The sequence below is a fragment of the Cyanistes caeruleus genome, chromosome 6 (assembly GCF_971803275.1).
Source record: "Cyanistes caeruleus chromosome 6, bCyaCae1.hap1.1, whole genome shotgun sequence".
Classification (NCBI taxonomy): domain Eukaryota; kingdom Metazoa; phylum Chordata; class Aves; order Passeriformes; family Paridae; genus Cyanistes; species Cyanistes caeruleus.
The window spans coordinates 67,300,618-67,588,975 of record NC_141706.1 but is presented as its reverse complement, the minus strand read 5'-3'; the positions used below and the strand labels follow the sequence as shown (position 1 = coordinate 67,588,975).

At 47.4% G+C, this 288,358-nt stretch overlaps 1 protein-coding gene and 4 long non-coding RNA genes across 6 annotated transcripts; 3 read left to right on the top strand and 2 right to left on the bottom strand.

The window, feature by feature from the left end:
- Positions 1–18,514: 18,514 nt before the first annotated feature.
- On the top strand, positions 18,515–20,151 carry LOC147652810 (uncharacterized). The gene is made up of 3 exons (XR_015287850.1): positions 18,515–18,671; positions 18,793–18,918; positions 19,019–20,151. It is a non-coding gene; the product is annotated as an uncharacterized LOC147652810 (long non-coding RNA).
- Positions 20,152–51,630: 31,479 nt separating this feature from the next.
- MDGA2 (MAM domain containing glycosylphosphatidylinositol anchor 2) lies at positions 51,631–243,891 on the bottom strand. Of its 2 annotated transcripts, XM_086892409.1 has the most exons (17): positions 243,697–243,891; positions 186,886–187,025; positions 170,157–170,331; positions 156,278–156,474; positions 152,188–152,320; positions 138,159–138,428; positions 123,451–123,780; positions 113,938–114,231; positions 95,167–95,436; positions 82,981–83,129; positions 72,504–72,681; positions 70,054–70,074; positions 64,101–64,256; positions 61,674–61,832; positions 57,729–57,859; positions 52,373–52,478; positions 51,631–51,889 (listed from the first exon to the last, which is right to left on the bottom strand). In XM_086892409.1, the coding sequence occupies exons 1-17, from the start codon at positions 243,767–243,769 to the stop codon at positions 51,801–51,803; spliced, it is 2,871 nt and encodes a 956-aa protein (XP_086748535.1). In that variant the 5' UTR covers positions 243,770–243,891; the 3' UTR covers positions 51,631–51,800. The 2 variants fall into 2 exon arrangements, with proteins under 2 accessions (XP_086748535.1, XP_023782986.1); XM_023927218.2 differs by lacking the exon at positions 243,697–243,891 and having other exon boundaries at positions 170,157–170,326; positions 186,886–186,965.
- On the bottom strand, positions 64,476–70,047 carry LOC147652809 (uncharacterized). The gene is made up of 2 exons (XR_015287855.1): positions 67,280–70,047; positions 64,476–67,017 (listed from the first exon to the last, which is right to left on the bottom strand). It is a non-coding gene; the product is annotated as an uncharacterized LOC147652809 (long non-coding RNA).
- LOC147652808 (uncharacterized) lies at positions 243,688–261,440 on the top strand. Its single transcript, XR_015287854.1, has 3 exons — positions 243,688–243,775; positions 256,820–258,567; positions 259,783–261,440. It is a non-coding gene; the product is annotated as an uncharacterized LOC147652808 (long non-coding RNA).
- A 2,313-nt stretch (positions 261,441–263,753) lies between these two features.
- LOC147652807 (uncharacterized) lies at positions 263,754–268,352 on the top strand. Its single transcript, XR_015288387.1, has 2 exons — positions 263,754–265,188; positions 266,788–268,352. It is a non-coding gene; the product is annotated as an uncharacterized LOC147652807 (long non-coding RNA).
- The last annotated feature ends 20,006 nt before the right edge of the window (positions 268,353–288,358 follow it).

Sequence of the window (288,358 nt, the reverse complement as noted above, 5' to 3'; positions counted from 1 at the left end):
TTTGATAAGATTTTTGGGCTGATTTTGATGAAATTTCCAATCAAATCTAAACATAAGTAACTCCAGGTAAGGTTTCAGTCCAGTTTTAACATTGCATTGTTGATCCTGGGCTGTGGTTGAGGACAAAAAGCTCCTCTCTGGAAGCAGGAGTTGCCTCCCCAGCAGTTGTCCCGTGTTATTTGGTGGCTGCCATTCCCAAATTTTGGGAAAGAATTGTTGGATTTTTCCATCCAGAAGGGAGGGACAGATCTGAGTTCTGCCTTTGTCTGTATTGAGGGATTTTAGGATATTCTCAGGAGGAATTTTTTCATGGAAAATATGGAAGTGGCTGCCCAGGGAGGTTTGCAGTGCCCATCCCTGGAGGAGCCCCAGGAATTGCTGGAGGTGGCACTTGGAGCTCTGGGGACAGGGTGGGCACCGAGCACAGCTGGGACTCATTTTCCAGCCTCAGGGATCCTGGGATTCTGGGTTTTTTACCTTTAATGAAAATATTTGTTTTACGTATTCAATGATTGTGCTAGGGTGACGTTTAGAGGTTTTTATCCAATTTAGGGCTTCAGGGTGGTGGGAAATGAGGGAAGCCCTGAGGAGCCACTGCCCAAAGGATGCGTGGGAGGAAGGACCCGGCTTTTAGGGATCAGTTGGATGAGCACAGATTACACAGGGAATAAAGATACAGGGTTGCTTTGGTCAGCTTTGTACCAGGAGGTCCAAAACATCTTTGCTTCAGAGGATTTTACAGAATCCCAGAATCCCAGGCTGGTTTACGTTGGAAGGGACCTTAAATTCCCTCTCAATTCCATCCAGTTCCATGAGCAGGACACCTCCCAGTGTCCCAGTGTCCAGCCTGGCCTTGGGCACTGCCAGGGATCCAGGGGCAGCCACAGCAAATCTGGCAATTCCAGCCCAGCCAGCAATTCCCAATCTCCCATCCATCCTTGCCCTCCTCCAGCTTCAGGCCGTTCCCTCTTGTGCTGCCCTTGTGGAAATGTGGGATTTATGCCCTGCTCACGGATGGCTTCTCCTGGTCAGCACTAAAAGCATTCCCATGCCTGTTTTTTTCTCTGCTTTCTCCATTTTTAAGTCATCGACTCCATTAAAAACATCGGCAGGAACAAGGGGGAAAGCAAACAGGAAAAAAACCCACAGCGGGAATTAATGACCTGTTTGAAAACTAAAGTGAAGTGAACTATTTCAAAGGCTGAATATTTAAGTGTGCAGATACAATAAACACCGACTATTAATGCAAGGAGAGAAAAAAAAAAAAATCAATGAAAATGACATTTTTCATGACATTTTTCCTATACCTGTTTGAAGAAAACTCCCTCTTGATGCCTGTCCCAGTGGGAACAGCACTTCCTTTGTTTGACTTCTACCTCAAAGGAATCTCTACATCAAAGGTCAAAATCATCAATAGTTAAGCAAAGTAATTAATTAGCTCTTAGGATCACTGCTAGCTCACAATTTTAACATCATTTTTCTTTCATTCCCCTCGTGTCCAGCAGCTCAAGCAACTTTTCTTTACAAGTTCTGTGTTCCAGAAATTTAATTGCACTTTTATTGTTGTGTTCGGAGTTAATTATACAGCAAAGCAGGTTTATCTCTTCGATATTAAATCAAGCAAGTGCTCTTGGAACAATCAATTGATATTTAATTACAACAGAGAAGCTGCCCTATTAAATCTAAATTAAATGCTCATTGAAGACTATTAAAGTGTTACCAGACCATCAAACAGCAAATGCAATCCAATGTAGCCCAAAGCCTTCTGTGCTTGGTTTTCTTTGGACTCCTGAGTAGGGAAGCTGACCTCAGATGACATTTCCTGAAATCTTCAGTGAATTCCCAAAGAAAATTCCCTTCTCCAGTTTTGTTTTACCTAATGAAAGGAAGCAACGATTTTGAGGCTTTGTTCTGTCTTCCGGGGTTGTTGTAAGAGTTTAGAGGGGAAGGGTTTGGGAGAAGCTCAAAGCGGAGCATGGGAAAGGCAGGAGACACCTTACCAGGGAAAATCATGGAATCATGGAATAGTTTGGGTGGGAAGGACCTTAAATCCCATCCATTCCCACCCTGCCATGGCAGGGACAGCTCCCACTGTCCCAGGCTGCTCCAGCCCCAATGTCCAGCCTGGCCTTGGGCACTGCCAGGGATCCAGGGGCAGCCACAGCTGCTCTGGCAATTCCAGCCCAGCCAGCAATTCCCAATTCCCAATCTCCCATCCATCCCTGCCCTCTGGCACTGGGAGCCATTCCCTGGCTCCTGTCCCTCCATCCCTTGTCCCCAGTCCCTCTCCAGCTCTCCTGGAGCTCCTTCAGGCCCTGGAAGGGGCTCTGAGCCCTCCCTGGAGCTTTCTCCTCTCCAGGGGAACATCCCCAGCTCTCCCAGCCTGGCTCCAGAGCAGAAGGGCTCCAGAGAAAATCTTCCTGTTCTCCTCTGGACTTGCTCCATCAGCTCCACATCCTTCTAACTTGGGATCCCAGGGCAGGAGTGTCGATCCCCTGATTCCTTCCTCCTTTCTGGATCCACAAGATCCCAGAACTTCCAACTCACTGGAGCGCTGCTAAACGAGCCTCCCAACATCCCAGCTCCTGTGGCTGAGCCCATTCCCCATCTCCACCCCATGAGGGGATCCTGCCTTTTTTCCAGCCTTTCTCCTGGTTAAGGGAATGGGATTCCTTCTCCCACTCTGGGAGAATTCCTGCTGAGCACTGAGAGAGCCGTGACAGCAGAGCCAAAGGTGGTCCAAGGAAATTGAGGCTGCAGGGTTGGTTTTGATGAAGGGGGCACCATGTTTAAACCAGGAAGAGGATTTTTTTCTTGGAGAATCCTAAAGCAAACAGTGCTTAAGTTAAATTGTCCAGAGGTTTTCGTGCAGGGTGACGTGGAAGGCATTTAAGTGACAAATGTTTCATCTGGAAAGAAAAACTCCATTACTCAGTGTGAGCCATTACTTGGGATGAGTTACGGGTCATCCATCAGTCAATTCCATAATGGATCATCCATATTCATGCCTGGATTACAGCAGGGATGTTAATTTTGCTTTCCTTGACTTGTTTTCCATCTTCATTTGCCTCGGCTCCCGGTCTGAAGTGAGTGGAGATCCCTGTTTGCTCATTTTTAATGGATCAGTTCAGCGTGGATGGAGCTGCAAATTCTTGGGAGCGTCCGAAGGTTTTCCCTCTCAGCACAGCTGGGATTGGGGTCAGGCACTTGCCAAGGGCACTGATGGAGCCCATCCCAGAGATAAGCGATGGGAACTTCCAGATTGAGGTGTATTTCCACTCAAAATGCATCTGATTCCAGCAGAATCTGACTGTCTGCTGGCATAACATGGACATGTTGTAGGAATAGGGAAAGGAAATTAAGAGTTTCCAAATTTTCCCCTTCCGTTTCCTTCTCCGAGGTCAGGTTGTTGTCTCATCCCTCAGGCTGTGCCAGGGGAGGCTCAGGTTGGCCATCAGGAGGAATTTCTTCCTGGAAAGGGTGGCCAGGCCCTGGAAGGGGTGATCCATTAGTCAATTCCCTGATGGATCATCCATACTCATGTTTGGCCCTCCTTACAGCAGGGATGTTAATTTTGGTTTTCCATCTTCATTTCCCTGAGGTGAAGTGAGTGGAGATCACTTCTGTGTGCTCACTTCTATTGGATCAGTTCAGAGCAGATGGAGCTGGAAACCCTCGGGAACGTCCGGACGGCTCTGGGAAGGTTTTCCCTCTCAGCACAGCTGGGATTGGGGCACGGAGAGAGCCCATCCCAGAGATAAACAATGGAAAAATACAGGGAATGAGAGGCTAAACCCAACCCTGAGACTCCTGTGCTTTAGACCCGGTCCTCCTAAACCGAGTCTAAAATGACAGGGGCAGATCTATTTTTTTTTTTTTTTATTTATTGAGTTTATTGCCTTGGCTTTATAGAAAAATAAATCCTTACCTGAGGCTGTCACTACCTGTCTCAATCCCTGCCCCTCCTGGTGTTCCCAGATCTCCCAGGAGAATATTCCCAGTTCTTTGCAGTTGTTATCTTGGAGGGATGGTGGTTTCTCCGCTCAGATTTGCAATATCTTCTAAGTTTTTTTTATCAAAACAGTGAAATGGAACTTCTCCTTCCACCTCCAACCTTTCTAAGTGTCCTGGAATCTGTTTAATGGAAACAGAATGTGGTAATGAGGAGCTGAGTGGGAAAAGAACCCACCTGGGTACAGCAGAAACAGTTTCAACCTTGGGTTTTTCTTTAAGATCTCCTGAAATAAAAAGGAAGATAATTGACAGCAGCTTCTATAATGAAGAACAGGTATTTATGTGTCTACTAATAATTTATGGGATGGGAAATCAGGCACATCCATGGAAAGGGAAGGTGAAGGAACGAACTCCTGCTCACTCCAAGAGTTCACACCTTGCTGAACACGTTTCCATCCCAGCCTCTGTGTGTGTATAAACCTGATTTTTTTAAATTGCAGTCACCTGGGGATTAATGTCTCTGTGTCACATTCCCCTGTCCACAGCAGATAAAAATCTCCCCCCCAGATATTGCCACCAACTCAGCTCATTAATATTCATCATTACCTTTTGCATGCTGCCTTGCAATTAATTTCCAGCCCACATGAAAGTGCTTCTGTCTAAGCCCATTTAATTGGTTTTCAAGGTAGACATTCCCTGAGACATTTCTGCCACTTCCATAATTCAGATTCCTCCAGTTTGCTTTGATAAATCTATTGGAAGAACAATCAAGTTGGATAGCAAGGTATCCTTTGCATAAATTCTCCTGTCAGTGCTTTGCCGAGATGCTTAAGAATGAAAATATCTCAATTATGGAAGAAAACTGCTTCAAAACCCTGGTTTGGTGGAAAAACGTCTTGGTTTTACTGTCACCCACGGAGAATGAGGGTTAAATGTTGCCTGAGCCACGATTTCCCATAAAAAAACTCATCTTAGATCCCAGCCTGTGTTTGGAAAGAGAGCGGAGAGAAGGGAAGGGTTTGGGAGAAGCTCAAAGTGGAGCATGGAAAAGGAAGGAGGCGCCTCACCAGGGATAATCATGGAATCATGGAATGGTTTGGGTTGGGAAGGGATCTCAAATCCCACCCATCCAACCCATTCCAGGCAGGGACAGCTCCCACTGTCCCAGGCTGCTCCAGCCCCAATGTCCAGCCTGGCCTTGGGCACTGCCAGGGATCCAGGGGCAGCCACAGCTGCTCTGGCAATTCCAGCCCAGCCAGCAATTTCCAATTCCCAATCTAAACCTGCCCTGGCTGCCCCTGCTTCCCTGGGAATGTCCAAGGCCAGGTTTGGAGCAAGCTGGGACAGTGAAAGGTGTCCCTGCTGGAACTGGATGATCCATTAAATCCAACCCAAATCATCCCGGAATTCTGGGATCAGGGCTCTGCCATGCCTGGTGTGTGTGAGCAGCCAGAATGTGACAAAACCATGAAAAGAGGAATTTTTTGGGATTTGGGGTGGCTCATAAAGTTTGGAGAGTGGCAGTAACAGTAAACAAAATCGATAATTGACTACAAATTTCCTTTATCCTTATTTATTTCCTTTCCAAGTGTGGTTTATTCCAAGCTACAACTTCTTTTCTGAGCCCAGTGTGGACACATTTGACACCGCAGCAAAAACAAATTCAAAGCCTGTGGCCTTCCCCAGAGAGCCCAGCCTGGGATTTGCTGAATTGTTGGGATTATTGGGAAAATCTGATCAGGATTTGGCTGGAAGTGCAGCAAAGGTTCCTGGAGCAGTGATTGCTGCGAAAATAATCCAGGTGGGGCGTTCTGCTGAAGTGTTTGTTTGCTCCTAATTGTCCTGCCCTTCTTCAGCTGGCTTTGATGAGATTTCTCTGCATAATTAAAAGGCCCTCAAGGAAAAGGAAAATGAAATAGTCAGCAAATTAATCTGTAGGACAAGGAAACGCTGATCTTTCCTAGCATCTTAATTCGTTTAAAATTCACTTTTCTTTAAGGTTTTCCCTTCATCACGGTGAGCTAATTACAAACCACTTTAGTCTGGTATTGATGCACACAGACTTCTTAGCCCCCATACTGAATTTCTTCATATTTTAAGGAAATTTCCTCAAATTTAAGTTTAAAAATAATTGAAAAATTAATTTTTATATTTCTTTCAATTTTAAGGCAGGGAGTGGTTTCTTTTGGAAGCACGGAGCAATGTGGAGGCTGAATCCTCTCTGCTTTTTCACTTTGGGAAAACCACTGGCTGGGAGCTGAGGGACTCTGGCCAATTCTGCTGGACATCCCAGTGGTTTTTCTGGGATTGGGAATGAGCCTTGCAGGAAAGATTTTGTTTCTTTTGTCACTAAAACCAAAGTGCTGCTTATTTATAGGCAAAATAGGATTTGAAATCAGCATCTCACGTCTTCAGGACTGGAGGATCAGGGTTAGATGGGATTTTGGGAAGGAATTCCTGGCTGGGCTGGAATTGCCAGAGCAGCTGTGGCTGCCCCTGGATCCCTGGCAGTGCCCAAGGCCAGGCTGGACATTGGGGCTGGAGCAGCCTGGGACAGTGGGAGCTGTCCCTGCCATGGCAGGGTGGGATGGGTGGGATTAAAGGTCCTTTCCAACCCAAACCAGTCCAGGATTCTGGGATCCCTTCTCCCAAGGCTCTCCAGGCAGGGGTGGCCTGGGACAGGGATGTCCCTGTGGCTCCTGCTGAGCTCACAAAGATCAGAAGGACATGGGATGGTGGGACCAAATCTTCCCAGGGAAAGATGTGGAGATCAGAGGGAGGGCGTTGGCTGGAGGCTCTTCCCTGCACAGAATCCTCTTGGAAGTTGCTTTTCTTTGAGCTGCATCCCGCTGGATCTGAGGACATCCCTTCCCCAGCTCCTTGGGAATTCAACTGGATGCTGACTATTCATTATTTAATAGCAACTCAAAGGATACACGAAGGGGTGATTTCATCACCACTTGATATTGTTTCCTACAACAAAAAAGGGGATTTTAGGGTCTGGATTTTCCTTTTGCCCTTGCCTTGCCAACTTTAACCAGGAGCCAGCACAGTTCAACAATCCTGAGACTCTGAGAACTCTGGATTTTACTGAGAATTTCAAGCTGGATTTTCAATTAAGCAAATTAACACTGAAGACTGATTTGAAGGCTTCAAACCTGGTACCAGATCTTCCTGGGCTGGTGCTTCTGCCCTTGACTAACAGAGGAATTTTGGTTGTGCCCAGGTGGCTCAAATTAAACTGATTTGTTACCCTGTGTTAATCAGCAGATAATTGCACCCGCTCTTTGGCAGCAGAATGGATTCCTGGGGGCAGAAATTCCATGTTGGAATGGAGGAAAAAACCCCAGATAGATAAAATAGTCATGGACAGGCTGGGTTGGGCCCTTTCTTTGTGTTTTGCTCTGACATTGAGAGGTTTTGGGGTGAAAAGTGTTTTATTTTCTCTCTGGAAAGCCTTGTAGCCACTGAAGGTGCAAGAAATCCCTGGCATGCTGTTAACGAGTGGTTAAGGAATAAAAAAAGCTTCAAGGGAAGATCCAGGGAAGAAACCAACTCCTAGCAGGACTTGGAATTTGCTGAGGAGCTGGTAGAGCTCAGCACTGAGCTGAGCTCATCCCTCTGAGCCCCACTCAAATCAGAAATGCTGCTAAAACCCCAGCCAGGTTTTGTCTCTGGAAAATAAACACATTCCAGGAGCTCGGGGTTCCCTAAACAAGCCCAGGATGTTTTCCAAGGTGTGAACGATGCAGATCTCAGCTGCTGCGCTCATTAAAGGAGAGAAATGTCAAAAAGGCAGCGGCCTGTGGTGAAGAAATCCCCAAACCACGAGTTCTAGTTAAGATGTTTATCCAGTTGTCTATCATTGTTAATAATATTAATATCTCTTACCTGTTGTTAGGGCTCTTTTATTAATTGTTAATTGTTAAATACCCCTTAGAGGAGAGAAATGTTAAAAAGGCAGCGGCCAACACCGAGGGCTGAGCGCCCACCAAGCCCAGAACAAGATTTGCATCTCCTCAGAGCTCTTCCCCACCCCATCCTTGACATTTGGGACGGGTCAATAGATGTAAAATCTCATCGATTCATTCTTTTTTTGTTGTTGTTGTTTTTTTTTTTAAAGCAAACTGCAACGCGGCCGAGCTGCGCTTGGAAGGGAGAGGCGTCGTTAGAAAGGTTAATTGTTGTTTCAAGGCTCTGGCTGGAATCAATAGGGCTGGGAGCTCCAAGGATTTTGTGGAGAAGCAGGTGATGGCTGCAGCTCTCCCAGCTGGATTTTTGTTCCTCAGGAAAAACAAAGCAGGGGCTGTCCAGGGATTCAGGGAAAGCTGGATCGAGCTCTCTGACAGGCGTGGAAAACAAAGGGAATGTTAATTTTGGAAAAGCCAGAGGAGGTTAAAGGCGTCTCTACACGTGTAACACCCGGAGCTTCTGCTGGGGGTGACAGGGACAATCCCTCGGGAAACAAGGGGCATGAAGGGATTCCAGCTGTTCCTCCTGAGGGATGGGGATTGTGGCACGGCAGGTGAGGTCCCTGCACCTCGCTGAGGGCTCTGGAGGGGATCAGAAGCAGCAGGGCTCGCTCAGTGCGGAATCTGGGAATTGTTTGGGTTGGAAAAGCCCTCTGGATCATCAAATCCAACCCTTCCCCAGCACTGCCGAGGTTTCACTGCCCCATGTCTCCAGTCTGGGGATTTTAAATTCCCACAGGGATGGGGACTCCACCCCTACCCTGGACAGCTCCTTTCCATGGGGAAATTCCTGCTGCTGTCCCCCCTGAGCCTCCCCTGGCCCAGCCTGAGGCCGTTCCCTCTCCTCCTGTCCCTGTTCCCTGGCAGCAGAGCCCGACCCCCCCGGCTGTCCCCTCCTGCCAGGGACTTGTGCAGAGCCACAAGGGCCCCCTGAGCCTCCTTTGCTCCAGGCTGAACCCCTTCCCAGCTCCCTCAGCAATTCTCCAGCCCCTTCCCAGCTCCCTCAGCAATTCTCCAGCCCCTTCCCAGCTCCCTCAGCAATTCTCCAGCCCCTTCCCATCTCCATTCCCTGCCCTGGACACGCTCCAGCTCCTCCATGCCCTCCTTGTCAGGGGAGGCAAGGAACCTTGATGTACCTGAGCCTTTTCCTCACCCTTTGCCACATCCAACAAGGGCTGGAGATTCTCCTCATCCCTCCCTTTGTTGCTGAAATATTTACAGGAATATTTTTAAAGTCCTTCATGGCAGTGTCCAGATCAAATCCCAGCTGGGCTTTGCCCTTCTGACTTCCCCCTGATTCACCTCCTGCCATCCTTGTCCTCCCATCCCTGCCCCTTCTTCCAGAGGTTAAAAAACCCCAAATTCCGATTATTTTATGCTGTTTGCACAGCCCATGGCCTCCGAATTCATGAGAATTCCAGCCTGGCTCTGGCTGGAAAACGGGACACAATTTCCTGGAGCTCAGAGGAGCGCTGGCTGCAGGATGGGAGTCACTCGTAAATGAGCAAACTCTGAGGGGAGAAAAGCAAAATATTTTTTTCTCTCCTTTGCACATGAAGAAATGGAGACTCGAAGAGATCCCAGGAAAGGCATTCCCTGATTTTGGGTGCTGTTTTCGGGATGCCCTGGCTCTGGCTGAGTTCCTGTTCAAAACACAAATGGGACTCTCTGAAAAGATGAAAACGAATTAATTATAAAATTAATGCCAGCAAAGCAGGAAGAGGAGATTCTGAGAGACTCCTGCCCCAAAGCGGCCTCGTGGAGCTGTCACTTTGTCACCCTCCTTCTGTGGGGCCATCATTTGAGTGATCCCAAAGCTTTTCCTCCCATGGATTCCTCTCTGAGCATCCCTTTAACCAGGAATCCAACCTTGCCCTTCCCACACTGATCTCTTTGAGCTGGAATGATACAAAAGCTCCATTTGCCTGAGCTAATCTAAATAATCAGAATTATTTAACACCATTTTTCTCCCTGGACTGAGCACAGGCAGTAAATTTTTATCCCCAGGTATCTGCCAAGGACACCTGATGAGAGCTCCTGAGCACCAGACTGAATTCCAATCATCGCTAATGCCCACTGAAACCTCAAATAGGAGATTTAATTAGATATTGCTGATTAGAACCAGCTCTGGTGTCCCTGGCTTTATCCCTTTTCCTGTGGGATTTTACAGTAATTTGTATTTTAATAGCCCAATATTGTCCTGTTCTACAGCTCTATAACCTCCCCCCTTGGATGGCAGGAGAAATCCCACGGGATTGTCACCATTCAGACATTCCCTGGATTTCACTCATGGTCCAGGATCTGCCCCAGGAATGCCCTGGGTGAAGATGGAGCCTTCCCAGAAATCCCAGCTGTTTTCTCTAGGTGTGAATGGGCTGATCATGGAATCCTGGAATCCTGGAATGATTTGGGTTGGAAGGGATTTTAAGGATAATCCAATCTCAGCCCTGCCATGGCAGGGACAGCTCCCACTGTCCCAATGTCCAGCCCCAATGTCCAGCCTGGCCTTGGCCACTGCCAGGGATCCAGGGGCAGCCACAGCTGCTCTGGCAATTCCAGCCCAGCCAGCAATTCCCAATTCCCAACATCCCATCCATCTGGCAGTGGGAAGTCATTCCCTCTTGATCCTTTGGGTTTTCCTCACTTCTCTCCTCTGAGTTGTCCATATTTTTTCTCTCTGGACAATTTCCGTGCCCTGAATAACTCAGGGTGCTGTCACTGCCAGGACAGACCTGCCCCCCATTCCTGGCTCTTCTCCCTCTCCCTGGAGCTCCCATATTTTCCTTCCTTCCTTCCTTCTGGTCCCCTGCACCCCCAATGCAGGATTTTCAATTTTCTCTCTATTTTCAATTTTCTCCCCATTTTCACCTCTCCCCTCGTGCAGCCTCTCTCTGTTGGCTCCCAGCCCATCCTGCATTCCCCTCCTGCCTCCCAGGCAGGAACAGAGAGCTGGGATTTGCTCTGGAAATGTTTTAGGGGCTTCTCTGGAGCTGAAACACCTAAAATGGGACCCAGCCTCTCCCCACTGCCTCAGACTGGAGCTGGGACAAGCACATCCATGAATAATCCAAAAGACTCGGATGCTGGGAATTCCCAGCTCCGGGATGGCCTGGAAACCCCATTTTTTGGGTGTCACCGCTCATAGAAGGTGAATTATTCCCTTCAGTGCACACCAGCAGCTCTGCAGGAGTTTGGGAGCAGGTGGGGGTGGGAGCAGCGGGATTTTCGGAGCTGCCTCAGGCAATGTCAGCGGGAAGTGACTGCAGCTGAAAGTGGAGCAGAAAACACGATGGGACTTGGCCACTGCACACGTCTGGGATCATCTTTTCTCCCGGCATTCGCAGCCTGCACCTTGTCCATGTTTCCTTCCAGTTCATTAAAGGAACACCTGAGCTCTGTCCTTGTCCAAATCCGTGTTATCCATCCCAAACCCACAGCTGCGCCAGGGGTGGGGGTTTCCCTCCCTAATTCCAGTTTAATGAGCGACTTCCATTGAGTTCCTACTGCAAATCTATGGATTTAGACAATCTTAATTATGTTCAGGGAGGAAAAATCACTAATTTGTGGTTTGACCACAGCATTTAATCACTTTGTACCATTTAATTCCCGGTATTTCCGCTATAATTACACATTTTTAAAGACCAGTTGATTTTATGTATGAATATATATTCCCAGACCTGTCATTCCTGGTAAAACAAAGGAATACATTTATGTATTCCCCAGCCTGGCTGAGGTGTCTCCGAGTGAGGAATATGCTGAGTTTATAACTGTCTGCAGTGGAATTCCTTTGGGAAACAGCTCGGAGAGAAGTGTGGAATCATCAGCTGCCTCCGAGGCTTGTAAATGTGTCACCTTGTTTTCCGAGGCTTGTCTTACTGACACAGGAACAAAGCGGCAGCTGGGACAATGGAATCTTCTCACTCCCACCTGGATATTTCTTTGGAAAACTGGGATTTCGCCACTGATGCCATGTTATCCAACAGTTAGCACTGGTCAGTGTGGGATCGTTGCTGAAGGATTGGTTGAAAAAGTCGCTTTTTTCTACAAAAAGTCACTTTTTTTCTATGTGGTGAAGTAGGCACGAGAGGATTTCTTTTGGCCAAAAAGCCTGGAAGAAATTTGGTTTCTTTTCCACAAATAGGCTGTCTCCAGAGTGATTCCCTCCTGGCTAATTCATGGAGATTCCAAGTAAATGGGTGTGTGAGGAGGAAGGAGCTGCAAACCAAAGTAGGGTTAGATTAGATGGGAGATTGGGAATTGGGAATTGCTGGCTGGACTGGAATTGCCAGAGCAGCTGTGGCTGCCCCTGGATCCCTGGCAGTGCCCAAGGCCAGGCTGGACATTGGGGCTGGAGCAGCCTGGGACAGTGGGAGGTGTCCCTGCCATGGAAAGGGATGGGTGGGATTTAAGATCCCTTTAATCCAAACCATTCCAGGATTCTCTGCTGGTCTGCGCTGCTGCCATGGCAGAGCTGCTCCTCCGGAATTGTGTCAAATCCATGGCACCTTCAGGTCTCCAGAAAGGACCAAGAAAAAGACTCAAAACCAAGGAACCTTCAGATCATGGAAAGGTTTTCTGCTTTCCTTTTCAGGTTTCCTTTGCTTCATTTATTTCCATTATTTCCTCTTTTACACCATAAATTTTTCAGGTCATCTCTGCCCTCACCTGGGTGTGGACAAACCCAGCACAAAGCAAACGTGACCGAGGCCTAGACACACCAAAACAGAGCAAATTATGAATAACCTTTGGTCCTGGTTTAGGTCAAAGCCAGAACACCCTGATAAACCCTACACCCTTATAAAAACTACAACTTTTCCCCTCAGAGACAGCAAATCTGTCACATCTGTCCTTGGTTTTTTGCATACACTTCAGCAATGCTTTAAATCTTTCCTGAATTCCCCCAAATCCAGTGTTTTCCGTGGGAGGTAGGCTGTGGGTGCAGCCCCACAGCCATGCAGGATAAACGCTGCGTTTTGGGCTGAATTCCAGCAGGTTTGTCACAGCTTGATCCAAGTGGGAAACACATCCAGAGCTGGGCTCGGGGGATGTTTTATTCATGACTCTGCTGCTCCGAGGCACAGCAAAGGTCCCTCCTGTGAAAAATGGGGTTCACATAATTTTTATAGAATTTAAAAGTTTAATAGAAAAACAATTAGGAGAAAAAATAAAATAAAGTACACAGATCTGGCCGGGTGTCTGTGCATTCACCTCACTGACAAAGGATTGTCCCTTAAAAACAGAACCCTGCTACATATCCAGAAATTCTCACACATATTCAGACATTCTTCTGTGGATCTTTGGGGTTCTTCTGTTCAGTTTTCTCTTGCCCCCTTCCCAATAGATCAATGCTCTTGGTGCTATCGAGATTTACATTCCCTGATCCCAGAAATGCAATAAATTCCTCCCCCAGAGTTCTGGGCACTGCTGGCTTCATCTGGATCAGAGACTTTACAAATGCAGGAGTTCTCTGGCTATTTTTTTTTTTCCTCAGTCTTTGGGTTATACAAACAAAAGCAGTTTTTATTTTAATGCTATGCCATAGCCTAACATATATGTATTATAGTACTATTTCTAAATTTCATCAATAACAGAAATAAAGAAAACTATATTAATACAACAAAATTTCTCATTCTTATACACATAACATTCATTTTAATATTTGCAAAAAGCCAACAATATAAAATATATCTATAACACTCCCCAGCACTGACAAACACATTCCACCTCCTCTGAACTCTTGGTTGGGAGCTCCAGTCTTTCCTTCTCTTCCCTAAAGGTCTCTCATCCAACCCCTCTCCCGGGAGGTGCCGCAATCCGAGCTTTCAGCTGAGGCAGCAGCAAATTCCAGCTTTTCTTGCAGCCTTTGCAGGACTTCAGGTTCACTGCTCCAGGTTCATTGCTCGGGGGCCTGCAGAAGATTTGCACGTTCTTCACCACGTGCTTTGCTTCCAGCCTGGAAAAGTGAGTGATTCCCGAGCTCTGGGGCTGGATCCGTGTGCTGAGCTGAGCTGGGAGCGCTGCCAGGAGTTTGCTGGGATCTGGGCTGGAATAAGTGGAATAAGCCCCATCAGGAAGGCATTCAAAGGCAGCTGGAAAAGTCCAGCTCCCAGAGCCCTCTGCAAGGCAGGAGCTCCAGTGAATCATTAAAATCTGATATGATCACGGACAAAGATCACTAACTAAAGTTAGATCACTAATTAAAGTCACCGAGGGGTACATTTATTCATGAGGGGAATCCCCAAAAGTTGTGACCGCCCCAAACAAGGTTCTCCTCCCTCTGTTTGTTCCCCAAACCCTTCCATCCCCATCCATCCACACCTTCCAGCCCATCTGACCACCCCCAGCACCTCCCATCCCCACTCAGCATTAAAATGAGCCCGTGGGTCCCTCACCCTGCTCAGTTCTTCTCTTGGTTTGGGTGGCTGGGCTGGACTTGGGTCAGTGGCCTCAAGGGATGGAGCCAGGAAAGTCTTCCTCAGGTGAGTGTGAGCTCTGGCAGGATCCAGGGGAGTCAGGAATGTTTTCCTCAGGTGAGTGTGAGCTCTGGCAGGATCCAGGGGAGTCAGGAATGTTTTCCTCAGGTGAGTGTGAGCTCTGGCAGGATCCAGGGAAGTCAGGAATGTTTTCCTCAGGTGAGTGTGAGCTCTGGCAGGATCCAGGGGAGTCAGGAATGTTTTCCTCAGGTGAGTGTGAGCTCTGGCAGGATCCAGGGGAGTCAGGAATGTTTTCCTCAGGTGAGTGTGAGCTCTGGCAGGATCCAGGGGAGTCAGGAATGTTTTCCTCAGGTGAGTGTGAGCTCTGGCAGGATCCAGGGAAGTCAGGAATGTTTTCCTCAGGTGAGTGTGAGCTCTGGCAGGATCCAGGGGAGTCAGGAATGTTTTCCTCAGGTGAGTGTGAGCTCTGGCAGGATCCAGGGGAGTCAGGAATGTTTTCCTCAGGTGAGTGTGAGCTCTGGCAGGATCCAGGGAAGTCAGGAATGTTTTCCTCAGGTGAGTGTGAGCTCTGGCAGGATCCAGGGGAGTCAGGAACGTTTTCCTCAGGTGAGTGTGAGCTCTGGCAGGATCCAGGCCCTGCTCAGGGATGGGTTGGGGCAGAGCCCAGGTGCTGCCCTTGCTCTCCCTGGGTTCAGTCTGTTCCCAGAACCACTCACTGCACTTCCTTCTATCAACAACAGAACAATTAGCTCTGGCTTGAGCATCTCATAATCATTAACCTACAATTTGCTTATCTGACTTACATCTTGGTCATTATAAATTGCTTCTAACCCTTAGCTAAACCTTAACCCTCCAGAAATTGTGATTCACCCGAAGTGCTTTGGAGAAGAGAGGGGAAGGGGTTTGTTTGTTCGTGGAATATCCTGAGTGGGAAGGGAGCACAAGGATCATCCAGCCCAGCTCCTGGCCCTGCACAGACACCTCAACAATCCCACCTCTTCCTGGAGCATTTTCCAAACGCTCCTGGAGCTCTGGCAGGTTTGTGGATGAAGGTCTCCCCCTTGTCTCCTCTCACTGATTTGGGTCCTTCCGGAATTCCCTGGATCACCCCTCTCTCTTCTTCCTCATTCCCTCTCCTGCTTGGTTTAGGTGTCCACCCTGACTTGGAGGAGCATCTTCTTTTGGAACCACCTGATGGGTCAGCACTGGATTTTTCCCTGGTGACAGAATCCCAGCATTATTCCAGCAGGAAAATCCCTCCCAGCCCAGCCAGTCCCAGCTGTCCCCAGAGCTCCGAGTGCCACCTCCAGCAATTCCTGGGACACCTCCAGGGATGGGCACTGCAAACCTCCCTGGGCACTTCCAAGGCCTGAGCGCCCTTTCCATGGGGAAATTCCTGCTGCTGTCCCCCCTGAGCCTCCCCTGGCCCAGCCTGAGGTTTAATGGGTCGATCCCTCAGTTCTCTGGACTCACTAAAATCCCTTTGCCGGGATTTTTTCCCTTTTGCAGGAGTGAGATGTTTTGCGGGATAAAGCACATCCTGTGTCAACAATCCCAAAGAAACGGGATCTACACAAAGGGAATGGCAGGGAAAGCAGAAATAATAGGATTATTAAAATTCCAAGGTGCAAATTGCATCTTCTTTTTCATGAATAAAACACCCAAAAACATCGGGGCATTGTGAGCCCACAGAATTCACGGAGAATATCCTTATTAAATGAAGAAATTTATGGAAGACCACGGCATTGAGCGCAGATTAAAACACATTTGGAGCTAATCATAGAGCTGTGTGGAGAGCATGGAATTAACCAGGGGCTTGGACTGGGAAAGACTGCAAAAGGAGACAAGGAAAAGGGAATCCTGGCTACTGCCTGGAGCTGAAATGGTGCCCAGGGAGCCCTGGAGCAGGGGTCAGCAGAAGGAGTGACCTTCATTAGCCCAGTGCTGACCGGGCATTCCCGGGGCTGATCTCCAACGTCTCGCGGAGAGAAATGTCAGGGAAAAACCTGTGCCTGGAATAAACAGCAATTCCCAGCCTGTGGGAAGGGGCTGGGTTCAGAGGAGGGTCCTGGCAGCCTCTAAATGACAGAATTTGCCCTTTATTGCTGACTCCCTGGCAGTTATTGACTCCGTTTTACCCCCAGCACTCAAAGGGAAAAATGGGTGGAATAATTCTCTTTTTTTCCCCCAGATCCTGTGCTATCCATTGGGCTTGACAGGATTTCAGTGCAGCAAGAAATGGTTTTCCTTTCTTCCGTGAACTGTGCACATGGAGAAATTCCTTGTCTCGGGTAATAAATAATTGCCAGGTTTGTTTTTTCCTTGCCTGACCATTGATGTGGAGTCATTTTAGGGTGACAGAAACAGTCCTGTTTCGCTGCCAGCACCACACAGAGCTCCCTGGGATGCAGAGGTTCTGTCGGGAATCTCTCTGGGATAAATCCCCTGGAATTAGAACATGGATCAACCTCTTGTTGAGGTGGCAGTGCAATTTTTGCTGATAGGGAAGGAAATTTATTCCAGAATTTACTCCAGCTGAGCTGTACAATCCGAGGACAAGGGAAGGGGGAGCTGCCTGGGGAGAATTGCTGCAGCTGATTCCCAAAAAATGGTATCAGGGTTGTCTGTCAGGATGAGGGAATGGGAATGGAAACCTCCAGAAAGGAGCTGCCAAAGGAAATCCTGGAATCTCCCGGGATATTGGGGATTGTGTCCAGATCATTGCCTGGAACTACTGGAATTATTCCACAGGTTTGTGTTTTGCATTTGATTCCTCACTTTCCATGGAGACCTGGAGCACAAGACCCTTTTTATGGAATTCTTTCACCCTTGAAGGTTTCAAAGGCTTCTCTGTCTTCCCTGTTCCCGGTGAGGTCACTGCTGGTGGCAGATCTTGGACAAGTCATGGAATCATGGAATGGTTTGGGGTGGAAGGGACCTTCAGTTTATCTCATCCCAGCCTTTTCCATGGGCAGGGGCACCTTCCTCCATCCCAGGTTGCTCCAAGCCCCGTTCAGCGACAAGCAAGGTTCCTAAACCCCTCCCCAGGCACAAACCCAAAACGCTGCTGAGTTTTGAATCTTCTTTATGCAAAAATAGGAATAAATAATTGAAAATTGCGACTTTGCTCATTTTATTTCTTCCACAGAAGCCAGGGTTTTAGGAACAGCAGAAGAATGAAGGGTGAAGAAAGAGTTCCACGGATGAGGAGAACCCCTGGATTTTCAGGAATTCCTCATTAGATGGGGGTTTCTGGCACTGGCTCCTCCCCAGGATGCGCATTCAAGACAGAATGATGGGAGTATAAAGATGTGGAATTATGGAATGATGAAGGTTGGAAAAGCCCTCCATGATTGAGTCCAGCGCTCCCCCAGCCCTGCCCAGGCCACCACAGCCCCACTCCCCAGGTGCCACATCCACAGGGATTTAAATCCTGGCAGTCCAGGGGAACCCAGCCCTGCCCTGGGCAGCTGTGCCAGGGCTGGAAAGAACTTTCCAGGAAGGAATTCTTCCTGATATCTCCCCTGAGCTCCCCTGGCCCAGCCTGAGGCCGTTCCCTTTCCTCCTGTCCCTGTTCCCTGGCAGCAGAGCCCGACCCCCCCGGCTGTCCCCTCCTGCCAGGGACTTGGAGCATTTCTTATTCCCATTTTTCCAACCTCCCTATTTCTCAAACAGACTCCAGTTTATGATCTCCAAGACCCTCCAGAACCAACAGCGCTGTTCCATGAGCACTATTGGTCTGGTACAAGCACGAGGCTGCCTTTCATCATGGAAAATGTCTCATCTCTCTCTGCTGAGTGCCATTTTTATCTCCCTAAATGTTTTATTTTGCAGCCTGGGCTGTTGCAGCCGATGGCAGAACAGCTGCTCAATTATTTCCTGCTGTCAGCAGCGATATGATGGGATCCAGGAACTGGACATAAAACAAAATCTGGACAATGCAGGACTTGGCTCATTTGTGTAGAGCACGCTAAGAACGAGCCCCAGCTGCGCTGAGCTGTTAATTTAAGTTATTTTAATGAAGAGGGGGAAGAAAGGACCTCAGGTACAGCACAAATGTGACAAAAAACCTCCCCCAGGTGATGCCAATGTTTGGTGGGCTCAGAGCTTCCAGCTGGAGCTTCACCCTGAGCTGCTCACAGCCTCAGCTGGCTCTGATTTGGCAATTTTGTTGGGCTTTTAGCTTCTTCCCTTCAAAATCCCACTTAAATTCCTTGGAAAAGGCCAAGCAGGACAGGTTGGGAAATGGGACAAGAGCAGGGCTGGCTGTGATGGGATCAGGACCAGCTTCTTGTCATCTCTGCCACATCAGGTTTGGTCTGGTGGTGTTTCTGTGCTTTTTTCCATATTTTTGCCAGTGTGTTCTTATCAGTCAGGAGCTAAAAAGTCTTTTAGGAATGAAAACGAAAACAGGACTTGGTTATCTTCTATAGTTTTCCTCATGGAAATTGTCAGGAGCTTGCAAAAAAAAACTCCTGAGCAAGGAAAGTCCTGGATTAAAAAAATTCTGGTGTGCTGCTTGTGCTTTTCAGCTGCTCTGAGCACAGAGATCTTCCCAGGTGGGTTTGAAAACATAAAGCTGCCTAAAAATCCTCTTTAAAAAAGAAAAAACCAAAACAAAACCAAACATGAAATACATTTTAATTTAAATTTTTGCAGTTTCCATCCACCGAAGTTTGGATCTGCATCTCACAGCCCCTCAGGAACATTTTTACCCCAGAATTTCCATGAGACTCCTCATTTCTCTCCATGAAGAAAAACATTTCCACCCTGGAGCATTAAAAAATAAAATTCATTAGCTCAGGCACCCATTAAATTATCAGTATTTTCTCTGCCTCAGTTAGTGATTATTAGGATTTTTGTGGGGAACCAGAAGCTTTTCCATTCCCCACTTCCCAGAATTCCCTGTCCATGCAGTTCCATTGCAATCTGGTTTTTGTGCCCCATTTGTCACCATGGGAACAACTTTGAGATCCCACACCTGGGCTGTGGCACTAATGAATAAATAAGGTGGAAAGAGCACTGATGATAAAAAAAACAACCCACATTCAAAAGCTCTGCAATCAGCAGAGATAACAACAGAAAAATGCAGGACGGGTAATAAATGAGAAAATTTTCATCTGGAAAACTCGGCTCAGGTTCCTGTGCATGAATCCAAGAGGAATTTTTGTGAGGAGAAAGAAGCTGCTGATCAGATCTTCATTTAAAGGCTGAATTCTCATAACATTTACCCAGTATCAGCTTCCAAATTCTCCCAGAGGAAAACACAAACCTGGAAATGACCACGAGTATAAATATTTTCCTTTCCCTGCTGCACTTTCCAAAAATAATTATTTTGTAATTATTTGCTGAAGTGAAAAGAAGCCAAGGAGGAGCCTCAGGCTAAAATGATTTCTTATCCCAAAGAAGTTTTATTAGGATCAGGTTTCTCCTGGTCGGGAATGTGTCCCTGATCATGGCAGGGGTTGGAACTGGGTGGGCTTGAGGCCCTTTTCAATCTTACTGGGATTTTAGGATTCCCTGCTCTCCCTCCAGCCTAGACCTGCTCCTTCCTCCTGTTATTCCAAAGTCCAGCATCCAGAGTAGGAACATGATTCCTCATTTTCCATAGGGAGTCAGCCACTTTTCCCACCTCTCCTTAGGGATAAAGACTTTAAATCAAAATTTGAATCCAGAAGTTAGGCAGGATGAACCATGAACTAGAACACTTGGCTGCCATGGCAAACTCCAAATGATGTCCCTTGGGAAGGGCCCCGGATTTCAGGAAAACATTGATGTCAACAATTCCAAAACTCAGAGGTGCTGAAGCAGGGACGAGGAGAGCAAAAGCAGCTCCCAAGATTGGGAATAGGCACTGAGAATACGATGAAATTCTGTCTTCCCTGTGATTCATTAACAGTTGGTGTTAAAGAAAATTGGGATTCCAGGAGCTCCCACTGTCCCAGGCTGCTCCAGCCCCAATTCCCAGCCTGGCCTTGGGCACTGCCAGGGATCCAGGCAGCCACAGCAAATCTGGCAATTCCAGCCCAGCCAGGAATTCCCAGTCTCCCATCCATCATCCATCCATCCATCCATCCATCCATCCATCCATCCATCCATCATCCATCCATCATCCATCCATCCATAGATCCATCCATCCATCCATCCATCCATCCATCCATCATCCATCCATCATCCATCCATCCATCATCCATTCATCCATCATCCATCCATCCATCTATCCATCCATCTATCCATCCCTGCCCTCTGGCTGTGGAAGCCATTCCCTGTGTCCTGTCCCTCCATCCCTTGTCCCCAGAGCTTTCTCTTCTCCAACATTTGGAATATCTCTCTATCCATACTGCAAGGAAGCAGTGATCCCTCACGGATTTTCACTTTTCCATGCTTTTTGGATGAAGGAAGGAACAGGAATGACCTTCAGCTCTTGTAGGGAAAAGCACTTCCCTCAAATATTTAAACAGCAAGCGGATGTTGAATTATCAGTGCTGGACAGAGGGAATTCTGCAATCCACAGGCAATTCTATCAATCAAATATGCAAATATCCATATTTTATACTTCCCTTTAAAGAACCCAGCCTTGGATCCTCCTGGGAATCCTATCACTGAGAGAAGAAATGGGACTTTAGTTCCTCTTACTTTACACTTAATTTCTTCTCAAAACCTCTGATTTTTTTTTCCTGAGGGTTCATTGTTCTTGTATTTCTTGTGGATTTTTTTCCCCCTCTTCCACAGAGACTCTCTGCCAGAGCCTTGTTCCCAGCTCCCCTGACAAGCGCCCTTGGATAAAGGAATTTGTGGTTTTAACTGGAAAGGCAAATAAAAAATTCATTATTTCACTTCTTAACCCCTTCCTCACCCTTCAATTCATTTCCTCCTCCTTAACAAGTGGTCCCACAGAAATCCAGGAATTTTTAATTGCCAGGAATTTTTAATAACTCTAATTTGGTGTAAAAATCTGTCGGTGATGCAAGTGAAGGCTTGGAATTTCCAGGGATTTGGGGTGAGAGGAGCGTTCCCATCTCTCAAATATCCTGGCATGGATCTTGGGAAGGTCCCACTCCCTAAATTGCCTGGAAGGGACCAGCTGAGCCCTTTTGTCCATGAACTTTGAGGGCAGAATCTGGCTCTTCCCAATTTTTTTTCAGATTAAGCGGTTAAGAAACAGGAAAAACACCTTGATTTCTTCCCTGTTTTAATTTCATGGCGTATTTTTTTTCAAGGAATCATTTTTCCTTACGCTTCTAAATTATGTTTTTGGCATTAATTTTTGCAGCTTCAGTACATCAGAAATCAAAACTTTCCACTCTTCACAACAGCAAATTCATCTAAATTAAATTTATGTGGAAAAAAAAAAAGAGGAATTATTCTGATCAAAATAATAGACTTTAAGTAGAAACCTTGATGCCAAAGATATTTTAGGTTGCAAAACGATTTCTTTTCATTATTTACAGCTGAGCCATGAGTTCGAGTTGCATAAATTTCCCCCAATATGAGTTTATAGAACATCCATCACAGCAGAAAAGATAAAATCAACTCATTTGACCATTATTAAAATGTGAATTATAAGCAATCCCGTCTCTCTTTTTATTGCAGTTCTTTTGTATTTCTTAAGCCACACGGAATTTAATAAATCTCTGCAGGACTTAATAAAGAGCAGGAGATTTATGCAGGTGCTGAGATATTCATTGAGTCCCCGCCGCCCGTGGAATTGATTTCCATGGATTCCTCACCGCTTTCTGTATTTATGGAATTCTCCCAGTGCTTCCCAGAGCACGTCCAGGGGATGTTCTGGTTGTGCTGGTGTGATGTCCATCAGGTGGATCATGGAATTATGGAATCCTTTGGGTTGGAGGGGGTTTAAATTCCATCCAGTGCCACCCCAGCCTCCCGCTGTCCCAGGCTGCTCCAAACCCCAGGGTCCAACCTGGCCTTGGGACAGCCACAGCTGCTCTGGGAATTCCATCCCAGCCAGGAATTGTTTATTTGTTACCTCTTTCCCTTCCCTATCTCATAATTAAATCCTGTGTTTCCATAAAAAAATCCAAGCCACAATCACCACAGCCTCAATTATTGCAGAACTCTTCCCTATTATTTCCATTCCCAGCTTTAAAGGTGAAAGGAAAAGCGGGATTGAGAAGAAGGATCCACAAGGTCATTTGTCACCAGGCCTAATTAGTTTGTTCTCCATCTTAACACCTGGAAAACCATTAAAAATCATTTTGAAATCAGCTTTGTTAAGTAAAATATGAGCTGGAGGGGGGTAAAAGCCACCTAAGCGCCAGGAAAATTTCCCTTTTCATCCCTGCAGCCTTCTTCCTTTGAAAATACTTGGGAAAAAAATGCACAGGGAACTGCAAAAAAAAAATAAAAAATAGGAATATTAAAATTAGACTGACCCTGAGACCAGGCTGGCCATTGAACCACTCCTAAAATTCAGCTCCCTCCTGATTCCCTGCTTGTGGCAGCTACAAAGGATCAGCTTTTTTGAGGTAATGGGGTTTTTTTCCCAGGCATTTCATTCCAGCTGAATGAAAAATTGTTTCTCCAGCACTGAAATTATCTCTGGGAATTTCACCCTTCTCCAAATATCAAAGATGAGCTTATTGAGATATTTGTTTTCAGGTCATTGAGAACTGAAATGGAAGATTTTGATTTTTATTTTTCAGCCCGGTCATGAGCTCTGCACCATTTCTGCTCCATGTGATTCCCAAAGTCCCACCAAATTCCCTTTTTTTCCCTGTTCTCCTTGCAGCAGAGCCGGTTTTCTCTGCCAGTTCCCAGCTCTGCTGAGGGCAGCTGGAGAGGGATTCCTGCCTGCCTGGAATGCTGATCCCATCCTCATGGGGGTTGATTAACGTACAAAAAAATTCAAATTTCTGAAGTCAGCTCCAGCAAAGCCCTCGCTCTGCACCTAAGATGAGTGAGCAGAACCTGGAGCCAATTCCTGGCTGAGGTTCCTCAGGAAAACTCCAGGCAAAAATAACCAAAATTAAGAAAATTTGGGAAGTTTAAGAGCAGAAAAGCTCTGGGGTTTTGCCTCTGGACCACCCAAAGCCCTGTGGCTCCTTGTACTCACTCCAAGCCTGGAATCCAGCCTGGAGACTCCGTAAATTCCAGGTTGGTTTTATCCAGCCTCTGCTTAAGCACCACTCAACCACTCATCCCCACCCTGCAGCTTCTGGTGTTCCAGCTGAAGGGGCTTTTTCAGGAATCTACCTGGGATTGGGTGAGGGAGATAGATGGACACCAACCAGGGCTGGAGCCAAGAGCTGACTTGGGAATTCCTTGGGAATTCCCTGGGAATTCGTGCCTTGTTGAGGCTTTTCTCAGGATCTCCTCACCTCCACGGAGAGCCCGTGGTGCTCCCAAGTCCTCACCCCGAGCCTGTTATCCCTGGAGCTGGCGGGGATCCCAGCGTCGCCTCCAGCTGTAAATTCCTGGGATTGGCTCCCGTGTGCTGCATCCCTGTGAGAAATGAACTTTCAAATAAAGGAGGAATGCAGTCCCATAAATCTGCTGAGGGAAGGGAGAGGGATCTGCTCCACACGTGCTTTGGCTGTGGAATAACCAGCACAGCCCCAGAGCTCCTCTTCCGAGGAAAAAGCAGCCAAAAAAAAAGATGGGAGGAGGGGCAAAGCTTCCAAAGGTGTTTTTCCATCTTGGTGCTGAGCGATCAGACAATCGTCAAGGTTGGAAAAGTCCTCCAGGATCATCAAATCCAACCTTTGGTCAATCCCACCCCTAATCCATATTGGTAAGTGCCACATCCACTCGGCTTTTTTGGGTTGCTCAGAGGGAACTGCCTTAATTCCTGCATTATTTCCTTCATTCTGTTTATTCTTTCATTTTCTGCTCATTTATTATGAATTATTCTTGTGCCCTGAAGTTGATTTTTTAGGAATTCATCCTTGCTGGAATTGCTTTGCTTCGCTTCCCCAGCTTCCAGCCCACCTGAATTGCCTTTTTAGTTCCTGGCTTCACTTTTAGCTCCAGTTTTTCACCTGGATCCTCCCCAAGTTCCTCAGCACAAGGATTCCAATGCTCTGAATCCTCATTATCCAGCTGAGCTGGAAAGGCAGAAGGCTTATTCCCGTATTCACTGAGTATCTCCAGGAGAAAAATGTGGTTTCAGATGGCCAGCCAAGAATTCCAGCTTCTTCCCTGACCTGAGTGTTCCCTTTGTGCCGTGCTGTCTTTATCCCTCTTTTTGGGGAGGGAGGGATGGATGGATGATGGATGGATGGATGGATGGATGGATGGATGGATGGATGGATGGATGATGGATGATTGATGGATGATGGATGGATGATGGATGGATGGATGGATCCATGGAGGGATGATGGATGGATGGATCCATGGATGGATGGATGGATGGATGATGGATGATGGATGGATGATGGATGGATGGATGGATGATGGATGGATGGATGATGAATGGATGGATGGATGGATGGATAGATGGATGGATGGATGGGTGGATGGATGATGGATGGATGGATGGATGGATGGATGGATGATGGATGGATGGATGGATGGATGGATGGATGGATGATGGATGGATGGATGGATGGATGATGGATGGATGGATGGATGGATTGATGGATGGATCCATCCCAAAAAACCCTTTCCTGGAGGTGACGCAGCTCCCCTGGGCAGGGCACAGAGCTCACAAGGAGATTTCAGGGGCAATTTTGCCTTTCCTGTCTAAAACTGTTTGGAAAATGGTTCAGCTGTTCCTACCTGGGATAAATGTCCACAATCCATCAATTTCCTTGTGTTTTTAAAGCAGGAATTGCTGCATTTCTTGTGTGAGTCCAAACAAGGCCAGGGGGAAATTGTTTTGGGGGGTTTGGTTTCCTCCTTGCACAGAGGAGGAATTACAACTTTATTATTTTTCACTCGCACATAGGAATTGCAATTTCTTAATTAATATTTTTATTTTAAATTATTATTTTAATTATTTTAATAATTAATCATTTAAATATTTAAAATAATTATTAATTTTTTTTTCTTGTTGACTTGAATAATTTGTAAGATTCCCACTGAAGCCAACACAGTGATCAGCTGGGGTGCTTCCCTAAGAACTGGAAATTCCCACAAATTTTCCAAGCTCTTGATCTGATCCTTGGCCATCTGGAGGTTTGGGCTGGCCTGGACTCACTGCTCAGCTTCCAGCACAGGTCAGGATTCTTTAGGTGGTGGTGGTTGCTGAATTCATCAGGAAAATGTGTTTTAATTAGAAATAATTGGGGTTTAAATATGTTAAAATTTATTAAAACCAAGCAAATAAAACCATCAACACCACCAAAACCATTTAAAACCCGTTGGTACCTAAATTATGAAAGTCACAATTAAAATAATTAGGGTTAGTTTGGAAAGTGGAGTCCAATGAACTTGGTTTTCTTCTTTAATTAGCTCGATTTAATTATCTTCTACAGCATCCAGCAAAAAAAGAAAATGGTACAAAGACAGAAATTATTAAAAAATCTCACTATCTCTGATTTAATTTTAGACTCGGTCTAAGGTTGAACAAGAAGGTTTAGTCCACTGTACCCAGAATTACCAACAGGGGTTGGACTGGGAAGTCTTTGTGGTTTAATTCCAATGAAACCTCTTCCCATTTTCCCAGGGTCTGCATTGTCCCAGCACAGCAGCACTGGAATAATTCCTCACTTTTGCCCAGCAGTGGGAATTACTCTGAAATAGAAATAATCTTCAGCTTGTTCCCATGCTCCTGCTGTTTCCAAGATGGAAATACCCAGGGAAGCGATTTCCAGTGAGAGAACACTTTTTAATTAAAATTAAAATATTGGGTTTGGAAGCCTGGGGCATCAGCTGAGTTTTGAAACTCAGAGAGGGAAATCTTGGGTTTGGGTTTAGTGACATCTCCAGTGTGGCACAATATGGTGAAAATATCCCAGAGATCCAGCAGGAATCGGGAATTCTCCACTCAATTAGAATGAGCTCATTCAAGGCAGAACGTAAATCAGGTTTTTCAAATAAATATTTCCACATTTTATAGATTTCTTTTTTAATATTTGCATCAGAATTGTCAAACTTTCAAAGCTCTGTTTTCTTTATTTTTGGAAATTTACCCCCCAGGCTTCCTGAGATTTTTCCTGCTGCTACAAAAGTCTCAATTTGGTCTTTCGCGAACATTTTATAACTTCCCAGGTGTTGTCCCATCCCTGGAAAGTGCCCCAGGCCAGGCTGGACATTGGGGCTGGAGCAGCCTGGGACAGTGGGAGGTGTCCCTGCCATGGAATGGGATGGGATTTAAGGTTTTTCCAACCCAATCCAATCTGGAATTCCATGATATGCAGCTACACAGGGAAAAAAAAAAAACAAAACTGAAGGACTTTGGTTTATTGAAATGTAATTTTCTGTCTGTCAAAACAGATTTATGACGGATTCCCTGTGACAGTTTTGCCCGTGATTTATTCCAGACCAGGCAGTTTGTAAATTCCAGGATTTTCTTGGGAAGCACAGCTCCTGTCCTGTGCTGCTTAGGCTGAGCCCAGGACCTGCCTCCTTTCTACATCAATGCCATAAATATATATTTTAAAAAATAAATTAATACACATTTTTTAAAATTAAATATTCCCAGCTTTAGCTTTGTGGAAAAATTCCATGCTCAGCATGGCTGGGAGGTTGGAGGTTCCATTCCCAGGGATCTGAGGGAATACAGTTAATCCATGAGCTGAGGAGAGCCCTAGCAGCTCCCAAGGATCAATTACATTTATTTCCAAGTGTTTAGAGAGCATCATTTGCATTTGGAAAGGTAATGAACAAACTATTGAATTTTAATTAGCATTTTCAGGCTCTTTGGGGAGAAAATCCATGGATATTTCCAGGGGAAACATTGGAGGCAAAATTCTGACTCGTTTTTGATGTTCTGCCATTCCTGAAACCACCTCCAAAGCAGAGTTTTCCATAAACTTCCCACTGCTGGGAGTTATTCCAGCAGCCCAAGAGCGGCTCCATTGTTCTCTGAATTCTTTTGTCATTTTACATTCCTGGGAACTGCTGAGAAGGAAAATGGAATAAATAAAAAGCCCAATTTTCCGGGATGAAACCACAGCTTCAGCTGGGAAAAGGATTTTTTTTCATTTTTTATTTTTTATTTTTTCCCCCTGCAGATGATAACAACGTTTGGATAAATAGAGCGGCGTTTTCTCTGGAATAAATAATTGTGCTAAATGTCCATGTAAATGTTTGAGATGGGGAAAATACACAATGTGAGATAAGGAATAGCGGGAGTCAGAGCGCTCACGGAATGTGGGATTGCTGTTCATTCCCTGGAAATGTCTTTTTGGGTAAGAAAGGGAGGGAAAACACTCCACAAATATTTTAACCAGACCTCAATAAAGCCTCAGCCAGGTGTTTGTGTCCCTGGAAAATTGGAATGGCTCCGTTTAATGGGATGTTGGAAATGTTTCTGTAGGGTTGAGACATCCAGATTCCTTAACTGGGGCTCTTTCCATCCCGTTATATCTTTATATCCCGGTTTTTAGCCGCCTTGCCCTTTGGAATTGTCCCTTTCCGTGTTTTCTGTAGGATCCTTCAGCTCCTGGAAGGCCACACTGAGCTCACCCCAAAGCTTCTCCTCTCCAGGTGAATATTCCCAGCTCTCCCAGCCTTTCCCACAGCAGTGCTGCTCCGTCCCTCTGCCCTGTCCTGGTGAGATCCTCCCTCCAGCCACTTACATCTTGGAGTGTTCCTGGTTTTTAGCTCTCCTGCCTTTGGGAATTGTCTGTCTCCATCTTTCCTGTGGCCCCAAAGCTTCTCCTCTCCAGGTGAACATTCCCAGCTCTTCCAGCCTTTCCTCCCAGCAGAGCTGCTCCATCCCTCGCATCCCTCTGGACTCATCCAGCAGCTCCAGCTCCTTCCTGTGCTTGGCCCCGGAGCTGGGTGCAGAATTCCAGAGGGGATCTCACCAAAGTAAGGCAGAGGGGCAGAATCCCTGAAGTTTTTTAATTCCTGTATTGAAATCCCACCCTGCTCCAGCCTCCTCATTCCCATATCCCATTCCTCAGCTCCCTCACGCTGCTCCAAATAAATCCCACAGTGCTCCAAGGCAGCATCCACCCCGGAAAAGAGCTGGAATTGTGCAACCAGGCTGGATAATGCTGCTGTGCAGAAATTCCCATCAGTGGGAGAGACAAGGAAAGGAAGATTTGTGATTCCAGCTCCTTTTTCAGTCCTGGAAGGCACTGGGACGTCGCAGAGAGCGGGAATGACGTTCCTGCTCCCGGTGCTTGCCTGACAATTCTGGATTTATTTTATATTTGCTGTTCCCAGGCAAATATTCCATGGCTGACTGAGACTTCTCCCTTGGGAAACTCCTCCCCACCCTCCCAGCCAGGAATTCCCAGTTCCCAATCTCCCATCCATCCCTGCCCTCTGGCACTGGGAACCATTCCCTGTGTCCTGTCCCTCCATCCCTTGTCCCCAGCCCCTCTCCAGCTCTCCTGGAGCCCCTTCAGGCCCTGCAAGGAGAAATCTGAAACTTTGGGAATGCTGCCCCTTTTATCCCTAATTTAGGACAGAAAGTCACTCTACTTTTCCCAGGACAGAATCCACCAGGATATTTTTAATCCTATTTCCACTTCCTGAATTTTTTCCATCTCTTTTTCCTCACCAAACCCCCACAGACTCCATTCTGAGCAGTGATGACATCACGGTGATGTCAGAATCTCCAAATACATTAAACAATCCCTGATGGATCCTGCAGGAGACCTGGCCTGACACCCTGGGACCTGGAAAAGGCCATTCCCAGGAATTCCTGTTTAGGATTGACTTGGCTGTTTCACAGTTCTGTTTTCTTTGTGCCACCGGGCAAAATCCCACTAGAAACCATTTTTTCCGAGTTTGAAATAAACCCCTGAAAAGCCAAAATTTGCCAATATTGTTTCCATAGTTTCCCCTGGAATATATTCCTCCAATTTTCTTACACAAATATCTTGGAATTCAGGATCCAAAAATCTTGGAAAATCCAAATCTGAGATGTTTTTTTCTTCTTCCCCATCATTTGCAGTGTCAGAGAAAGGGACTCCATCCTGCTCCCTACAATTCCTGACAGGAAGTTGGATCCAGGTGGGAATTCTGTTCTCCCAGGAACAAGCACCAGCCTTCAACCTCCTCGTTATCCCCTGAATTCCTTTCCTTGGATCTTTTAATTTCCTTTTCTGAGAGACTTGGAACTCAGAGCTTGTCCTGGGCTGTGACAAAATCATTCCTTGGGTGTTTTTATGCTGAGGGAGGGATTTGAATTCCACAGGAAAGGAGAAATATTGGGAATTGTGTAATTCTGAGGGAATACCTGGCCCTTTATCTATGGAACAATTTATGGGATGCTGTGGAGTGGAGAAATTCATGTTGCTTTGGGCAGAAAATAGCAGGAATTATCCATCATTCTGTCTTTATTTGTTCCAAGTCTAATCTGGAGTGATAAGGAAAAAGCCAGGAATTCCCATCACACCATCCTGGCCTTGGGAGTCCTAAAAAACTCAAGGAATTTCACAAATACACAGAGGAAAAAGTACATTTTGTCTTCCTGTTTCACCTTTTAAATCACTCTGCTGGAGCCATCGCGGGGCTGAATTAAGGGATGCTTTTATCCCTTTCCTTTTGATTTAAAAATTAAATCTCGAGCAAGTAAAAAAAAAAAAAAAGTGTAAAAGAAAAAAAAAATCTATTTTTTAAATAAAAATCCCATTTAGCCCTGGTTTATTGATGAGCCCTGCAATTCCTGCTGATCCATGGGCCTGTCTCCAGCCCCGGCCTCCTCAGCAGAAATAAAAGCAGGAATCCGTCATTAAAACGTTTTGCTGAGTCCCGCTGAAAGTTGGCTGGAAAATCTTTCTCTTGCACGGATTTTCCTTTGGGAATTTGCAAAGGGAAAGGCTGAAATACCTCAAGCCCACAATCCAATAAATCCTTTGGGAAATTAACCTTTGGCTGCCTGATCCATTTATTGGCGGTGGCTCCATGGATTTGCTGGATGAAGGATAGGAAGCTCTGGACACTCCCTGTGCTACTTAGGGAGGAGGGAGGGATGAATTCCCTATTTCCATCCACTAAAATTCCCTCTCTGGCTCTCCTGGGCACTGGGAGATGCGCCTATTCCAGTGCTGATGGAAAGGTTTCCTGGCCTTCCTGCAATTCCAGGGATTCTTGGGCTCTCCTCCACTTGGGAAGATCCAAATTGGAGCAGTCTGGGGGTCACTGCTCCAGTGAACTTGGAAGGGAGAGAACTCTGGGGGAAGCCCCAAGCAGGGAATATTCCCAAATCCAGGACTCAGCAGGACCATGGACACCATCTCAGAAGCAGCACCTGTGTCCATGAAAGAATTCCCAGTTTTCCAGCCTGTAACCATCCTCTAAAACCCCTCAGAGCTGTGCAGGAATCCATCACCAATTCCCAAGGATAAACCTGGAATGTCAAACCCTGGCTGAGACATTGGATCAGCATCGCTGCCTGGGGTGGGCTGGTGCTGGAAACGTCCCAGGATTTTAAGCTGGGTTTTTCCAGGAATACAGAGAGAGCTCCCAAGGAATTACAATTCCCAAGCCCTAACCGTCCCTTTGAGTCAACAAATTGTCCTTCTTCCAGACTGCAGTGCCTTTGCAAACCCTTAATAATAATTAATTGAATTAAAATTAATTAAAATGTGGTTAATTTAACTAATAAATATGAATAGCATTGATATTACTATTACTAATAATTATACAGAAATCCAATAACTAAAGTAATGGTTAGAACAATATTATAATAAGTAGATCTAGAATTCTATTAATTCTAATAATTGATCCATGGCAAGCTCTTCCCAATGCACCTTTTCCATATTCTTTTCCAAGGGAAGAATTTGGTTTTAAAATTGTGGTATCATTAAGCTTGGAAAAGACCAGGCAGGGACAGCTCCCACTGTCCCTGGCTGCTCCAGCCCCAATGTCCAACCTTGGGCACTGCCAGGGATCCAGGGACAGCCACAGCAAATCTGGCAATTCCAGCCCAGACAGCAATTCCCAATTCCCAATCTCCCATCCATCCCTGCCCTCTGGCACTGGGAGCCATTCCCTGTGTCCAGTATTTTCCATGTGATCTACCTCCCACAAAGGCTTCATATTTCATTTTCCAAGAAATTCTTCTCCTTCCCACTGGCTGCTGCCTCATCCTTGCTCCATTTGGTTTCCTTTCAGTCATTCCCAGGCTCCTGTTGCATTCCAAGGGGATCCCTGCACGTCTTCCAGGGCTTCTGTGGGATTTTTCAGTCCTTGAGCACTTCCCAATTTAAATAAAAATTCCCACCATGAAGAAATTAGGAAGACATTCTTTAGGAAGGAATTCCTGTCTGGGCTGGAATTGCCAGAGCAGCTGTGGCTGCCCCTGGATCCCTGGCAGTGCCCAAGGCCAGGCTGGACACTGGGGCTGGAGCAGCCTGGGACAGTGGGAGCTGTCCCTGCCCTCTTTTCCAGCCTTAATGATTCCATGATTTTAAAACTGGATAATCCCTCCCAACCCAAACCATCCCATAATTCCATGACATTGACAGGGATGCCAAAGATTGCTCCAAGCTTTGGAAGCGAAGTTTTGATTCCCCGCATCTCTTGGTGCTCGTTTTGCCAAATATTCTCCAATTCCAGGAGTGAATCCCAGAGGGAATAAAATCTTGTGTCCCTGCGTGAAAGTGCAGGAATTAATGACTTCCCATGGATTTGCAGCTCCTCGAGTGCCTCCAGAGGTATTTTCCCTGCTTTCCCAGTCCTCTGGAGAGCTGGAAGCTTTCCCAGCCTGGTGTCAGCCCTGACAAATGTCCTGGCTGGGTGGAGCTCTCCAGCCCCAAATGAGAAATGATGACTCCAGGAGCATCTCCATGAATTCCAAGGAAATCCAGGCTCACTCTCTGCCCTGATAGGGAAAGAAATCAGTGGGAATGTTGCTGGAATGATGAGAGTCTGCTAAAGCACAGGTTACAGGAGCCCAGGACATTCCCGCTCTGTTGGAAGCAATTATTTTCCATTTACCAGATCCGAGCGGGGAAGGAATTCCCATCCCTGCTCATCCCATTCCTCAGGAGCAAATTCCAGCACAAAGAGGGAATTTATCCAAAGGGGGAAAAGAAAAGAGAGAAATCTCTTAAACCCCAGCTGGAAAAATGGTGGATTTTCCTAAAGAGATCCTTTGAAAATTGCATTTCCTCTGCTCCTTGGATTCTGCAGGATATTTGGAATGGGAAATATTCCAGCTCCCAATAAATCACTGCTATTTATGGATAATTAATCTTTCCATCCAAGGGACAAAATGGACACTCAGAAATCTTTTAGGGCAGAATTTGGGATGAAGTGGGAATGGGAGGTTGGAACATTAACAAGAACCTTCAGTTTGCGTGGAATTAATCCCATTTTAATTGTTTTTTATGGATTTATGGCATCACAGTTTTACAATATTGAATGGTTCTTATTATATTTGATCATCCTTTTATCAGTGTTTTTATCAATATTTTTATTGTATTTTAATTCACAGTTCTTCCTATACTGAACACTTATTACTCTATTTTTATCAGTATTTTTATCAGCAATATATATTTTTAATATATGTTATAATATTTATATTTTTAACAATTTTTTGCTCCATTTTTGTTCACAGTTTTCACAATTTTGAAAAGTTCTTACTGTATTTTTATCAGGCTTTTAACCAATATTTTTTCAGTATTTTCATCAATATTTTTACTGCATTTTTATTCACAGCTCACAATTTACTGAATCGTTCTTACTGTATTTTTATCAGGCCTTTAATCAGTATTTTTATCAATGTTTTCACTGTATTTTTATTCACAATTCTTACTGAATATATTGACTATATTGAAGAGTTCTCACTATATTTTAATCAGTGTTTTATTGTATTTTTATCAGTATTTTATCAATATTTTTACTGTATTTTTATTCATAATTCTCACTACATTGAATAGTTTATATTATATTTTTATCAGCCCTTTTATCAGTATTTTTATCAGTGTTTTCACAATATTTTTGTTGGTATTTTGACAAATGAAAATATTTTAACTGTGTATTTATCCACGTTTCTTCTTATATTTTAATTGGTGTTTTATTGTATTTTTATCAGTATTTTATCAATATTTTTATCTATATTTTTGCTATATTTGTATTCAGTTTTATGATATTGAATTGTTTGTATTTTTATTATATATTATATATATATTATATTTACTATATATTATCCTATATATATTCTCCTATATATATTCTATTCTATTCTATTCTATTCTATTCTATTCTATGTCATATATTTTGTTTAATATCTATTATATCTATAAAATCTAGAATATATAATATATATAATATGACATATACTTATATCATATATAATATACATAATATATTATATAATATATGACATATAATATATTATTATTACTAATACAGTATTAATGCTATTAATACTAGTAGTAGTAATAATAACAAAACCAATAATAATCACAACAACAACAATAATAATAACAATAACAATAACAACAACAACAAAACAACAACAAAACAACAACAACAACAACAACAACAATAATAATAATAATAATAATAATAATAATAACAACAACAACAAATTCTATAAAGATTATATTGACCCACTGGATTCATTGCACTGGATGTGCAAAAATATCCCAAAATCCAAGGTGGAAAATCCAAGTTTGTTTTCATCCAGCACGCATTCGGTCCTGGGAGACTGCAGCAGGAATTAAATAAAGTATTAATTAAGTATCTCTAATTAGCACTGCACAAATATTTGTAAAGCCCAATCCTGGAATGCTGGAGGTGATGAAGAAAACCTTGGAGCAGATTCCTCCTCCACCCTCTCTTTTTAACTGCGGGAAAATAAAATGGGAGGAATAAATTCAGCACCTCCTGCTGCCTCTCCCTTTGGGATTTGTGAATTTTCCTCTTGGATATGGATCAATAATTTATTTATTAAATCACCCCACTCCTGCTCTTTTTGAGCTGGAAAAGGCAAGGTCAGGATGTGTTTCCCACTGAGGGGTTTTCCATGCTCATTCCAGCCTGGGAATGTGGCTTGGAATATCTCAGCATTCCTGGCAGGGGGGAGGGTGGATATTTTATGCTGTGTTTTATTTTAATATTTAATAAAACAGATTAAAAAAAAAAATTAAAATACTTCATTCCCTATTTCTCCCCAGTGGAGATTCATGGAAATGATCCATTTAATACTAGAAATATTAATTTGGATTTTTCCTGGTTTTATTTTATTTGGGTTTGGATTTTTAATTGGAGGATTTTGCCATTTCAAGCCTAAATGCAGCAATAATTAATTAATCATTAATTAAACGAATCCAAGTGACTCCAGCTCTATTCCAGTGGTTTGAATCCTGTTCCAGGTCCATCTCACCTGGGAGCAGCTCCTTGAGCAGGATATCTTGGATTTGGAGAGGTGCCAATGGACTCATCCTTTGATTTCATGGATCTTGGGAATGGTGGAGATGCACAAAGAGCCTGAAATTCCTGGTTCTGAGCAGGAGGAGCTGCTGGACTTCAGTGGGAAAAACCCCTCTGGCCACCACCAAACCAAATCCCACCAGGGAACAACTTGGATCAGCCAGATTTCCCTGGAAGCAGGAATGTGTCCCCTCCCCTGGATGTCCAACTCCATCCTGGAATGTGGTGCTTCATCCCCTTGGATAGTTTTCCTGCTGAGATGGGAAAATTGGACAAATTAGGAATCTCCTCCTTGTCCGTCCATCCCAGCTGGAATTTTGGGATGAATTGGTGGATTTGGGACCAACATCTCCAAAAGGCTTTGGGTGCAGCAGAGGGGATCCCATCCCATGGATCCCATCCCATCCCATCCCATCCCATCCCATCCCATCCCATCCCATCCCATCCCATCCTTTACTTTGATCCTGTGTGAGGGAATTTTAGGGAAAAGCCTGCTTGAGTCACAAACCAAATGAGGGCTGAAGTGGTTTAATGATTAATTAACACTTAATTAACTGGCAATGAGCTGCAGATTTGGGATCAATGGCAGTGACATCACAGGTGAGGGACAATCCCAAAAGGGTGAGAAATTCCTGTGACCTCCTGAACTCCAGGCTGGAATTCCAGGAAGTTATAACTGCCCCAAATCCTGGGAAAAGGTATGGAAAGCCCTCCTGGACATGGGGTCAGACAAGGGGCCTTGGAGATGTTCTGGTGGCACCACAGAGACGTTCTGGTGGCACTTGGAGAGCTTCTGATGGCACCATGGAGATGTCCTGGTGGCAACATGGAGGGGTTCTTGTGTCACCTTGGAGAGGTTCTGGTGGCACCATGGAGAGGTTCTGGTGGCACCTGAGCTGCTCCTGGAAGGTCCAAAGTGGCTTTTCCCTCATCCCATCCACGTTCTCTTCCCACTCTTAGGAGTTCTCCTCTTGCTTTGCCACCTCTCCCCAAACTTCTTCTTTTCCAAAGACTTTGTGACCTTCACCAAATTAAAATAAAAACAAACAAACAAACAAAACCTGCAAAAGCAGTCCTTAAACCAATAAATAAATAAATAAATTTTAAAATTAAAGAAAACAATTAAAAATTCATACAAATAAAAATAATTTTTTAAAAAAAGCCAAGCAAACAAACAAAACAAAAATAGAAATTAAAAGATCTAAACCTCCTGCACTGCAAAAATCCTGGGAAAAGCTTTTCCCGGTTTTTCTCCCGCAGCACAAGGAAGCAACCAAGCTGGGGAGGGGGGAAAAGGGAAAAGATCCAATCATGGAGCACAAGTTCCTTCTGGAAGGCAAAAAGAGGGAAAAAAGAAAATCCAAAACCTGGTGGGAAGGAGAAGTTCCCATAGCAACAGCACCACTTTTTCCAGGGAAAAGGAGGAAAGAATCAAGGATATGAAAGAGGGAATCAAAGCAGCTTAAGGGATATAAAAAAACAGGGATTGTTGATGAATTATAGATAAGGCTACTGAGAATTCCCATAAATCAACTCGGAGTGAAATGGAAATGTTGAATGAATCGAAGGAAAAGAAAAGGATATTATTTGCATTCTAACACTTCCCTATAAATTATGGATGGTTTTTGTTTGGAAAACAGCTCTGAGAGGGAAGGAAAGAATGAAAAGCCAAATATATAAATCTAACTGCAAGTCTGGGATGGGGGAGTTTTCCTGTTTCCAGTGAGCCACCAGGAGTGTGGGAGAACCAGAGGAAGCCTCGGGTTCTACTGTGGCTCTTAAAGGACCCTGCAAATATCCCAGAATTGTTTGGGATGGAAGGAAACTTCCAAACTATCCCATTCCACCCATTCCATGGCAGGGACAGCTCCCACTGTCCCAGGCTGCTCCAGCCCCAGTGTCCAGCCTGGCCTTGGGCACTGCCAGGGATCCAGGGACAGCCACAGCTGCTCTGGCAATTCCAGCCCAGCCAGCAATTCCCAATTCCCAATCTCCCACCCATCCCTGCCCTCTGGCACTGGGAGCCATTCCCTGGCTCCTGTCCCTCCAGCCCTTGTCCCCAGTCCCTCTCCAGCTCTCCTGGAGCCCCTTCAGGCCCCGCCAGGGGCTCTGAGCTCTCCCTGGATCCTTCTCCTCTCCAGGTGAGCATTCCCAGCTCTCCCAGCCTTTCCTCCCAGCAGAGCTGCTCCATCCTGTGGATCATCCTGGTGCCTCCTCTGGACTCTCTCCAACAGTTCCAGGTCCTTCCAGGGCTCTGGAGAGGCTGGAATAGGCTGAAAATAACTTGTCCTAAAAAGAAAATATTTTCCGGCACAATTCAGAGTCATCCTAAGGCATCATCGGTAAAGACACATTGGAAAAAAGCAGGGAAGATCCTGTGCCGTGCGCTCTGGGATGGCCCTGGGAGCAGACCATCCACAGGGATCTTTTCCAAACTCAACCATTCCATGAATTCTCTTGCCATGATTTCACCTCCTGGCACAAGGATCCCTCAATTCAGCTCCTCTCCCAAGAATATCTATCTCATCCCCAAGAGCAGGTTGGACATGAGGTTTTCCACCTCATCCTTCTCAATCTAGTCACAGGCGGTGAGGAAAACCTGGATGAAGCTCCCAACAGACAGATTTCCCAGGAAACTCAGGGGTGGAATGATGGAGGCAGAGTTATGCACACAGACGTGAGTTGGAGAGTTCCTTCACATGGGGAATTTGGGTCTCCCTGAGTCCCACGTCTGGGCCATCCATGGGGAAAAACCCTATCAGCTGGGAAAAATCCCATCAGTGGGAAAAAATCAGATCAGGAAAAAAGCCTGTTCCGAGGTTTAATGACCTTTCCATTCCTCCTGGTGTCCAGCCTGGCACAGGTTGAGGCCTTTCCCTCTTTCCCTGTTAAAAAATCCACCCAGAAAAGAGGTTTATAAAATCCTGATTCCCGTTGGGAATGTATCACATATTCCCTGACAACATCCCTGCCTTTTTCCACCGCCAATAAAAATTCCTGCCTGGTTACTGACGTAAGAAATAAACTTGTGCTGGGAGATGTCTGCTCTGAGGAGAAATTCCCACACTGAAGTGCGGATTAAACCCTCCGATCACCTGGATCATAGCGGGAACGTCACAGCCCATTAAACCCCACGGGAAATCCCGATATACGCTCTCCTGGCAGGAAGGACATGGAAATCTTTCATTCTTTGCTGAAGGACAAGCTGCTCCGTGCCACAGGAGACCAAGAGGCCGTGGCTGCCCGGGTAGGAATGGAGGAGCTGCCCAGACAATCCCGATTAGTTCCACCTGGCCAGAAATTCCTGCCTGAGCTGCAAATCTGCCAAAGCAGCCGGAAAATGGGAACAAGAACACCTGGCAGGGATCCCAGAGGAGCAGCAGCAGGGACAGCCTGCACAGCCACCCCATCCGGAGGGAAATTCCTGCTGCTTCAGCTTTTCCCAGGCAAATACGCAGGAGGAGTTCAGGCAGCTGTGTCTGGAGGGGAATTCCTTCCTGGCACCTGCAAGCAATTCCCTGGAGCCAGGAAATTGGATCTTAATCACAGGTTCCACATGTTCAGAGATGTTCGGGGCAAGGAAGGATTTGATCTCCTGTCCTGTCCGTGAAAGGTGGGTGGGAGGTCATGGAGAGGACAAACCCCAAGTCAAGGAGGATCATGGAATGGGATTTGGGTTGGATTTGGGATGTGACATCTACACCGTGCACCTTAACCATCCTAGGATCATGGAATGGTTTGAATGGAAAGGACCTTAAAGTTCCAGCCCCTGCCATGGCAGGGACACCTCCCACTGTCCCAGGCTGCTCCAGCCCCAATGTCCAGCCTGGCCTTGGGCACTGCCAGGGATCCAGGGGCAGCCACAGCTGCTCTGGCAATTCCAGCCCAATTCCAGCAATTCCCAATTCCCAATCTCCCACCCATCCCTGCCCTCTGGCACTGGGAGCCATTCCCTGGCTCCTGTCCCTCCAGCCCCTGGAAATCCTCCCTCCATCTTTCCTGCAGCTCCTTCAGGCACTAGAAGGCCACAGTTGGGTGACCCCAAAGCTCCCCTTCTCCAGGAGAACATTCCCAGCTCTCCCAGCAGAGCTGCTCCATCCCTTGGATCATCCTGGTGCCTCCTCTGGACTCTCTCCAGCAGCTCCAGCTCCTCCCTGTGCCGGATGCCAGGGCTGGAGCCAGGATTCCAGCAGGGATTTCACCGGAGCGGGGCAGAGGAGCACAATCCCAATCCCTCTCCTGCTGCCCATGCCGGGGCTCAGGACTGGTCCCAGGAGTCGTCACAGCTCAGGTTCAGCACCAGGACATGGATTGGGACATTCACCCTTAGGAACCCCCTCAGGAGCTCCCCTCAGGATGAGGAACCTCTGGTGACAACGGGGGTCGTACCCTGCATGTCCTTGCTCCTCTGGATATTGCCAACATTCCTTCCAGGCTGTTCTTCCCATTCCCTTGGGAACTGTCAGTGATGTTCTTTTGCACCTTCCCCTCATTTTGTCACCCTTGGAGAGACCCCTCCAAGGGGTTAAAAATGTCCCTTCCAAGGGGTCAAAAATGTCCTTTCCAAGGGGCCAAAAATGTCCTTTCCAAGGGGCCAAAAATGTCCCTTCCAGGGGGTTAAAAATGTCTCTTCCAAGGAGTTAAAAATGTCCCTTCCAGGGGGTTAAAAATGTCTCTTCCAGAGGCCCAAAACTGTCCCTTCCAAAGGGTGAAAAATGTCCCTTCCAACAGATTGATAATGTCCCTTCCAAGGGTCAATAATGTCCTTTCCAATAGTTAAAAATGCCCCTTCAAAGAATTAATAATGTGCCTTCCAAGGGTTAATAATGAGCCTTCCAAAGGGATCCACAATGTCCCTTTCCAAGGGATTAATGATATCCCTTCGAGGGGTTAAAAATCTCCCCTCCAGGGGTCAATAATGAGTTTTTATAAAAAAAATAAACATATTATTTTCACTCTTTTCTCAAATGTCAATATTAATGTGAAACCACCACACCTTCCCAAGGGGTCTACAATGCCCCGAGCCTTCTTTCTCCTTACAGAAAACAGGGAATGAGACAAATCCAAATCCTTTTTTCTTTGCTTCAGTGGAGAAAATATTCCAAAATTGCTCCTAAATCATCTTCCTTGCTAATGGGTGGTGATTGCAGGCACAGAGAGAGCCCAGCTGGGGCTTAAACAGCCTCTAAAGCTCTTCCTAATTGGAATTACTGGTCCTGCTGCTCACCCAGCAAGAGGCTTCTCCCTGCTGATCCCGCTCCCCGCTGGCTCAGAACACACGGGAATGCTGATATGGAGCTAAAGCTGGGGGGATTGACCACTCCAGAGAGAAGAAAGTCTTTGATTTGATTGAGAAAGAAATCAAGAGCCAGCTTTAATTAAAGAGATTTATTTATCAGGACACCTGATGGAAAGAGCAGCCTGGCATTTCCCGTTGGATTCAGTCTGGGGGACATCTGGGACAGCGTTGGGAACATGGATCCCGCGGAGTTTGCTCAATAATGGGAATAACGAGGCTGCCCGAGAGGAGCTTGGGATGCAAATTTGGGAACAACAGCACTGTGAGAGTGATGGCAAAGCTCGGTGGGACGCGGGGCTGCCAGGGGGGAGGCGGCAGCTCCCTGCAGGATCTTCCACTTTGGATAATAAAATATACCAGAAAATACAGGGAAGCAGAAGGATTCTGGGATTTTTACCTTTCTTCTCCAAAGCGCAGTTGTCTCTGTGGGCAGGGGGTGGTTGCAGCACTCCGGGTGTCCCAATCCACTTGGGAAAGCTGCCAGGAGCTGCTCGTGGAAGCAGCATTCCCACCAAAAAAGGCTTTGGGTGCTTAAGGAGCTCTTGTTCCTGCAGGTGTTAACCTTGACAGGGTTTGAGTGATGCCGTGGCTGCATCCCAGAGCTTCAAAATCCTATTTGGAGCAAACACAGAGGCACTGGGATTATCTGAGGATGGAGCAGCTCTGCCGGGAGGAAAGGCTGGGAGAGCTGGGAATGCTCCCCTGAAGAAGGGAAGGATCCAGGGAGAGCTCAGAGCCCCTTGCAGGGCCTGAAGGGGCTCCAGGAGAGCTGGAGAGGGACTGGGGACAAGGGATGGAGGGACAGGAGCCAGGGAATGGCTGCCAGTGCCAGAGGGCAGGGATGGGTGGGAGATTGGGAATTGGGAATTGCTGGCTGGGCTGGAATTGCCAGATTTGCTGTGGCTGCCCCTGGATCCCTGGCAGTGCCCAAGGCCAGGCTGGACATTGGGGCTGGAGCAGCCTGGGACAGTGGGAGCTGTCCCTGCCATGGAATGGGATGGGATTTAAGGTCCCTCCAACCCAAACCATTCCATAATTCTATTCCAGTCCATTCCATACTTTATACAAGAAGGTCCCTGCCTGTGGGATTTTCTAGGAAATAACTCGGGAAAAGCTGCCAGACAACACAGAGGGCCGTGGTTGGTGTTGTCCACTGAGGCAAACTTGGGAACAAAAGTTATTCTACAGCTGAGGGATTCCTTCTGTATGGAGGGAAACATGGACAATCATTCCCACGGCTTTTCCAGACCCTCCCTGATTTTCCAGACCCTTCTCAGTTCCTCTTCTGCCGCCCTTTGTCCCTTCCGGTGCAAAATCTCCTTGGATCCTTCCCGCGTTCCTTTCCCCACTCTCCCTGCAGATGCCAAAGGCAGAAAATCTCTGGAGCAGGATTCCTACCAGGATTCCGGAGCATGGAATGGCTTTGGAGCGGTGCTGGAGTCATTAGGGTGCCTGATTAACACCTCATTAGCAGTATAATTAGCAGTGCCTGATCCTCAGCCAGTCCTCAGCTCCTGATGGATGCTGGGCGCTGATTCCAGGAGGTTGGAGGCAAAAAAGGGGGAAAAATGGCAATAATAAAACTCCAAGGGATTCTCACCTTTCTACGGCCACTGTTCCTTAATATCCCTTAATTCTGGTATCTCAGGATTGGAACTTCTGGCATTTTCAGGGCATTCCATAGAATTACGGACTGGTTTGGGTTCAAAGGGACCTTAAATCCCATTCCACCCCTGCCATGGGCACTCCCACTCTCCCAAGCCCTGTCCAACCTGGCCTTGGACACTTGCAGAGATCCAGGGGCAAATCCTGAACCATGAACTCCCTCTCCAAACATTTTTCCTGGCTGGATTTTTGGTGACCACTGAAGATCCTCCCCACTCAGGAAATATTCCCTACAAACTCAGTAGGGAGTAGGGGAAAAAAAAAAATCCCTTATCCAGTGCCTCATTCCCCAAAAAACCACCCCACCTCCAAATTGTCCTCGTGATCCCAACTGCCCCTCAAGCCCCTTGGAAATGGGACACACATTCCAAGTTTTATTAAAATGAAAGGCCTGCAAAAATCCTGCAAAAATCGATTCCCAGGAGGTTGTGTAATCCTTGTTCCCTGGGGAATTAGGCTGGAAATGTCAAGGATTACTGAACACAGCAAAACTAGAAATTTTTGCTGCATCCCAAAGAAACTGGGATTTAGATCCCTTCTCAAAAATGTCATTTTACAGCTATTTTTTATTAATTTTCACCGCATAATTAAGCAATGTGACAGGAGCATTGTGTCCTGGCAGGATTAGAGGGAATAATGGGGATTAGGAAAGGCCTGGAGCCACTCCAGTAATACTTTAATCCTTGCAAATACACCCCTGGCCTCCTGGCAGGGAAAAAAAATAAGGCAACATGCCAAAAAAACCCTCCAACAGGAAAAAAAAATATTCCCTAGGGAGACAAATCTGACAGTCCTGGCAGTGCTGCATCCAGAGAGCACGAATATTTTAACTCCATAAAAATAACCAATGGATTAGGAGCAGGAATTGACGTATCCATGTGTTTTACAGGCCAGGCTTGATCCCAGCTCATTTTATCCCAAACTGGTCCTGTTTCCACAGGTAAAGTTTCCAAAAATCTGTTTAAATCTGTCCCAAAGACGGATTGGATAATTCTGGTTTGGCTTGGAATTTTTTAAGAAAACAAGACCAAAATCAAACATTTTTGCTGAGATGTTTGTGTGACCCAACTTCCAGGAATCTTTACGGATTTGGGTGGGATAGGAACAGAGAGGTTCAAGTCTTGGGGTGCAAATCCAATTTATTTGTTATAAATCCAAGGGGAGGTTGGACAGGGATTGGAGCAACCTGGGATAGTGGAAGGGATCCCTGCCTACGGGCAAGCTGAGCTTTAAGGTCTTCTCCAACCCAAACCCTCGGGGATTCTGTGATTCCAGCAGAAATATGGATAACACAGGCTGTGTTCATATCCATGGGATGTGCCCTGGCACCTCTTCCAGGCCCAGAGTGGAGCCAAAATCCAATTTCCACAAGGAGAAGTAGAGCAGATCAATGGGATGAGGGAAGTTCTCCACCCCTGAATATCCCAGGGATGGGATAATGGCCTGTGTAGTGACTTCAGATTGTGAGATCCAGTGGGATAATGGGATCTTTTAGGCTGAAAAATAGGAGATGGGAAAGTTCCTCTTTTTTAAGGTGTAAATTCCATTGTGTTCCATTTGTCACCACCTGTGGAGAGCAAGACTCACCTGGGAGCTCTGAGATTTCCCTCAGGAATCCATTTGGATATGTGGTCACACTGACAGGTGTTTTCCTGTGTTTCCTTGTTTCCTGTCTCCTTGCCCTTTTTCATCACGGAAAAGGCCTCCATGATTTTCCACAGGATGTCACTGATCCAGTCAGCAATTTTCCATGGTGGAGCCATTTTCCATGGTGGAAAGTCATGGGGGCTGTTTCTGTGATGGAAAAGGTTCTGGAGGGAAGGTTCTGGAGAACTGCTGAGGGAGCTGGGAAGGGGCTGGAGAATTGCTGAGGGAGCTGGGAAGGGGCTGGAGAATTGCTGAGGGAGCTGGGAAGGGGCTGAGGCTGGAGCAAAGGAGGCTCAGGGGGCCCTTGTGGCTCTGCACAAGTCCCTGGCAGGAGGGGACAGCCGGGGGGGTCGGGCTCTGCTGCCAGGGAACAGGGACAGGAGGAGAGGGAACGGCCTCAGGCTGGGCCAGGGGAAGATTAATGTGGCTGTTATGGAAAATTTCTTCATGGAAAAGGCAGACAGGCAGTGGAACCCCAGGGCAGGTGTGGAATGCCCATCCCTAAAGGAATTTAAATCCATGTGGAGGTGGCACTTGGGGCCATGGGGCAGGGATGGTCTTGGCAGTGCTGGGGAATGGTTGGAGCCCATGATCCTAGAGGGCTTTTCCAACATAAACAATTCCACGATTCTAAGATTTAGTCCCAGAAAAAGAGCTGGAGAAGACCAGGAATACCCAGGCCACGCCTGCAGCAGAGAATGGATGTCAACCCTAAAAGTCCTGATGGGCACCCTCCACCCTGGACACGTATCCAACAACCACGAGAAATTTGGGATCACCATGCAGTGATCCAGGTTGGATCTGGGGGTGCAGCGAGAGCTCCGTGTGCCCATCCCTCTTTTCCCACATGGCACAGGAGGAGTTCTCGGGAACATCCTGCTCAGGCAGGGCACACACATCTTCATTTTCGGCCGCTTCCCAGGGATTAAATGGGAATTATGGAAAGCCAAACAAATGGATTTCGACCCTCAACTGTCCATGAAACTGGAAAAACTCTGCTGGGACCAGTCAAGGGAAGGACTCTGGCTCCAGTAGGGAAGAGGGTGGTCCAGCCTCTTCCTGCTCTAATTAACACCTTTCCATACTTAACGAGCAGTGGAAGGATAGGGAAACACATTCCCACATTTTTACACCTCCCAGGAAGGCAGGGACACACAGAACGAGGAATATTCCTCACCAAACCCCATCCTTCCCCTTCATCCTGGTGGATCCAGGAGCAGAAAACACTGGAAAAGACAGAAAATACTGCTGGCAATGGACAAGGTACCCAAAAATCTGGAGTGGTTTCTTTTTTTCTTTATAAAATGTACATAAAGAACATGAAACCCTTGAGGTAAAAGTGAGAGCAATTTAGACCTCAACCAGATACAGACCCAACAATGACCCAAAATCAATCTACAGCGGGGGTGTAGGAAAATAAAAGAGAAAGTTCGGGTTCTGTACAACAGCGGAGATTGTTAAAATGTCCTCGTTATCATATTTACAATTAAATACATCCAATTACAGGTATTTATAGGGTATTTACAGACACAAATACTACGCTTGTCCCCTTTGCAGCTGGAGCGTGCCACAGATCTGAGCGTTCCTGAGAAGGTGCTGAGGCTCTTCATCCTTACTCTTGAGAATCTGTGTTTCTCCAAATCTCTTTTGTGGTCGTATCCATCCAAAAATTCCACAGGTGTGGCTGATGCAGTGATCTTGTTTTTCCCTCCCATCTGTGGAAGGTGAAAGTTGCCTGAAAAAATCCTGGATCCCAAGGGATGGGTGGGAATATTTCTCCAGTTGTAGCCATGACCTTGGCGGTGAGCAGAGCTCAGGAGTCACTTGTCCAAGCACTCAACCTTCCACTCTCCTTCTCAATGGGAAATAAAATCTTACAAAGATTGGAAAAGGAAATTGGTTGGAAATCACCTGCCATGGGTCCTGTGAGGTGAAAGCCAACCTGAATGTATCACACAAGGAGCCAGGTGGGAGTGGCTGCATCGGGATGCATAGACTATCCATCCCATCCATCCATCCATCATCCATCCATCCATCCATCCATCCATCCATCCATCCATCCATCATCCATCCATCATCCATCCATCCATCCATCCATCCATCCATCCATCCATCCATCCCAACCCATCCAGAGGGAACACAAATGGTCCTATTTTGGGTTCAGTTTCTCATCAGGAATCTGAGATGGATTTTATCATTGTCAGGTGTTAGAACAACTGCCCAGGGCAGTGGGGAATTCCTGTTCCTGCAGGGATTTCAGAGCCCTGTGGATGTGGCACTTGGGGACATGGATCAGTGGTGGCTTTGGCTGTGCTGGGGCATGGTTGGACTCAATGTTCTTGGAGGTAATTCCCAACCTAAATGATTCCATGATTCCATGACATTGCTCCCAGCGGGAGATGACTGGTGGACCATGGCTGAACAGGGATGTTTTAGGGAATTTGAGGAGAGGTGCTTAAGGAAGAGGGAATTTCTCCTCACACCTACGGAGTCCATTGTGTTCACTGGTGACTGCCTCACTGTTCTCACTGGAGTTTTAATGTCACACACAATATCCAAGGCCAGGTGGGATGGCCTTGGAGAAACTGGAATAGTGGAAGGGTCCCTGCCCATGGAATGTGTGGGACTGGATGGGATTTAAGGTCCTTTCCAACCCAAACCACTCTGGGATTCTGGGATGTGTTGAATCCAAACTCCCCAGTCAGACAGATCCAAAGGAAAACAAAATAATATTTTAATAAGGAACAGCAGGATGTACAATCCCAAATTCCCTGTGTTTGGGTTAATGACTGCTCCCATCTTTTATCATAGAGAGCACAATTCCCTGCCTACACCAACATTCCCATGGGATCTGGGGGTGACACAGTCAGGGACAGATGACAGAAAACTTCCAGACTCTGTAAATCCCGTGAATGTGGGATCGCAGGAGTTGCAGGTCCCTAAATTCCTTTGCACAAGGGATAATCCAATGGTTTAATTCCTTCCGTGTGGACACTGGAATCGTGGTGGAACACGTAAAAAGGGGAGAACTTTCCTGCAGTGTTGCTTATTTTCCATTAAAAAAAAAAAATCTGAAATGTAAAAATAACCTTTTTTATAGCTTTTGATAGTTTTATGGGAAAATCCAAGAATTATTCCAGATGGCTCCCAATCTCTTTATTAGCATGGAGAGAAAGGGAGTGCTTGTAACTCCAAACTGGAGCTTTTTTATATGGAAATTCTCCAAAAAGCTGTTTTCTTGACAGATCACACGCTTCTGGGGGAAGAAGAGAGTTTCAATTACCCTTCAATATAAGAAAAAAATATTCCCAGCCAGTAAACTCTCCCAAAATAAAACCAGGAAAGCCTCTTCCACTCAGCATGGAAAAAAATTGGATCCTTCTGCCTGAACTGCTCCCTACAGAGGGAATTGACTGTCCTGACTAGGCAGGAAAAGAGAAAAAAAACAAGAAGATGATGGCTGACTTTGTTTTAAAGTCACCCCCAAACTGATTATTCCATCTCCATGCAGCGGGAATTCCAATGCTGGATGTCAAGGAAAGCTCTGGGATCAGTGGAGGTTGGGACTTGCAGATGTTTGGGGGCTGGAAGATGCAGCTCCATCACTTTTGGGGGAACCAGTAGTTCCTGTCTTAAATTAGAAGGAAATTTCACATTCTCAGACACTTGTGGCCTTCCTAATTGTTCATCCATGGTGTCTCCCTTCTAATCCATGGTTTTATCCCTCCTTGTGTCCCATCCAGGATCCAGGCCAGGCTGGAGAAGAGGTGGGTTGGTAGCAGGGTGAGATCCGAGTGTTTCATGATTTTATGTGGGATTGTTCTCCAGAGAAGCTTCCCCTGGATCCCTGGGAGTGCCCAAGGCCAGGCTGGACACTGGGGCTGGAGCGGCCTGGGGCAGTGGGAGGTGTCCCTGCCATGGCTGGGGTGGGATGGGTGGGATTTAAGGTCCCTGCAGCCCAACTACTCCAAAATTCTATGATTCCATGATTTCCCATTCAATGTGCTTTGTGAATGAAAAAGGAAAGTTCTCCAATGCCGTCCTTATCCTCCCAGATCAGCCTGAGAAAACTGAAAAAAACTGGAAAATTTACTCTGTTCTCCACCCTCCTCTGCCTTGGGAACACCCAGATAATTCCTGCAGCCATCCCATCAAACCCAGCCACTTTTCCCAACATCCCAGGACTTCAGTTGCTGCACAGTTCAGTATTTGATGTTCAGTTTAAAAATCCATCAGGGACATTTCAAGGTTGGATACCCCAGAACTGAATCAGAGGGGTTTCAAATTCCAGGGAACTGCCAGTTCCAACTGCCTTTGATTGCTGATTCAACATTTTCACATCCATTTTCAGTCCAAAATGTAAAATAAAATAAAAGCCAAGAGTAGGAAATTCATATCTCAATTTGTTCTTCTTATTCATGGCCTGGAGTAAAATCCCATTTCTTTTCAGTGCTTTATTTTGGGAATGTAAAAGAAGATAAAACAACTCCTACAATCAACATTAGGAAGAGGAATCCTGCTTTTCTTAGCACCTTCTGCACCCCAGAGTAAGACGGGAATAGGCATGGGAATACATTTCCTTTCCCACAAAAAACCTGGGATTTTCGGGACACACAGATTATTCTGCCCTGAAAAAAAGACATCTGTGGTCTTTGTCAATTGAAATTCTTCATCAAATATTCCACGGGAATGAGGGAAAGGAAAACCCAAATGGAAAGAGGAAACATGGATTTCAGCCTGCAGTTTTAGCTTGGGATCTAAACAACGGAGCGGGATCTCTGCTTCCTTATCATCCAACTCCTTTATCACAGGGGGGAATCACAGGGCACTCCCCAAATCCAGACTTCCCACGGAGTTCCCATCACGCCACCACCGCCAGCCCTGTGCCTGGAAAATCCATCTCCAGTGGGCATCAAAGGTTCAGTTTGGATTTTCGAGGGAAATTCGAGGGAAAAGCAGGGAAGTATTTTAAAGGCAATGGAATGCTTCCTGTTTTCCTTCAGCCTGGTTCGTGGAAGGTGTCCCTGCCTGTGGGGTTGGAATGGGATGAGATTTTAAGGTCCTTCCCAACCAAAACCTTCTGTGATTCTGTGGAAATGACTGACAGCCAGCCACTCTGGCTCCCTTCCAAAGAGAGTCCTGCCAAAATCACCCATGGAGAAACCTCTTGGATCACCCCTCAGCTCCCTGGCTCTCAGGAGACATCCATGGGAAGATGCATGGTAGGGTTTGGATCCTGAATTCCCAAATATACCAACCTCCAAAGGAAAATCTGCCTCAGGGTCTCACTACACCTGACCTCCTTCTCCATCCATCCATCCATCCATCCATCCATCCATCCATCCATCCATCCATCCACAGGTAAAATCCAGAGCTTCCCATGAGAAATTCCATGATTTGTGCTAAGGGTGTCAAACACCTCGGTCCATCAAGAGTTCCAAATCCCACAGGCCACCAGACTCAGAGCTGCCACTTTCTTCCAAATCCCATGGCCCATCCAGACTTGGAGTTCCCACCACTTTCTGGACCCCACAGTTCATTAGACTCTGAGTTCCCAATTCCTTCCAAACCCCACAGACCATCCAGACTTGGAGTTCCCAGTCTTCCAAACACCACAGTCCATCCAGACTCAAAATTCCCGATGTCTTCCAAACCACAGAGTCCATCCAAATTTGGAGCTTCCACCATCTTCCAAACCCCACAGGCCACCAGACTCAGAGTTCCCACCATCTTCCAAACCTCATGGTCCACCAGAGTCAGAGCCACTGCTTTCCAAACCCCATAGTCCATCCAGATTTGGAGCTTCCCACTTCCTTTCAAATCCTGTGGTCCATCCACACTCAGAACTCCTCAGAACTCCCATTGTTTTCCAAACCCCATGGTCCATCCAGACTCGGAGTTCCCACCATCTTCCAAACCCCACGGTCCATCCAGACTTGGAGTTCCTACCATCTTCCAAACAGAGCAAGATGTTCATAGCCCCAGGGTTTGGGGTTTGATCCCTATGTGGATCATTCGGTTCAGATTTGGACTTGATGATCCTTGCAGGTCCCTTCAAACCCTGAATATTCCATGATTCCAGGGATGAACTTTAAGGTCCCTTCCGACCTAAACCTCTGAAATTCTCTGAAAATGTCCCGACTTGGAGCTCCCACTGTTTTCCGAGCACAGGAACTTAAAGACACCTAAGCTGCCTAAAAACCAGGGAGCCGAGAGCATCCTGGGAATGCTCCAGCACCACCAGTATGGACCAGCACGACTCCAGCTGACACCAGTCGACCAAGGAAAGCCCCTCCAGGGCCTCAACAAACACACGCACCACGGGGCTGCCTTACCTGGAAAGAGGCTTTATTGAACAGAGCTGGAAAATTATCTCTTCAGTGGAATTACTGAATTTGCACAAACATTTCTCTACAGAATAAAAAAAATCAAGCCTTGTCATTGTTTTACTGCATCTCGTTGTGCTTTTTATACTCATATTTGCAATTATTATACTCATCTTTTGTTTGTTTTCACATTTGTACTCCAATTATTTGCATATCAGGTTTTTGTTTTTAATCCTAGGGTGTCGAGAGAACACAGAATAATAATAATAATTATAATAATTATAATAATAATACTCTTCTTTAGACAAAAGTCTTTTTTTTTTTCTTAAATGAAGTTAAAAGCTGAGATAATTTAAGGAAAAAGGTCTTCAAATTTCATAACCAACTGGAAGGGAACTTTACAATGCAGTGGAAAACCGGCATGTGTTCGGGTAGCTCGAACCCATTTTGTACAGCTTTTATTTATTTTTTTTTTTTTTTTTCTCCTTGTAAAAGTGGATTATTTTTAATTTTTTTTTTTTTTAATTTTTTGTTCTGTTTTGTTTTTTTGAATTTCGCTACAATAACAAAATAATCTTTCACCCTCTGCACCGAGTCTGGTTTCCGGGACAGAGGCAGAGCCCCCTCGGGGCGTCCGGAGCTCCGGATGTTGGGAGCCATCCCAACGGAGGGGGAGAGTAAGAAAATCATCCCGTGTTTCACCACCTTCTGCACCAAGTGTGTGTCTGAACCACCTTTGTTCCTCTGGTTGACCCACTGGAGAACCTGAAACGACGACGACAACAGAAAGTGCTGCTCCCACGGGCAGCACCTACGGGAGCTGTTCCGAATGGATAAGAAGCTGAAAGGCCATGGCTGTCTGGAAGGTGACACAACACGGATCTCATCCCAAAGGCTTTCCACAGCAGCTTAGGTCCATCCATCCTTCTCCAGAAGCGGCTCCGTCTCCTTGCCTGCACACCCAGGCTCCAGAGTTTGTTTAGAAAAGAGTTTGCACAACCCACGTTTTTAGCGGTGCAAAGCTTCCGTGTTGAAATCATCGTTATTACATTTATTAGAATTATTTTATATATATATATATATATATATACACATATATATATATATAGTTCTTTTTTTTTGTTTCTGTTTTTTTGAAATCAGGCTTGTTTCATTGAAGGCACTTGGTTTCCATGGCAATTTATAAAAGACGGTGGTTTGGTTTCTTCACTTCCGTAGAGCTGATGACTCCGGTGGGGAGGGGAGAGGGATCTTCCAGCGGCCGCGAGCAAACTCCCAGTGAAGCCTGTGACAAATGTGAGCCCAGGTGGCACGTCCTGGATGGGAATGCATGCAAAAGGAGACAGCGCACAGTCACCAAGCAGAGCCGTGAGGAATGAAACGGGAATGTCTGCAAACAGCTCCGATTCCGGGTTATCCTCGAGGGGAGGTGGCAGCCGAAGTAGAAAGGGCCGACATTTGTTTAACTCTACGCTAAAAACCTTCGGGAAGGGAAAATGAACGCCAGCTCTTCACGTACCCTGTTTACAGTGAGGTGTTTCTCTCTCTCTCTGTGTTTGTATTTCCTCTCTCTCTCTCTCTCTCTCTCTCTCTCCTTCCTCCTTTTTTTTTGGCAGGCCATTCGGTTTCCATGGTAACAAGCAAACGATTCATTTGAAACAAAACCAGCCATGACTTTGTGCTTTGACAAGGGTTTCTAGAGCTCTTTGCCGAGAGTTCAACCAGATGATGCTGAATTCATCAGTGACCACTGAAGCACCTGAAGGTCTCTTCCTTACTTAGGCCAGATCTTGGTCTCAAGCTTGGTTCTTAGTGAGTTCCACTCCCGTGACGCCTTTTCAAGTCCCCAGTGCTTTCTTAATCTGTTCTTTTTTTTTTTTTTTTCTTTTTTAATTATTTATTTACGCATTTATTTAACTTTCGAGTCAGTCAGTGGAGGAATCTTTGGTAGTTTGTTTGGAAATGTCCATTTTACAAAGACTCTTTCTTCATGCCAGTGCCTGGTGAATCTTTTGTAGCCTCTGCCAGGATAAGGTCACCTCTGATGACTTAAGACAGACATGAGGATGAGGAGTGGGAGAAGTCGTATATGCGCTAATGGCCCAACAGCACCTGATCGTAGATCTGCAGAAAGGGGAGAAAAACAGAATTAGAGAGGTGCCCACACCCCCTGGCACTGCTACAGTGTTCCAAAGTCACCTCCCAGCAGGAGGGGACAAGGACAGCCCTCAGCAATTGGATCGAGCAGGAACTGGGATGAAAATCCACCTGGTTGTGTACTCACCTCTGTTTTAATGCACACACAGGGTGGAGGGATGAGACAGAGCCCTCAGGGAATCACAGCAGTGATATCCATGGATTTCACCTTGTTTGGGCCCCCTGGACATTGTTCTGATGTTTTATCTGCCTGAGTATCTCAAATCCAGCCCAGCCTCCCCCACTGCTCTCACCTCTGCCTCATACCCATCATCTTCCCTTGTGAGCAAAGCATTCCCAAGGACAACATTCCATCCTTCCAGCTGAACCAGGGCAGGGATTGTTCTGCTGGAAAAGATCCATCTGGGAGGTAGAAAGACGGGAAGCAACCTGTGGGGAAGGGCCACTTACTGTTGGCCGGTTGGTCTGATTTCATACACTCTCCTTCCACAATGGACACATCGTCAATAGCAATGTCCCCTTCGATTCCAGGGCCACGGATTCCTTCAAAGATGAGCTGGAAAAAAAGGAGATCAGAGGGTGATTAATTGAAAAAAGTTCATCAGAGCAGAGAGGGATAAATAAAAAGTGTCCAGAAGATCTGAGAGGGATCAATAAAAAAGGTTCTGTTGTGTTTGGCTCAGCCACAGGGATGGGCTTGGAATGTTCTACGGGCACTTTTGGGGTGGAAAAACCAATTAAATGGGATTGGAATGTTCTATAGACACTTTTGGAGTGGGAAAAACTATTCAATGGGCTTGGAATGTTCTACAGACACTTTTGGGGTGGGAAAACCAATTAAATGGGATTGGAATGTTCTATGGGCACTTTTGGGGTGGGAAAACCAATTAAACAGGACTGGAATGTTCTATGGACACTTTTGGGGTGGGAAAACCATTTCAGCCGAGTTCTCATCAACGTGAGGGTGGGCAAGGAGGGAGTGAGAGCTCTGAGGGCTTTTCCTCTTTGGAATGAGCTGGAAATCATCCTCAGTTGTCACCTGGTGTGTCCAGGGCAGCTTCACCACTGGGTGCTGTGGCTGTGTGAGGACAATACTCCTGAGCAAGGAGCAGGATCCAGTGGAATTAAAGCTTTAAGGAGATAGTTTTTCCCAGAAATTCCTGCTCCCTGAAGAGCACAGCTTGAAGGATGTGCTGAAGGACCAAGCGTCCACTCAAATTCAGACTCCATGAAAACACAGAGGAGCCAGAGAAATGCCATGGAAAACTGAGGTTTCTGGCAAAGAGCAGGATTCCATGGAATTAAAGCGTTAAAACTGGAGGTGTTTTTCCCAGAAATTCCTGCTCCCTGAAGAGCAAAACTTGAGGAACGTGTTGAAGGACTGAGATTCCACTCAAATTCAGATTTCATTCAGATTCAGGAGCCAGAGAAATTCTACGGAAAACTGAAATTTCTGGCCAAGAGCAGGATTCCATGTAATTAAAGCTTTAAGGAGATTGTTTTTCCCAGAAATTCCTGCCACCTGAGGCGAGCAGCAAAAGCACAGCTTGGGGAATGTGCTGAACGGCTGAGCATCCACTCAAGTTCAGATTCCATGAAAACACACAGGAGACAGAGAAATTCCATGGAAAACTGAGATTTCTGGCTCTTGGAGGTGACCCAACAGGTCCCTCCCATCCTCGTGGGCAGTACAGGATGTGTCCCCTGCATCCTTCTCCAGACCCAAAGCTTGGGAGAAGCCTCCCAGGATCCAGGCTGCCGTCTCTACATCCATAACACAAAGTTATCTTTATCTCAGGGGAAGATAATTCCTCAAGGGAAGGGAATTCCTTTCATTTGGATCCCACTGGGATCTCCTGGGTGGATTTTAACTTCCCAGATCTCCTGCTGGGGCAGGAATTGGTGGCAGGGACAGCCCCACTTCTCTCCCACCCTTTTTAAAACAGCACAAAAAGAAAGGACTTTTCTTTAAATGAAGACACACGCAAGTATCCAATTCCAAATGGTGGAAGGAAATTCCATGCTAGGATCTATTTTTCCCAACACGTGGGTTCTCATCAGGTTTAGAAGCTTTGATTCCATCTAGGAATGGCTTTTCAGAGGAATTGGGATGAGTTTTATCACAGCAAGGGACACAGTAGAGATTTGATTCCAATTTAAGAGGAACTTTAACCTCTGCTGAGTGGATGACTGGGATTTTAAAGTCTTGTTGAGGATTTTCTCTCCAATATTCCCCATCTGAAACCAAACTGCTGGAAGAGGAAATCGCGCCGGGATCTCGAGGGGAAAACATCTCCTCCCCCAAAATCCTGCCCCTGCTCCTTGGCAGCAGGAACAACACCAATCAGTGGAGTTGAAAGTCCAATTTTTCCAGACAATGGAAAACAATTTCCAGCCTAAAGGGCTCTGTCCAAACACAACAGGCAGCGTTTAATTAAAAGCTGCATTTGGCAGTGGTTTCGGTGGCCCTCAGGGAGGGGTTGCTCCACACTCGGAACAAATCACGGCACAGGAGTTGGCAGGGCACAGAGCAGAACCCAGCCTGCAGCTCCCAGGGATGGCCAGGAGCTGCCAGTGGAGCAGAATTCCCTATCGACATCCCACAAAAAACAAACCCCATGAAGATTTTTGGGGAGCTGCTGTTGAAAATACTGCTGTTAAAAAACTGGAGAATAGGGGGTACCGGAAAGGTCACTCTGCTCTTAATGAAATGGAATTATGATCCTAAAAAGCCAATTCTGAGTGTTTTGGGGAAGGATTCAGCTTCTGCCTCATCCTTGGAAGTGTCCAAGGCCAGGCTAGACAGCGCTTGGAGCAGCCTGGGATATGGAAGGTGTCCCTGACATGGCAGGGGTGGGATGAGTGTATTTTTAATCCCTTCCATCCCAAACCAATCTGGGATTCTCTGATTTTTCCACAGGATTTCAGGCAGATTTACATCCTCCCCTGTGTGCCCCCCTTGCCCATCTCCCTTTCCCTGCTGGGCACTTGGGGTGTCCCAGGACAAAAGTGAGGAGCTGAGAGGTTTCAGTTTGGTGCACATCGACCTGAAAAAGGGGTTAAAATGCTGCTGGAGACTGGGAAAACTGGGACAAACTGGTGTTCCATGTTCCCCCTGCCAGGGACTCCTCCAGCCTGAAAATTTGGAATATTCTCTTCTGGATGGGTGAGTGACAGAACCGAGATCATTCAAACGCGGAGATGAATCCTAAAGGAGCTCCACAAGAGGTTTGTGATTTGGGATTGGGAATCCTGCGGGGCCAAGGGCCGCAAACCCGGATGTTCCCGGCTCATCCTGCTGATATTGGAATTCTTTGGGCACAAAAGTGGCCGAACCTGGGTGGGCTGAGCCCCATCCAGAGCTCAGACAAGAGGGGGTGGCACTGACCCAACAGGAGGGGCCAGGACCTGCTGATCCCAATCCTTTGTGAAAAATCCTGGAATTTTTATTTGGATAATGCAATATTTAGACCCTAAACTAGCAATAAATCCAATCCCAATCATCCATGCCATCGCCATGTCCTACTGCTCAAACCTGAACTAAAATGGACATTTCCTGGGTGACAGAACCAAGGCATCCTCTTTTTGGGGCTCTCTATTTTTGGGGAGTTCAGTCTTAAAAAATACTGAACATCTGAATATCTGAGCTAGATTTGTGCAAGTTTTTGTGATTTAAAGCACTGCAGCTCTCCCAGTTCCTCATGAAAAAAGCTTTGTTCTATATCACAGGCACTGACAAGGTATAAAATCTTTTACCCCTATAAATTACCCTATAAAAAGTTTTAATTTTCATGTCACTGCAGTGTTTTACTGCAAAGATTCACTTCCATTCCCTCTCCTTAAATTTAACTGGGAGCTTTATATCCCTTCCTACTTACACTCCTAAATGGAAAATAAAATTTACTTTGATGCAAGAGATGCTAAAAAAAAAGTAATTTAAGGCTCCAAGAGCTCTGACATTTATTTGTTGTATTTGGTCAGAGCTTTACATTTATTTTATGCTGAAACCTTTAAACACAACAACGCAAAAGGTGAAAAACAGCCAAGGAGAGGAGCTTCCCTTTAGAATCTCCTTCCTCCACTCCTCTGGATTGCTGCTGCCAAATCCTTTGCATTTCCCTGCCCAAGGGTCTGGCTCTTCCCTGATTTTCTAAAGCCCTTCCCAGGTCTCCAAAACCCCCTGAGAACCCTCAAATCCATCTCTTCTTTCCCTTTCCCAGGGCATCTTTGGTGTTCAGGTATTAAATCACTTCTCTGTCCTTCACTCTTCTGAATTCTTGGATTTATCCTGACTCCACCAATGAAAAACTCAACCACTCTGATCTTCCTGTGCTTGGCCTGGGCTCTGAGAATTCCTGAACTCTGCAATTCCTCTTCTCCCCATTCCTGACACCTTGTTCCCATCAAACATCCCAGATCATCACTCCCAGCCTGGAACACCTCCCACTGTCCCAGGCTGCTCCAGCCCCAATGTCCAGCCTGGCCTTGGGCACTGCCAGGGATCCAGGGGCAGCCACAGCAAATCTGGCAATTCCAGCCCAGCCAGCAATTCCCAATTCCCATCTCCCATCCATCCCTGCCCTCTGGCACTGGGAGCCATTCCCTGGCTCCTGTCCCTCCATCCCTTGTCCCCAGTCCCTCTCCAGCTCTCCTGGAGCCCCTTCAGGCCCTGCAAGGGGCTCTGAGCTCTCCCTGGAGCCTTCCCTTCTCCAAGTGAGCGTTCCCAGCTCTCTCATATCTCACTATACTTCACATATCCCTCCCACTCAATTTTCCTCTAATTCCCATTGGAATTGCTCTGCAATCCCATGGACCAAACCATTTCTCTCCTGTCAATGCCTCTCATGCATGGAAATAAAAACAAAGGGTCAGGATCAGGAATTCCCTGAAAATAAAGGAAGTGAAACCCAATGTGGATTTTCAGAAGAGCAGTTTGGATTTGCACCAAAGGGAATCTTTCAAGGCCAGGCTGGACAGGGCATGGAGCAGCCTGGGATAGTGGGAAGTGTCCCTGGCCATGGCACAGGTGGGATGGGATTGATTGGGATGGGATTGATTGGGATGGGATTGATTGGGATGGGATGGGATTGATTGGGATGGGATTGATTGGGATGGGATTGATTGGGATGGGATTCAATGGGATGGGATTCAAGGTCACTTCAAACCCAAAGCAATCTGTGACTTTTTCCCAAAAATACATTTTCTCCCTTAGGAGACCCGGAAGTGACAGAGAGGTCAGAGGAGGACCCTGCACCCCGGGCACGGCTTGTGACTCCCACGTTCCATGAGGACATTCCCAGCCTCACCCGCAGCAGGACCTGCTGGCAGCAGCTGCTTTTTTGGGAGTGTTCCAGTTCCAAACAGCTCCTGGTGTGCCTGGGAATTGCCCCTAAAGGTCCATCAGCACCTCCCTGTCAACCCCAGCAGGAAATGTGTGAAAAACCTGTCACAAGCCCCCGTGTCTCATGCTCCCAGCAGGCACTCCCACATCATCCCTTTTCCCTCAGAAATTCCACGTATTTCCAAAATACCTCTAACACAGAGGCCCTAAGTTATTTCTCCCAGCGAATAATTTTATATTCCACTTGCTAATCTGAAATCAAAACCTGCTGGAGTCACTCCCGACATCTTTGGGAAGCTGGAAAGTGTTTTGAATTCAAGCATTGTTAAGCTCCGTGGTGCTCAAGGAAAGCAATTTTCTGTCCTTGAGCAGCTTCCAGAGCTGGGAAATCCCAAAGAAAAGCATCAATATTCCCAGTCTCCCTCCCAGGCCCGAATTCCCGGCTCCTGGAGGCGCCAGCCTTACCTGGAATGAGGTGGGGGGGTTGATGTTCACCCGGGCTTGGTTCCAGTGCTGTCCCTTATTCCCACTCGAAGACCACAAGGGGTTTTCTATGGCAGTCTGACCCTTGAGCCGCAGGTAAACATTCAAACTTCCTGGAAAAACAGGAGGAGAACTGGATATCTGTATTTTAATTTATATTGATGTTTTTGTAATGTTATCTTGTAATATTATGTTAAATTAAATCATTATGGAATCATGGCCTGGCTTGGGTCGTAAGGGACCTTAAATCCCACCCCATTCCACTCCTGCCACCTTCCACTATCCCAGATTTCTTCAAGCTCTGTCCAGCCTGGCCTTGGACACTTCCAAGGATGAAGGACAAGCTGAATCCTCCAAAAATGCTCAGGATTTGCCTTACAGGGGATGGAACAGGATTTAAGGTCCTTCCCAACGCAAATCACTGTGTGATTCCATGAAGTGACTGGCAGGGGGTAAAACCAGTGGCCAGGAATAAAAACTGGGAATGAAGGAACAAAGTCCTGTCAGGAGAGCAGGGGATGCTCTGGAATCTTGGCTTTTTGGCCCTTCAGCTTTCCCACTCTGCTCTCCCAGCAGGTTCTGCCTCTCTCTTTTTATTTGGGATGGCTCTCTAACAGCAGGAAAAACGGCTGTCCTTGGAACATCAGTTGGAAATGTCCCATTTTGAGGTGTGGATGGAAAAACGGGAAGTAGAGATTGGTGGAAAAGGTGGTGGCAGCTCCAATGGATGTGCAAATTCCTCCTGTGCCGGTGCAGGGACACAGGAAGGACAGAGAATCTTCATCTTCCTCCTTCCAACAATGGCTCCCTGTTTGCTGCAAGTCAAGGAATGGGAATTCCTATTTCTCCCATCCTTCAGGGATAATCTCCCTCTCCTTTGGATCCACAGCCGGTTCCTGTGGCAGCCAGTGCCCCCAGGAGTAACTTTGGGATCTGTCAGGAATTACAATCCCACCTGGGAGCAGGAGCTCCCTTTTCAGGTGAAGAAACCCCTTCTTTTCCCAAATCCCATTGCCACGGAATGGGATACAGATCTCTGGGATAAACATCCCTCATGGATGGTCTCATCTCTGCACTCTGCTCCCTGCAAAGGTTCCCAAGGACCTCTCTGTATCTCCAGGGAAATTTCAGCCCCTTCTGCACAGAATCCCAAGAGCTGGCCCAGAAGCTGAGCTGGATAAAAAATATAAAGGGGTTTGAATTACTTAAAATAGGAATATTCTCCTATGGATGCCACTGGGATTCCTCAGTTTTAGGAACGGAGGATGAAGCATCACTTCCTTTAAATCCCAAAACCAATCCACACCAGGAACAGAGCATGATTCCAGCATCACATCCCATTTTCTCAGGGACCTTTCCAAACATCATTGGAAATGTAGAAACAATTTGATGAGGATTCTTTTGGAAACAAAGTGCTTTGCCCCTAAAACATGGGAATAACAACCCTGGTACTGGATTGTTCTTGGGAATCTTCTGGATCCCACAGCACAGAGATCATAAATGAGATATTGGGAAGGAGTTCCTGGCTGGGAGGGGCTGGGATGGAATTCCCAGAGCAGCTGTGGCTGCCCCTGGCAGTGCCCAAGGCCAGGCTGGAGCAGCCTGGGACAGTGGGAGGTGTCCCTGCCCATGGAGTGGGATTTAAGATCCTTCCAACCCAAACCATTCCAGGATTCTGTGGTGTTTGGAGCTCAGCTAGCAGCTCCGACCCTGCTCTGGTGGGTAAATCCATGAGCTGGGAATGTTTAAGCCAAGAGCTGCCCCGACTGGCAGGATTCATTCCCAAAGGGGGATTGGAAGCTCCTCTCCACATTGGGAGCAAATCCCAAAGCCACGGTGAAGGGTCAAGGCCTGGGACAGCTGGTGATCAAACAGTTAATCTGTCCCAGCAATGGGATTTGGAATTATCCATGGTGGATTAATCCTTAATAAAATGTAATTCTGAAAGATTCTATTACCAATTCAATATTTTCCACAGAATCCCTGGAGCTGGAGGCACCTCTGGAGCTCGTCCCATCCAAAGCACAGCTTCATTAAAGGAGTGCATTTCCATTCCAAATTAATAATCTGGATTAATTCTTCATTAATCCAGATACAGCTGGATTTGGGAATCTCCGAGGACTTCCCAACCTTCCTGAGCCACCTGTGCCAGTGTTTGACCCTCACTAGTTGAAGAGAATGGAATTTTCTCTATTTCAGTTTATTCCCATTTCCTGTCCCTGAGCATCCCTGAGCTTCTCCACACTCTTCCTCCAGGGATTTATCCAATGTATAAAACCTTCCTGAGCTTTTCCAAGGCCACACTAGATGGGGTTTGGAGCACCCTGGGATAGTGGGAGGTGTCCCTGGCCGTGGCAGGGGGGTGGAATGGGATGAGTTTAAGGTCCCTTCCCACCCAAACCAGTCTGGAATTCTGGGATTCTATTAGAGAATAGAATTTGGAACATTGGCTAAAATTATGGGAACTGTATTTTTTTTTTTTTTAAATAAAGAATTAACATGATATCGAGCAATCTGGAATTTTGGGAACTTGTGCCCACATTTCCAGGAATAAATCCAGTGGATTTGTGGTCATGGACCACCACTGTCACCTGGGGCCAGATCCTTCCTTACCTTGCCAATTCAAGGATTTCCACAGGGAAGAGGGGATCCCAGTAAAAAACCCCAAAATCTAAGGACAAACACTTGCTGAAGAGGAAATTCAGGGAAAAAAACCCCAAATCCCACTGTTTTTGGACAAACCTCAGTGCCTGTTTTCTTTGCGTTATCCCAAATAACTTTACACTCCAAATATTTATCAGGAATTCCAAATCTATCTTTAACCCTTTATGTTTCTAATTTGTTCTTCTTAACACACCACAAATAAACGACCAGAATACGACCAGATATTGCAATTTTTCCATTTTTTCTCTCAGCATGGAGTGGCTGAATCCCTTCCTCCCAATAAAAAAAAAAACCCAGCACAGAGCCAGGAGAATTCCAACCTGGAGCTGCATCCACCTTCCTGCAGCACAGAGACAACGGGAAAAAAACCCCTGAGTGCGCTTGTCTGCTCCGCTTAAAATCTGAGCTCTGCCTGGGGCAGGGGGAGCTCGGACAAAGCAAGCACCAGAACTCTCTGGGGGGATGAGTTTGCCCTTGAAATAGAGGTAAAAATACATCAAACCACGTCACTTTGACACTGGAAGACCTCTTGGCACGCTGGGAGCACCAAGAAACCCACAAAGGGCTCCCAAAAATTGGATTTTTGTTGTTCAGGCTTTTGTATTTTCCTACTATTTTTTTTTTTTTTTTTTTCGTACCACAAAGAGTAATTTGATGTGGGTGTTGAAAGAGGCAGGGTTAAAAATAGACTGGCAGGTATCCTTTGAAAATCCAGATTCCTGCAGTCTGTGAGCAAATTCTCCATGACTTTTCCACAAGAAATGCATGAGGAATGAAGCTGCTCCCTGCCTGATCCTGAATTTAGCCAGGAATGCCTGAAACACTCACAGATGCTCCTTGAAAATCCATATTCCTGCAGCTTTTGAGTAAATTTCCCATGACTTTTCCACAGAAAACACCTGAGGAATGCTGCTGCTCCCTTTCTGATCCTCAGGAATGCCTAAAACATCCCGTTAGAATCAGGAAAAATCCTTGTTAAAATCAACTTTTCCCTTTCCAGGCTCTTAAATTCCCACTCAAATCAATGGGATTCCTGTGCAATTCCCTGCCCAAAATCTCACTCATGCAGGAAACCCTTCCCAGCTCTAAGAGGAAAATTCCTCCTTCCCACAAATTCCTGGGAAGCAGAATGCTGCCACATTCCAGGCACCTCCCTGGGTTACAACAAGCCCTCGGAGGGGCCGACGCTCTTCCCACGCTTTTCCTTCAAACAAGAGGGAGTTTTTCCAGCTATTTTTCCCAAAGGAATTGGCTTTCTCTCACCTATGTGCTGTCCATACATGTGATAGTAGAAGCTGAAGCAATAGGCCGTGTTGGTGGCTCCGTAGGGATTTTTGGGAGCGACGCTGAAAACGGGACTGACAAGTCTGGCCTTCTCCCCCTCCAGCCTGGGACGGGACGTCTCGATGTACATGTAAAAACCTGGAAAAATCCAAAGGGAAACCATTGGGATGAGGCCTTCAGCACCTGTATATGTGTGAAAACCTGGAAAAATCCAAAGGGAAATCCTTAGGATGAGGCTTTCGGCACCTGTGTATGTGTGAAAACCTGGATGAATCCAAAGGGAAATCATTGGGATGAGGCCCTCAGCACCTGGGATGTCTCAATGTACATGGAAAAACCTGGAAAAATCCAAAAGGAAATCATTGGGATGAGGTTCTTAACAGCTGGGACATCTTGATGTACATGGAAAAGCTGGAAAAATCATAAAGGAAATCATTGGGATGAGGTTCTTAACACCTGGGACATCTCGATGTACACGGAAAAGCTGGAAAAATCCAAAGGGACACCCTTAGGATAAGGCCAACATCCAACACAGATGGAAATCCTTAGGATGAGGCCCTTGACACCTGGGATATCTTGATGTACAGGTAGAAACCTGGAAAAATCCAAAGGGAAATCATTGGGATGAGGCCTTCAGCATGCAACAGATGGAAATCCCTGGGATGAGGCCCTCAGCACCTGGGATGTCTCAATCTACACTGAAAAACCTGGAAAAAATCCAAAGGGAAATCCTTAGGATGAGGCCCTCAACACCCAACACAGATGGAAATTCCTAGGATGAGGCCCTCAACAACTGATATCTTGATGTACCCATAAAAACCTGGAGAAATCCAAAGGGAAATCCTTGGGATGAGGCCCTCAGCACCCAACATAGATAAATGCAGGACCGCAATTTGGAATTACTAAGGATCCCCATAAAGTTTTTACTTCCATCTACCTCCATGTCATTTTTGGGACTCATTCTTTCCTACATGAAACCCCTGGGTTTCCAAAGGCTGCTCCAAAGCCATGTTTTCCATGGAAACTAAAATCCAGGAAGCAGGCTGGTTCTGGAAAACACCATCAAGCTGATGAACTTTTGCACAAAATCTGAGGGGGTTCAGCCTTCAGTCCTGAGGGGGAAATACATCCCGGGAAAGACGACTTGTAAAATAAAGGGAAAATATCATGATGGAAACCTTCCATGGAATATTTCCAACTTGTCGTGTCAATCCCAAAGAAGACAATATCCATTTATTCCATTCCTGGAAGTGCCAGCCACAGAGATATTATTGAATTAACCCAGCCAGATAAAGGTGGCGCAGGACAGATTTTTCCCCTTTGGAAGCGCACACGATAAAATAGCCGGAGCTACTGCGGGGTCGGGGTAAATTCAGCTGGAAGCGACGGACTTTTCAAATGCAAATCCACGCTGCAGTCAGGAGCAGATGTTAACGGGGGCAGCAGATTGAAAACTGCACGTTTGAACAATAGCCAGAGCAAAAATGGGGCAAAAACCAGCTCGTCGTGACAGGCCGAGAGAGCCCAAGGGAGAATTTAAATGACATCAGGTAGGAGAATGTTTTAAGACGAGCCACATTTCCCTGCTTGAGTTGAACGTGAAGGGAATCGCTCGGAAAATGGCGCAATAAAAATGAGGCGAGGTGGGAATGGCACCATCAGGGGTTGTGCTTTGGGAGCTGCCACTCCTCAGCACCAGGAATTCCTTCTAGAAGTCTTTGAAGGGTCTTGGTCTGAACTTAGAGCACCTTCCAGGGCCTGAAGGGACTCCAGGAGAGCTGGAGAGGGATTTAGGAGAAGGGGTGGAGGGACAGGACAAGGAGAAATGGCTTTAAAGTGAAGGAGGGTACACTTAGATGGGATATTGGGAAAGAATTCCTGGTACTGAGTGGGATTTGAGGTCCCTTCCAATCCAAACCAGTCTGGGATTCTGGGATCTTCTCCATTTAAACTCCAGGACCAGGATGAGAAGGAGCCTGAGATGTCCCGGCCCTGTGTGACAAAGGGCCAGGGGCAGCAGTGGGGCCTTCTGAGGGACATGGATTTGATCCATTGCTTCCCAGATCTCCCCACAGATGAACTCCAGCTTTCTGGGTATGGCTCTCACTGACAGAGGGAAGGAATAGATGGGAGATTGGGATGGAATTCCCGGCTGGGAGGGGCTGGAATTCCCAGAGCAGCTGTGGCTGCCCCTGGATATTTGGCAGTGCCCAAGGCCAGGCTGGACATTGGGGCTGGAGCAGCCTGGGACAGTGGGAGGTGTCTCTGCCCATGGAACAGGTGGAATTAAGATGAACTTAAATCCTTTCCTGTCCCAATCAATCCGGGGTTCCATAACCAAGAAATGTCCAAACTCCCTGGCCTGGACAGTTCCCTTATCCCACATTCCTGCCTGCTGGATCTTACCCTCCTTGGAGCCGGTGCGATCGGCGTTGGGCCCCGTGTTGGGGGTGTACTTCGTGTCCCTCGTGGCAGTGCTTTGTTTTGTCCAGTCAAAGTTGTCGGTGTCGTCTTGAGTGAAAAGGCAAATGTTCCCATCCTCAAAGCCACAGTGGAACTCTCCTGCCAAAACAAATAACAGGAAATCAGCGGCCGAAGTTCTCCATCCAATCCTTATCTTTCACATCAATTGTCCACAGTTTTCTTTAGCAGCATCTCAACAAAAAAATAAATCAGGGTCATCAGTTTGTGCTGGTGAAATCGAAATGATATTTAAATCTTTTTGTAGAGCTCCTCCTCACACATTCAAATTCATACAGAGGTTTTTAGAGGTGCTGTCTCTTTTTACATTTCTAAAAAGCTGGGGAGAACAGAAGCATTCCCAGAAAACATGAAAAATGGGGGGAAAAATTGTGAGAAGTGGGTTAATGTGGTTTAGGAATAAAAGACAGCAGTGTTTCAAATTGTAAACATTATCCCCAAGTGGCATCTCCTAAATTATCCTTCATTTCAATAGGGATGGGAAAGAGGAAGTGGATAAAATAAGACAAAAGAGCTTTGGGATAGACATAAAGGAAATCTCTAAAAATCAGGACATGGCAGCACATGGAGGGATATCAGGAAGAGAATGATCACAACAAATTCCTGGGAGGAATATCTGAATCCCTGTGGGAAGGAGAGGCGACTGTGTCACGTCCTGGACACACCTCCTGGATTTTCATTGAGATTTCTGTGATGTATTTGAAGAAAGTGGCAAACATGCAGCTCTAAAGAATACAAATTGCTCAAGAGGATTCCTGGGATTGTCTCCTGCATCCCATCTGAGCTGTGGGAGCCCAGTGATCCCAGTGATCCGCCCCGCTGGGTTACCATGGGATGAGAAATTCCTCCTGTAATTTAAGAACCAAAACAAAGCCCAGCTTGGAGGTTCAGGTCTCGCTCAGAGCAAAACGAGGCCCCGTGGAGTAAGACGTGCAAAAGCTGAATTTCACTGCATGAACAATTCCTGCTGAGTTTACTCTTCCTGCAAAGTCCATTGATTTATCTGAGAAAAGAAGGAAATCTCCCTTCTCCAGGGAGGAGGCAGCTGCCTGCACACGGTGTCAGCTTGGAGGGGTGCAATTTATATTCATTGGTAGGAGAAACTTAAACTCTGGCTGTCAGGGGATTGCTCATCCCTGTTAAACTGAGAAGGTGGATAAATGTTTGCAGGTTTGGGGTTTTGGGGAGCTCTAAATCCACTTAAGCCACTGGAGCTTCCCTGTTAATCAGTGAGGAGAGAGGGACCTGGAGCTTAGTGCTGCAACACTCAGGTAATGCTGCAGGCTCAGAAATAAGCTTGGAAAATTCCCTTCAAACCGCAGGATGTGCTCGGAGCTATTTCCAAATATTCCTGGTTCTCCTCCCGCCTTTCCAAAGAACAGCACGAGGCCACAGGGGTCCAGGGTGGATCAGGGAGAAGGCTGGGAGGGATCCCTGCTCAGCCCTGGGCACATCTGGAGTGCTGTGTCCAGCTGTGGGCTCCACAGAGACCTGGCACTCCTGGATCTGCTCCAGAGGAGGGATGTGAGGATGAGGAAGGGCTGGAGCATCTCCATGACCAGGAAAGGCTGAGGGAGCTGGGGCTGCTCAGCCTGGAGAGGAGCCCCAGTGGAGTGGGGGCTCAACCCTGGCTGTCCCTGTCCATCCCTGTCCATCCCTGTCCATCCCTGTCCATCCCTGTCCGTCCCTGTCCGTCCCTGTCCGTCCCTGTCCGTCCCTGTCCGTCCCTGGGCTCAGGGAGGGGCAGAGCAGGCCCAGGCTCTGCCCCAGCCCCAGGCTCTGCCCCAGCCCCAGGCTCTGCCCCAGGCCCAGCAGTGGCACCAGAGCCATGGGCAGGGGCCAATCCCAGGAATTCCCCCTGCACAGGAGCAGAACTTCTGCCCTGGGCAGTGCCCAGCCCTGAGCAGAGCCCAGAGAGGGGCTGGAGTCTCCTCCTGGGATATTCCAGAGCCACCTGGACACACTCCTGTGCCCTGGGCTCTGGGATGGCCCTGCTGGAGCAGGGAGTAGCCCCAGGGACCCTCTGGGGTTTCTCCAGCCTGATCCATCCTGGAATTCTGTGCCCCTCCAGAACTGCCAGTATAAACCACAATCCTACAAAACCAGGTTATCACTGGAATGCAGATCCCAGAAACTTCCTTGGCTATCAGCTCCTCGAGCTGCTTGATTTGGTTTCCCAGTAAATCCAGCAGATCCTCCAGGAGCATCCATTCCCTAAAGCACAGCTCCTTCACCGGCTGACAGGACCAAGATCCTGGTTATCCCTGGTGACCTCTGTGATGGGAGCTGGTTTGGGACCAGTGAGGGAATTTCTGGCTGGGCTGGAATTGCCAGAGCAGCTGTGGCTGCCCCTGGATCCCTGGCAGTGCCCAAGGCCAGGCTGGACATTGGGGCTGGAGCAGCCTGGGACAGTGGGAGCTGTCCCTGCCATGGCTGGATGGGATGGGATTCAGGTCCCACCAACCCAAAGCAGTCCCTGATGCTTTGATGGTTCCATGGTTCCACCCAAACCCTGCAGGAGAGAAGTTGGAGATCGACATCTCCATCTTCATCCCAAGACTGGGAAGGGAATTCGAAGACCCGGCCAAAACTCTCGGAATACACCAGGACTCAAACGAAGCTCTCTGAACAAAGTGCCAGCTGTGCCTCTCGCCTCCAAGAATTCTTCTTACACCACCTGAGCTCCAAATTCTCTTAGTTTACCCCACATTTTGTGGATTTTTCTTCCACCTCCACTTTTGCATCTTCCTGAAGCACAGAAGTTGCTGCTTCCACACAAAGGGATGAAATGAAAAGGCAGAATTTAAGTGAAGGAGAAAAGTTTTGATTCCCAGATCCAGTCCTGGAGCAAAGGGAACAACAGAAAGAATTTTAAGCCATTCAGCACTTTCTGCATTGCCCCTCCCATGCCTTAAAAGCTGCATTGACTTCTTGTGCCCTCAGAGCTTCATTAAGAAATTCCACATCAGCAGAATAAAAAATTTTTTCCTCAGGTGAAGAAAAAAAAATTAAAATAAATATTCAGGACAGAGGGGGAAGAAAAAAAAAAAGAGTCAAAGTTTGCCTTTTATTTAATAGTCAAACATTGATTTCATGTGAAATACCTTGGAAAAGGTTAGTGCTAAACGTTCTTGGCACTGAACACTCTTTAAAAAATGAGGGAAGAAGAAAAATGGGAATAAAGCTCTCCAGGCTTTTCTCCATACTTTTGTAGGAGCATTTAAATAGATCTGCGTGGTCTGGATCTGTTAATTAATGAGCAGGAGGGCAGGAGGAACAAGCAGCTCTTCCACAGGTGCTCCAGCCACGGCCCTAACGATGGTGCTAATTAACATTAATGAGAGTGGTGGTTTTTGTCAGGGCACATGGCAGCTCTGGAAGTGGATTCAGGTCGTTAATAATTTCCTTGCCAATTAAGGCAAAAGCTGAAGCTGTGCTGGAGGTGAGACCCTTCATTGTAGTGTGGATTTGTGTCGTCTATTCCCATAAAATCCAAGTTGGATGTGAGTCCCGAACATCTTCTCTCTCCTGTTATTCAGGGCTGACCTCTAATTGTAGAAATTGATCTAAAATCCTTCTGGTTTGCATTAAATGGTTTCTGTTAGGTGGGAGAAATTGGAGACGTGAGGCTCCACCTCAGAGTTAAAGTCTTTTGATGCTTCTTGCTTGGGTATCGCAGAGATTGCACCAAAAAGAAGGATTTAGGGAATGGGATTATTCCAGAAGTGAATCAGGAAGGGCATGACTTCAGTTTCCAGTCAGGAATCTTGTCCTCTTCATTCCCACAGCATCAATAAAACCAGAAATTGGCCCAACAGCTTTAGGAGCAACAGAGATTTTGTAGGAAGCACAGAAAAGGGAGATGGGAAGGGACTGGAGAATTGCTGAGGGAGCTGGGAAGGGGCTGGAGAATTGCTGAGGGAGCTGGGAAGGGGCTGGAGAATTGCTGAGGGAGCTGGGAAGGGTCTGGAGAATTGCTGAGGGAGCTGGGAAGGGGCTGGAGAATTGCTGAGGGAGCTGGGAAGGGGCTGAGCCTGGAGCAAAGGAGGCTCAGGGGGCCCTTGTGGCTCTGCACAAGTCCCTGGCAGGAGGGGACAGCCGGGGGGGTCGGGCTCTGCTGCCAGGGAACAGGGACAGGAGGAGAGGGAACGGCCTCAGGCTGGGCCAGGGGAGGCTCAGGGGGGGCAGCAGCAGGAATTTCCCCATGGAAAGGGCGCTCAGGCCTTGGAAGTGCCCAGGGAGGTTTGCAGTGCCCATCCCTAGAGGGATTTAATTCCATGTGGAGGTGGCACCTGGGGCCATGGGGCAGTGGTGGCCTTGGGGAATGGCGATTGGATGCAGGCCGGGATCTCTTTCCTACCGAGGAATTCCGCTCAAAAAATCTTCAGGGAAAACCAGCAAAGCAGAATTCTACCGTGGCTTTGGCCACCTGAAAGGAGTGACCCTGGGGACCCTGCAACTTTGGTGGAAAAACTTCCCCATCCCTCCCTTGAGCTGACACATTCCTTATTCCCATTTGGATGCCACCCACATTCCATCATGATCCTACAAGACTTTTGGAAAATTAGTTTGAGATCTTAAAGTCCTAGAGGAGCGTGAGGCACTTGGGATTGTATTTTTTCTTCCCATCAGAGCCTAGATTTAATGTATTAATTAGCAAGGGCTTCATTCCCTGCTCGTTAGGCTCCATGGGAGAGGTTCCTGCAGCTCCTGGGAGCTTTGAGCTAAGCCCTGCTTAATTATTAACGTGTTGGACAAGATCTTCTGCAAATACATTTAGAATTTACACAAAGGCTTAAAGCTGAGTCTGAGGGAAGGAGCAGAGCCTGCTCCTGCCTGCAGGGAAAAATGGGAGACCTCATTCCTTAGGCAGGAAATAATTTTGGGATGTGCTATTAAAAACAAGAATATGTTGTAACAAAAAATATGGATTTGTTTGGGTTTGGGAGAACATGATGGAGTAAGGAGAGGTGGGACTGTGGGAATAGGGTGGTTTTACTGCAATGTGCCAAAGCTCCGTCTCCTGCCTGGATGTTTGCAGGGATTTTCCATGAAAATGTGAAAGAACAAAGTGTGACTGAAGCCTTTTCCAGCCTGGGACATCCCCGATCATGGCAGAGTTTGTGTTTCCAGCCGTGCCTGGGGAGCTGTGTCCTGAGGATTTGGGGAGAGCCAGGATTCACTTGGGGTCTCCTCATTTCTCTGCAATGAATCCGCGATTCCTGAACCTCTGTGGGGAAGAACATCCTTCTTTTTGGTTTCAATCTGCCCTAAAAAGCATGGAGATAACTCAGGAACCACAAGGAAGGCTCTGGGGAGACCTTAGAGAACCTTCCAGAGCCTGAAGGAGCTCCAGGAGAGCTGGAGAGGGACTGGGAGCAAGGGATGGAGGGACAGGACACAGGGAATGGCTTGAAGATGAAGGAGGGTAGATTTAGATGGGATATTGGGAAGGAATTCCTGGCTGGGAGAATGGGGAAGGATGGGCTGGAATTCCCAGATTTGCTGTGGCTGCCCCTGGATCCCTGGAAGTGTCCAGAGCCAGGCTGGACAGGGCTTGGAGCAGCCTGGGACAGTGGGAGGTGTTCCTGCCCTTCCATGATCTCCCACAGCATCCCCAACACCTCCTGAGCTGCTCCAGCACAGATGGACCTGAATTTTATCCCAGGAATATTTTCCTTTGGATGAACTCTCTGGGGCAGTGAGGAAGAGGAGCTGGAGCTGTGATTTTCCTTCCTTTTTCCTCGTTGGAACAAGAGGAATCACAAATGACACCTCCAGGTACTTCCTGCCACCCGTGAGCTGCAACTGGAAGTAAAATACTTCAAATTTGCATTTGAAATGCAAAGACAAAATAATAAATACTCTGAATACTTACGGAGGTGTGGATTCACTGGAGCTGGAAAACAGAGGGAAAATAAAATTAATGCAATTAATTTGTCAATTTGCAGATTATCCTAAATTTCCCCTTATATTATATTATATTGAAATGAATCTACTTCACACCTTTTTAAGGGTGGAAGAGAGTGAAATCCAAACCTTCACAATATCCTAATGGCTTGGGTAATGGATGAGCACGGGAATGGCTTCCCAGGTTAATCCAGAGGAATCTGTGCAGTGCTAAAACCTGGGAATGGGATTGAAGGAGGGATTCTCCTGTGGCTGTCTTTGCAGAAGGATAAATTTGAGGATGGGTGATTTAGGAAAAGGCCCTCCTGCCACAGCCCCACACATGTGGGAAGCAGAAGGAGGATGAGCTCAGGGCTGGAACTGAATTTTATTCACAGAAAAATCCAAAATTAAGTTTTATCTCCAGTTAATGGGGACATCTGGCAATGCCAGAGCACCACTCCAGGTTTTCCTGCTGCCTTTCCTTGCTTTAATCCCAGCCTAAGATCCAGCCAAATCCTAAATTCAATCCGGAGTTTCCAAGGCAGCTCTAAATTAGCACCACTTTACCTGAAACACGAGCAGTGATTTGCTCCGGTGTCATCTCCCTGAGAAACCCAATTTTTACATCTTTCACCTACAAATTACCTCTGATTCTCCAAAAAACCCTCAATTTTACGGGATCCCTGAGTGATTGAGCCTGGAATTAGCTGCAATTTCTGGCAGCTGCATTGACTGAGGCTTGATTTGTAACTAAATGCAGGGGTTTGGATGGAAAATCTCATCAGGTGTCACCTCCAGTCACACCATTGGGATTGCTCCCAGCAGAGCAAAACCAGCTCTGTGTGCCACACTGAGGCACGAAAGCAGACAGGAAAATGAAGGTGGTTAAGCTGAATTTATCCAGCTATAGACCTGGGGGGAAAAAATCCTGAAAAAAAACAGGAAAAAAACCCCAAAATTCCCAATTTTGGAGCAGCACAGCTGCAGGACAACGTGTGATGGCTGAGGAGAGGTTGCTGTGTGCACATCACCGAGGATGAATTAACCAGGAAAGGGAATTTCATGGATATTTGAGGCCCTAAATTCCCAAAGCTGGCTGAAATGCTTGGAAAATCCGTGCCTTTCTCAGGGTGGGGCAGGCCCTGCAGGGAGGGAATCCCAGGGTGCTCCAAGCCCTTCCAATCTGGCCTTGGACAATTCCAGGAATACAGGGGCAGCCACAAATTCCCTGAACCCGTGCCAGGATTTTCCCCTCACCCTAAAATATTTTTTCCTTAGACCAAAACTGAATCTGTTTTATTTAAAACCATCACTCCTCGTCCTGTTGGTCCAGCTCCTAAACCAAAATCTCTCCCTAAATGTGACGCTTCCAGAATTCCTTGTTTGCCACCATCTCCCTGTGATGAAATTCCCGCTAAAACGAATAAAAATTCCCCCTAAACACATTCCATTCCATCCCAAACTGCTCCAGGATTCTCCATCCTCCTCTTTAAGGTCCCTCTTGTCCTTCCATTGCAATTTTTTAAGAAAAGAGAAAGAGAAAGAAAAAGAAAAGAGAAAGGAAAAGAGAAAGGAAAAGAGAAAGGAAAAGGAAAAGGAAAAGGAAAGGAAAGGAAAGGAAAGGAAAGGAAAGGAAAGGAAAGGAAAGGAAAGGAAAGGAAAGGAAAGGAAAGGAAAGGAAAGGAAAGGAAAGGAAAGGAAAGGAAAGGAAAGGAAAGGAAAGGAAAGGAAAGGGAAGGAAAAAGGAAAGAAAGGAAAAAGGAAAGAAAGGAAAGGGGAAAGGAAAGAAAGGAAAAAGGAAAGGAGGAAGGAATTTGGTTATTCATGAAATAAACACCCCAAAATGGGTATTTGGAGGGATTTAATAGAGGATTGAATTTCTGGGAATATGGGAAAGAGGATGTATGGATACTGTGTTTTCTCTGGTTACATTTCAGTGGATTAATCTTTGTCATGGTGACCTTTTAGGGGGAAATTTATAAAGCCCTTCCATTATTTCTTATATAAATTTATAGATTTTATAACCTTGCATAGGAGCACAAACAGTCGCTGTTTTTTAAAGGACAATAATTCACATTAAAATAAAAACTGCTCATTCTGGGGGGAAAAAAACCAACTTTGTTTGCAGATTTTTCTTCCAAACTCATCCTTCAAAACAAGAGTCAACTCTACATCTGCTGTTTGATGAAACTGGCGTTGATTTATTCCAATTTTCCCTTATTTCCCACAAAAAGATTGGATGCGGTTTTGGCTGTCCAGAATTATTTTGGCTGGGCATTTTTTGTTGTTACGAGAGGTGAGGATTTTCCTCTCTCCCCATTTCTCCCTTTCCTTTTGGGACGACCAGAGATTATCCCAGGACTGGGAACAACCCCACCCTTCCGGGAGACCCGGAACATTCCCAACGCCGCATTTCCCTGGATTTCGGATCCTTACCGCTGTACTTGATGACCCGGATGGTGGAGTCGCCCTCCCCGAAGCGGGTAATGGGCGTCAGGCGCACCTCGTAGGCCTCGGGCTTGATCAGCTCCGTCAGGTTGTAGGTGATCAATTCCCCCTTCTGGATGTTCCCGTTCACCGTGATCTCCTGCTCCCACCAGCGCTGCTGCCCGGCCTGCAATCCAACGGGTTCAAAGGTCAGAGATTTGGGGATTTGGCCTCAATTTAGAAAGCACAGCAGACCCGGGCAACCGCCAAAATTCCAAGAGAATCAATGAGGAATACAACGAGGGGTTTAAGTTCTGGAATTAGCCCACCATGGAATATTTCTGCAACAAAGCACGCCAAAAATTTGGAATATTTCTTCCAGAGACCTCCTCCCTGCTCTCTGCCAGCTGCCCATCCTCACCCTGCAGAAATCCAATGGCACCTGGATGTGTTTTGGGGCAGGAAAAGTGCGGGAGCAGACACTGGGCAACCTTCAAAATTCCGAAAGGATTAGAGGTACAATGAGGAATGAACTTTCCGAGTTATCCCACCGCGGAAAATTTCTGTAACAAACCACACCAAATATTGGGAATATTTCTTCTAGAGGTCTGATGGCTCTTGGATGTGTTTTGGGGCAGGAAAAGTGGGGAGTTTCCCCATTTCCTGAGGATTTGGGAAGCTGACCAGGCAGGGATTAGAGCCAAGGACCAAGGGCTGGCTTGTGGTGACCCAGAAACACCCATCGGGTCCTGTGGCATTTCTTACATTTAAAATTCTCCATTTCTTTGAAAATCTGATTTTTACACTTAAAACTGGTTTGTCAAGAAAGATCTGAAAGATCTTTATTTTTCCTTTCAAAATTGCTGTCCTGGAAGCCTGGAATCCAAAAGATTCAAAGGTCAGAGATTTTTTTGGGATTTGTCTCCACATTAGAAAGCAGAGTGGAGCTGGGCAACCTTCAAAATTCTGAAAGAATTAGAAGTGAAACAAGGAATGAACTTCCTGAGTTATCCCACCACGGAGAATTTCTGTAACAAACCACACCAAAAATCAGGAATATTTCTTCCAGAGAAAGAAGAGCTTCCAGGCTCTTGGATGTGTGGAAAAGTGGGGAGTTCCCTCAATTCTTGGGGGATCTTGGATGCTCACCAGGCAGGGATTACAGCCAAGGACCGAGGGCCAGTTTATTTCAAGTTTTAAAAAAATAAATAAAATTAAGCTTTTTAAGCCACATTTTTATGTCATTATGCCAATGATATCTGCAAAGTAAAAATATTCCCTATTCTTTGGCTAAGGAACCACAGGAACAGATTTCCCAAAGAATTTCAATAATTAATGATGGAAATTCACAATTATCCAAACAAGACGTGAATTTCTATTGAATTCAGCCTCTGCTTTGAATTCTTGCCCTTCCTTCCAGAAGCAATAAAATCTCCATTATTTTCTCCTTTTGGAAAGGAAAACAATTTGGTTTTTCCTTGCAGGATTATCCCTCCAAAGCCAGGGTTGGATATTGATATTTCTCCATAGGAAGCAACACAGATTTTGATTTTTATTTTTTTTTTCCCCTCGCAATCAACACCAGCTCTGGTCTAATCCTTATTTTTCTCCATGGAAACCAGGGGGGAATAAAAAACCCAAAACAACAGAAAATTGTCTCTGTGTTGGATGGAAAACAAGCCTGATTTTCCAGCTCTGCTGTGGAATAAATAAATATATATTATATAAATATGTAAGTATATAAGTATATAAATATATAAACACAAATATATAAATTAAGAAATTAAGAAATGTGCAAATAAAAATATATAAAATAAAGATATTTGATCAACATGCATCAATAAAATTTGAAATATGTCAATATATCAAGATACAAATATATAAATAATAAATATATAAATATATTGATTTAAATAAAGAAATTCAGGATCTGCCACATCCAACTTTGTTTTTCCCACCTGGAAAGCCAACCCAGCATTAGAAATGAAGCCATAATTCCAGGAGCTGCTTCCCAAATTTGGGAAACACCAACAACCTGGGCTGAAAAATATGGAAATAACTGAAAATAAATGGAACCCAGGACATCCTGAAAAAAGGATTTAATTCCTATACCGTCTTGGGGTGCTGGAAACTCCAACACTGAACTGGAGATGCTCCGATTCCAAGCTGGAAGCAACCAAGACTATTTCCCTTGGAGATCTGGGAATCACTTCAGCTCCCCTGGAAGGGAAAGAGCCAAATCCTCATCCCCACTTCCCAAAATTCCTGGTGCAGCTGATCCCTAACACTAAGCCTGTGCTGTTTTCCATGAAAAAGCCAAGACTGAGGCTTCCAAGAGAAAATCCACAAGAAACAACCATAAAACACAATCATGTGCCTCAATTCCTATGTCCAGAGCTGGAATATCCGTAAGAACCAGGATTTGGTTGGAAAATTAATTTTTGAAGGGAAAAAAAGTCTCATTATCGAAGCCCTTTCCCTCACAAAGAATAGGATGAAACTCAAGTGGGGAATTGGCTTTGGCCAAGTTGGAATAACAATCTTCCAGTGGTTTGGGAATATTTATGAAGCTCCAAGGAAAGAAGGGAGCAGTCCCTGGGGCATTTATTTGCATTATCTTGTAATTAATTAAGCAGGGAATATCCACTCTCAGGCAACTTGGAGCACAGGAGGTTTCTCTGGGACAGGACTCCTTTTTTCCTTGGAATATTTAGGAATCTGTGTGTCCAAAGGAGATAGAAAAACAAAAGGGGGCTGTAAATGAGGGAAGATTTTTATTCCAGAAGGTTGGAACCACCCTGGTGCTGCCAATAAAAGGAGGTTTATTCCATGTCTTTTGCTGGAAAACACTATTTTCTTAAAGCCCTGGAATTCTGGATTTCCTGAGGAGTTGATCCTCTGGGATGATTAAAGATTGACTCCTCGTGTGCTCAGATATGTTCATAAAAAATAAACAGCTCCTGACTGTGTTGTTCGTGGCCTATCGATTCCCAGCACAAATTCCTTCATTGACTCCACTGGACAAGAATCTCTTTAATTAATGACAACCTTAATTGATGACAAAAAAACATAATGACAAAGTCAATTCATCCACTGGATACTCCATAAAAAAACTGTGGCGGTGTTTAAAGTAATTTCTTTGACATTTTTAGCCACACAGATTGATTTTCCTTAAAAAAAAAGAGATTTCTTTGGAAGTTTTGTATCTGAAATTGGGCTGCTCGGCTCATGGACAAATATTCCATTTGTGCATCACAGAGGGAGAATTCCTAGGAAGTGTTTGTGTTATTCCTGCTTTTCCTTCTTTGTTCTGACTGGAATATAATCAGAGTTAGCCAGGTGAGAATATAAAATTGAGGAGTGGCTCCTGCGTTGTCTTCATTCCCAAGGATGGATTTGGAATGACTTGGTGAAAATATCTGGGATTCAGACAAGCTCTAAAGGATGGTCTGTTCTTGATGGCAGAGAATCATGGAATATTCTGAGTGGGAAGGGTTCCCAAGGATCCCAGGATCACCCAGCCCCACCCTGCCCTGCCCAGACCCCCCAACAATCCCAGCCTGGGCATCCCTGGCAGCGCTGCCCAAACACTCCTGGAGCTCCGGCAGCCTCGGGGCCGTGCCCATTCCCTGGGGAGCTTTTCCAGAGCTCATTCCACCCTCTGGGGGAAGAACCTTCCCTGATCTCCAGCCTGAGCCCCATCCCTGGCCCAGCTCCAGCTGCTCCCTGGCTCCTGTCCCTGTCCCAGGGAACTGAAATGGGAGCTGCCCTCGGGAGGATGATGAAGACCACAGAGAGGTCTCCCCTCAGTCTCCAGCTGCACAACCCCGGTGCCCTCAGCTGCTCCTCTCACAATTCCCCTCATTTTCCCTCATTTCTCTCTTTACTGAATATTGTCACAATCAGCAGAACCCCAAACCCTGACGTGTGTCTCCGTGTGGAGCTGCTCCTGCTCCCTGCTCCCCTGCAGAATCCCAGTTCCTGTGGATCCAGTTGGGACCAACAGCTCAAACCCAGCCCGGACTGGGCAGCTGAGGCTTGGCTTGAGCAGGGACAAACTGATCCAAAGTGTCCCTAGTGGGAGTCAGGCTCAGGGAACTGGAGAAAATTCAGATGTGCCAACAAGGTTTAGGATGGATTTCAGGGAAGGTTCTTCCCCCAGAGGGAGGAATGAGCTCTGGAAAAGCTCCCCAGGGAATGGGCACGGCCCCGAGGCTGCCGGAGCTCCAGGAGCGTTTGGGCAGCGCTGCCAGGGATGCCCAGGCTGGGATTGTGGGGTCATTCTGGGCAGGGAAGGAGTTGGGCTGGATGATCCTTAGGATCCCTCCAACTCAGGATATTCCAGGATTCCCTGATTTGGCAGTTGCATGATAAATCTCTTTCCCTGCCTTTCTGCTCTAAGGCCATTTAACAATGGGCACAATCTTTACCATTCCTAATCCAGGAGAACAATTAAACCATTCCTAATCCAGGAGAACAATTAAACCATTCCTAATCCAGGAGAACAATCCTGGTCATGTAATCGACTTTCTTCTTGCAGGATTATATCAACAATCCTCCTGGAATTGCTCTTCCCACTCATTTTTGTATTTCATTATTTTATAACGTTTATCGTGTTGTGGAATTGACTCTCTGTGATACATACTTTAAAAAAGTTCTCTTTTCCCTCCTTTTTTTAAAGAAACTAAAATTCCCAGGCCTTTAGGAATAAGGAATGTGGAATCCAAGGATGCAGAGTGTTTTTAGATGAGGCTTTCATGGGCTACAGATTGACAGCTGCGAAATGCAGGTGTCAGAAACAGCTGGTCCTGAGCCAGATTTATTGTCTGCGATCCCAAGATGAAGGAGATGGGAGCACCTCAGGGAAAGCTGGGCTGAGGAAGCCACGGAGCCAACCATGAAATCCTCGTGGAAAACAGCTCCGGGTTTGGAGGTGGAGTGGGAAATGGAGAGAGGGATCCTTTGCACCAGAGTGAAATCAAACTCCGGCTCCCAGATCCGCTCAAACCGGCAGAATTGGGATAGGAGCCGCTCTGCCTCCTGGAGCTCCATCGAGGGATGAGAGCAAATGGTCTTGGAAGCTCTGGATTAGGACACTTCAGTCTGTTTTGTGAATCAGGGGGAGTTTGGGGGATTGCAGAACTGGGAGTGGAATGAAGTTTCCTTGCTTTGAACAACTTTAAATACAGGGATGGAGAGAGGGACTTTGGATAAAGGCCTGGAGCGCTGGGACAAGGGGAATGGCTTTAGACCGTGAGAAAGTAGGGATAGCTGGGATATTGGGAAGGGATTCCTGGCTGGGAGGGTGGGGAGGGGCTGGGCTGGAATTGCCAGGCTGTCCCTGGATCCCTGGCAGTGCCCAAGGCCAGGCTGGACATTGGGGCTGGAGCAGCCTGGGACAGTGGGAGCTGTCCCTGCCATGGCAGGGGTGGGATGGGATTTGGGTTTTCAAGCCACAACATTTTGGGATTCTGGGATTCTTTACTCAGAAAGACAATAAATGTACCCTCACTCCCTTCATCCATAGCCATTTATCCAGGGCTAGGGGATCCGAGCTGTGGCACCGACAGAAAATTCCCATCTCTGTTTTCCAGCCAGTGGCCACTCAGCCTTCCCAGGAACCCCTTCCCAGGATATTTGAATCCACCTGGCCCTGCTCAGTGCTGGGTGACAGCAGAAGTTAAAAATCCACCCAGCCCAAAGGGTGACCAAGAGGAAGCTCCAGAGCTGTGCCCTGCTCGGGGCTGTTGGAAGAGATTCTCATTCCCAAGCCACGGACGCCGCAAGCTCCCGGGGCTGGGAATAAAGGAAAGGTGGGAGCTTGAATCTTTTATGTAACAAGCTGGAACAAGCTGCTCTCTGGTTTACAGGGAGCAGCTGAATTTTTATGACTCCTTCACAGCGGAGCTGTTCCTTTTCTAGGCCACGGCGGCTGCGGGGACGTGGCTGTCACCCGCCGTCACCTGCTGAGAGCAGCCACCGTGGAGATCAGAGCTGCACACCCTTCCTGGCTGCTCTGGAAAAGTCTCCCTTGCTCAATTCGCTTTCATCCTGCTGACAGGAAATATCAGAGAGCTGGAGGTGCCCGCCTGGCGCTCCTCGGATGCTGGGAGCCGCTAAATGTTGTCGTTTATTGGGAAGAAATGGGAATCTGGCCTTGGGGATGGGCAAAGCGTGGGAAGGAAACATCTCCACGTGGTGCCAGAGGGAGCCAGAGGTGGTTGGAGCAGCTGCAGGGACGGAGCTGCTCTGGGATCTCCAGGTGAAGCTCATGGAAAAGCATGAGGATATTCATGGCTGCTCCAAACTGAGCTCCATGAAGGGGAGGTCCAAAAGTGGTTTTGTCGGGGTGGATAGACTTCCAGGAGCAGAGGAACCCTCCAAGGGGAATTTGGGACCATGTTCTGGAAAACATTTTCTTGGAACAAGCTGCCCCAGGAAGAGCTGGAGTTGCCATCCTGGAAGTGTGGATTGGGGACATGTGGAGGCCTTGGCAGTGCTGGGGAAAGGTTGGATTTGCTGGGCTGAGAGGGCTTTTCCAACCGAAATATTCCATGACCGGACACTTAATAAAATCAACTCCTGGAGTGTTGGTGTCCCCAAAGGCTGACCAGGGAATACACACAGGGGTGCTTGGAAAAGGAAAAAAAAAACTTGGAAGAATCTGGGTCGCTGATTCCAAAGCCAAATACAAAAATACACCATTGAAATGCAAAAAGGAAATGCAAAAATGCATCCTTGGAACGCATTGCTGCTGGAATATTCTTCAGAGGGCTCTTAAGGAGATGGAAAAATGTCCCTCCTGTGCAGGAATGTCCTGTCAGGCCTTGGCACACTCCCAAGGAAGCTGAGGGTCAGCAAATCCAGGCAGTTCCCCCGATGGGACACCAAAGTTGTCTCCATCCTTCAGGGAGAGAAGGGCCGTGCCCAGCAGGGCCCCTGAGGAATGGGAATTCCCTGAGCTCCACACTCCCTTTTCCATAAATGCTCCATGCAGGAGGATTTGGAACCTCCTGAGCTGCTCTAGGATGCAGACCAGGTGTCCTGGCAGCGTCACATGTCCCGGTTTTATGGCTGATTCCTTTGGCCACCAAATAAATCCCAAAGCACATCCCAGTGTGCCGCTGATGGATGGTGTGAGGTCCTGCCCGGAAACTCAGAGCCCAAAGGCTGTCAAAGACAGGTCCAGGGGTTGGACTCGATGGGTCCCAGTGGATGCCTTCCAGCTCCTTTTTCCATAAATGCTCCATGCAGGGGGGGTTGGAACCTCCTGAGTTGGTCTAAGATCCAGACCAGGGGTTCTGATGGTGTCACATATGAATTTTATGGAACATTCCCCACGGACACTTGAGGGGACCTTAAATCCCATCCTGGATGTGCAGGGACAGCTCCCACTGTCCCAGGCTGCTCCAGCCCCAATGTCCAGCCTGGCCTTGGCCACTGCCAGGGATCCAGAGGCAGCCACAGCAAATCTGGCAAATCCAGCCCAGCCAGCAATTCCCAATTCCCAATATCCCATCCATCCCTGCCCTCTGGCACTGGGAGCCATTCCCTGGCTCCTGTCCCTCCATCCCTTGTCCCCAGTCCCTCTCCAGCTCTCCTGGAGCCCCTTCAGGCCCTGCCAGGGGCTCTGAGCTGTCCCTGGATCCTTCTCCTCTCCAGGTGAGCATTCCCAGCTCTCCCAGCCTTTCCCCACAGGAGTTCCAACTGCCAGCTCTGAACTCCTTAAGGCAAAATGAGGAGAAATTTTATTTTCAGCATGATCCATAAACATTTCCCTGATCCACCTGAAGCTTAGAACCGGTTTTAAGTTGGCAGGAGCAGACCTGGTCCAAACCTCACCTTGCTGTTTGCAAATGCAGCCTCAGAGCTGTGAAGAAGCAGCACAGGAGGAATCAGCCCTGAAAAGTGGAAATTGGGAATCACAACCATTCCTGCTCTAATTTAATTTCCCAAAGCCAGGAGCATCAATAAAAAACGTGTCCCTGCATGTCACAGTCTCTTTTTCTTTCCTTTTTGGCCAAGCTCTCCCTCCTTCATTCCACAAAAAACAAACAAAGCCTCTTTAGATTTCCAAAATCAATGCGTGCAGGGAAATCTTTGGGACAGAAAATATTCCCTTGGAGGAGGAAGATTAAAATCCTTTATGGGAACAACGTGAGGAATATTCCAATAAAAACATGGAGCTCCAACTCTCTCTCTCTTGCCTCGCTGAATTAATTGCTACAAATGTAATTTTTGTGACTGTTTCTGAAGAAAAGTTTCAATATTTTTCATGTCCCAGAGCAAATCCAATGGATTTGCTGAAAATTCCCAGCTTGCAAACGTCTTCCCCTCTGGAGCAGATGTGATGATCCCCATCATCCTGAGAGAAGGAATCTGCAGAATTCCTGCAGTGTGCTCAAATAAATCCATTTCTCCTGGGGGATTTCAGTTCCCACTTTCCCATCTTTCCATTCCCACTCCAGAGGCAGAAAACTGACAATTCCTTGTTTTTGTGACTCCCCTCCCCTCCTGACCTGTCAGCCAAGCTCAGTTATTTTATCAGATGCTATTTATAACGTTATCCGTGATGGTTTTCTTGGAATTCTCCTTAACCAATGCTTGGAATTCCAGAGGTTTTCCCTGTGTCCTGCTTTCCCAGCACTGAATCCCTCTCTGAGGCGGGAATTTCTCTTCATTCCCGTGACAACAGAGAAGCGGGATGTGACAGGAATGTGTCACACGGTTCTGTGACTCAGCCAGGATCAGTGGGATATTGGGAAGGAATCCCTGGCTGGGAGGGTGAGGAGAGGCTGGGATAGAATCCCAAAGAAATGGGGCTTTGGGGAAGAAAAATGGGAATATTTGGATTAGGCTGGCGCAGAGTAACTCCGTTAATTCCATAAACAGATAATTAAAATGAAATTAAAATGAAATGGGAAAATCAGCTAAAATTCCTAACACAATTGATTCCATTAGAAATTCCTTTCCTTCAGTGAGTTCTTTCCAGAATTTCCCGATTTGTCTCAGGGCCTGGGAATCCCGGAGCAATCCAGCAATGCCAGGAGTTGCATAAACATGGATTAAAAATCCCCGTTTTCATCACTAATTCCTTGGATTCAGGACGATCCCAACTCCAGCCCCCTCCAGGCACCAGAGCCCTTCCCTGGGCGTGTCCCAGGAACTTCCAGGGAGGTTGTCCAAGCACAAATCCCAATAAACAAAATGCTTAAATTGAGGATCTGTTTTTCCAAAGCTCATCCCAGTGGGAAATCTGTGGGATAACAAACTATTTTCTTCCTTATATTTTCCAAAATATCCCTCTGCAAAATCCGTTTGAGTCCTTTCCCTCCACGTCCCCGCCCAAATGATTATTCCAGGTGCTGAATATCCAAAGAAAGATTTTCAGGATCAATTCCAAAGAAAGATTTTCGGGATCAATCTGTTGGGGAATTATTCAGTGGGAGGCTGTCAAAATTCCCAAAAAATATCAGCTGGATGCTCCCAAGGAAGGAGGAAAATGGAGAAGGATGAGTTGGAGAAGGATGTGGAGGCCAAGGATGACTTCCAGGTGGATGGATTGTGGGAATGGTCTGGGAAAATAAAATAAAATAAAATAAAATAAAATAAAATAAAATAAAATAAAATAAAATAAAATAAAATAAAATAAAATAAAATAAAATAAAATAAAATAAAATAAAATAAAATAAAATAAAATAAAATAAAATAATTAAGTGAAAAAGGAAAATAGAAAATAAAGTAAAATAAAATAAAATTAAAATAAGATTCAATAAAAATTAAATTAAATTAAGTGAAATAAATAAAATAAAATAAATAATAGAATATTAAAAGATAATAAAGTAAAATAAAATACAGTGAAAAAGTAAAACAGAAATAAAGTAAAATGGAATAAAATTTTAAAAATATATTTTAAAAGCAGTAAAATAATATAAGATAAAATAAAATAATATAAAAATAAAATGAAATAAAATGAAATTAATAAAATGAAATGAAATAAGATAAAAATAAAGTAAAATAAAGTAATATGAAATGAAATAAAAAGAAATAAAATGAAATAGAATAGAATCTAGAATAAAATATAGAATAAAATAGAATAAAATGGAATAAAAAATAGAATAGAATAGAATAGAATAAAATAGAATAGAATAAAATAGAATAAAATAGAATAAAATAGAATAAAATAGAATAAAATAGAATAAAATAGAATAAAATAGAATAAAATAGAATAGAATAGAATAAAATAGAATAGAATAGAATAAAATAAAATAAATAAAATAAAATAAAATAAAATAAAATAAAATAAAATAAAATAAAATAAAATAAAATAAAATAAAATAAAATAAAATAAAATAAAATAAAATAAAATAAAATAAAATAAAATAAAATAAAATAAAATAAACCAGAATTCCCCAAAGGCTCAGCAGATATCCCAGAGCCCAGGAGGCTCCAAAGGCAGATCCTGCCTGGGCGATTCCCGTCTCACCTGGCGGATTCCCAGGCGATAGGCCAGGATCCGATCCACGGCATTGGGATTCATCTGCGTCCACTGCAGGCTGTAGGAATAGACCCGCGGCCGGTTCTGCCACAGCGGGTTGTAGGTGTCGTAGTAGAATTCCGGGGCGTAGGCTTTTCCTGCGGGAAAAGGATGGAATTAGGGAAACCGGAAATCACGGAATGGCCAGGCAGCCAGGGAATAACTCAGCCAGCCAAGAGTTCACCCATCCATTGGGAAAAGGAGGGAAAACACAGGGAAATCATTGGGAAATAATTGCAGCTGGGCATTCCCGATCCAAGGGTTCCAACAGTAGCCCCTCATTCCCAGGATCCAAGGGTTGAGATCCAGCTGCAGCCACCCCTCAGTCCTGAAATCCAAGGGTTGAGATCCCTCATTCCCAGGATCCAAAGGCTGAGATCCAACTGCAGCCAACTCCTCACTCCGAAATCCAAGGCTTGAGATCCATCTCCTCATTCTGAGGATCCAAGGGTTAAATTCCAACTTTGCCCATCCCTCTCCTGGTGTTTGGAGTGATTTTGTTCAATATCTTCTTCCAGAGCCACATTTTATGATTATTTTCCTCCATCCACCTTTTTTTAAGGATTCACGGCCGTGCTCTGCCTCTATCGCTATTTCCCTCCTCCAGGCATGGAAGAGGAAAAATTCATGGATCCAGTGGCAAAGGCAGGTTGGCATCTCTGCATTGCTGCCAAAATAGAGCCCCAAACCCTCCTAAACTACACCAGGAGTCTCCAGGCACAAATAAATGACAGGAAATGCCATCTCAGAGCTGGATGGCATTGGAATAGGATTTGGATATTCCCAGTGGCTGCTGCTGCCTCCATCCCACCTTTCCCCTCAACATTCCCAAGTGGAAAGGCTCTGGAGTTGTCCTGAAGCACCTGGAGAGGTGCCTGATCTTGCAGGGCATCGTTTAGTTGTGGTTTGGACAAAGCAGGAAAAGGGAATCTCCCAGGGAACTGGGAAAATGAAGGGATCACCAGCACATCCCAGCCTTCATCCCTCATAAATGTGGGAAAAACTAAGGATGAGTTCCCAAAGGGAGGACAAAACATTCCTAAATCCACTAAACTTCAGTTCATGTTGACTTAAATCCACGGAGAGCATTTGCCAAGGGGTGGGGTGGATATTCCATCCCTGGAATTGTCCAAGGCCATGTTGGATGGGGCTTGGAGCCACCTGGTGTCATCAAAAATGTCCCTTCCTGCGGCCTTTTCCAACCCAAACCATTCCATAATTCCAAGATCTTTCGTGGAATACATCCATCCTTGCCCCATCCATGAGAAACAGGATGGGAACAAACCCAATCCAGGCTTTGCTGTGCTCCATTTTACCACTTAAAATATCCAAAAATCAGGGAAAACCTGGAAAACCAAAACATTTCTGTGTGTTCTCCCGCTGGAAAGGTCCAAAAGAAGCTTTTTATTAGAGAAAATCCAAAGCAAGATGAGGATTTTCCACTTCCCAAAGTTTCTACTTACAGCTGTACCTGTGCAGGGATTTGGCATTGGGAATTATTGGGAAAGGCCTGGAAAAACCTGGGAAAACATGGACGGCCTGTCACATGGAATATGGGAGGGGTATGGATTCATTACTCCCCTGAATTGGGATTTTAGGAGTTTGTGACAAAACAAACACTGAATTTAGGGATTTTCTCCTCAAAACTATCTCTGATCCAGGTGGAAATAGAGAGGGATTAGAGGCATTTCAAATTACAAATGGGACAATTTCCATCAGCAGGAAAGTGAGAAGAGGAGGGAAAAAATGCCTCAAAAAAAACCCCAAAATGCAAAGGAACAAAGGCAAAATCCCGGGAATAAACACCAATTATTGATCCAGCTTTTCTCTCCAACCACGCTTTTCTTTTCCAAGGATAATAAGCCCTTTTAGCCAAGATATTTTCCCCAATTTCCCTGGGAAGGAGCACCTTCAATTAGCCCGGAGTGGAGAAGCAAACAATATTCCAAGGAGAGGGAGCAAAGCAAAACCGCCGCTGGAAGAAAGGGACTGCGGCGGGAATAAAAAGGGAGCAGCGGTGGAGACGATTTGTTTTCCTTGTTCCTGAGAAGTGGGAATAATGGGAAAGGCTCACGCTGGATGCAAATTATCCTCTTCCCACTTCCAGTGTGGCTGGATATAATGGTATCTCTGGGGGGGGCTGAGAGGAGCCGTAATGAGCCACTTGTCACAAGAGGGGCACTCGAACAACACCGGCACCTTTGGGGAATAATGAGGCGTCGTGAGGAGCTGCATTATCCCAAAATCCCTGTGAAAACAACACTGGGAATGGAGAGGCTGGAAATTCAACGGCACAACGCCGAAGATCTTCCCTCGTAAACTTTGGGATGCGGGGATGGGGTTTGGAGCGCAGGGAAAGCAGAGGTGGCTTCTGGAAGTGTGGGAGTTATGGGGAACTCGGAAATGTCCTTTGTCCCCAAAGCCTTTCGTTCTGGATCCATGGGACGGGAGGGGCCTGGAGCTCCTGGATATGATCCATTGGAGGGATGCGAGGATGTTGGTTTGTCGGTTTTCTCCGAGGCTTCCCAGAGCTTTTAATGGAAGCAGAAGTCGGGTTGGATCACACAGGAAATTCAGCTCATGTTTGGGAGCCTGGAGGTTGGGAAGATGTGGATTTTGGGGTGGGAAGATCATTTGTGGCTGGCATGACAGGAATGTGGGAGGTTTCTGGGATCTCAGCTCTTAATGGGCTTCCCACCTCGAAGCCCAGGTGCTCCAGAGTTTGTGGAGTCTTCATCCTTGGGGATCCTGGGTCCAGCTCTGCGATCAGCAGGACACGGACCTGGAGCTCCTGGATCTGCTCCAGAGGAGGGATGTGAGGATGAGGAAGGGCTGGAGCATCTCTGTGACCAGGAAAGGCTGAGGGAGCTGGGGCTGGAGTCTCCTCCTGGGATATTCCAGAGCCACCTGGACACACTCTTGTACCCTGGGCTCTGGGATGGCCCTGCTGGAGCAGGGAGTGGCCCCAGGGAACCTCTGTGGCTCCTTCCAGCCTGATTCATCCTTGAATTCTGTGATTCCAGACAAACCCCCTCCAAATCAGCTACCACCCCACCAGAGCAACATTGGCCAACAAAGTTTGGAAGAGAAATAAAAAGATGATGAATCCCAGAATCCCAGAATGGTTTGGATTGGAAGGGACCTTAAATCCCATCCCTTCCTTCCATGTGCAGGGACAGCTCTCACTGTCCCAGGCTGCTCCAGCCCCAATGTCCAGCCTGGCCTTGGGCACTGCCAGGGATCCAGGGGCAGCCACAGCAAATCTGGCAATTCCAGCCCAGCCAGCAATTCCCAATTCCCAATCTCCCATCCATCCCTGCCCTCTGGCACTGGGAGCCATTCCCTGGCTCCTGTCCCTCCATCCCTTGTCCCCAGTCCCTCTCCAGCTCTCCTGGAGCCCCTTCAGGCCCTGCAAGGGGCTCTGAGCTCTCCCTGGATCCTTCCCTTCTCCAGCTGAACATTTTCAGTCATGAGCATTTGTTGTGCAGCATTCAATCCCTCCAGGCAGTGCATCCAAACATCCAAACATCTTCCACCAGCTCTGTACCAGTGTAAGGTCAAAAATGGGATGAAATCACAGTGGCATTGAATTAGAGAATCCAAGCAAATGGAAAAGTCACTCCAGCTGCTTCATCCCAACCTCCACCAGGATCTAAAGGCTGGAGAAATGTCCTGAACAGAAGCGGGTTGATGCATTCCCCTTGTTCCAGCGCTCCAGGCCTTTATCCAAAGTCCCTCTCTCCATCCCTGTATTTAAAGTTGTTCAAAGCAAGGAAACTCCATCCCCCTCCCAGCTCTGCAATCCCCCAAACTCCCCCTGATTCACAAAACAGACTGAAGTGTCCTAATCCAGAGCTTCCAAGACCATTTGCTCTCATCCCTCGATGGAGCTCCAGGAGGCAGAGCGGCTCCTATCCCAATTCTGCCGGTTTGAGCGGATCTGGGAGCTGGAGTTTGATTTCACTCTGGTGCAAAGGATCCCTCTCTCCATTTCCCACTCCACCTCCAAACCCAGAGCTGTTTTCCACGAGGATTTCATGGTTGGCTCTGTGGCTTCCTCAGCCCAGCTTTCCCTGAGGTGCTCCCATCTCCTTCATCTTGGGATCGCAGACAATAAATCTGGCTCAGGACCAGCTGTTTCTGACACCTGCATTTCGCAGCTGTCAATCTGTAGCCCATGAAAGCCTCATCTAAAAACACTCTGCATCCTTGGATTCCACATTCCTTATTCCTAAAGGCCTGGGAATTTTAGTTTTTAAGATAAAACGAAAGGGGTTCAGCTGCTCCCTTTTAGAAAAAATCATCAGCCAGGATTCCCCTTCTGGTGTTTCTTTGGGATCACTCAGCCATTTATCCCTGAGGAAAAGAATACCTTAAAGGAATTGTTGCTGGACTGGGCACTGCAAATTCCAGCTGGGATGAGAGAAGACCATCCCAGGGATCTCAGCAATGCCACAACTTCCCCAGACTCCGTGTCCCTAAATATCCCAGATCCCTCAGGGTGGGATTGGTGCCGATTCCTGCCCCACAGGAACAAACAGTGGGAATTGTGAGGACACGGAGCATCCAAGGAATAATTTCCTGATCTGTTTCCTCCTCATCTCCCCACAAAGTTCTGCCAATTCATTGGAGTTTGATGCATGGGAATTGCAGCAGCTCTGTCCTGGGTTTGTGGCACTGCTGGTGACAGAAGCTGAGCAGCTCCCACTTTATCACATTCAGGGAAAGGAAATAAAACCAGGGATTTATAAATGCTTCCCCTTTTGGCAACCTCAGCTCCAGCCCTTTCCATCTTTAAAATGCTGGGAGAGCATAAATCCTAAATAAAACACTACATTTTTAACTCTGTAAAACAGTGGGAGACAGGGAGTTTATGGGAAATGCTGCCCCTTCCCGTGCTCTGCTTTATCCCAGGATCTCTATTTTATGGAAGGGTTGCAGGAAGAAAGAGAAGATGTTTTGTTCTTTATCTGCATTTGGGAAAGGCAACATCTGTCTCCTCCTGGATCTGCCTCTCATCCCAATCCTGCAGCTGGATCATCCCAGTCACCTCCAGCCTCCCCAGAACCACAGAAGCTGAAAATGGGGGAATTATTTGGCTTGGAAGGGACCTTAAAGATGTTCTGCGTTGTGTGGCCTTCCCTTAATTCTCCAGGAATGAATTCCAGAGCTTTCCCTGTCCTCCAGGAGTGACTTCCAGGGTCTGGAATTGTTTGGGCTGAGCAGCTGAAGACATTTGAGCGCAGAGCAGGGTTCAAGTTAATTCTATTAATATGAACATATTAATAATAATCAATCCCCCCAGTAGGGGGAGGAGGCAGATGCTTCAGGGAATTCCAGGGACAGACAACCCCACACCATACAGGGAACTTGGGGACTTTCCCACCCTTCCCAGAAAAATCTCTTTCCAAAATATTTGCAGAATTATTAATGCATTGTAACTTGCAGGGAAGGGATGATTCGGGAATTAAATTAACTTTTTCATGCCTAATTGGGGCACAAATTTCAATTTTTCTGAGGTCTGTCCATCTCCAAGGGGTTTAGAGGTTCCCATTCCAGGCACAGAAACCCAACATCCCAAAGTAAGAAAACCATGGAATGCTCCAGTGGCATCCATGAGATTCCTTCTCCAGGCGCCCTTCCCAGCTTCCTCCCTTTCCCTGGGGTTTTCCCGAGGATCCAGCTCCTCCCCAGCGATACCCGAATGTGACATCTGCTGGCTGAGCCGTGCAAGAGCTCCCGTTCCTCTTCCTGCAATTCCTGCTTCTCCTGCACGGGATTCCCAGTCCCAGCAATCCCGACCCCAAGAGCTGAACTCGAGGTGTTCCTCAGCTCTGTTTCCACCAGTTTGGAGCCATGAGCTGCGTGGAGCTGCCTTGAGGGATAAATAAATCCAGTTTTAGTAGGATCTGGGGATTCCTGCTTCCCACGCTGGGATAGGTGAGGTTTGGGAAGCTCCCATTCCCAGATATCCAAACCTGCCAGCATTCCATGCCTTCATTTTTTTATATGGCTACACACACCCTACAGGTGTGCACAGCTGGAAGCAATTCCTAAAGGAATGGGGTCCACAATTCCAGAGAAACCCCTGGCTCAATGTGGAGGTGACAATTTAGTGGGAATCCTGCAGAAATCCCATGGGAATCCTGCAGAAATCCCATGGGAATGGCACCTGAGGAAGGGGGAAGCGGTGTCACTTGTCAAGGAGCGCCAAACAGGTGATTCCTGAAGGATGGGCAGGGAAAGGGATGGGATGTGGGCCTGGAATTGTAAATAATCAATAATGAAATGTCACCAGAGGCACAGGCAGGGAATTGTGGCCCCTGAGGAGATGGGGAAGCTCCTGGAAAAACGGGATCAGAGCACAGGGAAACACAGCCAGGCCAGGGTGCAGCTCTTGGGAGCAACACAAGGAACAGGAGCAACGCCTGGATGGACTCCAGCCCTGGCCAGGCTGCTCCTCCACCCCATTCCCTGTGGGAATCATTCCTGAGCATTCCCGAGCATTCCCACAGCTCTGCCTCCTGGTGTCACCAAAAATGCCCCTTCCTGTGGCCTTTTCCAACCCAAACCATTCCATAATTCCAAGATCTTTCATGGAACAAGTCCATCCTTGCCCCATCCATGAGAAACAGGGTGGGGACAAACCCAAGCCAGGCTTTGCTGTGCTCAATTTTGCCACTTAAAATATCCAAAAATCAGGGAAAACCTGGAAAACCAAAATATTTCCATGTGTTCTCCCACTGGAAAGGTCCAAAAGAAGCTTTTTATTGGAGAGAAGAAATGAGTTTCCAAAGAGCCCTTTCCAGAGGTGGATTTTGGGATCATCAGAAGGGATGATCCATTGTCCATCTCCCCAAATCCCAGTTTTCTGGGAGAAGGGAAGGCAGGAGATGTGAGGTACCTGAGTGTCCCACGGTTTAGTGGTGGAAGGTTGGACTGGATCATCTCCGAGCTCTTTTCCAATTATTTCCAATTATTCCAATTATTATTTCTATTTCCAATATTTCCAATTATTCCCAGCACCTCCGGGACACTGCCATGGATGGGGATAATCCCTTCTGGAGGAACTGGCAAGGAAGGAACCTTTGGATCGTCAGGTTTGCTCGGCTCTCCATTCGGCATCGCCATCTCCAAAGAGCTTCCAAGAGTTCCAAGGACAGGGAAAGCTCTGATCACGAGCTAACAATTAAACCCTCCCTAATTAGCCCTTGATTGGCTTGATGCTGCACTTGGCTGGAAGCACTGACAGGGTGATGTAAGACAAAGTAAATAATTAAAGATGAGCTCATTAATTAACAAAATATCCCATGGCAGAGAACTTCCACGGGCCAGAACAACATGGAATTAACATTCCAAACGGATCGGGATCGCAAGTTGGTTGATAAAAGGAATTAAGTCCATGGAATGCCATTAGAGCTTTGTTTAGTCCTACCCAGGGCTGTGATGAATAATTGAAATATTGAATTTTAATATTAAATCTCTAGCCCTGCCAAGCCAGCCCCATCCGCTGTGGACAGAGATGCCTGGTGGAAATTAAGGAAGTAATCCCATATTGGATGTGAATCCAGCTCTGATTAAAGAATTTAATGGATAGGGAACAAAATATCATCTAAAAAACCTAAAAATTCCTCTTTGGACACAACTTTGGGGACAAATTCAACCCAGGGAAGCTCCAGCAGAGCAAATTCCAGCTCAAGGGGGTCAAATTTCCCAAATGGAGGAGAAATTTTAAACCAGGATTTGCCAGGTAAACTCAGTTCTAGGTAATCCTAATCCCAAACAGCTCCCCAGGGGTTTGCAATCCCCGTGGAATTGTTCAGCTTGGAAAAGACCTTTAGGATCATCAAGTCTGGCTGTCAATCCACCCCAACTGTCAGCACTATCCCACCGCCTCAAGAGCCACATCCACGGTTTTTGGACAATTCCAGGGATTGTGACCCCACTGCTGCCCCGGGCAGTGTCTGACAGCTCTTTCCATGAAGAACTTCCCACCAATATCCAACCTGAACCTTCCCTGGTGCAGCCTGAGGCCGTTCCCTCTTGTCCTGGTGCTCGTTAATGATGCAGAATAATAATAATGAAGAAGAGAAAGTGGAAAGAGAAGGTGGAGGAGAAAGAGGAGCATGAGGAAGAAGAGAGAAGGAGGAGAAGGGGAAGGGGAAGGGGAAGGAGAAGGAGATGGAGATGGAGATGGAGATGGAGATGGAGATGGAGATGGAGATGGAGAAGAAAAGAAGAAAGAGAGGAAAGGAAAAAGGAAAAGGAAAAGGAAAAGGAAAAGAAAAAGAAAAAGAAAAAGAAAAAGAAAAAGAAAAAGAAAAAGAAAAAGAAAAAGAAAAAGAAAAAGAAAAAGAAAAAGAAAAAGAAAAAGAAAAAGAAAAAAAAAGGAAAAGAAAAAGAAAAAGAAAAAAAGAAACAGAAAAAAAAAAAGAAAAAAAAATAAAAGAAAAAGAAAAAAAGAAGAGGACCCCACTTCATCCCTCCTGTGCAAACTGGGAATTCACAAAACACGGAGATCAGCCCACCCTGCCGTGAGAAGCCCAAGGCACGGTGCAAAAGCCCCTCCTGGGATGTCCCCAGCTGGCCAGGCCAGGCCGTGACCCAGCGGGGCTCAGGTGTGTCCTGGAGGAGCCTCTGGCACCTCCGGCTGCTCCAGGGAGGGAGAAGCTCCCCGTGCTCATCCCGCTCCTTCCCAGCACCAAACCCTCCCTCGGGGAGGCTCCTCAGACTCTGCCGTGCCCAGATCTGCTTTGATTTATTTGCTCCCAGCCCTGGCAGAGTTTTCCAAAGCCACAGCCCGGAATGGACATTTTGCTGCTCTCTGGATATGATCTGGCCCCGAATAAAATCTCGAGGTGGTGAAGCTGTGAGGAGCATGAACTCGGCTCTGCTTCCCCACAAACACAATTTGCCTTGTCACTTCTTATTTATTTTGAAGAGACTGGCAGGTTACATCTGCCTCGCGTTGGCCCAGATGCTATAAATTAACCCCTTTTCCAAGTGTGATTTATTTGGCTTTCATCTCCTCCAATCTGGCTCAAAATACACAGGATAAAAAAAAAAAAAGAAAAAACGGAGATTTTGCAAGCTCTGGGGTCAGAATAAATCTTTCAAGGCAGGCTGCTTGAAATGCTGCACTGAAAAGCTTTCCCTGAGCATACCAATGGTTTTCTGCAGCCCCAGTCCAGCTCATTTCTGTTTTCCTGCATGAAAAACCAGAAATAAACCAGCTAAAAATGGGTTACAACAACCTATTATTCCCCCCCAAACAAAAGCTCCACACAACTGCCACATTCCCGCCTTGCAGTTATTTATCGGGCTCTTTTTTCCAATCCTGCCTAAGAAGTGCCCAATTTCTTGTCTCTATTCACATTCCCAGCGAAATCCAAGCCTCCTTTTTAACCATTTCATCATTTTCTTTTTTCAGTGTTTTCAGTTCCCTGGGGCTTCGTCTCCATCTGTGCTGCTGAGATTTGGGAGCGCCACAGAGCTCCGAGAGCAGCGGCAGAGAATTCGTTTCCTAAATAAACTCGGTTTTAACATTACAAGATTAAGAAAAGTCAAAGTGTTGCTCCCAGCATCTTTAATCCCTCATAAATGAGCAGGGTGGGACGAGCCCTAAGTGATCACGGGGAAGGATGGGAAATGGAAAACATCATAAAATCATCTCAGGACTCATTTTCAGGTTTGTGGTTTGCTAAAACCGCTCCAACTGCCCCAATCCTGGGAAAAGAATTGCCTTGGAATCAATTCCCACAGTCTGGGATACAAATCCTGATGAATAAATTGAACCAAATTTACTCATTTGAGGCCAAACAATTTTTCTGGTTTCCTTCAGAGCCGCCTTTGGGATTAAAATCCCAAGGTCTGGAGAAGTTGGTGGCAGTGCAAACATCTCCAGCAGGCTCCGAATGGCGTCAGCCAAAGGTTGGATCCCATTTGGAAGGAGCAGAACCAATAGGAATTGCAGGATTTGCTGTATTCCCGCCACATTTGTGCTGTGTGAAATTCCTGCCAAGGGGATGCCATTCCCATCATGGAATGTTTTGGGTTGGAAGGGACCCTAAAGTCCATCAAATTTCACTCCTTTCCACAGGCAGGGACACCTTCCACTATCCTAGGCTGCTCCAAGCCCTGTCCAACCCGGCCTTGAACACTTCCAGGGATTTAGATAACTCCAAGATAGGGAAAAAAGTCTCCACGTGAAAGTAGAACCATGTTTTTCCCACTAAATCAAGTTTTACTGAGGAAAAATAAACACTTGGGGAGCTGTAAAAAACGGTTTCCTTTATTCCCGAGACAGAGGGGTGTGGAAGGTGTCCCCTGCTATCAGAGCTGGGTCCCTGACACAGGATCTGCAGCTCTCCCAATAAATCCATCCCTTTTCTCCTGGAACCAGTAACATGGATAGAAAAGTCCATTTTCCTCAGCAGGGACAGAATCCAGGGAGCTGCGATCCCAGAAGGAAAACCCCATGTACAGGTGATCGTTAACAGGAGTCAAGTTGAATAAACACCTAACAACAAATTCCAGGAATTCCTATTTAAACATCCTGAATTTCTTCGTTATCGGTTTCTTTTCCCGTCATTCATTTCCAAGCAGCTTTTGGGATGATTTAGAGCTGAAACAGGGCTGTTGCTCCAACAGATATCCCAGACCCGTTCGGGTTGGAAGGGACTTTTCAGATCATCTCATTCCAAACCCTTCCATGGGCAGGGACACTTCCCACTATCCCAGGTGGCTCCAAACCCCTTCCAGTGTGGGTTTGGAGACACCAGGACTCGTCAGGGAGGCTGAGGTTGCTCTGGTTGGCCTCCAGGAGCCCCACTGAGGCCACTCCCAGCTGGTGCAGAGGAACCGGGAATTCTTCACCCATCACAGTCTGGAAAACCATCCTGGAATGACATGGAACCTCCACCTGACGGGATTCCAGGAATCAGAACACCTTGGACACAGCTGCTGGTGGGCCTTGCAGGATCAGGCAGCAGAGCCTTCTAGTTCCAATTAATTTCATTAATCCTCAACAGAGGTATAATCAAGACTTCCAAAGTTTTCCAAGATCCAAGTTTTTCAGCTCCAAGATTCCCCAGACAAAAGACACACCAAGCTTGGCTCCATCACATTAATTACACACCACAGGTGGATCCTGGGGGCTGCACCAGGGGATCCACCTGATCCTGGGGAATCTGGTGGAAAATTTCCCAAAGTCCTTTTCCTGCTGGAGAAAAGGAACAAATTCCAACATCCCAACTCCCAGGGAAGTGGTTGGAGCCTGTGATGTGCTCACCCCACTCTCCAAGCTGGAGAGAAGAGGAAATCCAACTTTAGTGCCAACTTCAAACAGAGGAATTTTTCTGCCTGATGACTCCCTCAGACTTCCCTCAAAAACCCCTTGGCAGATGCCCACAGAGAAGGAATATTCACATTTTCCACTGAGAAATCCTGATCCTCAAATGAGCTAAATCTCCTTTTTTTCCCCAATCATAATCCCAACAAGATTTCTCAAGCTGATACAACTTGGAAGGATGTTTCTGGCAACTGGAGCAGGAGTAATCCAACACACCTGGGCCTCCAAGACTGCGTTTTCACTGAAATTCAGGAACAAAAGAAACTCTCCAGCACCATCTTCTAAGTGTGGGGGAATCTGGAATTACTTTATTCCGGCCAGGATGTGCCATGGAAGTCACTCCATCCACAAAACGCTTTACCAGACTTTTCCCACATATACACATAAAAAAACATGCAAAAATTCTCATTCATTGGTCCCAATGACCCCGTTTTTAGTGTTGGATTTCCTCGTGGTTATCGATCCCTTCGATGCTGATTTGGTTCCCATTTTTCATTTCTCTTCTCAATCTTTTCCCACTCCAGTTGCTCCAATCCCTGCCAGGGGCTGACATTTGGCAATGTCCATTTATCTCCTGGCTACTCCCAACCCAGAGATTCCAAACTCAAAATCTGGGAACATCCCTTTTATCGTTTGATCCGACAAAACCCAAACACTCCACAAGCAGAGTTTTGAAGAGAAACTTCAACCTCCTGGGCAACTTGAACAAACTGACTAAAACCCCTCCAAAGAACATCAAAAAACCAATCAAAAAGCCGATTAATTTCCAGCTTCGTGCCTCCTACCTGTGACGAGGAAGCTGCAGCGGCCGGCGCCCGCCTCGTTGATGATGTTGCAGTTGTAGATGCCATAGGAGTCGCGGGAGAGGCTGCTGACGGTGTATTCCGTGGAGTCCTGCAGGTCGAACTGGCCCGTGCGCAGCACGCGGCTGCCCAGGCGCCACTCGTAGCTCAGCACCCGCGTGGGATACGCCCGGAGCACCCGGCAGCTCATGGTGACACCGCGGCCCTGGCCCTGCCGCAGCTCCAGGAACGCCGGCTCCACGGCCGGGGGGTCTGTGGAGACACAGAGAGGGTGGGAGGGTGTTAGAGGGGGGAAACCAGGCCTAGGGATAGGACTAACACAGGTTCTTGTTTAGGAGCTGTCCTAGAGACAGGACTAACCCAGGTTCTTGTTTGAGACTTGGCCCAGAGACAGGACTAACCCAGGTTCTTGTTTAGGACCAGTCCTAAGAGAAAGGACTAACCCAGGTTATTGTTTAGGACCTTTCCTAGAGACAGGATTAACCCAGGTTAGGAACCATCCTAGGCATCCAAACTAACCCAGGTTCTTGTTTAGGACACATCAAAGGAATCAAGACTAACCCATGTTCTTGTTTGAGACCTGTCCTAGAGACAAGAAAAACCTGTATTCTTGTTTAGGATCTGTCCTAGAAGACAGGACTAACCCAGATTCTTGTTTAGGACCAGTCCTAGAAGACAGGACTAACCCAGGTTCTTGTTTAGAACCAGTCCTAGGAGACAGGACTAACCTGGTCTCTTCCTGTTGCAGGACATTGGGCGGCTTCTTCTGAGCACATCCTAGAACTAAACATGTCAAACCCAGGTTCTTGTTTAGGACCCATTCCAGGAGAGTGCACCAGCCCAGGTTTGTGTTTAGGCCTGTCCTAGGAGACAGGAATTTCCCAAGGTCTTGAGAGGAGATCCCTTGGAACGACACTGAATAAACCCAGTAAGTGCCTTGTCTTAACTGTGACAGCGCGTGGAGCAACCGGGTCTATGGAAACTGTCCCAGCCCAAAGCAGGGGTTGAAGGAGGTGGTCTGGAAGGTCTCTCCCATCCCAAACCAGTCTGGAATTCTAGGACTTGCTTTGGATGAAGTGCACAAGGCAGCAATACCCCGGGCACAGAGCTGAGCTGGTGACTCTGTGCTCGGCGGGAACATTCCCGAGGCTGCCGGAGCTCTGGGAACGTTTGGGCAGGGCTGCCAGGGATGCACAGCCTGGGATTGCTGGGGGGTCTGTGCAGGGCTGGGAGCTGAGCTGGATGATCCTTGTGGGATCATTCCATGATTCCATCAACTCCCCACTCCAGGAGCTGCTGTCTGGATTCCCCAAAAACCATCACCTCTGGACATTTTTTCTCCATTCCCACGGAGGTTCTGCTGTCCCAGCAAGCCCAGAACGAACCAGTTGCCCATCCCCAGAACAGCCTGTTCTGCCCTAACTCAAATAAAACCGATTTTAAATAATTCACATTCACAGCTTCCAACTCTGCCAGAATTTTGATTCCAGCAAAACACCAAATAAATAAAATATAACCAACATCCAGTGTGTGCACGGACCCAACTTCCCGAAGATGGAAAACCTCATCAGGGCTGGAAAACAAGGATAACTTGGAGCGATGGTTCGTGCTCAGCTCACGTCAGCACAGCTCTTCAGAGCCAGGAACACGTATGGAAAACGCGTTCCCAGCGGGATGCAAACCAGGGAATGCCAGGATGTTCTGGCTCGCCAAAGAACTCAGCTCAGTTTTTAACCCCTGAGGGGGAAGAATTCCTGAAATCCACCCATTCCAGGGTGGCACAGGGAGATTTTGTATCCTTACAAAACGGTGTTTTACATAAAACATTAGAATGTTCCCACTTCCCTAAGCTTCCCAAGGCAGCAGCTTTGCAGGGAACTGTTGGCTTAAAGACAGGATTTATCTTTGGGAAAGAAAATATTCCAGGTCTCCGCTGCCTTCTCAGGGAGAGCTGAGAGTTGCCTCTCCCAAATCTCCTGTTTTCCTCTCACCACTCTGACTTAAATTATTTGTACTTCCCAAAAAAAACCTCCTAGATCCTCCTATATAATGGATAGCAAAGGAATTATTAATCAAATTTACTAATGTTCACTATTTTCCAGGTGTTTTTCCACCTTGAGATGTAAGTTCTCCAAGGGAAAGTTCTCTGTGGAAAAGCTGTAAAATACTGGAAAAGGGCAGTGGAGTCCCCACCCTCAGAGGGATTGAAATCCCTGTGGAGGTGGCACTTGGGGACATGATCAGTGGTGGCCTTGGCAGTGCTGGGAATGGTCAGATTTGACCTCAGAGGGCTTTTCCAACCTAAAGCATTCCAAGATTCCATGAACTATCCATATTTTTATGGATCATGACCACAACAAGGCATCCGCTGCTGCTCCTGGTATCATTTCTCTGATCTTTGTAACAAAACCAATTTTATCTGAAATAAATACTTGATTTCTAAACGGAAATTCTCTATTTTTGTTTTCCCCATTCCAGCCGGGATAATTCCATACCAATCACCTCTCCAGCCTTTCCAGCCACACCACACCTTAAAATCCTGGGAAAATTCTCCCTAAGCTTGGAGCCAGGCACAGAAGAAATCTCTAAAATAACAACAGAAAAATGCTCAAGCAGCATCTGCTGAGGACCCTCCTGATCCTAAATCCCCGAGGGAGAGCACAGGAATTTTGGGACAGGAATATTCTGGAAGCTCTGTGTTTGAGGTGTAAAAAAGCCTTTAATGGCTGATTTTTTTCCCCCCTTGCTCATAAATCCTTGGAATTTTTAGAACATACAAAACTCATCTCTGCTTTGTAATAACGTTCCTTCCTTTGTTTTCCTTGCTGCTTCCATTGAATGCTCCAAATCCAGGGAATTATTTCAGGCAATGATTTGAACCCTCCTGATCCTAAATCCATGAGGGAGAGGACAGAGAATTTTGGGAAGGAATATCGTGGCAGCTCCGTGTTTGAGGTGTTAAAAAGCCGCTAATGGCTGATTTTTCCATCATTTTCTCTTCTTGCTCATAAATCATAGGAATGTTTGAACATCCAAAACTCATCTCTGCTTTGGAATAACGTTCCCTCCTTTGTTTTCCTTGCTGCTTCCACAGAATGCTCCGAATCCAGGGAATGATTTCACGTCCCCGCGGCGGCTCAGTTGAACGATTTTAACGGGAATTTGTATTCAGGCCCTTCTCTCTTCTCCCCCTGCTTTATTTACTTATCAAGCTACTTTAGCCTTATAAACAGCTTTAAAATGAAACTTTCCCCTGCCTTTAAGGTCAAAAAAGTCTTTAAACCCCACAATTCCCATTTATCCAGGGGCTGATGATCCCCAGTGACAGGAAGAGAAAATTAACCCGGGCTGCTCATTCCCGAATCCCGCTTTTGCAGGTAATAACTTTAATGGGAAAGGGAAGGGATGATAAAAGCCCCAACCAGAGCTAACAGCTCATTTTTCCATCGGGTTTTTCCATTGTTTTTATAGGATTGTGACTTCCCAGATGCGCAGGAAAAAAAAAACAAACCTGGAGTTGTTTGCGACTCTTCTGCGTTGAACTCATTTGCATCAGCTCTTCCCCAAGGCTTTGGCAATTTGATTTAATTTACTTTTTCCCTCCTTATTCCTTTCATAATTCCACTATTAGTTTTGGAAAAATCTCCAGCAAAGCTGCCAAGGGAGCACGGTTCATTCTCTTCCACAATTATCTTTGGGAAGCAAACGGGGCTGGAGTTAAATCAGGCACTCTATTAATGTTTAATGAAGTTTTTTCGCCTAAGCACATCCATGTTTTAAGGATTAGGAAACGGAAAAAGAAAAGTTCTGGAGCAATCCAGAGGAACGACAGCGAGACGCTTGTTTGGTTTGAACCACACAGCTGCTCCTCAAGGTAGGGATCAAATCCTGGTCTTTAGTTTTAAGGAGAAAGGAGAAAATTTAAGGAGAAAATTCCAGGAATTTATTTCCACCGCGTGGCCCCGAGCAGAGGCTTCACCCGCTGCTTTGGCCTCTCCAATTTGCATTTTAAGCTGAACAAATAACGAGTTTATCTCTTGCAGCTCCGGCAAGGGGAACGATAAATAAATAATAATAATAACAAAAAGTGGCGCCTCTGCTCGCTCTCCACTGGGTTTGTGGCCACTGTTGGATTCACACCACAGGAGTGTTATCCAACACTTCCGAGTCTTTCTATTCCTGGACTCTCCACTGCAGCCACATTTCCAGGATTTTTTAGCTCCTGAGGTGGGTCTGGAGGTACCTGAATGGAGCTTGGAGCCCAGGACACAGAGAAGCCCAGACAAGAGGGGATTTGGGAGCTTTGGGAAGCTCCAGCGCACTGGGATTGTGATCCCCATGAAATGACAGCAGCAATTTTCCAGCCAAAGCTTGGAGTTGGGATATTACACCTTGGATAATGGATTTATTCCAGCGAAATGAAACCACCGTGGCCAAAATTAGAAAAAAGCCATTTGCACATCTGGGAGTAAATTAAAATAGGTGAGCAAATCCGTCCTGGAACTGTGCATTCCAAACCCCGCCTTGCATGGATATATCCACGCTACAACGAGGGAAGTCCCTGTTTCATGGAATCCAGGAATGTTTTGGGATGGAAAGGACATTAAATCCCATCCAGTTCCATGGGAAGGGACAGCTCCCACTGTCCCAGGCTGCTCCAGCCCCAATGTCCAGCCTGGCCTTGGGCACTGCCAGGGATCCAGGGACAGCCACAGCTGCTCTGGCAATTCCAGCCCAGCCAGCAATTCCCAATTCCCAATCTCCCATCCATCCCTGCCCTCTGGCACTGGGAGCCATTCCCTGTGTCCTGTCCCTCCATCCCTTGTCAGAACTCTAAAGATTCTCATAATCAACTCCTCATTTTTTCATCTTATCCCCAGCAAGGCCCTAATTTTAAGTTAGAGGGATTCTGATGGTAACTTTCAGTGTAAAAGGATGATTAATTTAATTTTCTTCTGCATTCTGTGTCCGTGCCTGCTCTGCAGGAGGATTCACAATGGAAAATCCCACTGTCAGGAATTTGCTAACTTGGATTTTGTGCTTCAAGTTGTCTCCCCTGTCCGCAGGATTTTCTGGGATTTTCCAGGCCTCTGTCCTGGTTTGGCTCCTCCATAGGGCACTAAATTCTCTGGAAATCCTGCTCCAGTCTCCCCCAGCAACTCCCAGGTTCCTGAGCTTCAATATATGTGCTCAAGCACGTGCAGCATTTGCAAGAGATAAATATTCAAATGAGTAAAAACAGACTTATGAAAAAAACCACCCCAAAACTCCAGGGCAGCATTCATTTCCCTCCATATCTGCAAATCAAGATTTGCTTGATTTGTCCATCTGGGGACAGAAGGGAATGGGTGAATAGTGAGTAGCTTCCTTAAAAAGCCATGAAATGGGAATAATCCATGCATTTTTAAAGGTGTCTGCTCCTCTGAGCGTCTTTTATGGGCTCTGCTGCTGCTGTTCCTTGGATTTTATGGAATTCAAGTTGTCCTGGCTGGAATATAAATCAATGAAGAGCAGTGAACAACATTTTAATCCCACAGAGATCACGAGGGGAGCCGTGGCTGAGCCCTGGCTTGTTCCTCCTTCTCCATGGACAGCTCCTGGATCCCAGATTTGTCTCTTCCATCTCCAGGATTAAGGAATGTCTCTGGAAGAGCAGGGACCCAATCGGTGACCTGGGGAAGAAACCCTCTGCACTCATTTTAGAGCATTTTCCAGCTAAAAAAAACATGGAGCCAGGTTAGGAATGCTGGGGGTGCTCACCTGGAGAAGAGAGCAATCCAGGGAAATCATTCCAGAGCCTAAGGGGCTCCAGAAGAGCTGGAGAGGGACTGGGGACAAGGGATGGAGGGACAGGACACAGGGAATGGCTCCCAGTGCCAGAGGGCAGGGATGGATGGGAGATTGGGAATTGGGAATTGCTGGCTGGGCTGGAATTGCCAGAGCAGCTGTGGCTGTCCCTGGATCCCTGGCAGTGCCCAAGGCCAGGCTGGACATTGGGGCTGGAGCAGCCTGGGACAGTGGGAGCTGTCCCTGCCATGGCAGGGCTGGGATGGGTGGGATTTAAGGCTCCTTCTAACCCAATCCATTCTGGGATTCCATTTGGGATTTGAACTCTCCTCCCATAGGGATCCAGCCAGGGGTGCAACATCCTGGCTGATTCCTGGAGCGCCTCTCACCAATTCCTTTGGAATATTTAGCAGGAAAATATTTTTTTTTTCTCATTCCTACAACAAAAATTCCAGTATTTGTGGGGCTGAACTCCACAGAACCTGAACAGAGCAGGGAAGAGGATGGAGACTGGATTGGAATGGATGGTAGAGATCATCCCATCCCATTCCAACCATTCCATGGCAGGGACACCTCCCACTGTCCCAGGCTGCTCCAGCCCCAATGTCCAGCCTGGCCTTGGGCACTGCCAGGGATCCAGGGACAGCCACAGCTGCTCTGGGAATCCCAGCCCAGCCCCTCCCCAACCTCCCAGGATCCTTCAAGGACACCCCAGTACCCAGGAAGGGAGGACAAAACAGGGAAGAGAGGTGAGAAAAGCACAAGGGAAATTCGGGATAAGGCTGTTATCCGCACAGGGGAAGTGCTGGATTCTGTTCCTGGTTCCCCTTGGGCTGTTATTGACAGGTGACCGTGATCCAGGTGACCCTGATCCAGGTGATCCCAATCCAGGTGACAGGTGACACTGATCCCGGCGGTGACACCAGGTCAGACCTGCACACCCCCCATTAATCATTCGTGGGGTGTTTGAAACGCTCTCCCTGCTCCTGAAACCTCCCCCAGAGCTCCCTGCTCTGAGTTTTTCATTTTTCCAGAGTAAAACAAGGGAGCTGCAGCCCTTGGAGAAGCCTCACGATTCCAGAGAGAATCACAGAATACTTTAGGCTGGAAAAACCCTCTAGGATCATGGAGCTCAACCATTCCCAGCACTGCCAAGGCCACCACTGCCCCATGTCCCCAGGTGCCACCTCCACATGGCTTTAAATCCCTCCTGCGAGGGGTATTCCAGCACTTCCCAAGGCTGGACAGCCCTTCCCATGAAGAAATCCTCCCTAATATCCAACTTGGTGCAATTTGAGATTGATCCCTCTTATCCCATCTCTGGTTTCCTGGGATAAGAGCTCGATCCCACCTGGCTGCACCCTCCTGTAGATGCCACCAGTGCCACCTGCCTCCAGCACAGCTCAGTGCTGTGACCTTCACCCCCAGAGCTGGGGTCACCACATCCCAAACACGCCCATGCTCCCAAAACATGATGGAAAAGGGCGCTACAGCCTCAAGTGGCAAAAAAAATGGGGATGAACATGGAAAAACCAGGCAGGGAGAGGAGCAGAGTCCACCTGGAAACACCTGGGGGAGAGCTCAGCACCATGGCTTGAAATAAAAAGCGTTTTTTAACTCGGACAGGGGAGGCAAAGAAATGTGAGGTGAGCAGAAAACACAGAGATGTGCACATAAAACAAATGTGTGGACTTCAAACAGCACCAAAAATCCCATTTTTACTGCTCTTCTGGACAGTGTTTGCAACAAATTTTATTTGCCTTGAAACAGAGATCAGTTCTCACCTCTGTATTTTATTTCTCCTGTGCACAAGGTCGCTTTAGAACCAAATGAGGTTTTCTTTTGTTGATCAGAGCAGAGAATTACCAATAAACCCCCCAAATTTCTTTCTTTCTCTGTCCTTGGGAGGTTTGGGGCCTGTTTTATGTGCAGAAGTTGTGGCTTTAAGCGAAATTATGCATTTACCTTTGGGCCAGGTGGGGCTTTCATCTCCTTTAGAGCCTGGGACTTAGAGCAAACCTCAGAGACTGGAATTCGTTGAGCTGCCCCTGTTTTTAAGGAGCCAAGGTCAAGGCTTGAAAATCTGGGGTCAGGGATTGAAACCCTGGAGATGGCTCAGCCTGGGATCCATGGAAAATGAGAGGGACTTGGCTCAGAGCTGGAGGGAAAATTGTCCTCAGTTTCCAAAAAAAAGAAAAAAAAAAAAAAAAGAAAAGAAAAGAAAAGAAAAAAAAAAGCTGTGGCAGGTTTAAATAAATTAGAAAAAGAAAAAAATGAAGGCCAGAAGAGAAGAGTCCAGAGCAGCAGGACAGGGGCGAAATGGGAATTTACTGGAGGAAATTCTCAGCCCAGAATTTTTCCCTGATCATTCCTGGTGTCTCTGGAGAAGGAAAAGCGAGACAAGGAGCCAGAATGACCAGTTTGAGGTGTACTTTCCCTGTTGTGGCTGCCCAAGGTGCTCACCAAATCCTAAATGGCAGAAGAGAAGCGGGAAGAGTTGGACAAAGGAGGTGTTTGATCCCTACAGCTCGTTGGAATCTGCCCCCATTCCAGAGGTGAGCACTGGAGAACCTCAGCAGCACAGCTTGGGACACAGGGAATGAAAATACAAAAGTTTTCATGAGTGGGAAGAAAATCCTGGAGAATTTGCCACAGGACACACTTGGTCAAGAACTTCAGAAGAAGTACCAGGGCTGGACACCCTTTCCATGAAGGAATTTTCCAAATATACAACCTGAGCCTCCCCTGGTGACACCTGAGGCCGTTTCCTCTGATCCTGGAGTTTTTTACATGGAAGCAGAGCCCGACCCCCGTGGCTGTCCCCTCCTGCCAGGGACTTGTGCAGAGCCACAAGGGCCCCCTGAGCCTCCTTTGCTCCAGGCTCAGCCCCTTCCCAGCTCCCTCAGCAATTCTCCAGCCCCTTCCCGGTTCCTTCAGGAATTCTCTATCCCCTTCCCAGCTACCTCAGGAATTCTCCAGCCCTTTCCCAGCTCCCTCAGCAATTCTCCAGCCCCTTCCCAGCTCCCTCAGGAATTCTCCAGCCCTTTCCCAGCTCTGTTCCCTGCCCTGGACATGCTCCAGCCCCTCAGGTCCTTCTTGTCATGAGGAACCCACAAGTGATCCTGGGATTTGAGGTGTGCCCAGCACGGAGGGACAATCCTTGCCCTGCTCCTGCTGCCACCTATTCCCGACCCATTCCAGGTGTCCTCGGCTTTTTTTGGCCGCCTGAGCCCCCCCGACTCCAGCAACAGCCACAGGAGAGGCTGCACCCAAGGGCTGCAAACAAAGGCGACCCCAAAAGAGGTGACCATGGAGAGTGGCCAGGCCAAAGCCCAGAGCTCTGCCCTGCAGGCAGCACCCAGCCCTGGGGCAGGGCTCAGAGGGAGCCGCCTCAAAAATACGAAGTTCATATATTTTAATGAAATAAAAAAGTCTCTGGGGAAGGAATCACAACCCTCCCAACACCCTCACTGAGGGGATGTTGAAGAGAACTTGGCTTTATTATCCATGGGAGGAGCAGAGTGGTGCTCACACCATTCCCCAGGAGCAGATACAGCTGGAAAACGCCTTTATTCCATAAAATATGAGCTGGAGAGGAAGCAAAAGGATGCTGTGCTGATGGTTTGCCTCCTCAGGAGCCATCCTGGGCTTCAAACTGGACTTTTCAGAGCTCACAGCCAGATTTTACTGCTCTGTCCTGAGCCTCTCTCAGCTCCATGAAGGGGTGGTGGATTCCCACTACAGAAGGATCTGTTTAGGTGGGAAATTGGGAAGGAATTCTTGCCTGGGAAGCTGGGGAGGCCCTGAAACAGGGAAGTTGTGGTGAGTCCACCCCTGGAAGTGTCCAAGGCCAGGCAGGATGGGGCTTGGAGCGCCCTGGGAGGGTGGAAGGTGCCGCTTGTCAGGGGTGGAATGAGATGGGCTTTAATGTCCCTTCCAAGCCAAATCAATTCCAGCATCCACTTAAAATTACAAAAACACAAAATGACGAATCTTTGATGCCACACACGAATCTCCCAACCATTCCCTTGGGGTTTGGTTGAATCTCCCTGGAATAGGATTGAAAACAAAAAGAAAACCAAAACCAATCCAAAACCAACCCAGCCCAAAAATCAATTGCTAAATATTTGTGACCTTTGTATCCCCTGCCAGGCTTTGCTGTGCCAGGAGAGCTCAGTTATCCCAGGCTGCTCCAAGTCCTGTCCAGCCTGGCCTTGGGCACTTCCAGGGATCCTGGGGCAGCCAGAGCTGCTCTGGGAATTCCAGGATTTGCATTATCCATGAAAAATCATCCCTACCAAGAGCAAAACAAGGGAGTCCTGACTGGAACCTACAATAAGAGAGCCACACCAAAAAAACAGCAAAACCCCAGGAACCGGTTTCAGGATGTTTTTGCTGAGTTTAACACACAAAGAAAGAAGAGACACTGGGAAAAACAGGAATACAAATGCTGCTTCCTTCCCTTCATCGCTTCTGGGATTCAAAAGGGATCAAATTATTTTAAAGGAAGGAACATTGAAATTGAGCATTGGATGGAGGCACCAAAGGACACTGAAACAGTGATGGGATAACAGCTTTCCTATGGATCCTGGCTGGGAGAGCTGGGAATGCTCACCTGGAGAGGAGAAGGATCCAGGGAGAGCTCAGAGCCCCTTGCAGGGCCTGAAGGGGCTCCAGGAGAGCTGGAGAGGGACTGGGGACACGGGATGGAGGGACAGGAGCCAGGGAATGGCTCCCAGTGCCAGAGGGCAGGGATGGATGGGAGATTGGGAATTGGGAATTGCTGGCTGGGCTGGAATTGCCAGAGCAGCTGTGGCTGCCCCTGGATCCCTGGCAGTGCCCCAGGCCAGGCTGGACATTGGGGCTGGAGCAGCCTGGGACAGTGGGAGGTGTCCCTGCCATGGAATGGGTGGAATGGGATGGGATTTAAGGTCCCTCCTACCAACCCCAAAGTGCCCCGAAGTTCAGCCCCGTGTGTGGCCAGAGGGAAAGGGGGAACTGCAGCTCCTAAAACAAAACCACCCCATGATATTCCACATTTCAGATGTGGCATCCTGTCCAGCATTAAAGCAGAGCCTTGCTCTGAAGTGAAACTGCCCTGGGTAGATCCGATGCAAAAAACCCCAGAGAAACAGGCTTTGAGTCCATTTGGATTTTCCTGGTCCTGAATGCTGGGAATAATTTAATCCCATTTGGAAGATTCCAAGGAATCAGGCCCTGCTCATCATCTTCGAGCCTGGATTTGCATTTGGGTTCTACTCCAACTAAATAAAAGAACTCACAACTAAATAAATAAATGCAGAATTAAGGGATAACGCCTCTGTTTATGGGGCTGCTCTTAGGGCAGATGGATTTGTCTTCTGTGTCCAGCAATTTCACGCTGAAGGGAATAAACTCCAGCATTTCCTTACTTTCCTCCTCCCACAGGAGTCTATAAAATTCTGTATTATTGCTTCTAAGTCTGCTTTTCCCCCGCAATGTTTTACACGGAATTGCCTTTTTGTTTCCAGTAAATCCCGATATTGCTCCTCTCCTTCTTCCAGCTGTTTCCTCTCCTGTTGGAGTTCATCTTCCCGCTCAACCAATTTTGTCAAGCCCTGTTTTATCTCCAAAATTGAATTTTCAAGGTTATTGAAGGAATGTATTTTTCTCCCTTTTCATTTCCTCCCCGAACTCCATCAGGGCTCACCTTGGATATATTTGGGAGCTCTGCATAGTCCAAATAGATGGGATTACCATGAAAAACATCCAGGAACACCCTGAATTCCCTGTTTTCCTTGCTTTCCCATCATTCTCAATCCTCTTGGAGCAACCTGGGATAGGGGGAGGTGTTCTTGCCCTGACAGGGCTGGAACTGGGTGGGTTTAAGGTTCCTTCCAACCCAAACCACTCTGGGATTCTGGGATTTTGGGATTCTCTTCCACATCAGCCAAAACCCAAAGTCCATGAGACAGAAATCAGCTCTGATGCATGATTTATTCCTGAAGCAGTGACCCAGCTTGCTCCAAGAAGATTAAGAGTGGCCTTGAAGTGGATCCATGAAGTTTTGAGGGAGCTGGGAAGGGGCTGGAGAATTGCTGGGGGAGCTGGGAAGGGGCTGGAGAATTGCTGAGGGAGCTGGGAATGGGCTGGAGAATTGCTGAGGGAGCTGGAAAGGGGCTGGAGAATTGCTGAGGGAGCTGGGAAGGGGCTGGAGAATTGCTGAGGGAGCTGGGAAGGGGCTGGAGAATTGCTGAGGGAGCTGGGAAGGGGCTGAGCCTGGAGCAAAGGAGGCTCAGGGGGCCCTTGTGGCTCTGCACAAGTCCCTGGCAGGAGGGGACAGCCAGGGGGGTTGGGCTCTGCTGCCAGGGAACAGGGACAGGAGGAGAGGGAACGGCCTCAGGCTGGGCCAGGGGAGGCTCAGGGGGGACAGCAGCAGGAATTTCCCCATGGAAAGGGCGCTCAGGCCTTGGAAGTGCCCAGGGAGGTTTGGAGGGATTTCCAGGCCCTGTGGCACCTGGGGCCATGGGGCAGTGGTGGCCTTGGAAGTGCTGGGAGCAGTTGGATTTGATGATTCCAAAGGTATTTTCCAACCTCAGTGATTCAACTCAAGACTCCTCTTGCCTTCAGTGATTTCACTCCTGATGTGGCTCCTCAAAGCCTGGTGGAACCCAAAGAAAATCTCCAACAAACCATAATTCCCACAGACCCTGCCAGCATTCCCTGCATCCAGGACCTCCAGTACTGAATCCAACACCCTCTGGCCCATCTCCCCTGGAAAACCTGATTTTGTGGGACACAAAGAGCTGTAAGCTCATTCCTGCTGGAAGGAATCGTCCTGCTGACACCATTCCCAGCTCCACAGGCAAAATGATGGCAAACCTCCCCACTAAGGGCTGGGGCAGGTCCGAATAATAACGCTGGGATTGGGAATAAAATCCAAAGGATTTGGGAGGGAGAACGGAGAAAGCAGCAGCTTGTCTTTAAATCTGCGGATTGCCTTCCAAACTTTGCTTTATGAGGCAATTACAGGCACGAAGTTGAATATTGGAAAGTGAGACAGGAGGAGAGGGATTTATGGAGCTAAAAAAATCAGCTGGGACAAATTCCAGCAGCATCCATGGGCAGCATTATTTGTGTCCTGCGTCAATCCAAATAATCTTAATTTTTAATGCTGCACTTTGCAACCGGAGTCCTGTTGAAATCCATATTTTGTGTAATTATGGGAATTAATCTCCTAAGTATTACAGGACAACAAAGGAATTGTATTTACTCAGCATCTTCTGCTGTTAAAAATTAACTACAAGGACAAGTTAATTATTCCAATTTACCTTTCCCTGGTTGGTGTTGAGCTGTCCTTGGTTTTTGTGACTCCTTTATATTCCAGCCACGACATTCCCTGTGATCCTGCTGTTCACCTTCTTCCCATGATAACTGTTGGATTTCCCTCAACCCTTTTGGGCTGGAATTCCCATTTTTCCCTTCAAATCCAACCTCTTAACCTGTAATTAATTGGGAATTGAAGAAGAAGCCATGGCTGCTCCGGTCCTGAAAGTGTTCAAGGTTGGATGGGGTCTGGAGCAACCAAACCTCGGATCTTTCCTATTTTAAATATGGATATGGAATATTCACATCTCTTCCCACTCATTTTTCCTTCTTCCAAAACCATTTTTGTTTGGAAGACCCTTTGTTCCTGCCCTCAGACAGAGAAGGATTATCCTCCCCAAGACCAATTCCCCCCCAAAAAAACCCCAATAAATAATAAATAATAAATAATTCCATTTCCCCCCCATCAAAAAACCCATCTCTGTTTATCCAGCTTTTGGAGTGCTCTGGGTTTTTTTTTTTTTTGATTCCTGACAGGAAGGCCTGTCTGTGATAATAATTTTAGAATAAGATATGAAAAAATTCAAATTATGTGGCTCTCATTTAAATTTTCCACGGCGCCAGGGTTTGAATATTCATCATCTGCCTGGGTCACCAAACTCACTCTGCCCTTGACCTTGCTAAATGTCAAAAAGCTCCTGGGATTTCTCTTTCCCGATCCAGCCACCCGTGATTTCCATATTTTTTTTCCTGCCTTGCTCCATGTGGATAAATTACACCCAAAGCCATCGTTGCCTCTGGGTTATTCTGAAACCGGCCCCGATCGGATGAGGATCTTAGAGAATAGATTTTGTTGTTTTACAGTTTTTTGGGAAGCTTCTGGACTAGGAGTTAAGGACTGGGGAATGATCCATAGGTTAAAAACCACAGTATGGGATTTATCCATTGGGAGTGCCTAAATCTCTCTGTATTTATATATAAAATAAATATAGCAATCAATATCCCCACTGGAAGGTTGAAGTTTTAAGCTCAGCTTAGCAGCATCAACCTCAGCCATAACCTGGGAAAATCCTTTGGGTGGGAATGTGGAATTCCACAGATACAACCACCAGGGTGGAGAAAACCACTTTGGAGAGCAAATCAACATTTTAAAAGCGATGGGAGCACCATTATTTTGGTATTTTCAAGTCCTTAAGGTCATTTTTTCATTGGAAGAGAAGGGAAAAAATATTAAAGAATTAAAAAAATTTGACCCAGTTCTACGCTTGTTTTCAGGCCGTCCTTTCTCCCACCACAAACAGCCCAAATTAAACCCAACTTTTATCTCTAGAGGAAGAATTCATTCAGAAAGTGATAAATGCACCAGCCTGGGAATGGATTGGGTTATATAATATTTGTCCTGAATATTAATCAGCTTTTCCCACTCAAATCTTCAGTAATAAGGGGGGGGGAGGGGGGGGGGGGAGGGGGGAAGATGTAAATAATATTAATATTAAATGCAAATTATGCTTTCCTTCATCATTCCAGCCTGCCTAAGCACAGATTTATGACAGGTTTGTTTAAAAATCAAGATATTTCCCCCATTTGATTTCTCAGATTCCTTGGTTATCCCTTTTTAATGAGTTTTCATAATTAAAATTTTATAATCTGGAAGATTACACTCCTTGGGAGTTTCACCACACTCCTGATCTCCATTCACAAGACAATTCCATGAAGCTGGTAAATTCTCACAGGGATTGGCCACCCTACCTGTTCAAACAGTTCCTCCTCATGACTTTCCTAAAATTCTAAGAGTTTTTAGATCATTAATCCCAGTCCCCTCTGGGATGGGGAGCGCTTCCTTCTCCCGCAACAATTTTTATTTCATTATTAATACAATATTTGCATATACATATTTCATCAGGCAGATATTTTGAGATAGACCCAGCACATTCCTGAGCTGCCAAATTGCCTTTCCAAGGCAGAAAAATTCCTTTTCCCATTCCCAGCTGCAAAGGAACCGAAAATCAAGGAAAGAAGGCTCAGGGCTGGATTCTCCAGCTGATGGAAAATGGGAATAACTCATTTATGCTGCTCCACTCAGCACATGAGATCATCACTCAGCCTCATCTTTCTCCTTAATTAGCTCTGTTCCTGTCCCAATCTAATTCCTTCAGGATGAGCCCCTTTTTCCAGAGTTATCTGGAATTTGTTGCCGAGAGAGAACGACGCAAATAAAGCCAAGCTCCAATGGAACGGGAAATTCTGGAGCATCCCAACGTAGCCACCAAAGCTCTGCCAGCCAGGCTTCCATGAAAAATCTTGGATGTTTTAAGAGGCTTTCCAAGGGTTTGGAGATGGATGAGTTTGGGAATTGGTTTGTGCTGTAAACAGGATTTTATGGAGCGCAGAAGGAAAAGGGAAACGGGGAAAACGATCCCATCCTCACTGCTCCGATCACTTGAGAAGGGACACCATGGAATCGTTGCCTTAGGTGGCACCTGGTGGCACTTTCGTGTCCCCAGCCTCTCCTGCAGCTGGAAAAGTGGAGCTGGTCAATTGTCCCTGGGTTGGGCCCTGTCTGCCGCCAGCAGGGTTTGATTTATTCCTTAAAAAATTATTTATCCGCACTTGAAGCTGGAAAATGATAAAATGGAATCCCAGAGTGATTTGGGTTGGAAGGGACCTTGAAGATCATCCAGGGCCATCCCTGCCATGGCAGGGACACCTCCCACTGTCCCAGGCTGCTCCAGCCTGGCCTTGGGATCTGCCTGGGATTCGGGGGCAGCCACAGCTGCTCTGGGAATTCCAGCCCAGCCCCTCCCCACCCTCCCAGCCAGGAATTCCTTCCCAATCTCCCAAGTAACCCGTGATGGGAAACCAAACACAGAGGAAGACTCATCTTGGAGCAGCTTGGAACAGAGGGAGGTGTCCCTGCCCATGGAGGCTTTGGAATGGGATGGGGCTGAAATTCCCTTCCAACTCAAAGCTTTCTGTGACTCCAGGATTTTCATTTTTCTAGAGAAGTTTTAGGATTTAAGGTAAACACGCACTAATAAAAAAAATCTTAAACCACAGCTCAAGGACAAACTGTGACCAAGACCAAAAATCCACAATTTTCACGGAGAACTTCCAGGCTGGGATCCTGACATCACTGAGATGGGATAAAGGGATGGCAGCAGAAAAGGGAGGTGAGGAAAACAAAAAACTCATTAGATGAGACGGTCAGATAAAAATTAAAAAAAAAAATCCTTTATATTTTAATTTACTTTTAATTTTTCTTTAGCGTGACACAACATATGTGACCTGGAGCAGGAATTCCATGGAAGGGTTTTCCCTGTAGAACACCGGAACAGCTTCCCAGGGAATGAGCACATTCCCAAGGCAGCACAGGATGGGATTGTTGGGGTGTCTGTGCAGTGCCAGGGGTTGGATTTGAGATCCTTGTGGGTCCCTTCCCACTCAGGATTTTCCATAATTCCTTGAAAACAGATTAATTAACCACTTTTAGTGAGACAAAGTCCTGCTGTCACAAGGAGAACCTTCCAAAGAATGGGAATAACCTCACTCAGCACATCCACAGTGAAATCCATGAGTTATTCTCTAAATAAAAGTGCTCCATTAAATATCTTTCCCTGCTCATCACTGCTGGAAAGATCTAGGATAAATATTCCCAAATTCTGAAAAGAACTGGTTTTTATGACAATTGGTTAAATGCCACCCTCGGTACAGAAACGCTGCTCAAGTCGTTGGGAACAAAAACTTTCCTCCCACAGGAAAAATAATCAAAGCTTTCCATAATTTTTCTCCATTCATCTCCAATTTGTCACTTGCCAGGATGTGAATAAAGGGAGCGAATTCTAAACACAGAGAGATGAAAGGAAAAGCGCCTGGAAATACCTGTTGAAATCCTACTTCTTGGAAGCGTTTTCAGGTTGTGTCTCTTCTCTGGGAATTAGGAAAAATCTGCCTCTCAAGCAGAACAAAAATGCTTCAAAACGAGGGGGTTTGGCAACAGGAAAAGGTGGGAGAATAACAGCGACCCAAGCAACGCATCCCCAGAATCTGAGAGTCAGCAGAGTCATCCCATGGGATCCACCAGGAACTGCTCCAGGTCCTGAGTAAGTGTGAAGCTGTTGGAATTCCTCCACCACAAAATATTTTCTCCCTTTCACAGCAAATTCATGCCAGGAAAAGGGGAAAGAAGCGACTTCCCCCCCTCCTTGTTTGGAAGGATCAACACTCCAATGTTTCTATGGTGGTTCTCATTCCCAGATTCACAGATTCCCAGGATCACTGAGGTTGGGAAAGAGCTCCAAGGTCACTGAGTCCCAGCTGTGCCCGGTGCCCACCCTGTCCCCAGAGCTCCGAGTGCCACCTCCAGCAATTCCTGGGGCACCTCCAGGGATGGGCACTGCAAACCTCCCTGGGCACTTTCAAGGCCTGAGCGCCCTTTCCATGGGGAAATTCCTGCTGCTGTCCTCCCTGAGCCTCCCCTGGCCCAGCCTGAGGCCGTTCCCTCTCCTCCTGTCCCTGTTCCCTGGCAGCACAGCCCGACCCCCCCGGCTGTCCCCTCCTGCCAGGGACTTGTGCAGAGCCACAAGGGCCCCCTGAGCCTCTTTATTTCCAGGAAGAAACGACTGAGCCAAGGACAGGAGGCACAGACCCCTCGTTCTCGAGTTCTGATGGGATGAATCCTAACACAGCCAACCCCACAGCTCAGAGGAACCCACAAGGCAGAAGATTCCATCCTCCCTTCAGCCTTGGCTTTGGGATTTAAGCCTGGAGCAGCGGGAAAAAGCTGGGATGGAAGGCCTGCAGATCCCAGCCACGTAATCAATGCATCCATAATTTGTTACAAAGCAGAGCCAGGAAAAACAAATCAGCTCTGAGGACATGTGAGGAGCGGCTCTTCCCTGGAGGCCCCAAAAGAGGTCACTGGTGCTGAGCACAGAGCGCCACTAAAAAGCCAAGTGACAGAAGATTGGGGCATCTGAAAGTGGAATAAGCGATGGCTGCACTTCATAAAACACCCAAATTAAGTCCTGACAGAGCAGCAGACCCTGGGAAGTCACTCAGCACAAGGAATGGCTCATTATCCCCCCCCATTATTCCCCAGAAACCGCCTCAAACCAGGCTTTCCATGTCCCGACAACAAATGCTGCACGTTTCCGAAATAAAAAATAACCGACTCCCCCCCTTTTCCCTCCCCATTCCCGAGGCTGGCTGGCAGAGCGGAGCAGGCTGGATCTGGATGCGGATCAGCTCCCAGGGAACAGCTCTTGCCCTCGTTTTTTCCTCCTTGTTTTACACAGCAGCAACAAATGAGCTCAGGATCAGCTCAGCATTTAGAGAAATATGTCCTCCCATCTCATCCGCTTGTTCCCGTGTCAAGGAATTCAAAGCTGTGGGGAAAATAATGATTGCCTCACACTTGGTTTGCTTTTTGTTGTTTTGTTGGTGTTTTTTTGGTTTTTTTTCACCAGAAATGAGAGTCCTATGTCATTTTTACTTCCATATTTACATGGAATTCATGGATTCAGGGAACTACAGAGACAAACAACCCCACATCAAATATGTAACAGCCATAAGATTCTTGCTGCTCTTTGTTTAGGGGAGGAATAAATCAACTTTTCCTCAGCGCAACAGAAAGAAAATCAAGGGAAATCAGGTTTTACTCACACTGCACAATGAGCTGCACCAACGCCTCTCTGGGTTTGACGTTAAACCCGTTGTATTGGCTGGTCTGGCACCTGTAGGTCCCGCTCATTTCCCGGGAAACGTTGACGATCCGCAGGATCCCGTCGTAGCTCTCTGTCTGCAGGGCCCCATCCGGCATCGGCACCTCCTTGTCCGCCCGTGACCACAGGATGATGGGTTTGGGCTTCCCGGTCACCTGGCACTGCAGCTCGATGGTGTCCCCTTCCCGCGTCACCAGCGGGGACTTCTCCTGCGGGACCGTCAGGTTGGGGGGCACTGGGAAACGGGAGAGGAGAGGGGCCAACAGTCAGGCACCACTGTTGTTGTTGTTGCTGGAGTCGTTGGAAGCTGCCAGGTTTGCGGGGTGAGGTTCTCAGCAGCCTCAGGGGAGATTTCCCAGCCCTGCTGTGACACTCGTGTCCTCCCTGTGTGTCCCTGACGCCGCCCCGGTGCTCCCCGGTGCTCTCCCACCACCGCTCACTTCCCCACTGCCACCTCTGCTTTCCTTTTTAGGATTACTTGGTGCTAAATCCCACTTTTTCCTCACAGCCCGGCTGCTGACTTTTATCCAGCCCATGGATAAATGGCTGTGGGTGAGGAAGGGTTGTGGCAACTGAGAAATCACCTCAGAACGGGAGGCCTGACCCCAAAATGCAGCAGGGGTCTGTCATGGGAGGTTCATCAAAGTGGTGTTTATTCCACAGGAACTGGCATTAACAATTCCAAAAGGGATTCTGGAATCATTTCCAGCAGGGTGGGGCAGCCCCAGGGAGCAGGAACACCTCACAGTGAGCTGGTGATGGCCAAGGACACAGGATAGGGGTGTAGATGTGTGGGAGCAAATCCAGAGGAATCCATGGAGCTGCTCCAGGGCTGGAGCCAGGCTGGGAGAGCTGGGAATGCTCACCTGGAGAGGAGAAGGATCCAGGGAGAGCTCAGAGCCCCTGGCAGGGCCTGAAGGGGCTCCAGGAGAGCTGGAGAGGGACTGGGGACAAGGGATGGAGGGACAGGAGCCAGGGAATGGCTCCCAGTGCCAGAGGGCAGGGATGGATGGGAGATTGGGAATTGGGAATTGCTGGCTGGGCTGGAATTGCCAGATTTGCTGTGTCTGTCCCTGGATCTCTGGCAGTGCCCAAGGCCAGGCTGGACATTGGGGCTGGAGCAGCCTGGGACAGTGGGAGGTGTCCATGCCTTGCTTGGGAAAAGCTTGGAATGCTGTGTGGTGGCCTGAGAGAGGGAAAATCCTGATTTAAACTCTGCCCACCCTCCTTTTCCTCTGGTGCCTCCTGAAAACTCATCTTTCCTCATGGACCTTCTGTCCTGAAGCACGGAGAGACATTTCCTTTGGGAAAACAGCTCCTCCAGGAGCTTTTCCTCTCCTCCCTGTCCTTCCCTCTGCTCCTTTCCTGGAATGGCAGCGCTGACAAACCCAGCCTGCACCTCCCTCCTGTCTGCAGGAGGAACATTCCAAAGCAATTTTCAGCCCCCAAGGGGCAGAAACAACAGACTCGTCCTGGTGAGGAGCAATTCCAGCTTTCCCCAGGGATCTGCTCGGTGTCTCCAGCCCTGACAAGGCAGGTGGGAATCAGAGCTGAAATCTGGGGCTTTCACAGGAACCAAAGTGCTGCTTTCAGCTGTTTGCAAGGCTTTAATAGCTCCTGTCAGGTGGGACAGGCAGACACGGGAAGAGCTTTTTCCAAGGGGGAGGGAAGGAAAAATTGTTTCATACTTCAAAAAAAAAAAAAAAAGAAAAAAGAAAAATCCCTGGAAAAATTAAAAAGAAATAAATAACAACTGCTAAATAAAACATTCCCAATATTAATAAAACATTATTCATTCTCAGTTATGTCCTTTTGTGCCACAGCAGGTTCTGAGCACAGGAAAATTCCCTGGGGAGCTGGAGCGCTGTGAAATCATGGACCAAAGTGGGAGAAAGGTGTTCCAAGAAGGAAAATACAGTTTATAGGGAAAGGGGCCTGCCTGCAGCCAGGAGCCTCCTCCTGGACTGTGTGGCTTCTCAGCTGAGGTCAAATGTGACAGAGCCCTGTGTGGATCAGGAAAAATCCTGGATTTGTCCTTTTCCAGCCTGTGCAGTGGATCTGCTTCCGGCTGGGATGGTTTGGATCCAAGCCTTTCCCAGCTGGATGGATGCTGGAGGCTCCTCCAACCCCGCTCCTGGCACCTCAGGCTTTCCTGGGAATCACAACCTGCCCTGGCTCAGGGATTCACTGCCCGCGATGGGTCACAGCCCTGGGAGGAGATCCCTGCTATCCTGAGATCCCTGTGATCCCGATATTCCAAGGACAAGACCCTGCTCCAATCCACACAGCTCTGCTGCAGCCCCAGAGGGGCTCCCAGAGGGAGTTTTCCCTCTGGAAATTGTCCGTGTGGATCCATCCCTGGACACGCGCTACTGGCGGCCTCTTCCAGACTCCAACATTTCCAGGCTGTGCCAGAGCAAAGGGTTGGAATTATCCAATCCCAGCCTCAGGAATCAGCGGTTCCACCTGGGACAAGGGAGGGAACTCGGGAAAAAAGTCGGGAAGCGCGTCCCTCTTTGGAGAGGGGGGGTAAAAAAGAGACAAAAATCCCCAGTGCAGGTGCAGCAATTCCCACTCTTTTCCCATCGGTTTTTCCTGAGAAAAGCAGAGATAACAGCACAGCAAAAAGCCGTGCCTGGCTGAGATAAGGAGCACCACCAGGAGGGTGGTGACAGCTGATAAGAGAGGCCCTGTCAGTGTCCCAGATGGAAAGATCCCCTCAAATCCCTGACTCCTGGGCTCCCGCGGCATCTCACAGCACCCGTCACTGCCAGGCAGCCGGGAGCTCATTACGGCTCCCGGGATTTATTCACGTTGCTCCTGGAAGCAGCAGAGGGGACAGGAGAGACGAGACCATCCATTAGGATGAAGAATTCCAGGGGCAATGCCATCAATCCCAAGCCTGGCTGCAGCTCCAGGTCACATTTGGGTAACGGCAAGGTCCCACCAAGAATTTCTCTGTCCCCATTTATGGCTCCAGCTCCCCCCCAGTTTAGATCCTGATCCTCCACTCTCTAATTAGAGGGAGAAAAAGCCCCAAACCTTTGCTCAAGGATGAAGAATTCCAGGGGCAATGCCATAAATCTGAAGCCTGGATACAGCTCTGGGACACATTTGAGGAACAGTGACCAAAACAATGGGGTCCCACCAAGAATTTCTCCATCCCCACCCCATTTATGGCTCCAGCTCCCCCTAAATTTAGATCCTGATTCTCTACTCTCTAATTAGAGGGAGGAACAACCCCAAACCTTTGTGCAGGGAGGGTTTTTTGCAGGGTTTCTCCTTTTCAGCCCAGCTGTTTATTGTCACAACCTCCCAGGTATTTAATTATTTCTGAGCTGTCTGTTCCACTGACAAATGGAGCTGGAATTAGCAACAGGCTGGAAAAAAATAAACCCCAGGTTTTGGGGAACGGTGAGACAGCAGCCTGGGCACGTGGGATTTGTGTCCATGAGCAATCCAGATCAAAAGGATTGAGGTGAAAGGATAAATTTGAAGGTTTTCTTCCCAAAGATATAGGGAGACCTCAGGAGCAGGGAATGGTGAGTCGGGGTGAGCAACGTTAGAAATGGAGAGTCATGGAATTGTTCAGGTTGGAAAACCCTCTGAGATCTTTGAGTCCAACAGTTCCACGGCCACCACTGCCCCATGGACCCAGGTGAATCCACAGGGATCTGAAATCACTCCAGGGATGGGGATTCCACCCCTGCCCTGAGCTGGACAACCCTTTCCAGGCAGGAATTCTCCCTGATATCCAACCAAACCCCTCCTGACACAACTTGAGGCCATCCCCTCTCTTTCCACCACCTGTGCAAAGATGAGCAGGCAGAGGCGGGTCCAGAGGCTCAGATCCATCGGGAAAGGCGCAGGGATGAGCCAAGGATGTGCCAGCGAGGTGCTGCCGGTGGGATGGGCAGGGAGGATGTCCCCAGCTGTGCCAGGCTGTCCCCAGCTGTGCCAGCTGCTGTCTCCCAGCAGGTGCTGCTGTGGCACAAGGAGAGCCCTGGAGGGCTCAGCCTCTTCCCGAGGCATCCCAGGGCTCCTGCAGCTCCAGAGGGAAGGAAGGGCAGCTCTGCCCCTGCTTTGCAGAATGGAAAGTTACTTAAATCCTAGATGGAAACAAGAAGTGTTCCCTTATTCCTGCAGCCGGGAGCAGATCCATTGTCCGGGCTGGAAAAGGACAAATCCATGATTTCTCCTGACCCTGACTGGAAACAGGAAATGTTCCCTTATTCCTGCACCCAGAAGCTTTAAAATAAATTCACACTCTCAGAAGTTTCCTGGAGCGTGACACTGGGAGGACAAAAGGCTCTGGTGACACCTGGAGAACAAAAAGCTTTGGTGGCACTCAGAGGACAAAAAGCTCTGGTGACACCTGGAGAAGACAAAGCTCTGGTGACATCTGGAGCACAAAAGGCTTTGGTGACACTGGGAGAACAAAAAGCTTTGGTGACACCTGGAAAAGCGACACCTGGAGAACAAAAGACTTTGGTGACACTCAGAGGACAAAAGGCTCTGGTGACACCTGGAGAACAAAAAGCTCTGGTGACACTCAGAGGACAAAAAGCTCTGGTGACACCTGGAGAACAAAAAGCTTTGGTGACACTCAGAGGACAAGAAGCTCTGGTGACACTCAGAGGACAAAAGCCTCGGTGGCACTCCGGTAGCACCGATTTAAAGTCACATTGTCACCCTGTGAGTGGGCAGTGGCCCATGGTGAGCAGGATCTGATCTCTGTCCAACCAGGTTTTAAACCAAACGTCTGAGACCTCCCCAGGCTGCTGATCCAGCGCGAGCCGAGGTGGCAGGAGGTCACTGCTCTCCTGTCCTCTGAGTTTTTGTTCTGCTCCCCAGACATTCCTGTCACTGGAGAGAGTAAAACCAGACAGGAACTCTTCCAGCTGCTCTCCTGTGGCAGTTCCAGAGTAATTCCAGAGGATCCATCGTCCAGCACAGTCTAGAGGAGGATGGGGACAGGACAAGACAGCTATTTATGAGAAAAAACCCCACAACAACAATTTCCTGAGCCTAATATGTTCGTTCCTTGTGTATTCGGGGTGTTTTCAGTTCTACTCGAGCTCTCTGAAGTCCTGATGGATCAAATTCCAGCTTAATTAACGGATCAGACGGATTAATTAAATGCCAGAGAGCCGCTGGCAGAGGCAAGAAGCTGCAGACAGAGAAATCCTTCAGAGGCGCTCTGATCCCGTTAAAACGTCCCTGCCCATGGAGGCGGGATGGATCCCTTCCCAAAGTATTCCGTGGTTCCAGGACAATCAGAGGTGGACAAGAAGCCCCTACAAGTGGTGGCATCACTGCTGAGCTCTTCCCTGGGGATTTTGGGGGGCTGCTGTCACTTCCCTATCCTTGGGAGCCTTCGGGAAACCATTTCCTTGGAGCAACCCCTGTCAGCGACAGGGAAAAATCCTGGGAAAATGTGGCCAGGCTGCTCCACATGGATTCATCCTAATAATTAGGATCAAGCAGAGCAAAGGAGTGTTTGAGCAGCACATCAAGAAATCATCCAAACTGGAGATCACCCAGAGAGAACCTCCCCAAGGAGCTGTTAGAATTCTCATTATCCAAGGAATTCAAACCCAGCCTGGCTCAGGAATATTGAGGAATCTGCGCTGTGCCGGCTGAAGGGAGAACGAAGTTATTTGTGTGTCCTACTTCTGCAATATTTATGAATTTGAAGGGCTGAGTGGCCGGGATTAATCATCCTCTGCCCGAGAGCTGCAGTTTGGGCCCAGCTCATGATTCACGGCCTGACGCGATGCTGGAGTTAAGACAGGGCTGAGCTGGGGCACAAAATGGATTTGAGGAAGATCATTCCGCCCGGGAAGGGCAGCGAGGGATAATTATTCCTGAGGGATAATTGTGCTGCTGCTGTCTGTAAACAGAGGCTGGAACTGCTCAGCTGCTGTGGGTTTTTGGGAGAAATGTTGAGGAATGCCGAGGAGCTGGAAGAGGTGAGAGAAGAGCCCGAGGAGAGATTTGCTGATCCAGGAAAATGATTGGAAAAGCAGCTGAAGCCAAGAAAACTCAGGAGAATTTCCTTTACCCTTTCCATGGCTTTTCATCCCCATGGAAGAGGGTCCATCAAGGCACTGGTGAGGAAGGGAAATGGAATTCCTGTCAGGAATTCCTGGCTGGATTTCATGGGTGTTTTCCCTTCATTCCAGCTACTGTGTCCCCCCAGGCAAGGTCTAAATTCCAAAGGGGAAATTCCATGTTTTCTGGGGCACAAACCACTCCTAAGTGCACATGAGGATGCAATATCCACCATGGATTTTATGGAATCATATAATCCTTTAAACTGGAAAAGCCCTCCAAGATCACCGAGTCCAACCATCAACCAGCACCGTGGCCACCACCAGCCTCAAATGCCGCATCCACACATTCCCTGAATGTTTCCAGGGAAGAGAACTCCCCTGCACAGCCTTTCCACCCTTTCTGAGATTGAATTTTCCCTGAGATACAATTTAAACCACCTCTGAGGCCGTTTCCTCTCACCCTGAAGTGATGGTGAGGCCTTGGACAAAGAGTCCAGTCCTGAGAGCTGGGATGATCCTCATTTTTGGACAAAAACTCTTCCCAGGCAGGGAAATAATTCCAGGATCAGTGCCTGGAAGCCAGCAGTAAGGCCCTAAACCACCACCTTGCTCTGCAGCCAGGGGAAAGAGGGACATTTAAAAGCCAGAACATGCAGAGCCAGCAGCAAATGAGGGAAATGAATTCCAGCGCTTCTGCAGGAGCCGTGCCGAGGAGCACCCACGGATGAGAAGAACCACGGGATGAGGAGTCCATCCTCTGCCACACCCAGGGTGTCAGCTCCCAGAAATCCTGCTGGAATCAACCTGGGATTTATCCCAGAGAAATCAGATTTCCCAAGGGAAAACAGCAGGACAGGAAGGAGCTCCCAAGGATGGAATTAACAAGGAAAACTCCACACATTAAGCAGGAAAAGGGAACTATAAAAGACAAAGATATTTAACAAAATACGCGTTTTTCTGTCCCTCCTGCTCCTTCCCAGGATAAATTCCAAGGATAACAGCTCACCCATCCCATCCATTTGCTGCAAGAACCAAAGGCCTGTTTCCTGAGGGCGACGACAACCATCCGCTCTGGACGGTGCTTAAGGTTTACAAATATCTTAATTAGCCACTAATTGCCTCCCAAACCCCACATCCTCGTTATGCAACCGGCTGTGATTCCAACAAACATTCCGAGCTGGAATCAAGGCCTCTTTCATGTCTCATCAAAGCAGGAACAGACCAGAGGACTCCTGTGGCACCACCAGATCAAGGCTGCAGGTCCTGGAACAGCAGCCTGCAGCTCTAATTAATTCATTATTTAATGGAGAGCTGATTAGCTTGACAGGGAAGCCCTTTTCATATCGCAGAGCCTCACACGGAGCGGTTCTCCAAGAATTTCTCTGCCTGGATGTAGCAGAATTTATGGAAAAACAAATTTCTCCCTAGAAGTGTTGGAGCAAGATGGGATAGAGGAAGGTGGCCCCTCAAAGATCCCTTCCAACCCAAGCAGTTCCATGATTCCACAATTCCATGATTCCATGAGGTCTGGAGGCCTCCAGGCTGCCCTGGGGATCCAAAATCCCTGTCCTGCTGCGGGATGTTCCCATCCTGAGGTGGCGCAAGCTCAGCACACCCTCAGGCTCATCCTTGTTGGATGTTTTTCCACGTGGGACATCTGGCTGTGCCCACACATGGGGTGGGAATGAGCCACAGGAAGGACTCCCTTAGGAAAAGAGGGACCAGAGAATAAAGGAAAATACCCCCAAATAACAAATTTCTTCCCTGCTCAGTGATGTCTCCAGGGAAAAGGTGGAAAAGGAATGAACCAGCAGGGACAAACACTGATTTTTGGGAATAGAAGCAGTGTCCTGACACAAAGCAAACCATCCCAATCCCAAAGCTGATTCTTCCTGCTTCAATCCAATATTTGAGGCAGAGGAAAAATCCCTGGCACAGGCTGACACCCTCTGATCCACCTCTTCTTTTTTCGCTTACCACAAACCCACTTTATCGAGGTTTTTGCTGCTTTTTTAACATCTCGGTGCTTTTTTAGCATCTTCTGCCTCTAGGTTTCCATGACATGATCCCACATCTCCTGAAAAACCCAGCCTGGCTCTCGGTAACATTTGCCCAGGGTGGGTTTTATGGATGACAGGGCTTTTCTAGGGCAGATATTCCACGTTCGAGTCTCGATTCCCACTCTTCACTGACCTATTTTATTGAGATATGGGGGGAGCAGCGAGGGGATTACTTCAGGTCCATTTATGTAAGATACTCAGGACATAAATCCCTGGTTTTCCTGCTGAAAATGTCAAGGCGAGAAAAAAAAAAAAATATTCCCGATAAACATGTGCCATTCCAGAGCCACACGTCCCTTCCCAACGTCCTGGAGAATTCATGGATCTCCTCCTTCCTTAGGATTTGACACAGCCCCTCCTGCCCCACTCCGGGAGGAGCTGCACAAACACCAGGAAGAGGAAATTCCCCCCCATCCATCCCAGACATCCAGAGGGACGTTAATAAATGCCTGCAAGTCCTGGCATTTGGGAAATGTGTTTGTGCCTGGGCCTTCTGTTCCTAATTAGCAGAGCAGTAATGAATCTTGATGAATCAGTAATGACCTTCAAAGCACTGCAACTGTTTCAGCTTCCACTTGGCTGGTTAATGAAGTCATTCCAAGAGCAGAATTCCTGTTCGGATGCTAAAAAAGGCTGAGCTCAAATTCCATGTTCTCTTCCCCCTTTTCCTGATTTTCTGGAGCGTTCCAGGACAGGAAATTTAAGAGGTGACAGAATTCATCATTTCCTGCAGGGATTGTGGTGAGCTGACAGGAAAAGACAACTAAGACAAGTTTCCAGGAAATCCCATCAGTTTTCCCAAGGATTCCCAGGGAAGTCCAGGGAATTCAGTAGTTATTGGATGTATGAGTGCACACACAGAACTGTTTGCTCCACCTGGGCAGGCAGGTGACAAAGTTTGTATAGAATGCTCATCCATCATTCCAAAGTCAGTTTTTTTCCTCTAAGAATCCTCCTGGTTCTTTTCCTGATAGTAAAATCATGGAATCATGGAATGGTTTGGGATGTAACAGACTTTAAATCTCATCCAGTGCCACCCCTGTCCCAGGCTGCTCCAGCCCCAGGGTCCAGCCTGGCCTTGGGCACTGCCAGGGATCCATGGGCAGCCACAGCTGCTCTGGCAATTCCAGCCCAGCCAGCAATTCCCAATTCCCAATCTCCCATCCATCCCTGCCCTCTGGCACTGGGAGCCATTCCCTGTGTCCTGTCCCCAGTTCCTGATTCCTGAACATTCCCTCCCCGGAGCCCCTGGAATGCGCTGGGAGGTCTCCACACAACCTTCTCCACCACGGGGCTCCTTCACCCACCCAAACCCCAGCCCGAGGAGCTGCTCCTCACCTGTGCTGCTGGAGATGTTGACATCGATGCTGATGTCCGAGATGCCGCCTCCCTTGAGGGACGCCACGCACGTGTAGGTCCCGAAATCCGTGAACTTGAGGTCGATGATGTCCAGGTTGGTGGTGCCGGGGGAGACGTCGGGGTCGGTCTGGGTGATCACCATCCTCTCCGAGCTGCGCAGGGGCCGCCCGTTCTTGAACCAGCTGAAGGTGAGCTCCTCCGAGGGGATGGCCTCCACCTGGCACGAGATCTTCACCTCCCGCCCGATCTGGATGTTGTCGTCTTTGTGGTACGGGTCAGGGGTGATCCAAAAGCGTCCTTTTTTTAAGGCTGAAACACCAAAGAAAGGAACAGTTTTCTGTAATAAAGCAGAAATTGGCTTCACTGGAGGCCTAAATGTGTTTTTTAAAGGGGCTGCAGCCATAGGATTTTGATTTTATTCCCAGGAATCTGCACAGCAATGACTTGGAATCACGAGGATGAACCAGCTGGAAACTGGCACAGGATTGAACTCTGAGACATGAGCTGAGCTTTTTTTTGTGGGGAAGTAAAGGAGATATCAGGTGGAGATTTTATTTGATTTTAGGATGAAACACTGGCTCCCTAGAGAGCCAATGGATGCTCCATCCCTGGAAAAACTCAAGGCCAGGCTGGACATGGCTTGGGACAGCCTGGCATGGTGGAAGGTGTCCTTGCTCATGGGATGGAATAGGATGAACTTGAAGGTTTCTTCCCACCCCAATAACTCTGGGATTCTTTGGTGGATCCCCTAACCCTAAACCTAACCCTAACCTTTGGATCTTCCAAAGCTTGTGTTAAACACATGGATAATTTTCCCCCAGAATCCCAAATCCTGATTAAATTCCATCATGGATAATACAGCTCTGAAGTGCTGTCACCTCCACAATGGAAAATAGGAAGTCCCAGCACCTAAATTGGGCTGAGCTGCTGCCAACCAAAATAATTCTTGTGATTTCAGGGATTGTTTTCCATCTCTGGAGGGATTTCCAGGCTTTTCCTCATACCTGTCCTGTCAGAACACCAGAAAAGGGGAACCATCACCCTAAAATCACTGATACAACCAGTGAGGTCACCTCCAATCCATCTGGAATCCCTCCTGCATCCAAGACTATTCACACCTCCACTACAAATCCGATTAATTCTCTACCTCCCACCAGAGATAAGGAAATCTCAAGGTTCCAGATGGGAAAGTTTGGAGGGAAAACCAACACAGGGACACAGCATCTCTGGAAAACCTCATTTCCCACCATTTTCCTCCTAAAGGAGCATCTCATCCTGGCATTCCATCCTCAGTCTCCAAGAACAAAATATTCCTGCATCTCACTCAACTCAGCTTTCATTAAATGAACCCAAAACTCCCCCAAAACCCATCCCCATTGACATCAAGGACCTGGGGGTTGGGATGATCCTGATTTTTGGGAGAATGCTTCAGGATCAGCCATTTAACCTCTCCAGCGTACAGCTTTTTGAAGAACTGAATGTAAAATGCTCCTGACACAACCCTAAAATCCCTTCTTTCCCAACAGAGCTGTGCCAAAGGATGTCTGTAGGTTTAGCCAAGCTTTTTTTCCATCCGGATGGAAAACAAAACAAAAATACTGATTAGAAATTGTACAAATCCCCAGTTTGGGTGGAAGGACAGAAGATAAAGATTGATATCCACCGTTCATGGCGATTTCTACTGCGAGGTTTCCCAGTTCCCTGGGTTTCTCTCCCCATTCCCTCTGTCCTGGATCCATTTCACAGAATTCCACAATGGTTTGGATTGGGAAAGACCTTAAATCCCACCTCATTCCCACCCATTCTGTGGGCAGGGACAGCTCCCACTGTCCCAGGCTGCTCCAGCCCCAATGTCCAGCCCGGCCTTGGGCACTGCCAGGGATGCAGGGACAGCCACAGCAAATCTGGCAATTCCAGCCCAGCCAGCAATTCCCAATTCCCAATCTCCCATCCATCCCTGCCCTCTGGCACTGGGAGCCATTCCCTGTGTCCTGTCCCTCCATCCCTTGTCCCCAGTCCCTCTCCAGCTCCCCTGGAGCCCCTTCAGGCCCTGGAAGGTTCTAGAGATTCCATACTTTATACAATACTAAAAAATCTCCATCTTCTCCATCCACGGGTGGTGAAAATTTGAATTCAGACTCAATTTTGTTTATTCCGACTCAGTTTCATTAGTTCCAACTCAATTTTGCTTATTCAAACTCAATTTTGGCAACTCAGGCTCAATTTTGCTAACTCAGACTCAATGTTTGGTAATTTGGTATCTCCTTGAGCAACGCAACTCTTTGGGACTTGCAAATTCCACGCTGGATGAGCGCTCCCAGCCCCTGGAAAAGAATTAACACTTCCAGAACTGGGAAAAGAATTCACATTTATTTATTTACTTGGTTGTCTTTTCAAAGTTGGGGGAAAAGCCTGAATTTGAGCTATTTACCCTCATTCCCACAGGGTAGGAGAGGCTTCTTCCATTGAGGAAGGCAAACTTTTTAAGGAGAGAATGGAAAATTTGGTGTTTTTCCAGGAAAAGAATCATTTTGGATGCTGCTCCCTAGTTCTAACCACATCTTGAAGTATCCAATGGGTTGAACTTTATTTATTCATTTATAATTTAAGTTATTTACATTATTCATTTACTTATATTTACTCAAGGAAGTTTCATGGCTTTAATCAAGTTGGAATTTTTTGCACTTTTCCTCACTGAGCAGTTCTCCTTCCCTTGGGAAAGCCTCAACCAATTCCCAGGAATCAGCACTACCGGGTCGGAATCACGAGGATGAACCAGTTGGAAACTGCCACGGAATTAAACTCTGAGGCACGAGCTGAGCTCTTTTTTTTGTGTGGAAATAACAGCTCAAACAATGCTTACACACACAAAACCCCTCAATATTTTATGCAGATCCTTTTCAGGCAAGGGAAAACCAAAAAAGAAAAAAATCGATGGGCACGACCAGAGCGAGGTTTCAGCCCAAATTAGTTGCTCATAACCTCAATAAACTATTTTTATTTCTGAGTTTTCAGCAGTTTCTCCTGCCTAGGACTGAACAAAGTCTAGCAGGGAAGTCAGGGTAACTTTCCTTTGTGGAAAAGCAACAATTCCAAGGTAAGAAAAGGAGGCAGAACCTCAAAATTTGGATCAAAGCTGTTTTTTGCCAGCAGAAAGGGGGTTGGAACTGGATGGTCTTTAAGGTTCTTCCAACCCAAACCATTCCATGGCTCTGCATGAGGTTCCCAAAATCCCTTCAGACCTTCCCGATTTCAACCACGTTGGGAACACCGGAGTTGAGCTTGATACAAAACCACCAGGTAAAGGAAAAAGGTGTTTTTGTATCATTTCCTCCATCCAGCAATCCATTAAAACCGTGGCTTGGATTTTCCTCATTTGTAGATTCCTGGACCTCCGTTTCCAGGAGTAAATTTCCAGGAGGGCATTCCAAAATGCCAAGAAAATTGAGTCATGCCATGGATTTTGTGTAATCAGTTACATTTTAGGCATCGCTGAGAAGTTTCCATGGGGTGAGACACAGACATGAAAGAGAAATATGAGGTTAAGGGGTTTTTAGACAGGCAGAGATGAGGAGCAATGGTTACAAATGAGATAAATGGTTATAAAAGAGATTTCATGGGATATTGGGAAGTAATTCCTGGCTGGGAGGGTGGGGATGGGGCTGGGAAGGAGTTGGGAGTGCCCAAGGCCAGGTTGGACACTGGGGCTTGGAGCAGCCTGGGATTGTGGGAGGGGTGCATGGAATCATCTTTAAAGCCACTTCCCGCCCAAACCATTCCAGGATTCTCTGATTAACCAGGAAAACGTAGGTGATGCTGCTGCAGACCCTTCCCAGCAGATTTTTGGGAACGCCACCAGCACACGGAGCTCCGAAGGAGCAGCAAATCTGCAAATAAATCTGTAACTGTTCTTTGAGACTCAGCAAAGTGCCAGCCTCGCTCCGAAGAGGCCCCAAAAAATGAGGATGTGATCAAAACAACCCAAGATGAAACAACTTTTGTCCTCAAACTCCTCACAAACAGTCCCTGCCCTCCCTCATTAATTATATTTTCAAAGTAACAAAATGCGGTTCAGGATCTCAAGCAAGGCCTATTTGCATTCATCAGGTTCAGCTGGCTTTTTCCCACCCCCCTCCCTGATCAACCCCAAATTTTCCTTTAATGCCTCAGAACTTTCCTGCCTCACCCATTTCCAGTTTCCTCCAACACTGCCATTAAATACATCGAGTTCTGCACCATTTTCTGCCCCATTTTTAGGCTTTGACACAGGAATTGTGGACCCCTGGCTGTTTCCCAGGTGGATACAGGACACAGGGAATGCTGGGATTTGGGGTTGCTGACGGTTCTGTCTGTGTTTAACCTGTGACAACAGGGCCATGGAGCAGCAAAACCCCAAATTTCTGATTTTAACCATCACTTCCCAGAGGAGGTTTGGAGTCATTTCGGTTCTTCCCCTTCGCTTTTTGTCAGGGATTTTGTTTTGACCCATTCACAGTGAGCAAGAGGAGAACTTCACCCAAGCAGATGTGGAGCCTGGCACGGTCCTGGAGCAGACCTGGGAGGTTTGGAGAGCTCAGAATCCAGCCTGGCCCTCAGCACCCAGAATGGAAATTTCCCATATTCCATCATGCCCAGCCCCACCTCACTTCCAGGATCCCCCAAAAATCACTGGGAATTCTGTGATCTCCTGGATCTCACTGTGAGCTGGGTCAGAGAAGGCAGGAAACCTTTCCTGGTGTCCAGGTGTCCCTGATCCCTTCCTGTTTCCTTCTCACATGTAGGGAAAACCAGTTTGTGATCCTGGGAAAGATTCTGCACATAAATTTTAGGGACAATGGACTGCAGAGAAACAGCAAGGAAATGGCCAAAGATCCCAGAATCTGACCCAGGGTGGATTGGGTTGGAAATCCAGTCCCAACCCCATGAACAGGGACACCTTCCACTGTCCCAGGTGGCTCCAAGCCCAATCCAGCCTGGCCAAACCATCATGGAATGATGTGATAATGCATGAAACAACAAAATCTTCTCCAGTATCCCACATGGGAGGAGCCCTGCACTCCATATTTATTTTTATCTGGAATTTCAGCCTAAATGGATCCATTTGCTGCCCAAACCCCTCATTCCCACTGAATAAAAACCCAAGGAAATCCTTCCCCGCTGTCTGGGCAGTAACTTGTCCACTGCTATCAAATCAAGAAAAGGAAAATCCAAGTTTTTATCCCAAGCTCTGAAGAGACACCAATTTTTTGTTTATATTGGCTGTGGGCAACAAAGTTGGGTCTGTCTTCAACATTCTCCAGGATTCCCTTAAACTCCATTATCCAAACAATTTAACAACTGTCCAAAAGATCTTTTTCACTGGTGATTATCCCAGTGTGGTCATTAAACTTAATTCTTTACATGAAAATAACATTTTGACATTGTTCAGCGCATGAAGAACAGCAAAAACTCGGATTTGTTGTTGCCAAAAACTCGCATTTGCTGTCATGGACCAGGAAATATTGGAGAGGAAATATTGGAGAGGAAATTACAGATTTCTGGCTTAATTGTAAAACTTAATTATGAATTGAAGAGCAAAACCACACCCCAAATAATAGAGTTTGTGGATATCAGCTCTGCATAATTAAAGTGTGGCACTGAACTACAGAATTATTTGGGTTAGATGAGTCCGTAAATCCCAATCCCAGCCCTGCCATGGCAGGGACACCTCCCACTGTCCCAGGCTGCTCCAGCCCCAATGTCCAGCCTGGCCTTGGGCACTGCCAGGGATCCAGGGACAGCCACAGCTGTTCTGGCAATTCCAGCCCAGCCAGCAATTCCCAATTCCCAATCTCCCATCCATCCCTGCCCTCTGGCACTGGGAGCCATTCCCTGTGTCCTGTCCCTCCATCCCTTGTCCCCAGTCCCTCTCCAGCTCTCCTGGAGCCCCTTCAGGCCCTGCCAGGGGCTCTGAGCTCTCCCTGGATCCTTCCCTTCTCCAGGTGAACATTCCCAGCTCTTGGAGCAGCTCCAGCCCTTGGAGCATCTCCATGGCCTCCTCCCACACATCCACACCTTCCTTGTCCTGAGAAGCCCAAACCTGGATGCAATTCCGGTCATAAGAACCGATCTGAGTTGGGAGGAAATCTAAATTCCAAAACCATTAAAACATAGAGTAATTAAATAAATAGTCCAAGTTTTTAGATTCCACTTGGACCAGTCTCAAATTCCTTAAATTGGGCATTTAGAATCATGGAATTATCCAGGTTGGAAAAGTCCTCTGAGATCACCAAGTCCAACCATCCACCAGCACCACCCCTCTGGTCACCACTAAACCTTGTCCTGATCCGCACATTCTGGGCACAATTCCATGGATTGTGGCTCCATCCCACCCTTGAGCAGCCTCTCCCAACACTCCCCAAGCCACGAGGAAAGGACTCTCAGATAACCGGGAAAACGCCCTTTCCCGAGCGCTCCCTTCGCATCCCAAGACAGGCCTGAAGCAAATTCCTGCTAAAAAAAGCCCCACATTCCCAACATTTCAGCACCAGCTCCTTCCGCTCCTGTCAACACGGTTTGAGCTGGAAGATTTTGAAATCCTGAACTTCCAGTAGCTCTCTGAACAATTAAGATGTCAAACGTCTTCTCCTGAAGCATCTCCAAACTTTTTAATATCAAGTAATTATTTGGCACTTCCAAGGCCAGATGCATTCCCACTTCCAATTTAAATGCAAATCCCAGGGAGAGGCTTCAGGTTTTGTCTCCACTTTTAGAAACTGCTGCTAATTTTGCAAAGAAAAGGATTTTTTTTTATTCCTGTTTTTCCTTGTGCTCGGTTTAATTAGCTCCCGGCTCCTTCGGAGCTGCTCTTTTGAAGGAGGGGGAGGTTTGGATTCCTTTGAATGATGAAAATTTCAGTTTACAACTTGCTCCAAATTTGATCCGTTAAAGAGATGAAGGCGAGATCAAAGGGGGAGAAGCTCAGCGTGGTTCCTCTTTTAACGGCTTTTAGAAGGAAAGATTCTACAGAAATCGGCAGCACCGGGAGAAAATACGTTGGGGGTTGGGAATAAATGATGTCTAAGATCTCTTCCAGCACAAACCATCCTGTAATTCCTAGAAATGTCCAGGTGGGATTGAGCTCAGGAGGTTCCTTCTCTGGTCTCCAGCTCACACCAGGTGGTTTTCCAAGGCCTGAAGACCTCCAGGGATGGAAATTCCAAAACCTCCCATCCTCAGCTCCCAGGAAAAGCCAGGAGCTGTCCCAGTGGTGTCACTGGGTTCGGAGACAGAAATTGCCGTGTCCTTACATTTTTCCTGATGGAAAGATGTTTCCTCCCTGATGTTAAGGGGATACAGGTGATGGATCGTAGATGAGATCCCAACATATTCATGTGAGAGTGAAATTCCAAAATCCACCGGAATTTGACCGAGAAGAAACAGGGACAGCTTAGCAGCTGGAATTTGGTCACTTTTAAAACCTCAAGCAGAAGAAAAATGGGGGGGAAAAAGCCAAAATTTTTCCTAAACTGCAAAATCCCAGCTTGCCAAGACATGGACACGTGGCCAGAACAGCGGATTGGGGCTGCCCCATCCCACAAGAAAATGGGAATTCAGGGGTCTTGCCACAAGCCAGACGAGGATTGGAATATAAATGAAACCCTTCAGACAAGCTGTCACAACCCCCAGTGGGCTCTGCACTTGCCAAACAAATTACAAAATCTTGGAATGTTGCAGCTGGATGTTTTCCAGGGCCTTTACAAAGTTTAATTCTTGTGCTAAAGCTGTCCCAAAAAAAAAAAAGCCTTGCTGAGTTTTCCTGCCCCAAAGTGATCCCACTGGAAATCTTCCCTCTTTTCTTTATCCATGAAACTCAGCACTTCTCCCAGTCCCAGAGGTAACCCCAGCATTCCCAAGGTTTGCTCACTGGATTATCCCTGTTCCTGCTTTTGGGATGGCTCAGCAGCTTTGTTGGAGTTCGGGATTTCCTTAGAGCCTGGATTTCTTCCAACATGGGATGCATTTCCCTCCAACACTTTTTCTCCCACTCTTAAATATCTCAAAACTACATCAGGATCCTATAAAAATTCCCAAAGTTATTTATCAGATAGAGGAGAGACCTAAAAATCCCAGTTACCTGACACAGCAGGAAAAGTCTTTTAAAACACATTTCAAGGGCAGTAAAGCACCTTGGGAATATCAGAAGGAACCACTGTGAACTCATCCTTTTCCTCTTGGTTTCCTCCCCCTCCAAGAGGAGAAAAAAACTTGGAAAAATGAAACATTTTCTCTGCCAAAAAGAAAATGTTGGTAAAAGTACCCAGATCTTGTCGTGTGCTAACAGCCAGGATCTAAAACAATATTAAAGAACAGCACAAGCCCTGCCAAAACAATTATCAGCTTTAGTAATTAATAACATTAATAACTTCTGCCAATCAAGAGGGAGAATAACCTTTATCCTTGTCTCCAGTGGAATCCCAGGATCACTGAAATTGGAAAATAGTTCCAAGGTCATCAAGTCCCAGCTGTGCCCGGTGCCCACCCTGTCCCCAGAGCTCCGAGTGCCACCTCCAGCAATTCCTGGGACACCTCCAGGGATGGGCACTGCAAACCTCCCTGGCCACTTCCAAAGCCTGAGCGCCCTTTCCATGGGCAAATTCCTGCTGCTGTCCCCCCTGAGCCTCCCCTGGCCCAGCCTGAGGCCGTTCCCTCTCCTCCTGTCCCTGTTCCCTGGCAGCAGAGCCCGACCCCCCCGGCTGTCCCCTCCTGCCAGGGACTTGTGCAGAGCCACAAGGGCCCCCTGAGCCTCCTTTGCTCCAGCCTCAGCCCCTTCCCAGCTCCCTCAGCAATTCTCCAGCCCCTTCCCAGCTCCCTCAGCAATTCTCCAGCCCCTTCCCAGCTCCCTCAGCAATTCTCCAGCCCCTTCCCAGCTCTGTTCCCTGCCCTGGACACACTCCAGCCCCTCCATGTCCTTCCAGAATGGAGGGCTCCAGAACTGGACACAGCTCTCACGGTGCTCCAGCAGTTCCAGCACAGGGGACAATCAGGACAATCCCTTCCCTGCTCCCACACAGTTCCCAATCCAATCCAGGTGCCTTTGGCCTCTTTCCCAGCTGGCCACAGCCGGGCTCACCTCCAGTCACTGTCCCCAGCACCCCCAGGACACAACAGGGAAGAAATGAGAGCACCTGAACACAAGGAGAGGGATCAGATGAATCCCATCTCCTGAAATCCACCTGATAAATCCTTCCAGACAAGTGGTGCCCAACAGGCTCCTCATGATGTCCCCCAGAGCTGCAAACTCCTCTCAAAATCAAATTCCTGCTCACAAAAATTCCAAGGAGTCCTAATGGAAGGGCACAAGGATCAATAAACCATCTCCGTTTTTATAGGAGAGCCTTTTATGAACTCATCCATGACCCTCCAACCTGGGAAGAGCTCACAGGCCTGAGCCTGTGGCAGATAATAAAAATAAATGGATTTATTAAACTCCAAAGCTCCACTTTTTCCCACATTCATTCCCAGAGCTGTAAACTTTTAGGGAGCGCACTGGGAATTTATGGCTGTAGGAGCTCTCCAGGTGAGGAGATCAGGTTTGTTTGGTTAAAACCTTTTGAAATCCCATCACAGAGGGCGTTTCTCCATGGAGGAGATGTGTGTGGATATTTGCCAAGGCCTCTGGAATTCTCCAGCCAGGAAATAAGATGGAAAATCAGAATTACTAAGGCTGGAAAAGCCCTCAGAGATCATCAAGCCAAGGTGTTATCCCAGCACTACCAAGGCCACCATGGATCCACAACCCAAAATTTATTCCATTCTCCCACTTGCTGGGAGTTTTTCCCAGGATACAGAGAGAAATGGATGGCAAAAAACCCCTCCTTCTCCAATTTCATGGAAAATACAACATTTTAGCATTTTAGAATTCCCAACCAAGCCCAGATGATTCCAGGCAGTGACTGCACGTGCCAGACCCCCATCCCTAAATTTATTCCATTCTCCCACTTGCTGGGAGCTTTTTCCAGAATACAAAAAAGAAAAAAGGATGGGAAAAAAGCCCCAAAACCTTCTGCCAATTCCACAGAAAACCCAACATTTGAGGATTCTAGCATTCCCAACCATTCCCAGATGATTCCAGGCAGTGACAACACGTGCCAGACCCACATCCCGAAATTCATTCAGTTCTGCTTCCTGGGAGCCCTTCCCAGGATACGGAGAGGAAAGAACGAATGGGAAAAAGCTCCTTGTGCCAGTTTCACCAAAAATCCAACATTTTAGGATATTAGAATTCCCAGCCAGTCCCAGAAGATTCCTGGCAGTGACCACAAGCCCAGATGTGCCATCGCTCACCCTCCTGCCAGGAGTGACCTGCTGGGGGATGACCCTCAAAAAGTTTTGGGATAAGGAACAGGAAAGCAGAAGGAAGGCAGGTACAGAGAACAAAATCCTAGGGTTTTAATTTAATTTAAAAAGCAACAAAAGTTCAATAATTTCCCAATCTGAGCTTCCTCCTTCTATTTTTATTCCTTAATTTATTTTTTTTTTTTTTAGCAGCCACGCCTGCAGTCCACACACAGTTTTTAGAGGGATAATCCAGAGGTACTTCCAGAGATCCTGGCCTTCAAAGGGATTTCCCTGGAGTGCTTTTTGTTCGGGAAGAGCTTTTGTGCTGCTGTTGAGCACGGTCATTATTTTCTATTTCAGCTGACAGGGAATCCCACCCCTCGGAAAAATTGACTCCGAGGATGAGGTTTCCACTTCCCAGAAGATGAAAGTCCCACAGGCAGAGTCCAATGGAATTAAAAACGTGCTGCTGCTACAGTGGGAAAGAAGGAGGGATCCGATAAAAACGGGAATTGGAGAGGTCCATAGGGAATGGAATAAATGGAACAGAATATCCAGGAATGGGATGGAGCCCCCATTCCTGTGGGGATTTAAAGCCCTGTGGATGTGGCACTCGGGGAAATGGGGCAGTGCTGGGGGATGGTTGGACTCGATGGTCTTGGAGGACTTTTCCAACCACAACAATTCCGTGGTTCCATGATTTTTACACAGACTGAAACCCTTCCCAACTCTGCCAACGCTCTTAATTTTGAGCCCTGGAAAACGTTTCTGTGGCTCTCCCTGTCCCAATCTGATGTGCAGGTATCCTTCAAGGATGTTATCCAGCATTTTCCTCTCTTACTGGATGGAGGATCCACCTTGGAATCAGAGAATCCTGGAATGGTTTGGGTTGGAAGGGACATTAAATCCCACTCAGTGCCACCCCTGCCATGGCAGGGACACCTCCCACTGTCCCAGGCTGCTCCAGCCCCAATGTCCAGCCTGGCCTTGGGCACTGCCAGGGATCCAGGGGCAGCCACAGCTGCTCTGGCAATTCCAGCCCAGCCAGCAATTCCCAATTCCCAATATCCCATCCATCCCTGCCCTCTGGCACTGGGAGCCATTCCCTGGCTCCTGTCCCTCCATCCCTTGTCCCCAGTCCCTCTCCAGCTCTCCTGGAGCCCCTTCAGGCCCTGCCAGGGGCTCTGAGCTCTCCCTGGATCCTTCCCTTCTCCAGGTGAGCATTCCCAGCTCTCCCAGCCTGGCTCCAGAGGGGCTCCAGCCCTGGAGCAGCTCCGTGGCCTCCTCCAACACCTCCACACCTTCCTTGTCCCAAGTCCCTCTCCACCTCTGAAGTCAGGTGTAGGTGGCCAGCAGCCACAAAAATAGGAAAACATCCAGAAAAAATTCATGGAGATGCTTCATTCATGGAATGAAGCAGAGACAACAAAGGCACACTCGGAAAAGGACGCTGAAATTTAGAGAAATTTCTAGGGAAAGAACGGCCTCGGAGTCCTGATGGTGCTCTGAGGAAATGGAACCTTTATTTCTGGGTCAGATTGGGGGATTATTTTCAAATCCTGGGATTCGGGGTGCATCTGACACAAGATGGGAACTCCATTTACCAAATGCTTCTGCCTGGCTTGGAAGTTTCTATTTCCAGCAAATTCTCTTCTCTCCTCAGCTGCTGTGTGAAAATCCTGACCCACAACAGCAAAATGAGCCAAAGTGAGAGAAAAATGAGGCAAAATGCTGAGAAATAAACACACAAAGTCAACCCAAATTCTGCTTTTCTCTCGTATTTCACTCCTCAACTCAGCATCACTTCCAGCAAAGATAAATCCAAGACTGGAGTGGACATTTTTTCCTTCTAAAGGAGAGCTTTCCCTATTTAACAGAAATAATAAGGGGTGAAATCATAAAACTGGGGCTAGGAAGGAGCTGAGCTTTGTTTATTTAATGGGTTCTTCTCATTTTGGACCCTTCTCACATTAACAGGGCCACAGAGCAGAGAGGGAAAAGGGAAATATCTGCCTCGAGTGTTTTAATGAGACTTTGTTCAACATCTTGCAGCTTCCAGGCATCGTCTTCTATAAATAAAAATGTGAGGGGGATATAATTATGATTTTTATTATGATGCCATGTCTCATGGAATTTGTATCTGCAGGGATTTGGGGATGTCTGCTTTTCCTTGGGGCTGGCTGGTGCTGTCTGCTGGGCCAATTAAAACACTGAGGTTTCTTTTCACACCAAGTTCTTGTCCTCTTTCCCTTATGCTAAGCTGTTTTCAGCTCCCAATTCCCCTTCCCCACCTCACCCCCGTGGAAATCCCAGCAAATTAATGTTCCAAAGCTGAGGAATGACAACAGAACTCGGAGCAAAATGTCAGAAATTCAAACACAATATTCCAAAAAAATCCGTGCCTATCTCCTGATCCAATCCAGGCTGATCCAATGCTCTCTCCTGACCCCCAGGACACATATAGCTCCTAATTCCTTGTCCTGCTGGGGAATAAGAAGTGAGCAGGGGTTGTGGCTCCCCCAGCATATTCCCACACTGGCTCTTTATCCATCAGTTTTTCCCTAGTCTGATTAATCCCAGGTTATTCTTTCAAGTTCCCACAGCTTGGAGTTTATGTTTCACCACCATTCCCAGATTAAATTGTGGAAAATGAGGTTCAGATGAAGCGTTTGGTTCAGGGAGGTGAATCCCCTCTGATGATGCCAATCCAGCTCTGTATCCAAACCAACTGCCTGTGTCCCAGGGATTTTCCAGAAGGGAATAAACGAGCAGGGAAAGATTCCCTCCAGCTGGGAACAATTGTTGGGTAAATCCTCCTCTTTTATTTTCACCTCAGACAGACACTTTTCCTGATACCTCTGGGAATTAAAGCACAGGAATCCATCTAAAGCTCCCCACCAGGGAGGACATTCCCAGCCTTAATTTTAGTAACAGCTTCAGATAAGGAGGAAGGAAGGAGGCAATGGGAATTCCATGAGCACAGGATACATCCAAGGACTTTGGTGATCATTTTATAGAAACCTGGAATATCCTAAATGGGAAGGGTCTCACAAGGATCATGGAGTCCAATCCTGTCCCTGCACAGACCCCCCAACAATCCCAGCCTGGGCATCCCTGGCAGCGCTGCCCAAACGCTCCTGGAGCTCCGGCAGCCTCGGGGCTGTGCCCATTCCCTGGGGAGCTTTTCCAGAGCTCATTCCACCCTCTGGGGGAAGCACCTTTCCTGATCTCCAGCCTGACCCACCCTGGCCCAGCTCCAGCTGCTCCCTGGCTCCTGTCCCTGGTCACAGGGACAATAAATCAGAGCTGCTCCTCAGGAGGATGATGAAGACCACAGCGAGGTCTCCCCTCAGTCCCCTCCAGACTGCGCAAACCAATTTCTCTTCACTTTGCACGGAAAAGCTGCTGCACCTCCCCAACACAAAAAGGCACCAATCCACCCTTTTTCCACCTCAGGGCTTTTATCCCAGCACAAGAACTCTGGAAGTCTTGGAAACCAATGCTAAGAAATGACCAGAAATCCTGGAATGAGAGAATGATCAAGGTTGAAAGAGACCTTCAAGATTTAGTCCAACCAGGACCATCTGGAAATGGAAGACACCCACAACGTTGAATGTTGAACGATGAACCTTGAACACTGAATGCTAAACTTTGAACATTGAACATTGAATGTTGAACATTGAACATTGAACTTTGAACATCAGCTCTTAAATGTTGAACATCAAACATTGAATGCTGAACTGTTAAACGTTGAACATTGAATGTTGAACATCAACTGTTGAATGATAAACATTGGATGTTGAACATTGAAAATCAACTGTTGAACGTTGAACATTGAATGTTGAGTGTTGAATGTTGAATGTTGAACATCAAACATTGAATGCTGAACTGTTAAACGTTGAACATTGAACATTGAATGTTAAATGTTGAATGTTCAACACTGAATGCTGAACATTGAAAGTCAACTGTTGAATGTTGAATATTGAATGTTGAACATTGAACACTGAAAGTTGAACATTGAATGTTGAACACTGAAAGTTGAACATTGAATGTTGAACGCTGAAAGTTGAACATTGAATGCTGAACATTGAAAATCAACTGTTAAATGTTGAACATTGAATGTTGAACATTGAATGTTGAACATTGAACATTCAATGTTGAACATTGAATGTTGAATGTTGAACACTGAATGTTGAACATTGAATGTTGAACATTGAAAATCTACTGTTAAATATTGAACATTGAATGTTGAACATTGAATGTTGAACGCTGAATTGTTAAACATTGAACATTGAATGCTGTCTCACTAGATTAGGACAGAAATAACCTTCCAGGAGAGAAGTCCATGGTTTTCCAACTGAACTCACCTCTTACGATGATGTTGGTGGACTTTTTCGCGGGATTGCCGACATTGTTGTTGGCGATGCAACTGTAGGTGCCGGAATCCTCGGAGGTGATGGCAGGAATGGTCAGAGTGCCCCCATTCAGGACGGTCTTGTCGGGCAGGACCCCCGCAGACCTCACCCACGTCAGGCTGGGTGCCGGCTCCCCCCCGGTGGTCACACACACCAAGGTGATGGCTTCGCCAGGGTTCACCACGATGGGGTCGTCCACGAGGAGCTTGATGGAAGGGGATGCTGCAAAACAACAGGAATCACAGAATCAGGGAATGGTTGGGATGGAAGGGATCCTAAAGATCATCCCATTCCACCCCTGCCGTGGGGTTCCACATTCCACTGTCCCAGGTTGCCCCAAGCCCCATCCAGCCCGGCCTTGGACACTTCCAGGGATCCAGGGGCAGCCCCAGCTGGTCTGGGCGCCCTGTGCCAGGGCCTCCCCACCCTCCCAGACAGGAATTTCTACCCTGTATCCCATCCATCCCCGCCCTCTGGCAGTGGGAATCCATTCCCTGTGTCCTGGCACTCCCTGATTTCTTGTTCCAGCTCTGACTGGTTGTTCCAGTAAGGAAAGGAGAAGGAGATAAAAGCAGGGAGAGTTACAGCCATGGAATCACAAAATCCTGGAATGGTTTGGGTTGGGAGGGACCTTCAATCCCATCCAGTGCCATCCCTTGCCATGGGCAGGGACACCTTCCATGATCCCAGGCTGCTCCAAGCCCTGTCCAATCTGGCCTTGGACACTTCCAGGGATCCAGAGGCAGCCACATTCCCTGGGCATGCAGAGGCAGGTGGGGATTGATGGATTGATGGGAGCAGGGATACATGGATGGACAGCCCCAAAGCCACGTTTGGGACCGAATGTGTCACGTGTGGGACAGGTGCCAGCACAATGGATTGGAAACCTTGGAAAAAGGAATTAGTAAAGAACTTCTTTGGCATGGGAAGCCTGTTCTCCTCAAGTCAGATCCTGCCACTCATCCACCTTCTCCCCAATGAACCCCTGGGAACTGGGCTGCCAACGAGGATGGATTCCTGGAGTTTGAATCCAGTGAGGCATCTCCCTTGGGACATCATCCCTTTTCACATGGAGAGACTGAACAATCCCAGAGAGAGGCGTTTTTCCCTCTCTGGGATGTACAACCTGCAGTTCACACCTAATTCCCATAATTCTCATAAAATTCCCATAAAATCCTACGGCCAGGTGAAATGGGAGCAGTCAGCACAGGTTGATGGGGAGATGCTGATCTCGGAAAGAAGTGATTAAATTTAATTCTCTTTCCTTGTCTCTCCTTTTCCATGAAATATTTCCATGTGATAGAAGAGGAGCAAATGCTCAATAATAAGGGACAAGGCAGCAATTAATTGGAGAAGATGGATATAACTAAATTATAAAGAATATAAACAATATTAACTAATATTAACAATAGAAAGATAAATTATATCAATATATAAATAAAAATACAAAAATACAAAAATTACTAAAATATAAATATATAAAAATATGAATAAATATAAATATAAATATAAATATAAATATAAATATAAATATAAATATAAATATAAATAATATTAATATAAATATAAAATCACACTCTGGGCTGTGACATCCTGAGTCCCCTGTGGTGAGGGATCCACCCTTGCTGGATCCAGGCTTTGCTCAAAGGCATCCCTTAAGATGCATTAATGATGAACCAATGTGAAAATATCCATTGCTAGGCCAGTAAAAGCAACAATTCCAAAAAAAAAAAAACCAGGAATAAAGGTGAAGGATTGACACTCTGGGCCAAGAATGCCAGCACAAGTGGTAATAAAAAGGGAAAGGCAATAAAAATGTTACATTCCAAAATCACATCCCCGTCCTTGTTATTACAGGGAGATATTCCCGGGTGTTCTGCTTTAGATGGGAATCTTATTTCAATATTAAAGGAACACAAACCAAGCACTAGAGGCAAATACAACAATCAGCCATAAAATCAGAGTTTGCTTTATGTGGGCTTCACCCAGGAGGAATTTGGTGGCATTTGGAAGTGGGAACAAAAAAATGGGAAGAGCGTCCTTTGTATGGGAACATCATATTCATGGAATATCCAGATCCCACAGGGATCATGGATCCAGCTCCAAGCCCTGCACAGACCCCCCAACAATCCCAGCCTGGGCATCCCTGGCAGAGCTGCCCAAACGCTCCTGGAGCTCCGGCAGCCTCAGGAATGTCACCATTCCCTGGGGAGCCAGCACCCTCTGGAATAGTGGAACCTTTCCCTGCTGTCCATCCCATCCCTCCCTGAGACAGCTCCAGCCACTCCCTCAGTCCGGTTCTTGGTCACCAGAAGGAAACTCCTTAGGAGAGCAGAGATTCACAATCCAATCCTCTCTTCCAGTTCCTCCCAGTTTTGGATTCCTCAGATCTTTCCCAGCATGAATTCCTGGCTCAGGTAATTTAAAACCAAATAATTGGGCTCATGGCTAAAAACCCAGACCACAAAGCAGTCGGCTCTGCCAGCTGTGCCAGGGTCTCTTTGCTCACATCCTCTGAGCTCTTCTTCCACCAGCTGATGCCTCCAGCAGCTGATGGATCCCCAGTTTGGGATTCCAGTTGGGAAACTGGGAATTGTGCCCTGTCTTCTGCTGAAGGAGGCTTTTTTTGGGAGAAGGTGACAAAACCGGGATGCAGGTACAACCAGAACCTGTGGTGCCATCACCAACAACCAACCTATTTCCCTCTCCCTTCCTCCTTCCTGGGTTTCATAATTTTTCCTGAACAACTCCAGCAAGGAGTTTGCTCTTTGCTCTCACTTCCCATCAAATCTCGAGACAGGGAACAAGGGAACCATGGATAATCCTTCAAAACTTGAAGCAAAAGATAAAAGCACCGACGTCAACCCAAGCCAGTGGGGCCATTTCCATAATCCTGCAGATGAAAGGGAGCCCTTTGCCATCCTTCAGGAACAAAGTGGGATCGGATAAAAAGGCTGGGACACATCCCTTTCATCCCAGCACTCCAAACAGAGAGTACATGGAAATGAGGGTTTGGATACAGCAGTTTCCCTTTATTTACACCACAAGTTTCACTTTCAGCTCCAATCCCAAAAAAAAAGCAGACAGAAATCCCTGGATTTCTGCAGCCACGGCCACAGCAAGCTGGATTTAATCCGAAGAATATGAAGAAATTCAGGAAGGCTGTTGAGTTTCTCAGCAAACAGGATTCAGTGCAGCAGATAAAGGGTCAAACCCCTCCTAGGAAGGGAATATTGCCAATATTGCCAATTTTCACAAATGAGCCTTTACGTTGATATTTCTCCACTACAGGAGAAAAGAATGGGGAGTTATAGCCAGGGAATCATGGAATCATGGAATGCTTCAGGTTGGAAGGACCTTAAACCCCACCCAGTGCCCCCCTGCCATGGCAGGAACAGCTCCCACTGTCCCAGGCTGCTCCAGCCCCAATGTCCAGCCTGGCCTTGGCCACTGCCAGGGATCCAGGGGCAGCCACAGCAAATCTGGCAATTCCAGCCCAGCCAGCAATTCCCAATTCCCAATCTCCCATCCATCCCTGCCCTCTGGCACTGGGAGCCATTCCCTGGCTCCTGTCCCTCCATCCCTTGTCCCCAGTCCCTCTCCAGCTCTCCTGGAGCCCCTTCAGGCTCAAGGGTCTCTGAGCTCTCCCTGGATCCTTTTCCTCTCCAGGTGAGCATTCTCAGCTCTCCCAGCCTGGCTCCCAAGGGACTCCAGCCCTGGAGCTGCTCCATGGTTCCTCTAGACTCTCTCCAGCAGCTCCCGGTCCTGCTCTGTCCCCAGGGCTGGAGCAGCCCTGCAGGTGGGGTCTCACCTGAGTGGGGCAGAGGGGCAGAATTCCCACCTTTCCCGCTGCCCACACTGAGGGATCAGCCCAGGGCTTTGGGGGATTCTGGGATAGCCATGTCCAGCTCTCATCCACCAGCATTCCCAAGTTTTTTTTCCAGGGCTGATCTCAACCCCTTCATCCCCCAGCCTGGACTGATCCCAGGGTTGCCAAGTGGAATTAAAAGTGATGGATTTTATTGAGTTAGATTCAATCCTAGTTTGGGAATTTAAGCCTCAGAGCCAGCACCATCCCCCAACACCAAAACTCACAGAGACACAGGAGAGACTCACGTATGAAATCCCATCAATTCCAAGAATTCCAAATGCAAGGAAACCATCCCTGCCAGACAGAGGCAGGACTAAATGGGGTCTGTTATTACTCTCAAAGCCACTTCCCAAGCCCAGGTCTGTCCGAGATGACTTCCAGGATTAACGAGGGGAACACTCAGCCATGGAGCTTTGGTCAGCAAAGCTTCTCCCAGCCACAACCTCCAACCCAGCAGAGCCTCAGCCAGCCAACATTCCCAGGGGAACCCTTCCTTGGACTCCGTTAGGAATAACAAAAATCACTACTGAACAATAGCAAGCTCTGGGAAATATTCCCAAAACTTGCCTGGAGCATGCAAACACAATGGGAACGACTCCGCGTCCTAAGGGCTCTGCATCTCCACTGCCCTTTGGAAGTCGGGTTTTCCGAGCGCCAATCCCGCCTTTCGGAGTCAGGCTGGGCTTGGCAGGGGACAAAGAGAGCGGCAGAGCCCCCGGGAGCTCCTCCGCTCGCAGAACAAGGCCCTACTGATCCGAGGGAATCCGCCGCGCTCCCATTCACGCCGCAGCTGCAGCCTTGGGAAAGGGGCTCCCATTCAGAGGCTTCCGTGTGGGAGCGGTGCTGCTGCATCCCTGGATTTCAGAGCTGCCCTGGAAGCCAACGGTGCCGGTGACAAAGTGCTCTTGGAATTACAGCGGGTCACAACGCCCAGCCCTGCTGCTCCAGGGAATTTAAACGGGAATTACACCCATTTTTGTGGCTTTGCGTTAAAGGCAAGTCAGGCACCCGCGGCAGATGGATGGAGATTGATTAGGAAATTAATAATTAATGGCTCCAGCATAGCCCAGTCCTCACAAGGTGCTAAACCAGCAGGAAACACACCCTGGTTTGATTAATGGCTGGGGCAAGGCCTTCTCAGACTGAGCACAAAGCAAGCACTCGTTCAGCCGTTGTTAACACTCTTAATTAAACCAGGCTGCCAAGCACTCTGACCAGAGGAACTGTGGCTGCTCCATCCTTGGAATGTTCCAGGCTGGATGGGGCTTGGAACAACCTGATCCGGTGGAAGGTGTCCCTGGCCTGCAGGGAGTGGAGTGGGATAATCCTAAACCGGCAGGAAACGCACCCTGGTCTGGATCAATGGCTGGGGCAAGACCTTCTCAGGCTGAGCACAAAGCAAGCACTCGTTAAGCCATCATTTACACTCTTAATTAGACCAGGCTAATTAAAGCCAAGCACAGAGAAGCTGTAGTTGCTCCATCCTTGGAATGTTCCCGGTTGGAACATTCCACATTGGAGTGGAAGGTGTCCCTGGCCGGCAGGGAGTGGAATGGGACAATCCTGAAGCTCCCATCCCTCCCAAACCATTTGGGGAATTATTCAAGGACCTGATGAAGATGCTGAGGGAATTGGAGGGGTGGAGTCTCTGCTGCTGCCCGGGATGGGGTGCTGAGGCTGGAATCGCACTGGGAGGAAAATCCATCAGTCATTCTGGGAGCAGCCCGAAAAAATCCACTGCCAACGTGTCATAATTACAGTGAGACAAATAGAGGTATTTAGGCTGGATGTATGGAATTGAGGAAATGTCACAATTGGCTTTAGGGATTACTGGAAACGCGAAAGAAACCCAATAATTTAATAGCGATATCAAAGTACAGGCAGCAAGTCCTGTCCTTGACAAGGCTCTCAGCTGTGATGAATAGAAATGAAAGGACATTATTTCCTCCAGTTTGGGGCATTATTTGAAAGGCAGAACCGAAGTAATAGAACATAATTGAATTATATTTTTATATCCATTGCTGTGTGTGCATCCATTTCATTTACAGCCAGCATTTCTTGCAGGAACACAAAGCCAATATTCCTAACGAGGCGCGCGGTGCGCCGGCCCTTTCCAGGCAGAGGGAAAGGGTTTGTGCTCCCTGCCAGGCTGGAGGCAGCATTCCTGTAACTATTTATCCAGAAAGTTCAAACAAGTGTGGATTGTGATTCCCAGATTTTGAGTTAGAATCAGAATATCCCAGAACGGGATTGGGAGGGAGTTTAAAACTCATTTAAAACTCATCTCATTCCAGCCCCTGCCATGGGCACTTGGCCTTGGGCACTGCCAGGGATCCAGGGGCAGCCACAGCTGCTCTGGGAATTCCATCCCAGCCCCTCCCCACCCTCCCAGACAGGAATTCCTTCCATAAATCCAGCCTAAATCTCCCTTTCTATGGCTCCATTCCCCATCATATTTTTAATTTTTTTTTTTTTTACTGTTATTTTCCAGGGCCAAACCAAACATTTTATTGCTCACCCTTCAACAGGGCAGGTCCTGTCTTTTTATCATCAGATACCCCTAAAAAAAATTACCCCTAAAAAAAAACCAAAAAAAAAAAACCCAGGAAAAAAATAAGAGAAAAAAATCCTAAAACTGAACAAGTGTTGCAAATCTCTTTTATACTTTTTTATGTTTATCCTCTGCTGCTACAGAGAGATCCCAGTGGAAGTTGCACACCTCGTGAAAAAAGGAGAAAATTCTCCAGCTAAACAGTTCTACAACAGCTCTAGTTCTAAAAACTTTGTTTCTAGGCAAATAAAATGTATTTACCTTACATCTCATCTTTCTTTTTGACTTACTCTCCATTTTTTCCCCTCTCCTTTTCACTGCCTTTAAATTTCCAGCACTTCCAGGTCAAGAAGAAATAAAGAGAAGTTTCTCAAATCCCAGATCTTTCAGGTTTGTGTCCTTTTTCATTTTTCACTTGACACATAGAATAACTGAGGTAAAATATTCCCAGAGCAGCTTTAGGCATTGCAAGCGCTTTAGGATCATCATGGAATGGTTCCTCATGGAACGGTTTGGGTCGGAAGAGACCTCAGAGATGATTTAATTCCTGTCACAGGCAGGATTTAGGGTTCTCCCTGGCACACAGGAGCAATTTCCAGCTGGTAAAACACCTGGATCTGTTCTGGGACAAAGGGGTGGCTTGCCCCCACCCAGGGCAGGTGTCCCTCGATGGCCAGAGCCACCTTGTGTGTGTGTCCCTGAACCTCCCGTGGGGTCCCTGAGCGGGCTCTGCTCCCGTCAGGGATTAAAAAGAAATAAAATCCTGTTTTTTCAGCCTGCCCTGAGCCTGTCCCTGAAATAAAGAGGCTTAAAGCTGAGGCAAGAGCGAGATCTTTTTGTCTGGGCGCTCTGTCAGAAAGGGAAAATGCAGAGGTTCAGGGAGCGGAGAGGGGAGGTACAGCATAGAAACAAAGAATGGAATTATCAGAGGATTGTGAACTGGAATATCCTGAGTGGGAAAGATCCACAGGGATCATCCAGTGCAGCTCCTTCCCTGCCCAGACCCCCCAACAATCCCAGCCTGGGCATCCCTGGCAGTGCTCCCAAAGCTCCAGCAGCCTCGGGAACGTCACCATTCCCTGGGGAGCCTGGGCAATGCTCAAAGAACCTTTCCTTAAAAATCAAAATATAAATATAAAATTATAAACTAATTAATAATTTTAACTAAAATATTAAATAAAATAATATTTGTATAATAAAATTATAAATGAATGTAACTATAAACAGATTTATGGAACTATAAATCATATTTATGCAGGTTTTTCTGCTGAGCTCTGTGTTTATATATTTATATATTAATTATATTATATATATTACATATTATATACTATATATTACATATTACATATTATATATTACATATTATATATTATATATTATATATTATATTAGATACATTAGATATTATATATCATATATTATATTAGATATATTATATATACTATATTATATATAATATATTATATTATGTATTAGATTAGATATATTATAATTATATATTACATATTGTATATTCTATATTCTATTTTATATTTCATATTTTATATATTATATAATTTTTATATTATATATATATTTATGTATTTATATGTACATTTATATATTCCCATACTTCCACACAAGCCAATCCAGGTATCCCTATCCCATTCCCCGCACTCCTTTCCATCCCCAACACCCTTTTCCCCTCCTCCAACTTTTCCAGAACCCCTCTGTTTTTCCAGCCATGGGGCCGCAGCGTTGATGACTCACATCTTTATGCCCCTTTTTTCCCCGGCTGCTTTTCCTCTCCCTTTTCCAGCACTTTGATGCCTCCGTGGGCTCGTGCTGCCGTTCACGCACAGATGTGGCATTGAGAATTCCAGCGGGAGGAAGGGAGGCGGATCTTGGCTTTTCAAGGCACTTCCTCGCTGGTTTCGCTCGGGAGAGGCTACAAAAGCTCCCGGCTCCCACACTGGAGGGATTCATTCCGTGGGGATTTGATCCGGAGGTGCTGAGGGAAGCAGGATCCTCCCTTCGCCAGCTTAAACCCATGGTGGAATTGTCCCTTCCTTGCTAAATTTAGATCCGCGCGGGATTAAATCCATCCCAGCCACGCCGAAGTCAGGCCTGCCAGCCGAGGTCATGGATCTAAGAGCCCCTAGAGCACAACTCCCGCTTTCCAAAAATAGAAGGGATGAGCTGTTCCTCAATTCCCGGAGTGCAGCTCTGCCTGAACAGCTCCAGACACCTCAGCCCAGCCCTGCTGCAACAGCAACATCCTAATTAGTGGATTAGGGATGGCTGGCTAATGAGGAGCTGCCAAGGAGGGACCCTTGGGCTTCTGGAGGACATGGTCTGGGCAGGAACGAACACCAGCAACGTGCTCGGGAAAAGGGGGCTGGGATCCAGGGATGAATGAAAATGGAATTTGTTGGGAATTTGCAGGGAAGCAGCTCTGGTTGGACCCAGTGTTTGTGGGGCTGGGAATGTGGAGGGCTCTGCATTCCCTCAGGACTGAGCTGAGCAGGGCCTGGGGACACTGGGATGATGTGACCCCCAGGGAATAAAGGAAATGTTCTTTATACAGTCATGGAATTGTTAGGATTGGAAAACACTTCAAAGACATCGAGTCCAACCATTCCCAGCCCTGCCCAGGCCATCACTCCCCCACATCCCCAGGTGCTGCATCCTCAGGGATTTAAACCCCTCAGGGATGGGCACTCCCAACATCCCTGGGCAGCTCTGCCAGGGCTGGGAAACCCTTTCCATGAAGGAATTTTTCCAGCATCCAAGCTGAGCCTCCCCTGGTGACACTTGAGGCCATTTCTTCTGATCCTGGAGATTTTTACATGGAAAATAGGAGCCCGACCCCCCGGCTGTCCCCTCCTGCCAGGGACTTGTGCAGAGCCACAAGGGCCCCCTGAGCCTCCTTTGCTCCAGGCTCAGCCCCTTCCCAGCTCCCTCAGCAATTCTCCAGCCCCTTCCCAGCTCCCTCAGCAATTCTCCAGCCCCTTCCCAGCTCCCTCAGCAATTCTCCAGCCCCTTCCCAGCTCCCTCAGCCGCTCCTGAGACAAGACACCTACATTCCAACATGGAAAATCTTGCTGCAAAGGGAAAGAGGACAATTCCTCATTCCATGCCAGGGTGAGATTCCCTGTCAGCCCTGCAGGGAGCCACAAACCAGCCAGGATAACGGGATTGGTAGGGCAAGGTTTAGACTTAATGAAGAAGAGGACTGGGGGATCCCTTGGGATCCTTTCCAGCTTTATTTTCTATTGCTCCTTTTTTACCAAAGAATTATCCTGGAAATCTGTGGCTGCCCCTGGATCCCTGGCAGTGCCCAAGGCCAGGTTGGATGTGGTTTGGAGCAGCCTGGGACAGTGGGAGGTGCCTCTGCCATGGCAGGGGTGGGAATGGGTGGGATTTAACATCTCCTACATCCCAAACCATTCTGGAATTCCATAAAACCATCCACCTGCAGTGCTCAGCTCAGAGCATCCTCAGGATTTCCTTTCATGCAAATCCCAGTCACCTCCCCCCAGGAATGCCAGAAATCGTGAAGAGAAATATTTTTTTCCCCCTTCCATAATTCCCTTTGCAGTGCATTGTCTGACTGGCAGGAAACAAAGCAAGTTTATCATGACAGACTTCAGTTTAATCGAGGGATTAAAAGTGAATTAAGCCTCTCTTAATTTGTCTCCCACCACATGCCCCAGACAGAGCAGCAGCTTCAGCTGTGATTTCAATGAGCTGTGGCAGGCAGCTGAAAAATCACGGCTTGAAAGACTCGTCTTGCTCGGGAAAAGTTCCTGGGCTGGTTTATTTTATCCTGGAAGCTGCCAAAACTCAGCCTTAATTTATGGATTAATGATCACCTGCTCTAAACCGGCTGCTAACAGACAAAGTAATATCATTTCCAAATGAATCAGTGCCACCCAAGCTGCTTTGTGGAGCGAGATAAAAGCCTGATTTGCTTCTCCTCAATCATATTACAAGAACTATTCTGAGGAGCCCAGAATTCCCGTGGTTTTCTGGGTAAATATCCTGCTTTTTCTCTGGCATTTTGAAACAATGAACTCCCTTGAAAGGCTCCATTCAGGTTATTCTTAGCTCGGAGTGTTCCATGTGCCATTCAGCAGGAGCTGGGGCTAAAATTCCCTTTTTTTAGTGCCTCCTCTGGAAACTGGTGACACCATCAGCTGTCAATAATTCCTCTTGGACACTCAGCAGAGTTGGGCTTGGAGCAGCGGATCCAGGGATTTCTACACAAGGAGGGATTTGTTGCTGCTCAGAGAAACCTGAGCAAAGCACGGTGCAGGTAAAGGCAGAGAGAGGGGGATGGAATCACAGAATCATGGAATGGTTTGGGATGGACAGGGCCTTAAATCCCACCCCATTCCACCCCTGCCCTGGGGGTGCTTCCCTTCAAACTTCTTATCTATGGAGATAAGGAATTCACAGATTCATTGCTGCCTTTAGACACAAAATCAATCTCAACGAGCACCTTCTGCTTTAAATTGTATTTAACTGTCCCCTGCGCACAGTGATGCCTCTGGGGTGTTTCCAGCACCCACTTCTGGTTTTGGGGCTGGTTTTGGGTTTTGAGCTGCTCTGTGCTGGAACAAAAGAATCTTTTTGTCTGAAAAGGGAGGTCACAGCATTGGGTGAGGATCCAGGGTCGCATGGAAAAGGTGGAGGGATGGGATTGTCCCGCTCTGTTCCGTCCTCGGGAGACTCCGCCTGGGAAATTCCAGCTCTGGAATTCTCAGCACAAGGAAGCTGTGGATTTGCTGGAGTGATCCAGAGGAGTCCGTGGAGCTGCTCCCAGGGCTGGAGCCCCTCTGGATCCAGGTTGGGAGAGCTGGGAATGTTCACCTGGAGAAGGGAAGGGTTCAAGGACTTTCCAGGGACTGAAAGGGCTCCAGGAGAGCTGGAGAGGGACTGGGGACAAGGGATGGAGGGACAGGACACAGGGAATGGCTCCCAGTGCCAGAGGGCAGGGATGGATGGGAGATTGGGAATTGGGAATTGCTGGCTGGGCTGGAATTGCCAGAGCAGCTGTGGCTGCCCCTGGATCCCTGGCAGTGCCCAAGGCCAGGCTGGACATTGGGGCTGGAGCTCCTGGGACAGTGGGAGGTGTCCCTGCCTTGGGATGGAGTGGCACTGGATGGGATTTCAGACCCAATCCAAACCATTCCATGATTCCATCAAATGCAGAACAGCCAAATTCCCACATTCTGATCCCACAAAGTGCAGCTGAATTAAGCACACTCAGAACCTGATGACAATAAACCTGGGACGTCTTTGTGCCTCTCAGATATTCCGGGCTCTCCATCCCATCCCTCCAGCTTCCAATTAAAACCAGTGGACAGGACAGGACTGAAACACCTTCAGCTTTAGGCTCTGATTTTCATTACTTAGGATTTATCCTGGATTCCTCCGGATTTACAGTTTCTCTCATTTCTCCGGAGTTACACCGGGTGAAGTTCAGCTGAAGAACTTCTGTGAGGTGAAGTTTTATTAAATGAGCAAAGTTTTGTTTTAGAGTCGCCCTCAGTCCTCAGTCCCTGTCTTTAATGAACTCCTGCATTAATCACTTCTCACATCTAATCCTGCCCTTGATGCTTGTGATCAAATTCCTCATGGAAAAGTGGGAATCTTTGTTATTTTCCAGACTTGTTTACTTGGGAAATGACTCCAGAAAAGGCAATTTTCTCCTCAAATAACCATGGCATGGGTAAGGTGGGAATAATTCCTTCTTTGGGCAAAATCCCCCTGGGAACACCCATCCTGGGCTCAGGAAAGGAGAGTTTGGTGTTCCCCAAGTGCTGGAACATCAATTCTTTTGAAAATGAGGCTCAACATGAACTGAGACTGTGCTGGCTCCAACAGAAAAGTTATTCCAAGGAAAAACGGGAGTGGGACCAATTCCCACACTCAGTGGATGAGGGTCAGGAGCTGCTCCCAACTCCCAAGCACACCTCCCATAGAAAGGCTTCTCCTGCCATGAAACCAGAGCTGCTCATGAGGGACAAACCTCACTCCAGGATATTTATTTTCCCTGGAAAAATTAATGGGAGTGTAAATTAAGGCCTTCCAAATCATTTTCCCTGATGTCTTTGGAGCAGACCATAATTCCAGCTGCTTCCAAGGGTTGAGGACAGCAGTGGGAAACCACAGATCTATTGTCCAATCAGTAATTCCAAAAAAAGATGGAGGCAGCTCCTTGGAATAAAGCCCTGAGGGCAGGAATAATGGGAAATATGGAAGTGCAAATGAAATTCCTGGTTGATCCTGGCCACGCTCAGCATTTTGTGTTCATTTTCTCCCTGATTTCAGGGCCTCAGACACAAATTATTAAAGCCTAACCCACCCTAATCTAACCTGAACTCTCCAAATGTCCAAACACTTCCTGTGGAATTGTTTTCCAAAGCACGTTCCCCTGAAATTCCCGGCTGGTCAGAAGTCCAAGCTCAGAAGTTTTTTGGTGGGAGGTTCAGAAACCGTTTCAGACACATCCTGTGCTTATCCTGGACACGGAGCCTTTAGGAGAGGTAAAATCTGGGATTCACGTTCTCCCCCCAGCATTCCCGAGTGCATTTCCTGGGATTGACCCCTGGAGTTACAGCCACGACAAGAGGGAGAGACACAAGTGGCTGATCCAAAAGGGACGAGACCAAAAACCCGAATAAATTCACAAGAAATTCCACAAAATGGAAACAGCTTTTCCAGGGATTCTACCTAAAGGCTTTGAGATCTTCCCACAAGAGGATTTCAGCACAATCCCTTGGATATTTCCATTTGGAACAATTAAATCCGAAAGGAAACATTTTGGTTGGAATCGATGAAGGAATCGATGTTTAGGTCGATGTAAGAAAAGGTCAAATCAATCCCTGAAATCAATGCCAGAGTAGAAAAAGGTCGGGTTTTTCCCATGAAATATTTTGTGGAATAAAAATTCTTATGTTTCAACAGCACAGGGAAAACAAGGAACTGTTGTAGGGATTCCAGAGGTCATGGAGCTGCTCCATGGAGCCCATCTGCTCTGGAATCAGGCTGGGAGAGCTGGGAATGTTCCCCTGGAGAAGGGAAGGATCCAGGGAGAGCTCAGAGCCCCTTGCAGGGCCTGAAGGGGCTCCAGGAGAGCTCGAGAGGGACTGGGGACAAGGGATGGAGGGACAGGACACAGGGAATGGCTTTTAGCTGGAAAAGGGGAGATTTACGTTGGATATTTGGAAGGAATTCCTGGCTGGAGTGACCAGGACAAGGGGGAATGTCTTTAAGCTGGAAGAGGGTAGATTGAGATGGGATATTGGGAAGGAATTCTTGGCTGGGAGGGTGAGGAGGGGCTGGGCTGGAATTCCCAGATTTGCTGTGGCTGCCCCTGGATCCCTGGAAGTTCCCAAGGTTGGATGGGGCTTGGATTCCCTTGGGACAGTGGGAGGTGTCCCTGCCTGCCAGGGGCTGGAATGAGATGGACTTCAAGGCCCTTCCCACCCAAACCATTCCAGGATTCCCTGAAAGAGCCCGAAATACCAGAGCTGAGTGTGGGCAGGGCAGGAAGTTCTGCTGGAGCTCACCAGTTTTGTTGGAGAGGCGGAAGGACACCATTTTATCCGGGATGCTGCAGACATTCCGCACCGAGGCGATGCAGCTGTAGTTGGCGTAGTCCTGAGGTCGCAGGTTCTTCAGCTTCAGGATCTTTGTTTCTCCCTGGAAAAGGAGGAGAGGACATCAGGAAGGGAGGGAGGGAGGGAAAAAGCGGATACGGATCTGGGAATTCCATCCTCCTCCAACATTCCCGAGCGTGTTTCTTGGGATTGACCGCTGATGTTGCATCCACAAGACACAACCAACGATCCAGGAGGGATGAGCCCAAAAAAAGAGCAAATTCACAAGAAATTCCACAAAATGGAAATAGCTTTTCCAGGGATTCTACCTAAAGGCTTCGAGATCCTCCCACAAAGGATTTCCAAAGGATACAGGGAATATCAACACTGGAAAGCCAGAGGGAAATTGGGTTGATGGAGTCCTTCAAGTCGCAAATTTTTCAGGATGATTTATTTTAAGGTACAATTTCCATGGAGAAAAAATCCCAAGGTACAAAATTCCTCCTGTTTTCCTCCAAAAATGAGGAGATGCTGGATTCTATTTTTAGCCAGGGAGCTGAACAGGACATGGAATGTCGAATTCCTTCAAACACAGACAGCAGAAAACCGGGAAATGGGAAATGTGAGATTTCGCCCCCTCAAAGTTCCAAAAGAAAAACGTGGCAAATGTTCATTATCCAGTGTCCTGATAAATCTGAACAACTTTAATACTGGCACAGCCTTAGGAACACATGGATTTGATTTTTAACAATACCACAGGGATAAACTCACCAGGAATATCTAGGAAAAATATGGAAGTTTGAGAAAATGAATGTACAGAACTGGGGAAAAATAAAAAAAGAAATCCATCAAAAAAGAAGATCCAGCTGAGTGGGAAAGAAAAGAAACAGTCCTTGAAATTTTGGAGAGATTTTGGGGATAATGGGATTCAAATGGTTTCTATGGACAACCAATCCCATGGAAATGATGGGATTAAAATTAAGCCTTGCAGAGGCTGCTCCTAAGGATCAAATTCCTGCTTTAGGAGGTTCTTCTGAAAGAGGGAAGGGCCCTACCCAGGCTGCCAAAGGCACTGAGCTCTGGAAGCATGGGGCAGCTTCATCCCAGCAATTCCCTCTTTTGCTCCAGGTTGAACTTGGGCTGAACTCCCAATGGAATTCTGGATCCCATCCCCAGCTCGCAGAGATTTATAAAAATGTATATATTTTCCCCATTGGTTGGGATAATTAGTCTAATTATGTCTAATTGCATAATTATCGTAAATACAGCAAATTTAATCTCGTGCTCAGGCTGAGCAATTCCAATGAGTGACGAGGAGGATGCAAACTCTCAGGAAAAAAAAACCTCCATCGAGATTTGGGAATTTTATTTTCCCAATGTTTTTGAGGATGAGGATGGGCAGGTTTGCTCCGTTTCTCCCCCCACGGATGCTGGAATAAATGGCCAGCGTTTGCTGATTGACTGGAAAAATCTGGTCATATTTAAGGAATTTGTTTGGATTTTCCCAGTTTTCCAAGTGTCTCCTGTGATTTAATTGCTGGCTGGATTTTGGGATCATCCCAGAGGATGGGTAAAAAGGGGAAAGGGGGGACTTCTGCTTCTGCCCCTCTGCGCTGCACAGGTGAGGCCCCACCTGCAGAGCTGCTCCAGCTCTGGGGACAGAGCAGGGCCTGGAGCTGCTGGAGAGAGTCCAGAGGAATCCATGGAGCTGCTCCAAGAGCTGGAGATGCTCTGGAGCCAGGCTGGGAGAGCTGGGAATGTTCCCCTGGAGAAGGGAAGGATCCAGGGAGAGCTCAGAGCCCCTTGCAGGGCCTGAAGGGGCTCCAGGAGAGCTGGAGAGGGACTGGGGACAAGGGATGGAGGGACAGGACACAGGGAATGGCTCCCAGTGCCAGAGGGCAGGGATGGATGGGATATTGGGAATTGGGAATTGCTGGCTGGGCTGGAATTGCCAGATTTGCTGTGGCTGCCCCTGGATCCCTGGCAGTGCCCAAGGCCAGGCTGGACATTGGGGCTGGAGCAGCCTGGGACAGTGAAAGGTGTCCCTGGGTTGGAATGGGATGGGATTTAAGGTCCCTTCTCACCCAAAGCATTCCAGGATTTTGTGATTATCTGAATAACAAAACCATCAGAAATAACAATCAACCTCTCTTTTGGGTAAAAAAAAAACCCGAGAAGTTTTGTTTCCGTTTCTATTCCATTTCACTTCCAGATTAAAATCCACCTTCAGAGCCCTCAGTGAAAAAGTTCCCTCTTAAAATTCCCAAGTCCTGATTCTCTGAAGCCAAATTCCCTCTGTCCCTCTTCCCATCAGCTCTCCCTATTTGCATCCCTACCATGAAATGAACTAATTAAGCAGAAGATGTTGATGACTCTTGAACCTTTAATTACATCTTCTCCTCTCATAAACACAGAGCAGATCTTGCCTGCACAGATCCCAGCCACACTAATTCCAGCTGCCCTCCAATAACTGCAGAAAGGTTATGGATAAGATTGGAATATCACCAGGACAATCTGATTTATTCATTAATTAAACCCACGCCGAGATTTTAGGAAGGGTGATCGTAATAGCCTAAAAAAAAAAAAATAAAAAAAATCTAATTTCATGTGACACATCTTAGTAGATGAATCCTTAGATTTTTAGGGAAGGCAATCCTCAGCATTTCCATAGTGAAATATGAAATAAAAAAAAAAATCCACTTTCCCTTTTTAATTAAAACATTTCAAAACTTCAGTTTACACTGGAGCCCAAGCAAAGCCCCAGATTTGCTAAACTGGGTCTGCTCATGTTGAATTAAAAATAATCTCATTACATTTAGGACACCAATAACATGGCTCTGTGATTTAATTCCCATCTCTGCAAGGTTCCGGGCTCCACATTTCTCCGGAAAACACAGAGCTGTTGGAGCAATATAAAGCTGTCAAGTACAATAAAAAGCCACAAATGAAGGTGCTCTCAAATCATTAAGTGAAAATTATTTATGAAAGTCGCAGTTGCTTTCTGCTCTGAACACCAAATTACCAGGCAGTTTTCACCTCTGGCTTCCCTTGCTATTCCTTGGGATTTTCCAAACCAATTTTCCCCCCCTTTTTTTTTCCCCTCTTTCTTTGTTTATTTTTATTTTTTCATTCAAACACCATCCCACACTTTTGGCCACAGACAATGGGATCTGCCACCTTTTTTATCTTTACTCAGTGTAAATGTGTAAGTGATAAATTAATCTCAGTTTATCCGACAGAGCCAGGAATCCTTGGGGGCTGGGAATGGGAGCAGGAAGACTTGGGAAAAGGTTTTATTTCCTTTTTTGCCACCGCATTTTGAAGTGGGGAAATTGTGAAATGAAACCTTGTATTTAAAGATAAAAGAGGCAGGAAAAAAAGAGTATGAAAACCAGCATGGGGGGGGGGGTTCATGGAATCACGGAATCATGGAATTTTTCAAGGTTGGAAAAGCCCTCCAAGATCATCAACTCCAACCATCAACCACCACCAGGTTCTCCATTTATCCATGTCCTCAAGTGCCACATCCGCACGGTTTTTGAACACTTCCAGGGATGGAGACTCCGGCCCTCTTCTGGACAGCCCGTACCTCTTCCATAAAGAGATTTTTCCCTAAAATTTAATCTAAATTTTAGATTTAATTCAATTTAATTTAATTAATCTAAAATCTAATCTAAAATCTAATCTAAAATTTAATCTAAAATTTAATCTACGTGAAGAGATTTTAAGGCTGTAATTTAGGCTGAGTGCAGATTCACTGAGTTGGATCGGGAAGGATGAGGAAATAGGAATTGAATCAGAAGTTTGGGCTTGCAGGACCCAATAAAAATCACAATAAAAGGCCTCCTGTAGATATCGCTCCCTCATAATTTAATAATCCATATTTTTACAAAAATTTAAATATATTTTACGTCAGGAAGTCTATGAACAACATCCAGGAGAATTTGGGTGGGGCATCACAATCTGGAGGCCATCCCCCATCCCCACCCCACAAACCCAGAGGGAAGATCTCGTTACAAAGCCTCAAGACGGGGAAAGAATTCCCGGTTTTCAGGCCTACCTGGGTAAAGAAGGGCTCGTAGATCTCCACTCCCTTGTCAGAGCCCTGCAGCAGCACCTCCTGGCCGCGGCGCCAGCTGTAGCGCACGGGCGGGTTGGAGTTGGCCACGCACCTGAGGAACACGGTCTTCTCATAATAAAACTGCTCCTTGGCTTCCCCAATGCTCTGGTGGACCGTGACTATGGGATCATCCAAATCTGGGGGAAAAAAGAGGTTGGAAAAAACAAATTTAAGCCAGGCTTTAGCCAGCTTGACAACAGCGTGGCGCCGGGAATTTCCTGTGACGCCTCATAACTAGTCAAGGGTAAGACAGAGACAAAACAGCTTGAAAAACCCCAGATTTTAGGGATTTTGCAGGAAAAGTCAGGCTTAGGATTTATTTCCTTCTCCCCAACTGGATCTCCTTCAAAACTCACATTTTTAGGCAGAACAACACAGCCAATCTCATGCTAATGTCAATCATATTTCTATTATAGCACGGTGATTACCGCGGTTTCGTCTGGTTCGCAGCTTTACTCCTTGTTTCTTCTAACTCTTTTCCACAAAATTATAAAGCTTTGGCAATAAATAGACAGCCTGATTTGCATCCAAATGGCAGAATCCAGGAGTCCATGGATCACGTGCACGCAGCTGTTTGCTTTTAAAGCTGCAATTTAAGGCAGCAATTTAATGCAGATTCCCTGCTTTTAGTTACAGGCATTTAACTTCCAGCAGGTAAATTCATCCCGGGCTTTGGAACACATTTCTCTTGATTAAAATACAGATATCAGATAATTACTCCCACTGCAGCAGCTCCAAGAAAATGAGATGCCCACAACCAGGAATTGGCTTCCACAAAGAATAAAAATACAATAGCCCTTGGAATATGAGGATACCAAAGTAATTAATTTGGGCTTTATCCCACCAGGAAAAAGGAGATTCCTGGTCTGGGGTTTTTTCCTGAGCTTTGTCTGGAGGGACGATTTTATTGAGGAAGGAAAGAAATGGGACAAGGGAAAAAACAGAAAGCAAAAGATGTTTTTCTTAAGTACTGGTTAAAAACACACAACTTCCAAATGATAACTCTCACAGCCAGGAATTCCCAGTTCCCAATCTCCCATCCATCCCTGCCCTCTGGTGCTGGGAGCCATTCCCTGTGTCCTGTCCCTCCATCCCTTGTCCCCAGTCCCTCTCCAGCTCTCCTGGAGCCTCTTTAGGTACCCTCAGCTCTCCCTGGATCCTTCCCTTCTCCAGCTGAGCATTCCCAGCTTTCCCAGCCTGGCTCCAGAGCAGCTCCAGCCCTCGGAGCATCTCCCTGATCTCCTCTCCAACAATTCCATGTTTTTGTTGAGCTGATCCCGGACTCAGCATTCCAGCTGTGCCCTCAAAGCACACAGGAACACAACATTCCATGTGCAGCTCATCCATCCCTGGCTACAACCATTCCAGAACCTTCTCGGCACCGCTTGTTCCTTTAAAGTCCTTAAACCCCTTTGGATAGCGGTTAATTATTCCCTTGTCCCCAAATTTAACCCCATATGTGCAAAGTCTGCTGTGAGTAATTATCAAAATGTCGGTTCATCATTTACTTGGGGCCAAATTTCAGTGAAATGGAGAACGAGGTTCTCAAATCTTCACATGACCAAAAGAAACCAAAGGCACCCACAAATCCCTCTGAAAAGGTGGAGAATCCTGGAATTGTTGAGGTTGGAAAAGCCCCCTGAGATCACCAAATCCAACCATCAACCACCACCACGTTCACCACTAAACCACGGCTTTAAGAGCCACATCCACAACTTTTCCAGCTGTGCTGACTCCACCCCTTCCCTGAGCAGCCTCTTCCAAAGCTTGACAATCCATGGAATTCTTAAGGAAGAACTTTGTTAATAAAATAAATAGATTAGAATATATGTAAATTCCATTTTGAAAAGCAATTTCCAGAAAAAAAGACCTAGCCTAAAGACTAAAAATTCATCTAAAGATTAAAAATTCCTCTTTAGCCACTCCATTTCTATTTGCATAAGAAGAGTGAAGCTGGAGAGACTCTTGATTAATTAGAAACAAAACCTGTTCCAAAATTCCCAACAATTCCAGCAATGACACCTCGTAATGGGGCACAGAATTTAAATAAATGTTACCTTCGTCCTCCCCTCCAAAACATTTAATTTGAGATCACAGAAGCAAATTATGGATCTGCTGCTCCAAATTAGGATGGCATTTCCTAATGAGATTTCAGTTTTGTTCGAAAGGTTATTTGAAATCACGGCAGCGCTCGGAAAGGGCTGAGAGTGCTCAGAAATTCTGGCTTCTCCTCATGAGGTTGAAAGCAAAAAAGGAGAAAATTAACTCGCTGCAATTTTTAGGGTCAAACACCTCTTCCCTGAGTTTTGAGGGAGAACAAAATGTTTCCTGCATTGATTCCCAAGTTATCCCTATTAAAGCACATCCCTGGTGGCAAACAAGGAGCCATGAGCTCCATCACCGAGTCCAGGGATGCTCTTCCAACCTCTGACCCTCGGATGAAGGCGAATCCTTGGATAAAAGACCCAAGAGCCCAAATCTGGGCTCAGCTTCATTTTCATGAAGTTACTCAAGACAAGGCACAGGGAATCCCTCAAAACCTGGAATCAGGACTCGAACCACATCCATCCTTGGCTGCAAGAGCAGGAGAGCTGTTTCCAGGGAAAAATTCCCTCCCATCCAACCCATCCCTGTGAGACAAATTCCTGAGCGCCCTGTGCAGCTGCAGAGGTGGATAGATGGGAACAATGCAGGGAAGGCCACCAAGGTGACCGGAGGCCATCCAGATCCTGAGGGAGCTGGGTTTGGCCAACCTGGAGATGGTTGGATGAAGGGAAAATCCAATTTCTGTCTTCAAATGCCAACCAGGGACTCCTGGAGAAGACAAAGGAGAAGCTGGGATGAAGAGCAGATGGAGTTTCTGTCTCCAACTTGCCACCAGGAAGTTCTAGAGAAGATGAAAAACTCTTCTTGGAGGTGCGGAGGAAAGGACCACGAGGTCTAAGCTGCACCAAGAGAAATTTCTCTGGGATATAAGGAAAACAAATTCCCTGTGGAATCAGACAAGTGTCCAGAGGGGCCATGGGACACCTGAAGACATCCAGAGCTGGGCTGGCCACAGACCTGAGGAATGAAGGTGGTGCTGGTTTGAGCAGGGGGTTGGACAAGAGGCCATTTTACATAAATGATTCCAAGTTACTCCATGATTCCAGGAGCTGTGATGCCATCACCTGCTTGTCCAATCTTCTCTCTTGGAACAGGTCTATGCTGGATCATGGAAACATGGAATGGTTTTGCATGGAAGGGATCTTAAATCCCATCCAGTGCCCACCCTGCCATGGCAGGGACAGCTCCCACTGTCCCAGGCTGCTCCAGCCCCAATGTCCAGCCTGGCCTTGGGCACTGCCAGGGATCCAGGGGCAGCCACAACTGCTCTGGCAATTCCAGCCCAGCCAGCAATTCCCAATTCCCAATCTCCCATCCATCCCTGCCCTCTGGCACTGGGAGCCATTCCCTGTGTCCTCTCCCTCCGTCCCTTGTCCCCAGTCCCTCTCCAGCTAATCCCTTCCAAGCAAGCACTGAACTATGGCAAGGGATGGATTTTGATAGGAATATCGGGAAGGCTCCAAGAAATCCAAGCTGGGAATGGAACTGCAGCGAAGCCTTTGCCAAAGCATTTCGTAATGGTCAATTAATGGAAAATTCCCACTGCAGAACCCGATGGATTTTTTTTTTTCCAACAGCAGTGCTGGAAAGATCCCGACAGCTGCAGCAAAGCAAAAGCAGAAGCGCTACTAGGCGAGCAAAGAATGCTCCCAAATTTTTGGGAGATCTCCCTGAACATTCCCGGTGTTGGGAAGGGCTGCACAAATGTGTGACTGGGTGGTTACATAAGGCTGGGCTTTGCTCGGGCCATGCGAGAGCTGGAAAATAGAAAAAGCAGGAAAAATACGGTGTTTGGACAAGGAACTCTGCAGGGATATTGCAGGGAAACACCAAAATTCCCTGCCTTTATCCAGGTTGTTTAAATCCACCTGATCCTGGTGCTCATGGAAGTTCTCCAGAATTCCAGCTTCTATTCGGGTTGAGTTGGCACTAATGGACATTCAAGTTTCTAAGCAGATTTAAACCCCGTCCCTGCTTAAAGCTCTGTGCATGTGGGTGGTTGCTCTTCCCCTGCAGCACGGGAATATCCAGGGGTTTGGAAGGCTGAGAGGGAAGGGAAAGCCTTGGAATGGCCACCCAGGGAAACCCCTGGATCCCTGGAAGTGCCCAAGGCCAGATTGGGTGAGGCTTGGAGCAGCCTGGGATGGTGGAAGGTGTTCCTGCCATGGCAGGGGTGGAATGGGATGAGGATTTAAGGCCCCTTCTATCCCAAACCATTCCAGACTCCATAATTTCAAATAGCACACAAAAATAAACCTATAAAGATTTAACACTGGGAAGATCAACAAGACAAATCTCCTCACTGTTTTACCAGAAAGGGAAAAAAAAATATCCCAAAATTTCCATTTTGGGTTGATGAAATTATGAGGAGTCAACAGCTTAATCACTCTTTAAATCAAACTGAAGTCAAGGGTGCTGCTACGTGGTTAAAGTCTCTTAATCAACCTGAAAATAATTACAGAAAGATGTTTCCCACAGAGGTTTGTGCCACCATCAGGTTCAATTTCTCAGTCTTTAATCTCTGAATTGAACCAAACACTCCCCAAAACCCAGGTGGGCCAGGCGTGGTAAACACCAGATTGGAAGAATTCCCCTCACACATCCCTAAGCTCTCGAACAAATGGAAAACTCAGCCTAAGCTGATGAGAATGGGTCTAATCCCAGTTCCCTGGGAATTGCATCCTCATGGTGGAATGGAGGTGCACGGAGTGTGGCAGACACTGTAAAATCCTCCCTGTGAAGAATTCCAAAGGCATTGAGCTGCCTGGGAGTGAGGAACACGGATCATATCCCCACAGCTCCGACCTGAGCTCCGGGAGAGTCACACAAACACGAACAGCTCGGCAGGATCCAGGCTGGATTTGCTGGATCATCTCCTCCCAGCTGCTGGGCCTGCACATTTGCTGATTTCATTTGTTAATTAGCTGCCTTTGTCTTCAGATGTTCGGAGCAGGAGGGATAAGAATAAAACACATCTGGGAAAGGGATGGGAACGGCTTCATCCCGGCAGGCAGAGCAGAGACAGCGGTGACGCATTGCTGAGCTGGAGTTATTCAGCTCCTGAGTTATCCTTAAATGTGAAACTCTCATGTTTTCCATCTTATTTTCCCTCCTTGACCCAGCACAAGCTTTCAACCATGGAATCATTGAGGTTGGAAAATAATTTAGGATCATCCAGTCCCAGCTGTGCCCAGTGCCCACCCTGTCCCCAGCCCAGAGCTCCGAGTGCCACCTCCAGCAATTCCTGGGACACCTCCAGGGATGGGCACTGCAAACCTCCCTGGGCACTTCCAAGGCCTGAGCGCCCTTTCCATGGGGAAATTCCTGCTGCTGTCCCCCCTGAGCCTCCCCTGGCCCAGCCTGAGGCCGTTCCCTCTCCTCCTGTCCCTGTTCCCTGGCAGCAGAGCCCGACCCCCCTGGCTGTTCCCTCCTGCCAGGGACTTGTGCAGAGCCACAAGGGCCCCCTGAGCCTCCTTTGCTCCAGGCTCAGCCCCTTCCCAGCTCCCTCAGCAATTCTCCAGCCCCTTCCCAGCTCCCTCAGCAATTCTCCAGCCCCTTCCCAGCTCCCTCAGCAATTCTCCAGCCCCTTCCCAGCTCCCTCAGCAATTCTCCAGCCCCTTCCCAGCTCCCTCAGCAATTCTCCAGCCCCTTCCCAGCTCCCTCAGGAACTCTCCAGCCTTTTCCCAGCTCCGTTCCCTTCCCAGTTCCTTCAGCTGTACCTCATCAGATTTATTCTCAATGATTCACAGAATTCTGGAATGGTCTGGGTTTGAAGGAAGGAGCTTAAAGTCCATCCTGTGCCACCCCTGCCATGGGCACGGACAACTTCCACTATCCCAGAGTGCTCCAAACTCCATCCAACCTGGCCTGGAACACTTGCAGGGATGAAGCAGTCACAGCTTCTCTATCAAGGCAGCTTTGAAATGCTTTGTGTGGGATATAAACCTCAAAAAATTCTATTAATTTCTCCATTTCTTGCATCCCACAGAAAGGAAAATGAGCTCTCCCGCTCTCCACCCCTTCACGTGTCCGGTGTGGACACACAACAGCTCTAACCAAGCTGGAAAGACGGGAATCAAGTTATTCCCAGCTCCATGAGAGCTGTTTTCCCCTCTCCAAGCTTTTCAAAGAGATTTATTCTGCATCTGCAGTGCTGCCTGTGCAGAACAGCCCCGGCACTGCGAACGAGCAGCATTTCCAGCAGCTGGAAGGAAGCAAATGTTCCCTCCTTGTTCCCACGATGGAGAGCATGACCCTGGGAGCCCCCTGAGGAGCCTCCATCGATTTCCAATGGAATTTCGGCAGGATCAGAGCCCTGCCAGGAGGCTGTTAACACACTCCAACACAAAAGGACAAAGCAAATGACCACAGTATCAACAATCCCCACACAGCCCCAGCCGGTGGTGCTTTCCTGAGGGCTCGGGCTGCAGCGGAATTCCAAAAGGAACAAAACAATGGGCACTCCGTGATGGGATTTTATGGGGAAAACATTTTTTCTCCTCTGTTAATGGGGGTTATAAATACACCTGGTTGGAATTACGGGGATGTCCTGGTGACACCGGGGGTGGCAGAGGGGGAGCAGCACTACAGGAGGGATTTCCTTCTCCAGGGACACCCAGCAGAGCCAATTCCCAGCGTTTCTGGGGCTGGATTAGCACCGGAATCCCCAGGGAGCAGACAGGTTTTTAGCCCACCACAATGCTCGACTTCCATAGGGATGGGAGTGGCCCCGGGGGGAAGGATTGGGAGCGTTGGTGGATCAGAGGCTGGACATGACCTGGAATTCTGCCCTGGGCTGATCCCTCAGGGTGGGAATTCTGCCCCTCTGCCCCACTCAGGTGAGACCTCACCTGCAGGGCTGCTCCAGCTCTGGATCAAACAGCAGCAGGACCTGGAGCTGCTGGAGTGAATCCAGAGGAATCCATGGAGCTGCTCCAAGAGCTGGAGCCCCTCTGGAGCCAGGCTGGGAGAGCTGGGAATGTTCCCCTGGAGAAGGGAAGGATCCAGGGAGAGCTCAGAGCCCCTTGCAGGGCCTGAAGGGGCTCCAGGAGAGCTGGAGAGGGACTGGGGACAAGGGATGGAGGGACAGGACACAGGGAATGGCTCCCAGTGCCAGAGGGCAGGGATGGATGGGAGATTGGGAATTGGGAATTGCTGGCTGGGCTGGAATTGCCAGATTTGCTGTGGCTGCCCCTGGATCCCTGGCAGTGCCCAAGGCCAGGCTGGACAATGGGGCTGGAGCAGCCTGGGACAGTGGGAGCTGTCCCTGCCATGGCTGGGGGGTATGGGGGGGATTTAAGTCTCATTCCAAACCAAACCATTCCATGATTCCGTGATCCTTTGGGCATCTGCACAGATGGAAAAGGATCAGTGGATTTTCCCAATCAATGGATTTTCCCAATCTCCAGGAGTCCAAAGCTCACACAGAACAAGGCACATCCATGAATTCCCAGCAGAGATTCCCAGCACCAAACTGTCCCAGGCATGGCCTGAATCACTGGAAAAGTCCTGGAATAATGGGAATTTCTGGGATCACTCTGCAGGAAGGATTTAATTTACTTCCACACTCAGAATCCGTGACGTGACAGGATCCTAACCTGCTCTCGTGTTTATAAACAGCATTAAATAATTAAAGGGCAATGAAAAAGAATTAATTAAAGGGCAAAGAAAAGTCCAGCAGGAATCACTTCCACACTGGAAAAATATCTCAGGATCTGAGTTTTCTGGACAAGGTGTAACAAGTGCCAAACATTGAATTTCTCCAAAAAGAACAGTGAATAATTTAAATTATATCTGTACTTTATAAATTATTGTTGGCTGTAAGGACCTCATGGGGAAAATCAGTACAGACGAGCTCTTTTGGCTCCAGGGAATATAAATATAAGGAACAAGAATAGCTGGAAATGGAAGGAAACCCAAGTCAGTTTGGGGAAGAACCAGGTTGATTTTTTTATGGAAAAAGAAGCAGGTGAACTGAAAAACTTGGGTGGAGAGAGGATCCCTCAAAGCTCCAAGATCAGATGATTTTTAGGGGAAAAAAAGAGCCATTAAATTAATTTTTAATAGAGCAGCAAAGAAAAAAAATCAACCTTAGAAAGCGGACAGAGTCATGAGGTAAAAGAGGTCAAAATAAAACAGTGGCGTGGGCAATTCCAAGATGAAATTCCATGGAAAAACGCAATCAGAGTTGATTAAAAAAATTCCTGACCATTATCATTAAATCAAGTACACTCCAATCAAGACACGGAGTCATTGAAAGCATTTTTAATCCCACTTCCTTCAGGTTGTTCCAGAGCTCACTCTGGATCCCCACCGTGCTGGAAAATCCGGATGGACCAGGAGCACCCACCAAAAAAATGTGGAGTAAACCAGATTTAAACTCGCCCTGACACTGCAGAGAATGGGATTTTTTTAACAGTAATTTTGGGGTTTTAATTCCCTCTGTACCTGCATCTTTTTTCCATTAAAAAAAAAGCAGGAAAAATGGATTTCCCAAGCCAGGAAAAACTGGCGTTGACGCCAAAGGCCACCTGACGCGCTCGGCGTGGAATAATTGTTACAAATTGGGAGTATTAACATCTTAAATCAGTAATTATTGGTTTCATAATCCCAAACCTAATTAATGCTTGTTCCTCCACTTCTTAAAGGACAGAAACTTAATTTTGTGGAATTAATGAACAACAAACTGGGTTAGGAAAGTCTGGTTTTAGAGCACATCCATCTCCACTCAGTGAAATTTTTCCAGAGGCTCCTTAAAAGGTTTAAATCCCTGTTAAAATTGAAATTTGGAATTAATTGAGTGTAAATAATGAGGAGGGGCTCCTGGTGAGACCCCACTGCTCTCTCGTTGCCTTAGTTTGGATTTTAAATGGTCTAAAAGGAAAATAAAAAATATTTGAATGGAGACAAAAAAGGGAAATAGTTGATTGTTTCTTCATTTGTAATAAACAAGGGAGTGCGGAACGGGTGGTGGAGGTGATCCGAGGGTTGGAGTATTTCTCCTGCGAGGAAAGCTTGGGAAAACTGGGAATGTTTACATGGAAAAGGCTCTAGGGAGAGCTCAGAGCCCCTTGCAGGGCCTGAAGGTGTTCCAGGAGAGCTGGGGAGGGACTGGGGACAAGGGATGGAGGGACAGGACACAGGGAATGGCTTTAGTTGGAAAAGGGGAGATTTGGGTGGGATACTGGGAATTGGGAATTGCTGGCTGGGCTGGAATTGCCAGATTTGTTGTGGCTGTCCCTGGATCCCTGGCAGTGCCCAAGGCCAGGTTGGATCAGCCTGGAATAGTGGGAGGGGTCCCTGCAGGGGCTGGATGGGATTTAAGGTCCCTTCCATCCCAAAACATTCCTTGATTCCACAATAACAACAAGTGCCAGGTTTCCTCCCTCCTATCCCATTTCTCTTCCAAGGCTCCCATTTCTTTTCCAGCCTTAAACTCTTTCCCATTAAAAATGTCAGAGCAGGAACTTCTCCAGTGCTGCCCTGCAATCCCTGCTCTAAAAAACCCCTTTTCCCCCCAGTCCGACTCCAGCAGAATATAAAATACAGAATTTTTTTCCCCCTAAAAGATATTTTATGGGAGGGAAACCAGAGGAAAACCAGGACTAGAGGCCATAAATAAGAGTGAGGAGAAAGGGAGGCTGTGGACGGAAGGAACTCCTGGGGGGGAAATGAAGATGATAAATCAAAGAGGAAAATCGACCTGCCTGGAACATTTAGAGCTAGGCCTAAAAGGACTTCCAGACAAACGAAGTCCTTCTGCTGACTGGATGGAATTCCCAGCCCATTCCCGGAGTTAAAATCCCATCCAGCTTGGAAAAGACCCTCAGGAGATCATCTAAACCCCATCCATGGGGATGCTGCTCCTCAATCCTGCTCCAGCAGCACAAATCCAAAATGGTAGGAGATGGAAAAGGAGCTGAGTTCCAAGGAGCAGCCAAGGTTTTCCTCCTTGGATAATCGCATTTGCCTGCCCATCTGCCAAAAATTCCTTTCCCAAGTTCTACCAGGTTTGTGAGGTCGTTTCAGCTGGATTTCAAACTGGGATCAAGATCCCAAAGATAATTAACCCCCAGCGCTTCGTTAAAACTGGTATGGGGAAAACATGGGCACTGGAGCAAGGCTCAGGTTGGCTACGCCTGGATATCCATGGATGCTCTCCTGAGCCTGGAATTACAGAGCCCTACGGAGAAGGATGGAGATGGAAATGGAGGATGAGGAAAAATCCATCAAAATCTGCATTTTGTTAATTGGGATACTCTAATTGTCCAGAACAATGTACAGCCATGCACGTGGAGGACCTTGAAATTCTTCACTGTGAGAGCGGGGAGGGATTGGAATGGAATTCCCAGAGAAGCTTTGGCTGCCCATGAATCCATGGAAGTGTCCAAGGCCAGGTTGGAGCAGCCTGGGATAGTGGAAGGAGTCCCTGCCCACGGCACTGGACGGGATTTAAAATCCAGCCTAAAACATTCCGTGATTTTATCAAATGCAGAGGAGTCAAAGAGCAAAATCTCTTCCCTGAAGGAATGGCCAGACATTGGAAAAGACTCCCTACGGAATGGTGGATGGTCCCCATCCCTGGGAACGTTCACAAGGGGACACCTCAAAACACGATTTAACACTTGTGGGGGCATCCAAGAGTCGATGGTCTTGGAGTTTTTCCAACCATTATTTTCCAGTAATTCTGCATTTCCAGTGAGCCCACCCACAACAAACCCTTCTCACCTCCACGAGAAGCTCCTCCAAAAAAAAACCCTGCACAGGAAATATTCCATGGATCAGCAGGAACAGAGTATTCCAGTCAGGAACAGCGAATTTAAGCCCTAAACTCAGCTCTTTCTATAACCCAAGCTGTTTCCTGGGCCTGTTTATAGATTCCTGTAAACAGAGGGAATTTTGGAGCCATGGAAAGGAGCTGTCTTTGAACTCCAGGGATATTTACGGCATCAATTATCCTGAATTTCATCTGACACCAGCTCGTCTCAGGCTGATCTAACCACAGCTTTAATTTAGGAAAGGAACGGCATAAAAGGCATTCAAATAACCTCGTGGAACTTTTCCTGGAGTTTGTTCCAGGAGGAAAAGGAAATCTGCACCCACAGCCAGGTAATGCTATGGAATTAAAGCTCTGTAATTAACTGCGAGCGTTATTCCCGAGTTAAAAATTCCCGAGATCAGGAGAATCCTGAGGAGCAAATTCTGCAAGGAATTTCCTCAACAGCTCCTCAGGGTGAATTAAACATTGTCAACATCAGCTCAACATGGAAACAGGAATAATTCCTAATGGGAATTGTGCATTTCCATTCCGCCAGTTGTGGTTAATTTACACTTGGAATTTTCCCCAGCAGGGTTGGGATTAATCGGGATGGGATAATCAGGATGAGTTAATCATTAATTTTAGTGGGTGACTCAAAGGGTTTTGGGTTTGGACACCCAGAACCAGCAAGGTGGGGGTGAGAGGTCACTCCCATTCTTGCTACCCTTCGCCATTCCCATTATTCCCAGTTTTCTGTCTGCTTCCACCACTCTCATTCCTGCTGACCGGCACCATTCCCATGTTTCCATCCCAACTCCTCACCTTCCTCCCAGCCAAGAACTGGAATTAGAGCTGCCAGCAAGGATTTCAGTGGATCCAGGAGCACAAGGAATTGTTCTCCCTGGACCCCAGCTCAACCTCTCCATCCTGCAATTCCAGATTTTCCCATCCCTCATGATGGATGTGTCCCTTCCACTACGAGTTAATTCCTAAATCTTTCCCTGCACTACATTTCTTGGAAAAAGCCTTTTTTCCACCCTGAAATAAATAAAGATAAAACTTTTTTCCACCTTTTCCTTCCACATTATTCTCAGGAATCTTTAAACCTTCACCTGACCTTTTGCTCCACCTTTTTCCAGGCTTGTATCCACAGAAATCTGTGAACCAAGAGGAACACAAAACCACATTTTCCATGAAGGCATCAGGACTTTTTCTTTGCTAAAAACTGGGAAATTTGGAAAATTTGTCCTTTGGGAAAGAGCAGAAGAGTTTTCTTGTCAGAAGTCTGCTTCTTAAAATGAAAATACTCCATTTATTCCATCTTTCCCTTCCCTAAAAAAGGAGGAAGTGTCCTCCAAGTAAAAAACTTTTCTGGGAGTCGAAGTATAAAAGCTTTTCCTTCAAAGCCAAAGATGAGATGAACTTTGAAGAGCGACTTCCCAAGGAAAAAGAAGCGGAGTTCAAGCCTGGCATGAACTGAGCTCGGATTTCTGAGGCAGTTTCTTCTCCTGGTGGCTCCAGAAGAATGGAGCTCTCCCTCCTGGGAATTCATTTCCAAGGGAACTGAGGGCTTTTGGAGGAACTTGAGGTGAGAAATGGGAATTTTCAGCCAGAGCTGGGAGAGACAACACCTGCTCGCTTTAACAGGAAAAAACGACAGAGATTTGTCTCCTAAAGGAATCATCCCTGGTGGATTTGGAACTGTTCATTCCTTCTCCACGGAAGGAAAAAGGCTTTCCAAAAGGAATTATCCAAGGAAATCAAGGAGAGGAGGGGGAAACTTATGAGGGCAGGGAGAGACAGGATGCAGGGCAATGGATTTAAGGGAGATTCAGATGGGATATTGGGAATTGGGAATTGCTGTCTGGGCTGGAATTGCCAGAGCAGCTGTGGCTGCCCCTGGATCCCTGGCAGTGCCCAAGGCCAGGCTGGACATTGGGGCTGGAGCAGCCTGGGACAGTGGGAGGTGTCCCTGCCCATGGAATGGGATGGGATTTAAGATCCCACTCCATCCCAAACCATTCCATGATTCTGGGAGTGCAATCAAAGCAAATTTTGCACTCTGGAGTTCAGAGGAGGCTGATCCAAAGGAGGGAGCAGCTCTGCTCTGGAGGCGGGCTGGGAGAGCTGGGAATGTTCCCCTGGAGAAGAGAAGGATCCAGAGAGAGCTGAGAGCCCCCTCCAGGGCCTGAAACAATCCCAATCCTTTGTATTTCTTGCTGCAATCCAAATCTTTCCTACTTTTCCTTGCAAACTCAATCCTCCACTTTTTTTCACTGAAATACAAATATTTCTTATTTTTCACCACAATCCCAACCTTTCGCATTTTCCCTGCAATCCAAATCCTTTGTATTTTTCACCGCAATCCCAAATCCTTCACATTTTTCTTTACACACCCAATGCTTCACATTTTTCCTTGCAATCCCCATCCTTCACATTTTCATAGCAATCAAACATTTTGCATAGCAATCCCAATCCTTCGTATTTTTGCCACAATCCCAACCTTTCCCGTTTTTCACTGAAATCCAAATCCTCCCCATTTTTTCACTGCAATCCCAATCCTTCTCATCTTCCCTGAAATCCCAATCCCCCATATTTTTCATTGTAATCCCAATCCATATTTTCACTCACATCCCAGTCTTCCTTATTCTTCACCACAATCCCAATCCATATTTTTCACTCCAATCCCAAACCTTCACATCTTCCTTGCAATCCCAATCCATCAGATTCATCACCACAATCCCAATCCTCCACATTTTTCACTCCAATCCCAATCCCCCACATTTTCCCCTGCAATCCCAACCCTTCCCATTCTCCCAACCATAAAAACTCCACAAACCCGCAGCACCCGCCATTAAAATTGGGATGCACAAGGAGCCGAACGTTTCTCAGGAACAACAGATATTTCAAGGCATTCCTAAAGGACCAAAGGCAGAATTCCAAGGATTTACTCACAGTACACGTCCACTCGGATGGATTTGATGGCCGGGGAGCCCAGGCCGTTCTCGGCCTTGCAGTAGTAGCGGCCTCCCTGGTGTCTCTGGATGTTGGAAATCCTCAGGGTTTCGTTGAAGACACTGGAATCTTGGAATCTGTCAGAGGCACTTCCTGCTGTTTTGGTCCACCTGATCTGAGCAAGCACCAAAAACCAGGATTACTTTAGGTCTGGAAAATGGGCAGAGTCTAAAACTCGGCACCAAAAACCAGGATTACTTTAGGTCTGGAAAATGGGCAGAGTCTAAAACTCGGCACCAAAAACCAGGATTACTTTAGGTCTGGAAAACGGGCAGAGTTTAAAACTCGGCACCAAAACCAGAATGACTTTAGGTCTGAAAAATGGGCACAGACTCGGCACCAAACCACGGGATTTGAGCGGGAGGCACTGGGATTTCACCTTGGATGATTCAGGGAAATTCCCAAGAAACTCAACAGCTCACGGGAATAAACATTTCATCCTGGAGTCCCTGAGGAGTTCCCTCATGGAATCATGGAATGGTTTGGGTTGGGAGGAGTTTAAAGATCCCATTCCAGCCCCTGCCATGGGCAGGGACACCTCTCACTATCCCAGGTTTTTCCAAGCCTTGAACATTCCCAGGGATTTCTGACCTGTGGAATTTGAAGCTGCCTGTGATGGATCTGGGAAGAGAAATGAGTTCATATTTCCATTTTTTATTTTCTTTTTCTGATGGTTTTATTATTTTGATAATCACAGAATCACAGAATGGTTTGGGTGGGAAGGGACTTCCAATCCCATCCCATTCCAAGCCAGGGACACCTCCCACTGTGCCAGGGAGCTCCAAGCCCCAGTTCTCCAGGAGAGCTGGAGAGGGACTGGGAACTGGGGATGGAGGGACAGGACACAGGGAATGGCTTCAAACTGGAAAAGGGGAGATTTGGGTGGGATATTGGGAATTGGGAATTGCTGGCTGGGCTGGAATTGCCAGAGCAGCTGTGGCTGCCCCTGGATCCCTGGCAGTGGCCAAGGCCAGGCTGGACATTGGGGCTGGAGCAGCCTGGGGCAGTGGGAGGTGGAATGGGATAGGGGCTGCAATGGGATGGGATTTAAGGTCCCTTCCCACCCAAACCATTCCTTTGGATTGGATTCTTCTGTGATTCCCTGAGCACAGGGAATGGCCTCCTACTTCCAGAGGATAAATTGCTTTTACGGCCAACTCGTGTCCTTGCAGATCCCAACACTTCCACAGGCTGCCAGGGAAAGCACAATCTTTTCCCAATCCAAGGAAAAGTCGGCAGCGACAGGAGCTGTGAACAGGCAAGACATGAGCATCCGGATTCCATGCCAGGAATCCCAAGAGAATTGCCCTTTTCCAGCTCGGTTGTTGCAACACATCGGGGAAAAAGAGATTTCCTTTTATTTTCCAGCAGAGGAAAACTCTGGAAAATCATGGAAAAAATCAGCAGCAAAGCTACAATTGCTGTGGAAGGATTTCGGTGTTTTTTTCACTTTATTCCCGAAGATTCCAGAGTAATTCTGAAACTGGAACCTGGGGATGCTCCCAAAAATGGAAATAAATAAAATAAATAAAATCAGTTGAAAAATCCATTCCTTCACCTCTGAACTCAGATTTTACACATTGGCATCCAAACTCTGGAAAATCAGGGAGACATCCAAGAAGTCTGAATCCCAAAAACTCAGGATTTGGCTTGGGAACTGCAGACAAAACTTTCCTAGCACTTCAAGGCTGGAAGTCTAAATATTACTGGAAAAGATAAAGAGATTTTAAGGAAATGTTGAATAATTTAAAAGGGTTTTAATGAGTGGATGCTGGGGAAAAAAATATTTCAATCTTAGGTAAATAGGTAAAACTTTGGTTAAAAATAAAAAATTGATAAGATTCCTTTATTCCATTCAGCTGGATCAGTCTTTTTGGTTTTTTTTTTGTTGTTATTGTTTTTGGTTTTTTGGGGTTTTTTTATGGAAAAGCAGGATTTAGGGAAACACCCACAAATTCTTTCCCAAAAAACCTCAGAATAACCTGGCCAATGATTGATTGCAACAATCAATCTTCGATTAATTTGGATTACTTTGATCCCAATGTTGTTCCTTAGGACTTTCAGATGTTTCCCTCCTCCCAAAAACTTAACACTTTAATCCTGAATAATCCATAAACATTTTTCCAATCAATATCCCACTGAAGAACAATGGATTTTCCATCCTGCACAGCTGGAAAATGCCTTTTTCAGCATTAACCGAGAGCTGAGGTCAGGAACTTCACTGAGTTTTTTCCAGGATTATTTGAACATTCCTGGTGGGAAGTTCTGGACTGACCCCCAGCTAAATTATCCAGGGAATTTGAGGAAATTATCCAAACAGCTCCAAATTTGGGATTTTTTTTTTCATTCTCCCTGCATTTTTTTTATTCAGCAACCTTAATTAATTTTTAAAATTCACCTTCATAATAAAGCCCTAATTTAAGGGCAGAAAGAAGCAGAAAAATTTGAATTCTTAATTATTCCTTTTTATGGAGGCTTTCCGATGCTGGAATTCCACGTCAAACCCCTGGAATCACAAACACATCCTCATAACTTCAATGCCTAGGAATTCATTCCCTGGAATTCTTTAAAGGCAAATAAATACAGCAAAATTTGTCATTTTGAGGTTCTAAACCGGCAAAAATCAAGCCTGGGGATGAGAACTCCATAAAATCGTAATCCAGACTCTTATTTCCCTTGTGGACCCATCTAAATCCTATTTTTTTTATTTTTATTTTTTTCCCAGACACAGAAGAAGTCACTGCTGCTGCCATCCAGGTTCAGGAATTGAGCAAATCCTCACATTTTCAGGGGAAAAACCGGCTTGGGTTTAATTAAAACCACAAGATTTAGGAGCTGTTCCACATGGAAGAGCTGAAAACCAGGAAGGATGGGCACTAGGAGAGCTGGAAAGAAGGGAATTGGATCCAAGGATGAGGTAATTCCAGGAATTCTGTGCAGGAGTTACCTCCTAGGAGCCAAAATTGCTCAAAATTCCACCTCTCCTATGGAAACAAGATAATTGGGAATGTTCAGCTGGAGAAGGGAGGGCTCCAGGGCCTGAAGGGGCTCCAGGAGAGCTGGAGAGGGACTGGGGACAAGGGATGGAGGGACAGGACACAGGGAATGGCTTAGTTGGAAAAGGGGAGATTTGGATGGGATATTGGGAAGGAATTCCTGGCTGGGAGGGTGGGGAGGGGCTGGGCTGGAATTGCCAGAGCAGCTGTGGCTGCCCCTGGATCCCTGGCAGTGCCCATGGCCAGGCTGGACATCGGGGCTGGAGCAGCCTGGGACAGTGGGAGCTGTCCCTGCCATGGCAGGGTGGGATTGGGATGGTTTTTAACATCCCTTCCAAGCCATTCCAGGATTCCATGGAAAGCACTGGGAACGGGGAGGTGATCCCAGTGCTCCGTGCCAGTCCCACCACTGCTCTGAGTTCCCAGTGAACGAAAAAATTCGTTTTTGTTCCATAAACCAGAAAATAATCCAGGCAGGAAATTCCCATTCCCTTCATGGAAATCTTCTACAATTCCCTTGGATTAAATTCCAAGGAAAGGGCCCCTCTCTGAGGGGTGTAACCTCAGGAAGATTTGGAATGTTCTGGAGAAAAACCGAAGAGCTCATTAAAATAACGAAAAATTTCCTCAGGAAAGCAAGGGATAAGCTCAGCAACGGCAGAATATCCAAGGAAAAAACAGGGAATAACCATCAACAGCTTTGAAACACCTGGGAGGGAGCGGAAATCGATCGTGGATCAACTCCCAACATAAAAGGCAAAGTTAAGGAAGTGACAAAATGGATCAGGAATCACTTCCCGTTTGCTCAGCCCCAAATGTTTATGGGTGAAATGTCTTCCACCCATGAGGCTCCATTAAATCAGAGTCAGCACTTCCAAAGGACTTTTTGGGAAATGCTGGAAGTTTCAGGACAGACCCAGGGATGGGAAATCTCCTCCTCACCACAAGGATCAGCTCCATGAAAACCATCCCCAGGTTCGGGATTTCCACCACCCAACTGCCACCAATGCACCACCCTCAGTGTCCAAAGGTGCAAATCCCAAGTTTTCCCTAAAACTCATTTCTTATTCCAAGTTTTCCCAGGAATTTGCCTCCCTGGACAACCTCTGAGATCCCAGTTTACCCCAAGCTGTTACCCCAGCCCAGAGGCGATGCCTTCACCCTCTTTGGGAATGGGATGTTTGGAGGATGGAGATATTCGGAGCTGCTCCCTGCTATCCCAAACGGGACTGGGAAATCAGGAGCCAGCAGCTCCCTGCTCCCACAGAAATATTTTTTTTTCCCTGAAGAGCAAAAAGGCATCAAAATGTGTTTGTGTCATTAAATTCAAACACTGGAGTCTAAACAGAGAGGGAAAAATGCCTTAAACAGGAATTTTTTCCCACCTGAAATACACTCCTTGGAGCAGAATCGTGGTTCAAAGTGACAAAGCTGTGGTGAAACCCAGGCAGCTCAAATTGAGGCTTTTTTTCCTCTCTTAAAACAACAATTTCAGGTGTTGTTTCTGCTTTTCCTTCTCCCCATCTCCACTCATTTTACTCCCCTGGAAAAACCTTGGAAAAAATGGGGAAGCAGCTTCACATAGCGTTCCCAAAACGCTGTCAGAGATGACAACAGCTCAGCTGAGGAAATGTTTCTTCTCTAATCTTTCAGCAATAAAAAAGTCTTGACTCCATTACCTGTCACTGTCGTTAGGGGAGCGATTTTGGGGCTGACACGAAGATCTGGGGCTGGGAAGTGTCATAAATAAAGGAAATTTATTTTCTAAACCCCAAACCAACCAAAAAAATGAAAATAAACCAGCCAATCCCTGCTTCAAAAACCCCAGTTTGGTTTGCAGGAAATTCCTGCCCCTCACAACTTCATGGAATCATGAAGGTTGGAAAAATCCTCCAAGATCATGAGGTCCAACATGGCACTGCCAAGGCCACCACTGTCTTGTGCACCCAGGTGCCACATCGACATGGATTTGGAATCCCTCCAGGGATGGGGACCCCACCCTGTACCTGTGCCAGGGCTGGACACCCCTTTTAGGGAAAGAAATTTTCCCAAACATTCAATTTAAACCTCACAGAATCACTGAGATTGGAAAATCTCTCCAGGATCATTGAGCTGAATGTGCCCGGTGCCCACCCTATCCCCAGCCCAGAGCTCCGAGTGCCACCTCCAGCAATTCCTGGGACACCTCCAGGGATGGGCACTGCAAACCTCCCTGGGCACTTCCAAGGCCTGAGCACCCTTTCCATGGGGAAATTCCTGCTGCTGTCCCCCCTGAGCCTCCCCTGGCCCAGCCTGAGGCCGTTCCCTCTCCTCCTGTCCCTGTTCCCTGGCAGCAGAGCCCGACCCCCCCGGCTGTCCCCTCCTGCCAGGGACTTGTGCAGAGCCACAAGGGCCCCCTGAGCCTCCTTTGCTCCAGCCTCAGCCCCTTCCCAGCTCCCTCAGCAATTCTCCAGCCCCTTCCCAGCTCCCTCAGCAATTCTCCAGCCCCTTCCCAGCTCCATTCCCTGCCCTGGACACGCTCCAGCCCCTCCATTTCCTCCTTGTCATGGATGACCCCAACTAATCCCAGGATTTGAGGTGGGGCCTCACAGAGCCAAGCAGAGTCTCCAAAGTATCACTCATCCCAGATTTTTTGCTCCATCAGGCCCACTCGACATTCCCACCATCCTCTAAGGCAGATTCCATAGGAACCCAGGCTGGTTTATGGGAAGCCTCTTCTAGACCAGATTAAACCCGGTTCAGTGGAGCTCCCCCAAGGCCGGGTTTAAGAGGCTCCGTTCCCACCACATCACGCTCTGGAACATCACCGAGGTTTTTGGTTCCCTCCAGATCAATATCAGCCTGTTTGATTAAACCTGTTCCCATTTTAACAAACTCCATAAAAAAAATTATCCAGAAAAATCATGCTGTCCTTCAGGCAGTGCCAAACAGCAGAGGAAAAAAATTAGGGAAAAATCCCTAAATATTGGGAGTTGATGGATCCGGGTTTACACTCAGAGCAGAGCTTGTTGGTACTTCCAGAATATCCCTACGAGACTGGAAATGAACCCCACCCCCATTTCCAGGAAATTTTCTGAACTAAATCCCACATCTCAAAGATCCAAACCCTAAATTTTCCAATCATCCCAACCCTAAATACCAGTGAACCGAACCCTAAACCTGAACAATCCAAACCCTAAATTTGCCAATCATCCCAACCCTAAATACCAGTGAACCAAACCCTAAACCTCAATGATCCAAACCTTTAACCTCCCAGTGTTCCAAACCCTAAATATCCCAGTGATCCCAATCAGCTGTGCCGTATTTTCCTCCCACAGAATCCCAATTCCTCCCAAAGCCCTCGTTGATCCCAAAATGGGAGTGAGAGTCTGAGCTGCTGCCGGGTTCAGCTGTGGTGACAAAGAAAGGAGCTGACATTTGATTTTTGCTGTAAAAGTGAGGAAACTGGAGAGGGGGAGCAGGGAAAAATGGGAAAAGGGTTGGAATCTTGATAAGAGGGATTTGGCAGCCCAGCTTGGAAGGAAAGACATCGACAGAAAAGGCCAGGCAGGAGCAGCAGCTGCTGAGAATGAGTCACAGATCCTGCAAAAACTCCCTGATTCCGTAAAAAATCAGATATTCCATATAAAATATTCCTTAGAAAATCAGGAATCAGAGTAACTGGCTGAACAAGTGTTATTTGTTTTGGATTTTTCCTTAAAAAAATCCCTTTTTCCTTTCAAATGATGAGGTCACAATGGCCACAAGGTACTAAAAAAATGTAATAACACAAAATTCCAGGATCAAAACACATTCCAAAAAGGAGATAATTCCTTGGTGGGAATTGAATCCATCAATACCTTCTTATCCCAGTTATTGGATGCAACTTTCCTGCCGGGCAATTCCAAAATATCAGCCTGAGCACATCCTGCCTGCACACTCCAGGTGTTGGGCAGAACAAGGAATGTGTGGGATCAGTCAGGATGGAAATTCCAAAGATTTTGACTCAGTGTTTTCACGTTTTTGCTCTGTGAGCGCCGATTTTCCCTTTTTTGCAGAGGATAAATTGGCCAAGTCTCCTCCAGGCAGGAAAACGCCTCAAACAATGTTAAAAAACACTGGAAAAGGCTCAAATCTCTCCTTCCCCGAACCTGGCACGGCTTGAAAAGATTCCGGCAATTCCTTTGTTCTGAGAAAAGGAATTGGAAAGGTGTTGGCATCCCACTGGCTGAGATTCCAGCTCACTTCCAATTCCAGCAGAAGAAAAACTCGGCAAACTCCAGTAATCCCAAATAGCATCATTCATGTCTTGTGGAGCGCTCCTGGCACACCTTCCAACGATTCCCATGAGTGCCAAGGAATGGAATCTGGGAACGCTTCCCACACTTCAGGAGGATTGCAAGGAGATGTAGAGGGAAAAGGAAAAAAAAAAAGCCTGGATCAGCTTGCAGCTAGGAATATAACCAGGACTAGGGGCCGGGATTAAGGGTCTGGAAAGGCATGGTTATGGGAATCAGCACAATGGAAAGCAACAATGGGAATTTCCAAAGGGAAGGGAAGAGAGCTAAAAATCAGGGAATGTTTAAAACCGGACAGAACAGCACAGGGAAAAGGGGACAGCCACTAACTCTGTCCTGCCTGAGGGACAGGAGGGACAGGACACAGGGAATGGCTCCCAGTGCCAGAGGGCAGGGATGGATGGGAGATTGGGAATTCCTGTCTGAGCTGGAATTCCCAGATTTGCTGTGGCTACCCCTGGATCCCTGGCAGTGCCCAAGGCCAGGTTGGACATTGGGGCTGGAGCAGCCTGGGACAGTGTCCCTGCCATGGAATGGGACAGGATGGGATTTGAGGTTCTCCCAACCCAAACCATTCCAAGATTCCACAAGAGCTGAAGGCTCTTCCCAACACCACCATTCTGACCCAAACCATCCCAGGATTCCATAGCACTTCCAGGCTTTTCCCAATTACACAATCCCAACACATCCATTCATGGAATGGTGTTGTTGGAAGCCCAACCCACACATTCCATGATTCCACTGCACTTAGAGGCTCTTCCCAACTACACCATTCCAACCCAAACCATTCCATGGTTCTGTAGCAGTGGAAGGCTCTTCCCAACGCCATTCCAGTGTAATACATTCCAAGACTCCATAGCACTCTAAGGCTCTTCCCAACACCACCATTCCAATCCAAACCATTCCAATTCCCTACACGGGAATGGCTCCTGGATTTTCCAGGCTTGAAGGATTATTTTTCTTTTATTGTAATTCATCTTTCTTTGGCTTTCGTGCAAATTCCCTGGATTTTCTCCCACAGCACTTGAAGACTTTCCCAACAACGCCATTCCAACCAGAACCATTCCAAGATTCCATAGCACTCAAAGGCTCTTCCCAACAACGCCATTCCAACCCAATCCATTCCAAGATTCCAGAGCAGTTGAAGGCTCTTTCCAAAAACACCGTTCCAAGATTCCGTAGCACTTAGAGGCTTTTCCCAACTCCATCATTCCATGATTCCACAACAGCTGAAGGCTCTTCCCAGCTCCATCATTCCAACCCAAACCACTCCAATCCCACACACGGGAACACCTCCTGGATTTTCCAAACTTGCAGGATTATTTCTCTTTCATTGTAATTCCACTTTCTTTGGCGCTGGTGCAAATTCCCTGGATTTTGCCAGCACTTTCTCCTTAACGATGTATTTACTTAATTAGCATAATTGTCTGCAATTATGTAATTAGCGTTCATATGTGTAATCATTGGAACATGTAATTAGCCCTAATTACACCATTAAAGCCTGCGAGTCAGAAATATCTTTATCATTTTGATTGACAGACATATGGGAAGGGGGGGGAAAAAAAATCCCACTCGTTATTTTTATCTCCTTGGATCACGAAATCCGCAGGAGGATCCAGGATTCAGCCCGGAATGGCACCGGAATTATTTTAAAAATTGATATTATTGATCAAAATGATAACGAGGTTGTTGCGTTGGAAGAGGAGGAGAAAAAATGATGCGAAAATAAGGAAAGTTCGGGAAAGTGCAGCGAGATTTTTCTGGAAAAAGAAATTAAGAATTAACAAGAATGAGGAGGAAAATTCAGGAGAGAAGGACCAACACAGCAAGCATTTTCCTGAAAAACAAATTAAGAATTATCTTGAAATATTTAATTTTTAGTTCAAATATTCACTTTATTTGAGGAAGAAAAATAATGCAGAAAAAAAGAAAACAAGAGAGCAGCACAGTGGTGAGATTGTTTCTATAAAGAAATTAAGAATTATCCAGAAATATTTAAATTTTTATGTCTAATATTCAAATATGAAAATTAAGGAAAAAGTCCCCCAACGCAACAAGATTTTTATGTAAAAAAAATTAAGAATTATCTGGAAACATTAAATTTTTATTGCTAATATTCACTAGATTTTAGGAAGAAAAATAATAGAAAAAGATAAAAAAAATCCAACATAAATTGTTCTATGGAGGTGCTGTCGCATCCTGAAATAGGATTTAAAAAAAAAATCCTTGGATTTAAAACCTTGGATTTTTTAGCCCCTCGGAGAAAACCAGATTTATCTGAAAAGTCAATATTTCATTTTATTTTATTTTATTTTAACATCTGTGCTGGGGGCCTGTAGGACAGCACCAGACCAAACCCCTGGCTTGAAATAATTTAATTGGGACAGTTAAAATTGGCATTTTTAAAAATTAAAATATTAAATTATCAAAATTAAAAAATAAAAATTTAAAATTATTAAAATTTAAATATTATCCCTTTCCTTCTAAATATTACCTTTAAATATTGACCCAAATTCAATATTTGAATTTATTTCAAAGTTCAACTTCTGCTCTTCAAGTTCAGGGTTCTTGGTTTGTTTAGAAGTTTATTTAAAAAGCAAAAAAAATTAAAATAAAATAAATTAAAAATCAAGTGGCTGAGCTGCCCAAAAATTTGGGAGGAGTAGAGGAGAAGCCTTAAAAAGCAGTATTTGGGAATAAATCTTAGTTGGGAATATCAGTATTCCTGGATAAAGATTTTTCCAGCCTGATAAACTCCATTGAAGCATCCAAGTGTTTAGGTAGAATTAAGCAAAATCCACCAGGAACTTCCCAAATCATTCCCAGCTGCCAGAGGAAGGAGGAGTGCTCCATCCATGAGAAAATGTTATCCATGGAAATGTCAGCATGGAGATTAAAATGTCCCAGAAAGATCCCGAGGGGTCGTTATCCCATCCCAGCAGGAACATCCCAATCTGTTCCAATTTTCCCCAGCAGACACCTCAGCTGGGCGAGGTTTTGGGAGCAGAATTTCCTCCCTTAAAATCTAAAAGCAACAAACTCCAGAGCCTTGCGAGTTCATGGGATCACGGAATCCTGGAATGGGTTGGGTTGGGAGGAATTTTAAAGGATTTTTTTTTTTTTAAGGGATCATCCCATCCCACCAATTCCATGGGCAGGGACAGCTCCCACTGTCCCAGGCTGCTCCAGCCCCAATGTCCAGCCTGGCCTTGGGCACTGCCAGGGATCCAGGGGCAGCCACAGCAAATCTGGCAATTCCAGCCCAGACAGCAATTCCCAATTCCAAATCTCCCATCCATCCCTGCCCTCTGGCACTGGGAGCCATTCCCTGGCTCCTGTCCCTCCATCCCTTGTCCCCAGTCCCTCTCCAGCTCTCCTGGAGCCCCTTCAGGCCCTGCAAGGGGCTCTGAGCTCTCCCTGGATCCTTCCCTTCTCCAGGGGAGCATTCCCAGCTCTCCCAGCTGCAAAGCAGCTCCAGCCCCTGGAGCAGCTCTGGAGATTCCTCTGGATCACTCCAGCAGCTCCAGGTTCTGCTGTGTCCCCAGAGCTGGAGCTTTGCAGGTGGGATTTCATGGACAACAAGCCTTCCACTCCATCCACAGCAATGGGAACAATTCCCAATTCTCCTCCAGAGAGCTGCGATCTCCAAGCTTTTCCTTGGGAGATCTCATTCCAAAGCCACCAGCACTTCTCCATCAGCCCCGGCTGATCTGCATCAGCTGCTGGTTTCCCTGGTTACCAAATTATCCATGTACTCATCAAATCCATTCCTTTACAGCCAGATCTCCCCACTCCAGCCTTTATTCCAGAACCACCCCCATCCCTGTACCGGGAGACCGGAGCGTTCCACGCCCATGGAAAATCAGATCCTGGTGCGTTATCCCAGAGCCGCTGCTCCGGCCTTTCCTGAGCCCGTCACAAACAGGGAAACAAAAGCTGACAGCACAAAGGGAAAACAAAACACTGCAGAGCTTTGGGAGGGGAGAAAACAGATGGAAAATATTCAGAGGACAAGTGTCCGTATTTCAGGAAAACTGGAATGTTTTCCTGTTTTCTGTAAAATAATAGGAGAGTTCTGCTCTGTGGGCACTGGAAATTTTCCGTATGGGATTTCCCGCAGATTTAAGCTGCCTAAACGTCAAAATAAAACTGCTCTGGTGTCACTCCCCAGCCTGGATGTCATTCCCAGCTCCATGAGATTCCCCCCAGGCTCACCCCAAGGATTGCTGAGGCTGTAACAAGCCTCGATATTCCCAATTGAGGGAGTGGGATCAGAGCCCAAACTTCCCTTCTCTGCTGCTGCTTTTTTTCTGGATTTAACCTCTTTGGATTGAACCTCTTTTTATCCAGATCTGACCTCCTTCCCTCAGCACTTCCAAGCCCTTTTTAGGAACCTGCAAATACATTCCTCGTGGAGAGACAGCAGCCACCTGGAACCAGGAAAACTGGTTTGGTTTTTCAAATTATTCAGGATAAAACAACTGAGGCATTTCATTCCTTTTATCAGCTTGCAAACCACTGGAATCATGGAATGGTTTGGGATGGAAGGGACGTTAAAGATGATCCAGGATTAGAGCTCAGGATGCGCTCAGAGGCACCAGCAGCTCATTCCCAAAGATCCCGATGCAGCTCCAGGAGTCCCTTACTCCGTGCTGTGGATGCTGTGATTCCTGTCCTGGATTTCTTGGCACATTTCCCACTCCTCCCTCCTGGCAGACGGAGCAGGGCAGGCTCAGAGCCCTGCAGAGCTCTGCAGAGGTGTGAATTCAGGTGCTGAACTCGGGGGAGAAAACATCAAATAAACTCCTCCGAGCGGCACAAACGTCATGTAAAGCTTAATCACAGATTGCTTCTCGTGCCGGAGCAGGATGGGAACATTTTTCCTTGCTAAACGGGAGCTTTATCCAGTCAAACATTTAGGAAAGGGTTTGGTTTTTTTTTTCCCCAGCATAAAATCCAGGCTAATTTAGTCATGAGTCAGGCTGGGTTTTGTCAGGTGCTCAGTGAACATTTGTAAAGTCTTCCCGTGAACTGAGGAGTGTCAGATGGAATCAGCATCAATTTTCCTAACAAGGCTCCAATTACTGCTCCAAGGAGCTGCGGAGCGGGGTGGGAAAACAGCTGCTCCCGTGTGAGGGACCCCCCACCCCCCTTCCCTCGCCTGCCTCGGCGCTCGATAGGAATTCTTATCCATTAAAATCAAAAACGCAGCTCCAGCTCCGCCTCAGAGGAGCCTCCTGTGTCTCGCTCCATCAAAGAGAACAGAATGTGGGGTTTTCCTTGTGGGCTCTTCGGGAATGCTGCTTCTGTTTGAATGCATGGAGTGCCTGGGAATGGGAATTTTTCCTTTCCAGGCGTTAATAAGGAGAAGGCATGATCCTGCCCTGCAGTGCTGGAGGAGGCTTCGTTAATCACTGATCGTAATTAGGGGGATGCGTTTAAAATAATGACGGGTTTTGATAACACGCCGCAGTTACCTGGGTCTGTTCGTGGGGAGGGCTCGGTGCTTTCCAAGGAGTTTATCAGTGACAGGAAAATGGGGAATGGCTTTAAACTGACAGGGAATATGTTTAGTTGGGATATTGGGAAGGAATTCCTGGCTGGGAGGATGGGAAGGGGCTGGGATGGAATTCCCAGGGGAGCTGTGGGTGCCCCTGGATCCCTGGAAGTGTCCAAGTCCAGGATGGAGCAACCTGGGGTAGAGAGAGGAGTCCCTTTTCCTGGCAGGGAGTAGCACTGTATGGGATTAAACCATTCCATGATTCCACAACTCCATGAATTCCTTATTTATCGATATATTTATATATAAATAGGAGCTTCAAGGCCCCTCCCAGCCCCAACAATTCCCTGTTCTGTGCCACTTGGGTCACCCCCTTTGGCCACCCCAATTCCCGGCAGGCAGGATGTGTTTTTCCAGGCCCACAGCCCCCTGGAGCAGCATTTCCCTGGCTCTGAATCCCAGGAAGCCGCCAGGATCTCCTGGCAGCTCCAAGGGGAGCAGCTCCTGCCGGCTCTGTGGCATCAGCACAGCACCCAACTCCTACAAGTGGGAAGAAAACACAGCCAAACAGAGGCAGGGAGAAATTCCAGGGCTCCTAAAAGCAGATCCTCCCCTGCTTTGCTTCCCGGGAAAGCCACGGATCGGGCACACTCTTCACACCCCACCAGCACCAAGAGCACTCCTGGATTTTTTCCGGGAGAAAGGGATGTGCTCCGATGGCACTGCCTGGGAGAAGTGCGGCAGGAGGATGTGAGGAGGAGGTGGGATCTCGTTAAGATGTGTTGCAACCTCAAAATAGGAAAAAAATCCCAGAGCGTTCAGCTTCCAGATGGTTGGAATGACATGTGGCACTGGCAGCTGCTGCTTCCCGAGCCTCGGGAATGACAGGGGACAGGAGTGGGGAGGCAGCACCTGGAAGAGGGAGGGACATGATGGGAGGGCCAGAGGTCACCCTTCGGAACGGGGAGGGACCAGGGGAGGACTTGGACACTGTCCCCTGTCAGCTCCGCATGTTTTCCTGCTTGGAATGCGCCACTGGATCATCCCACCCGAGGTGGGACAGCACTTGGAGGTGAACCACTGGAAAAATCACAGCCAGAGGAAAGCAAACCCCGAGGAGGGGGAGGTTGGACTGACAAACAAGGTCTTTGCAAACTCCTGGAATCACTGGGATTGGAAAAGCCGTCCAAGATCGAGTCCAACCATTTCCCAGCACTTCCAGGGCCACTGCTGATCCATGTCCCCAAGTGCCACATCCACATGGATTTTAAATCCCTTCAGGGATTGGGACTCCACCTCTGCCCCAGGGAAACCTTTTCCATTAAACTTTTCCTTGTCTCCAACGTAAACCTCCCCTGGCACAACTTGAAGCCATTTCCCACTGTTATTTGGGAAAAGAAGCCTGGATACACCCTCCTGTCAGGAATTTCCCATTCAGCCTTCAGTGGAAAACCAGGAATACAAAATCCCAGCCAGTCCCTGCTCATCAGATGCTTCTTCCCCTGCTCCCCATGATCCAAATGTCATTCCTCACTTTGGAAAGTCAAAATTTTTCTTTCCAATGACTGGACCTGCCAGTACAGGTGAGAATTCCCAAGGAAAACCAGGAAAAAATACATTCCTTGAGGTTGGGCAGGAGATTGTCACCAGTGGGGATAAAGTGTCACCTCTTAGCTACTCAATCCTGGAAATACCTCATTTGTATCCCAGGGATAAAATGGCCTTTGTATATCCTGGCACATCCCTTTGGAGCTGGAGAGCAGGGACAGCCCAGCCCCTGGATCCTGGATAAAATCTGGGAAAAAAACAGGTCCCCAGGGTGATCCTGCTCCAGACTTTGCAGGATTTTATCCAAAAACCAAACCAACCTCTCCTGACAGCCACAACTTGTGGGAAAAAAAGGAGATGCATTCACCTGAGTGGGGATAAAGCGTTTTAAAAATTCCAGCCAGGAAAAAGATTTCTATGGCAACTAATGGTGCATTCCGAAGGTGAGGAATCGGGAATAATAAATAATAATCACATGGAACATCTCAAAACAACTCCATGGATAACGAGCAGGCATTCAAGGATGTGTCAGGGTGCTCAGAGTCTTGTATTTGATTAGGAGTGAGGTGAATTTTTGGGATTAACAGAGCAATTATTTGTAATTCTCCTTCCTTCCTATAATCCCCACAGCCTTGTGTTATTCCGCCCAAAAAAACCTCATTGATGCTGAGAAGACTCCATGAAAATTTAGAAGAGAAATTCCCAAAAATTTCCAGGAATTGGGAAGTGCAACCACCACTCTGAACACAGGAGTTTCCCTGCCTGGAAATAATCCCAGGGAAAATTTTGGGGCACATGGTGGGAAAGGCAGCAAAGAGAGCTGAGAAAATGGGAAGATTTGATAAATCTGAAGATTTGTGTTCAAAGGGAGGCCCCTCCAGGGTGGAATCGCTGCAAGGATGACCTGGAGCAGATCAGAGACATCCCCGAGTCATCAGATCCCAAAGAACCGCATCCATTGATCCCAAAGTTAAAAGAACAAATGTTGGAAAGATAAAAAAGGGATAAACGTTTGCTTTGGTAAAGCAGGAAGGAGGAATGACAGGATAGAAGGGGAAAAAAAATGGAATTTTTTCCCATTACTTCATTTCTCCTCCCAGAACCATCACAGGCAGCCTCAAATCCTAGAGATTAGAAATCCCTGGGAATGTTCAAGGTTTGGAGTGGAAAATATCCCTGTCCATGGCAGGAGTTTCACCAGTTGATTTTTAATCTGCTTTCCAACCCAAACCATTCCATGATTCTGTGATTTTACAAATTCCCAGTGCAGGTTTGTTTCATTCTTCCAGCCTTTAAACCAAAAGGAGTTTCTGCACCAAGAATAATTGGCAAAATTGAGAAACGTGGAAGTGTGAAAGCATTCCTGGAATGCACAGTTCCATATTTTATAACCTCATCCCCCAGCATCTGATCAAACAGCAGCTGGAAAACAATTTCCGTGCAATTTGCAACCCAAACCTGAGAGCATCCTGTGGAAAAATCAGGAAAAAATTGGAATACTGGAAACACCCGCCCTAAACCAGAATAAACAGAATAAACTTCCACTGCTTTGAGCTTTAAATCTTCTCCTTAAATTGGGAACAACCACGGAATAAACAGCAGAGCAACAGCAAACCCCTCCTTCCTGGAGGAGCTCACAGTGAAGGTCTCCCAGAGAATTCCCTGCTCCCTGTTCCTGCCTGTCCCTGCAATTCCAAGAGCAGAGGGTTTAATTCATCACCTTGGAGAGGAAATCCCTGGTGATTATCCTAATTAGAAATAACTGATTAACGAGGTGTCCTGGCCCAAGGAGGTCACACCAGGGAGGTGCAGCACAAATTGTCATAAGTCTTGAGCTTGATAAAATAAGGTTAGACCTGGGAAAAGCGGATTTATTCCCGGCTAATTCTGGTTTATCCAGCTGCGACACCGGAAGTTCCATGACATCCAGATCCAGGTGAACAGGGAGTCTTTCCCAAGCTCTTGGGTGTCGCTGCTCCAGCTGTTGTCTCATCCAGAGCTCCAGCTGGATTTTTGTGGACTGGGATGTGAAGATCCCAGATAACAGGACAACTTTAAGGATTTTTATCCAGCAATTGTCACCCTTATAATTCTTTTCCTTCTCTTTAACCAACCTCCATGGAAATGGAGCACACCAGGATTTTAAAGTGCAATATTGCTGACTTTAACACCAGATTCTCCCAAAAAAACTCATCAACATTCCTGCTGTTCCTCTGGAACACCCAACATCCACCTAACAACAGCCAGGATGGATCCCCCACCTGGATCCCGTTGGATCTTGCCCAGTGAGATGAAGGTGACCCCAACTCCTGGAAGGTCTGAGGGGGACAAAGTGGTCAGGGACTCACCTGTGGCCGGGGGTGGCCGGTGACCAGGCAGGTGAGCTCCAGGGTCTCTCCCTCGCGGATGGTGTAGACCCTCTCGGAGTAGCGCTCCTCCTCGATGTTGCAGGCCAGGCCCGAGTGCACGATCCGCACCGTGGGAGGGGCTGCAAGGCCAGCAGAGAAACAGATCAGTACCACACGGATCATGGGATCAAGGGATAGTCAGAGTCGGGAGGGACTCACGAGGATTGCGTCCTTACGGGAATCAAACCTGACCACGGAGCTCTCAGGTCCATCATCCAACCAACCAAGCCCATCCCAAAAAACCTCGCTCCTGCGGCTGGCCCTGAGCCGGGGGGGCTGCAAGGCCAGCAGAGAAACACGATGAGAGTCACATGGACCACCGAATTGTGGGGTGTTCCAAGCTGGAAGAATCCCAAAAGGATCAAATCCAGCTCTTTAGGGAATCAAATGCGACCTTGACATCCTCAGCTCTGTGATCCAACCAACCGAGCCCATCACAAAAAACCTCACTCCTGGGGCTGGCCCTGAGCTGGGGGGGGCTGCAAGGCCAGCAGAGAAACGGGATGAGAGCCACATGGATCATGGGATCATGGGATCATGGGATAGCCAGAACCAGGAGGGTCTCAGAAGATTTGCATCCTTAAGGGAATCAAACCTGACCACGGAGCTCTCAGCTCCATCATCCAACCAACTGAGCCCATCCCAGACCACTCCACCCCTTGGACCTGGCCCTGAACTGGGAGGCTGCAAGGCCAGGAGAGAAACGGGATCAGAACCACGTGGATCATGGGATTATTGGATGTTCTGGGTTGGAAAAACCACAAGGATCGAGTCCCACTCCTAAGGGAATTGAACCTACTTCGGTGTTTTCAATGATCTGACCAACCAAGCTCATCCCAGGCCACCCCAGCCCTGGAACCAGCACTGAGTATCTCCCCCACACAGATGCTCTTTGTTTACTCAGCACATACTCAGCCCCACAAGAGATTTCCATGGTTTTCATTAATCCCTGGCAATCCCCCGAATGAAACCTTCAGCACCTCCCACTTGCATTCCAATTTTTTTGTTTCCATTTCCAAAATGAACTCGGCATTATTGTTTTTACTCTATATCTTCCTAAATGCATTATCACACTCGTTATGCAAATGAAAAGACTTAATTAAAGCAGGAAAATTAAGCAGGAGAAACAGTGGCACTGATGCTGCTGCTTCCTTTCCAAATCCTGTCGCTGTCAGCGGGATCACAATTTGGAGCAGAAGTTCAGGCGGAACCTTACTTTAATTTCCTTGTTGGTACAACCTGTAGTACAGGAATTACTCAGCTTTACACGTTGTAAGCGTAAGGAAACCACGACATTCCTGTTCTTACACCTGCATAAATCCCAGCTCCGCTTCCACGTTCTCCAAAGGACATTCCCGGCTCCACAATTTCGCTTCTGAGCTGTGAAATTCACAGCTATGACAATTTCCAGGGAGTGGGTCGATAGGAGAAGGGAGCTGATTTACAGGCTCAAATAAAACCACAAAAACTAAAGAGCACAGAGGATAAAATGGAATTCTGTGGGATTTAAACACCCGGAATTCCATCTTTTCTGTTCATCCATGTGATGCCATTGAGCTCCCAGCCCCATTCCCCATGGAAGAGCCTCAAAACCTCTCCCCAAACCCCTTGCAACAGCTGGATTCCCTTCCCAAGGCTGCTTTTCCAGCTCTCTGTGCTGTCCATCTCACCAATCCTGCTTCTCTGATCGTTCTGCAATTCCTCTGCTGAGATCCACATGGAATTCCTGGGATGCAGGGCTCTGGAATCCCTTCAGACCCCTCTCACCATGGCATTCCAGGTCCAGCCCACACACAGCTGTCCATCTCACCAATCCTGCTTCTCTGATCGTTCTGCAATTCCTCTGCTGAGATCCACATGGAATTCCTGGGATGCAGGGCTCTGGAATCCCTTCAGACCCCTCTCACCATGGCATTCCAGGTCCAGCCCACACACAGCTCCTGTGGACACAGCATACAGTGGGATCTGGATCCAAAAGCCTGGGATTCATCCCAGAATTCCATATTTTTGAGTCTGGTTCTCCACAGGCTGGAGAAAATGAGGCTCAAGCCAAGGAGGCAGAAAAGGCAGAGGAGGACCAGGGAATGGATGTTTCCTCCACAGAAACACGGAAAGGTTTGGGTTAGAAGGGCCTTAAATCCCATCTCATTCCAACCCAGCACATTCCACTATCCCTGGTTGTTCCAAGCCCCATCCAAACCTGGCCTCAGACACTTCCAGGGATCCAGGGACAGTCACACCTTCTTTGGGACTTCTATTCCAGGGTCTCCCCACCCTCCCAGCCAGGAATTCCTTCCCAATATCCCATCCAACCTCACGCTCAGCTTGAAGCCATCATTCCAGAAAAGCTTCCATCAAGCTCTGCTCTTCCAGCCACCACATCCTGAGTTCCAAGGCCCCAAGAATTTTCCCCCTCCACTTTGCCAGAAGGTTTCACAAAGACCAACACACCCCTGCTCCAGGTAGTTTTATGAGCCAAAAGTGCTCCCAATTATTCCAAGTCCAAGGCAATGATGGAATAAAGTTGTTTGGAACAACCTGGGATAGTGGAAGGTGTCCCAGCCCATGGCAGGGGTGGAAGATCCATTCCAATCCAAACCCTTCTGGGATTCCATGAATCCCTTGTCCCATAGATGCATGTGGCTCTTCCCATGAGACTCCTGGAAAGACAGGAATGTCCTTGGCTGGGAATCAGGACCACATGTCACACTCTGACCTGGAAAAAAATCCATTAATTCCTGATTATGGTTATTTTTCCAAGCAGAGCAGCCGCACTAACACTCGGTGTGCTTATTTTTCCCTGAAATTCCTAGGAATGTTGATCCCCCTCCACACTCCTCAGAAGTTCAACATCCCAAGGACATGGAATGTGCTCTTTGTTCTGCCATTTCCAGGACTCTGAGTCACCACCGGCACTCCCATCACCTCCCATGCCACAAATTCCAAAATACGGGAATGCTGAGGCAGAGCCAGGGAGCAGAAAGGTAAACGAGGGTTCAGCACGGCTCATCAAACCTGGGATCAAATTAGAGTAGTCAGCAACATTATTCCAACATCCTTTTAAATCCATATTCCATTAATATTCCATTTTTATTCATGTTATATTCATATAACTCCAAATCACGGCTGAAGTGTCCTTCATTTTAGTGGCTGTGCCACTCTCCTGAATCCATTAAATTTGGGAAGGAACAGGAGAGGAAAAACGCCCTCCTGGGTGTTATTATCTCCAAGGAAAACACTGCTTTAAGAGGAGATCAAGGGAAATAACAAATATTCTTCTTCTTTTAAGTGAAAAATCTTATGGTTCAGGAGACATCCCATAATTATGAAATGTCACCTCCCTGTTTCCTGCAGGAATATTCATTCCAGCTCCTTCTGAAAGCTGCCTACAGGGATTTCATCCATTAAAATAATATCAACTTAGCATTGATTTTGTTTGTGACATTTGAGGAGGATTTGGCTGGTGATTAGACACGGAAAACGCTGCGTGGATCCTTCCCAGCGCCATTCCCAGCAAGGCACGACCTGGAGCAAGGAAAGGTTGTCCAAGGAAAAGGTAAAAGCAACAATCTGAGCACAACCCCCTCGTCCTGCTGTAAGAGTTGTGTGACCCCACAGGATCCCCCCTTTCCATGAAAAATGGGAAGTTTCACCTTCCTGTGTCTCCTCATCATCTTTCTTGGCTGCTCTTTCCCAGCAATTCCTAGTTTAGATGGGATATTGGGAAGGAATTCCTGGCTGGGAGCGTGGGGAGACCCTGGAATGGATATCCCAGAGAATCTGTGACCCAAAGCCCTGATCCAAAGGATTTCCAGTGGAATTTGGATGTTTCCTCGGCCTGGAAAGTCCTCACTGGACTCACACTGGGAAAATATTGGGAGCTTGAGGATGATTTGGTGATCCCTGAGTTGTGCTGATGGATTGGGAATGGCTGGGAATTTCCTCTGCTCCAGGTCCTCACCTTGATCTTTTTTTATGGAAAATGGTATCAGGATCCTTGGAGAAAAGTAGGAATGAGGTGGTGTTTTGGATTGGCAGAATGGGAGAAAGTTTGAGGGGACTTTGGGATTCATTTCAGCTGGAATGGGAAGAGGAGCTGGGAGCTGGAGATCTGTGGAGCTGGGAATGGGAATCATTCCCTGGAGAGGGACTGGGAACAAGGCCTGGAGGAACAGGACACAGGGAATGGCTCTCACTGCCAGAGGGCAGGGATGGATGGGATATTGGGAATTCCTGGCTGGGAGGCTGGGATGGGGCTGGGATGGAATTCCCAGAGCAGCTGTGGCTGCCCCTGGATCCCTGGAAGCATCCAAGGCCTGGGATAGGGAAGGTGTGGATTCCAGGGGTGGAACTGGATGGCCTTTAAGGTTCCTTCCATCCCAAAACATTCCAGGATTCAGTTCCAGGATCTCTTGGCACAGCTCTTTCCTGGTTAAAAGTTTCCCATACACAGACATTTCCCTTGTTGGAAAACAGGGAATTAAACTCTGACCAACATCAGAACTCAGATCCCAGAATTAATTCCCTTAATCTGAGTGGTTCTAAGATCTTCCTGATTCATGGAATATGGAAGATTCCTTAAAACCAAATTAAAATGAGATTTTTCTTTCTGGGAAATAGGAGATCAATGACGGACCTGCTAGAAAATGCAGGGTGGATTTGCCACGAATCAAATCCTTCCTTCTCCCCTCCTGCAGCTATGAGCTTTCCCCCTGATCCATATTCTGCATCAGGAGCTTTTCCATGGAAAATTAATTAGCAGGAGTGAAGCCCCCAGTGAATTTAGTGCAGTTCTGCAGCGGAATAAGGAGGAAATAATGGGGTTTTCTGAAGAAAGAGGTTTAAAGTAATTGCAGGCACTTGCTACTCTCAGAATTCACTTTCCCCATATTATCCCAGCTCTTAATTCTCCTAAACTGCAAATGGAATGACCAGGAATCTCTGAGGTATTGCCATGGGAATGCACTGCCCTCATCAATGCAGAATTTGGAGCATTTTACTGCAGCTAATTTGGGATTTGGGGCTATTTTTCCAGCTGGAGGTGAGGCTCTGTCCACAGATAAATGGATTATGGAAACATCTTTTTATATTTTTTCTCTAAGTGGGTTTTTTCTTTGGGGGAAAATCAGATGTTACAAAAGTTGCTTCTATTAAACAAATACTCCGTTTACGGAGAAATCCTTCATTTTGGCTCCAAGCTGAGCCAAATTCCAGGTGCCTAAGAGAGGAAACCTTCAGCTGACCCGATTCCAAACCAGTTGTGCCATTCCTGGATCACTCCGTATCATTCCTAAATATTTCCCACCTGCTTTCACCTGATGCCCGTGGGAACATTTATCGGGAATATTATCCTCTGAGATGATCCCGGGCAGAACTTTCCCATCAAACAGGACAAAGTCATCTTTTATCCCATTTGGGGCTGATTTTTTCCACTTTCCTCAATATTCCCGCCTATCCCGGTGTTTGTGGAGCTCTGTGATTGATGGCACTGCCATCCCAAGGCTCCCGGATAATCAAATCCCTCTGCTGCTTCCCAGCGCTGCTGCCACAAAATTAGGCCTGACCTAATTTTGACACTACCAAGCTCAGCAGCGCTGGGTGTGTTGAGTTTGGGCTGTTCCAATGCTGTTTTTTCCAGGAACAGATGGATTTATGGCTTTTTTCCCACCCTTTACAAGTCCTCGCACTGCTGGTTATTGCTCCTGCTGCTGGGCAGGTGTTAAAAACTGCTGGAGTTCAGAGAGGGATGGGGAAAACGCCAGGAGAGCTCCTCAGACATGGATTTGGGACGAGAATGGGGAATCATGGAATGGTTCTGTAAGGAAACGTGAAGATCACCCATCCCATTCCATGGGCAGGGACACTTCCCACTGTCCCAGGCTGCTCCAAGCCTCATCCAACCTGGCCTTGGGCACTGCCAGGGATCCAGCAGCAGCCACAGCAAATCTGGGAATTCCATCCCAGCCCCTCCCCAGCCTACCAGCCAGGAATTCCCAATTCCCAATATCCCATCCATCCCTGCCCTCTGGCAGTGGAAGCCATTCCCTGTGTCTTCTGCAAAAACTCATTTAATGGGAATATTCTAGGAAAGTCAGAGAAGGAAATGCTTCCTTAAAACATGGGAATGATTCAACACCTCCCTACTCACTTTTCATCAGCTTTAATTTGTCCTTCATAATTTATCCGGCAGCCCAAAGCAACCCTGCTGACATTCCAGACTCTTTGTGTCCTGGAATTGTCCAGGTTGGAAAAACCCTCTGAGCCCATCAAATCCAACCATTCCCAGCCCTGCCCAGGCCACCACTGCCCCACGTCCCCAAGTGCCACTTCCACATGGATTTTAAATCCCTCCAGGGATGGGGACTCCAGCCCTGCCCTGAGCAGCTGTGCCAGGGCTGGACAATCCTTTCCATGAAGAAATTCCTACAAATATCCAAATTAAACCTCCCCTGGCACAGCCTGAGGTCATTTCCTCCTGTCCTATCGCTCGTTCCTTGGAGGAAGCCACCAACCCTCGCTGGGATGAAATCCCATTTTAGGAAGTTGTGGGAGTAAACAAAACATCAGGAACCCCTTTTCCTGCTCCACACTCATTCCCTGTGGGAATTCTGCCTCTTTTTCCCTCAGCTGAGCCCTGGACACTTCCCTGCAAGGCCAATTCCTGCCATTTCCACGGGAGCAAAGGTCTCCCAAAGATCCGCGGCCGCCGGGTCGCGTCCGTGCGTCCCTGCCCAGGCAAACAATTAGGGATAATTCCCTCTGCAGGAATTTATTTCCTGATTTAACTCCTGCTCTTTCCTTCCCTCACCCAGAGTTCAGCTGCCTCAGCTCTGGGAGAGGAGCTGCTCTTCTCCACGCCTGGTGCCATGAGTGGATTTATGGATTTTTGGCTCATCTTTCTCCCAGGAGAAATCTGGGGATAACGTGGGTTCCCACGCTTCCACCAGCACCATGTGTGGAACCCTTCTGGCAAACAACCCTGGAATTAAAAATTCGATTGCCTGGAGCATCAGCACTGAGAAAATATCCCTCTGGTCTGGGAATTCCAGGCAGGGTTTCAGAGGAATTTTGGGATTTTCCTGCTGTTTTTAAGCTGGGTTTTGGTGTTTTGGAGGACAAAGTCACTGAGAGATGCTGCCTTGCAATTCTTATTTCTGCTTGAAAGCCTGGAGCCGAGATTTATTTTTTTTTCAGCTTTTTGTACTTAAACAACAACCTGGGAAATCGGTGCTTCCGAATTTCCCAGCCCCTTATTCCAGCATTTCCAGAGGATGACACTTGGTTAATTCACAACATTCCAGGCCGATCCATCCCTTACACCCAACAAAAAGGGCATTTCCCATTTTTTTCCCCCCCCACTGATTTAGTGGGAATTGCAGAGATGAGCATAGAGGGAATCCTTCCCACACTCCATCCTTGAAGTGCTCCTGGAGCCGTGTGCATCCCACAGATTGGGATCAAGGAATCTGCTAAAATAAGGAATCGCCGACAGGGAAGGCCTGAATTGAAGCAGCACTTTGTTGTTCCTGCCATCACAAAACAGATGATGGTGCCAGACCCTTCCCAGCACCGTCACAGGCTGGCAGCAAACACATCTCACCTCGTCGGGAGCGCAGAAAAAAAATGTGGAATTTGCCCCCACTGGAAAAGACAGAGAGGGATGAAAACCAAGCACATTAAAAAAATCACCTTGTCAAATTCTAAATTATTTTCACAGGTTGATAGAATCTCTTTTAGAAATGCATTTGTAACTAATATAATTATTTTTTTTTAATATTAATTTAATTTTTAGCTCATTTAAGTTTCTTTTCCTTAGTGGGAAGTGCTCGTAGAGCAGTTCCCGACAGGCAGCAGCAAGCACACGGATTTCTCCTGAAGGAAAAAGCACGTACATGAAATGAGGATGAGAGGAAACACTCTCAAGATGTGCCAGGAGGAGATTTAGATGGGATATTGGGAAGGAATTCCTGTCTGGGAGGGTGGGGAGGGGATGGGATGGAATTCCCAGAGAAGCTTCCCTGGATCCTTGGAAGTGTCCAAGGCTGGGATGAACAAGCCCTGGAGCAGCCTGGGATAGAGGAAGCTTGGAAAAATCTCTGGGATCATCCTCTAAGTGCAACTGTTTCCCCACTAAACATGAGTTCAAGGCAGATATTCATGGAATCATGGAAGCATTAAGGTTGGAAAAGCTCATGCAACCATTTCCCAGCACTGCCAAGGCCACCACTTCCCCGTGTCCCCAGGTGCCACATCCACATGGATTTGGAATCCCTCCAGGGGTGGGGACTCCACCCTGTACCTGTGCCAGGGCTGGACAAAAAATTCAGGGAACAGATTTTCCAAAATATCCAATCTAAACATCACAGAATTCCTGAGGCTGGGAAAGAGCTCCAAGATCAGAGTCCCAGCTGTGCCCACCCTGTCCCCAGAGCTCCGAGTGCCACCTCCAGCAATTCCTGGGACACCTCCAGGGATGGGCACTGCAAACCTCCCTGGGCACTTCCAAGGCCTGAGCGCCCTTTCCATGGGGAAATTCCTGCTGCTGCCCCCCCTGAGCCTCCCCTGGCCCAGCCTGAGGCCGTTCCCTCTCCTCCTGTCCCTGTTCCCTGGCAGCAGAGCCCGACCCCCCCGGCTGTCCCCTCCTGCCAGGGACTTGTGCAGAGCCACAAGGGCCCCCTGAGCCTCCTTTGCTCCAGGCTCAGCCCCTTCCCAGCTCCCTCAGCAATTCTCCAGCCCCTTCCCAGCTCCCTCAGCAATTCTCCAGCCCCTTCCCAGCTCCCTCAGCAATTCTCCAGCCCCTTCCCAGCTCTCTCAGCAATTCTCCAGCCCCTTCCCAGCTCCCTCAGCAATTCTCCAGCCCCTTCCCAGCTCCCTCAGCAATTCTCCAGCCCCTTCCCAGCTCCCTCAGCAATTCTCCAGTCCTTTCCCAGCTCCCTTAGCCACTCTTCCCATATTTCATCCTCAGTAGCCCAGGAAAAACCCTAAAAATACAATTTCTGAGGGTGTCCCAAAGCAGCAGGAAGTGCTGCAGGTGCTACAAAACCCCCATGCAAATTCCAGCATCAGGGATAACATCTTCCTGAGAAAAAAAAACCTGTCCTTGTTAGACTCCAGAACAAAAATTCTACTGACTGGAACGTATCTCAGCTTAGTTTGCCGCCTGAAAAAAACACAGTTTAATATTAAAGAGGAAATTTAAAATACCGAACCTTCCACGAATGCAAATGAAGAAGGAAATGCCACTTTGGAATGTTAAGTGAAAATAAACAGCTTTTTAAACAACAATTTGCAGTTCTTGGGAGCTCACACAGATCTGTCCCGAGAAAAACAAGGAAAACAAATCTCTTTTCAGGGAATAAAATGATTTCTTGAATTAAAGCCGTGTTTCCTGCACTTCAGTGTCTCACACCTCTGTTTTCAAACGCTGGGAGGAGAAGGAGCAGCTGAATGATTGGAATATGTTCCCTTTTCAAAGCTGGGCATTTATTACATGGATTTTATGTTTTCCAGGCTCCATAAAAATTTATTTATGGGAATGGATCCTTTGGAATCATGGAATGGTTTGGAGGGGAATGGACCTTCCAAAGCTCATCCCATTCCACATCCAGGGACACTTCCCATTACCCCAGGCTGCTCCAAGCCTCTCCAGGCTGCCCTTGGACACTTGCAGCGATCCATGGGCAACCACAGCTTCCCTGGGAATTCCATCCCAGGGTTTTACTGCCCTCCCAGTCAGGAATTCCTTCCCAAAATCCCATCTAACCCTTCTTTCCTCCTTTCCAACCACTTCAGCTCCAAATGTGCTTTATTGGGGCAACCACAAACTGCTTTAAGTGCCACGTCTGGTGCTTAAAATGTCATTCCAAGATATTCCAACCACTGGAAAATCTGATTTGCCTTAAAAACTCCCGTTTCCTTCAGGCCCTGGCATTGGGAAAAGAACTGGGGGGTCTGTCAGCCTGAAATCTTTTCCTCCTGTGTAGAAATCCTGGAGCACTGAGCTTGGAATGCTTGAAAGGTTTTTTCAGGGAAATTCCACATTTTCATAGCACAAATCATCCCATTCCCAACTTTTGGCCAGCTCAGGGGAGATAACCAGAGGTTTTCCTTCATTTTAGCAAATCCCAGGCCATGCTGGGCCAGGAAAGAGCCGCAGAGATCCTGAGGGATCCTTGCTGCTTCCATGATTTCTGTGCCAACTTCCCGCACCACCAACAGCGGATTTTGGGACCAACCCCCACCAGGCTGCTTGGGAGAATTCCTCCAGGAATTATGGAGAGGTTCAGCCCAGTTTCCAGGGAGATGCTGCAGATGATCCAAGCTCTCCCGGCACTGGGAATTCAGAACATCCCTCAGCCAGTCCCTCCCTTTCCCAGTTCTTTGATGGATTCCAGCTCCCACGGCAATATTTCTCCTGGATCACCGTTTGGACATTCCTTTGTGTCCAACCATTGGGAATGGAAACAATTCCATGAGATTGGTGGGGCTGAGCAATTATTGAGGCTCCTCAATCTTTGAAGAATATCAATATTAATTGGGAATTGGATTGACAGAGTCCAGCAGCAACAGAAATCACCTCCCTATGGATCCAATTCCTTTGGAATCCAAACTAACAAATCAGTATTGATGTGAACAGCTCCGGAGAGGAGTTACCCCTCGGCATCCCACGATTTATTTGGATAGGCATCAATGAGCGATCAACAAATCAATAAAAATTAATGAGGAGAATTAATAAACTCCCACCTGGCCACTCAGACACTGCCAGGTCAGGTCTTATTGTTTATACGATTTTCCAGCCCTTTTCCAAAGGCTAAGGAAAGCTCCAATCCTATTAACAGAGGGTAATTAGTCATTAACTTCCATTAGGGAGTCTCTCTTTCCATGCAAAATTCGCAGGAGCGGGAAAAGGATCTCACTTTTGCCAGCCAAAATTCATCCCCCAACTCCCCCCGACCTCCATGTTCAGCAGTTCCCCAGCTGATCCCTGTCCACCAGCAGCACCTTCCCAAGGCTTGGGATTGCTGGACAGGAGCTGCCAGCTCCTCATGGATACGCTCACGGATGCAAGGGAAACGTTATCCGCAATATCTCCGCTTATCCAGAGGAAATCTCTGCTGGAATCACCACAAGCTCATTCCTAAAGCATCGGGGCCGAGATTTGGGAATACAAAAAGGAAGTTAAGGGGGGAAAAGAGTGTATTCCTTCATCTTTCCCAATTTTCATTAAAACCCTCTGGCATGGAGAATACATGGATTTGCTGGATGGAATTTTCTAGTCCTCCATTTCCAACAAGAAACTCCAAATCCTCCATTTCCATTAAGGAATTCCTCGATTCCTGAGAGCTCAGGCAGCAGATGAAGGCACAAAGAGGGATTCTCCTTCGTGTACGGCTGCCTTTGGAGCTCCCAGTGGCTCAGCTCTTCTCCAAAGCTTCTGTCGTTTGGTCATTTCAGACCCCAAACTTCCCTCATCCTTCCATGTGGGAGCTTCCCAGCTCCCTCAGGAATTCTCCAGACCCTTCCCAGCTCCCTCAGCAATTCTCCAGCCTCTTCCCAGCTCTTCAGCCTCTCCTGTGGCTCCAGACCCTTCCCCAGCTCTGTTCCCTTCTAAAAACCACAAGTTCTGAACTTAATTTCAAATCCCAAACATGGTGATTAACCTTCGGATTTGTCAGATTGCTGATTTGTTTTAAATCAGCTTTGGGAATGATCTCAAAATGTTTTTCATTTTTTTAATTGGAATGGAGAACACCTCCAGCAGATGAGTAATGAGGAAGTGGCATCTGCCTGCCTGGAATTTTCACTGAGGAACAGGGATGCAGCAAGTCCCCACAGAGGACACCAGAATTAGATTCCAGCCCTTTCCAGATCTCCATCCTGAATTAGATTCCAGCCCTTTCAGATCTCCGTCCCGATCACTGAATTTTCCACCAAAACATAAAAGAAATCCCTCTGTATTTTCCTATCAACACAGGTATCACCACCAGGAAATAATTTGCAGAATCATTTCCACGCAGAGCAGATTCTGGTGGCACTCAGGGTATTCCCAATCCCATTCCGCTCTTCAAATCCATCCCAAAACGTTTTTCCATGTGGACAAGACCTTGACACCATGAGTTCAACGGGGTTTTTTTGCATTTTTCCCCAGGCAAAGCAACAAACTCCTGGTACAGATCCGACTTCAAGGCCCAGGGAAGAGAAGAAGTTCAGACAAGGAAGATGAAGCCACAGAGGATGAAATATTTAAGGCCGAGCTTTGGGACAGGATCCTCAGCTGGAGGAATCCAGCAGCATCCAAGAACTTTCATTTCCAGGAGCCACCAATCCTTCTCCTGATGTCAGCAGAGAAAATACTTGAGGAAAACCAGATAAAAAGGGGAAGAGTGGAAAGAAGATGCCTTCAAAATGCAGAGATTATGGCTTTAAACACATTCCTAATTAATGGATCATAAGCTGTCCTTAATACATCCCTCAGCACAGCAAACTCTGTCAGATTCCATGGACTCCTGGAATTGGAAATTAATTGGAAGAGCTAAAGATAGCGCCGAAGAATGAAAAATACTCACAGATGCTTTCAAATGTCCTTAATCAAAATAATGATTGCATAAATCCTTCGTGCGAGCTCAGAAAAAATAAAATATTGCTACCTAATATCCTCCTCATTATCTGGGCCCCAAAGTGTTTGATAGTTTTAAATTAGAGCCGATTTCAGAAGTGTCTGTTAAATATTAAAAACAAGATCCAAAAGGTTTAACATCTCTCCACACATCCATGGGAAAATCCATCCACTCCGAGCGGGGTGTGGGCGAAAAATCAAGGTTTAAGCTCTTGCTCAAAGCTTTGATCAAACCATATTAAACCGCAGGCAAAAATCAGACATCAAAGGCAGCTTTAATTCCCCTCTGCGTGAGTGGTGGCACCTGGGGACATCCCAGGACCCCCCGGCTCCAGCTGCACCACCAGGCCGGACCCAGGTCGGACACTGGGGCTTGGAGCAGCCTGGGATAGTGGAAGTGCCCCTGCCCATGGAAGGGGAAGGCACAGGATGGGATTTAAGGTCTCTTCCCACCCAAACTGAACTCTGGGATTCTCCAAAGGTTGGGAGCGGCCCAGGGAACCCCAGGTTTGCAGCATCCTTGGGCTGGGCTGCTCCTCACGTGGGAGAAGTCACCCAGAGGAGAAGCAGAACCGTGGCGGGGTTTATTCCAGGTTTTGTTCCCTCTGAAGCAATGCCATGAATTCCTCTGAGGATAAATGGGCTGGGGTGGCTTTCAGATGCAAAATGTGGGAATGGGATGCACTGAAAATAGAATCATGGAATGGTTTGGGTTGGAAGGGACCTTAAATCCCACCCAGTGCCACACCTGCCAGGGCAGGGACAACTCCCACTGTCCCAGGCTGCTCCAAATCCCATCCAACCTGGCCTGGGACACTTCCAGGGATCCCAGGGCGGCCACAGCTTCTCTGGGCACCCTGTACCAGGGCCTCCCACCCTCCCAGAACTTCCTGGGAAACTCACAGGATGAGACCACCCCCACCCAAGGGGCTCTTGGAGTTGGCTCTGGAGCTTCACAGGGTCCAAGAGTCCAACCCAGGCCAGCCCAAGTCCTCCTGGGGCTGGGCAGGAGAATGGACACAGCTGAGTGCCACCTCCAGCAATTCCAGGGATGGGCACTGCAAACCTCCCTGGGCACTTCCAAGGCCTGAGCGCCCTTTCCATGGGGAAATTCCTGCTGCTGTCCCCCCTGAGCCTCCCCTGGCCCAGCCTGAGGCCGTTCCCTCTCCTCCTGTCCCTGTTCCCTGGCAGCAGAGCCCGACCCCCCCGGCTGTCCCCTCCTGCCAGGGACTTGTGCAGAGCCACAAGGGCCCCCTGAGCCTCCTTTGCTCCTGTCACATTTGACAGCAGCTCCTGCAGACAGCCAGGGTTTGTTCCACTCCGCATCCATCCCTCCGAAGGAATGCTCGTTCCATGGACTTTCACCTGAGGCATCTTGTCCTGGGTTTTAGGTGTTTGAAGACAGCATTGATTTTCCAGATGAGGCTGAACAAGTCCGGATGAGGAGGAAATGCGATCCCAACTCGTGTTTGCCTGGGTTTCCTCCCCGAAGGAAAAGCTACCTGACATTTACAATAGAGATGCAGATCGGAAAGCTCTCAGGAAGGAGATCCATGAAGGACTCAGCTGAGTCAGGAAGGGTTAGCTTGGATATCAGGGAAAGTTTCCACTATTCCAGAGGGTGCTGGCACTTCCCAGGCTCCCCAGGGAATGGTGACATTCCCGAGGCTGCTGGAGCTCCAGGAGTGTTTGGACAGCGCTGGCAGGGATGCCCAGGCTGGGGTTGCTGTGGGGTCTGGGCAGGGCCTGGAGCTGGATCACTCCAGAAGGATTTCTGCCCAGATCCTCCACGGGCTGGAGCCAAATGGCACAAAACCCTTTTAGATCTGCACAGCCTCAGCCCATTGATGTTCCTGAGAATGGCTTCAGCAAATTTTTCTAGGGAACAACTTCCTGCATCTGCCAGGTGATCATTCCCTCCACAGCTTGGCCTGCACTCGGTGGCAGAACTTCCCTCACAAACCCACCCATCAATCCCGGAATGGTTTGGTTTGGAAAGGACTTGGAGGATCATCCCATTCCTCCAAGGGAATGAGGAGAGGGATATCAAAATAATAATAAAAAAATAATGCAAGGCTGCAGATCAATAAATATTTAAATTATGTAGAAAGGGGAAAGGGAAGCCTTGACCTTGAGTGCTGCTCCAAACTCACATTCCAGAGCCTGGGACCTTCCCACTCGGTGCTGCCCTGCTCATGGAGTCAAGTTCTGAGGAAGGTAATTATTAATCAGTGATAATGTCACAGTTCGTTAGGAATATAAACCCTAATGAGTGCTAATTACCGAAGCAGCCGTAACACAATTACTGACAGGCAGGGCAGGGCTGAGCACTGCCCAAACTCAGCAGGGCAGGGCACACATTGCCGAGAACTTGAGCTCATGGAAAAGCTTGGATAAGTGAATCAGAGAGCTCCCAGCTCCATTTTGTCAGGATCCAGGAGCACAAATGGGAGTGGTTGAAATCATCTCCTCCAAATGCTCAAGGAGAAATGAATCACCCAAATGAATCTTTAAATAAATCCCAATAAACAAACTTGTGCTGACCCCAAGCTGTTTACACACAATTAATGAGCAATCAGGAAAAAAATAAATAAAAGCAAGCAGATCATCTCTCATTAACTTCAACGGGATCTAGACTGGAAAAGGAGTTGGGTATTCCAAAGTTGACTGAATCCCAGAATCCCAGGAACATTTAGGTTGGAAAAGAGCTCCAGGATCAACCTGTGCCCAATCCCCACCCTGTCCCCAGAGCTCCGAGTGCTACCTCCAGCAATTCCTGGGACACCTCCAGGGATGGGCACTGCAAACCTCCCTGGGCACTTCCAAGGCCTGAGCGCCCTTTCCATGGGGAAATTCCTGCTGCTGCCCCCCCTGAGCCTCCCCTGGCCCAGCCTGAGGCCGTTCCCTCTCCTCCTGTCCCTGTTCCCTGGCAGCAGAGCCCGACCCCCCCGGCTGTCCCCTCCTGCCAGGGACTTGTGCAGAGACACAAGGGCCCCCTGAGCCTCCTTTGCTCCAGGCTCAGCCCCTTCCCAGCTCCCTCAGCAATTCTCCAGCCCCTTCCCAGCTCCCTCAGCAATTCTCCAGCCCCTTCCCAGCTCCCTCAGCAATTCTCCAGCCCCTTCCCAGCTCCCTCAGCAATTCTCCAGCCCTTTCCCAGCTCTGTTCCCTGCCCTGCTCCAGCCCCTCCAGGTCCTCCTTGTCTCGAACTAAGTGAATTCCCCATCCAGTTGTATCCATACTTTTAGACAACCCCTGATAATCCTCTCTCCAAAGCCCATCACCAAAACCTTGAAAAATTATTTTCATTAAATAGGGGCTGCAATGGGATGGGATTTAAAGTCCCTTCCAACCCAAACCATTCCAGAATTCCATGAAACTACCTCAGGAGAAAAGTGGTAATGTTTCCACTCATCATCCAAGCTCCTGGAACATCATGACAGCACTGGGAATGGGCACAAGAGAGAAGGATAACAACCTCCAGCTTAGAACTTAACGAATTAATAAAATTAATTACCCGAGACAGCTGCCTGCAATAAAAACACAAGAATTTAGAACTGCCACTCCGGTTCTGTTTCTCCCCAATTTCTCCATCACTGGAGTCCTGTGAGGAGCTTCCCAGGCTGCTCCCTATCCAGACACTCAGGACCTGCCAGTTTTCCTGAAGGATTCATCTCCGACCTGGCAGCGCCAGCAGCGCTTGGCTCGCGCTCCTTGGAGCCTCTCCCACTGTGCCTCCAGGTGACCCTAAATCACCTCTCCTCTTGTTGCTCCGGTGCTCCCATTATCCATCATGGCACTGGCAATGGATTTTGTCACCCTTCCAAAGGTAATTGTTATTCCACAGGAAAATTTACATCCCTTTAAAGTCAAGGAATAATGGAAAAGCATCTCCGATCGCAGTCAGTTGGCAGGGGAGAGGGAAAACATCTCCTGACTTTTATAAACTGGCACTCCTGGTTGTTTTTCCCCCTCACACACACATCAAACTTCCATTTCCAATGGAAGATCCCAGATCCCAGTCCTCCTGTGCCAGAGTTCAATCCCGCTTCCACACGATCCCAGCAAAACACATCCCAAACCCCGGAGACGATTTATCCCGGTGCTGCAAAGACAGCAGAACCTTCCCATTGTTTTACCGAGGCATAAATCCCAATTAATCACCGAGATGTTTATTTGGATGCTTGGGAATATCACACACAATTAATTTATCTGTAGGAATTACTGAGCCGGGTGCTCCCGGCATAAATCAGGAATAATTCCAGTGGTGAGACAAACGACCTCCCTTTAACCACACGGGGACAGGATAAAGACTTAAACTCTCCATTTTTATTGTGTTATTTACTCTTCCCAGGGCAACAACTTGTGCTCCTGGAACTGGATTTGGTTGGAGCAGCTGGAGGATGGATTTGGAAGCAACAATTATGGCTTGCAAGGGATAAAATATAAATTAATGCAACAACGCAATTCCCAAGATCCAGATGAGCTGGAGAAAGGGCTCAGCGTCAGCAAGGGAGACTCCGGTGGGACAGCTTCCACCCAGTGACACAGGATCATGGAATTCTGGGATGGTTTGGGTTGGAATGGACTTAAGGGATGGTCCCACCCACCAATTCCATGGGCAGGGACACCTCCCACTGTCCCAGGCTGCTCCAGCCCCAATGTCCAGCCTGGCCTTGGACACTGCCAGGGATCCAGGGACAGACACAGCAAATCTGGCAATTCCAGCCCAGCCAGCAATTCCCAATCTCCCATCCATCCCTGCCCTCTGGCACTGGGAGCCATTCCCTGGGTCCTGTCCCTCCATCCCTTGTCCCCAGTCCCTCTCCAGCTCTCCTGGAGCCCCTTCAGGCCCTGCAAGGGGCTCTGAGCCCTCCCTGGATCCTTCCCTTCTCCAGGTGAACATTCCCAGCTCTCCCAGCCTGGCTCCAGAGGGGCTCCAGCCCTGGGAGCAGCTCCATGGATTCCTCTGGATTCACTCCAGGAGCTCCACAGCTTTCTTGTGTTGGCTTCCAAGGACAACTCCCAGCACAAATTTGGACAAATCCACAAATCCCTTCTACATGGTTTTCCTACCACCTCCTGCCTCTGGAGAGGTCACTGCTCCCATCTGAACAGCACCACATGGAAAAGCTCCCACTTCCAATGGGATCACCCATTCCAGCCCATTCAGGGAACGAGGAATAATCACAAAACGCTGCTGACACCTGAGCACCTCCGGAGCCACTTCTCACACTGAACGGTTCCAATTAAACACAACCAAAAAACTGAATATTCTCCCTATTTTCCAGCAGCTCTCCCAACACCTCTCCTGGTGTTTGCATATCCGAGGATTATCCCAGATGTCCTGGTCCTGCTTTTTCCATATAAAATTTCTGGATGAAGCACGATCGTGTTAAACTTTTGGAGTTGGAAGCCGATGAGAGGTTCATCGATCAATGAAGGTACGAATCCACTTTTAGTTGAATTTGGGTTTCTTTTTCTTGCTTTAAAGCGCTTCCAGCTTCTGGAATTCCTCTTGCAGGATGGGAAGAGCTCTTCCATGCTGCTCCAGACCTGGGCTGATCCCTTCAAACAGGATCAGTCACAGGTCTGGAATAGTTTGGAAGAGCTTGAGGAAAAATCTGGGAATTATTGCAGCACCCACAGAAAACTCTTCTTGCTCTCCCAAACAGCCAGAAAATTATTTCCTTGTTTTTAAAGCTGAAAATTTCCAGTGCCAGAGTATCCAGGAACCAGGACATGGGATTTGCCGGGATTTCCACTGCTCTCCATGACCCACCAGGCCCTGAGCTCCCGCAGAGCTCCACTGTTCCTCCATCCCCTTCCCAAGGCCATCCCACGCTGTCCCAGTCCCTGGAGCTCATCCTGGTATTCCCAAACTTCCCTGTGGGACACCGCCATTCCCGGCTCCAAAAGAGAAGACTCCAGGCACATGGATATTTTTTTTCCAGCTTCCAGGAATGAAAGCAGCTGTGGGGCTCTTTTAAGGACGAGCTTTGACATCAGCAAAAAGCCCCAAATCCTCAGCACTGCTCATTTAAATGTTAATGATCATCCAGGTGTTTTATGGACACGGCAGCAGATGGAAGGTGGGATAAAAAGGATAAAACAGGGATAAAAAGGACTATCCCAAGGTAAATCCAATGCCTCAGAGATGAAAAATTCCTGCTGGATACATCCCCTATAAAACTGCCACAATTCAGCACATCCTACATCCAAAAAAATGTGAGCTGAATCTTGGTGTTTGGGGTTTTAATAGCCATAAAAAATGTATATAAATACATAAATTCATGGAGTGCCAGAATTCTTTTGGAAGGGACTTTAGAGATCATTTTGTTCCACCACAGGGACACCTCCCACTGTCCCAGGCTGCTCCAGCCCCAATGTCCAGCCTGGCCTTGGACACTGCCAGGGATCCAGGGACAGACACAGCAAATCTGGCAATTCCAGCCCAGCCAGCAATTCCCAACTCCCTATCTCCCATCCATCCCTGCCCTCTGGCACTGGGAGCCATTCCCTGTGTCCTGTCCCTCCATCCCTTGTCCCCAGTCCCTCTCCAGCTCTCCTGGAGCCCCTGCAGGCCCTGCCAGGGGCTCTGAGCTCTCCCTGGATCCTTCCCTTCTCCAGGTGAGCATTCCCAGCTCTCCCAGCCTGGCTCCAGATGGGCTCCATGACTTCCTCTGGATGTTGGATCCAGAGCTGGAGGAGGGGTCACTTTCCTTCCAGCCAGGAAACTCAGGAGACTCAGATTCCGCTGAGGAATAAAAGCTGATCCCTCTTTTCCACCAGCACTTTGAGCAGTTTGACCTTGGATAGCTTGGAAGCAACTCCATTCCCACTGAAAACTCTTCCAAACCTTCCCCACCCTCTTTGGAGACTGGAAAAAAACTCCAACAGTTCAAACCCAAAAATATTCCTGTGTTTTGCACAGATCCAAGCTTAGGCTTTTTTTATGGATAAATAATCTCTGGGTATTTATAGAATCCCTCACAGCCAAGATTTTCGGGAATTTTAATGGTTCTGTGCCGTTAAATAGGATTTTAAACCCACCCCATTCCTACTGAATGTTCTGAGCCACTTTAGACCTAACAAAAACCTAAATATTGACCCCTTTTAGTTGCTCCAGATGGAATTACTTGGATTTATATGAAATTTCATGTCCTTATTTTCCAAAATTCCTCATTTCCTTAAAAAAAAATAAATAATTATCGCAATAATTTATCCCAAGGGGAAAAAAAAACCCCAAACCTGTGGGCACCTTCCTGTCATCATTTAAATTATTTTAATATCTAATATCTTTTTAATATTCCTGAGGTTGAACTCTGCAGACAAAAACATCCTGGAGTTTCCAGGGGAAAAAAAATGGCTTTATCAGGATTTATAAGATTATCACTTGTCTGTTGTTCCTACCAGCTCTGTTCCATGTTATTCCTGATTTTCCCTTGAGGGATGATGACGTTCCATGCTGGCTCCAAGGTACTTGAAAAGATAACACAGGAACAGAATATTTGGGCTCGAAAACTTGTAATTCCCCAGGGAGAAAAATTCCATTCAGTTCATTTAAATGAGGGGCTTTTTTTTGGCTTTTTTTTTTTTATTTCCTTATTTTTTATAAATCTCTGGATTCTCCCGCAAAAATAACACAGCGGGAAAATCCAGCGGATTTTGTCATTCCCGCTGCTCCTTTGAGGTGTTTTCTCCTTAAAAGCCAAGTCAGGCTGTGTTTTAATTCTTCCATGAGATCCATGATGCATTTTTTTGGAATGGGCTGTCCTGGGCAGGGGTGGAATTCCTCGTTCCTGGAGGGATTTCCATCCCAAATCCCTGTGGATGCGGCACTTGGGGACATGGAGCAGGGGTGGCCTTGGCAGTGCTGGGAATGGTTTGGCTTGGTGATGTCAGAGGGCTTTTCCAACCTCCACAATTCCATGATTCCCTTGGCATTTTCCATGATTCACAGCCTACACAAACCCTGTAAAGCCCATGCTGCCCATGCCTGAAAATTCCATGATCCTGGAGCCAGGCCAAGGAACCTCCTCCCCTCATGTCCCTTAAGGAGAAAATTCCAGGATTACTGAGGTTGGAAAAGCCCTCCAAGACCATCGAGTCCAATCTGTGCCCAATCCCCGTCTTTCACCCAACCAATCATTCCTTGGACACCTCCAAGGATGGGAATCCACCCTTTCCAATCCCTGACAAATCCATGAAAAAATTCCTCCTGACAGGAAAAATCTCCTCGGCAGCACCCAAAATGAACTGCAGGCATTTTTTCTTGTTCCCATCCCCACATTTTTCCCATAATTACACAAAATCCTCCCAGGATTTGGAGCTCAGGACAATGGATTTTGGATTGGGAATACCTGAGGTGAAATAACGACCCCACCAGAACTGGGTCGGGTTTAAACTCTGGAATAAATTATCCAAATTATCATAATTTAAATGAGCTGGAAAAGGAATTTCCTCCCAATAAATCCTAAAAAAATATAAACCACTTCTTTTCCAATCAGCATTTGTGAGGGAGTCAATAGGAAACAAAACACTGGGAGATTTGAGCTCTTTCCCAGGAGATTTGGAATCCTGGAAAATTAGCAGCTGGTATTTGGGATGATCCCAAGGACTTGGAGAGGGAGAAGAGTTTTTTGTCACAGCTTGGTAAATATTGAGGTTCAGCTGCCTGAACAGGAGAGGGAAAACCGCTCAATTCTGCTGGAATTCACCACCTTTTCCAATCAAATCTGGGATATCTCTGTTCCCTAAATCCGCTGAGCCCACCGCAGCCACCGGCCCAACAGGATGTGCACGATTAAGTGGGATTAAGTACCCACTGGAATCACAAATTATGGAATTCTGTGCCAATTAAACATCCCACATCCCTCTACAATTAATTGCCGGAGGTTTCTCCTAATCCATCACCATTCCAATGGAGTGAGACATCCCTGGATTGTCCCTATCCAGAATTCCAGAGGTTTTCCTGATACATAGGAGGTGATTAGTACCCTGAGCAAATTCCCAGCTTTTTGTGTGGCGCTCCTGATCCAGCCTTAGGAGCCACAAAATTCCAAGGTTTCCCTGCCCCTTGCTATTAATTAGGTCCTTAATTAGGACTTATCCTAATCTACAGATTACCTTAATATATTTTATATCCCTCTTCTCTCAGACAGCATCAAGAAATGCAATTGGAAAATTCCCTGGCTAAAAAGAAAGGATGGGGGAACCTTTCCTCCCTCTAAATCCCACAGAGCAACATTCCCATCCACAGGCATTCCATAAATCCACTCCTAACAAGAGGAAAATCCAGGAAACGAAGCCAAGGGTCAGTTTTACCCGGGAATTCAGCAAGTGGGAAAGAGCACGGAGGGATGGAGACTGGATACATTCACAAAAAAATGTATATAAATATGGATAAATATGGATTAATATGGATAAATATGGATAAAAGTGGCTGCCCCATCCCTGGAAGTGCCCATGGACAGGGCTTGGAGCAATCTGGGATAGTGGAATGTTTTCTTGGTGGAATGAGATGGGATTTAACCCCTTCCAAGCCAACCCACTGCAAGATTCCATGATCTGCTCCCCGTTTATTCCTACAGCTCCTCATGGATAACACCCCAAGGCTTCTTTCCTTACTCTCTCCCCAACATTCCTGAACTTCCCAACATTCCCCTTTCTCTCCTTTACCCCACATTTCTCCAAACATGAAAACTTCCCTTCAATATCCATTGTTTTCCTTTCCAGCTTTCCCTGACCACCAGCAGAGCTGCTCAGCCCTGGACCGAGGAGGAAAATTCCCAGCCTGTTTTCCGGACTCGTCTCCGAGGCCGAGAGGCAGCACACGACATTACCTATTTTTAGCTCAGCTCCGCAGGTACGGATTCCAGGGACACTTATGAACCCTGACATCCCAAAGGGGCTGCAGGGCACCGAGCTCAGAAGTTGTTATTTCTCTTTGGATGAGGAGGATTCTAGAGGAAAACAGGTCCTTTCCTGGCTCTTAGGGGAGGAGAATTCCAGAGGAAAACAGGTCTTTTCCTGGCTCTGAGAATTCCAGAGGAAAACAGATCTTTTCCTGGCTCTGAGAATTCCACAGGAAAAGAGGGTCTTTTCCTGGCTCTGAGAATTCCAGAGGAAAACAAGTCCTTTCCTGGCTCTGAGGGGAGGGGAATTCCAGAGGAAAAGAAGGTCCTTTCCAGGCTCTGAGAATTCCAGAGGAAAATAGGTCCTTTCCCAGCTCTTCCTCTGAGAATTCTGTTCCAGGGTCTTCCTACCCTCCCAGCCAGGAATTCCTTCCCAAAATCCCATCTAGCCCTGCCCTCTGGCAGTGGGAATCCTTTTCTCATCCCTCCAAGTCCCTGGAAAAAGCCAATCCCATTTTTAAAGCCCCTTTAAATACTGAAATCCACGTAAATATTCAGGAATTATAAGATTATTTCTCACTTCTCCCAAGGGGATTCCTGAGGGTCACAAACACACCCCCCCAAAAAAAGGCAGGATAACATTTCATAGGAATGAAATTCCTCGTGATCCTGAGAAAAACCACAAAGGAAGGTGGAAAATTAATTGGGAAGGGTCATCAAAGCTGAGCTGGATCTCCAAAGGCTTTTTCCAGATTTCTTTCAATCCCAGGATGCGAGATTCCTTCTGGAGAGCTCCAGGACTGGATATTTATCAACCACATCCACATCTTTAGGTCACAAATCCATGGAATATCCGGAGTTGAAAGGGTTTCATTAGGGTGGCTCATGAGCAGCCTGATTTTAGCCACAGAGGCTCCTTAAAATCCAAAATATACCCAGATTTTCCTACAAAACCAGGAATTTTTCATGGGCAAGAAGGAACAAAGTGAGCAAACAATTAAGGAATAAAACAGAGATTTGCCAAGAACCATGAGACAGAACCACTTAAGTCGGATTTGATTATTTCCCACATTCCTTCCGCCGTTTGGCCATTAGGAATTTTTTTAGGAAGTTTAGGCCTGACTTAAATTCCCAGGGACGTCTCCAAAGCCCAGCAGCACCACAGATGCACCAGAGCAGCTGCTGAGTGGAGCCAAAAGGTGAACATCATCCCGACCTTACATAACAGCTATTTATAGCCCAAATTCCCAAAATATTCCTGATTTTCCTGCTTAGAAAAGGATAAAATTGCTGGGGCCTGCTCTGATGTAGTTTTGACATAATTCCCAAAGAAGTTTTCCATCTGGATTTGGCTGGAAGTTGATTTGTTTTCGGAATATTTGGTGATGTAATTAATGACATAATTAATGATGCAATTAATGATGTTTATTTTAAATAAATGGCTCTGGAGAGAAGGGATGGGATCAAACCATTCCTGGTGATCCCAAAACCTGCCCCTTCTCCTGCTCAGGGGTGACCACAGGCAAGGGATCCGGTGTGGAATCTCCCTAGAAAACATCCTGGGATAACAACCATTCCCAGTTTTCCTTCAAGAGCAAGGTGGGAGTTGAAAATTCCCAAGTTTTTAGGGACAACCAAGTGGCCCACAATGACAAGGGAGGTGTGTCCAACCTGGCCTTGGGCACCTCCAGAGATCCAGGGCCAGCCACAGCTGCCCCGGGAATTCTCTTCCAGTCCCTCCCCACCCTTCCACCCAGGAATTCCCAATTCCCAATATCCCATTCTTCCTTTCTGTCGGTTTGAAACCACTCCCTGTGTCCTGTCCGTCCATCCCTTGTCCAAAGTTTCTCTCCACTCTTCCCACACCTCCTTCAGGTCCTGGAAGGCCACAACGAGGTCACCTCGAAACCTCTCCAGCCTGAACATTCCCAGATAACTTCTCACACAATGAGCCGACTCTTAGCATCACTTCCAAACTTCCACCACTCCAAAGAAGAGCCAGCTTTGCCAAAAAGGAAAATTCCAAGCTCACAACCGACCCCGAACCAGAAACTACCATGGAGAAAAATTCCCTGCAATCCAAGATCTGTTTGGGCTGTTTTGCTGAGGAAAGGGGTAGGAAAGTGGTGGGAAAGGGGAGGGAAAGGAGCACCAAAAGAAGATGGAACTAGAGGAAAAGAAGATGGAATCAAGGACAATGCTCTCCATTTCTTCTCCCAGATCCAAGACTGTTCCATCCAGCACAGACACAGCTGCCTTTAACTCGTTAATCCTGCACAAAATCATGGAGTGGTGTGGGATGGAAGGGACCTTAAATTCCACCTTCCGATGGGCAGGGACACCTCCCACTATCCCAGGTTGCTTGAAGCCCGATCCAACCCGGCCTTGGAAACTTCCAGGGATGGGACATCCATAACTTTTCCTTGTAACCCATTCCAAGCACTTTCAGTGCCTTTAAAATGGTGATAAAATATGAAAGCCACAGCTTTAATTCAATTTTTCACAAATCAAATGATCAGTCGCCCAAAACCCGAGAGCTTCACACTTTCCAAGGGGCTGGAATTCACACAACAGCTTTTTAAAAATATTTTGTTATTTTCCTGGCACACAAAATCCGTGTTTCCATCCCCTTTTAATTGCTTATTTCCGCCTCCTAATTTAATTTGCACCGCTATCCATGATTTTGATTTTCCCTTCTTTTATTTTTTTCACCGCTGATGTTTTGTGTTCCTGCAGCTCTGGCAGCGCCCCTGGCACAGCTTTGGGCTTTGTTTCTTTCTGCTGAGATCTTTGTGGCAGCGATTCCAACAGAGCCTCTCCGTGGGACACGTTCCAAAATCTCATCCAAGTGCTTCCCAGTGTGGGTGGAAGGATGGGGATTAGGGTGGAAGAAGGCCAAGAGGATGGGTGGAAATAGAGGGGACTTCCCACTGGAGCGTGGATTAACCCCTGGATCCACAGAACCAGGCTGGAGTCACCTCTGGAGACCACCTGGACCAAGGTCCTGCCCCAAGCAGAGTCAGATTTTGAGTTAAAGGAATTCTTGGAGGCGAGAGGCACAGCTGGCACTTTGTTCAGAGAGCTTTGTGTGAGTCCTGGTGTATTCCGAGAGTTTTGGCCGGGTCTTGGAATTCCCTTCCCAGTCTTGGGATGGAGATGTCGATCTGTTGACTTCTCTCCTGCAGGGTTTGGGTGGAACCATGGAACCATCAAAGCATCAGGGACTGCTTTGGGTTGGTGGGACCTGAATCCCATCCCAGCCCTACCATGGCAGGGACAGCTCCCACTGTCCCAGGCTGCTCCAGCCCCAATGTCCAGCCTGGCCTTGGGCACTGCCAGGGATCCAGGGGCAGCCACAGCTGCTCTGGCAACTCCAGCCCAGCCAGCAATTCCCTCACTGGTCCCAAACCAGCTCCCATCACAGAGGTCACCAGGGATAACCAGGATCTTGGTCCTGTCAGCCGGTGAAGGAGCTGTGCTTTTGGGAATGGATGCTCCTGGAGGATCTACTGGATTTACTGGGAAACCAAATCAAGCAGCTCGAGGAGCTGATAGCCAAGGAAGTTTCTGGGATCTGCATTCCAGTGATAACCTGGTTTTGTAGGATTGTGGTTTATACTGGCAGTTCTGGAGGGGCACAGAATTCCAGGATGGATCAGGCTGGAGAAACCCCAGAGGGTCCCTGGGGCCACTCCCTGCTCCAGCAGGGCCATCCCAGAGCCCAGGGCACAGGAGTGTGTCCAGGTGGCTCTGGAATATCCCAGGAGGAGACTCCAGCCCCTCTCTGGGCTCTGCTCAGGGCTGGACACTGCCCAGGGCAGACGTTCTGCTCCTGTGCCAGGGGAATTCCTGGGATCAGCCCCTGCCCGTGGCTCTGGGGCAGAGCCTGGGCCTGGGGCAGAACCTGGGGCTGCTCTGCCCCTCCCTGAGCCCAAGGACAAACAGGGATGGACAGGGACAGACAGGGATGGACAGGAACAGCCAGGGCTGAGCCCCCACTCCACTGGCGCTCCTCTCCAGGCTGAGCAGCCCCAGCTCCCTCAGCCTTTTCTGGTCACAGAGATGCTCCAGCCCTTCCTCATCCTCACATCCCTCCTCTGGAGCAGATCCAGGAGCTCCAGGTCCGTGTCCTGCTGATCCCAGAGCTGGACCCAGGATCCCCAAGGATTCAGACACTACAAACTCTGGAGCACCTGGGCTTTGAGGTGGGAAGCCCATTAAGAGCTGAGATCCCAGAAACCTCACACATTCCTGTCATGCCAGCCACAAATGATCTTCCAACCCCAAAATCCACATCTTCCCAACCTCCAGGCTCCCAAACACGAGCTGAACTTCCTGTGTGATCCAACCCGACTTCTGCTTCCATTAAAAGCTCTGGGAAGCCTCAGAGAAAACCAACAAACCGACGTTTCCAGCTGACATTTTCCTTGACTTCTCAGGAATGGTTTTGTTTTGGGCTTTCTTTTTTTTTCCTCCCAGCAGCAGAACAACACAATTGTCTCTATTCTTATGATGACCTTTTTGTGTCTGTCACCCGAACAGCTCTCACTGAGGTCACTTTTGTCACACGAGCGGCTGCTGCAGCCGAGTTCAGACTCAATTTTCACTTCTGCTGAACACCAGCCAGGTGTGGCTGAGGCATTTTGGCTGTTCTTTCTTCTCTTCCTACCCTAAAACCCTCTCAGGACCAGCAAAGCAGCCTCAAAGCCAGAAAATGACGATTTGAGCTCATTTGGAAGTTTTTGATGCCCTCAAAGATGAATCAGCTCTAAAAATGAGGCAGGGAGTAGCTCTTGGTCTGAGGAGTTCTGGAATGGGGGGAAATTCATCACTGGGATCATCACCCAGAGGTTCCCGCAGCAGCTGGGGATTTCCAAGTAGATTAAATATCAAAATTCATGGTTCTTGTTCAGCATTTCTGGCCCAGGTCTGGAATTTTGGATGGTGGTGACATCCCACAGAACCTGCACTAGGAATAAGGTACAGCTCCCAGGGAATTCCATCTTCTCCAGGGAATGGTTCACATCAGCCTGGAAGCAAACCAGGGAAAGAGGAGCACCACAGCTTGGCTGACTGGAGAAAGATTCCTGCTCTTCTACGAGTCTTTTACAGGACCAGCTGCTGGCTACAGGTCTAAACCCACCCAGGAATCTCCAGAAGAAATGGGAATGCTCATTCCAGGCATTTCCTGCAATCCTAATCTGAGCTCACCCCGGAATGTTTAAATCTTATTTAAAATTCCAATAAGAGAGTGGCAGAATGAGGAGCCAGATGATTGGAGGCACAGAATCCACGGAATTTGCTCCCACTGCATCCCATCAGGGCTTCTCTGGGAACCAATTCCCTCATTTTCACCCTCCTCAGGAGAGCAAGCCAAGCGCAGCGGGGGAGGTGGGAGGGCTGCACGTGTTCCGTGCACAAGACAAAGTCAAACTGTGCTAAAACATTTCTGTTTTCAGCTTTTACAGCGACCTCGGGACCTCCAGAGACATCCCGGAAGCTGCAACCAGCACTCCACACTCCCTCATCCATTCTTTGGGATGGATCCCACAAAATTCTTTGGGAAAGGAGAAACACAAAAGCCCAGGTGTGGCCAAGAAGGCCAAAAGCACCTGGGATGGATCAGGAATTGTGTTGGAGTAGGAGCAAGGACAGGATTGTCCTGATTGTCCCCTGGGCACTGCAGAGGGACCTCGAGGGCTGTGTCCACTTGTGGACACCTCATGAGGAGAAAGACATGGAGGGGCTGGAGCATGTCCAGGGCAAGGAATGGAGCTGGGGAAGGGCTGGAGAATTGCTGAGGGAGCTGGGAAGGGGCTGGAGAATTGCTGAGGGAGCTGGGAAGGGGCTGGAGAATTGCTGAGGGAGCTGGGAAGGGGCTGAGCCTGGAGCAAAGGAGGCTCAGGGGGCCCTTGTGGCTCTGCACAAGTCCCTGGCAGGAGGGGACAGCCGGGGGGGGTCGGGCTCTGCTGCCAGGGAACAGGGACAGGAGGAGAGGGAACGGCCTCAGGCTGGGCCAGGGGAGGCTCAGGGGGGACAGCAGCAGGAATTTCCCCATGGAAAGGGCGCTCAGGCCTTGGAAGTGCCCAGGGAGGTTTGCAGTGCCCATCCCTGGAGGTGTCCCAGGAGTTGCTGGAGGTGGCACTCGGAGCTCTGGGGACAGGGTGGGCACTGGGCACAGCTGGGACTCTGATCTTGGAGCTCTTTCCCAGCCTCAACAATTCCACATAAATCTCTCTAAAATCCATAATCCCTTTGGCTCTCCTCAGTGCCGTGCCCAGCCAGCCAAGCCCTGCCATGGTGAAATTCCTCCTCTCCTTCCTTTCCCAAATTCCCAGCTTTTCGTAATCACATTTTCCCTTTTGTTTTCCTAACAACATTTTCCCAAAGCAACAAATTAGAACCCACAGCCCTTCCCATGGGAGACAAATCTCTCCAGGCAGGAATGGGAATGAGAAGGCTGGTGTTGACCTTTCCACTCATTTTGATCTCCGCGGGCACTGCAGAGATCCCGAATTCCTTTAAACACCGCTCCAGGAAGGAAAACAAGATGGAGAAATCAGACCACCTCCCACGAGGCTTTATTAGAGCTCCTCCAGAAGCTCCAGGAGACTGGGGCTGGAGTGACCCCTCCTGCAAATAAATCAGGAGCCTCAGGAGAGCTTGGAATGCTGTCTGAGAGAAGCAGCAGCCTGGAAAGTGCTGCAAGCACAGGAAAAGCACAGGAGGGAGCAGCGGGAAAAATAATTTTAGGGAAAAAAATCCCACAAGAGAAAGGTGTCCTTGCCCATGGCATGGTGCTCGGAATGAGACGGTTTTAAGGTCCTTCCCAATCCAAATAATTATGGAATTCCATGAGTTAAACTCATCCCAACCTCCTCTTGACTTTCATATCTGATTTTCAGGAGAACAGGACTAATTAAGGGGCTAATTCCAGGCAGGGATGGAGGAGGTGGTGGAAAGGCTACAAAGAGGAGTAAATCCACCCTACAGCAGAAACTCAAGCTCATTCCGGAGGATGGATTTTGAACCTCATGGATTCTGAGCTCCAGGTGACTTGGAAGCACAGTTGGATCTCTGGGAGGTCGGGATTCCATGATGTGTGCGTGGGCGACTCCAGAAATTCTGCTTTGTTTTCCCAGGGAATTGTTTCCTCCCAAGAACAATTCAGTTCCCATTAAAAAAATAACATCCACAGCCTCTTTCCCTGTTCTATTCCCTTCATTCCAGTGGAAGATGAGAGCATTCCAGAGAAAGTTTGGAATATCAAAACCTGGTCACACATTGATAAATAAATGCGGGTGCGGACAAAACCCAAACTGAGGGAATGTGACACGGACAGGATTATTATTTACATCCAAAAATCCAAATAATACCAGAGCAGCCCTTTCCTAGGAAAACCAATCCTGAACAATACTTTGGATTCAAAATGTCTCACACAGAGGATGCCCCTGGATCCCTGGAATTCTCCAAACCACGTTGGATGGAGCTTGGAGCACCCTGGGACAGCGGGAAGTGTTGGGTTGGAATGGCTTTAAGGCTCCTTCCAACCCAAACCATTCCAGAATTCTGCAATTAATCCAAGCTGTTTGCTTCCCCACAGCCAATTTAGAAAGGAAAAAATTCCAACAAAACTCTTGGGGAGAAAAAAGGGAAGACTGGAATGACTTTTCCAGTCTGCGGTAATCATGGAACACTGGGAATCCGTGGGTGGCTGATGATCCAGCTTGGATGGATTTGGGATCCAGGGTGGGATCCATCACATCAGGAGCTGCCACTCCACCTTGACCCCCATCTCCATTCCTCCATCCTAACAAACGGCTCCAACCCCGATATCCCAGTGGGAATCCTGCCAGCAGATCCGCGATTAAAGGGACCTGTGCTGATCCCACACCAAACTTTGATAACTTTTCCTGGAGCGGGTCCTTTTTCTTTCCCCTAGGAGCACCAGCAAATTCCAACATTATCACCTCTCCACAGCAAGACACCAATCCCAGAAATCCCCAACTTTTCCATGAAAAACAGATGCCTTTCCTTCTCCCCCCAGCCAAGGCTCCATCTTTGTCACTTTTCCAAGGACAAGGAAGTGACATCATCACCTCCAATCCCAACCCAGAATGTCCCATTTTCCCTCAACTTTCACTTCCCACGTGTCCCAACAGGCACGTCCAGGTAAAATTCCTTCATTTTCCTGTCAAACAAGAAGATAAAAGCTCGTTTTATGGGAAAACTACGCTCTTAGATGGAGGTTCCTGTCTCAAAACTCAGAAAATTCCAGCATGGAAAGGGATTCATATGGAACAACAACAACATTTTCCATCACTCCATAGTTTTTTTCCAGAGCTGGATCTAATTTAAAGAGGGACAAAGCAAAGGCAGAAGTGTTTTCCCAGAGGAATCCCCAAATCCCGGGATTCTGCAGGTGTCTGGGCTGCTGTGCAAGGACTGTCCTTAAATAAAATAAATAAAATAAAAACAAAATAAAATACATAATTAATATAAAATAATTTAATACATTAATATAATTTATATTATATTTTTATTTAAATTTATATTAGTAGTTACAATAATAAATAATAATATATAACAATATTATATATTATATATAATATATAATAAATATATGTAATATATATAATATATAATTTTATATAAAAGAAAATATATATAATTTATAATTATTATATCATAACGAATAATATATATTTATATTTATATAATTCTTATTATATTTATACCATGTAAATTAATATAAGAATTATATTAATAAAAATAAATTTAAAAGATACATAATTAGAATAAAATAAAATAATAAAAAATAAAATAAAATAATAAATAAAAAAATAAAAAAAAAATTTAAAAAAATAAAAAAAATAAAATAAAATAAAACCCAGAGCTTCCCAATCCCATTCAAAGGACAGGAAACGTCAGGATGGATTCCCACCACCTCACAGGAGCCATCTGGTGCTCCCTCACACCGAACTGGTGTTACTGGTCAGCTCTGGGAGCCTTCCCTGCCACCCCCTGGTACAGCTGCATTTTTGGGAATCCATCGAATTCCATGATCCTTGTGGGCCCCTTCCAGCCCGGGAAATTCTGGGATTCTCCAGACAAACACAGAACCTTCCACGCTCCTCTCAGCCACCCTCTGAGGTACCAGCCCTTCCCTTGAGGGTGTCCCATCTGCCTTTCCTGATTTAAACAGAACCTGGAATGTGGAGATTCCCGGTTTTAGCTGCTTTGTAAATCCCTGGAGTGCAAGGCCTCTGTTAACCCAGCCTAATTTAGGCCAAGCTTTAAATCTCTTTAATCACTGCAATGGATGATGGATAACAGCGATGGAATTTTAGGGATAGCAGATCCACCAAGCATTCCACAGAAATGCTGGATAACCTCAGCCATCCCTCAGATTTGGGGATGGAATTCCCATTCAGCTGCCTCAGAATCCCTGGATTTGACTTGGAATGGACCTTTAAAGTCCACTTTGTCCAAGCCCTGCCGAGGGCACGGACAACTCCATGGGACCAGACTGGTCATGACGCTGTTCCTAAAAAATCCAGTGTGTCCTTACTTTAAGAACTCCCTCCTCCACATTTTTCCTTTTTTTGGGGATAATTCTTCACCCAAACTTCCCTTCACCTCCTCTGCTTCCTCTCCAGAGCTGCATCCACCCCATCCATGAGATGAGGCTGCCCAGAGATCCCAACTTTGGACACCATGGGATGAGGTTTTCCCACCGATCCCTTTTTTCCCATCCTCTGGAATGACTTCGGAAGCAACAACACAGCTCCTAAAAGAACACAGATGCAGGTTTCTGCCAGGATGACCTGAGCCAGTGTCTGAATCTCTGCTGGATTTGGGAATACTCAGAACTGCTCAGCAAATTTGGGTCTGGGTGCTGAACACAGTGACGGAGGTGAAGGACGTGAGCGTTCCAAGGTCGATCCAGGAATGGGAATCTCTGTCTTGGATTTAGCAGAGCCAGACAGAAATCCTGGAGGCAGACAGAGGACCTGGACATCTGACAGTTCCTATTTTCCAAAGGCTCAGACAAACTGCTGGATTTAAAACCTGACCTACTTCAGTGCCTGCTTTATATTGGATTTTTTATTTTTTTTCCCCTTCAGGATTCCAGCTTTTCTTCTGGGATATTTTATTTTCCACCCTCAGAAGAGCATCTTTTATACCTTAAAATAAATGTAAATACCAGAAATCAGCTGTGCCACTCTAATTAGGGACTTTTCCAGGTTAAATTGAAGTTATCAGGTTTGTGGGGTTTTTTTTTTTTTCCCACTCTGTGAAAAATAAAGGAGAAAAATTCCAGAAAAATCCACACCAATTATTTCTGTGGTCAAGTTGTTTCACACGTAACAATTAATAAATTAAATAAGGACAAACCTTGAAAAACCAAAATATTCCTGAGCGTTTACAACAACCTGGCAATCCCAAGGCTACTTAAATGTGGGAATAATCATGGAAATAATCGTGGAAATAGATTTTGCTTCATTGGAGCACCAGGAAATCCAAGGACACGAGACTGGGACCATTCCCTCAAGGATCATCCCATTAACCAGGGTGGGATGGGAAGGACTTTATCCCTCTCTGTTAATGCCTCTGGATAAGGAAAAACCAAGCCACTGACAGCAGTGATTGTGTCCTTAGGAATTCCAGTAAAACAGGATTTTTCCACATTTTCTTATTGGAAATAAATATAATAAATAACAACAATAATAAATAAATAAATAAAAATAAATGAATATAATAATAAATATAAATCAATAAATATAATTAATTAAAATAAATTCTAAGTTTGTTAAAACTACCTCCACACATTTTTCCAAAAAAAACCCAGGAAAATGGGAAAACTCCTGCAAATATCCCTCCCTTTCCATGCTGAAGACAAAAGATCCCAGCAGATTCCCACAAAGATGATTCCGTGTGCCCTAGGAATTATTCAAATTGAACTCAGTTTTCCAGCTTTGGCCCAAAGACCAATCCTAGAATTCCAGAATGGTTTGGGTGAGCAGGGATCTTAAATCCCACCCCATTCCACCCCTTTTCCATGGGACACTTCCCATTATCCCAGGCTGCTCCAGCCTGGCCTTGGACATTCCCAGGGATCCAGGAGCAGCCACAGATGCTCTGGGAATTTGTTCCAGCTGGGAATTTCTCCCTCATATCCGACTTAAACTGAATTTCTGTCAGTTCAAAGCCATTTCCCCTCATCCTATCAACCCTTCCCAGAAATGCTTCCAGGAGTGTCACGGTGTTCTTTCCATAGATTTTCCAGCAGGGGAAGAATTTGGGCTGAATCCTTGCTGGCAGCAAGTGGGAAAACACCTCCATGTGCTCTCCTGAAGGAAATGGTGGATAATGGAAGGAGATCAATGGCATTGATATTTTGGGAAGTGGTTCCTGGAGAGGATCCCACCTTTCCATGAACAAAGCTCATCCGAGGACTTGGACACCTTCCTTCAAACAAATCTAATCCCTGCTGGAATCTCCACACCTGGATTGAGCAGTTTTCCTAAAAAATGCACCAGCCAGGCTGGAAAAGAGCAGGAGTCACCCCGGGAATGCCGAGGAAGGAATCTCTGAAGTCCTGGGAGAGGAAAATCTCCCTGCTGGAGCAGGGATGGGCATCCTTATAAATGAAGAAATCCTGGGAAAGCACCAAATCCTGCAGGAACAGAGGGAGGAGTGAACCCAGCAGGGCTTGGGGGATGTTTTTGATTGTCTCATTCCCATCAGCTGAAGGTGCTTGGCTGCCTCCAAACCCCCCATCCCACTTTTCCAGCTCTCCAAACACTCCTCAGCTCATCAATCCCGAGGAAAAACCCCGCTAACGGAAAACGAGCGACGGGGAGAGGAGGAATAAATGCATTTGGAATGGTTTTCCCAAGCCATTAATCAAAGCCTGGATGCTCCTGCAGGTGGGATTGCAGCTCTCGGGTGTTTCGGTGCACAGGGGTTCGTTAGGGAGCGCTCGTTAATTACTCTTTAGGTACTTGAAGCCTTGGTGGGAACAGTAATTAAAGGGGAAAAGGAGCTGGAATGAATCATTAGGGAAATGTGGGATGGGCAAGGAGTGGGGACTGGAGAAACTTGGGATAGAGGAAGGTTCTTTGGGATTTAAGGTCCCTCCAACCCAAATCATTCCATGGTGCTATGAATTACAGGGAGCAAATCCCACCAGGAGCAGCTGGGGTGTCCCTGCTGTAGGAAGGATGTGGAGATGTTGGAGCAGATCCAGAGGAATCCATGGAGCTGTTCCAAGGGTTGGAGCCAGGCTGGGAGAGCTGGGAATGCTCACCTGGAGAAGGGAAGGATCCAGGGAGAGCTCAGAGCCCCTTGCAGGGCCTGAAGGGGCTCCAGGAGAGCTGGAGAGGGACTGGGGACAAGGGCTGGAGGGACAGGAGCCAGGGAATGGCTTCCCACTGGGAAATGGGAGATTTGGGTGGGATCTTGGGAATTGGGAATTGCTGGCTGGGCTGGAATTCCCAGAGCAGCTGTGGCTTCCCTGGATCCCTGGAATTGCCCAAGACCAGGTGGGATGAGGCTTGGAGTGACCTGGAATTGTGCTGATTTTCCTGGAAAAGGGAATTTCACGTCTGGAATCATCGTTGGGCGCGAAAGGGACGCAACAAGAAGGAGCAGAGAGAAAAGAGGACGCAGCTCAGGCCTGGAATTAATTAAGAGGGAATAAAACTGGGAGCTTTGGGAGCGGGCAGAATTCCATGTGCCCTTCTCCCTGTGTCACCTGCTTCACCCCTTGTTCCAGGAAATTCCCGATCCGAGCTGGCAGGAAAAAAAGTGTGGTGGGATTTTGTGAGGTTTCTTCAGGAAAACAATTCCAAAAATGCTCTCAGCACTGATCCTGCAGCCTGGGCCGGGATTCTTCCAATCCCAAATTAATCAATAATCAATAAATCCATTAAAAATGCAGCCTCGCAGCCTTAGTGATGAATCCCAGAAGGGGTGGAAGGGACCATAAATCCCATCCCACTCCACCCCCTTTCACACTTTCCACTATCCCAGGATGCTCCAAGATGTCCAGACAGGCCTTGGACATTCCCAGGGGTGGAGCAGCCACAGCTTTTCTGGGAATCTGGGCCAGAGACTCCCTAAAAATTACAGAAAATTGAATTTTTAAGCAAATTTAAGCCATTTAAGCCCATTTTTGCCCCATCCTCCAGCACTGTGGCTCCGATTCCTAAAACAATTCCCAGGAAACTCCTTTTTTCCCCACCTCATCCTGGTCCAAAGGGATAAATCCAGAAGTTTTAAGGTAATGACTCCAGGAGAAAAAGCCATTTCCAATGGAAACACGACATTCCAGGCTTTCCATCAAATTCCTGCTCATCTCCTGCAGCGCTTTTCCAGCCAATCCAAATTTTTGAGGGCACTGGGGAGGTCAGGGAGCTCTGTCTCAGTGTTTATTAATGTCTGTTTGGCTAAAACTAACAATTATTTAATATTAATTAATTAAATTAACATTACTTTAATATTTATTATTAAATGTAATACCTGTTCTATAGAACCTATAAATTATATTGATATCATATTGATTAAACTAATATCACTTTCATATTAATTATTTGATAGTGATTAAATTACTCTTGCTTTAATAATGATTATTAAATCTATTAATTATTTAGAAAATATAAACTATATTAATAATTTGATATTAAATTAATATCACTTAAATATTTAATATTAAAGATATTATAAATTCTATACAACAATTCTATACAACCTATAAATTAAATTAATGGCCTGATATTGATTAAGTTATTATTACTTTAATATTTATTGCTAAATATAATATCAATTATCAGGAACCTAAAAATTATATTTAGTTTGATATTTATTAAATTAATAGTAATTTAACGTTAATTATTAAATATTAATTCTATAGAACCTTTAAAATATAGTTTTATATTTATTGTTTCCTTATTTTATATTTATATTATATGAACAGCAGCTTCATATTGATTAAATAAAATCAATTTTATAATTTATTATATTTTATTATATATTTATATAATTATATATAATTTATAAATATTATATTATTATATATTATAGTATTTAAAGTAATTTAAATTAAAAATTTTAAAATAATATTAATTTACTATTTATTATTAAATATAACATCAGTTCTATAGAACCTATAGATCATGTTAATAAGTTTATATTGATTAAATTAACAGTACTTTAATATCTCTTATTAAATATACTATTAATCCTATAGAACTTTTGATAATTTTATATTAATTCATTAAAATAATATAATTTTGATAATCTGATAATAATCTGATAATAATCTCATAATAATTTGATAATAATTTGATAATAATTTGATGATAAATTGATAATAAATTGGTGATAAATTGGTGATAAATTGATTATAAATTTATAATAAATTTATAATAATTAATTAAATTGATAACACAATCAAATAAATTGATAATTTGATAATAATTAATTAAAATAAGACCCGTTGGCTCATTAAAGGTCGTTATTAACTCCCGACCTTGGCAGCTCCTCCAGCGCGGCACCGCCGGCGCCTTCGGATGGGAATTGTGTGAAAATAGAAACTGTGTCAGCCCCAGATTAACTCGAAAAGCTCTGGGGGCTAAAAATAATCAACTCATCCCCATTTTCCCAAGGCAAAAAAAAACAACTATGGAATGGTTTTTCATCCCTTTTTTTTTTTCCAAATGGGGTGGGAGAAGTTGGAGTCTCCAGTTTTGGAGTTGAGGTTTCAGCCTTGGTTTAAATTCTGATTTTTCTATTTTTTTATTTTTTTGTGTGTGTTTTTAGGAGTAGAACCGCAAATTTCTCTTCTGCCCATACATGCCAGAGATATGGAGCAAAAATGGCTGAAAAGGGACTGAAAAGGGGCAGAAAAAGGGCAAAAAAAAAGGGTTAAAAAGAGGCAGAAAAGGGGTAGAAAAGGGGGCAAAAATGGGCTGAAAAGGGGATAAAAGGGGGCAAAAAAGGGGCTAAAATTGGGCTAAAAAGGGCGAAAAGGGCAGAAAAGGACTAAAAAGGGGCTAAAAGGGGGCTAAAATGGGATGAAAAGGGGATGAAAAGGGGCTGAAAAATTCCAACATCCAGCCCAATGAGTTTGCAGTTAAAGCCAGGTCTAAGAGGAAATAATCCCAGCTCAACGGGGCAGAAGCGGGCTGGAGACGGTGCCAGGCACTGAGGGGAGGGGACAGAGAGGTGACAGATGAGCCTGGGGGTCACCCAGGCATGCTGCCTGTGCCGAGCTGGAGCTCCAAGTGGGACATTCCCAAGGGAATTATTCCAGAATGATCCAGCGATTTAGGGCCTCAGGCAATTCCAGTTCTCCTGGGGCGAGTCCTGCCACCAAAGCCCCGAGTGACAACGAGCAGGGGACACGCGCGGGGAGCTCGGAACTCCACCGGCACCTCGGATGGAGAAGTTCTACTGAATATCTGCTTTTTCTGAGGAAATTCCTGCATTTCCTGAACAATTCCCTGCATTTCCAGAGGTCCTAAACGCACAGGGATGAGCTGAGGAACACCAAGTGAAGCTCCCAGCAATTCCAGCCAGAGAAGCTGCATCCCTGGAAGTGTCCAAGGCCAGGCTGGAGCACCCTGGGATGGTGGAAGGTGTCCTTGCCCTGGGATGGGATTTCAGGTCCCTCCCAACCCAAAGCATTCCAGGATTTGAACCATCTCCCATTCCCAGCTCTGGGAACGTGCCTGGATGAGGATGAACAGGAGGTGGGCTGGATGATCCTTGGAGGTCTCTTCCAGCTCCGGATATTCCGTGAATTTCCACAGCAAAACCCTCAGCCCTCACCTGAGCCCTCCCTCCCTCTGCAGCTGCTTCTCCTGAAATAGGGAAAACCATTCCATGGGGTTTCTGGGATTCTGGGAATGCTGCAGGCTGAGCAGCTGGGAAAGAACCACCTGTGGCTTCCAGGCCATGAGCAGCTCCCTGAATGTCCAGGGAGGACCTTGTGGATCCTTTCCAGGAGGGGACAGGGGGAAATCGGGATCTGCTCCCAGGGAACAGGGACAGGAGGAGAGGAAAAGGAGGGGAAGTTTGCCTGGGATTTTAGGGAAAATTCCTTCATGGAAAGGGTTCCCCAGCCCTGGCAGAGCTGCTCAGGGCAGGGGTGGAGTCCCCATTCCTGAAGGGATTGAAATCCACGTGGATTTGGGGATGCTGGGCAGTGGTGGCCTGGGCAGGGCTGGGAATGGTCAGATTCAATCTCCAAGGAGTTTTCCAACCTAAAGGATTCCTGACAATCCTAAGGAAGAGGGAATCCCACAGGGAGTCTCTCCAGGAAGGCAGAGATCCCTCAAGGCACTGCCCAAAATCTCTTGGTCTTCCAGAGCTGTCAGGCCAAATCCCTGGAAAATATTCCCTACGGAGCTGGAGAAGCCTTGAACTGCAGCAGCCGTGGCACAACCGCCTCCAGCTCCTCATCTGCAGTTCCCTGTGGAGCCAATTCCAGGAGGGAGAGCACGGAGAGGGCTGGACCTGCCCAAAATGCCCCAGTGGCAAAACCTTTGCTCCCAAAGGAATTTCTGATGGGATCAGCTGGATACAAATCGTCTCCTGCAGGGACAGTTCTGCACCAAAGACGGGGGGGGGGGGGGGGATTTTTCCCGTGAGCAGGAAAATCCCATGGAATCCATTTGTGGCTGGAATTGCCTCTCCTCCTCTTCCCACTATCACATGCCTCAGGAAAACGGATGAACCCGGACTCTGGGAAGAGTTTGGGATCGAAGGGACCTTAGAAATCCCACCTCATCCCAGCCCTGCCATGGCAGGGACACCTCCCACTATCCCAGACTGCTCCAGCCCCAATGTCCAGCCTGGCCCTGGATCCAGGGACAGCCACAGCTGCTCTGGCAATTCCAGCCCAGCCAGGAATTCCTTCCCAAGATCCAACCTAAATTTCCTCTCTATCCATGGGAAGCCATTCCCTGGGTCCTGTCCCTCCGTCCCTTGTCCCCAGTCCCTCTCCAGCTCTCCTGGAGCCCCTTCAGGCCCTGCAAGGGGCTCTGAGCTCTCCCTGGATCCTTCCCTTCTCCAGGGGAACATTCCCAGCTCTCCCAGCCTGGCTCCATGTGAGAAGCCTCTTCAAATCCTGAAGATTATTCCATTTTTCCATGATATCCAGTTGTTAGGGAACACTGCACCAGCTCAGCACCAGCTCAGGATCAAAGCTGACTTCATCAACATTCCCAGGATTATTTGCTCACTCACACCAGGTCACCTCCAAGGGCACAAATCCTTGGAATCAGGATTGATTATCACTCCACCAAATTAAATCCACAACAAAAATAAAAACCTGGATCATGAACTCCTTTTGCCAATGGAATAAATCAAGCTGGGCTCCATTCCCAGCTGCTTTAGCCAAGAAAAATCGGGATTTCAGATGGAACAGCCCCTCACCCTCATCCCACTGGCACCTGCAGCTAAAATCTCCAATCCTACTTTGAATTCCCAGAATTCCTTAATCATCTTCCCATGACTTTGTTCCCTGGAATATTCCAACAATTCAATTTTGCACTTTTAAAATTCCCAGGCCTCTCTTCCCTCTGCCAAGGAGGAACAATTTGGCTGCCAGGGAAGTCAGAGCTTCAGCAAAAAAATTTTGGAAATGCAGCACCAAATGGGCCACTCCGGAATTCGGGCCAGGGAGCTCAGAGCTCCAGCAAAAAAATTTGGGAATCAGCACCTAACGGCTCACTCTGGCCCAAATGGGCCACTCCGGAATTCGGGCCAGAGTACTCAGAGCTCCAGCAAAATTTTGGGAATGCAGCACCCAATGGGCCACTCTGGAATTTGGGCCAAACGACTCCGAGTGATCCCAGCGCATTCCCAAATTGCCGTCAGTGGGAAGAGCGCATGGATCATCCAGGCTGCAGGGAAATCTGGGAATGCAGCCGGCACTCAAGGAGCAATTAAATTTCCGGTGGTTAATGAAGCATTCCTGCAGCATCGGCAGCCCTGGTGCTGCTGGTGGCATCGGGTGGCTCTTCCTGGGGGCTCCAGGGGAAAATTCCATTAAAACTGTGGATCAGAGCCATTCCATCCTGGAATTAGAAGGATGGGAAGAGGTTGGGCGGTCGCTTGGGGTTGAACCTCATTTTCTCAGCTCCCTCTCCTGGAGCATCTCCGAGCTCGGATTGGATTTTGCGTACGGAAATTTGGGAATAAACAACACCAGGAATCTGGGGGGGAGGTTCTGTTTGCACCTCCTGCTTCTCCTGCTTGGATGCTCCATAAAAAAGGCTGGATGTCCAAATCCATGCAAAACAGCTTCTAGCAAGTAAAAGGAGTTCATTTACAATAATCCCCTGGAAAAATCCAGGATTTCCATGCCATGCATCCATCAGCATTTTTACCCAGTCTCTCCCAGCCCAAATTTAATTCCATTTTCCAGAGGTTTCAATAACAACATTCCTGTTTTTGAGAATACGTCATCATTTCTTAAAAAAACTCAGAGCATTGAGGGGCTGGGATGGAATTCCCAGAGGAGCTGTGGCTGCCCCAGATCCCTGAAAGTGTCCAAGGCCAGGAGCAGCCTGGGATAGCGGGAAGTGTCCCTGCCCATGGAAAAGGGGTGGGAATGGGTGGGATTTAAGATCCCTGCCATCCCAAACAATTCCATGAGCTGAGGGAACACCTTCCCAAACTTTCATCTCTTCGCTGGAGCAGCTCCTGGCACTGCAGGAGGCTTCCCACGAATCCGTGTCCTCACAATTCCACACTGCAGAGCTAAAACTGGGAATAAAACAGGACCATGGAAGAGCAGTTCCACCTCCAGCACATTCCCAGCTCATCCCACCCCTCCGGCACTAATCCCAAAGTGGGGCTGATCCCACAGAAAGGGCCCTCAGCCGCTCCAGCCTTAATTACTGCCAGAAAAAACACAGCATTCCCTCTGCTCCCGGATTCCGGGAGCGGAGCAGAGCCAGGCTGTTCCCAGATATTTACAGCACAGACCCACATTCCCAGCTCCATTTAAAGGGGAGGAATTGTTTTATATCCGTTTCTCCCAGGCATGGAAATCCTCGGCTGTGAAGGGGAACGACGCAGGCACAGAAAAAGGGAAATTCTTTTCCCGCTTTTTTTTAAGTGTTATCCTGATCCATAATCCCTGCAGAAGGTAATTAGGAACGCAACCACACAAATTCCCAATTCCCTGCAACCCCCACAATCCATGGAAAACCTGCTCCTCTCCCATCATGGACACATTCCCAAGGGAAGATGAGGATTAATGCTGGATGCAGCATTCCAGTCAGGATCCAAGATCCTCCAAACATTCCTGGGATCATCCCCAAAATAACTGGGATTGGTTCTTCTGTACAAGAGCCGAGCAGCACCAAAAAAAATGGGAATTCAGCAAGCCAAGGGGACATGGATCCATTGTTTTATCCCCAAAAGTTGGGGATAAAAAAAAGGGATTTGATTGGGTTTTCAGTCTTATCACAAACGAACCGGAGCCATCGGATGCAAAATAAACCCATAAAACATCCCAGGAAAGGGATGGTGATTTTTCCTTAAGGAAAACAGGCTGTTCATAAATCCCCCACATGGAAGTTGTCATCCCAAGAAAAGCTCCCAACTCCTCCAGACAGCTCCATTTGTATTCCAGCTTATCTGGGAGGAACAGGAAACGCCTGGAGCAGAGCGGTGATGGTGGCAAGGCTGGGATGGGGCCAAAGCTGCGCTCTCCGCATGGAAAAATCCAGGTTTTCTTCCAGCTGGGCACTTCCAGTGCAAAGCAGATCATTCCCTAAAACTGGGATGAGCTGGAAAAGGGCTCAGGGATGAGGAGAAGGGTTGGAGGTGATGGTGGGAGAGAGCGGGAAGTGCCCCAAACCGGAATTCCCTGGGCTGATCCCACAGTGTGGGAGGAGGGAAAGGGGGAATTCTGCCCCCCTCAGCATGGAGCTCCTGGAGTGAATCCAGGGGAATCCATTGAGCTGCTCCAAGAGCTGGAGCTGCTCTGGAGCCAGGCCGGGAGAGCTGGGAATGCTCCCCTGGAGAAGGGAAGGATCCAGGGAGAGCTCAGAGCCCCTGGCAGGGCCTGAAGGGGCTCCAGGAGAGCTGGAGAGGGACTGGGGACAAGGGATGGAGGGACAGGAGCCAGGGAATGGCTCCCAGTGCCAGAGGGCAGGGATGGATGGGAGATTGGGAATTGGGAATTGCTGGCTGGGCTGGAATTGCCAGAGCAGCTGTGGCTGCCCCTGGATCCCTGGCAGTGCCCAAGGCCAGGCTGGAGAGTGCTTGGATCCACCTGGGATAATGGAAGTTGTCTCTGCTGGATCCCTGGGTGAGCTTCCCAAGTCTCTTCCCAATCCCAACCATTCCATGATTTTATGGAATGAGATTCTGGACACAAACAGAGGAGGCACCACCGCATTGAATTCCAGCAGCTCCAGGACTGCTCCTTCTGCTCCACATCCCATCCAGCCTGAATTTTTAATCCCAAAATCCCTGAATTTGGAAAATCCCTCCAAACTGTGCCCGACGCCCCCCCTGTCCCCATCAGAGCTCCGAGTGCCAGCTCCAGGAATTCCTTGGACACCTCCAGGGATGGGCACTTCCCACCTTCCCAGGAAGAAATTCCTCTGTAAATTCCCCCAGATCTCCCAATCCCAGCTCCAGGAACTGAACAATGGGAATTCTGCGGGAGGAGGAGCACTCAGCTCCCCGTGCCGCCGGATGGGACAGAAATAATTTCATTTAATCTCTTTTTGACCCAGTTCTTGGCAAACACCGATTTATTTTTTATTTTATTGCTGTTATTCGCTTGCCAAAACGAGAGGGGGGAGGAAGAAAAAATGATTGAATCCAAGCTGAAGCAAAAGGAATTTTTGTTTTTACTGCTGGGTTTTTGGATATTTTGTTGAAATATCAACATTTGGATGTTTTCACTCAAGCCAAAATGTTTCTCTTGTTGTGCTTTGCTTTAATCTCTTCGTTAAATATGCAAAAGCACAAATGAAAATATTGAGGTGATGACAAAATTTTAATAAGGGGAAAATCTCACAGTGCTCCAAGATTTTCCCCCTCCCTTTTCTCAGATGGGGTTTTATCCAAGAGCTGTTTCCACAGGAATTAATTATTCAGGATAAATTAAACAAATATAAATAAAAATAAATAAATCTATTTTTATAGAAATAAATAAAATCTAAGTTAAAATAAAATGAATATGTATTTTATAGACATATATTCATATAGAAATAAATAAAACAAATCTAAATTAAATAAATATATTTTTATAGAAATATATTTATATATAAATAAATAAAAAACTAAATGAAAATAAATATATTTCTATAGAAATAAATGAAATATAAATAAATTAAATATCTATATAATTAAATAAAATATAAATAAATTATATATAATTATAAATAAAATAAATATAAATCAAAATAAAAATCTATTTTATAACAAAAAATAAAATATAAATAAAAATAAATAAAAAACTTATTTATATAGAAACAAATAAAATAACTAAAATAAGAAATTTATTATTATCAAATATAATAAATTAAATATATAAATAAAATAAAACCAGAGCTGAACTCAGCCCTCACAGCCAGATCCAAGGAAGGGGGAAACAGTTGGATGAAACTTCTCCTGCTTGTTTCCATCTGACGCCCTTGGAAATGGGAATGATGGATTTTTAATGGATAAACTCCATTATTTCATATTTTTTACTATTTATAAAAAAGAAATAATGATTTTTGTTGGAAACAAAGGATTTTTTTTTGAGCTGCTGGAACGAGTCCAGAGGAGCCACTGAGCCACTCCAAGAGCTGGGAATGTTCCCCTGGAGAAGGGAAGGATCCAGGGAGAGCTCAGAGCCCCTTGCAGGGCCTGAAGGGGCTCCAGGAGAGCTGGAGAGGGACTGGGGACAAGGGATGGAGGGACAGGACACAGGGAATGGCTCCCAGTGCCAGAGGGCAGGGATGGATGGGAGATAATTGGGAATTGGGAATTGCTGGCTGGGCTGGAATTGCCAGAGCAGCTGTGGCTGCCCCTGGATCCAGGGCCAGGCTGGACACTGGGGCTGGAGCAGAAAGTTTGGATGCTGCTCCCGAACTTTGTACAACACCTCCAACATTCCCAGAGGATCCTGTGCCTGGAATTGCTCAGATCCTGTTGCTAAAATGTTTCTATTTGGAGTTAATTTGAGATCAGATCTTCAAAGTTTGGATCCAGCTGGGATTTGGGCTGTTTTCCCAGGGAACAGGGACAGGAGGAGAGGGAACGGCCTCAGGCTGGGCCAGGGGAGGCTCAGGGGGGACAGCAGCAGGAATTTCCCCATGGAAAGGGCGCTCAGGCCTTGTAAGTGCCCAGGGAGGTTTGCAGTGCCCATCCCTGGAGGATTTGATTCCATGTGGATGTGGCATTGGCAGCACTGGGAATGGTTGGCCTTGATCTTGATCTTGGAGGGCTTTTCCCACTTTAATGATTCCGAGTGGGAACAAAATCCCGTGTGGGATCGAGATCCCCTCAGGGTTGGTTTCTCCCCATGAGGATTTGGAGTTTCCAGCTGCTCCCTGAGAGTGGGAATTGCGTTTTCCCTCATCAAAAAATTCCAGCTTTTACTCCTCATTCCGAGGTCATTATTCCACATCCAAACATTCCCCAAACTCCCCTAAAATCCCTGACAAATAGCACGAACCCAGGGTTTTCATGGATCTGCTGGAACCAGGGATTCTTTCTGCATGGACCTGGATTTCCTGGATGCACCAGAGGTGGCTGCTCTTGGGTGTTCACTTCCAGGGAAACTCAGGATCCCCAGAGCATTAAAACCCTCAAACTGTGGGAAGAGAAGGGGGAATCCCTACTTTAAAAGGGGGATGTGACGGGAATTTATACTGGGAAGGGAATGGGAGAAGTGGAGAATTCCGAGGAATGAAAAGGGAGTGAAAATTAAAACCATTTTTCCCTTTTTTTGTTTTTCCCTTGGATCCAGAATTCCTTGGCCTCCAAGGCCTTTAGGGTGGGTTCGTGCATCACCTGGCCCAGCGGGATCCCAGCTCCTGGCATAGATTCCAAGGATTTCTGGCCATGGAATTAATAATAATGATGGTAATTAGCACATCCTGAGGAAACCGCCATGGTTGGATTGAGTTTAAGGGGAAAAACAAAAATCCCAACAAAAGGAGAGAGATTATTAATTACTCTAAGAAGCATTAAAGGATAATTTGGATTTCATGGAAAATGCAGGAGGTTTGATCCCAGGAGCTGGTTTTCATGGGAATTCCTGCAGCTCCCAGCTGCCCAGCTCCAGGGGAATATCCAGGAGGTGCTGGGAAACAATTCCCAGTTTTATTTCGAGGAAAAACGCAAGGAAATTGGGAATCCAAGGAAAACAGGGCAGGGTTTGGCAGCTGGGTGCCGTTTTATGGGGAGGGGAAAGCGAGGATTATGGAGAAATAAAGTGGGAATTAAAGGATGGTGCTGCCTAACTTTTCCTTGGAATTCTCCTCAGTGCATCAAAGAAATCCTTTTAAACTCAAGCAGAGGGAGAGATGGGAATTTGGAAAGGGTCTGGGAATCTGCTTTAGGTCCTGGGTGGTTGATGCTGAGGATATTCCCTAGTTATCTTACAGAAAAATGTAATTTTCTTAGAATTCCAGGATGGTTTGGATTGGAAGGGACCTCGAGGATCATCCCTGCCCTGCCCAGGGACACTTCCGCTATCCCAGGTTGTTCCAATCCCTCTTCCAGGGAAAAATCTGCTTTTTCCATGTGCTGGTGTTGGAATCTGACTGAATCCTGTTCCTGTGGAAAAACCTTCCTGAATTTTCCCTCCTCTGGCCACCTCTGTGGGGTTTTGGGTGTGACTGGAAGAGTTTGGGGCTTTAGAGAGCCAAAAAATGTCCAAAGCTGGGGCAGGGATAAGGAAATGATTCCCATTCCCAGCTCCATAGATCTCCAGCTCCTCTTCCCATTCCAGCTGAAACGAATCCCAAAGCGCTCACAAACTTTCCTACATTCCCAATCCAAAACACCACCTCATTCCTACTTTTCTCCAAGGATCCTGATACCACTTTCCATAAAAAAAGATCAAGGTGAGGACCTGGAGCAGAGGAAATTCCCAGCCATTCCCAATCCATCAGCACAGCTCAGGGATCACCAAATCATCCTCAAAGTCCCAATATTTTCCCAGTGTGAGTCCAGTGAGGACTTTCCAGGCTGAGAAAACATCCAAATTCCACTGGAATTCCTTTGGATCAGGACTTTGAGGACATCCAATAAGCCTGGAAAGGCTCATCCCATTCCAGTCCAGGGACACCTCCCAACACCCCAGGCTCCTCCAATCCCATCCAGCCTTGGCCTTGGGCACTGCCAGGGATCCAGGGGCAGCCACAGCTGCTCTGGCAATTCCAGCCCAGCCAGCAATTCCCAATCTCCCATCCATCCCTGCCCTCTGGCAGTGAGAAGCCACTCCCTGTGTCCTGTCCCTCCATCCCTTGTCCAGACACGGATTCTCCCACACTCCTGATTTTCCCTGACCAAAACTCCGACTGCAGAGTCTGGATAAGGAAAGAGTTCACTGCTTCTCCAGGATTCTCCAGTTCATCCCTTCCTCTCCCACTTTTCCCATCCACAAAGCCCCAGGCAGAGCACAGGGAACCTCCATTTCTCCCAAAGTTCAGCTGGAAAATCCCACCCAGAAGTGAAGAATTCCAGAGCTTTTCCATCCAAGGCGGGAAGGAAGGATCCCATTTATTCCTTAAAAAACACCCTCCTTTACTGCCTGCCTTCCTAGGATTCCCCACAATCCCTAAAAAATATTCAGGAGCTCCTTTCCCTCAGCACATCCAGGAAAGGGCTCTTGGGGGAGGTGGGAAAACCAATAGGGAGAAATCCCATCGGATTTCTCCAGAGGAGAGGTGGGAACACCCATAGGGAGAAATCCCATTGGATTTCTCCAGAGGGGAGTTTGGTTCCAGGGTATTGACACAGCACTTCCTAAAAAAAAAAAAAAAAAAAAAAAAAAAACCACAAAACTGAATTTTGAGGGATTTTTTTCCTTTTTTGGAGCACGGAGTAGCTGTGGGCAAAAAATATTCTTTTTATCGGGATCCCAGCAGGAAAATTCCGGGGGTTTTGGTGCCTGAGGTAAAGCTAAGCTTTGCTATGAGGGAAAAATGGTTTAATTAAACTAACGAGATCCAATTAGTGCTCATGGAGCAAGCTGGGAGAGGGAAAAGCTTCCGTGGCTGTGGCAGGGGTGGGAATGGGATGGGATTTTAGGTCCATTCCCAAACCATTCCATGGGGGAATTTTTGTCCCGCATATTTCATTTTTTAAAGGCTCCTTCAGCCCAGCAGAGCGCTGGGATCTGCTGCCGTGTGGAATTCTGCACTTGGAAAAGATCTAGCGCTGCCTGGATGTTCCCACGGGCCCAGGAATCCATGGATACAGGATAAATCCCACCCCATAAGGCTGGAAAACGCTGCGTAATTCATCGTTTTGGCCCCATTTCCTGCTGGCACAAGCCATTCATGGAATTACGGAATAGCCCGAGGTGAAAGAACCCACAAGGATCAAATCCCACTCCTGGCAATCCCAGGAATTCCAACTCCATGTGCACCCACGGCCAGGTGACATTAATTAACTGATAATCAATTAATTGGTGTCACTACACAAATTTATTTGTAGTGGAGCCCAGCTGGGATCAGGAACAGATCCCACAGGGATCAAATCCAGCTCCTGGCAATCCCAAGAATTCCAGCTCCATGAGCACCCATGGCCAGGTGATGTTAATTAACTAATTAATTGGTGTCACAACACAAATTTGTTTGTAGCAGAGCCCAGCTGGGATCAGGAACAGATCCCACAAGGATCCAATCCAGCTCCTGGCCCTGCTCTAGAAAATCCCAAAAATTCCAGCTCTTTCTGCACCCACAGCCAGGTGACGCTAATTAACTGATAATCAATTAATTGGTGTCACGACACAAATTTATTTGTAATGGAGCCCAGCTGGGATCAGGATCAAGGCCAAGGAGCAATCCCAGCCTCGCTCATCCCAAATAAATCATTCCAAAGGGCTCTGGCTCCCTTCCTGCCCTCGGCCCAATTAAAAATCCAGGAATTCCTGGAAAAGGCCAGGATTTCTCCTTTGGGATTGGGGAGCAGCTCATTCCTCACCCACCCAGGATGCGGCTCCAGCCTTCCCTCTCCTCCCACCAAACTTTTGTTCCAGCCAGGAAAAGGACAGATTCCAAAGGCTGACGTGTTCCGTGAATTCCCGAGTATTTTGGAATAACCGGAAACCAGCTCGATGTTGTGACAGTTTTTAAGTGAAATTCCTCAGTTTTGGAAGTTCTCTTCTGTTTGATGGCGCAGAACTCGTGCAGGGAAAATAAAAACACGCAATTCCCAAAGCAGGATCATTCCCGGCACATTCCCATTTTTCCAAAATTCACCTGGGATAACTCTTGGAATTCACTATTTATCCCAAAACCCCACATTTTTCCCCTTAGGTTTGACCTCAGGGAGTTCAAATCGGCCTCGTCCAAGAGACTCCAAATTCCTTTAAACTTCCCTTTCCTCCCGCATTCCCTGGAATTCCGTCAATCCATGTGGGATATCCTGGAAAAACGTGTGGGAGAACAACTCCAGAGCCCACTCCAGCCCCACAAAAGCTGCTCCAGAAAAAAAATTATCCAAAAAACCCCCAGAGCACAACAAGGAAATCCCTCCTTATCCATGGGTTAATTCACTTGGAATTTTTCTAGGGAGACACTGGGTTTTCCAAACCTCTCTGATCACCAGGGATAACTCTTGGAATTCACCATTTATCCCAAACCCCCACATTTTTCCCCTTAGGTTTGACCTCAACCTCGAATCGGCCTCATCCCAGAGACTCCAAATTCCTTTAAACTTCCTTTTCCTCCCACATTCCCTGGAATTCCACTGATCCACGTGGGATATCCTGGAAAAACATGTGGGAGAACAACTCCAGAGCCCCCTCCAGCCCCACAAAAGCTGCTCCAGGACCCTCACTCAAATCCCACAGGAAAACCTGGAGCACAGCAAAGGAGCTCCCTCCCCATCCACGTTTTATCTGGAATTTCACATCCCGGAAAACGTTGGATTTCCCACCCGCCTTTCCCTCCCCTCTCGGGCAAAGGAAGGATTTTAACAAGAAATAAAAACTTACACCGGGAAAAGCAGGAAAACCCAGAGCACCCAGATCCAGCAGCTCCTCCCGAGGTTTTTTTGGGAATTAAGACAAGCTCCCAGCTTGAAGTGATGGTCAGGATTAATTCCAGGTGGGAGGAATTAACGGGATTGGAGCAGCTCTGATTGGTTGATGAGGTGCTCCAGGTGCACCCAATTGGGATAATTCCCATTATTTCTGCCTCTCATCCCAGAGGAAGGACAGCTCAGGAAAAGAGGGAATGACTTTGTGCCTGAGGAGACCAAATTCCAGCTTAAAACCCATCCCAAAAACTCCTGTGGCAGCATTCCTGAATGGACTTGAGCCTTGCAGTGTGACACTTCCAAATTTCTGTGTTGTTCTGTATTCTGTCAAAATAACACTAAAAACCAGGAGAATGGGAAGGGAATCCAATATCCAGGGAGCAGAGCTTCCACTTCCAGGGAAAACAGCCTCGAATCCTTTGGGAGATCCCAATTCCTGAATGTCCCCTCCGCTGGGAATATTCCCTTAATTCCTGACTCACATTCCAGAGGTTTAAAATCCCCCAGTGTTCAGCTCAGAGGGAAGCTACTGCTCGAATATCCGGGATGGGATTCACCATGGAATTGGAGGGGATGCAGTGGGAATATGGGAAGGAGCAACCCCCATCCCGTCCTTTTCCCTCCTTCCTCCTGCTCCTCGTTCCCGTTTTCCCTTTCCCAGCAGAAAAGGCTGTGGATGGCACAGCTGGGATTCCAAAAATCCCCTTTTTTTTTTTGTTAAATCCCAGGGAAATCCAGGGATTTTTCAGGTATCCGGCTCCCTTTTTATCAAGGGTTGTCACAAAGAGTGCAAAGAGTTTTTTGGGGAATGGGGGGACATTTATGGGATGAAGGGATAGAGAGGCAGGAGAGGCTGGATAAAAAATGGTGTTGTTATAAACATTCCATGATTTGGGAATTCCGTCAGTTCCTCAGACTGGATCGTCCCTTCCCAAAAGGTTGGATTGGGGACAAAAATGTTGGAATGGAATCCCAATTCCCCACAGCTCCCACTCCCACATTCCAGCTGCCATCACTTCCCAAAGATTCCCAGCTGAAAATCCTTGGGAAAATCCTTCACGAGGATCCTCAGGGTCTCCCTGGTGCCAGAAATTCCAAGGAAAATCTGCACATTCTCACAGGGGAGGGACGTGCTCCCTGCAGGATCCCTCTGGAAGCGCCTGATGATCCCAGGATCACCCAGACCCCCCAACAATCCCACCCTGGGCACTTCCCAAGTATTCCCGGAGCTCCGGCAGCCTCGGGAATGTCACCATTCCCTGTTCAGAGCCCAGCACCCTCTGGGGGAGGAACCTTTCCCTGATATCCAAGAAAACCTGAGGAATTCCAGGGCTTGGTCCTTCAATATTCCATGGAAAGAGGGATCTCATGGACAGCCCGATCCCGGATCTTGGAAAAGAAATCCTCATCCCGGAGGAGCCCGGATTCAGAATCCGTCTGAGAAGAGCCAAGCGAGTGCCCTCCATTCCCGGCTATTTTGGGAGAGGAGATTATTTCTGGAAAAGGCAGGAAATAATTCCTCTGGATCCAGACGGGACTCGGAATTGGAAAGAGCGGCTATAAAAAGATCAAGGAGCTGATGGGATGGGATTTGTCAGGACTCAGAATTCCAGGGAAAGGTGATGGAGCAGCAGCATCCCGAATATCCAACATGTGACCAGGCTCCCCAAAATCCCTTTTTTCCAAAAAAAAAAAATTCCTTCCCAGCCATAAAAAATGTGGGAAATAAACAACTCTTGTCCCTGTGCATATCCGGGTTAGGGAAAGTGGGATTATCCCATCCCAGAGGGATTTTCCCACTGGAAGGAGGGGATTTAATGCATTCCCCATTCCCGACAGGAATTCTCCTAGATATAATCCATAAAATAATCCCGTATAATCCATATGTGGACTGACAGGGATCAATCATCTCTTCACGGGAGGAAATCCCGAAGAATTTTTGAGGAATGTGGAAGACGGGACCGAACTTCAGTCATTCCCATTTCCTTCCTCTTCCTCGGGCTGCTCGGAATTAATCGGGATTTTGCTCTTCTGAGCGCCGGGAATTTTAATTTTGTGTGTTTGAAGGCTTTTCCTTGCCAGATTCCTTCCCGATTCCCCTCCCACGGAATCCAAGGGTTTGAGCCCGCAGCTCGCGGGAGGCAGGGCCGGGATGCAGCTCCCGGAATTCCAGGAGGATCCCTGGAGCTCTCCACACATCCCGGGATACACCAACCCTCCGGAAAGTTCAGGTTCAGCTTAAATCCCAACATTTACCGAGTTTAAATTTGATTAATTAACTTAGATTTGCACCCTGACCCGAAAATAATCACCTGGGCACAACCAAGCCCTGAGCCCACAGCGTTCCCTCTGGAATTCCGGAATTCCCAGCTCTCGACCCTCGGCACAACCCGATCCATGGGAGCAGAGTCCATCCCGATCCCTCGGTTATCCATGGATTCTTCCGCACGAAGCTCATCCCAGAGATCCCCGGGCGAGGGAGGAGCAGGAGATCCTTGTGCAGGGCTCAGGGAAGAGTTAAAATTCCCAAGGATCCGCAGAACTCCTGGAGCAGGCGCTGGAGGAGCGCAGCTGCCCCTGAGGCAGCGCATAATTCCTGCCCTGTTCCCAGGGAAGCTTCCCTGGCACAAAGTCGGGAATTGTGCGGGGTTAAAGCACCCCGGACAACGCCGGCATTCACCCAGCGAGCACCCGCCGGGAAATCTCCTCCATGGAAGTACAATCCATGGAAATATCCTCCGCCTGGGAGCGCCGATCCAGAGGTTTCCCGACAAGGAGCCGGCCCTTCCAATGAGCCAAACCCTCCCTCCAAATAAAAGCCAAAAAAAAATGAGATGAGTGATCTCATTTTCCCGTCCCTCCTTCTCCTCCTTCCAATCCACTCGATCCATGAAATGTTGGGAAAGGCCAGGTCAGAGCGGCTGGAGGCCACTCCCAGCTCCAAAGGCAGCGCTCCTTAATCCCTCCGGGATGGGAGCGCCCGGGAATTACCCCCAGCATCACAAAGAGGCGAACGCAGGGGAGGAAAATCTTTCCCAGATCATTCCCAGATCATTCCCAAATCTTTCCCGACACCCTCTGCCCCTGCTCTAAGCTCCGGCGGGATCCAAGGAGCTCCAGCAGCTCCCAGTGCAGCTGGATCCTGGGAAAAAGGGGCAGCTCCAGGCTTTGGGATGCCAAATTCCAATTCGGTTCTTTGGAAAACCTGCAGCTGCAACGAGGGCTGAGGCCCTTGGATGACATCTGGTGCTTGGATCAACCAGGACCATTTCCCTGGAATTTAACACCTTAAATACCTTCCATTCCAGGCATTTTGAACCAGCAATGGGGAAACGCCTGGAAATCTTATTGTTCCCAATGGGAAAATCCCTGGAAGCCTCGTTGTTCCCAGTGGGAAAATCCCTCGTTGTTCCCAAGGCTGTGGGCGCTTCTCCCGAAATTTTGCACGCCCGGATTTGGTGCAGAGCCTCGGGAAGGCTCTGATATTCCTGGGAATGGTCAGCACTCATTCCATTTGTGATTCCAGGAGGAATTCTGAGCCATCCCGGGGTTTCCCGCGGCTGTGGATGGGATGCCGGGACCTGTTCCCTGCGGGAGTTGGGTAAAGCGGGGTCGCTGTCACCCCCAGACCCCTCCCCTGTCAGTCCCGGTGTCCCCAGACATGGAAAACATCCTGGGGCTCCTCTCTGCTTAATTCCAGCTGAAATAATGGGAAAATCCCTAAAATCCCGGCCAGGAGTGGATAAACCCCAGCCCAGTGACCCTGGAACACAAAAGGGGGCTGCACCCCCTGCGTGACCCCCCATGGGAGCAGCGGGATCTCCCCCAGTGGATCCGATCCCACCCAGTGGATCCCACCGCTGCTCCCAGATTCCTGTGACCACCTGGAATCCCCCTCCCTGGCTCAGGAAGAGTTTGCTTTGCCGGGATCCTCACCCCACCACAGCCTCACCCCAGCGAGGTCCCCCCATTCCCAGGATTTTTCCAGCCCCCACCCCAGAGGTGCTGGAAGCTCTCAGGCTCTCCAGTCTCCCATCCAGGAATTTTCTGGGCTCTTCCTCACTCCACAGGGCACAAAATGAGACCCCAATTCCCTGGTGAGCCCCCCCAGCCGAGGCAGCCCAGGAACAAACACAAAAATCCCTTCTCCGCTCTCCCAAAATTCCCATTTTTTGCTGAGCGGCCTCTGAGCCGTTAAAAACTCCCCGTGCCCACATCGGCCTCTCCACGGAGCCGCTTTTAACTCTGGAAATTGGAAGTTGGGTAAAAGGAGAACCATCACGTCCCGAATCCCTACATTTTCTGCTTTATTAACAGCGCAGGTCATGCGTCATTGAAAAGGGAGGAAAAGTGCAGCCGCACGGATCTGGAGCTGCTCTCCATCCTTCGGCCAGGAAAACAGGGAGAGCTGAGGAGCTGCACGAATTCCCAGCGATTCCAGCAGCTCTGCTCTCCCCCGTCCCCTGAGGAAGGTGACACAGGGCTGGGCTGGGCCTGCCCTGCTCCCAGTTCTCCCAGTTCCGTGCTGGTTTCCCGTTCGGATCCCGGTTTTCCACGGCAGCGCCAGCATCCCGGCGGAGCAGAGGGAAGTTACGGAGGTGCTGCCCAGCCAGGCAGAGCGGCCCGCTCATCCCGAGTTCGGGATGAACTCGGAGCCAGCAAAAGGGGAATTTGTTTCGGAGCAGCTCCCGGGGTGGGCACGGGCGGTGCCAGCACCTTCCCGCACCTCCGGAGCCACGGGAGCATCCAGGGCTGGAAAACAGCCCGGGAGAGCCGTGCCAAGGACAGGTGGGATGAGCCAGGGAGGAGCCGGGAGAAGCTGAAGCAGCAGCCGGAGCCTGAGGGATGGGGCTGAGCCACCTGCAGGGCTGGGAATATCAACAGGGAGCAGGGATGGATTCCAGGCTGCTCCTCTCCCTCGCCACCTTCCTCATGGAGAGGCTCTGGAGCTGTGCCCGCTCCCAGAGGAGAACAGAACAAGGAACAAGTGTTAACACAAGACACCTCCCCGCCAGCACCGCGCTCGGAAGCAGAGCTGCGAGGCTCTGGAAATCTTCAATAAAAGCCAAAAAAAAACTTGTTAAAATCCCACCAAAAGGCACCAAGATCCAGGCAGGTTCCCTCTCCCAAGCTGGGGCTCACTTTGGATAACCTACAGGCTCCAGCCTTCCAGTCCTCCCTTCCCAAAATGGCCCTGCTGCTCCGAGCAGGCTCCTCGGGGGCTTGGAACATTTTCCATTTTTTTAAAATTTTTTTTTCGGTCCACATTCTCGAGCCGACCTTCAGCAGTCGACGAGGACACCCGAGTTTCCAGGGCGCTGCCCCCGCTCTCGGCAGCCCCTCGCTCCCCCGGCCTTCGCCCGAATCAGCCGTGAGGAGGAGAAAGCAGCAGCGCCCAAGTCTCACCACAAAGCCCGTGTGCCAAACCTCGGAGCTGAGTCGGCATCTCCTCCCTCCAGCCCCCACCGCGCTCTCCCTGAACAAGCCCTCTCCTATTCACGGCAGCCGCTGCTGTTCCCGAGCATCCAACAATATCTGCCTGTGTGCCGGGGGAGGCAGGGAGCCGCTGCCAGCGCCACATCCAGCGCATCCATCCATCCATCCGTCCATCCGTCCATCCACCGCGAGCTCTGCCCCTCAGATATTCGCAGTCACGTCCCAAATTTTGAAAAATTAAGGATTAAAAAGAAAAAAAAAGGGGGGGGAGGGGGTGAGTCTCTAAGTGAGGCTCCCTTCCTGGTGGGAAGCGAGTGTGGAAGTGTGGGAGCGGACGGGCTCGGAGGAGCGAATGTCACACGAAGCGTTTACTGGGAGATTGATGGATCTCCTTCCTCAGCCTCGAGTGCCAGAGCTGCCGGCAGCACCGCACCGCCGCCGGGCCCCGCCGCGCCGCTTACATAACCCCCCCGGCCGGGAACGGGGCTTCACCGGGAACGGGGCTTCACCGGGAACGGGGCAGCGACGGGAACGGGGCAGAGCCGGGAATGGGGCAGAGCCGGGAGCGCGGCTTCACAGGGATCGGGGCTTCATCGGGAACGGAGCATCACCGGGAATGAATCGAGGGTTCACAGGGATCGGGGCATCACCGGGAGCGGGGCTCCATCGGGAACGGGGCATCGCCGGGAAGGGATCGAGGGTTCACAGGGATCGGGGCATCACCGGGAGCGGGGCAGTGTCGGGAACGGGGCATCACCAGAACGGGAGTATCACCGGGGCATCACCGGGACCGGGGCATCGCCACAACCGGGGCATCACCGGGACCGGGGCATCACCGGGACCGGGGCATCGCCACAACCGGGACATCACTGGCACCGAAGCATTATCACTGCCCGGGCATCACCGGGAGCGGCCACAGCGCGGCCGGGGCATCGCCAGAACCGGAGCATCACCGGCACCGGGGCACAGGGCAGCATCCCGGCCGCGCAGCCCCGCGATCCGGCGGAGCGCCCGGCTCTCCCCGCCGCTCGGCTCCGGGCACGGCCGAACCGGGGCCACCTCGAGGTCGCGGGGGAAGCAACAAGACCGCGGCCCCAGCGCGGAGCGGGCGATGCCGCCGGTGATGTGCAAGTCACGGGCGGGGGGCAGCGGGGCCCGGGGAGCGGAGCCGCCCGCCCGCGGGGTCCGCGCGCCCCCGGCGGAGCCCCGGGAAGTTTGCGGCGCCTTCGCCCCCGCCCCTGGCTCCGCGGCCGCGGGCGGCAGCGCCGCCGGTAACAAGTGCGGCGGCCGCGGGCGCGGAGGAGCCCCACGGAGGCGGCGCCCACCCGCTCCGCCGCGGCGGCCAGCGCGGCCCGGGACCGGCCGCGGCCCCCCCCGCGCCCCCTCCCCGACCCCCAGAATCGCCCCCTCCCCCGCCCCCCGGCCCGGTTTGCGCCGTGAAATGTCAGCGTCTCATGGCAACGCCGCTGCCTCCGCTCTGCCTCCGCCGGCTCCCGCGGCGCGCAGCGGGGCCACGCCGCTCGCCCCCACCTCCTCCCCCCCCCCCCCGCCCTTCCGCCCCGGCGACAGTCGCGACAAGGTCACGCGGCGCCCCGGACTCACCGTACACCCCTTGGCCGGAGCTGCCCTCCAGCAGAACCGTCAGCAGCCCCAGCAGCCCGATCGCTACATCCATCTTCACGTGAGCATCCACATATCCAGCCCGGCGGGGCGGGGGGGGGCAGCGCAGCGCCCGCCGGAGCCCCGCGCTCCGCTGCGGCCGAGCCGCGCACGCCCGCGCAGGCAGGGCGGCGGGGGCAGGCGGCGGGCACCGCGCCGGTCCTCCTCCTCCTCCTCCTTCCTCCTCCGCCTCCGCCTCCTCCTCCTCCTCCTCCTCCTCCCGCTGCGCAGCGGGCGGCGCGGGGCGAGCCCCGCTCAGAGCGAGCCCCCGGCAGCGGCAGCCCCCGCACCCCCCCCGGGCCGCGGCCCCCTCAGGGCTCCGGCCGCCGCCGCCGCCGCCTCCCGGGGCCGCCGAGCGCCGCGCGGGGCCGCCGCAGCCGCCTGCGCCCCGCGGCCATCAGATGCCACCGCGGCGCCGCGGCCCCCGCATGGTGCGCGGGGCCCCCCGCGCGGCGCGGAGCGGAGCGGAGCGAGGGGGGAGGCGGGGGCGGCGCGGGGCGGGGGCGGGCGCGGGGCCGCGGGGAGGCTCCGGCTGTGGCGCTCCGGGGAGCGGCCCCCTCCTCTCAGCGCGGCTGCGGGGCGGCGGCCGGGCCCATGGCGGGGGCGGCGCGGGGCTCCCGCGGCCGCGCTGGGTGCGGGTGCGCTGCTGTGCGAGCGCGGGGGAGCGGGCGCGAGTGGCGGCGGCGGGGCCGTCACGTTGTGCTTTACGTGCGGGGCCGGCAGCCGCAGCCCGGCGACGTCAAAGCTGCGTGGCTGCTGCTGCTGCTGCTGCTGCGCGCCTTCCTCCGCCTCCTCCTCCTCCTCCTCCGTCGCCTCCGCCGCCGCCCCCCGTGGCCCCGCGGCTCCGCCACCGCCGCCGGGCGCGCACGGCCGCGGGCGCTGCCAAGGAGGGATGCGCGGCGAGAGCCGCTCCGCTCCGGGATGCGCGGAGCGCTGGGAACCGCGCTGCCAAGCCGGGATGCGCGGAGCGCTGTGACCCGCATGGAGCCGGGACTGGGGGGGTCTGAGCCGCTCTCTCCCGGGACGCGCCGAGCGGTGCGGCTGACACGGATCCGCGTTGGGCCGGGCACCCCGCTCCGTCCCGGGATGCGCGGTGCGGCCCCGCTCCGTCCCGGGATGCGCGGTGCGGTCCCGCTCCGAGCCGGGATGCGCGGTGCGGCCCCGCTCCGAGCCGGGATGCGCGGTGCGGCCCCGCTCCGAGCCGGGATGCGCGGTGCGGCCCCGCTCCGAGCCGGGATGCGCGGTGCGGTCCCGCTCCGTCCCGGGATGCGCGGTGATGCGCGGTGCGGTGCGGACGGTGAGGGGCGCCCTGAGCCCGCGCTGCGCTCCCGGCCCGAGGGGTCCGTCCCGCTCACAGTTCTGGGCTCCCCTTCCCCACTCCGAGCCTGCTGTCCCCCGGTGTCCCCCTGTCCCACCCCGCTCCTTTCCCTGCCCCGTTCCGGGGCACCGCCGGGCTCAGACCCCGCTGCTTCCCCAGGCTCCAGTGGCTAAACCCCGGCGCTTGCTCCAGGCTGTGTCCCGGGCCCGGGGACAGGGGCAGCCAGCGCCCGGGAGTGACAGAGGGCACAGGGAGGTGACAAAGCAGCGGCTCCCTGTGTCTGATCCAGCTGGGATCAGCCTCAGCGGCTGCGTTATTCACCCTTCGGCGACCTCGAGTACTTGAGACCCCTGACTGGCTCCCAGCACCTTCCCAGCCTGCCTGATGTCCCTGCGTGTTGGGATTTGTGCTGGTCAAAGTCTCTTCTCTCCAATCCCTCAGAACAAACCAAGATTTTTTGGTGGGAAAAGGCTGCCTCTGTCCTCTTCCCTTTTCCCTTGATTCTTCCAAGGATTGCCCCAAAGCCTTGGGCACCTTGGATGTTAATTCTGCTTTCCCTGCCTGCATCAGTAAAGGATTCGTGCTCCAGGACAGTGACAGCGCTCTGCAAGGGACAGCTGCACTCTCAGGGCTCCTGTGACCCCACAGGACGCTGCTAACGAGGCTGGGGCTCTCCCAGTGCTCTCCTGAGCTTTTCCATCATTCCCATGAGATGATCCAGCGCGTTGCTCTGCTGTGTTTCCACCCCCGAAGGGCTCAGAGCACCCAATCCACCACGGGAATTTCAGCAGGGAGCTGAATTCGGTCCCAGCTGGAGCTGTTCCCTATTCCCAGCCTGGTGAGAAGGTGGGAAGTGGGAGAAGGGATGGGTGCATCCCTTCCCTGCGCCATTCCCACGCTCCCAGAGGCCAAAGCCTGTCCCCAGCTGAGGGTGACGCTGAGGTGGCCTCGGGGCTGAACTCAAATCCCGTGTCCCCCTCAAGGGACACCGCCCTGCACCACTCCAGACACTCTCCCTGCCTCTGGCTGCGTCCCATCCCTTCCCTGCTTGGTCTCCCGTCTGAAGGGACTCCAGGTGGCTTCTCTGAGTCCGTCTGATGCTCCTTTTCCTCTGCTTTTCAGTTCCAAGGAGAATCTGGGGACACCTCCGGAGGTGGCACTGCCAGCGTGACCTTCAGCTCATTCCACCTTCAGCTGCCTTTTGGCTTTTTTCCTGCCTTCAGCTCCTCCTTTTCCCCCTTTTCTCTGCCACACCTGTGCCCAGCTGGCCCTCAGAGCAACATCTGGGCCACATCTGGGCCGTGCCCATCCCAACCCAGACCTCTGGTCCTTTCCCAGGGATTTCCCCCCGTTTTCCTTTCTCCATCCAACCACCCCACAGCACAAACTCCACGCCCCAAAAGCCTTTTTGACCTCTTTGAGTGTTTTCCTCACCTGTAAATCCCCAACCAGGGCAGGTTTTGGAGGAAAAGCCGGAATTCTTCACATGGAAACGGTGGGAAAAGTGCCACATTCCCTTGCGGCTGCTCTGTGGGTTGAACATCAAGAACATTTAAAGGGCTGGGCCTTTCTCTCCCTATTTCCAGCCTTCCCGTGGTTAATTCCAAGATCCTCCCAGCACAGCCAGATGTTCTGGGATGCTGAAGGCTGGAATCTGGCTGGAGCAGCCCTGAGGAGGGATGTTGTTAGCGGGTTGTTAGCACACCACTGACAGCATTCCCTGGAAGTTCAGCCCTTGCCACCGCAGCAGGAGAAACGAGGAGGAAACCTCACCAAAAAAAAGCAAAAAACTTGGAATTGCAGAAAATAATTCCCAGTCTGAATTTAAGCAGGTGCACAAATCTCTGTGGGGTAAGAGCCCAAATTATTTTCATCTCAGGTGGGTTTTTTTTACGTGTTTGTTCTTCAAAGTTTAACTATTGCAGCTCCTGCTGAGATTTGCTGGAGGATGTTCAGCTGTGATCCCAAATCCAGGAATCTCTCTAGACAGGGAGGAGAAAGGAGGAATTAAAAGAAGTCAGAGCCGATTTCCCTGCGTGTCCCAAACCACTCTCTAGGATGTTAAATATGGAGTTGCTCCCTGCTGGAATAATTTAACCGGGAATTGTGAAATTCAGCCGGTCCCGGGATGTTCCCAGGAGCAGCACTGGGGTTTGTGCTCAGGCTCCAGCATCTCCAGAACTTGGGGGAAAGCTTTTCCCAAAGAATGGGAAGTTCAGAGCCCCAGGCTGGACTTCACGGCTTCATTTCCCACTGGGAAGGCTCATCTGGCGCTTTTAGACCCAAAACAAATCCCTGTTTTTGTCCCTGCTCCCAAATCCATGAGATTTCTCCTCTTAACTCAGCCAGGGTTGGCAGAACGTGTCCAGAGATCCACCCACCACACCTGGGATGGGATCCATGGGGAAAAGGGCTGGGAGAGCAGCAGGTGAGGATTCCCAACGCCTGGAGCTGGACTGGAAATCCCTGGAGGAAATCAGGAGATTTGGGATTCATCCAAGGACCCCGCAATCATGGGGTGTCTTGGTCACGGGCAGAGCTCTCCAAACCCACGATAAAACTTGATTTTCACAAAATCCTGGGATTTTTTGCCATCCTCCCTGCACGAGGAAGAACGGAGAGGCTCCAGTGGGATTTCTTTTTTATTCAGGGAAATAAACTGGCTTTGATTGTGTTATTCCAAACAATTCCCGAGGTTCATTTCCATACTGCAACAGGGGCAGCTTCAGCAGCAGCAGTGGTGTGGATGGATAATTTCCTTTACCTTCGCAAGAATTCCCTTTTTTCCTGATTTTCCTGCTGATAATGCACAAGGCACTCGTTATTTTTGGAGTGTCAGCCATCCTGGAGTTATCCTTCTTCACTCCTTGCTTGTCCAACAGCCAATCCTGGGGAAGGAACACATTTTTAATGAGCTTTAATTTTAATTTACTTTTAATTTTACTTTTACTTTTACTTATAATTTTACTTTTAGTTTTAATTTTAATTTTAATTTTCATTTTAATTTTACTTTTACTTTTAATTTAAATTTTACTTTTAATTTTAATTTTAATTTTAATTTTAATTTTAATTTTAATTTTAATTTTAATTTTAAACCAATTTTTAATGTGATTTCCTGATGATTTCTAGGCTGGAAAATTCAAATTTTGTTGTGGCCACCCAATGGATTGAGCATCCTTGTTTGCCACTGGTTAATTAAATGTGACCCACTTCATCCCCATCCTCTCCGGGGATTCACTGTTCCCATGCCAGGGAATGCTGGCATGGCAGGGCACGAGATTATTTTGATTATTTGACACCTCAGGGCTGAGTTTTGCAGGCAGAGCTGGGGGCAAACACACAAAACCAGGAGCAGGAGCATCCACACCCTGCTGAGGAAAAACAGCACAGCGTGGGGAGCCAAATCCTGAACAATTCCATCCTCCGGTGGCAGGGTTTGGGATGAGAGGGGATGGAAGGTCCCACCCAAGCCAAACCAGCCCGGGATTCTGTGGTTCCATAATCCAGCTCCAGAGAGGATGTGTCGGTGGTGAAAGGGATTCAGAGGATGCTGAGGCTTTCCAGGAGTTATAAAAATGATGGAGAGGGAATTTTCCATGGGCATGGAGTGATAGGGAAAGGGAGAATGTTAAACTGAGAGTGGGTGAGGTGGTGTTGGATATTGGGAAGGAATTCCTGTCTGGGAGGGTGGGGAGGGGCTGGGCTGGAATTGCCAGAGCAGCTGTGGCTGCCCCTGGATCCCTGGCAGTGCCCAAGGCCAGGCTGGACACTGGGACAGTGGGAGGGCTTGATTAAATGATCATCAAATTCCCTCTCTTCCCAAATCATTCCATGATACTGTGGAACACAAATGTCCCTTGTGGTCACTCCATGCCCAACCCCACAGGAACTCTTGGACCTGCTGCTGCTTTGCAGCTCTGGAATCAGCACCGCCCTTTCCATGGGGAAATTCCTGCTGCTGTCCCCCCTGAGCCTCCCCTGGCCCAGCCTGAGGCCGTTCCCTCTCCTCCTGTCCCTGTTCCCTGGCAGCAGAGCCCGACCCCCCCGGCTGTCCCCTCCTGCCAGGGACTTGTGCAGAGCCACAAGGGCCCCCTGAGCCTCCTTTGCTCCAGGCTCAGCCCCTTCCCAGCTCCCTCAGCAATTCTCCAGCCCCTTCCCAGCTCCCTCAGCAATTCTCCAGCCCCTTCCCAGCTCCCTCAGCAATTCTCCAGCCCTTTCCCAGCCCCCTCACCCACTCCTGGGGCTCCAAGGTGATTTCACCTCCCGCTCATCATTTTTCTGTCCCACAACAAAGGGACAGACACCGAGCACGGCCGTTCCCAGAACAGCCAAGGACAGTGACCCTCCCTGCACTCCAGTTATTTTTCCCGATCCAGACCAGTGAAAGGAACCTGGAGCAGAGTGGAATTTGGGATCAGGTGCATTTCGAGGCGTTCTGGAGGTGAAACCAACGGGAACATGCCCTGGCTCTTAGGCGGGGCTGTAATTGTGTAATAAGCACCGAGTTTGCTGCAAAATCTGCCTTTTAATTTCTCTCCAGTTTGTGAGGCACTTCACACACCTGCCTAATAATTTGAACAATAATAGCTCGCGGCGACGAGATTTGCAGGTGAATTCCAGACATTAATTGCTCCTTTTTCATCTCTTTTCAGCCAAGATGTTTTTCTATTCCTGTTCCAGATGAGTCAGGCTTTTCCTCCCCTTTTTTAATGTCTCTTTTTCATCTGTGCAAGCTGGGCTCGAAAGGGAAACCTGTTTCAGTTCAGTTTGGGTGAAAACGAGCTCCGTTTGGAGCATCCTTGGCCTCATTTTCCCATTTTTCCAGTGGGATGAGCAGGAAGGAGCAGCCCATGATGGACATTCCCAGTGTCAGCCTGAAGGGAATTTTTGATTTTTGCAGCCACCAATTTTCCTGGAGAAACCGGGGGAGGAACTGGTGGTGGATGTGATGGAGAGCCAGGGATATGGAATCTCATGGAGCTGCTCCTGTAAGGAATTCCCCAGCAAATTAAAGTATCCAACATCCTAGCAATCCCTTTGACATTCCATCCAAATTCCTGCATTTTGAGGAAAATGTCTATTTGGCCACTTCATTAACAACCTATCAGTTATTTATCTAATTTCTGTATTATTCATAAAACAGGGAAATAAAGAGGATTTCCCTCCTGAAGTGCACAAGTGGGAGCAGAAGGAAGGGGAAAAAATCCTCTCCCATACAATAATTATTTGAGGATAATGATGGAATTTTAAAGATCACATTTCACATGGGTCAACTCTCCAATCCACAAGAGATGGTTTGGATTATTTTCACTTGGCACTGGGAGTTTCCACCCAGCTGCTGGGATGAAAGGGTTAAATTTAGGATTTGAGGCAGATTTCTGAGGAAAAGGGCTCAGGATTTGCTGTCCTGATTGAATTATTCAGCTTTGCCGTTGTCTCAGAACATCTGGGATTCTCCTCAGGTTCTGCAGCCATCGGGGAGGTCAGGGAAGCTCCACTTCGAGGTGGTTTGTGGGACAGAGCTGCTCAACATCCTTGTCCAAAAGAGCAGGAATTTGGGATAGATCCAAGGAAGGAAATGTCAGGAACCAGAGCCGGGCCGGGAATTCCTCCAGGAAATCCACAAAGGGCGGAGTTTCCCAGTGACCATCGATGCCCAGCAGCTTGGAACATCGCTTGGGGTGGTTTTTCCAAAGCTCCTTTGTCAAGGAACAGAGAAATTAGTGGAAATGAGGAATTTAACTCATCACAGTTCCCATCGTGTGGGATTTACTCTAAACTCTATCCCAGGCTGCTCCAAGCCCCATCCAGCCTGGTCTTGGACACTTCCAGGGATCCAGGGGATCCAGGGATCCAGGGGCAGCCACAGCTCCTCTGGGAAACCTCAGGCTTCCCCATCTTCCTAATTCCAAGAATTCCTTCCTAAAATATTCCCACCAGGAGATAAAACACCCCACAAATTAGCTGGGAATGAGCAGAGAATTCCCAGCAAGGAATGTCTGGAAAGTCCAATTTTTTCACTCAGAAAAAGGACAAAAGGAAATTAAGAGTGGCCAGCGGGTGACATGGGTGTGCACATAAAAAGGGTTAAATAGGATTAAAGTTAGAGATAATTGAGAAAACCCAAATGCTGGATGAACTTCCCTTATTTCTCCATAAGGAGAAGGAATCCAGGAGTGGGAAATCTCCATTCTTTTGGAATGGAAGTAATGCCAAAACTGCACTATAAGAGAAGCAAGAAAACCCCCAAGTGCTGCAGGAGGAGAAGCTGCATTTTGAATTTTGCTGCGTTTTGAATTTTGCTCTGTTTTCCTCTCCTTTGGTGCTGAGAAAACCCCAAGAGAAAACACCACTCTCAAGATCTTGAGAGTCAGATCTTGATGGGTTTAAAATATATATAAAAAAAAATAAAAAAATAAACCACTGAGAAGGGTCTGGGAAGCTCCAAAATTGATTGAGTAGCTCAATATTCTGCTCAGCCTCCAAATTCTTTCCGAAAGAAAGAGTAATTAAGGCTGTGGAAGCAAAGGGAAGCAAAGGGTAATTTCCATCCTGGTTTTATCTCGGATAAATTCCACCACCTTTTTTATCTTTCAGATAACAAAACGGGTTCTTAGAGAAGGGAAATGGAGCAGATCCAAGTTACCTCATCTGAGGAGAGCGTTTGAGTTCATTCCCAACAGGGAATTATTCCGAAAGGTGGAGATGCCGGGATTCATCCCTGATTTGCAGCTGGTCTGGAATGTCCCTGTGCACTGAGCAGGAATTTCCTGGGATGTAGAGAGGGGAATTCTGCCTTGGAAAGCTCCTATTTATTTTGAGAATTATTTGGGAACTATTTATTAATCAGATAAGGAAGTCCAGAGCAGGAATTTGGGATACAACAGGTGCTTGTCCCAAGGAGTTTGGCTCCAGAGAATCCCAAATTTGTTTGGGTTGGAAGGGCCCTTAAATCCCATCCTGCTCCAAGGGCAGGGACACCTCCCACTATCCCAGCCAAGCTTCATCCAACCTTGGACTTTTCCATCTGTCCTGGAACATGGAAAAGATGAAGCAATCCTTGACGAATTGATTTCATATTTAATAATAATAAATAAAAATAAATAATATTCATTTAATATTTATTTTAATATTTAATATTTAGTAACTTCATCGCGATTTTGCTGTTGCTGGTTTGCAACCAGATTTTAAGTTCATGGAATCAGAGCTTAATTACTGTTGGAAGGGATTTATGGAATTCCTTGGACCCAACCTCCTTCTCAAGGCAAAGTTAAATGAGGGAACCTGGAGTTCAGGCCAGTTTATTTCTGGATATCTCCAAGGATAAAGATCCCTTCTTACAGTCAGGATAAATTCACACATTTCTCCTTCTAGGAACTTTTCCTGCTTCATCTGTTTGCACAGTTTTCCCAAGGAGACGGGACTTTATTCACACCCTCCAAACTCTTTTAATCTGAAATAAAAACCCCAAAACCACTGGGAATGGGAAATCAGAGCTGGCTCCTGCAGGGTGAGGTTTGGGAGATGAAAAGGCAAAAAAAATTTACAATTGTTCAGCCCTGGTAATTATTTCCTTTGAAAGAGCCGGAACTCCGTGTCCTGGGAATTTCTGGAGGAAGTGGAAGTTTCACGCCTGGAAAATGATGAAAACCTCCCACCCCCACAGGTGAAGGTGGTGTAAAATCCCATAAAATCCTGATTTTCCTTCAGGAATGGGATGCTCCAGCCTGGATCCCCTGGAGGGCCACAAATCCTGCCAGCAAACCTGGGATCCTCTCTCTCCATGGTCCTGCCAGGACCCTGCTCAAGGTTGGTTCCTCTATCCATGGTCCTGACAGGACCCTGCTCCAGGGTGGTTTCCCACAGGATCCCAGCCTCCTTTGGACACATCCCCTGCTCCAGTGTGAGATCCTCCATGGGATTCTCTCCCTTCCTGAACTCTTTGATTCCCAGATCCCTGCCGCTGTTGCTGCTGGGTTCAGCCGTGACCTGGAGCCGCTGGAATTGGCTCCATCGGGAATGAGATCAAGCTTTCGTCACTTTCCCATGGATGCCACCCCTGCAGCCCCACTGCCATCAAAAACCCAAAACTCATGAAAATAAAACACTTTTCTGCCTTGGTTCCCGAGAGCTGTGACGCACCTGGAGGTTTTTGGTGCGCTCCTCACCCTGGGGCAGCGAATCCTAATTAATTATGTTATCCTAATTAATTATGGTATCCTAATTAATTATGTTATCCTAATTAATTATGTTGCTCATCAAACCTAGGCAATGAAAACAAATAAATTTGTGCAGTTGTGGCCCTGAACTTGCCTCATTTCTTGTGGCACCAAAGGCGTTGTCCCTCTGCCTCAGCAGCAGCTAAAACCACACAAAGCTCATCAACCTTAATGAGCTCCTTAATGACAGCACTCAGGTGATTATGCTGATGGAGGCCAGGGAAGTTCCTTAATTAAATTAGGGGGGTCTGTTCTGGAATGTGGCCTTTTCACCGGTTTTTATGACAGTTTTGGGGACACTGAGCTCCTCCAGGACCGAGGGGTTCTCCTTTGCCGCCTCAAATCCCAACACGAGGAGGGGCAGCAGTGACAGCAGTGTTTGGGATTGCAAAAGCGTCAAGGACACCCATCCCACCCAAACAGGTGGAAGAACCTGGGAGGAGATTCCAAGGAATCCTTCCCTGCTTCCAGGTGCACTCGGGGATAACGGCAGCACCTTTATTTTTGAACATCAGTTCCGCCAGCACTTGGAATGTCCGTGGCAGGACACAAACCTTCCGGAACTTGCCACCAGATTTGATCCTTCTTCCATCCCCCCACCCCTTTTCCCCCTGTTTTTCCCACACTTCCTACTTATTAATGATCAGAGGGATGATTTTATTTGCTTGTGACTCCAGAAATTTTCAATTATCCGGCACGATTGGCTGCACGTGGAGAATAATGTAACATATGCTAAGTGTATGCATGACCTATTTAAAGGCATGGATAATTTTTCCTGGTAAAACTCTTTTAATGGGACGTGGCCGCCACACTTCAGTGAGTGGAAAATTGGGATTTTAAGGAACGTTACAGTTGGTGCAGAGAGAGGAGCAAGGCAAAAAAACAGGAGCCAGGTGTTTATCGAATAATAAAGCTCATTATTTGGGATCCAGAGATTGCAGAAATAACCTGGAATGTTGGAGGTTAAAGGATCAGAAACCTGGCCAAGAGCTTTAGGAATTTTGCCAGTATGGAGGCATTTAACCAGGAGCTGAAATAGTCAGGAGAATTGTTGTTCTGATCTTGGGAATTGTTGAAATCCAAGGAAAATCCTCAGGAGCTGAGATATTCAGGAGAATTGTTGTTCTGATCTTGGGAATTGCTGAAATCCAAGGAAAATCCTCACGTTTTGCTTCCTTCAAACTTTAGATTCCTTAAATGCATCACAGGTCTTTATTTTAAAATATTTGCTGTATTATTTTAAATCCCTCTAATTTAAAGCTGTTAAAAACGGGCCATTTTGGGGGTCAGAGGTCACAAATTAAAAACCACCACGTGAGCTGAGCTGGTCCGTGGGGTGGACTCTATCCTTGTGCTCTCAGAGCCCCTTCCCAAAAATTCCCACCTCGAGTTCCTGCTAAATCCAGAGCTCCCACCTGCAGATCCAAACTGGATTTCAGGCCTTCAAGTGGCATCGGAACCATGGAAAATCTGAGTGGAGAATTCCACTTCTGGTTAAAAATTCCAGGCTGAATTGTTTCCAGGTCTGGGTGCTAAATACTACCCTGAATTATTCCTGGAGGGAAGAGGCCTCTCCTGGGGGATTGTGTTACGTGGAGGTTCTCGGAAATGCTGAGCAGGACACCCTCGGACCTCCTCCAGCCAGACCCATCCAGCCTCATCACCAGCACTTTTCCAGGTTTTGTGCTCCTGGTGTCCGTGGATTTTCACTGTAGACACCAAAACCGGGTCTGATCAGTGGCAACGAAGTCATTAACACAGAATCCCAGAATTTCTGGGGTTGGAAAATGCTCCAAGATCATCCAGTCCAAGCTGTTCCCAATCCCCATCCCAGAGCTCCAAGTGCCACCTCCAGCAATTCCTGGGGCACCTCCAGGGATGGGCACTGCAAACCTCCCTGGGCACTTCCAAGGCCTGAGCGCCCTTTCCCTTGGGGAATTCTCCCTGATTAATTTTTAATTAATGAATGAATGACATTGATGCTGGCTGTGAAGGTGACACCGTGTCCCTGACCCCCTCTCCAGGGTCACCCAGGGGGTGCCCAGTGGCATTTTTTGGGATGCTGCTTTGCAGGATTCGTTCTGTCCCACCTGCAGAAGGGTTAAAATGCTGCTGGAGACTGGGAAAACTGGGACGAACTGGTGTTCCACGTTCCCCCTGTCAGCCTGAAAATCGGGAATATTCCCTTTTGGATGGGTGAGTGACAGCACCGAGATCATTCAAACGCGGAGATGAATCCTAAAGGAGCTCCACAAGAGGTTTGTGATTTGGGATTGGGAATCCTGTGGGGCCAAGGGCTGCAAACCCGGATGTTCCCGGCTCATCCTGCTGATATTGGAATTCTTTGGGCACAAAAGTGGCCAAATCTGGTTGGGCTGAGCCCCACAACGAGGGAGTGGCGCTGACCCAAACAGGAGGGGGCTTCTGATCCCAATCCTTTGAGATCAATCCCGGAGTTTTTATTTGGATACCAATTCCCTGCTGTGGCTATTCGCTTCCAAGACACACAAAGACAAGGAAAAGGCACAAACTGAAGGAATTTGCCCTCCAGTACAGGCAGAGTCCAAGTTTCTCCCAATTCTTTCCCATCCAACCTCTCCAGACATTCATCTTCCTGATAAGGCAGCAGCTGCAACTTGCTCAGGCACCACTTAATGCAGTCCCAAAGGGCAGGAGGAATTTTTTGTAGGGATCACTACTCCCAGCTCATGGAAAAATAAAGGGCACCTGAGGATGAGGTTCAGGCAGACTGGATATTTTTTTCCATAATGCTGATTTCCTTCATAAAATAAACTTGACATTATTTTCTCCCTTGTCTGGTGCACAGAGCAGCTTCCTCTGGCTCAGCTGGAAGCCTGCGAAGGAGAGAGGGATTTTGTGGAAAAACCAACAGGAGAAAGGGATTTTTGCCAGGGTTTACGACTCCAGAAGGAAAGTGCACAGCTCTGGGGGCAGGCTGGAATGATTAATGGAGCAGAAATTCCTCCCTGGCTACACGGACACCTCTTGTTCTGCCAGTCCTGGAGGGTGGAGAACCCAAGTGTCACCAAAATTACGGGAAAAATTAAAACTCTCCAACCACATTTTTTAGGTGTTATTTTTTAGGCTTAGAGAGTCAAGGCATTGCTTTATTGTGGCCAGGATGTGCAGCAGAAATCATTTCACCCTGACATCGCCCGGGTTGTGCAGAGAAAATCATCCCATCACACATTCATTTTACCCCGTTTCTCACATATTTTAGACAGTCAAAACCCAGGGAAATTCATTGGTTCAATGTTCACTGGTCCCAAGCTGGGAAATTCTTGGGATTTGGTTTCCTATTGGTTATTGATCCCGGAACTTCACCCTTTTTCCACCCCATCTGTCCCAGATCCCCACTCCTCGTCAGGGACTGATCACTTGATGCCAATTAAAATTCCTGGGTCAGCTCAGACCTCTCTTCCCAGTCCATCCAAGTCCCCAAAAACAATTTTTTGATGATAAGGGCTTCAACAGAACTTTATTTTAAATCTCTTTTTTTACTTTCCAGGACACCTGGGAAGGATCTGGAGCCCCACACTAAAGGATACAAAAGTGCTGATAATGCCAACTTCAATGCCTTTTCCAGGCAAAATATTTTGGAATGCAATCTGTTTAATTCTCTGGGACCTTTGGGACACAACACCACGGTAGCTGAGCAACTCTTCAGCCGGAAATCAGCTGGAATTGACTTTTTTCCCCCAACATTTTGTGTTTATCCTCTGTGAGAATCAGTTCAATCAGGGAAAATGAGAATTTAAAAGGATTTTCGGGTTGCTCTGTCAGCATCGAGTCCCTTCCAGAGCCTGGAATTAGTGATGTGTCCTAGGAAATCACCCTCTCCCTAAATATGGAATATCCTGAGTTGAAAGGGATTCATGAAGAGTATCGAGTCCAGCTCCTGGCCCTGCACAGGACAACTCCAAGAATCCCAAAATGAGGTTTTTTCCTCCTTTTTGTCTCTTCCCTCTGTCCTGCTGGTAGAGTGGCTTCACCAGCCCAACCTCACTCCATCCGAATTCCCGGGATCAGTACCAAGGTCTGGTTTCCCACAACCACTTCTGCACATGGAAGTGATGTTTGGAACCATGGAATCTCAGGATCGTTAAGGTTGGAAAAGACCTGGGAATGTCCAAGGCCAGGCTGGACAGGACTTGGAGCAGCCTGGGACAGTGGGAAGTGTCTCCACCCATGGCAGGGGGTGGAACTGGATGAGCTTTTCCAACCCAAACCATTCCATGGTTCTGTGATTCTCCTTCAGCTGGGGAGAAGGACTTGGGGGGCTGTTCCCAAATTTTAGGAGGGGACAACCTTCTATTTTGATGCCTGATCATGATCCTGTGGAAATAAGTTGGCTACAAGCTGGAATTTTGGCCAGAGAAGGGAAAAACTCTCAGGAGAGGTGGGGACAATGGAAATTTTGAGTTTTGAGGTGCTGGACAAGAATGGAGCGAAGAGCGGGAAAGCTGAGCTTGCTGCTCCTGGATAGGTCAGAGATGGAGGGAAATAATTATGGAGAGGAACCAAATCATGGACAACAAAACCATGGGAATTAATTATGGAGAGGAACCAAATCATGGACACCAGTGCCACAGGTGGGGCAGTAAACTCTGCAGGTGCTGTGAGGAAGATATTTGGGGATGTGTGAGGAACAATCAGGGAGCTCTGGGTCAGGAGATGATGGAATTTGAAGCGGGACGATGAATTTTGTTGTGGTCACAGCGTTCTGTGAGCAGCAAGATCCAGGTCGGAGCGTTGTGGACACTGAGGAATCTTTCTTGGGAATGTGAGCAGAGCCAGGAGCAGACAAACAGGAGCAGCACAAACTTCATCAGAGTTGGCTCAACTGGAAATTCAAGCCCAAATTTTTGCTTGGGAAGCTCATGAACCTCAAGCACCCAATTAGCAGCAGCTCTGCAGCAGGGGCTGACGAGCTTTCGATAAACGAGTGATCCTTGCAGGGCATGGAGACAAAGCCAAACCACTTCGCTCCCAAGCCAAGGGCTCCAGCAAGGCAGGAATTCCCAAGTTTTGCATTAATTGGATTTTTAATGGGTTTCAAAACTGACCGGACGTGTGAAGCGCTCAATAATTACAGCAGATGAAGGTGACACTTTGAAAAATGGATGGGGAGGGAACATGAATGAAGCAAACCTTACTCCGGCCTAATTACAGATAAAAAACAGATAATGTGGATTTGATAATCCTCTGGAATAAATAAACACCAGGATCAGGCTCAACAGATCATTTTTCATGCTGGTAAATCACCTTTAAATTGGGATTTTCTAACACAACAACAGCAGTGACCAGAGATTTCCCAGCACTGCCCACAGCTAGAGGAGCAAATCCACCAAAATTCACTTTTACCACATTATTTCCAGGAAATCCAGAATGATTCGTCTTCCTTCCAGGGTTTTTGCATGGGGGAAATGCAGAATTTCAGTTCCTTGGGAAGGAATAAATAAAAATAAAAAATAAAAATAGAAGCATAAATAAAAATGTCAACATAAATATAAATATAAATATAAATATAAATGTCAATATAAATGTCAATATAAATATAAATATAAATAAAAATGTCAATATAAATATAAATATAAATATAAATATAAATATAAATATAAATATAAATATAAATATAAATATAAATATAAATATAAATATAAATATAAATATAAATAATAGAAATATAAATAATAGAAATATAAGTATAAAGACAGTAGGGTCGTGTAGGACACCGCAGACTTTTGTGAGGGTAAAATGAGTAAATCCTGTAAAAACTGTGGAAAATATTTACACAAATTCCAGGGTTACACTTGGAAGTGCTCCCCACACACCCTAATTGCTCATTAAGCATGCAATCGCATGATTTTAATGTGCTCGCATCATAATTACAGCGGTAAATTAGGGGACATAATTGCCCACGCAAATGTGCCATGCCTGGCTTTTTATCCCTTTTCTTCTCCAAGATGTTCGGAGCACCAGGAAATAAGGGAAGCTCCCGGAATCCCAGAATTCCAGGATGGTTTGGGTTGGAAGGGATCAGCTCGTTCCATGCCTTGCTATGGGTTCTGCTATCCTGGCTTGCTCCAAGCCTCATCCAAAGGGAGAAAGGGAATAATTTCTTACCTGTTTCCCAGGAGAATTTCAAATATCAATAAGGAACTCTGAAATACTGGGAAAAGTGGCTCCAGCTGTTTTTTGGAGGTGTCCAAGGAATGCCTGGCAGTGGCAGTCAGTGCTCTGGGCTGGTGACAGGGTGGGGACTGGTCACAGCTTGGACTTGATGATCTTGGAGGGCTTTTCCAACCAAAATAATTCCATTATTCTATCTGGGATATCCTGAGATATCTGAAGGTGCTGCAAACTCCTCTGAAGAGGACGATTTTTCCAAATGCCATTTTTTTTCCTGCACCTGCTTTCCTATTTTTATTTATTTTTAATAGCCTTTTGTTTTGTTCTTCCTCTGCTCAGAATTGTTCCTCTCCACCCTCCTGGCAGCTGGATCCCAATCCTCATCCTGACCTTTCCAAGCCCTCTTGCCTAAAGGTTCCCTTAATTCCGTGGCACATCCCAGAATAGCAACTTTCCAGATTAATCCCGGGTTACTGGGTGAGTCATTTTGTTTGTTTGTATAAAATGCCTTCGCTTTATTCTGCTCTCCCAAATCCCAGGATGAAAGGGGAGGATGAGCAGATTATAATGCCGGGTATTTTTATTCCTGGAAGGAGATTATAATGCACATTTCCCGGGGCTGAGGGAGATTGGGATTCTGGAAAAGCTGCCGTGGGAAGCAGTCACCAGCTCTGCATCCATGGAATGAATTCCAGTGGGGATTCCAGAGCCTGATCCCCTTCTGGAACAGGAGGATTTCTTGGGACAAGGCTGCCTGTCAGATTCCTTAAAGATCTATAATTACTGGATTTATCACCACATTTCCCTGTGGATCAGATCCCATTTCCCTGGCTGGTTGCACAGAGCCTCAGCCCCCATCCTGTGCTGGATTTTAACCTCAGGAGCAGCGGAATTTTCCCATCCACAGCTGGAAACATCCCAGGTTATTTGCAGATAAGGTTTGGAAAGGGCTGAGCCATATTTTCTTCCCTATTCCTGGCAGGAAAAATCAACTCCACCTGTCCAGCAGGTCCAAATAAAGGAGTAAAAAAGCTGCATCATGGATATATTACGCAGGAAATCTTATTTAAATCCATTCCTTTACTTTTACAGTTAAATAAAAGTCAGAGCAGGGAAAATGTAAAAAAGAAAAAAATTGGCATCATAAATATGGTGGTTTTGTCGTGTTTTCTGTACATCAAATATTTGTTTTACTGCAGAACTTCCCGGGAATCTTGCTGGGAGCTGCCAGGGAATTGCCAGCAATTATTTCCTTGGTATTTGCTTAAATAGCCCTGAGGTTTAATATTGTTTGATGCCTTCTGAAATGTCCTGGGAAAGCAGAACTCTGAGCTCTGCTGCTGCCCAGGGATGGATTTTTATTCCTGAAAATTGGGAAGTAATTCCACATCCCTCACTCCCTGCCAGAAGTGGGAGAATGCAGGAGCAGGAGATATTTTCCAGCAGCCTCATTGTCCATGACAGGGAAAATTTTTAGGTGGGACAGCCTGAAAGGCATGGAGAGATCTGGAAAAAAGCAAAAAACTATGGAAAAACCACCTCTGGAATGCTCAATCCATCAATATCCTACAAGAGGTTCCTTCCCTCCCTCCTTCCCTTCCTTCCTTTCCTTTCTTCCTCCCGCCCTCCTTCCCTTCTTGGTCCGTCTGCCCCCTGGATCCAATAAATCCATGTCCATCCAACAAATCCATCTTCCTGTGGGAAGATCTGACCTTGCTTTGGGACCTCTGGAATTGTTTGCAGATCCTGGGGGATGAGCCGTGAGCCGGCCCGGCAGGGACCCCTGGACACACCCGAGAAATGGGATTTGGGGAATTTCTCAGCTTGGTTTTTGTAGATGGAGAGGCTGGAGAGGAGAAGGATCCAGGGAGAGCTCAGAGCCCCTTGCAGGGCCTGAAGGGGCTCCAGGAGAGCTGGAGAGGGGCTGGGGACAAGGGATGGAGGGACAGGACACAGGGAATGGCTTCCCACTGAGAAATGGGAGATTTGAGTGGGATATTGGGAAGGAATTCCTGGCTGGGAGGGTGAGGAGGGGCTGGGATGGAATTCCCAGAGCAGCTGTGGCTGCCCCTGGATCCCTGGCAGTGCCCAAGGCCAGGCTGGAGCAGCCTGGAAGAGCAGGAGCTGTCCCTGCCCATGGGATGGGATGGGATGGGATGTGATGGGATGGGATGGGATGGGATTCAAGGTCCTTCCAACACAAATCCTGGAATTTTGTGACCTTATCCTCTCCCTTTTCCCATACTGCTCCTTTTTAGTATGAATAAAACGTTATCCCTTCCATAATGCTTCTTATTAATATTAATAGATATAAAAAGCTAATTTTAGATTCTTTTAATCTGATCTTTTAATTCAGGCTTTGGGTGTTCAAACAGATTTTTCAACCCATGGTGAATCCAACGCACGCACCTGAATTCCCTGGACGCCCAGGGGATTGATGATCCCAGCTGGATTATTCCTTGTATTTAAATAAAAACAATTTAATTCAACTTATTTCAACACGTTCTTGAACAGAAGGAATTTCTGTCCCCACATGAACAGCCTGCCCATTTTAATAATTTGGAATTATACTTTAAAAATATTTTTAAATATAATATATCATAAATATAGTAATATTTAGAAGATATTAGAAATATATTCTACTAATATCAAACGATAATAAATTATATTAAATATATAATATTATAGATTAATTATATTATATTATTAAATTAATATTTATAATTTTAATATATTCTAGATATAATAAAAATATAAATATAACTATATAATAATATATAATATCAATTATATATAATATTATCTATTAATACTTAATTATATAATAATATATAATAATAAAAATTATATAATATACTATATAATAATAGATATAATATACATAATATATAAAACCATAAATTATGTATAATATTATATACACACATAATTACATAATAGATATATAGATATAGATATATATTTCTATAATAATATATTTAATATATTATTGATTATATACAATATTATATATTAATACATAATTATATAACAATAAATATAGATATTGATTTAGATATAGGTATAGATATAAATAGATGCAAATATAGATGCAAATATAGATGTAAATATAGATATAGATATAGATATAGATATAGATATAGATATAGATATAGATATAGATATAAATATAAATATAAATATAAATATAAATATAAATATAAATATAAATATAAATATAAATATAAATATAAATATAAATATATTATTTTAAAAATTTTGCAATATTATAAAATAAAACCACCACACAAATCCAGCTTTGTTTGCTGACCTGAGGTTTCCATTTTCTGCAATAATTTCAGGGCAACCCAGACTGCAAATATTGAATAAATGAATAAATGCAATAAATATTTCATTTGCAATAAATATTAAATAAATAATAATAATAAATAAATATTGCAATTGTGTAAATAAATGCAAGATTGCTGTCCTTGGAGCCATTAGCAGAGCTTCAGTGGATAAAAGATGATAACTCTGAGGCCAAGGAGTGGTTGGAGATCCCAAAAAATTATTTCTTGGAAAAAAATCCAAAAAAGGAAAGAGAAGAACAACGTCAGGGAGGGCGAAATTCCATGAGATGTTGTTGCAGAGGGTGGCTCCACCTGGAATAACACCAGTTCTGAGGGATGGAGACTGGAATTCCAAAGGAACTCCGAAGATCGTTGGCATTTGGTGCCATGGACCTCATCCCAAAGAAACGACCTCTGGACATGAATTCTGTTCGGATTCCCAAAAAGCAGCAGCCCATGGAACTGGTGCTGATGTTCACCGGGAAACACGAGGCCCACCAGGCACAGTTTGTGTCCACTTCCAACATTTCCAAGGATTCAGCTTTGGAGGGAGGGCTGGGATCAAATCTCCATCTCTTGTTGATCTCACAGTGTCCAGGTCAGGTTTGATCCCGCAGGGTCGGAGGGGGCGGGTGGCACATCCGTGGTCTCTGTTCCTTGGAAATGTCCTGGAATCTCCTTTTCCTGCTGCAGAAATCACTTCCCCCAAACCCACATCAGTGGGGCTAGAGCCCAGAATGGTTTGGGATGGAAGGAAAATCCCAAACTATCTCATCCCACCCATCCCATCCCACAGCAGGGACACCTCCCACTGTCCCAGGCTGCTCCAGCCCCAATGTCCAGCCTGGCCTTGGGCACTGCCAGGGATCCAGGGGCAGCCACAGCTGCTCTGGCAATTCCAGCCCAGACAGCAATTCCCAATTCCCAATTATCTCCCATCCATCCCTGCCCTCTGGCACTGGGAGCCATTCCCTGTGTCCTGTCCCTCCATCCCTTGTCCCCAGTTCCTCTCCAGCTCTCCTGGAGCCCCTTCAGGCCCTGCAAGGGGCTCTGAGCTCTCCCTGGATCCTTCCCTTCTCCAGGTGAGCATTCCCAGCTCTCCCAGCCTTTCACCACATCAGCATTTATATTTTCTGTTCTTTAAAGGAAAACTTTTCTGTTCTTTAAAGGAAAAATTATTCAGGAAAAAAGAAGAAAAAAAAAACCAAAAAACCCCAACAACTGTGAAGGGCTTTAAAAATCCTATTTCTCTTTTCCTCCCTCAAAAATGAAGTTTTTATTGCTTTTCCTGGTCCGGCCTAAGGCAGGATTTGCTATTTGAAAAACAAACTGCCAGCAGCCTCCAGCAAAGACAAGCTGCAGTCTCTGGTTTCTCCCTGCTGCCTGTGATTTCCTTGCCTTTGTAAATATTTCTTCCAAGCCAGAAATCCAGCAGGATTTATTTCATCAGCCACACATTTCTGCACAATCCATGGGGGAATGTCAGGTAGGATTTGTAACCGGATCCAGATGGAAGTGGGGCTCTGGGAAGAGCGATGTTGGAGGGGTTTATCCTGTCTCACCTTGGGATGTTCCTTCTTAAATCCTTAAGGCAGCAAAGCTCCTGAACTTTGGGAATATAAAGGACATTTCCTTCTTATCAGGAGGCAGCTCTGTGCCTTTCCCAAAAGGAAGGAAGTGAGGTTTGGCTTGTGGAAATGTTCTCCAGGTCCCAGAGCTGAGGAGCAGAGTTGGGAAAATCTCTTGGAGAGCATCGAGTGCCGGCCAGGATCCAGCAGGGGATGCAGGGAGGAGGTGGGGAAAGGATGGGATTTTAAATGTGGGCTCTTAAATCCATCCCAGAACTCAGAGGAGGAACAGAGTGGGATTTTGGGGTGTCCCATGTAGGGCCAGGAATTGGACTGATGATCCCTTTAAATCCAGCTCAGGTTATTCCATGATTCTACGGTTCAGTGGAGAGTCAGTTTAAGCCAAAAAAAAACAAAAAAAAAAAAAAAAACCAAAAAAAAAAACAAAAACAAAAAGAGAGCTTTCTCTCCTGTTCTTTGCAAATTCCTAAGGATTCCTGCCAGGAGAGCAGGTTCCATGAAAAGCCAGTGAAGTGGTGGCAGCTGCAGGCACAATCCTGCCTGGAATGCCGGTGATCCCAGCTCATCTGGGCTCACATCCACCCTCTGTGCTCCATTTCCAGCTTTGTCCATCCCGATGGAGCCGGAGAGGGAGCTGGAGACCGGCGCTCCCATCTCCTCCTGCTGCTCCAGATTTTCCTTAGGCCACAGATCTGACACTGGAGCCCGGATCTTGATCCGGGAGCAGCTCTGCACGGAGACAAAAGACACAGCCTGCTTCCCAAAAACCACCAGCTAGCCTGGAAAATGTTTGGAAATGGTTAAAAGGGAGCAAATATAAACCACGGGTGAGCTTCTGCCTTTTTATCCTCCTTTCCCTGATTCCCAGGAGCCCATGGAGGGCTAGAGGGAGGCACAAAGCACTGGGGAGCCGGGGAAGGAAGCGTGGATGGTTCCAGACATTTGGAATTTATGGTTTGCCAGTCCTGGAATCCCAGGATGGATCAGGCTGGAGAGACCCCAGAGGGTCCCTGGGGCCACTCCCTGCTCCAGCAGGGCCATCCCAGAGCCCAGGGCACAGGAGTGTGTCCAGGTGGCTCTGGAATATCCCAGGAGGAGACTCCAGCCCCTCTCTGGGCTCTGCTCAGGGCTGGGCACTGCCCAGGGCAGAAGTTCTGCTCCTGTGCAGGGGGAATTCCTGGGATTATTCCCTGCTCATTCCTCTTGTCCCACTCCTGGTTCAGTTCAGGGCGATTTTTTTGCCGTTGGGGAAGAACGATGCCCCAAATCCTGAAACAAACCTGGATCGATGGCCATGCCCAGCTGCTTAAGATCAGACTTAATCCTCCCTTCCAGGAGGGAGGTTCTATGGAAATCTTCCCCAAAAAATTGCTTTTTTTAACATCTCCAGACTCTTCTGGAAACCAGAGCAAAGCAGGAGCTTTTCAAGCAGCAGGAATGTGCAGTGTGGGCTCTAAATCACCCAGATTGCTGCAGGTTTGCACTTCTGCTCGGCAGCTCAGCTTTGCTCCCTCCCCAAGATGTGCCAAGTGCTGCTCCTGCCGCAGCTGAGCCAGCACAATCCTCCTGACGGCCCCTCTGCCGCCCTTCCTTCTGCTCCGGCTGCTCCTGAGGCTTCCTTTCTTCCACCACTTGCTCCATTAAGGATTTTATCCCAATTGCTGAGGCTCCCCACCCCCCTGGCAATGGAATCTCAAAGATTTCCCCTCACGGGGTTTTTGGGGTGAATCTTTTTCAGCCTGGGAGAGCTCAGAGCCCTTTCCAGGGCTTAAAGGGGCTCCAGGAGAGCTGGAGAGGGACTGGGGACAAGGAATGGAGGGACAGGACACAGGGAATGGCTCCCAGTGCCAGAGGGCAGGGATGGATGGGAGATTGGGAATTGGGAATTGCTGGCTGGGCTGGAATTGCCAGATTTGCTGTGTCTGTCCCTGGATCCCTGGCAGTGCCCAAGGCCAGGCTGGACATTGGGGCTGGAGCAGCCTGGGACAGTGGGAGGTGTCCCTGCCATGGCAGGGCTGGGACTGGGTGGGATTTAAGGTCCCTCCCAATCCAAACCTTCCTGCAATTCCAAGATTCTCTGAAACCTCACGTCTGTGGCACAGCAGAGGGAGAGCAGAGAACCTCAGAGTTCATTTCACCCCCTAAATCAAAATTGAATCGGAATCTAATAAAAATGGACAAATCTCTAACTGCATTTCACACCGGTTTTCTTTCACAGCCAGAGTCAATATTCCAACAATAAAGCTGATCCCAGAATAAACCTGGATTATCAAATCCGTTTGGTTTGTCGGATAAATGAATCACCAAGCCCTTAATAATCTCAGCAGCTCGCGCAGCTTTGAGCAGCACTGCAAACAAAAGGGGAAGTTCCATCTTTATTTGCCTAAAAGCTCATTAATTTTTCCTTCCTTTCCTCCTCTTTCCAGGATTCTCCAGTCCCTCGTGGAAAATCAAAGCAGATCCCTGAAACCAAGTCCTCCTCCTCCTCTGAGCCAAACATTTCCTCACTCAGAACAGCTCAGGACTTGATGCAATCCCGTGTTTGGCTTTGGAAAACTCAGGGAAGGTTGACATTTAGGGAGAGATGGGGAATCCCAGCTGAAACAGGATAAATGGATAAATCACATCCCTCCCACTAAGGAGAGCTCCTGGTGGTCCTCACAAACCTCCCAAAATCTGGGCACAACAAAAGCTCACAACGCCTGAATTTACTTATATATAAAAATAAAAATATAAAAATATAAAGATATAAAAATCTGTGAGGAGGCAAAAAAAAAAGCTAAAAACACAACAGACAAATCCCCAACAGATTTTATTGTTCTGTTTTTGGGGGATCTGTGGAACAAGCTTCCTCTGGCACGTGCCAGAACGACTTTCAGGGCTCTAATATTCAGATATTTAATGAGGTGCCCAATTAAGCTGAAGCACAGCCGCTGGTGCTGCCACTTCCCACGGAAACCTGAGGGATTTGAGCCTCTGCCTCATTAGGACGGGGACGGGTGAAGCTTTTGTGGGGCTGGAAAATAACCAGAGAGAAAAATCAATTCCTTTGCATTGTTCTGATGGAAAAAAAGGGATTGGGAAGGGTAGGACAGGAAGGTTGGGGATAAAATTCCTTGGGGAGGGAAGGAGGCAGGGATGCTTCCACAGGTGAGGACACGGAAGGACTGGGAAAACCTTGGCTTCTCCCTGGATGGAGCAAGATCCATTTCAAGTTTCAAAGGGATGTTGTTCATCTGGAGAAAAGAAGGATCCAGGGAAACCTCAGAGCCCCTTCCAGGGCCAGGGACATGGGAGATGGAGAGACAGGACACAGGGAATGGCTCCCAGTGCCAGAGGGCAGGGATGGATGGGAGATTGGGAATTGGGAATTGCTGTCTGGGCTGGAATTGCCAGATTTGCTGTGGCTGCCCCTGGATCCCTGGCAGTGCCCAAGGCCAGGCTGGACACTGGGGCTGGAGCAGCCTGGGACAGTGGGAGCTGTCCCTGCATGGAACTGGATGAGCTTTAAGGTCCCTTTCAACCCAAACCATTCCATGACTCGTTGATTCCATGAGAATCCTGGGAATTAATGACCAATCCCTATAAATGGCTCTCCTGGTTTAATTAAAAAAAAAAAAAAAAAGAAGAATCTGAAAATTTGAATTCACCATTTCTCTCCACCTTTTCCTGTTTTGAAGGAAGGAAAAAGCCAGAGATGATTTTTCTGGAAAAAACCCTTGCTCATGGAATGATCCCCCCCAGACAGTCCAGGAACTTGGGGAAGGAAATCCCAGGAGCAAGACTGGGAAACACAAACTTTTCTCTGCTGTTACACCTGAATTAACTCTCTGGTGCCCCATTCCCATTACCCCAACATCAGGTGTGGACAGGGATGAACTTGACCTCTCCAGGCCCCTTTGGAGCTGGTGACCAAAAGTCACCCAGGGAGAAGAGTCCATCAGTGTGGGCAGGACACTCAGCAGTAAATTAAAAATCACTCTGAAATGTCTTTTTGTCTCACTTTCCTTTGAAATGACAAAAAACCCCCACGTTTCTGGAGGTTTTGTGAAATCAGCTGTGTGTAGGAAACCTGGAATTCCTTCTGGAGGTGTCATTTCAGGTCTTGGGAAGAGCAAAAGCTCAGACAGAACTGAATTTACGTCAGGCTGGGTTCGTGCCCACCCAGAGGCTGGCACAGGGTGCTCTGTCTGCTCCCAAAATGTCTCAGATCTGTTGGAAAATGGCAAAACAAAGCTGAGTGTGAGCTGGGGTTGCTGTGCTGGGGTTGTTTCACCAGGAAAAGATATAAAAGATAATTTTCCGTCTTTGACATGGAGTTTTGTTATCAATTAAAATCTGGGATTTCTCTGTGAGTAATGAAGTCTAGTGGGTGGCCAGGGGTCTTGGTTGGGAATGAGAGGAAGAGTCAAAATGAAAGGGAATTTGACTTCTGTCTTCATTCCTCAGGACTACAAAGATATGGAGGGGCTGGAGCGTGTCCAGGGCAGGGAATGGAGATGGAAAGTGGCTGGAGAATTGCTGAGGGAGCTGGGAAGGGGCTGGAGAATTGCTGAGGGAGCTGGGAAGGGGCTGGAGAATTGCTGAGGGAGCTGGGAAGGGGCTGGAGAATTGCTGAGGGAGCTGGGAAGGGGCTGGAGAATTGCTGAGGGAGCTGGGAAGGGGCTGGAGAATTGCTGAGGGAGCTGGGAAGGGGCTGGAGAATTGCTGAGGGAGCTGGGAAGGGGCTGGAGAATTGCTGAGGGAGCTGGGAAGGGGCTGAGGCTGGAGCAAAGGAGGCTCAGGGGGCCCTTGTGGCTCTGCACAAGTCCCTGGCAGGAGGGGACAGCCGGGGGGGTCGGGCTCTGCTGCCAGGGAACAGGGGCAGGAGGAGAGGGAACGGCCTCAGGCTGGGCCAGGGGAGGCTCAGTGGGGACAGCAGCAGGAATTTCCCCATGGAAAGGGCTGTCAAAGCCACCTGGAAATGTTTAAAAAGCAGCTAGATGTGCACTTCAGGACACGGTTTAATGGCGGTGCTGGTTGATGTTTCGTTTATTTTAGATGACTTTTCCAACCTTAACAATTCCATGATTCCATGATTCATTTTGGAAACAGGGTCTTCCAGTCTCCTGCAGGACCTGGCTGCAGTGGGACTTCCCCAAGGACCAGCCATTCCCATTTCCAAGGTTTGGCCCTCATGAAGCATTCAGAGCTGTCCAAGCAAATCTACAAAAGGACCTGAGGGATGATTCAGGTTTGAGGCCACACTTGAACGGCTCATTCCCAGTCCTCTGGGATTGCCTTCCTTCCACTCTAAGGATGGAATAATCAATTTATGATGAAGTTTGTGCTGTCCAATATTCCCAGTAATTCAATTTGCCAGGTGGAAGCGTCCGAGTCATTAATCACCTGTTCTGTGCTTGATACTGTTTTAATATTTAACGCCAGGAGAAGGCATTTGTTTGTTTAGCGATGTCAGGGACAAACCAGCTGTGATTTCAATGCAGCCCAGACAAGAGAGATGAAAACATCTTTTAAAACTGCTATAAAAAGGAGTCTCTTTGTCTAAAGGAAGAACCACGATGTAGAGGGAATAAATCAAGTCAAGCTGAAGCATCAGAAATGAGAGGAGCAAAAAAAAAAATGAAGAGCCCTTGTTCCTTTGTTGGAGCCCAGGACAGATTTTTTTCTAAGATGTGTTGCTTTAAAACTGGATTTAGATTCTTCTTCTGAACAGAGAAAGGGCAGAATTTTATCTTCTTTTGGCCCCCACATGACAAGAAGGACATGGAGGGGCTGGAGTGTGTCCAGGGCAGGGAAGGGAGATGGGAAGAGGCTGGAGAATTCCTGAGGGAGCTTGGAAGGGGCTGGAGAATTGCTGAGAGAGCTGGGAAGGGGCTGGAGAATTGCTGAAGGAGCTGGGAAGGGGCTGGAGAATTGCTGAGGGAGCTGGGAAGGGGCTGGAGAATTGCTGAAGGAGCTGGGAAGGGGCTGGAGAATTGCTGAGGGAGCTGGGAAGGGGCTGAGGCTGGAGCAAAGGAGGCTCAGGGGGCCCTTGTGGCTCTGCACAAGTCCCTGGCAGGAGGGAACAGCCGGGGGGGTCGGGCTCTGCTGCCAGGGAACAGGGACAGGAGGAGAGGGAACGGCCTCAGGCTGGGCCAAGGGAGGCTCAGGGTGGATATTGGAAAAATTCCCTCATGGAAAGGGTGGCCTGGCCTTGGAAGTGCCCAGGGAGGTTTGCAGTGATCATTTCTGGAGGGGTTTAAATCCATGAGGAGGTGGCACCTGGGGCCATGGGGCAGTGGTGGCCCTGCCAGTGCTGGGGAATGGTTGGAGCACGTGATCTTCAACGGCTTTTCCACCCTAAATAATTCCATTATTCCATTATAGTTCTATCTCCTTAATTAGCGAGTGAAATCTCACCCTTCCCTGCAGGAAGATATGGGAAGGCTTTGAGGCGCTCTTTTGTTGCCGCTTCCCTTTATTCCAGGCAAAATCCAGCAAATGCCATGGGACCAGAACAAATAATGTTCTATTGGCATGAACTGCTGATATTCCCAGGGATTGCTCCCTGTGCCCTGCAGGACCTCTCTGGGACAGAAGTTCACGCACGGTTGGGTCCTTCAAGGCCGCTCTTGGATCTTCTCCTTCCCTGTGGTTCACCTGAGGACAGCCTGGGTATGGATTTGAGATGAAACCACACATCAGCTTTAATTAGCTCAGCTCCAGATCTCATTACGGATCGGGAGCGTGAGCCAAGCCCATCAGGAATTGTTTGAGGGAACCCAGGTTGGTGTAGAGGGTGATAAAACAAGTAAAACCTTCCAGGTCCAGCAGCAAACTGGGCTAGCTTGAAGGACTCTCAGGGTTATTCCCACATGGAAGCGGCTCCATTGCCTCACAGGAGGCAGGGGGTGGAGGATCTGTGCCAGAGGAAGGAGCTGATCCCAAGCCAGCTCTTGTGGAAAGGGTGTAGGAGCCCCGGAGCTCAGGGATGTGTGTCCCAAACACCCACAGCCGGATGGAGTCATCCAAAGATTGTCTGTGACAATCTTTGGGAAAGAACGGGAGAAAGAGGTCATGTGGAGGCAGGGCAGAACTTTCCTGGGAATGCCATCCCTGTTCTGGCTCCTGGAGATCAGCACAGGGCGGGAAAGAGGCCGGGAAGTGCCCATGGACTGTGGGGGAATCGAGACCATCCCAGAGCCTCCCCAGCCATCCCCAGGAAAGTCTGGAAGAACAGACTGAGCACAAGAAGTATTTTTTTCTCCCAGGATGGGGAAAACTCATCCCTAAAAAGGTGCCCCCAAATCCTGGGAGGACCCTGCACATCCCATCAGCCAGATCAGCTCTGGAGCCAGCACTGGAGATCTCCCTTTGTCCCATTCTCCCTCTTCCCTTTCATCCCACCCTTTATCCAAACCCTGCTGGCTCATCCCAGCAGATCAGGAACAACCCAACATCAATTTCCATCCCAAGTGTATAATTAACAAATAAAACTTAGGAATCTTTTGTGGAATTTTGCCATCCCTTTCAACCATGAGCATCTACAAACTTCGGGTGCCCCCTTCCATTTAAGGATGGGTTGCCGAAGCTCTCCCTTGGGATTGGAATGAAACAGGCTTTAACCCAAACATTCCATGATTCCGTGATTCCATGATCTATAGGAACATAAGGAGGTAGTTGGTGCTCTAATTTCAAGGAAAGAAGGGGATTTTTGGGATTGTTTTCCCCCTTTTTGTCTTCTTTTGGGAGGTTGCCCTGCTGCAGCCCCACAAAGATTCCAAAGGAAACCTCTCCAAAGGCAATTTTCTTGTCCTGGGAGACGGGGAAAAGCTGTAATAAAACTCATGGAATATCATTAACAGGATAGGTTGAACCACCGGGAACACATCCAGAAAACAAAGGAACAGACAACCCCTGGTAGAGTTAAATGAGGCAAGAAACAGGGGCACTAAATGTTCTCCACTTCCAATTAAAATCCCCAGGAAGAACCACAAGAATTCCTTAATTCATCGTTAAACCCTCCTAAATATTCCCACTCCTTCTATTTTGGTCTTTATCTGGCAGATTCCTTGTCGTATTAGCAGCCGTGTGAATTATTATATATTGCTTGGAAGCCTTGATTTTACAATCTGTCTGTAATTAGTCCTCAGAATTTGGGGGTTTTGCCATTATTTATAATGGATTAAATGATTCGTCTTGGATCTTTCTGGAAAAATATTCCCTGGAGATGTTTCCCCCAAATTTCCCCCAAAAATCTGGAGCCACGGCCATGCAAAGGCAGTAAAAGTCAGGAGAAGCAGGGGAAAATATTTCAAATATAGTATTTTTAAATAAAACTCACTTCGAGGAAAATAAAAAAACAGTTTTCCAGAGGATTTCCCTCTATTTGGGTCTTTTGGATTGATTAAGGCACAGATAAATGAATTGGAATTGTCAAGCTCCTGTGTAAATCTCCCGGATTTATGTAAAAAAAAAAGAGATTTTCCCATTTTTCCTATTAGGGAAAAAGCTTCTCCTAATGAAATAGCCCACCTGCTGCTCCAGGTTAATCCACTCCGTGGATTTTGACCTGCAAACATGGGGAAATTCCATCAAAACCTGCCATGGAAAATTGTCTTTGTGCCCTTTCCCACTCGTGTTTCCCTTGCCTGGGAATGAAGTGTGGATAAAACAAACCTGAGGCAAGAATTCTTTCAATCCTATCGAAATAAAAGATGGGATTCCTGATGTCCCCACTCCCAGGTGGTGGGAGCAGAGGGGGTGAATCACGGAATCATGGAATATCCTGAATGGGAAGAGACCCTTGAGGATCATCCAGTCCAACCCCTGTCCCTGCCCAGATGCCCCAACAATCCTGCCCTGGGCATCCCTGGCAGCGCTGCCCAAACGCTCCTGGAGCTCTGGAATAAGGAAAAGGCCCAAGTCCTTATACTGATCCTGCACTCAGGCAATGGAAAAGCCCAAAACTGCAACATGTGAAATCCTTGGGAAGAGCTTCCTCCCCCATCCAGGACACAGGACACCAATTCCTCTCCAATCCAAGGTGTCCATGGTAGGAAGGGACTTCCAGGGCCAAAATGGGAGTTCCCAACAAAAGCATTCCTGAGGACCTGCTCATTTTAACCATTTAGGGCTGGGAGAGATTTACTGCACCCCAAGAGCCCCAAATCTCTTGGGATTATGGATGAACCTTTTGGTTTGGAACAAAGGAGGCTCAGGGGGCCCTTGTGGCTCTGCACAAGTCCCTGGCAGGAGGGGACAGCCGGGGGGGTCGGGCTCTGCTGCCAGGGAACAGGGACAGGAGGAGAGGGAACGGCCTCAGGCTGGGCCAGGGGAGGCTCAGGGTGGATATTGGAAAAATTCCCTCATGGAAAGGGTGGCCTGGCCTTGGAAGTGCCCGGGGCAGCGGTGCAGTGCCCATCTTTGGACGGATTTAAATCCACCTGGAGGCGGCACTTGGGGACATGGGCCAGTGGTGGCCGTGGCAGTGCTGGGGAATACTTGTACTCCATGATCTCCAAGGCTTTTCCAGTCCCAGTGATTCCATGATCCTAGGAGCAAACTGGGTCCATTTTGTCTGAAAATTCCTACAAGGCAAATATGGAAAACTCCAGAATTTTCCAAACCTCTGGAAATTTCCAGCACAGCCTGAAATAGACAGAAAGAAACAGGCAAAAGCCATCTTCATCTGTTTGTTCCAATTCCAGCTTCTAGGACTGGAGAACAGATCCCACTTCCTCTGGGTTGGACTCTGCTCCAAGGGAACAAGGACAGGAGGAGAGGGAACAGCCTCAGGATGGGCTAGAGGAGGCTTAAATTGGATCTCAGGGAAAATTTCTTCATGGAAAGGATGGCCAAGCATCAGAACTGCCCAGGGTAGTGGTGGAGTCCCCATCCCTGGAGGGATTTCAAATCCCTGTGGATTCGAAATGTGGCACTGGGGGAAAGTGGTGGCCTGGACAGTGCTGGGTTAACTTCTGTACTCCATGATCTTAGAGGGTTTTTAAATAATTCCATGATTTTCTATGCATCCACACACCTCTTTTCCTTCCTTCTTAAGCAAAAGAGACACAGAGGAGCGAAGAACTCTGAATTCCAAATCCGACAGAAGAGCAAAGAATCACCCAAATTCCAGGGGTTTGTTTTTGTTTTGGGTTCTTTTGAAATTGACTTTAAATGCAACCCACAAAGGGTCACAAGACTCAAGGAAATCCCACCTGGAAGTGCCTAATGGTTGTGGAAAGAATTCCCTCTTCATCCTTGCCAGCAGCACCTACCACTGTGTGGATTCCCGGGATTTTTAGGGGAATCTGCTCAGCAGCACCACAAGGCTGGGCGGGCTTCAAGGTGGTAAGAAAGGAATGGTGCCAGCTGACAACGATGCCTTTTCATTATCCTAAGAGCTCAGGAAATTAATTCCAAACCCAAAGAGGGTAAAACGGGATTAGAGGCATTCTCCTCTCTGGAACGCAGCGAGGAATAATCAAATTCGAACTCAAAAAAGGGAGTGGATGGTGTTTAATTTATCAAACAGGGGGTTTGCCTTCCTAATCCCTCTCAGGTTCGCTGCCACTTCTGTAGGAGAGTGTCCAGGTGGGATTTAGGAGATCTCGGTCCCGGAGGAAGGGATGGCAAAGCCAGAGGGGCAAAAGGGAAAGAATGTGTGACTCCAAAGTGGTTGGAGCAGGAATCCATTTGCCTCAGTGTGCAAAAAATTAGGATATTCTGGGAATTCCTGATGTCTGGAGTTTAAGGAGTTTTTTTGTCTGTTTTGCACCTCAGTCCCATCTGCTCTGTCCCACTTTGGGGAGGATTCAAGGAGAGGGAATAAACATTCCCAACCTTCCTTCCCTTTCCCAATCAGTTCCCAAATCAGCCATAAACCAAGTGGCCAATCCAATCCTCATCTGCCAAGCTCAGGATGTCTCCTGAGCTGTCATCCCTTGGTTTTACTCATATTTTTGGAAAATATGATAAAATATGGAAGGCAGGTGCTTTTCTGTTGCATCAGGGCCTCACAGGAACTGGATAAAATTCCATCTGCGCCACAAATTTATGGGATTTTCCTCTTTTTCCTGTCTGCATTTTACACTAAAGGACTCCTGCTGTGGCCTGAAATACCTACGAGGTGTTGGGATAAATAAATACCAGAGAACAGGTTGCAATATATGGATTTTCATGGAAAAAGCAAGTTGAAGGTCATTGTTGGAATTTTTGGTCTCTTTTTTCCTATATTAGAGTGAGTTTGGCCAGTATTGGGTTCTTTCCTATGGAAGCACAATCCCAGCATGTCTTGTCACAGCACTGTGGAAATAAATAATCACAGAAAACTTTGGAATTCTAAATGTTTTTCCTTGATAAATTCCACCTATCTCCACATGAAACTGAGCTCTGCAGGACATTGTTTTGGGGGGAAAAACAGAATCAACACAACCAGGGGATAGCAGGCAGATCCTGACTGGGAATGTCTGGTTAATCTGACATCACTGGGAAAAAAATATAAAAAAAAATTCTTTGCCTTTGAGATATAAAAGCATAAATGATGTTTCTTGTTAAAAATTTATGGTCAAAAGATTATTGGCTTTGAGTTTGGCTGTTCACAGTCAGAGGCTCTGAGTTCTGAAGTCTCAAACCCTTCGGCGGAGTCAGCTCCTCACTCTAAACATCCATTTATTGGTGAAATAATGAGCTCAGATTAAAATATTCCGAACTGAAGCATATGTGGCGTTATCCTCTCCCTTTTCCAGCTCCACCGTGCCCATCCCTCTCTCCAAAGGATCATTTTAGGTGGATGAGGAGGATTTCAATCAGCCAATCCCATATTTTGCTGCCTGAGTTCCTTGGCCAAGGCAAGGTCTTGGCTCTGGGTCTTCCCAGGTGCTGCAGGTTGGATTCCCGAAGCTGACAGGTTTTCCTGGCACAATTCTCACCTCCTGGAGTGCTGGGAGCAAACTGGCTCTGCACCAGCCTTTTGGCACATCCTGGTGCTTTTTGTGGAAAACAGGAGGTGGGGAGACAGATTTTAATCACTGGACAAGCACTAATTAACATCAGTTGTGTCCTAATTGGGAGAGGGGAAGGATCTGGTTATGGACATTCCAGGAGAAAAAAGCCTGGATTTTTCCACCCTTTTATAAAGATCCGTTTCCCCTTTGAACCTGACAAAAATGGAACTGGAGGAAGAGAACTTTTTGAGATATCAAATGATGACAACCCTAAATGCTCACCTTGGAATTCCTTGGAATCCCTGCCTTATCCATGGAGCCCAAGAGCAGGTTTGGGATATAAATAGGGCTCAGTGGGATCTTTCAAATGCAGCTTGTTCAGTGGAGAGGAGCTGCCAAAACCAGAGCCTTTTCCAGGGATTTATGGGGTTTGACAAGTTCCAGGTGGGATGTGAGGACAGGAGGTCGCCCAGCAGCTGACGGAGTCACCGGAAAACGAGGCATTTGTTTCCAAGTGGCTGCTTGACCTAATTCCCACTGAAAACATGGATTTGTCTTGTTCTTGTCACAGGAAAGCCAAGCTGCTCCTGCTCTGGTGAGTTCTGCGCACTTGAGAAGGTTTAACGAGGAATTTTGGAATGATTTGGGGTTGGAAGGGACCTTAAATCCCATCCAGTTCCCACTGCCATGGCAGGGACACCTCCCACTGTCCCAGGCTGCTCCAAGCCCAATGTCCAACCTGGCCTTTGACATTCCCAGGGATCCAGGGGCAGCCACAGCTACTCTGGGAATTCCAGCCCAGCCCATCCCCATCCTCCCAGCCAGGAATTCCCAATTCCCAATATCCCATCTCTCCCTGGCCTCCCCCTTGTCCTGTCATTCCATGCTCTTTTCCAAAGTCCCTCTCCATATTTTGCTGCCTAATAAAAAAAATGGTTTAAAAACAAAAATTGGCTTTTCCTGTGAAGGACATGGTGCTGTCACTGGGATAATCTTCCCTTGCAAGATTCCCTCTTTTCTGCTGAGTGTGAAATCTTGGATTAGAGGGAAACATTTAAGGGATTTTGTCCTCCTTGTCAGGAGCAGAGGGTTCAGCTCTAGGCTCTCCAGGGGGTGTGAAATAAGAGGAAATGACCTCAGGTTGTGCCAGGGGAGGTTCGGGGTGGGCAGCAGCAGGAATTTCCCCATGGAAAGGGTGGTCAGGATTTGGAGCTGCCCAGGGAGGTTTGCAGTGCCCATCCCTGGAGGTGCCCCAGGAATTGCTGGAGGTGGCACTCGGAGCTCTGGGCTGGGGTCAAGGTGGGCACCAGGCACAGCTGGGACTCAGTCTGGGAGTTCTTTCCCAACCACAGAAATCCTGGGATTCAGCGAAATGTGCCCTTCCTTTACTCCCCCAAGTCCTTCAATATTCAGAACGAGGTTTGACAAAAACGTGCCAAGAAAAATTCCGTGGAGGTGCTTCCAAAGGGAAAAAACCCACATTGCAGAAGAACCGGTTACAGAATATAAAATACAGGATCATTAAAGGAAGAACACATGGATCTCTCCTGTTTTCCTTGAGGTCCCAATCTATCAGGCCATTCCTCTGGAGGGAAGCACATTCCAAACTTCCTGCATCTGCCTGAATACAGATGGACTTACCCATGTGCTTGGATTCTTTGCTCAGCAGGTTTCTTAATTAGAGAAGTTGTTTAAAAAAAGGTCCTGTGGTGATTGATTTTCCATCCTTTCTTCTGGAACCAGTGGATTTCAAACTGGTGAGAGTCAACCGCAGCACAGCAGGTTGCAAAATATTAATTAAAGTCACACTCATGCAAAGAGTCCCCTGAAGGGAAAGAAATCCAGGCAGGAGGAGCCACTTGTTGGTCTGAGGACAAATTCTGGTGTAAAACATCTAAAAACCTCTGGGGTGATCAGGACATAAATTCCAGGATAAATTCTTCCTGGTTATTTTTATTTTTTTTCTAATTATCTATTGGCTTTTTCCTATGGAAGTTATCAGTGTTAGTTCCAAAATGTGCCTGGATTTCCTACCTGAAATAAATAATAGTAATAGTAATAGTAATAGTAATAGTAATAGTAATAGTAATAGTAGTAATAGTAGTAGTAGTAGTAGTAATAGTAATAGTAATAATAATAATAATAATAATAATAATAATAATAATAATAATAATGGAATAAATGCTGGGAGTCCTTAATCTCCCATTGGGGGAAAACCAATGACGGAATGTCACCCTGCACCCGGGGCGGCTCAGTCAGAAAGTCATGGAATTGTGGAGTCATGGAACCATGGAATGGATTGGGTTGGAAGTGACCTTAAAACCCACCTCATTCCACCCCTGCCACCAAGGACATGGACACCCATCACCAGTGCTGAGCTGGGGGGGGAAACCCAAACCCTCCTTCCCACCACCACCCATCTGCAGATTCCCTATTTCCTATTGGACAACCCAATTTCCATAAGCTTGAATCATTATTTTGTTTTTTTGAGAAATTAAACCATCGCCTTCCCAATTTTCATTCCTGTAATTTATTTTTATGAGGCAACGCTGGAAAGGGCAAAAATAATGAATATTTTGAAATATGTGGAAGGCAGAGTTGTGTGTTCCCGGAGAGCTGTGCAGGAGAGGCAGGAATAATCCTTTTTTTTTTGGGAAAGAAATATGAACATTCAAATTTGTTTCTAGTAGCACTACAATGAAAACTGTGCCAGGGGGGTTTAGGCTGGATATCAGGGAAAGGTTCTTCCCCCAGAGGGTGCTGGGCACTGGAACAACTTCCCAGGGAATGGGCACATTCCCAATGCTGCCAGAACTCCACGAATGTTTGGACAATGCTCCCAGGGATGCGCACGCTGGGATTCTTGGGGTGTCTGAGCTGGACTGGATGATCCCTGTGTGTCTTTACCACTCAGGATATTCCATGATTCCATGGTAAAAGCCCTAATGCTCGTATTCCACCATTAAGCCTTGGCATGGGGTTTTTTTTAAATGTTTGGGGTTTTTATCCTCTTGTCCTCCAAAATCAGATTTAACAAATAATTTATTTTACAGTGAGGGTGGGGAGGCCCTGGAATGGAATTCTCAGAGCAGCTGTGGCTGCCCCTGGATCCCTGGATGTGTCCCAGGCCAGGTTGGACAGGGCTTGGAGCAGCCTGGGACAGTGGGAGGTGTCCCTGCCCATGGCTGAGGTGCCATTGGATGATCCTTAAAATCCCTTCCAACCCAAACCATTCCATGATTCTATTTCAGCATTAAAGCTCACAGACTGTGGCTTTTCCCCTTCCCATCAGGAAGATCTGGTTGGATAAAGGAAACCATCCCATTTTGGGAACCACACGCGACAGTGAGAGGAGCCCACTAACAGGAAAGGATCTGGATTCCCTGGAAAAGCTGTCCCTTAATTAACAACATTTCAAAGCAGTGAAATGTGCAGACCAGAAAGGTAAAAGGGAAATTTTAAAATGGAAGTGATATTTTCCCCTATTTTCCTTCAGCCATAGCAAACCAAACAATGCTGTGCAAGGAGGGGAGGAGGAAGAGGGGCACAACGTGGTGTTCGTGGGGGAACGGGAATGCAGGGAACAATATTCCCTCTGTCTGGAGCATCACTGTGAGAGCGGGTCCGGTTTTGGCATCTGCGCCCTGAAAGGAGGTGGATAAATGGAAATGTCTGCACAGAGCTGCTGTCAGGGGCTTTTTACAGACACTAAAGGCATTCAGGGCCTGAAAATAAAGCAAATTCCTCGTTAGCTTGAGCACAATGTCCAAAGGATTCAGGAAAGGGCAAAACCATTCCTCTTCCTGAGCTGCTCTTTCATTCAGGGATCTGATGGTTATAAATAAACATCAGCGGAGCTGCACTTGGGGGGAAAAAAGGAATGTTATTCTTTTTATTTGTTTTTTTTTATTATTATTCTTTTTTCCTTCTTTAAAGAGGATTTTGGAATAGCTCAGGAAGGGATGCAACCAAACCCTCCCAGCACTCAAACCTATCCCAGACTTCTCTCCAGAGATGTTTGACTTTGGATGCAGAACAGAACAGCTCCTAGCGGCCACTGAAGCAATTTCTCCCCCAAGGTGCTGATCAGAGCCATAATCCCAAAAACTTTCTTCATGGAAAAGGTTGTCTGGCATTGGAAGTGATGCCCAGGGAAATGAGGGATTCCCCATCCCTGGAAGTGTTCAAAAACCATGTGGATGTGGTACCTGAGGACGTGGTTTTGTGGTGAACCGCATGGTGGTGGTGGTAGATGGCTGGACTCGATCTTGGAGGTGTTTTCCAACCTCAACACTTCCATGGCTATATCAGTCTGATCCTGGTGGTTCTTCCCAGATCCAGCCCAGGAATCCTCCTGGCACTGGTGGGTTGGGATGTGAAGTCACCAACGTGAGCTGATTTTCTGGCTCTTCATTTGTTCTAGGAAGATTTTACAGAGCAGCATTTTGTTTGGGATGCGAGAGGTGGAGCTTCATTCCCAAAAAATTTCCCTGGACAAACAGAGCAATTCCAGAGCCTCAACACCAACCACAAAGCAAAGCACTTCCAGAAGATCCTTCCCAAACCTCCAGGTTGGAAATTCTCCACTTCCTCCATCCTGTTCTCTGCAGAGGAACCTCCCAGTAGCGCCAACCTCCCGGGATCATCCTAGTGGAGACCGAGGGGCTGCTTTTGTCCCCAGAAGCAGCAGCTGTGACCTGCAGGGATCAGTGACACAATTAGCAGGTGATTTCCCAAAGAACTCTGGTTTCCAGTAATTCCTGTGTCCACCCATGCTGTTGGATTGAGGAGCTAAAAGCAGTTCCCAAAGGCTTTTAATTTTATTTAATGAAGAAAAGAGCTGATTCCATGGTGAATGAGGCCTTTCATAGTGACCAGATTAAAATAAAAAATAATAGGATATCAAGAAGCTTTCACTTCCATTTCCACCAGCATTTCCCAGCAGGAGATCCACTTTTCCTGCTCCTTTCTGGAGGTTATAAATAAAAACTGAGGAGCTGTCGGGGAAGACAATGGGAGTTTGCAACAACAGAGAATTTTTGGCTCATCTTGCATCACATTAGTGGCTCACAAATTAATTTGATTTGATTTCTGATAAAAATCCAGGAGCTGCAAGGGCTCCAGACTATCCCATAAAAGCAATGCCTCCTGCTCTGGAATAATGCACCTGTATCCCAGCTGGAACAAAAACCCTCCCAGGTGAGTGCTGGGACATGGATCCAAGCTAAAAAGTCATTCTGAATTTTTAACATGGCAGGAATTAGATGACAAATCTGTTAACTCCTGTTTTACATTGATTTTCTTCCTAGGATTTTATTAGATCCTGGTTTTGTCTTATTGGGGTGAGAAGCTGTGGCTGTCCCATCCCTGGAATTGTCCAAGGCCAGGTTGGACAATTCCTTGGAGCAACCTGGTGGGATGAGATGGGCTTCCACCCCAAACCATTCCATGATTCGGTAATTCCATTTTTCAGGATATTAATTTAACCCAGAGCCTCACAGGTGTTTTTCCTCTTTAACATCCAGGAATTTTTCCCAAGGGAAGGAATGTGGGTCCAGTTTTGCTTTTTCCCAAACACAGAACTTCTCAGCTGGGCAGGATCTCCTGGAGATCTCCTGGATCTTCCTTGGAAATAAGAACCCCCTCAGCATGTTCTGTTCAGCTTTTGTACAACCACGTTTGAGCCCATCTTACACACAGGGCTAAAATGAATTTTTTCCCTGGGATGGAATATTTTCAATGCTGCCAAGCCCACTTCCCATTTTCCTGCATAAGGAACTTCAAAAAACCACAGGAAATTAATTTAAAAATTCCTGTGAATTCCTGAAGTTCTCATCCCATTTTCTAAATCTGATCCTGGCACCTTTGGAGCAACATTGGAGCATTTGAACTGCAGTGATTTCCCATTTATGTCCATCCATCCATCCATGGATCCATGGATCTATCTTTCCATCATCCATCCATCCATCCATCCATCCATCCATCCATCATCCATCCATCCATCCATCCATCCATCCATCCATCCATCCATCCATTTCCTGAGAATCTCCCCACTCTCCATGCGGTTTTTTCCCTGTCAGATTGATCCATGCAATAATTCAGGAGACACAGAAGGGCAGATTCCTTCATAAATAGTCACAGACAATGAGTAAATCCTCTGGGAAAATTAATTAGGATGACATGAAACAGAGAAAATTTATCTTTATTAATTCATTTGAGGAAAAAAATGGTAGGTTTAATGTTGGATGGTGCAAATAATTACAAATGTGTTTGTGTGAAGTGATACACTGGGACAAGGTTTCCCAAAATGAGGAATTTTGTGGAGATGGACACAGATTTGTTGTCCCATTGTTCCCAGTGTGATATCCTTTGGATCTTTCCCTGGAAATGGCACAGGAAAGAATTTCAGGCCCTTTTCCCCATGAAAAATTCCCAGCACAGCCCTGCTCTGCAGCATGAAGTTGTTCAAGGACCAAGGAGACACAAAAAACCCCCGAAACCAAAAAGCAGCACTAAAAAAATTATGAACTCCTAAAATGGGTCCATCTGCTGGCTCCTAGAAGGAAATTTATATCCTTGGGAAAAGCCACTCAGGTTTCAAAGGACATGGAGATCATTTATTACTTCTTGCCTTTGAGTGAAAAGTGGTTTATGGTGCCTTCCTCTTCCCACCTTTAGCTCATTTTGGGAATGGGGTGACAGCTGATATTTACAGGCATTCACGGGATCAGGAAAGGAATTGCTCTTGATCCCTCTCTTGGAAATTTCATGGGATTCACAGTAACTTAATTGGAAAAGCGAGAAATCAGATCAGAAGAGGCAGTTGACCTCTAAAACCATGGTGATAAAAGAGCCTCTTTTATCAGATGTCATAAAAGAGTTGTTCGGAGAAGGAACAGTGCTGAGATTTAGGGGATGTTTTATGTTCCCAGCTCTGCCAGAGCTCCCGGGGACCTGGGTCAAGACATTAAGTTTGTGTTGCTCAGGTGATGATCCCCTCACTCCCCCACAATTCCGTCCTTTCTCACTCCTCAGGATCCACTCAGCTCCCTCAGGGAGTCCAGGATGTCCCTGACATCAGGTGTTTTCCACTGGGCCATCACCATTCATTTTCTGGAGTTAATATCCAGGGGATCTGGGGAGCTGAAGGATGTGGAGGAGGAAAAGTGGATGTGCAAGGTCCTGGGGTATCTCCTGGGATCTGGGGGCACCTTTTTAGGGGTAAGTTTCCCACCCTGGAGAGTTTCTCCCTGTTTGTTCTTCCAGATGGGATGGGTTGGAGATTCCAGGGGTCTGGGGTGGTCTCGATCCCACTCCAGTCCATGGACACTTCCTCATTCCTGCCCTGTTCCATTCCATCCCTGCTGGACTGTGCTGATCTCCAGGAGACAGAACTGGATGGCATTCCCAGAAAATTCCCACTTCCACATGGCCCTCTCTCCAGCCACATCCTGTTTTTTCCCCAAGGAGTGTCACCAACAATCTTTGGATGGATCCATACAACCGTGGGTGCTTGGCTTACTGCAAATGCACCTCAGCCTCTAATTTATGAGAGGGAAAGTGTCTTATTCCCTAATTTATGAGAGGGAAAGTGTCTTATTCCCTCATCTTGGAGCAGAGGTTTGCATGGAATACTCGGAATAATACAGGGAATGGTAGGATGTCACTGGAAGAAGTTCTACAAAAGTATCAAAGAGAAATCTTGGAAGTAAAACATGTTCGGGAAGCAGTCTAGGGGTGTCTCAAGGTCATGGGATCATGGAATTACACAGTCCTGGATCTTGGAAAACCCTCTAAGACCACCAAGCCCCACCTACAACCCAGCGCTGGCAGGGTCACCACTGTCCCCTGTCCCCAGGGCTCACATCTGAGGCACTGAAACACTGAGCAGGACCTGAGCAAAAACCACCGGGAACAACGGAAGGGATGGATCTGGATTGTTCTCCTGCCTTAATTATGGCATTTCCTGATATCTGCTGGGCAGAATTCCAATGTTTTCTTGGGGATTTCTTTCCATGCCAGCAGAGATGAGTCAGCTCCCACCCCTGGGAGAGGACCCAAACCAGTCCACACGGGACATTCCGTACCAAACATCCCATTAATCAGCTGCCATTTAATTAATCGAAAAGATCCTGCGGATTAAATTCCCATTAGGGCCTTGTTGGAAGCAGTGACATTTCCAGCGCTGCTGGACAACCTTGCTGCCTTCACAGATGGCAGCGCTGCAAAATTGGCCAAATATTTTGCCCACGACTGGTTGAACAAACCAAAATCCATCCATTCTAATGAGCTGTGGTGCAGCAGGAATGAAATTCCTGCCGGAACAGATTGTTCCTCGCTCCAACATATGCTGACTGTCCAACTTATTCCCTCTTTCTGTGCACAAACACGGAGATACAGCTGAATTCAGTCCTTTGATCTGGGCCATGAATCCACAGGTTCCCAAAGAAATCTGCTGGTTATTATGTTATTCAAAGAAGTGGAATTTATTTTTTCCCATTTTATTAAAACACCTTTGCAGAGGGAAGATACTAAAGAGCCTTTGTGGGTTGTTCATCTGTAAGAAAACAGCAACCACAAATGCAAAAAAAAACCCCCCAAAAACAGTCAAACAAACAAACAAAAACCCACAAAAAACTAACCAAACAAAAAATACCAAAAACAAAACAAACAAAAACACCAAAAAAACAAAATAAAAGAGCAAACAAACAAATAAAACAAAATAATACAAAAATAAAACAAAAAAATAAAAAGCCACCCTGGGTACTCCAGCACACAGAAATTCCTTGCAGTGACAAAGCTGGAGTGTAATTACTTCTCCATGTGACTTTATTATGGGAATCTGCACTGATCTGACTTGGAAATGCCAAATTTCACGGTGCTTTATTAGGATGTGATTGCTCAATGACTGACGTGACAGGGACGCGTGGAGCAATCCCAACCTCCTAACGCAGCTCTGCTTTGTGATCTCCCAAACGGAGCTGCTTCCACTGATTCCAGGAATCTAAAGGAATTTCAGGTTGTTGTGGTGGTTAGAAAATTCCTAAAGCTCAAAGAATTGCCATGGGCCTTTAATTAATTAAAAATATTAATGGGATAAGACCTGATAACAGCAGCAGTTTTCCTAGTGGTGGCTAAGCACAGGGAAAAGCCATTTACTTGTGGAATGAGCCGGAAGCAGAGCTGAAGGATGGTGTTACATGGCTCAGAAATCCTGGGATGTCCCAGCTGCTCTCTCCAAATTCTCTGTGCGCTGAAGGAATATCATAAAACTGGAGGAAAGGCCAAAGATGGGATGGGAGCAGTGACAATCCCAGAGCTCAGCCCTTTTGGGATGGGAGCAGTGACCATCCCAGTGTTCATCCCTTTGGATGGCTCCGAGGGGTCGCTGCTTTGTTCCTCTTGTTCCCCTCGCTCCCGACATCCCCAGGCTGAGGAAATGGCCTCAAGTTGCACCAGGGAAGGTTTGGATTTGATGTTAGGGAAATTTTCTTCATGGAAAGGGTTGTTCAGCCCTGGCACAGGCTGCCAGGGCAGTGGTGGACTCACCATCCCTGGAAGCGTTCCCAAAACGTTTGGATGTGGCACCTGGGGACATCCAGGTTTAGTGGTGCCCATGGGGGTGGTGCTGGTTTGTGCTTGGACTTGGTGACCTTAAAAGTCTTTTCCAACCTTAACAATTCCATGATTGTGTGATTCAATTCAAAGGTGAATTTAGCTGGAATTGCCCTTCGGACATCTCTGGGTGGTGGCTTCACCGGTGGTGCTTCCTGGGAACAAGGAATTCTTGGCCCTACCCAGGGCTGTGCCCTGTTCCTTTCCCTGGGGATGGCGCAGAAGGAGGAATTAGGGCAGCACACGGATGAAAAGCTTTATGTTAAACTGCCAGGAAGTCAGATTTCCCAGAAAATTTGTGGACTCCGCAACCTTGGAAGTGTCCAAGGCCAAGTTGGATGGGGCTTGGAGCAGCCTGGGATAGTGGAAGGTGTCCCTGCCATGGCAGGGGGTGGAACTGGATGGGTTTTAAGATCCCTTCCCTCGTGAACCATTCCACAATTCCCCATTTCTATTTCTTTCTCCAGCCCCATATGGAGCAGGACACCCACTGGAGCAGCCCCCAGGGGTTTGCCATTAAAGCAGAACAAAGATTTGGCACGGAGCAGACACAAACCCTTTCATTATCCCAACTCTGCTCCGGGGGAATTCATCCCTTACTCAATTGAAATTTCCATTTCAGCTCCACCTGTAAAAGAGCGTTGGAATCCTCATTATTCAATTAGACAGAGACAGCAGCAATAAAATATTCCTTTCTTTGCAGCAGAAGCTGAATGAGATTTCCTTGAATACCTGCAGCCATATTCCCTAATTGCTGCCTCATATATCCTAACTGTATTATTCCTGATTTCAAAGTGTAAATAAATGTACTGCTTGGGATGATCATATTTCACACCAATTTATTTGAATGACATTAATGAGTTCTCTCCACCACTGAGACCTTGCTTGGAGAGCTGGGCTCTGTTTTCCTGCCCATAATTTAATATAAAAAGGGTTCCCACCATCATGAATTAAATTTAAATAAATAAATAAGCAGCAGCTCTGGGGATGCCTGAAAGGATTTAATTTTTAGTTATTTGCATTCCTGTTAGGAGCCTGCAACAACATTAAAAAAAAAAAAAAAATTAAAAAATAGAGACTTGGAAGTGATCTTGAAAAATCTGAAGTTTAAAACTGATAACAAGACGCACTTTGCTGTGTCTTCTTAACAAAAACTTTGCTGTTGGAATTATCCAGTAATCCTGGAAGTCACAAAAGTGGCATTGGAATGGTTTAAAAAATGACATCAAATCAAAGGAGGAAGAGATGGGTGCACGTTCTACCCAATATTTCTAAATATCAATGATATTTCATTTACCCAATGATCAATACCTCAATATTTCTAAATAGAAATATCTAAATACGTTCTAAAAAACATGACACAAGTAGGGCCTTAATTCCAAAGTCACATTCACCAGATCCTGTGAGCAGGAATTCCATTCACCTCCCACTTTATCCCATTCCCTTGGAATTCCCTTGGAATCCCCCACCACCATTCCCCATTCCATGAAAAAAAAATCTCCAGGGCTACATGAGCCAACAGCTCTTTGTAACCTTCTGCTGATGTTTTGGTGTCACCTCGATGGTGGAGCAAGGTCACAACGCCAAATAAACCAAGGATTGGGCAAACTGGGCACCAAATTTAGGAGCTGTGTAGAAACTGGAGAACCTGAGGTGGGAAGGGGTTTCTCTGGATTTAGGAAAGGGTTTCTCTGGATTTGGGAAGGGGTTTTCTGGATTTGAGAAGGGGTTCTATGCATTTAGGAAAGAGTTTCTCTGGATTTGAGAAGGGGTTTCTCTGGATTTAGGAAGGGGTTTCTCTGGATTTGGGAAGGGGTTCTCTGGATTTGGGAAGGGGTTCTCTGGATTTGGGAAGGAGTTTCTCTGGATTTAGGAAGGGGTTTCTCTGTGATCACTCCAGATATGATCCAGGAGCTGGCTGGGACATGAATGGGACATGAAGGGTTCCGGGTTCAATTCTTGAGCTGATTTTAGTGGAGCTTTGTGCCTTTGTCTCAGTCGTTTTTAGGTGTGTCAATAGGGGGTTTGGGGTGCCTAAATAGCTTTATAGGTACAAAAATATGGGGTGTTTAGGTGCATAAATGGGTTTTTGGGTACATAAATAGACACCCTTGCAGGCCAGGGCCTTGAAGACCTCAGTGGAAGGGGGTTTAGGACAGGAAGGATGAATTTCCCTCTAAAAGGTCTTTTTCTGCACTTTATCCATGGGTGAAACCCTGGCTGGTCCTTAGCCTAAATCCCTGGTTGCCAAATTCCTGGATGTTGAGGTGACTCAGGATCACTCCTTTTTTCCCTGTCTCCAAGGGGAGCGATGATAAATAATTAAATTGGAAGTAATGAAATAGTTCAACTGGAAATTATCTGTATTTTATAGTAATCGGTGCCCGCAATTAAGACTGAGAGGCAGATTGGCCCTGAGGGGTGGCATTTCAAATCCAGCATTTTTCCCTGC

What these genes read in the sequence shown, in the direction of transcription:
- MDGA2 (XM_086892409.1), bottom strand. Translation starts at nt 243,769, where the DNA reads ATGGATGTAGCGATCGGGCTGCTGGGGCTGCTGACGGTTCTGCTGGAG. An exon ending in CTCCGGCCAAGGGGTGTACG is followed by an intron (nt 187,026 to 243,696) that starts GTGAGTCCGGGG and finishes CTGGCCTTGCAG; the next exon opens with CCCCTCCCACGGTGCGGATC. An exon ending in CATGTATGGACAGCACATAG is followed by an intron (nt 57,860 to 61,673) that starts GTGAGAGAAAGC and finishes CTGTTTTTCCAG; the next exon opens with GAAGTTTGAATGTTTACCTG.